This window comes from Podarcis bocagei (genome assembly GCF_964188305.1).
Source record: "Podarcis bocagei genome assembly, chromosome: 1".
NCBI lineage: Eukaryota > Metazoa > Chordata > Lepidosauria > Squamata > Lacertidae > Podarcis > Podarcis bocagei.
This window is the reverse complement of record NC_138125.1, coordinates 119,836,561-120,124,918: the sequence shown is the minus strand read 5'-3', so window position 1 is coordinate 120,124,918 and position 288,358 is coordinate 119,836,561. Positions and strand designations below refer to the sequence as shown.

At 44.5% G+C, this 288,358-nt stretch overlaps 7 protein-coding genes and 1 long non-coding RNA gene across 19 annotated transcripts in view; 3 read left to right on the top strand and 5 right to left on the bottom strand.

Moving 5' to 3' along the window:
* The window catches only part of OLA1 (Obg like ATPase 1), a 90,497-nt gene extending 64,459 nt beyond the window's left edge, over positions 1 to 26,038 (bottom strand). The window contains exons 1-4 of one of the 6 annotated variants that reach the window (XM_081181797.1): positions 25,881 to 26,038; positions 24,669 to 24,769; positions 22,591 to 22,734; positions 18,764 to 18,891 (exon numbers count right to left, since the gene is read on the bottom strand). In XM_081181797.1, the coding sequence (XP_081037923.1) occupies positions 18,764 to 18,891; positions 22,591 to 22,734; positions 24,669 to 24,769 (373 nt within the window). In that variant the 5' untranslated portion in view covers positions 25,881 to 26,038. Of the gene's footprint in view, positions 1 to 1,329; positions 1,349 to 18,763; positions 18,892 to 22,590; positions 22,735 to 24,668; positions 24,770 to 24,897; positions 25,076 to 25,649; positions 25,857 to 25,880 lie in introns of those variants that run through there. The other 5 variants (XM_081181798.1, XM_081181799.1, XM_081181801.1 and 2 more) reach the window with 5 other exon arrangements.
* A 61,108-nt stretch (positions 26,039 to 87,146) lies between these two features.
* On the top strand, positions 87,147 to 89,824 carry SP9 (Sp9 transcription factor). Its single transcript, XM_081189613.1, has 2 exons — positions 87,147 to 87,377; positions 88,223 to 89,824. Exons 1-2 carry the CDS (start codon positions 87,357 to 87,359, stop codon positions 89,573 to 89,575), a joined length of 1,374 nt encoding a protein of 457 aa, XP_081045739.1. The 5' UTR covers positions 87,147 to 87,356; the 3' UTR covers positions 89,576 to 89,824.
* Positions 89,825 to 101,541: 11,717 nt separating this feature from the next.
* CIRSR (corepressor of RBPJ and splicing regulator) lies at positions 101,542 to 123,637 on the bottom strand. The gene is given in 11 exon segments (XM_081184422.1): positions 101,542 to 101,777; positions 101,780 to 102,444; positions 104,198 to 104,283; positions 106,486 to 106,592; positions 117,915 to 118,032; positions 118,191 to 118,239; positions 119,174 to 119,230; positions 119,232 to 119,265; positions 119,840 to 119,913; positions 120,275 to 120,369; positions 123,535 to 123,637. Coding segments are annotated over 11 exon segments (1,407 nt in total). The 5' UTR covers positions 123,607 to 123,637; the 3' UTR covers positions 101,542 to 101,727.
* A 210-nt stretch (positions 123,638 to 123,847) lies between these two features.
* Positions 123,848 to 138,286, top strand: SCRN3 (secernin 3). Of its 2 annotated transcripts, none has more exons than XM_081181577.1 (8): positions 123,848 to 123,953; positions 125,632 to 125,803; positions 126,774 to 126,955; positions 128,080 to 128,279; positions 129,769 to 129,981; positions 133,132 to 133,294; positions 134,645 to 134,825; positions 136,608 to 138,286. In XM_081181577.1, the coding sequence occupies exons 2-8, from the start codon at positions 125,633 to 125,635 to the stop codon at positions 136,761 to 136,763; spliced, it is 1,266 nt and encodes a 421-aa protein (XP_081037703.1). In that variant the 5' UTR covers positions 123,848 to 123,953; position 125,632; the 3' UTR covers positions 136,764 to 138,286. The 2 variants fall into 2 exon arrangements, with proteins under 2 accessions (XP_081037703.1, XP_081037704.1); XM_081181578.1 differs by lacking the exon at positions 123,848 to 123,953 and adding an exon at positions 124,138 to 124,357.
* A 197-nt stretch (positions 138,287 to 138,483) lies between these two features.
* Positions 138,484 to 179,976, bottom strand: GPR155 (G protein-coupled receptor 155). Of its 2 annotated transcripts, none has more exons than XM_081213326.1 (16): positions 179,817 to 179,976; positions 170,593 to 171,100; positions 160,390 to 160,789; positions 159,453 to 159,618; positions 156,703 to 156,858; positions 154,908 to 154,991; positions 153,584 to 153,704; positions 152,586 to 152,670; positions 152,402 to 152,492; positions 149,637 to 149,850; positions 149,208 to 149,315; positions 146,781 to 146,914; positions 145,544 to 145,639; positions 144,871 to 144,935; positions 143,883 to 144,017; positions 138,484 to 140,328 (listed from the first exon to the last, which is right to left on the bottom strand). In XM_081213326.1, the coding sequence occupies exons 2-16, from the start codon at positions 171,062 to 171,064 to the stop codon at positions 140,088 to 140,090; spliced, it is 2,568 nt and encodes an 855-aa protein (XP_081069452.1). In that variant the 5' UTR covers positions 171,065 to 171,100; positions 179,817 to 179,976; the 3' UTR covers positions 138,484 to 140,087. The 2 variants fall into 2 exon arrangements, with proteins under 2 accessions (XP_081069452.1, XP_081069453.1); XM_081213327.1 differs by having other exon boundaries at positions 140,189 to 140,381.
* A 49-nt stretch (positions 179,977 to 180,025) lies between these two features.
* LOC308582076 lies at positions 180,026 to 186,459 on the top strand. The gene is made up of 3 exons (XR_014005475.1): positions 180,026 to 180,238; positions 181,773 to 181,808; positions 182,530 to 186,459. It is a non-coding gene; the product is annotated as an uncharacterized lncRNA (long non-coding RNA).
* A 2,941-nt stretch (positions 186,460 to 189,400) lies between these two features.
* On the bottom strand, positions 189,401 to 244,866 carry WIPF1 (WAS/WASL interacting protein family member 1). Of its 5 annotated transcripts, none has more exons than XM_081180723.1 (8): positions 244,418 to 244,866; positions 203,299 to 203,386; positions 200,666 to 200,795; positions 198,920 to 199,078; positions 195,901 to 196,668; positions 194,401 to 194,622; positions 191,802 to 191,915; positions 189,401 to 190,031 (listed from the first exon to the last, which is right to left on the bottom strand). In XM_081180723.1, exons 2-8 carry the CDS (start codon positions 203,347 to 203,349, stop codon positions 189,976 to 189,978), a joined length of 1,500 nt encoding a protein of 499 aa, XP_081036849.1. In that variant the 5' UTR covers positions 203,350 to 203,386; positions 244,418 to 244,866; the 3' UTR covers positions 189,401 to 189,975. The 5 variants fall into 5 exon arrangements, with proteins under 5 accessions (XP_081036849.1, XP_081036850.1, XP_081036853.1 ...); XM_081180724.1 differs by lacking the exon at positions 244,418 to 244,866 and adding an exon at positions 236,286 to 236,522; XM_081180727.1 differs by lacking the exon at positions 244,418 to 244,866 and adding an exon at positions 236,168 to 236,189.
* An 11,299-nt stretch (positions 244,867 to 256,165) lies between these two features.
* On the bottom strand, positions 256,166 to 274,277 carry CHRNA1 (cholinergic receptor nicotinic alpha 1 subunit). Its single transcript, XM_081181186.1, has 9 exons — positions 274,096 to 274,277; positions 270,944 to 271,089; positions 269,555 to 269,599; positions 268,671 to 268,780; positions 266,869 to 267,064; positions 263,836 to 264,073; positions 262,085 to 262,308; positions 258,921 to 259,160; positions 256,166 to 257,579 (listed from the first exon to the last, which is right to left on the bottom strand). The coding sequence occupies exons 1-9, from the start codon at positions 274,136 to 274,138 to the stop codon at positions 257,448 to 257,450; spliced, it is 1,374 nt and encodes a 457-aa protein (XP_081037312.1). The 5' UTR covers positions 274,139 to 274,277; the 3' UTR covers positions 256,166 to 257,447.
* Positions 274,278 to 288,358: the final 14,081 nt, after the last annotated feature.

Sequence of the window (288,358 nt, the reverse complement as noted above, 5' to 3'; positions counted from 1 at the left end):
AACTTTGCGGCCTAAATGGGACTGTTGAGAGCATGATTGGAATCTGCCAATTAATCTGTAAAGGGAGATTTTGAAGTCTGGCAGATGCTTGCTTGGATCTTAAAATGTGAACAGCAAAAAGCTAACGGAGGAAATTTTTTCTATCTTTTCCTCACCCCTGTGGTACCCAAGTCTCCTGAAAAGCCTCGGTGGGGAGGCAGGATCTGCTACAGCCAAGTAGGTGTCTCAATTTAGGCAACTACCCACTCTCCCCAGCAGCAATCCATCCATGACTGATCAAACACATTGTTCATAGTGGGCCTTCCTCAGATTAGGGAAATTAAGTAGAAGTTGTAATATTGTGATAAAATATACAGAAAATTGCCAAGATGCCAAAGAAACTTACATACATGATGTTAAAGGCATCACCTTCTCTTAGTAATGACCTTATGTAACCATTTTGTTCTTTGTGTTTGTATTTTGGAAACAATTTTTTTAAAAATAAAAGGTTGCTTGAAGCAGAGAAGAAGGGAAACTTTCTTTCCATAAATTTATTTCCTTCCCATATTGTAGGATCCGTCACTAACTTTAATATCATTGTGAATAGGCATCCTTTATATATAGATTTGATTTTGTTTCAGATTTCATGTCCTGTTTTTATACCTCATTGTCTGAATTTACACTTGTAAACTACCCAGAGAACATGTGTTATTGGACAATATATAAATTAAATAAATAAGTGAATGCTAGCAAGTCAGCTGTGTAAGGAACACAGGTCCATCCTTCCTGATAACAGCAAACTGGGGGCTTTGCTAGCTGAGGTTCTTAGCTTCTCCATCTTGAACAACAAGATGCCAAATAACCAAAAACGTTTAAATCCTTGCTCAAGACCCCAACTCAATTGTAGTCTACTTCTTCATAAGCAGAATGTAACCAGCGTATTTCCTTGAAGGTCCAAGAACAATTGGGATTAGCTTGGTAATAGGGCTCATTCTAAATATTGTGTAGATCCTGAGTTACAATAAAATCACATTTTAGTAGTATTACAATTTTTTTAAAAAAAAATGTGATTATGAATACCCCACCCAATGCACACACCATATTCCCTTCATTCATTTAAAAAAGATTTTTGCCCAGATGGATGCTAAAATACCATATTTCCACTTCTATCCACTTTACATGCCACATCCATCATGGAGCAAATTTCTGTCTTTAAAAAGGCTTCCAGATAAAGCAGTTCTGTTCTCCCCCATTTAGTTGACTATATTTTTACAAGCACCAGACTTACAAACTAAGGTTTAGAAGCCATCTCATGCATATTGCTGTTGTCCCACATCATTCAGAACAAACCTTTTTAGATCGTTAACTACCACAGGAGTGCTGATTACACAGGCACCAGCAATTTCCTAACCAATGACCACCTGAACAATGATGTGTTCAGCTTCTCAGACCCTGAAGCCTTTCAAAGGTGAATCATTTCACAGTTTGGAACTAGATCGCCATAGCAACTTCCCTTTGAGGGTTTTAGAATCACCATCCAGTAATTCTATGATCATCAAGCTCGACCATTCCCAATGGTTCTTTTCACAGCAGATGGAAAAGGAAGCCTTGAAATTTTACAGTCTATTTCAAGCAATTCATCTGGCAGCCTATTAGAATTCAAAATATTTCGACCTTCAATCACAAAGCATGTTATCTGAAGCTGTGGTGATCTCAAGTCAAGACAAGCAGACATTTTAGTCTAATCATCCATGATGAGAAGAGACTGACAAAAAAAACTCTTAATTCAACCACCATCAAAATGCTTATTTTAACTGCATGCAAGTCTTTCAACAGGCAATGAAAACACACCATGCACCATTTTTATCACAATCATCTGTTCAAGGGAAATATGAATTCTGAATACTGACATGCATCTCTGCACTCTAAGCCTGCTTCTGTAAATGTTTCTTACAAACAGTAAAAAGGCTGTATTCATACTTCTCTTTAAAAACAAATGCACAGAAGCAAATAAATGAAAATTTCTATATACTAGATTTGGCTTAAAGCACTTAAAAAAAATTGAAATGATCAGTAAAATTCTGAAGGAGTTTGAATATGTGCCAGTAAAGTTTGTAAACTAAAGCATTAATAATGTTCCTAAGGCATTCCTCATATTGGTTTGCTTCTGAAAAGCAACATTTTTTTTCTCTTAAGTACTGCAGCCATTAATTACTAAAGCATTAAATGTGGTAGGTGGCACATTCTTAGCACTTTAGTCCAACATTAATAAAATCTACACAATAAACTTCACCAGATTTTGCTTAATTATTGAGAAATCTGCATTTACTGCTTAATAAAAAAATAGTTTTAAATTTTTAAATGTTTAAATCTTAGTAAAATATACCAAGGACAAATTTAGAGAGATTCAAGTCCTAATATTTTTTTAAAACAAATACAACAATAAACTATAAAATTTAATTACCCAGACTGAATAAGACCAAAAAGAGGTTTAACCAGTAACTGCCAATAAAATGAAATTGGTCTGTTTCTAGTTATTAGCTTATGTTTGGACTAATATGCATTTGATCTGCATCTGTGTCTAAAACCCTTATTAATCTGCACTGCAAACAGAATTGGGCTGGTTCAAACAACCATTCAAGGCTTCATAAGCCACAGTTTGTTTATCTTACTCAGATTTAATAAGTCTAAAGGGAAGCTAAAGTAGTTTAACCACATGGGTCATGCCACGGTTTGTGAAGTTGGGTGTGACCACCTAGGCCAAGCATGGCTCTCTTGCAACTCCCCATCTCTCTTCTCACTGTGCACCAGCTTCTGAACCAAGATCTAAGACAGCAATAAGCCCGCGTTCAGAATTATTTCCATAATGAGCAACTCTGGCTTAATGCTTGACAGTTAATGAACCACGCAAATAAGCCATATTTATGAAGCCTGGAATGACAGTCTGAACCAGGCCCTAGACTCACTTTGATGCTATATTTTCCATGTAAGCGAGGCTGTGTTATATATGGCAAAAATGATATGATTTTTCACATAGAATTTTCATATGAAGTTCCAGAGGTTGCCTATTATAGATCCTTACTGTGGAAATTCCCTGTAAAACCACATGTAGTTACTGTGACATACAAATACTTTGTATCATGGGTACAATTGTGGAAATTATAAGCAGTGTTCACTCTTTGCTTACTGCTCTTGATTTGTTTTGGAGTTTAAAACCATAAGCCCAGGCTCAGATGGCATATGTGATGTGGTTTGCTGCTCCTGGCATGGCTAGGAGCAGAGAAGAAATGAAGCAATGACTTTTGAGAAGCACGCACCAATACACTTCCCATTCATATTAACAATAGTTAAACATTAACTATGGTTTAACATGATGTGTGAACACAGTCAGCACACCTTATTCCCTTTTGTTTTACACTGTATATAGAAATCCATTTTTGATTAAAATATGAAGCAGAATAAAGGTAAAGGTAAAGGGACCCCTGACCATTAGGTCCAGTCGTGGCCAACTCTGGGGTTGCAGCGCTCATCTCGCTTTATTGGTCGAGGGAGCCGACGTACAGATGGTCATGTGGCCATCATGACTAAGCCGCTTCTGGCGAACCAGAGCAGCACACGGAAATGCCGTTTACCTTCCCGCTGGAACAGTACCTATTTATCTACTTGCACTTTGACATGCTTTCAAACTGCTAGGTTGGCAGGAGCAGGGACTGAGCAACGGGAGCTCACCCCGTCGCGGGGATTCGAACCGCCAATCTTCTGATCGGCAAGTCCTAGGCTCTGTGGTTTAACCCACAGCGCCACCCACGTCCCATCAAGCAGAATAGGATGAACCAAAAGGTCAAGCGCACAAACAGAACTGTGTTCAATAGGCCACAACTTTACAGGGGCACTCCAATATTGCAGACAGTCTGTAACTGCCAAGTCACCTATTAGGAAACCCAGGAGAAGGTACCATTTTTTTTGTTTACCTCTTCTGCAACCACCTAAATCTCACTGATTTGCTAAGACAGCCTCAACAATCCAGAAAGCTATTACAATTATTTCAAAACATAATAAAAACAATATTCACTAGTTAATTGATAGTATAAAAAACTTCACTTAGCAGAGGACCAATGATGTTATAAAATATATGGATATTTTCAATTTCCAAATGGACAGAATTTCGCTTATGGAAAATCTACCTGTTAGGGAACTGAGACTTGGGCTGCAACCCTAAATCCCCTGGGAGTAAGCTCCAATTAATTCAGTAGGACTTACTTCTGAATAGACATAGTTAGGAATGTACTGTTGATCTGTGAACTGCCTATTGTATAAGAAACTATGGAAGAACCAGACAATGTGCTGCTAGGGTATAATTTCTGGGGTAAAACATCACCAGCCCCTTTGCTACCAGCAGCAACACTCACGGTGCCTTACTCTTATATACATGCTCCATTTCACTCCATGTAAGGTAGCAGAAAAGTTAATACATGGAAATTTCGAAATAATTTCTCTAAAAATATTGATGACTGCACATGTTTTTTTAATAGGAAAATCAGATTCTCCTTATTTGGCAGTGAAGAATATTTGAACAAACAAAACAAAAGAAGGAGGCCAATACAATGTATGTAACAAGGTTGTTTACGTTTTCCATTCTTGCTTACTTTTTGGAAGCTACTTTCTTAAATAAAATATTTTAAGGTCTTAGTTTTAAAAAATCTCAAAGCCACTCTCTGCAGATGTATCTTCAATCTCAATTGCAAAATTAAAGAACTTGCAATTGTTCTCATAATTCATTTTCTCATAATTCTGAGACGTACATTGCTGCCCCACACAAATAGCACACAAATGTACACTGAAGCTAGCAGTTCTATATATTTATACAAACTTTTTCTTCTTCCACCACATTTGCCAGCATCCGCCGGTTTTACTTCTACAAGTACAGTAGATGACACTTTTACCACTGTAACATCACACTAAGCACCCCGCAAAAATAGGGAGAAACTATAGGAAATTGTACTCACATATGCTTAAAGCTTCCAACTAGTTTCAGGTTGTCATTTAGAAAACAATCAAAACAGGTAGTAACCTTGTTTGCATGCTCCTTTTAGGGTCTAATCACTGAAATCCTGTAGCGCTTTAGTGAACAAAATCACTGTGGGGGTTGTCAGGTCAATTCAGTTTGAAGGTGTACCTTTACCTTACTAAATGTACTTACACTGTACTTTCAGTTTGTAACAATAGCCTTAAAGAAGCCTAACAGCAATACTTTAAAAGGTTTCTTTAAAAATCAACAATAATTTGCTTGAAGATAGCAATTCTGTTCCATTAACACTCAAAGCTATTGTAGTTTTAAAATACAAAGGTAAAATGTAGTCTTCCACTCCCACCGCCTTTCTGGCAGCCAGCGCCACCCTAGTAGCTCCTGGGCGGCTTAATGGGTTAATTTACTAAACAGCAGTTTTAGAACCAGATTTAGTGTCCAATGTCTTCTACTTTCCAGCTTCAACTATTGCCTTTGATTATGTGGGACTAATGGCACTGCCCTACACTGCTCCTGGCCATCGTCACCAGTTATGCTAACCGTCACTGGAAGATTCAATTTCTGCTGTTTGGAGTTTTGCAGCAGCTTGGCAATTCTCTTCCTACACACTGTTGCTGACCATTATTACTGATCATCTCCAGCAAATTATGGGGCAGATGAAAAACATCAATGCAAGAGGGCGCTGGTTTCCCTTTCCGACTTCCACGACCAAGAAAGCAACAATACCTACTTCCTACTTCCACTACCAAGAAACCTGCTGGATATGCCTATGCCATAAAGCAAATCCAGAAACAACTCAATAAGTTGGTAACTTCCAAGCATGCTACAGAATGCCCCACACAGAAGATTGGCCTGCAAGATGGACAAATGTTAGCAGCTGAAGCGATACATGTCATATTCCCCACATTGGGGGAGGACAGAACCAACCTTGTTTTGTAGAGCTTTGGATTCCGAAATACACAAATGCTTACTCACACAAGCACCTTCTGCAACCTGCAATGATTCTCAGGACTCACATATAAAGCCTCGAAATCTTATGGCTGTATAGGGCAACTGTTTAGGCCTGCTGGAGGCTTGCTTTTAGCCAAGGTCAGCCTTCCTCAACTTGGTGTCTTCCAAATGCTGTGGACTTCAGCTCCCATCAGCTCCAGTCAGCACTGCCAATGATCAGGGATGATGGGAGCTGTACTCCAAAACTTCTGGAGGGCATCAAATTGGGGAAAACTGGCCTAGATTCTCCACTTCCCCTACAAAAAAATTGTTCTTAGCTTCTTATTTGACTGTATCTCATTAAAAAGATACCAGAACAAACTTGTAGAAGATCCTGATCATTCAATTTCATGCTTGGGGACATAAGAATGTAGGAATCCACCTTATGTTGAGTCAGACCATTGTTCCATTGAGCTCAGTACGGTCTACACTAACTGGTAGCAGATCTCCAAGGTTTCAGATAGGGGGTCTCCCAGCTGTACCTGGAGATGGTGAGGATGAAGCCTCAGACCTTGATATGCAAGCAGATGTCTACCACTGAGTTACATTCCTTCTCCATTGTTGAATGTTTTCACTTGAGACACTCTTGGGCAGTGTTAGAAACTGAGATATGAAAGCTAGGAACTAAATGGCACCTTAAACCTAGGTTATGGGCGCAACAACAGACTGTCTAGGTGCACTTTTTTATAACAAGAATTCAAAGCTAAAAATGAATGAACTGTAGCTAAAATATCGTGTTCATTTTTCACATGGTCTAGTCCAGGGGTCTGCAACCCGCGGCTCCGGAGCCGCATGTGGCTCTTTTACATCTTTGCTGCGGCTCCGGGGCGGATACTAGCGAGGGGAGGAGGCGCATTGTGCGCCCCGACACTCCTCACTGTGGCGGGCACTGTACTGGCTGTGACATCGCATGGGGGCGGTGCGTGCGTTAGTCACGCACCGTCCCAACATCACCTTCCCGCCCGCTGTCAGATCATGGCTTCGGAGATATATTTGTTTTAAATGTCACAATGGTTTTGCGGCTCAGTTGTTTCCCAGTTGTTTTTTTCTTCGGAAACGGGTCCAAGTGGCTCTTTTTGTCTTAAAGGTTGAAGACCCCTGGTCTAGTCCTTCCCTCCCCACCCCCCTAATATTCTTAAGAGGGTATCTTCTCCAGTCTTCAGAGAGTAGCTGGAAGTCGGGAGGCAGAAAAAGGTCCTCCCTTCCTTCCACTCTGCAGTTTTAATCTGAAATCTTAGGCGCAGTACTGTGCCCAGAGCTCAGAAACTGCTCATGCTAAGGAAATTCCCTGTCACAAAATGTACCTAGAACAATGGCGATTTTTCAATGCTGATCTTGGGTTTTCCTCTATATTTCTGCTTTCTAAAGAAATGTTCTCTGGAGAAACCAGTTCAATTTCAGATTATTCTGGCAAGTCAGAAAAGATTCTTCCAAGCTGTATGTATTTTTAAAAATTATGTGGCAAAACATTTTGGCTTCCACCTTCATCAGCTGCTGTGATGAAGATGGAATGCTCAAACGGGCTTCACTTGCTGATGCTAAGTAATACTAGTATTATCTTCCTGCATGTACACACTGGACACATTGGCACCACATGGCCCCAGTCTGACGTTCTCCCTCTTAACCAAAATTGTTGGATCTGTTAGCACCTTTATAGCAGTTATTGACATGCCTGACAGTCTGTGTTTCTCAGAACTGAAATGTTTTAACAACTGATTACTCGACTTTTTGTCAAAATTGCAGATTTGTGGTGCATAGGTCAGTTGTAGTTTTACCTATGTACTGAATAGGACTTCCTTTTTTTGCACTCAATAGTGATTATACTGCAGGACCTGCAAGTGATATTCTGCTTCATGTAGTATGTCCTACCTGTCCTGGTGCTTTTGAAAGTAGCTGTTTCCATGAGATGCAAACAGGTGATACAGAATTTAGTGTTACAAAGATGAGATCCAGGAATGCTGTTAAGTGGATTCAATAAAGCTCTCACTGATAGTCTGCATATATTTAGTTGGAGGCTGGCAAAATGCTGTTAACAGGAGGCTTGTTGACAGCTTTAGCATGACTTTCAGAATTTGCTAACCAGGGGTATCTTTCTCTGATTGCCAGACAATGGAAGATATATGGAAAGCTACCACAAATGGGAAACATTCTTTGTTTACTGACACCTCATTTTGATGGAGGAGGTTTTCTCTAGACACAATGGAAGCCCAGTGGATGTTGCAATCAATTACATGTGGATATGTAGAAGGTGCTCTTTAAGTCCAACGATCCTTTTTTGATATTTATCTTTGTTGTTGCAAATGCATTTGATTCCAAGAGCCAAGCTGTAGACAATGTTTTTCTTTACATGTTTTGGATGGGAGGATTTTCAATATAGATAGGTGTACACACACACACACACACACACACACACATATATATAGAGAGAGAGAGAGAGAGAGAATTGCAAAGTTTGGAGGTACAGCAGACAGAGTCACTTAACATAGAGCTGCACCTGGTACATGAGCCCAATTGCCCTTAAGGGACTAGCACAGTTCTAATGTTATACACTAAAACTGCTAACCATGTTGTGAAACATTATACAATCCCCCTTGAAGTATAAATTACTTCATTTTATTATAGATCTCAAAATCACTTAAAAATGCTCTTAGTTTGCTATTTTAAAAAAATATAGGGAATAAAAGACTAATCATAAATAAATGAACTTTTTAATGAGCATGAAAAGCTTTCCGTACTAGCAGGGGGAAAAGCACTTCTCCAAGGGACCTGTCATGTTAAAGCAGTAGTCAATAGCTGCATACAATCAGTAAACAAATTCAGCTCTATGAAAAAAAAAGAACTACATCACCGTTTAGTGGCTGCAATTTAGATTATTCTAGCGTGTAATACTTTAATTGTATAAAACAAAGCTGGTGTCACAAACACAAAAGAACTTCTTGCAAAGCAAGCACCACAAGTAATTTTTATGCTGCCACTGATGGCTGACAAGTGATGAGCACTTTGTTCAAATTTATACACTTATGCATAGAAGGCAACAGGTGGCTTGTAAAAAGAAACACTGAAAAGAACTGTTTTAACCCATTCAGAGCAGCATTTTTACAAAATGATTTATTAGATCACCTATAAAGTCTCCAACAGCCAAACACTCAACATGTTAGTTTGATAGACTTACAAAGTAAAGCAAAATTATTTAAATGAAACCAGTACAATAGCACTGACATTTAAAATCAAGCTTAGAGCTGGAATATGCAAGTATTAGCTACCTAATGCTGAAATATAAAATGTATGAAGCTAAAATCTAGTGCAATAAAGTAAATAAATCATATGGTATCATGACTATTCAATATGAGTGAGCACTTTAGTAGAAGGTATTCTCCTAGGCATTATAATAAAACCAGGAGAGAATCAGTGGGGCACAATTATCTCTGGGTACAAAGTCTATAGGAAGGGCAGGGAATGTTATGCTGGAGACAATGCTACTCTGCACCATCAAAGAGGACATAGTGTTCAAGGAGCTGAAAATCCCAAAAGGGGTAGATTTCACCACAGAATAGATGTGAGTGGCACACCAAGTCCCAAGAATAGCTTAGGAAAGAGGGTGTATTACCATCCCCATGACCAAGATGCCTAGAGTGGTCTTGAGATAATGAATTCAAAAAAGCATCAAAGAAGGAAACGTTGTAGTAATGGATGACTTCAACTGCCCAAACAAAAACAGGATAAATGCTTGCTCCAGTCACAACTAAGATAAAATTTCTAGATACCCTATATGACTGTGCTCAAGAACAGTTGGTCATGGAGTTGATCCAAAGAGGAGGCAACCCTGGACTTAAGTGGTGCCCAGGGCCTGGTGCAAGATACAAGCGCTGTGAGCAGTTTAGAAACAGTGACCATAGTGCTTTCAAATTTAACACATAAGTGAGTAATTGCTCACAAAGCCTGGTACAGTCAGATTTCACTTCAAAAGAGAAAATTTCTTTAAAATAAGGGGACTGGTAAAAGGGAAGTTGAAAGGAAAATCAAGAGGTACAAATCTCCCCAGAATGCTTAGGATGATAATTAAAATCCACAATAATAGAAGCTCAGCTAGAACATATACCACAGATCAGAATACTCACTACCAAGGTCATGAAACTTGTAGCGTGGTTAACAAGTTGAATGTCAGAAGCTAAGGCAAGAAGGCTTCCTTCAGAAAATGAAAATCTGGTCCAAACGAGAACAAAAAGGAACACAAACTTTGGCAAAAGAAATGCAAGCAGAGAATGACCTGGTTCACAGTTCGTGCAAAGCCAGACTATGATTCAGTGGGACTTTGGGAAAATGTGGACTCTTGAAGAATTTAGTACTTCCCTTACAGTACAGGTGGGGTGACCTTTTTGTGCATGTCCAATTGACGTGCGGCCAGTGGCGTAGCGTGGGGGGTGCAGGGGGGGCCGGCCGCACCGGGCGCAACATCTGGGGGTTAGGGTTAGGGGGCGCAAATCCACAGGTTAGGGGGCGCAAATCCACGGGTTAGGGGGCGCAAATTACTTGCCTTGCCCCGGGTGCTGACAACCCACGCTACGCCACTACGTGCGGCCGCTGACATGCAGGTCCTTTTGGACCCAGAAGATGGAACCGTGTGGGGCAAGGTTGGCTGGCTCCACCAATGTGTGTGGAGGCCAGGAACGGAACCCCCGAGCAAAATGGTTGCCCCTGTACTTTCAATTATAACAGGGTTGGATGTACACTACCCTGGCTGAGCAGGGCATTTTTAATATTTTGTTTTTATTAAATTTATATGCTACCCTTTATCCAAAAATTTTGGATCCTTGGTGGATAACAGAATGATGAGCTTCCCCCTGGTCTTTCTTGGGTCTGTTTCACCAGATTGTTGTTTTAATTACACACTATCGTTTCAGTTTCAAGGAGCTTGGATTAAGAAGTTAAAACTCACTCCAAAAGAAGCCACAAAAAGTATAGTAAGCTTTGCAAGGCAACACATTACTCTTCAACCATCCTGGTACAGTATATTATCTTGATATACTATTTGGAATAGTAAGAAAAACTGTCATTGTTGCTTAGCAGGCAGCTCTCTTGTTTCTGGACTACAATGTCAGATATATAAGTCCCTGCTGGGAAACTTAGCAAATGCTGTCTATAAATAGTATGCCACTTGTCACTACTATATTGCCAGAGATGGCTGTCCTTCAGACATATGGGCTTTTTATGACTTATCTGCTGTGTTAAAAGATCAGAGGTGCTTAGAATAATCTTGGTCCAAAAGCTAGGCTAAGCTAGGCTAGAACAGGGTGATATCATCAAATCCACTCCAAGAATATAGTGCTGTACACATAGTTTGACAAGATTTATGACTAAAGTGCAAACTGTATGCATATTTTATTGTTAAATGCCACTTCCAAGTTTTTTTGAAAAGTAGCAGAATATAAGCTTCTAAAATAAATCTCACTTGCATTTTAAAGTAAAACAAGAGTGTAGATGCATGAAGTCTTCTCTTCACCAAGAACCACAATATTTTAAGTTACTTTCAAGAATGTACAGCAGAAAATTTTCCCGTGCCTTTTTTCCCCACTGAAAACATTCAGTTCCCTAAGTTCATTGGTAACAATTAATAGATGCCAGCTGTAACTACAGTACTGGGCAAGCACAACAATTTCAAAGCTGTATTAATGTTTTTCAAGTGATCATGCCTAGCAAATATGTAAGTCAGCATATCATGAACAGTTCTTTGGGTTGTTGAAATGTATTAGTGTGTACCTTTGGATTCCAACTCTCACTTTTAAACAATGTAAGTTAAGAACATGCTATTGTCTTTGTTTTCTTACAAATATTCAAATTAAAAATTATACATAAAGGCACATCAGATGTGCTTTAATTCCTCCTCCCCTCCTTTCAAATACTTCAGATCATACAGTCAGGAAGCAGAAGGGAAAGGTAAAGAATTCTGTAACACAGACTATGTCAGGCTTCCTCAAACTCAGTCCTCCAGATGTTTTTGGTCTACAACTCCCATGATCCCTAGCTAGCAGGACCAGTGGTCAGGGATGATGGGAATTGTAGTCTCAAAATATCTGGAGGGCTGAGTTTGAGGAAGCCTGGACTATGTAGGTATCTGTCCTCAGAATCTCTAGAATCCAACTCTGAAACAATGAAGCTCGTACGTCAGCCATGTGCTGTAGGTCACACATTCTAGCAGTTTTAATCACTTTAAAAACAGAGTACACAATTTAAAATCACACAGCAGTATGCAAGTTCACATTTTGTGAAGTTACTCAGACCGTGACAAGCTGGAAAATATTAAAACAGGCCAACCTTAGCCTTCACCTATCACTCGCCAAAAACAAGCCTGTTGCAATGATAGATTCAAAACCTCATAGTGGCACAATCTTTCAAGTCAAGCATTCCCCCCCCCCCCAAACAAACAAACAGAACCACAGAAGGCGCAAAACTAAATCACGTGTTACACTGTAATGTAAAAGTTGCAACATTCCTTGGCCAGAAATATTTAAGACACATGGGCCATGCAGAGACATCATGCTAAACTTAAAAGTGATGTGAACAACCAGAAACAACCACAACAAACCCCCTCCTCTCTGCTACTAGTTACCAAGAGCAAGAAAAGGAGGGGCGCAGCAAGGAGTACTTTAATGCAGTGTGGAAGCAAAAGCAAAGCGAATATGACACTCCTGCCAGCAATGGGAAGCCAGATGAGTAATGCTTGCCCTGCCCATGAGGCTGAACCAGCCACTACTATTTAAACACGCACACAGGAGGGGAGGAGTTGCTCATTTCCATTTCCAGAAATCCCATTATACCACATTAAATCTCATTCTAGAAGCTCTGCAACCTTCAGGAGCAGCTTTATGGATGGCATGAGGCGAAACTGAAAGGTTCCGGTGCTTGTACAGCATTCCCCCTGCATCCATTTCAGTTCCTGCCATTGTTATCTATGTAATCTACTGCATAGGTATTGGACTGCATCAATCAAAAGCTGTTTGAAGGCAAGGTATTAGCCAAGTCTAAGCCTTCAGAAGCTAGAAAGGAGAAAGGAGATTTTAACTAATAATGACAGTTTCAGAACAGTGTCTAGGTATGTATAGTGGAAGATTTACAGTCCTTAAATCAAGAGTCGTTAAGATAGCGCTCACTCTTGGCCAGCCTTCTAGGGGTAAGTATGGCTAAACATAGATGTGGGCACCCCACACTCCTGCACATGCACCACAGAGAACCCAAATTCACCTCTCTTCATGCCCCCAGTACTGTGCCTTCTTTTTCTTGGGGTGGAGGGAAGTTAAATATGTTTCAGAGGCCTCAGGCCAGAGATTAGACACCCCTGCACTAATGAATAAAAATACAGTGGTGCCTCGCAAGACGAAATTAATCCGGTCCACGAGTCTCTTCGTCTTGCGGTTTTTTTGTCTTGCGAAGCACGGCTATTAGCGGCTTAGCGGCTACAGGTATAAACTCGTTCCCGCAACTGCAAGCCTCGACCCCTAGGGAGCATCTGGCCATTGCATAAGCTTCGTCCGGCCTCTTAAGCAGCCCCTCCTGACGCGCTTACATAACACAAGCCCCGACCGCCGCCATCCCAGCGACCCCGGAAGATAAGATCTGCAGCAAGCACCCCGCACCTCCGATCCCGGGGCGTGCTCAGCCAAAGCGTCCCCGGACACCTGTCCCGCCGCGCCTTTGCGCAGCGCTCTGCAGAGCGGAGCAATGAGCCCGGCCGATCGCAGGCAGGGCAAGCGGCGGCAAAGGCGGAGAGAGCGAGGCCCAGAGGGAGGAGTCTCCGGCAATGCCATCGACGGCCCCGCCGCAGCTCCGGGTCCTGGAGCCCTCCGGCTGCGGGCTGCCTTTATTTTGCTGCAGGAGCCTCCTCTGCACCGGGATCCTTGCGCGCTCCCTCCGTCTCTCCATGCCTTTTAAGTGAGTGGCGTGCTCGGGCTGACTTTGGACGACCCACAGCAGGGCTTCCCTCGGCCGCGTGACCGGAGCCCGCCTTTGTGGTCACTTTGACAGGTGATGGCGCCACCCTCAGCCTCGGTTCGGGGGCACCGGCTGCTGGCAAATGGGTGTTCCCCTTCTTCCCTTGATGGGGATCACCTTCCCCGCTTCCTCGGAGAGGGGCAGGCAAAACTTTTCATTCATGTCCCCCCCCGCCCAGTCTGCCCTCCTCGGGATCTAGCGGTCGCCGCGCGCACTAAGAGCGCAGACGGGGAAATCCCACCCCGAGCCGGGTGTCGCCGCCAGGTCCCCTCCCAGTTCTAAGGCTGAAGCCTAGGAACTTTTCGAAGCGGTGCGGGGAAGCATCACCACTGGCTGTGTTTCCGGATGCTAATAATGTATCGATTGCTATTACTATTACATAGATTCCCCGCTGCCGCATAGATAGTTTGGCGGTGAAAGTGGTTTGCGTGTGGCGCGGATCAAGCCCTTCGTCTTGCGAAGCAAGCCCATAGGGAAAATCGTCTTGCGAAGCGACGCAAAAATCGAAAAACCCTTTCGTCTTGCGCGTTTTCCGTTTTGCGAGGCATTCGTCTTGCGGGGCACCACTGTATATCCTACCTGAATGAAGCATTATATGTTGACACTTCTGAGATTTTAAATTCATCTCAAAATGCATGTGACACCTAAAGTTACAAGTTTTCAGAGATGTGCTAAAGTGTCACAGCGTAAATAGAGCTGCACAAACAGTACTACTATAATTGGCAAAGGAAAGCCACACATGCTGAGGGGATGAGATGTGGCTCTTGCTTTGTTCACTAAAATGGTGGTGCAATGGAGTGTGGCTAAGTGATATCATCATACGTCTCTCCTCTGCTGCAAGCAGCTTCCAGCAATATCTATCAGCAGGGATGATTTCTACTTTGAGAACATAAAAATACAATGTGCCTGGGGAATACAGAGTTTGAAAAAAAGGAAGATGCTGCAGATGCTACATCCAAGTCCCTTTCGAGAGAACTGGATGAAATTTTCATGCAAAGTTGCCCCACTAAATAAAGTCTGCAAAATTACAGACAAATAGGTCCAGAGGTTTGGTGGCTGGTCACCTTTAGAATTTATTTTTTAAAGGAACTGTCTATGATTTGGGGCAAGGAGAGCAGAATTGGATTAAATTTGCAGGATTGTTAGTCCCTTCTGAGAGGTTGAGTCCTGCCAAATTTCAGAAGGAAAATTGCAGTGGCTTTCCTGAAAGGCTAGCCTTTACAGTTGGGGAGTGACTTTTAAAAGGATTCACTTACGCTCCCCTATTGTTCTATGAGCAACTTGTATAAAATAGCATACATGACAGAGATGTCCCTAAGTAAGAAATCTGCCAAATTACAAATTGGTGTGTGGCAGTTTTTGTGCTAGGCACCTTTAAAGTTGACTTTGTTGGCATGGGTGAACTTAAAGGGATTTGCTGCCCTTTTTGCTGCGGGCAACAACTTTCTGATGAATATGTGCTCCTGGGAAAATAACCTGCAAATTTTAAGAAGGCTGGGTGTAAGGGCTAAGGAGTTCTGATGCATAAAACGAACAGCTTCGGGCTTACGTTCTGATGAAGTGCCATCCAAAGTCACAAAAACTAAATGCCAAGCTGGCTTGACATGAGAGGATTTTTGGACATGCTACACAAAGGGAGGACTTGAATATTCTGGCATTTTCCAACCAAGCACCACTAGGCAGAACTAGCAAAAAACCACAGAACAGACAAGAAAAATGTTACATTATTTCACTAAAGCAATGTTATTAGAGAGACCTGGTTAAATCCTGGTTTTCTCTGGTAAGAAGCAAGATGTGTCCGACACAAAAGAGCTTCCTGACAGTGTTTCCCTCGCATGACAAGCTTGGGAGAGAAAGGTTTCAGCTTTTGCAGACACTGTGTCTGCTGAGTTTAACATAGAAATCTCAAAAACGCTTTGGAGATCCCCTCTTCAGTTTAAAGAACTTAAGAAAGATTCCTCTTTGGCTTGGATAAGCCCCAAATCCATCTGAAGTGGCCCACTTGAGTTTCAGGATTACTGAGAATCCAATGCACACCCCTAACTTTTAGTCACTGTAGAAGTTTTTTCCTGAAGTGACTATCAAACCAACCAATCTCTCTCACAACACTTTGCATTTTCAAATCACCTTTAATGCAGAGCACATTGCTTATTTTTGCTGTGACACATTCATGAAAGCATAATTTCTGAGTTCCAACAGCATGTGTTGGGAAATTGCACTACTGATATACATTTTAAGTAAGAAAACTTGCCAAAAGTTCAAGCAAAAATGTATACATAGCATTCAACTAATTGTGATTTGTTACAACAGTGTGTTAACCACAAAGAAGACATCTAGGTAAGCTGTCACCATCTAGCAACCACATTATACAAACACTCAGCTTACAGGAGGTAAAACAAGTCTTACAAAACGTATTTTTTTAAGTTGGAAGTGCAAACATATTCCTGGATGTATCTTGAAACTGAGCAGAGTTTATTTAAAAATAAAAAACCTTTACAAACTAAACAAGTTGCCCTCAGTTGTGTTTAAAGAAATACACACACACACACACACACACACACACACACCTACTTCGTTCTGACTTCATGGAAGAACCAGAATGCAATACAGTGGTACCTCTGGTTACGAACTTAATTTGTTCCGGAGGTCCGTTCTTAAGCTAAAACCGTTCTTATCCTGAGGCGCGCTTTCGCTAAAGGGGCCCCCGGTGCACAATTTCCGTTCGCATCCTGGGGCAAAGTTCACAACCAGGAGCAACTACTTCCGGGTTAGCGGAGCTCATAACCTGAAGCGTTTGTAACCAGAAGCATTTGCAACCAGAGGTACCACTGTAAAGGATAAGAGACCAATACTGTCTCATTGGCTCCCATGGAGAAAATAAGATATAAAGTAACCACCATTTCATATCTGAAGTTACACCTCAGCATTGCTTGTAACAGCAGATAAATGTTTAAAAGTAGGTCTGAAGTAGGACTACAAGAGCTGAGTAGACTTGACAGTAATTTTATCTTTCCATTGCTTTACAGTGTATTGATCTTGAAGAAAATTATTTTTTGCTATGTATGTTGTTAAGTTTACTTTGTGTAGAAGAACAATATCAACTTTTATTCCCATAGGATATATCATTTGCTGAATACTCAGTCTAGCACTATTCAGTAATTTAACTGACTCAGCAGACCAAATTCCAATAATCAATATCAATATTGATTGATTTACGGCTTTACCTTACTGTAGAACTAACCTCTGATCCTCATTGCATTCAAACCACAATTATCCTAATGAAATTTGATTCACCAATATGTTTTTGCCACTCATGGGGAATGGCAACTTCCTCTAATGTAAACCAAATTTAATTTACATATATTTACACTAGAAATGTTCTGGCAGTCAGTGCTTTTCCAAAATGAAAAAAACAAAAAAACAAACTACTACAAATCCATAGCAGTGGGAAATTATCCTAAATATAACTTGAGTCCAATACTTATCAGTGGCAGCATCTCTAGGGGGCTCTGGTGGCCCGAGCACCCACAAGTCATGTCCGAGGCCTTGTGAGACCTCGGGATCTGACTTCCAGTGATAGGTCCTGAGGCCACAGGGCACATGATGTCATGACGTCACGTCACGTACGCTGGGAACCCCGAATCTGGGGCCCAAGTCGGTGCCCCTGCTACTTATTCTAAATGGATTTGACTTTTGAACATCAAATGGATATTTTCACTGGAACAGAAGAAACGTTTTGCCTCAAAGTATTTAGACTGGATGAAAATTTTATTCTTTATGGTTAAATAATAATTCCCTGGTCCTATACAACAACAAACAACAACAACAACAACAACAACAACAATTTATTATTCATACCCCGCCCATCTGGCTGAGTTTTCCCAGCCACTCTGGGCGGCTTCCAATCGAGTGTTAAAAACAATACAGCATTAAATATTAAAAACTTCCCTAAACAGGGCTGCCTTCAGATGTCTTTTAAAGATAAGATAGCTGCTTATTTCCTTCACATGTGAAATATGGTAAATACTGTTACCTTGCTCAGCATTTTGAAATGTTATGAAAAATACAATTCAGTATCTCTGAAATAAATTATTCTTCATGAAGTAGTAAATGCAAAGCATATTTGGGCAAAGCCATGCATTGCAATGGAAACACAAGATTGGGTCCTTATTTTCCAGCACTGAAACTCCACTAACAAGACATTTCAGCTGCTAGAGGGTGGGTTATTTTTGCTGATACTCTCTTCTACTTATATCCTCCTGAGCCCCTAAAATCTGCTTGGGTGGACTGGGGACCCTACAGAATAGTGTAGGAAATGGCTAGGGAGAGGGTGGCTTCAAGGGGAAAACAGCCAAAAAATGAGTTTCACCCACCCTTTCTTCAGCAGAAGCCTCTACATTGGTACCTCGGGTTAAGTACTTAATTCGTTCCGGAGGTCCGTTCTTAACCTGAAACTGTTCTTAACCTGAAGCACCACTTTAGCTAATGGGGCCTCCCGCTGCTGCCGCGCCGCCGGAGCACGATTTCTGTTCTCATCCTGAAGCAAAGTTCTTAACCCAAGGTACTATTTCTGGGTTAGCGGAGTCTGTAACCTGAAGCGTATGTAACCCGAGGTACCACTGTACTGTGTTCTCCTCAGAATACCACGGTGGAGCAAGGTTATCATATTGTTATCACTTAATCGTAGCAGATGCACATTTAATATGGCTTGAGCAGCTTGTCTTTTGAGGCAAGCCATATCCTTAAATAATATAAACATTTTTCAAAAGTAAATTTACATACGCAGTAGATGAAAGATTCCATCACAGGCGCTAATGTGTGACAAAAAGGCATTTCCTAGTCCCTGTCCAGCATGGGCTCCTTTCACAAGGCCAGCAATATCCACTACATTCAGAAAGGCTGGAATTTTGCTGAAAGATAATTTAAGATTTTTGTAATTAGAAACATAGTTCAATATTACCACATATCTGCAAGTATCTTCAGAGCACACACCCAGAAAAATCTATGCTGGGCTGGGGAACATGTGACCCTCCCGTTGTTGATGGACTAATAATAACAACAATTTTATTATTTATACCCCACCCAACTGGCTGGGTTTCCCCAGCCACTCTGGGCTGCTTACAACACATACAAAACCACAGAAAAACACCAACCATTAAAAACTTCCCTATACATTCTATAGTCCTATATATCCTCCATCTATATCCTCCACCATCCCTGGTTACTGACCATGCCGGCTGGGGCTGATCTAAGCTGGAGTCCAGAAATACATGGAGGGCCACAAATTAGCCACCCACCCTGTACTCTGAACACCTATATGCAGTTTTAAGTGAACAACTGAAACTAGTAATAAAGAAAACATACACCCCTTGTAACTTCAATATTTGCTGTTGTAGACTTTTCAATTTGCAGATCCTGAAGTTGTGGAAAGGACTCTTTAAGAATTGAGGCCTACCACATGCACACTAGTGGCCAAAATTGTGGAAACCTTTAGAAAAAGTTGCATTTCTAAGGTCTGATGGCTCATAACATCCACCTTTTTTATAATAATACTACAAAATAATACAGAAAAATTGTGTATCATTAGAAAGAAATTTTAATGCAGAATACAATGCAACAAACTCTGCCAAATTATCTTTATTCTATTAAAAGTTATAGTCCAATAATCAGAAAAAGAAAGCACAACTGCCTTATGTAACATGAAGTGGATTTCTTTAACTAAAAATTGACCAATGACAAACAGAGTGAAAAGAGTTGACTAGTCACCTAGAAAGCGATGTAGTAGCCCTGACCTGAATCCAAAAGAAAATCTGTAGAGCCGATTAAAGAAACCTGTCAGTCAGAAGCAAGCAAGGAATAGAGTACAATTGATAGAAGCAATCATACAATCTTGGTTACACGTTATAACACCTGATGAACTAAAATCTTTGGTTCACTCAATGGGATGCCGTTGTAGGGCTATAACTGCAGCAAAAGGTTTTCACACTAAGTACTAACAGAAATGGTGAGAAGTTATGAGATACCCTTCATCATGGTTTTCTGTGTATAACTTATTTCATTTGGCTATAACTTTCACTAGAATAAAGATAATTCAACAGTTTATTGCATTATATTATGCATTAAATTATATTTCTAATGATAGATAATTTTATGGCACTATTCTAAAAATGACTGATGTCGAAGCTCAGAAATACCGTATTTTTCGCTCTATAGGACGCACCGGACCATAGGACGCACTGGACCATAGGACGCACCGGACCATAGGAGGGGGAGAACAGGAAAAAAAATTCTCCCCCTCTCTGCTCAGCGCCCTTTCAGCGAAGCGGCAGGAGAAACAGAGCCCCTTCCATTTCTCCTCCCGCTTCACTGAAGGGCCGCTGCGCAGAGAGGGGAAACTGTGCAGCGCCTCTCCAGCAAAGCGAAGCCTGGAGAGCAAGAGGGATCGGTGTGCACCGACCCCTCTCGCTCTGCAGGCTTCAGGCGGCTATCTGCAAGCCTTCGGAGCACGAGAACTCCTGCTGCGCTCCGAAGGCTTGCGGATAGCTGCCTGAAGCCCCTGGAGCACAGCGGGAGTTCCCGCTGTGCTCCGGGGGCTTCAGTGAAAGCAACGCGAAGCCTCCGGAGCACGGGGGGAGGATGGGACAACTTAAAAAAAGAATTGATAGAAAATTCCTCCTGAAGAAAGGGGCATTTTGAGTATGTTAAGCTCCTGGGCTTAATAGCATGACCATGAAATCTTCAAGGTAATACCTAAATTAAATGACCAAAGTCAGAAACTTTACCTCATGACTTAAGTATTAGAGCAGGGTGGGGAATGTTTTTCAGGCAGGAGCCACAGTGCATCACAGAATCACAGAACTGTAGAGCTGAAAGGGACCACCAGGGTCATGTAGTTCAACCCCCTGCAAAGCAGGAAACTTTTGCCCAATATGGGGCTCGAATCCACAACCCGGAGATTAAAGAGTCTCATGCTCTACCAACTGAGCTATCATGCCTTAACAGTGGGCAGGACCAGAGACACAAAAAGGGGGGGGGTGAACTCTTGTCTTTGTACAGTAGATCAGATTTGGGTTTTTTATTGTTTGTTTAATATTTTAGGGCCATACACCTAAAACAAATAATTTCCAAACACATGTACTTTTCTTTATCTTTTTGTAGTTGGTTACTTGTATTTTTTTTTTTGTACTCAATAAAATTTAATAATAAAAAATTAAAAAAATAATAATTTCCTAACACATCATACCATGCAGACAATTTCCAAACACATCACATCATGCAGACAAGAAAGACACATTGTCACAATTCAAATACATAGCACAGCACAAGCACTCAAGGAAGAGACACAGCAGAGCCAGTGAGGCATCCCAAGAGCCAGATAGAGAGTATTGAAGAGCCAAATTTGACTCCCAGGCCTGACATTCCCCGCACTTATGTTAAAGAGTCTTAGTTCACAAAGGAGACATCAGACAATACTTCACATACTGTATATTCTTGTATAAACTTTGGAATGCATTCTTACCCACAACAAAAACAAAAAGTGAAAACACATCAAAATGTTTAGACACCAAAAAAAGTTATCTATGTATGATTATAAAAACTGGAATTTCTTGTTCTTTACTAGTGATCTTCAACTAAAAGAACATCCTTTGGAAAAATAGGATATTTACTAAATCTTTACAGACATATTCAAGCTAGCATGCCTTAACTCCATTAAAGCTTGGACTATAGAACAACCTAACTTCTTACTAACAAAAATGATTTAATAGACTATAAGATTAAAAGAGCCAGGAGCTCAACATAGCTTTTTTAAACAATACAATTGTGAAACCTGTTTACTCAGAAGCAAGTCCCACCAACTGCAGAACTTCCCCCTACAAAGCATCCTAAGAATAACGGCTTAAGTTCTCTACAGTCAACACCAAAGCCCAGAAGATAATGCTACACTATACAGAATGGTGATAGAAGGAGATAGGTCACAAGCAGAGGACTCTACAAGAACTAGTTCCATGGGAGAGAAGTTTGTTTGATCCCAGAAGGCCCATCAGCTCATATAACAGCAGTGGGAAAGTAGTGGGAATTGATGCTCCAAATATCAGGGGCAAATGCAATTAGAATTGTGGTTTTAATTTCTTGGTTTACTGTTCACTCTGCCTTAGATATAGGGGTATGAAGAAAATAGGCAATAGTGAAGCTTTTTATGTGATCTACTTTAAAGGCAGACATCTAAGCAGCCACTTGTATGTGCTAAATACGAATAATATCCAGGTAAGGAGAATTTTGTAGATGGAAACACAATCCTTTCCCCCCTCTTTTCATATGTTCATGTGCCACAATGGCTTTCACATGTATGAACAAGCAGGCTAATAAGAAAGTTCAGGCATATTGACTTGCTTACAAGATTATTTCAAGTTGCCTAAAGAATTCCTATTTTCAAACTATGAGATCCTCTCACTAGATTATTGTTCAAAAGCAATCCTTTTTTTAAAAACCAAACAACACAACTTCAAAACACTTAAATACTTAGAAATGGATTTTGCAAAAATATTGCTTATTGAGAAGCTTATTTCTTTACATAGAAACAACCAACTGATAACATGCGTGGTACTAACCTTGGAGGCTTGTGGTACTGGCAAAGGAAATCAAATCTTTCATCTGGTACAGGTACTCTGCTCTCATTTGGATCAATAGTGCAGAAAGGAAAGTTCTCTGCTGCAGCTTGACTCTTGGTTAATACGTTGAAAAAGGTAGATTTCCTTTAAAAAAAGAAAATGTTGCAATATTTGAGATCAGCTTCCCAATAATACCACATGTGCAACATTATATAGTGTACATTTGTGTTGGACGCTGGGCACTGCCATGTCCTTTTATACTTTTAATGCCGCCAATACCTTTGCATTATTTTTGCACAGACATCATGGGAAACATCTAAGTTTTTCCAGGTTTCCACTGGAATCCCTCCAAAGTTGTATTATCTGTAGCTCAGCAATTCTTTAAAGTTACATTTCAATTTCTTACCCACTGTAATGACTTTCTAGATTTGGACAGCTCATGTTCAGGCTTTGGTTATCTCATTAAGTGCCCTATTCAATCATACAGAACTCCATTTAGTCCAGAATCCTGCTTCCTTCAGCAACCCACCACATGCTTCTGAGAAGCCCACAAGCATGAAAACAATACCCATCTGCCACTGTAACTTCCCAGTTATAGGGCCTCTTCCAAGTTTTCTTTCTTTCTGGGAAACAGTTATTCATGCTGAGACTTTTAAAAAAAGAAGAAGAAGAAGAAGTTGCGTTTGCTAAAACAATTCCAACATTTTGGTCTAATGCACCATTATGGCATCTATGGCATAATCTGAAAGAAGCTTAGGTAAAAGCAAAGTCAGCCTACTTACTCTGAACAAAACTGGAAGATCAGCAAAAACTTCTTCTACCAAAGATGAGTGTGTTTTAGGTTACATTGGTTTCTAACTCAAAGCACTTATTTGAAGACCTGAAGTGCAATAAAGTATCCACAATACAATTTGTGACCGCTATTTCATCAATATCTCATGACAGCATCTCTTATCACAGAAATCAGTGGCAAAATTCTTATGTATCTCCCTGTATCTTACATCTTAACCCATCATAATTCTATTTACAAACAACTTTAAATGCTGTCTCCACCTTCCAGTACTATTCCCGCAGTTTCAGCTATACTGCTCCATTTCCAAAACAGGCCTCCTTTCTGTTTGTGAACCATACCAACATATATTCCAATATTATTATTGCTACACCTCTCTCCACTACTATTCCCCAATAATTATCTGTCAGTTCTTGACTCAGACTTCACAAGCTCTAGAGAGAGGCCACAGCACCAATTCTTCAGAACATCTAGTACACTGTTGGAACTAAATACTGAAAGAGACAGACCCCAAAAGAAAGATTGTTCTATATAAACTGTGCCCCTTCTTTCTGCATAGTATAATTACCTTTATCAAGTAGAGTTTAAATACCTAACTAAACAAAAAAAGTTGACAGTCTGACAAGGTTCTTTACCTTCATCTCTCCACCCGCTGAATCCATACAGTCAGATGGGGGGTATAAATATATTATTATTATTATTATTATTATTATTCTGCATGTATCAGCCATAAATAGGTTAGAAGCTGTCAGCTAATGTGCTTTCGGTGCAGCATTGCTTTTAATAGTAAATGTTTAAACTTCTTCACATCTTTAAACAATCCAAGGAAGTTGGTCTAACGAAAAGTGCCTATATGAAACAAAGACTTGTGTTCTTTTACACATATTTCCAATAAAAATAACTATTCCTTTCCAGATAATTTACAGGCAAAATAACATCACAATAAAAATCAACTGTTGGATAATTAAGGTTAAAATGTCTGTAGAGAAAATTCAATTATTTATAAAGGTATTTCCATTCATTAAAATAATTTCATTTCTTATCAGTTATCTATCAAACTATTCATTAAGCCCAGTTCAGTAAAATATATCTTTTTCAAACAGCAACTCAAAACACCTTTTGTTCAAAAATGATCTAATTTAAGTAAAACATAAGAATGAACTTATAAGTATAAATGCTTATAAGCCAATATTTCAGTGTTCATACTGCAGCATAACACTAATTTATTCAGGAGGGCCTACTATCTTTAGGATGACTAAGCAAAGTTTATCCCCCTTGAATCACCTACCCAACATTTGGCAAGCCAACAATGCCAATTTTCAGGGTTGTCCCGAATCTTCCAACGATTGGATGTGGCTTGAGTCCATCACCTCCCTTTTTGGGGGGCATCTGAAATGAAAAACAGAAGCCACTTAAATCCCAAACTCCCTTGCTTACCTCCAGGACTCCCAAGGTAACATGCGTTCTGATACATAAACCGAGGCGAACATGTCAGCTTTCTAAAACATGTCCAATACCTTTTTGGGAGCCATGGCATCTACACATAACAGCAAGGCAAGGAGAATATCCTCTGGGATTCCCAAGGGCCAGCCACCAGCCAGGCACAACAGGGCTGCGCATGGCACCCTTTCGTGCAACCACAAATCCCAAGCCAGCTGGACTGGGCTACTGCTGCTGCAGCTTCTGCAAAGTCCCTAAGAAATGCCGTGCTAAAAATAACCGGCTCGGATCCCAAAGGACGGATTGAAATTCAGCACCCGCTACGGCTCCACCTGACGTGCTCGGTTCTGAGTGGCAGCCGCAGAGGCTTCCCCGGGCAGTCAAACGAGCTGGCGGGAGGGCTGAGCGGAGAGAGCAGCACACCGGCCGGGCGAGAAGCACAACTTGGCGGCTCGCGAGGAGAGCAGGATCCTACAGCAAAAACCCCGGAGCCGAGCGAGCCAACACCGCCCGCTTCCCTGCCAGCACCGCGCCTGCGCGCACGCGGAGAAAGGGCTCGGCTTGCCGGCTGCCCTACCTCACGGCCTCGGGCGGCCGAAAACAGCGAGTGGCCCATTTCCCTCAAGCCACCCCGCCGCCTCACGAACCGGGCAAGGGGAGCACCTTCGCCTTCCTCCCCCCCCCACCCCGTCCCTTACCCCGGCACAACCAGTAAGGCATGCGGCCCACCCGAGCCACGGCCCCCAAACCACAGCGGGCTGGCAGGTGGCGGTGGGCAAGCGGAGCCCGACGCAGCCTCAGAGAGTCGCTTCCCAGCCACGCAACGCACCGACGGGCAGCAGCAGGCCTCTCTCTCTCTCCAGCTGGCCCGGCCCGCGTGGCAGCCGCTGCCGCAACAACTGAGGGAGGTGAGGCGGGAAAAGCCGAGCTGGGCCTCCTCCTCCGAGCCGCCGCCTCGTCCGCCGCCTGAGAGGCACGCGGCGAAGAATGAAACGCGGACACCCACCCCCCACCCCGCCTCCCTCACGAAAGCCGCGCGGGCCCAGCTGAGCGTCTTCACCGTTGCCTGTGAGGGGGGAGGGAGGGACGGTTGGGACTCTCGCTCGCGCTCTCCCCCACCGCGAGAAGACCCCTCGCGCGCGCCGACACGCTGCCTGTCGCCCTACTCAGCCAGCCGGCGGAACAGGCGGGACGCAGCTTCCCTATTGGGCGGGGACTCGGCCCGAGGGCAAAGGTCACGCAGGGGAAGCGGAGGGACGCGTACGTGCGCGCGTGTGTTGTTGAAGGAGTGGATTGCCTGAGTATACCTGCGCGAGGAGGAAGGAAGGAAGGGCGGGTCTCGCGAGGGGTGGGGGGCGGGAGGAGGCAGGGAAAGGTGGCGACGCGGACGCCGACGCCTCTTGCTTCCGGGTTCCAGGATGCCAGACCTTTAAAGACGCAAAAGGAGATGGAGATTTCCCGTCTCTGGACGCGGCTCAAAGACTCTCATCGCTTACCTGCTGCTGCTTCCTGCTGTGCCACCTCCTCCCGACTCTTGCGCGTGGTTCCTCAGGGGTTTTGCCTGCCTGCCTGGAATGGAAACTAAAGGGAAGTCAGCCGGTGGTCCCAAACTTGGGTCTCTCCAGCTTCTTCTTCTTCTTTTGACTGCAGTTCCCATCATCTCTGACCACTGGTCCTGCTAGCTAGGGATGATGGGAGTTGTAGTCCCACAACAGCGGGAAACCCAGCTGTACAGCAAGAGGACCTCAGACATCACAAAGGCTTCAGTCCTAAACCCTGGGGAAATGTCCCCTATTGAAATCCGTAGGACTTGCTTCTGAGTAAACGTGCTAAGCCTTGAGCAACTCTCGATTCGTTTCCGTTGCAGACTTCATTGGGAGGCGAAATAATTCACTGGGGCTTGCTCCCAGAAAAGTGTGCATGAGACCGCAGCTGAAGTTTCCCAAGTATGGGATACATAAAGTTTTCTTTTTTGAAATCCTCAGAAGTTACATGTTGCCAGAGATTTATAGGTGCTATAATTTATTTAAGGTTAGGGGTTGTCAGAGCTAATTTCCTCAGTGGAAAAAGCCAGGCTTGTGTGTATTGGGGCGTAGTAGTAAGGGGTGTGGTGGACCCACTGATAAGTAAGCACACTTCCTGGGTTGTGAATTGGACATTGTAATCCTAGCCAAATCAACAAGTATTAAGAGGTCAGGCAAACCTTTGTGAGGAAACCGCCTGGGGGAATAGGATTGTCATCAGTCGCCAATCCTGGTGGAGCCAAGGCTATGAAGTCCTGTGCATGTTTACAATGGAAGTTAGACCTGCTGAGTTCAATTGAGTTTAGTCCTGAGTGAATGTGTACAGTACAGGATTGCACCTTGCCAAACAGATCTTCTATAACGATGAATCTCCATAACTAAGGATGTTTGTGGCCATGGTTTCTTCCTGACTGAGTAAACACCAGTTCCATCCCAGTATGGGTTTCTTTTTGTCACTTTTTATTTTAAGACTGCCATTCCAACTACACCAGGAGCAAACGACGAAGGCTGTTTCCCCCATATGTGCTTTGTACAATAATCTGTTCTGAAAATAACAAGCCCAAGTGCTGGTCATTTGACATGTAGAAATGACAGCCGAAGCACCGAATACCTCACTTCACTGTCACTCTCTAGCCAACATCAGCAATTTAAAACATTCTGCACAAATGGAAAGAAAACAAGTTGCTGTGTCATTTGGAATGACAGGAAGTTCCCTAGGTTACATCTCGTTTATTTTCTTTGAGACCTAATTAGATTTAAGCCATGGGTGTTGAACATAAGGCCCTGTTGCTTTATCCAGCCTCTTTAAGATTTCTGATGTGTGGCCTCTGCCTCCTCTACGGCACTCCACACAACTGCTATCACTTTCAGGGCAAAGGAGCCAATGCTCTTAGTAGGGCAAAGGTGCTTACCAATAACTGCTAATACATCAGCCTTGGCCCTTTCCTCTAAAATTTGCTGTATGGAGTGATGGGGGCAGAAATAAGTGTATAGTATACTGTGAATTTGTTCTAATCTGTAGCCAAATTAAGACTGTCCACACCTGAGTTCTTCCTTTATCTCCCCCCCCCCCAGTTTTTCATTGCCATCTGCCCTTCCTTTCCACACAAGTTGCCATGTCAATTGTTGCCTTTCCCCATTTCAAGCAGCAAATGCCAAGCAGGTCAACATTCTTTTCACAGGATCAACAATGTGGGCAGATATTAGCAAGTAGATTCTACCTGTACATCATTTTTTTGAAAGCATTTCTTCCTCCTTGCCCTCACTATTGAGTGCCTCTGCCTGTTTGCAGTGCTGGACATCAGCCGGTGCAACTCATATTTTTGTTGGCAAATTGTTGTTTTTAATTCAAATTTAAACTGAATCAGTGTTTTGTTTAAGAAGAACCATATAGTCCCACTGCTGCATCCTCACAATAGCCTTACCACGTTGCGTACAGGTCTAGTTTGCACAGCAGCGTGAGCCAAACTTACTTACTGGAAACACACAAACATGCAGGCTCCTGGAGGGAAGCACATAGTTGCTCTGGTTTCCCCTGGAGTTTTTTTACTGCTGCACTGCACTGTGCTAAGGCAAGGTTTGTTCTTGGCTTCAAGCTCATGATTAGTGAGCAGAGAGCTTAACCATGAGTTCTGGTTTGGATGACATCCTAAGCCAAACCTTGGTTTAGCTTAGCTTCCACAGAGCAACATCTGTGAGCTTCTTTCCAGAATCATTGGTCCATCAATCTCAGCACTACAGTGGTACCTCGGGTTAAGTACTTAATTTGTTCCGGAGGTCCATTCTTAACCTGAAACTGTTCTTAGCCTGAAGCACCACCTTAGCTAATGGGGCCTCCAGCTACTGCCGTGCCGCTGGAGCACAATTTCTGTTCTCATCCTGAAGGAAAGTTCTTAACCTGAGGTACTATTTCTGGGTTAGCGGAGTCTGTAACCTGAAGTGTATGTAACCTGAAGCGTACGTAACCCGAGGTACCACTGTATCTTCTTACTGATTGGTAACAGCTCTTCAAGATCACCAGCTTTTCCCTGGTCTGCTACTAGAGATAATTTTAACTGAAGATGCCAGGGATTGAACCTTGCTTACAACCATGCAAGACATGTACAATTCTACCTCTGGTTACAGACGCTTCAGGTTACAGACTCCGCTAACCTAGAAATAGTACCTCGGGTTAAGAACTTTGCTTCAGGATAAGAACAGAAATCGTGCGGCGGCAGCGGGAGGCCCCATTAGCTAAAGTGGTACCTCAGGTTAAGAACAGTTTCAGGTTAAGAACGGACCTCCAGAACGAATTAAGTTCTTAACCCGAGGTACTACTGTACTCTACCACTGAGCTTTAATCCATCCCCAATTACATGTTTCCACAGACATAACTGACCTATTAACAGGGGGCAACCATTTTAGGCGCATCCAATTGATGCAAAATCCCCGAAGAGTGGGTCCTTTTGGACCAGGAATAGGATAGAGCAGGAGTGTAATGGGGCAGGGCGCACTTATGCACACTCTGCCTACATGCACAGGGGGGTGGGAATAACACTCCCACATGCAATGGCCATTGCCTGTATACACCTGTCCTTTTTCTGGGGGGATGCAGAAGTACGCATGCCCCTAAACATTTTGTGAATCTAACGGGAGAAGAAACAAAAAAAAATTATTTTAAAAAATTAATAGTTTTTTCTCTAGCACAGTGAATCGTCAGTTATGTTGCTACCTCCGATGGTGGCCTCATTTCCTGTCATGGTTCTCAGGCAGAAGCGAGCGTTTAATGTGTGAAGTAGGAGTTGGAATCTAGCACGGTGATTGGTCAGTTTCGTTGTTACCACCTTCATTTCCTTTCCCGGCGATTTCCTTGAGTCAAAATGAGAGTACCCCTAAACATTTTTTAAGAAAAAAAGCACATGTTAACCAAAACTAACATAGTTCTAAGTACTGCCTGAGCCTCTGCATATTTACTCAGAAGTAAATTGCCCTGAGTTCAACAGAGCTTCCTCTCAAATCGCCATGCAGAGGATTACAGAGCTAGACCAGTGTTTCCCAACCGGTGTTCCGCGGCACACTACTGTGCCGTGAGACATCGGCTGGTGTGCCGTGGGAGGGAGGCGGGCGAGTCGGGCGGCGAGAGGCGGCGGCGGCGAGGATCCGCGTCGAGCCGGGGGCGGCTCCGCGGTGGTGGTGCCGAGTGGCGGGGCAGCGCGCGCAAAAGGGAGGAGCGCGAGACAGCGGAGGAGGAGGAGGCCGGCATGTCCGGGCAGCAGCAGCAACAGCAGCAGCAGCAACTCCCGGCGACGGCTCCTCAAGCCCCGCCGCCACCCCCTCCTCCGCCCGCTATCGCCGCCACCACCACAACAGCCGCCGCCGCCTCAGCTGCCGCCGTCCCTCAGTCCCTCGCTCTGCTGCCTCCTCCCACCCCGGCAAGGGGGAGGGAAAAAACTTTCACTTTTGTGCGTCCCTCCCGGCGTGACGCTGCGCGCTGACGTCACGGGGCGGGGCTTTAATGGTGGTGTGCCGCGAGATTTTTTTCCGGTAAACAGGTGTGCCGTTGCCCAAAAACGTTTGGGAAACACTGAGCTAGACTTATGAAAATCACAAAATGATTAGCACAAATGAAAGCAATACCTCTTACAAGTCACTTCAAAGTCACCACCAAAGTCACTTCTTCGGATGTCCTTAGTAATTGCCAAATTCGCAAGTAATCCCAAGAAAGCAGTTATCCCCGGAAACAACTCTGAAGAAATACCAGCTAGATCGAGGCAACAGGATCTTGCCACGTTGCTCAAAGGCGCAATTTGCTGTCTAGCCCACTTCCAATACTAGCCAAGTGAAACTTCTCCAAGTTGTGAGGAATTAGTACGTTTTCTTCCAAAATGCCCTATTTTCTTGACAGATTTGACCAGACAGCCCCTCGCAGCCAACTGCTAGTCCAACTTGTTCTTCCCCCAACCGCTGGTCAGCTGAAAGCATGGGCATAGCCAAGGCGGGGCAGCTCCTCCCCTTCAAGTAAAACAATAGGACTACTTAGCTAACTGACCAATCACGTCTGTTCTGCCCCCCTAACAAAAGACCTGCCCCCTGCTAACAAAAATCCTGGCTACGCTCGTGGTTGAAATCCCAACTGTCAAAACTTCCACAGAATAGAATCTATGCAAATAAGCCTGTTGGAGAACAATTGGTGGAAATCTAGTTCCATTGGCTTGTTCAATAAGCACAAGCTATGATCTGTGTGTACATGTCCCTCCATCTTGCATGGCCTCTGCCATAAATGGTGGTGCCAGGTGCTTGGGATCTAGATTTTGGCGAATTTCCTTTAAAATAGTTCCAAAACTACTACTGCTCCTGCTGCTACTTCTTCTTCTTCCTCTTCTTCTAGAAATAGCTCAACAACTTTTGTTTTCTGGATTTTCACTTTTTGAAATATGGCAACCCTATGACATACAGTCTTCCGCCCGGAGGCTGGAAATGCTTCACTCATTTTCAGGAAGGTGTTTTCCCTGCCTCCCCGTGGAACAGAATCCTGACTTGTAGGTAGAAACCTGTTTTGTGCAAGATATTGGACTATGCAGAACTGGCAAAACTTAACAGCAAGATTAAGAGAATCTAACAATGAGTGTTTTATGGAAGAATGGATGCCTTTTTCGGATTACTTAAAGAAACACTATCGTATGATGAACTCGTGAGCAGGATTTGAGCTATGAGCAACAGAAGTAATTAGATTATAATATTGTGGTTATGTTTTAATTGATAGAAGATAGGGTGCAGCAGAAAGGGAGAAACAGCAGCTCCATGGAAAACGGGGTTGGGAAGTCAAAAAGAAAGAAAGAAAAAAGGCGTAATTGTGTTTTGATTGTATGTGCTCAAAATGTTGAAACTTAATAAAATATGATTCTGCGATGCCTGCTCTTAAACCTGCTTTATTTATGCAGAGTAACAGGACTACCGTATTTTTCGCCCTATAGGACGCACCGTCCCATAAGACGCACCTAGTTTTTTGGGGGGGAAATAAAGGGGAAAAAATTATTTCCCCCAGGCTGGTGCAGCCCGAGCTTCCCCCGACCCCAGCCCCCAAACAGGCAGCTCTCTGCAAGCCGTGGGAGCCCAGCGGTGGCTCCCGCTGCTTGAGGAGAGATCCGCGAAGCCTGCACGCGCTGAGATCAGCGCGCGCAGGCTTCGGGATGCCTGCAACTCTCCCCAAGCAGCGGGAGCGTTCCCGCTGCTTGAGGAGAGATCCGCGAAGCCTGCACGCGCTGAGATCAGCGCGCGCAGGCTTCGGGATGCCTGCAACTCTCCCCAAGCAGCGGGAGCGTTCCCGCTGCTTGAGGAGAGATCCGCTAAGCCTGCGCGCGCTGAGATCAGCGCGCGCAGGCTTCGGGATGCCTGCAACTCTCCCCAAGCAGCGGGAGCGTTCCCGCTGCTTGAGGAGAGATCCGCGAAGCCTGCACGCGCTGAGATCAGCAGGCGCAGGCTTCGGGATGCCGGCAACTCTCCCCAAGCAGTGGGAGCGTTCCCGCTGCTTGCCGAGAGGTCCGCGAAGCCTGGAGAGCGAGAGGGGTCGGTGCGCACCTACCGCTCTCGCTCTCCAGGCTTCAGCGAAAGCCTGCATTCACCCCATAAGACGCACCCACATTTCCCCTTCATTTTTGGAGGGGGAAAAATGCGTCTTATAGGGCGAAAAATACGGTAATTCATATACAGTGGTACCTCGGGTTAAGTATTTAATTTGTTCCGGAGGTCCGTTCTTAACCTGAAACCGTTCTTAACTGGAGGTACCACTTTAGCTAATGGGGCCTCCCGCTGCCGCAGCGCGATTTCTGTTCTCATCATGAAGCAAAGTTCTTAACCTGAGGTACTATTTCTGGGTTAGCCGAGTCTGTAACCTGAAGCGTCTGTGACCTGAGGTACCACTGTATTTTGCTGTGTTAGTCCAAAGTAACTCAGACCTGATAATCTGATAAAAGGGTGAAATTGTTATGTTTCCAATAGCCTTTTCGGTAGCAGACTGAGTGGCACTCTGTGCTACACTAAAACTTGGTCTTCCCCCATCTCTCGCGCTCCGTTCTTTGGCATTGTTTTGGTGCCCCCTTACTGTGTGGCGCCCAGTGCGATCTCACCAGTTGTGCTACCCTAAAACCACCTCTCGTCTTTTCTCTTACTCTATCAAGTTAAGTGACAGGTAGAATCATAGAATCATCGAGCTGGAAGGGACCCTGAGGATCATCTAGTCTGACCCCCTGGAATGGAAAAATATGCAGCTGTCCCTCACGGGGATCGAACATGCGACCTTTGTGTTATCAGCACCATGCTCTAAGCAGACACAGCTGCCACTCATCAGAGAAGCTGCAGACAAAATAAACATTTTGGGTCTTCATAGTCTTCAGAATAAAGGGATAGTGCGTATTTTCCTCACCCAGTGCTTGTTAAGCCAGCATTTTCTCTGTCACAGGGCCCAGTTACAACGCCAAAAGATCCTTGTCTGTTCGAACAGCAATAGGTCAGAGAAACAAATCCCCAAAGGCATTTTTTTAAAAAGAGATAATAGCAAAATGCATTTCCGCATCTCGGGGAAGATTCAAGCCGGGAATGAACGGTGGAGGAAAGTTAATACGAAGCACTAAGCATGTGGAAATGTCTAACAACCTCGAAGAGTGAAATGAAGCGTGGAAATGGGATGGGGGGGGGGAGACAACAGTCAAGGACAAAGTGGTTGACAGAAAGAAAAGGCTGGTGGGAAACCGATCTGAACAGATAATAAATTCCCACAGTTGCGTAACGCTTGCTTCAACACGTAGGGTGACAGGCTCAGCCGCCAGTTTCTTGCCATTATGGAACTTCTTTTCTGGAAAAGCTGATCTTTTCTCAGTAGTTTCAAGTGTTCAGATGTCCTGACCTGGCTGGGGAAACATTCTTCTCAACTTTAAAGTGTTGTATAATTGGGTGTTTAAGAAAATTGGGTGCTAAGATAACAAATGCGCTTGCAGGAATCTGCCTGTATGTTAAGAGACTCTTCTGAATAGGTTCAATTTGTGGGTGCAAACCATGAAACTCCCTAGCCATGGAGGCTTCCTCAGTGCCTACTTTTTTATTGGCACCAGGTGAAGATTTAAAAAAGAACACTTTAGGCCTTTTAATAATCTGAATATGGTTTTAACCTTTGCTGGCATTTTTCTGTTTTAATGCTCTGCTGTTTTAATATAGTTTGACTGTTTTGACCTTCTTATTGTGATTTATTTGTCGATGTCGTAAGCTGCTCTGAAAATGGAAAAACGGAGGGGGCAGAAAATAGCGAGTAAATAAGTAAACAAACAAATGGTTCAAAAGAGGAACGAATAAATTCAGACAAAGTTATTCAGAAAAATTATAACCCCCGCCAGGCAATATCCCAAGTATGTATATAATAAGCTGGCCTTAGTAACCACCCTTGTGTTTTGTTATGAATACTGCTTAGTAGCAATTATCACTGTATGAAGTTTTGCCTTGGAAACAATGCTAATGTCTTAATGGATGTAATCTTAAAACACCTTGGAAATCACATAACTGGGATTTCAAAACCTCTAAGTTTGGACAAAGATAAGGAATTCTTAGGAGAACTGGAAGTGATCTAACAAACGATTTACTTTCCATGGCACACACAAGTTTTTATTTTGTCTCATGGGACTCAGCTACATTAGTCAAAAGACAGTGTTTTGAATGCGTTATAAGCATGCAACACCAGATGGTGCTGGAGAGCAAAAAAAATCTAACCAATTTTCCATAGAGTTTTTTTTTTTAATGTGATAATGATTTAATTTCTGATTTATTTATAGTGGGGGTTTTTCCTGTGTGTAGATCCACCCCTGGTTACATCTAGTCATACAGATTTTGTTGGTGTCGTTGGGTGCAGTTAGATGTGCGGGTGACGCACGCCAACCTGGGTCTTGCTTACTGGAAGGACCTATCAGGAGTGAACACAGACCGCTGGTACCAAAATTTATGTGAAGCTGTCCTACTAGAGAAGTTAACCAACAAACTGAAACTAGCACGGGGACAAGCAAAGGAGGATGCCTTCACCCTGGTATGGCTCCCTTTCATCACATACACAGCACAACAGAACAATGACCTATTCCCCCCCCCCCAACAGCATGCAAATCAATATGACTAACCTGACCCAACAGCCTACCCCACCACACACAAACAAGCCACACTGCAGTCAACTGAACACAGCCAGCCAAGCTCGGGACCCCTAACTTCTTGCACTATCAACAAAAAGAAATATAAAAATATAAAAAATATATAAATATAAAAACAAAGGGCCTACCCCCCACGTGATGCTGACACAAACCCCCTACACTGTGGCAACAGAACGAAAGAACAATGCCCCATCTCTCTCTGCTCCCCCTCCCAATGCATGACAAAAGTGTCTCTCACTAAATGTAAACAGACTGCAAAAAAGACTACACATCGAAAGTGGAGGCAATAGACGTTACCTTTCCCTCTTTCTTTGTTTTGTAACAAACAAAAAAGCTTTAATAGAAACTTTGTCGTTTAGTCGTGTCCGACTCTTCATGACCCCATGGACCAGAGCACGCCAGGCACTCCTGTCTTCCACTGCCTCCCGCAGTTTGGTCAAACTCATGCTAGTAGCTTCGAGAACACTGTCCAACCATCTCGTCCTCTGTCGTCCCCTTTTCCTTGTGCCCTCCATCTTTCCCAACACCAGTGTCTTTTCCAGGGAGTCTTTTCTTCTCATGAAGTGGCCAAAGTATTGGAGCCTCAGCTTCACGATCTGTCCTTCCAGTGAGCACCAAGGGCTGATTTCCTTCAGAATGGAGAGGTTTGATCTTCTTGCAGTCCATGGGACTCTCAAGAGTCTCCTCCAGCACCATAATTCAAAAGCATCAATTCTTCGGGGACCAGCCTTCTTTATGATCCAGCTCTCACTTCCATACATCACTACTGGGAAAACCATAGCTTTAACTATACAGGCCTTTGTTGGCAATAGAAACTAGTTTTTTTAAAAAAAAACCTGGGTGTTGCTGAATTCCTATAAAGAAGGGAGTGGGTGGGAGGTTTAAATTCCAGTGCTGCTAGGGGCAGCAGGAGGAGGAAGCTAGAATTTCCCCCAGCACACATTGGCCTTTCAAGCTGGTTTTTGCCTGGGTTTTTGCCTGGTTTTGCCTACTTCCAGTCACAGAAGCCTCCCACCAGGAGACAATTGGCCAGAAGAAGAAGAAGAAGAAGAAGAAGAAGAAGAAGAAGAAGAAGAAGAAGAAGGGCCAGCCCTATTATTAGATAGCAGTTGCTTCAGACCCCAACTGAATTTTTATTATTATTGTATCTTTACTTTATACCCTCCAACATTTCTCTGATGAAAATAGAGATGTCCTATTCCATTATTATTATTATTATTATTATTATTATTATTATTATTATTATTATCATCTTATTTATACCCGGGCAATCTGACTGGGTTGCCCCAGCCATGCTGGGTGGCTTCCAACACATATAAAAACATAATAAAACTATACAGGGCTACCTTCAGAGGCGTCTTCTAAAGGCTGTATAGTTATTTATCTCCTTAGCTCAGGGCCACATAATTTCATACCCTCCAACATCTCTCCCATAAAAATAGGGACATCCTAAAGAAAAGTGGAACATTCTGGGATCAAATCAGAAACCAGGACAGCTTCTGTAAATCCAGGATTGTCCCTGGAAAATAGAGACACTTGGAGGATCTGGAAATATTGGAGGGTATTGCTCATGTTGCAGTTGCATGACTTCATCAATTCAATTTTGTTGTGATTCAACCACAGCCTAATCCTTACACAAATGGTTGCTGGCATTGCAGCTAGTTGCCTCTAAAATACAGAGGTGACTATAAACACCACAATCAGGGATTTCGCTTTTGGACTATATTGAGTTCTACGGGGTGAGTGTAGACTGTTTTCAATCCCAATCATTTAAGGAAGCTGTCTCCTTTTTGACTTGGCTTGTGTTTCTTTGCTGACCAGATATATATGAGTATTCTCAATGTATCCTCAGAAATATATGCATATTTCAGCATTGTTAGAATATTTCTTTTTTTTTTTTAGTGTTTGGTTTAACAAGAAAATGGCTCTAGTTTTGATTCTCAGTTCATATGCCATGTCCTTCAGCGAATATGCCAAGTAAAATAAGCGTTCAGCAAGTAAACAACAATTCTTTCCACCTAAATAGGCCCTGTCAAAATACATGATGCTGTTATTTAGGACATCCGTCTATCTAGGCTTTTTCAGGGATTGTGATCTCCAAAAGCTTTTTGAGATGATTACTGCCTGTAAAGAAACTGTGAACAACAGCCTAGACACTTCTGGAAACAATAACTTAAATGAAAAGGAAATGTCAGGGCCAGTTTACCTAGAGAGAAAATATTGTGTGCCACCTTTTGAGAAATATACTTCCATGTTCCTTTGTTTTCTTTTTGGTTTGCGGCATCCCAGAAGCAAGCAGAAGAGTAAGTCACAAGTCCTCAAAAGTTGGGCTAAACAGCAATGCTTTTCACCCAATTCAAAGAAAGGTTTATAACCCAGTCACGGCATTTGTAAAGTGGATGTGTCATGTACATATATGCAGGATATCAACATGATTTGATTTTGTATTTGATTTGATTTTGTATTTCTATGCCACTTTTCATTCAATCGAACCCCATATAGTGGCTTATAAACTACAAGCAATAGCAGCATGATAAGGAGTCAGCAAACTTTTTGAGCAGGGGGCCGGTCCACTGTCACTCAGACCTTGTAGGGGGCCAGACTGTTTTTTTTTGAGGGGGGGGGATGAACGACTTCCTATGCCCCACAAATAACCCAGAGATGCATTTTAAATAAAAGCACACATTCTACTCATGGAAAAACACTCTGATTCCCGGACAGTCTGCAGGCTGGATTTAGAAGGCGATTGGGCCGGATCTGGCCCCCGGGCCTTAGTTTGCCTACCCATGTGATAAAACATCACAGTTACCAGCACAAGTTATATACAGTGGATGCTCGGGTTGCGAAAGTGATCCGTGCGGAAGCATATTCGCAACCCGCAGCGTCCGCAACCCACAGCGCCGCGTCTGAGCACACTCGGGTTGCGTTTCGGCGCTTCTGCGCATGCTCAAGCACCGAAACCCGGAAGTACCCGTTCTGGTATTTCCGGGTTCAGCGCGGTGCACAACCCAGAATTGCGCAGCCCAAAGCGTCTGTAACCCGAGGTATGATATAATTAGCAAACACTAAAGCAATTTTAAGTAATATTTTTTTTAAAAGCAGCTAAAAATTAAGATAAACATTACATTCAAACGCACAAACACACACACAATAGCTTAAAAAACATGCACTCTGCTCATTTCATTAAAATACACAGCCAGCGAACATGGAGACCCTGATCCCATAAAAATAACTACAAAAAGAATCATACTATAATAAGCATCTAGTTTCTCACACACCAGTCATATAGATGTGTGTTCATAGAATCAGAGAGTTGGAAGGGACCCTGCGGATCATCTAGTTGTAGTCCGACCCCCTGCAATGCAGGAATATGCAGCTGTCACATGTGGGGATCAAACTTGCAACCTTGGCATTATCAGTACCATGCTCTAACCAACTGAGCTGTCCAGGCCTTAATGCTTGCAGGCTTCTCACAGGCAACTGGTTGGCTACTGTGAGACCGGGCTGCCGGACTAGATGAGCCACTAGCTGGAGCCAGCAGCCGGAGCCAGTGTGGTGTAGTGGTTAAGAGCGATAGACTTGTAATCTGGCGAACCGGGTTCGCTTCCCCGCTCCTCCACATGCAACTGCTGGGTGACCTTGGGCTAGTCACACTTCTCTGAAGTCTCTCAGCCCCACTCACCTCACAGAGTGTTTGTTGTGGGAGAGGAAGGGAAAGGAGAATGTTAGCCACTTTGAGACTCCTTAAAGGGAGTGAAAGGCGGGATATCAAATCCAAACTCCTCCTCCTCCTCTTCTTCTTCTTCTTCTTCTTCTTCTTCTTCTTCTTCTTCTTCTTCTGGCTTTCTGCAGCAGTTCTTCTCCCACCCAGGTTGCTGTCCCCCAAACTCAAACTCTCACGCAGAGATTCGGATAAACTCCACACCCTTTCGCTTGGACTCTCACTCAGTGAGAGCACCACCACTCAGCAAAGAGTGCAGGGAACCCGCCGCCTCAGGCAGAAGAAACACAAGAGGCAGAACCCCACCTGCCCCACAGCTTCTGCAACCACCAGAGCACTAAGCTCTTGCCGTGATTCGGAAAGAGCAGCCCATTCTGCTGCTCCCATTTTGCCGCTGGTCTCCCCCCTCCCCCCCTTTGCCCCCTCATTGTCATCCTTCATAGCAACAACCTGGCTCCCTTTATTAAAGCTCGTATGCCCAACGGCATACAGACGTCATTCCCACGGCATGCATTCTTCCCGCAGCACAGAATGTGTCCAGCTGCGCAACAGAACGAGCGCTGATCTGCACTGTGCAGTTTTCAAGGAATATAGAGGTGTGAACCTTTATGTGCATAACCACAACACCATACCAATGCAGTGGAGACAGGCAGCATCTGTGTTTAGATGCGCTCTTGGTTGCACATCACATTTAGGCATGCAGTTTGCAGTCCACCAAGAAGAAGAGGAGTTTGGATTTGATATCCCGCTTTATCACTACCCGAAGGAGTCTTAAAGCGGCTAACATTCTCCTTTCCCTTCCTCCCCCACAACAAACACTCTGTGAGGTGAGTGGGGCTGAGAGACTTCAGAGAAGTGTGACTAGCCCAAGGTCACCCAGCAGCTGCATGTGGAGGAGCGGGGAAGCGAACCCGGTTTACCAGATTACGAGACTACCGCTCTTAACCACTGCACCACACTGGCGTAACAAAAGGCCACACTCAAATCTCCTTAGCTGGATTGAACATTAGAGGGTTTGGGGAAATTGGGGTGGGGTAGGGAATTAAAAAGGAAAAGGTTCCCCCTTTTGTCTTTGCCCTGCTCTTCTTTTCTGAGGGTGGGAGATGAAAAAAGGAAAGGTAGGAGCATTTACAAAAGCCACAAATATTTTCCTTGAGTATGCGGATGTTAACATACATTGTGGAAAGATCTCCGTTGTGGAAGTCTAGCGTGACTATGGTGCGTGGCACACTTTTTGTATTTTATCTTTTAGATCTATAAAAATGCACTCAGAAGATGGGCACATCAGCATTCTGAACGTGTTCACAGTTTCTCAGAGCAGTAGCAAAAGGAGACATTACAGTTAATCTTTAGCGAGAAGATCTGAAAGTCTCTAGACACTGAATTCCCACCAGTCATCTCCAACATTGCCAGTTTTCGTTCTTCCGTTTTATCTATCCTCCAGACTGAGGTGTTTGTTTTCTTTTTGGTAGAAAGTTTATTCTTTCAAGGACATATTTGCACATGCGTGCACACACCCTGCAACAGGGGTTTTCTCACTCGCCCCTAAAACCTTTATGCTATTATTTTTATTTAGTTTGAAATTCTCAAAAACCAAATGTCTTGCATTCCATGTATTCTGCAGTTTTCCTTACATACCTACTATTATTCCCCTGGATCATCAGCAAAGAGCATAGCCAGTTTCCTTCCTTCCCATTTTATTGATGTCATCCTCTATAAATATGTTAAATGGTACAGGGAACAGCAAGCACCCTTGACAGACCTCTTTACTAATTTTGGCTCTTTGTTCGATGTAATTTACTCTAAGAATAGCTGCCTGGGTTTTGTGTAAATTATGATTCTTCTATCCTCGTAATCTATTCCTGTTTTCAGCAACATGCTGAACGTTTTACTCCATCTGAGCTTATCAGTGCATAACTTCTGGGCACAAGATGTCAAAAATCAGAAAGTATCCAGAGAGGAGGGGAATAATTCTGCAGTTGTGGTTTTTCTATGCTTGCTTGTGAGTAAGTCCCACTGAAGTCTGTAAGGCTTGCTTACAACATGCCTACAATCAGGCTGCACAGCTGCAGTATGTATTTGCTTTCTGAATAAACATATGTTTGGGCAGCACGGCTGAAATTCCAAGCAAATTATACTAGGACATAGGACACACAGAATTCAGAGATGAATGTCTAATTTGGTACCCACATGTTCAATGGATGAGGAATGCATGAATTTTGGAAATGACAATTAACAGAATGGATATAAAAAGTGGTACACAATAAATTAATAGATATTAGGTGTTTCCTTGACTTGAGATCTTCTTGTTTTTTGAATTGGGGAGGGAGTGAGAACCATACTACTATAGTATTAGAAAATTATTATCTGATACAGTAGATAAAGAGACTTGTAAGGATATTAAAACGAAACCCAAACCTAAGTTTTTGAGTCAACTATTAAAGAGAGACGCTGTCAAGCGTTTGCCTGCTAAGAAAATTGAAGGACAGAAAGCTTATAAAAGCTGTTCTTATGGTATGTCCTAGTTTAAGACTATGAAATAAAATTCCCATAGAGATTCTTTGTAAAGTTGTCAAGGTTAGGATATAGCCACAAAAAAATATGAAGAAACATATTTGTGCCATTTCACATGAAAAGTCTCTTGATGCCTTGAGTTTTTATTTTATTTTAAATGGAATACACAATCTGACATCAATGGCAGATACAATCTTAAATAATAATAAAAAATCTTCAAAAGGGTGAATGTAGCACAAGTAACCCATAAGGAAGCCTTTAACTTTGCAATCCTGTGAAAACTATAAATACATCTTTAAAACTTGCAGTGCTGACACTACTTACAATAATATTGAAGAGCTGTAATCTAAATGTCAAATTAGGCAAATGGTTATATAAAAGTTACACTGATCCCTCATTTTTATCTTATTTGTGGTTGGAAGAGATACAAAACTGCATTACATTTTTTTTATCCCATCCATCTAGGACAGTTTACATAATATGTATCCTTACAACAACACAGTGAGGTCCGTTAGGCTGAGAAACCATGACTGGCCTCAAGTCATCAAGTAAGCTTCCTAGCTGAGTGTACAGTGGTACCTCGGGTTACATACGCTTCAGGTTACACACTCCACTAAGCCAAAAATAGTGCTTCAGGTTAAGAACTTTGCTTCAGGATAAGAACAGAAATCGTGCTCCGGCGGCGCGGCAGCAGCAGGAGGCCCCATTAGCTAAAGTGGTGCTTCAGGTTAAGAACAGTTTCAGGTTAAGTACGGACCTCCGGAACGAATTAAGTACTTAACCCGAGGTATCACTGTATACCCTCCAACAGTTCTACACTGAAAATAGGAACGTCCCATTCCATAATGATAATTAGACTATTTATACCCCACACATCTTATTGGGTTGCCTCAGCACTCCGGGCAGCTTCCAACACATATAAAAACATAATAAAACATTAAACTTTAAAATAAAATTTAAAAAACCTTCCCTATACAGGATTGCCTTCAGATGGCTCAGGGGTCGGATGACTCCATCCCCTCCAACATTTCGCCAGTGAAAATAGAGACATCCTGAGGAAAAGCGGGGCATTCAGGGATCAAATCAGAAACTTTCCTGAACAGTGCTGCCTTCAGATGTCTTCTGAAAGTCAGATGGTTGTTTATTTCCTTGACATCTGATGGGAGGGCATTCCACAGCGTGGGTGCCACTACCAAGAAGGCCCTCTGTCTGGTTCCCCATAACCTCACTTCTCGCCATGAGGGAAACGCCAGAAGGCCCTTGGAGCTGGACATCAGTGTCCGGGCTGAACAATGTGGGTGGAGATGCTCCTTCAGGTATACTGGGCCGAGGCCTATTTAGGGCTTTAAAGGTCAGCACCAACACTTTGAATTGTGCTCCGAAACGTCCTGGGAGCCAGTGTAGCTCTATGGCAGTGCATTGCTCCCTTCTTACGGATGGTTCAGAAAATTATAGCTCTAGATACAGAAATGTTCCACTTCTCGTGGAAGTTGTGGAAATAAGAGAGTGCCTCAACAGAATGACCTGAAAACCAATGTCACTCTCCCAACACAGAGCTCATTGTACAACGGGAACACGTGCCGAAGTCAAGCAGTCTTTCAGCAACTCTGCTTGATGAAAAACAATGTTTAAGGCAGCAAAGTGATGCCGCCAAAATAAAAATAAAAAAGACCCACCTTGTGGTTTGTGTCACCAACATGCTCTTTCCCTTCTCCTGGGTAGAACATATATTTACTGCAAAGTCTGCAGCAAAAATAAGGGGTTGGTTTTCTTTAGAATATTCTCCGGGCTTCACTCAGGGTAATAAGTACTGTGTGCTGCTAGGAGGTGTTAGAGAGGGGGGCAGGGAGTGACATTGCTAACCTTTCGCCGACTGCTGCCTGGTGACTAGCTTTTCATATACATTAAGCTCCAATTCTGTGCACACCTTACCTGGGAACAGGACCCACTGCACCAATGGGATTACAGTACTAAACATGGATAGGCTCAGTCATCAAGGCTGCAGTCCTATGCATATCAAACAATCATCTACATGTCTGCTCAGAAATAAATCATATAAAAGGTAAAGGACCCCTGGATGGTTAAGTTCAGTCAAAGGCTACTATGGGGTTGCAGTGCTTATCTCGCTTTCAGGCCGAGGAAGCCGGCGTTTGTCCACAGACAGCTTTCCAGGTTGTGTGGCCAGCATGACTAAACCACCTCTGGCGCAACGGAACACCATGACAGAAACCAGAGTGCACGGAAACGCCGTTTACCTTCCTGCCGCAGCGGTACCTATTTATCTACTTGCACTGGTGTGCTTTCGAACTGCAAGGTTGGCAGGAGCTGGGACAGAGCAACGGGGATTCGAACCGCCGACCTTCTGATCATCAAGCCCAAGAGGCTCTGTGATTTAGACCACAGCACCACCCGCCTCTGGTCAAATCATATATGATGCTGCATGGAGGTAACAACACAGCTAAGCCAAGGTGGCCTGGGTCTTACCTGCAAAGCCCCATGTGTAATTGGACCTACCATCTCTGCCAGCGGCGTAGCGTGAGTTGTCAGCACCCGGGGCAAGGCAAGTAATTTGCGCCCCCCCAACCCCTAACCTGCGAGTTGCCGCTGGCGCTGCCGCGCAAACAACGCTGCTTGCCCGGAGGAGGATGGAGGCAGAAGCAGCCGCCGCCTGTGGCTGGGCCGAGGGGATGGCGGCGGCGGCAGGGTGCAGAGGCTGCCCGTGCCCGGCCAGGCGTCGGTGGCGGCGTCGGCGCTGCTGCAGCGGCTGCTCCTCCTGCGAGCAGTGAGCGGAGCGCAGCCACAGCGACGGCGGGGGGCGCGCGCGCTAGGGCGCAAGGCTGGCGGTGGCGGCGGGGAGCCCGGCGGAGGAAGGAACTTGTCCCTTCCCTCTGGACTCGCGCCCCCCCAGATGTTGCGCCCGGTGCGGTCGCCACCCCTGGCACCCCCCACGCTACGCCACTGATCTCTGCAAAGAGTCACTAGATCAAGAGAGTGGTTGCAAAAGCATGGTAGATTATAGATCAAACGAAAGCCTAGAAGAAGAAGAAGAAGAAGAAGAAGAAGAAGAAGAAGAAGAAGAAGAAGAAGAAGAAGAAGAAGAATTATTCTATGATTTATACCCCACATGTCATAATTTTGTGATGTGGCTATCAGGTTTGCTGTCAGAAAGCGAAGGGGGGAAAAATGTATGTGAATTAGTGAAATATGTTTGAACAAAGGACAAGGGATGAGGTTAAGCAAATGTTTCATGAGTCGGGCAGGATGGCTGTGCAGGGACAGCTCTCATGTTGCATAAAAGGCAAATAAAGCGATACAGCCTCAGCAAGCCTGCAAAAAAACCAGTTCAATGGCTTTTCAAAGGAAGTCTGCAAGACAAAACGATTGTTTGGCACAAAATGTAAAATAAAGGCAGTAAATGCAATCACTATATACTGTTAAGCTTAAAATCTTACTGTTAAGCTTCTTTGATTTTTGTTGTCCTTTTAAGATATGCTTTAATTTTGATTTTGTTTCATAACATGTGTCTTATGTTTCTTGGGGCTGGTGTGTGTGTGTGCGTGTGTGAAGGAAAGAAAGAAATACAAGGACAACAGCTGGAAAGAGAGTGTTATTCAAAAAATAACAGAGTTCTCTAAGATCTGGAACGGGCTGCAACCTTAACGTAGGTCAGCCTGAGTTCTTACAAGATTGAAACAGCTGTGCCGCTTAAAAGGTAGCACTTTCTGCAATAATGATGGAGACTAAAACTGGCTGTATGCTATCAGGGGTCAGTATAGTGCACTTAAAGGAGCGGTGACATGTTCCTGTAGCCTTACTCATTAGAGCAGCAAAGAGCATCATAGCGATGCTTTAAGGAGGAGGGTAGTGGGGAGACGAGACTGCATCTTGAGGGAGAAATTCCACTGCAGGGGAAAGAAGGAGGGGGGGAGAGAAGCACAACCCAAGACTGTTAAAGGTGTCGAGAGTCTGATCATCTCCCAGAAGCCTCGCCTCACATGCAAGTACAATCCAGGGAGTATTAAACTCAGTGGACCGTTCCCCGCTGAGCAGGGAAGAAAGTGTGCTAAGATGGTGATGCTGCTTGAGAGACAATGGAAGAGTGTGCCATCAGAGGGGAGAGGGTTAAAGGCAAGCCATTGGAGAGTTACAGTGCCTGCTGTGGCTGTAGAAACCAAAACAGTGACGATTTCAATTTATATCCCACCCTTTTCCCAAAGGAGCCCACGGTGGATGTTATGTATTCAGTGGTCTGTGTTTTTGCCTGAGCTTGAGAGAGGACTAAGGATTCTGAGCCCCTGTGCTCTGATTTGATACATGATATCCAATCACAGAACATTCCAGGATTTGGGCCTCTGCCATTGGCCCTTAAACTCTGAGTCATGATTCGCAGCTTGGAAGTTTAGACAGCCAATCACGTGGGGAGTGGGAGTGCCCCAGGCCTTCAGAAATGTATATAAGCAGTTGCTTTGCCTCTGTTGTCCAGTTCTGTTAGTTCAATAAAGGTTCTTGCTGTTATCACTGTGTCTTGCCTCGTGGGAACCCACCTACACTTCACTGGAGTCCATGAAATATTATTAAAAACATTATGAAAACAATCACATTTTCTAAGTCAATGATTTCAGGGTTGCCAGGAACAGTATCTTTCAGCCATCAAATGTCTGGGTAAATGGGAATGTTTTAAAATTCCTCCAGAAAGACAGTAATAAGGGAGGGAGACACACATCGCCAAGGAAGGCCATTTCACCAATGGAGAACCACCACTTAGAAGGCCCTGCCACAGGTCAACGCTAGCCAGGCAGCCCCAATGTTGGCACCAACAAGCCAAAACTCACCAAAATACTTTTTTCATGCATATTGTTTATGTGGGAAATGTTATTTCTTCAGAACACCCCCAGATTTATTTGATGTTGTTGGAAAGGGATGTGGCCTGCTTTGGACTTAGGAGTCATCGTTTGCAGGGAGATAGCCCTCTTCCCCCTTCTTCTGGCTGGACTTACCGTATTTTTTGCACCATAACACTCACTTTTTTCCTCCTGAAAAGTAAGGGGAAATGTCTGTGCGTGTTATGGAGGGAATGCCTACGGGTGGCATGCCTACGGATTTTCCTCCTATAAAAACTATGTGCGTGTTATGGTCGAGTGCGTGTTATAGAGCGAAAAATACGGTACATTTTATTTGTTGATACTTATTAAAAGATATACAGAAATGTATGCCTATATATATATATATATATATATATATACTGAGACAAAACAGCTGCTTAATCCGAAAAAGAGCAAAACCAGAAGGAAGAATATGCAAGAAAAGGAAAAATCTAAAGAAGGAGAAAGCAAGAGAGAAGGGAAAGAAAGAAAAATCTAAAGAAAGCTAAAGTAGAATAAAAAGACTTCTGTCTCTCTGCAGCTACATATGATAGTCATTTTTTAGAATCCAACCCTTCTATCTTCTATAAGCCAGCATTTTTTTTCAATCTTCAAATACAGATATTACAAGTTCATTTTCTCTTTCACACAAAAAGTCCATAAGGAATTTCCAGTCCTGAACAAACGCTAGTAATTATTTTTCTCTAATTGAACATGCTAGCTTAGCCATCTCAGCTAAGTCCAATAATTTTATCATTCTGGCTAGACTGACAAAAAGAATAGGAAGAAAAGTCAGTTGAGACTGTGGTGCCTTTAAGATATATGGTTTTATTGACACACATATATGTAACTGTCAGGAGCTCATCCTACGCTCGAGTAGGACTTTGGCAGAGACACATGCCCGACTGGCATGTTCTCTCCCTCCTGGTCGTTCATTCAGGAGCTTCAGGAGCTTTCTTTAGCCTGAACATCACAGTGACCAATGCCAACAGACATTGGCACACTTAGGGATCCGCAGAGTCTTTGCAGCTTGCATAACAGACCTCAGCAACTCAGCATTTTGGCTAATCTACTTTATTTACACATAAACACACACGGAGCACTGCAACATGGCTCCCTCTCTAGCATCAGATAGCAAAGAGAAAGAACAAAGGACAATAGTCCCACTTCATGGAACACGGTAACACAAACATCCTGCCTCCGTCACTTCCCACTCTGTGGAGTCAAAACATATACCGTCATGTGATAGACAAAAATCCCATGACTGCAATCACGGAGCAGGAATTCTAACAGTAACCTGAGCATAGGATGGAGAGACTCAGCCACATTAACTTTATTCTCCATTAGGCACAGCTTTGGATTCAGAACAGAGCAAGACATGTCTCTGTCCCCAGCTGCTGCAGAATCACCTCTCCAGCTTCCAGCTCACTCACACAACAGCTTTCTCGTTTTGTTGCCCTTTTGGTTGCTTCTCACTTAGATGCAGCTATGGCAGGCCTGCTCATCCCTTTGAAATGCTCATCAGGGGCACTAAGATGGCCAACTGGTCTTCATCATCAAATAAAGTTGCCTGACCCATTTCCCAACCTGTCCCAAACTCATAACAAGATGAACCCTATATCTCACCCTCATAAGAAGCCTGTCTTCAGCATTCTGAACCAATGGAAATTTTGAAACAGTATTTAAGGCAGCCTCAGATACAGAATATTACAGTAACCAGTACATGTCTAAGCCATGGATGTTCAGAGATAGTTTGGAAAGTTCTAGAAAAAGATGCAGCTGATACTGTCATTGAAATTCTACTCAGTAGTGATCCAGAGCAGAACCTCAATGTATAGTTAGCAGAGTAAAAACTTAAACACGTTGCAGGATTCTCCAAAAAAATAGACCAGAGGCAATTGTATTTCATCCAGCAGAGTTTTACTGCTACTGAAGGCAAATGAGCATAATGGTCACAAATCCAATACTATCAGGATTAGCAATGTCCGTAAGAAATCCAGTTGCAGCAGACTTAACTGAAACTTACAATAACTTATAACAAGACTAACCCTTAACACTATATACAGAACCCCACACCAGAAGGAAAAGAGATAGAAAGCGAAACCCAGGCTCCTTCTGGCCTTACTTTTATAGTCAGCATGACTGAAAGAGATAAGAGAACCAGTTTAAGCCAGCTGTACTCAGCTTCTCTGAAGGAATAACCCAAACATCATGAACCTTCTGCTTGCTTCTTTCACACAGAGAAGCTTCCAGAAGCTTCCAGAGCCCTCTTGAATGAAGTAGAATAGGAAAGATCTCTACACATCAGATCACTACATTCTGCCCTAAGAAAGGCAAACTGACAGATACACCAGTTTTAATTGTGCAAAAATTCTTCTGGCTATGGAGGCGATCTGTAAATCCAGAGCTAAGGGTGGATCCAAGAGTCCCTGCCCCCAAAATGTGAAGCTGAGTTTTCAAATGAGCCTGGACACCCATCCCATCATGACACAAATCATTTATAATAATTTGATTTCAAATTATTCTAGCAACATTGAGGACAATGTGACTCAGAACAAAACAGCTCAGTTAAGAATTCTTAACCTTTCTACAGTGGTTCTAGATCATGGGTAGGCAAACTAAGGCCCGGGGGCCGGATCCGGCCCAATCGCCTTCGAAATCCGGCCCACAGACGGTCCGGGAATCAGTGTGTTTTTACATGAGTAGAATGTGCCCGTTTATTTAAATTGCATCTCTGGGTTATTTGTGGGGCCTGCCTGGTATTTTTACATGAGTAGAATGTGTGCTTTTATTTAAAATGCATCTCTGGGTTATTGTGGGGCATAGGAATTCGTTCATTTTCCCCCCCTTCAAAATATAGTCCGGCCCCCCACAAGGTCTGAGGGACGGTGGACCGGCCCACGGCTGAAAAAGTTTGCTGACCCCTGTTCTAGATGTTCAAAAAACTGATGGACCACCTGCTCCCTTATGACTCCTATCTGTTCAGATCTTCTGGGAATATTCTGTTCCATATCCTGCTATTGTCTGAGGTGTGTTTGGTGAATTTTCAGGGCAGGGCTTCTTTGGTGGTGGTGCCGAAGTTCTGGAAGTCACACCCTCAAAAAACTTGTTGAGCCACAGACTTTAAAAAAAGTTTTGTTTGGATTTGATTTTTACACTGTCAGATCCCCAGAGGTGTTCTTATGTTTTTTATGGTGTTTGGGTAAATTATTTCTTTTTAAAACTGATTTTATGGTTCCTAATTGTTTGTGGGCTAATTTTGGGGGTGACAAGACATATAAATGGGGCTTTCAAAGTAGTATAAAAATATTTAGCTAAATTGTTTAATTACTGGAGATAATGTTCACTTTGTCCAATTGACAGCTTTAATCTATCACTGCCCATCCTGCTCAGGTACAAATGGAGAGTGAATGTGATTGTTTAATTGTTTGCTGATGTTCTGATAGCTCATAGGCTCTGTCGAGCTGAAAAGCAGCAATATTGATATAGATATTGATGAATAGGAAATAAATAAAACAGCACGCAAGACAAGGACAATGCAGTGGATGAGATACAGTGGGAAACTTTAACAATTGCTTTTTTGTCGGATACTGACATACATCATAAGCAATTAATGAACAGATAAATTGGCTGCCACCCTAAACTATCCTGAGGAATTTTCTATTGGGAATAATGGTTTGTTGGGGAAAATGATAACATAAAATACATGTTTTCCCCTGCTTTTTCTCCAACAGGATCTTTCAGTGCCTGACATGTCAAGTTATAATTTACAGGACTCCTGACAACATCAAATTACACATTTGTTGTGTAGGATTTTGTTGTTGCTCCTGTTGAAATCAGAACCTCGTCGAGTGTGACCTCCTTTCTCTCCATCTATGAGGGGACAGAGCTGTCATCTGTTGGGTCATACATTTTTAACATCAGGCATCCAAAATTCTCTCTGAAATCTCTGTGGTCTATTGTCATGTCTGCTTAATGCTAGTTGGGTGGTCAGCTTAAGCAATTTTGTCAGAAGAGTTTCTTAGAATAACTGCTCTGACTCTTACCTTGCTAGCTATCTAAAATATATGTTCAGCCTAATTCGTTTCAAGTTTTAGTGCTTCAAATAGGGGGTCACTGTGGTTCAGAGCCTTAGAAACATTGCCTTTGGTTTGCATTGAAGACAGAGCCTCGCTTCATTTCATTTTCTGAACTGTGGGTGCCTCCCCATTGATTATAATGGGGAAATAGAAAATGGCCATAACCTTTTGAATTTGTTTGTACAATTTGTAGACATAATAGCCCAGTCATTAGCAACTTCTGACCCATGAATCCTAATCTGGGGCTGTTTTTCCCAAGCTACTGTCACCTCACCTACACTAAACATCATTTATTGTCCTGCTCCTCACCGTCCATTTCTTAATTGCCTTTGACACCATCATGTACAATAAACAAATAAATATTACTTGAAGAGACACGCACACAAAAGCAGATATCGTCAAAACAATAAATTATCTTTGGAGTGCTCAGACAACCACTACACCATATAGCATCAGTTCTATTTCAAAAACCTGCCACTTCTTTTGGAAGAAGTTGCTATGTGAGTCGAACCTCTGGCAGTCAGTGGACCTGTGACAGCTGCTTGACATTTGCTGGGTTTCTCCACATGTGCTTAACTGGTCATGTGCAACCACCGCCATATGCAGCTTGACATGGTTCACATGTGTTGTAATCCATGCGCAATGGGAACCCACAGACCGGGAAAGGAAAGCGGGAGAATCAGCACCTTGGATGGCTCCAAAGTGCACCAATACAAAGTACAAAAGTCGGTGGGTGATGAAGGATTTAGAACTCCCTCTCTCCAGATTTAGCCAGGGTCCACCCAACACTTATGAGGACAGTGTCTTCTCAAAGGGACAATTCCTGGGCCTTGAGCCAAGTGCGTCTCCAAACTTTCTTTGGCTTCTTGCTTGGGTCTTTCCCTGCACCATTATGCCAACATTGTGGAGCGGGGGGTTCGGCTCCTCAGGTTAATATTGAGGTGGGATAGCCTGCAAAAGTTCTGGCTCAGAGTCCACAGGTTCATATCAGATCCCTGGGTTTGGCATCACTAGCTTGCTTGTGTTCTTCAGCCCAGTGGTACTGCAAGCCTGGGTAACTCAGCCGGTAGGAGTGTGATGCTAATAACGCCAAGGCTGCAGGTTCGAGCCCTGTATGGGGCAGCTGCATATTCCTGCATTGCAGGGGGTTGGGCTATATCAGGAGTCAGCAAACTTTTTCAGCAGGGGGCCGGTCCACTGTCCCTCAGACCTTGTGGGGGGCCGGACTATATTTTTTTTGGGGGGGAATGAACGAATTCCTTTGCCCCACAAATAACCCAGAGATGCATTTTAAATAAAAGCACACATTCTACTCATGTAAAAACACTCTTATTCCCGGACCACCTGCGGGCCAGATTTAGAAGGTGATTGGGCCGGATCCGGCCCCCGAGCCTTAGTTTGCCTACCCATGATTCTACCATACCCTCCAGCATTTCACCAACGAAAACAGGGATATCCTAAGAAAAAGCGGGACATTCAGAAACCGGGTAGGCTTCTCTAAATCCAGGACTGAGCCTGGAAGATAGGGACACTTGGAGGGTCTGGTTTTGTGTGAACAGATACTGTTCAGAGCTTTTTTAATTATTGGAGCCTGGAAGCAAGGGTAAAGGAGATCAACTTTGATTGGGATAACTGACAGCAAGTTCCGTTTCCTCACACGTAATGGCAGCTATGTTTGCAGTTTTCTCCTCTGATGTCAAAGGTTTGAGGTTGGTAATAGAGAGTGGGATAACAGTTGCTTTGATGCAATATCATCCCCTGAAAGAAATCAGGAGGACAAATGCTCACTAAGTGTGGCATCTGGGCAGGCATCCTCAGATTTCTACATTTGATTTTGTAGAACAACCTGAGCCAGAGGATGTGTACTGGATATATTAATAAAAATTCCTCTGAGCTGAACGAGACATAGAATCATAGAACCGTAGAGTTGGAAGGGACCTTGAGGATCATCTAGTCCAACCCCCTGGAATGTGCAGTTGTCCCTTATGGGAACTGAACCTGCAACCATCAGTACCATGCATTAACCAGCTGAGCTGTCATACCCACATATACCTGTCATGGACTGGCTGGATGCAGAGGAGGGGTGGGGAGAGTGTAGCTTTAGCATTTAGGGCCTCGGCTCAGTATACCTGAAGGAGCGTCTCCACCTCCACCTCCATCATTCTGCCCGGACACTGAGGTCCAGCGCTGAGGGTCTTCTGGCGGTTCCCTCGCTGCAAGAAGCCAAGTTACAGGGAACCAGGCAGAGGGCCTTCTCAGTAGTGGCACCCGCCCTGTGGAATGCCCTCCCACCAGATGTCAAAGAGAAAAATAACTACCAAACTTTTAGAAGACATCTGAAGGCAGCCCTGTTTAGGGAAGCTTTTAATGTTTAATAGGTTATTGTATTTTAGTTTTCTGTTGGAAGCCGCCCAGAGTGGCTGGGGAAACCCAGCCAGATGGGCGGGGTATAAATAATAAATTATTAATTATTAATTATTATTATTATTATTATTATTATTATTATTATTATTATTATTATTATGGCTTGATCTTATGTGCAGTATGCATACTGTCGCTCACAATATAAGACATTTTTCTTAATATATCAGCTACTTTTGCAGTACTAGTAGTAGTAGTAATAATAATAATAATAGTAATAATTATTATTTATGCCCCACCCACCTGACTGGGTTTCCCCAGCTACTCTGGGCGGCTTCCAACAGGATATTAAAAACACACTAAAAGATCGAACATTAAAAACTTCCCTACCAGGGCTGTCTTCAGATGTCTTCTAAAAGTCACATAGTTGTTTATTTCCTTGACATCTGATGGGAGGGAATTCCACAGGGTGGGCACCATTACCAAGAAGGCGCTCTGCCTGGTTCCCTGTAACCTCACTTCTCGCAATCAGGGAACCGCCAGAAGGCCCTTGGAGCTGGACCTCAGTGTCCGGGCTGAACGATGGGGGTGGAGACGCTCCTTCAGGTATATAGTGGTACCTCAGGTTACATACACTTCAGGTTACATACGCTTCAGGTTACAGACTCCGCTAACCCAGAAATAGTACCTTGGGTTAAGAACTTTGCTTCAGGATGAGAACAGAAATCATGCGGCGGTGGCTCAGCGGCAGCAGGAGGCCCCATTAGCTAAAGTGGTGCTTCAGGTTAAGAACAGTTTCAGGTTAAGAACAGACCTCCAGAACGAATTAAGTACATAACCAGAGGTACCACTGTACTTGGCCAAGGCCGTTTAGGGCTGTAAAGGTCACTTTGAATTGTGCTCCTTGAATTGTGCTCAGAAACATACTGGGAGCCAATGTAGGTCTTTCAGGACCGGTGTTATGTGGTCTTAGCAGCCACTCCCAGTCACCAATCTAGCTGCTTCATTCTGGATTAGTTGTAGTTTCTGGGTCACCTTCAAAGGTAGCCCCACGCAGAGTGCATTACAGTAGTCCAAGCGGGAGATAACCCGAGCATGGTTATCTGTGGACAGTCTGTGGGCAGGGAGGGTCTCAGCCAATGTACCAGATGGAGCTAGTAGACAGCTGCCCTGGACACAGAATTAACCTGTGCCTCCATATAATGCAATCATTAGATGGCATACATTTTCACCTGTTATATTCAAAGATGTTTAAATATTTTTGGAATCAGTATCTAACAATGAATTATTGCAAGGAAGAAAGACAAATGCATGATAGCATAGCTATGTCTTTTATGAATTTCATTATTATTATTATCATCATCATTCTTATAACACACACATTATTTTTGTGTACATGACACAGACCGTGTGCTCTGACTGTTACACGCACATTTGAGAAAACCCTATTATTGCTGCCTCCATTTGTTCATAGTGTATACACACCCACACACCCACACCATTATTCAAGAAATTTAAGAACGGCAATGATGGAAAATCACACAGGAAGGAAAGGAAAGAAACATGGACTTAGTCAGAAATGAGGGCTACATTTTTCTTCAAGAGGCCCATAATGACGGAAAATCACAGTGACAGGCGCAGACAAAACAGAAATCCCATAAAGGACACGACATTTCCCCACGGGCACAAGTAGGAGAAGAGTCTCGGCGAGCGCGTAAAAACAGAGAAAACAAAATTAACGAGAGAAGAGCTGAATGAGACGCTGAAGCGCAACCCAGAAACAAATTGCCGCGCGAACAGCAAAGATTAATTTCGACAAATCTACTGCCAAGGAAGCCGGGGAGACCGGGCCCATCAATATTAATGAAGCTGAAATAGAACTCCAAATGGCCGCGAACACAAAGTGGTACACAAGGCATTTTCTTTTAAATAGGTTGTAGATTGGCTCACAAGACCATCAGGAAAATGAAGGGCATCCGTATAAACACACACACACACACACACACACACACACACACACACACACACACACCATCCTCATCACATGGCAACAAGCAGGCTCATAAACAATTACAACATAAATCTGAAAGGTAAACGGGAGAAACAGAAATTCCCCCTTCCACCTTCCCCATCCCAGCTGCTGCGAATGAAGTGAGAAGAAGCAGGGCAGGCAGAGAAGCCTTCCTCAACCTATTTACTTACTTACTTTTGTGCTTCCCTTTCCCAGCATTTAAAATGTGATCGCCTTTTTAAAGGAGTTGTGTAGCTGTCGCGTTCAGGGGCTTGATCTTAAGCCAGAAGGCATACTCATGGGAAACTCTGTTGCCCTAAAAAAAGTATTGCCCGAACTTACCAAGTGTGTTAAGTTGCCGTATTTTTCGCTTCATAAGACGCACCCAACCATAAGACGCACCTAGTTTTTAGAGGAGGAAAACAAGAAAAAAAAATATTCTGAATCAATGTTGTACTAAACTATTTAATAAACAACCAAAAGGTTTCATCAGGATTCCCTGAACCTTGAAGATACTTATATCACACACACACACACACACACACACACACACACACACACACACCACACATTCAAGGAAGCTGCTAGGTAGGAGATCAGGACAGACAAAAGGAAGAACTTTGTGCAATGTATGGTTAGAAGACAGGACTTGCTACAAGACTGAGTGACCAGCTACTAGCTTGGGTGACTTCAAAAGGGGATTAGACAGGGCGCGCTGCACAGCTCTCACTCCAGCGAAGGGAAGTCTCCAGCAGCGCCTCTCCAGCGAAGCGAAGTCTGAACAGCAAGAGGGATCGCTGCGCGGCGAAAGCAGTGATCCCTCTTGCTGTTCTGGCTTCTGGGATAGCTGCGCAGCCTGCATTCGCTCCATAAGACGCACACACATTTCCCCTTACTTTTTAGGAGGGGAAAAGTGCGTCTTATAGAGCGAAAAATACGGTATGTACATAAGGAAAGTTCCATTGAACTGAATGGGACATGGGATCCTGGTGGCCTCTTGAAATGTCCGTGCCTGTCTCCTCCCTGCCTGTGGTCAGCCAGGCATATGCAGCCACTGCTGCGCCCAGAAACAAGCATGCGCTCTAGTAACTGCTTGAAAAACTGCATCATGTCACAGCCGTAGTGGAGAGCACCCATGCCCTCCCAAGTGTCCCTATTTCCCAGGGGCACCCCTGATTTACAGAAGCTGTCCCCATTTCTAATTTGATCCCAGAATGTCCCACTTTTCCTTAGAATGTCCCTGTTTTCATTGGAGAAATGTTAGAGGATATGGAGTTATCTGAACCCCCCGAGCCATCTGAAGGCAATCCTGTATAGGGAAGTTTTTTACATGCTTATTTTTAAAGTTTTTATATATGTTGGAAGCTGCCCACAGTGGCTGAGACAACCCAGTAAGATGTGTGGGGTATAAATAGTAAAATTTCCATGATTAGGTTTGCCATATTACTAAAAGTGAAAATCCAGACAAAGTTTGAAGGGGGGGTTGAAGTTGGGAACAGCTCCCCAAAAAAACATTTGTTTGGGGGCTTCTCTTTGATTTTTAAAGAATTTGTTTAAAATAAAAAAATCAACCCTACTTGCCATATGTCCGAGTCTTCCTGGACATTTTGCAGATTCAGCAAAAACCTCCCGGACACCATTTTGCTGAGCGATTCCCAGATGTATCCAGGAAAACCCAGGCGTATGGCAGCCCTATCATTATGGAATGGGAGGTCCCTATTTTCATCGGATAAATGTTGGAGGGTATACGTTGATGATTATCATAATGCACACACAGAGATATGAATCTAGCATCGCATGCAGAAAGCTGCTTGCACACACGGACCTCTTTTGATGAATCAGGACAATTGTGTTTACGATCCTAGACTCTTCCACCTTCCTCCTTCCGGTCGATGTACTTTTCCCAATACAGTGGTACCTCAGGTTACATACGCTTCAGGTTACATTCGCTTCAGGTTACAGACTCCGCTAACCCAGAAATAGTGCTTCAGGTTATGAACTTTGCTTCAGGATGGGAACAGAAATCGTGCTCTTGTGGCGCGGCAGCAGCAGGAGGCCCCATTAGCTAATGTGGTGCTTCAGGTTAAGAACAGTTTTAGGTTAAGAATGGACCTCCGGAATGAATTAAGCACTTAACTCGAGGTAAGGTAAAGGTAAAGGGACCCCTGACCATTAGGTCCAGTCGTGGCCGACTCTGGGGTTGCGGCGCTCATCTCGCTTTATTGGCCAAGGGAGCTGGCGTACAGCTTCTGGGTCATGTGGCCAGCATGACTAAGCCGCTTCTGGTGAACCAGAGCAGTGCATGGAAACACTGTTTACCTTCCTGTCGGAGCGGTACCTATTTATCTACTTGCACTTTGACGTGCTTTTGAACTGCTAGGTTGGCAGGAGCAGGGACAGAGAAACGGGAACTCACCCCGTTGCGGGCATTCGAATCGCCGACCTTCTGATCGGCAAGCTCTAGGCTCTGTGGTTTATCCCACAGCGCCACCAGCGTCCCCTAACTCGAGGTACCACTGTACAAAAGTTAACCCCCTTCACCACCTCATGACCAAGGGGGCAAGGGGCAGGGCTAAGAGTCTTTGAGGGTACCAGAGGAATACTCTAAGGGCACCATTGAGACCACAGGAGCAGTGATGGCAATCCCTGCTCTACTAGCTGTGCATACACCTAAATAATACAATTCAGCCTAGATATTTCAGCCTCTCAAACCATAAAGGCATATTTGGGAAGTGCATCCAAAAACCCTTCTCTTGCCTACAGATCCAGAAAGCCACTGTAACGTAAATGTCCCTCGCTGCCCCCCAAAATGTAGTCAAGTTTTCCCTCAAACTGTATTACATCTGTGTTGTTGTTTTTTTAAAAAAACAAATCTCTCTCATTCTAACCCTAAAACCTCTATCCCAGCTAGAGATAATGATCCTCCAGTCAATTTGCTATTTTAAAGCAAACTTTGGGGCTCTCCTCTTTTCTGAGGTAATATAATGGTTCTTTGGCTAGGACTGCTGCCAGATCAAAACTTTTAAAATAATGGATTATATACTGTAGATCTACAATAATTTTTTTATTCAATACAAGATTTCATTCAGCGAAATTCTATGGAGTTGAACTGCTTGACATCTCTTAACAATACAGATTATAGAACGTGTGGCAAATCTTCCCCCCTGGTTGTGACTTGGATGTGAACAGGAGCGGCCTTCCTCATTCATTTGTGAGTAGTCTGGTCCTAGATTCCAGATAACACAGGAGGGTATGGGAGAATGTTGGGCCATACCATCTACAGAAATAGACCGGCATACCCTCTGGGTAGGAGCACATTTGACAAGAGTTAGTAGGAAACGAGTAGTAGTGATGTATGGAAGTGAAAGCTGGACCATCAAGAAGGCTGATCGCCGAAGAATTGATGCTTTTGAATTCTGGTGCTGGAGGAGACTCTTGAGAGTCCCATGGACTGCAAGAAGATCAGACCTATCCATTCTGAAGGAAATCAGCCCTGAGTGCTCACTGGAAGGACAGATCGTGAAGCTGAGGCTCCAATACTTTGGCCACCTCACGAGAAGAGAAGACTCCCTGGAAAAGACCCTGATGTTGGGAAAGATGGAGGGCACAAGAAGAAGGGGACGACAGAGGACGAGATGGTTGGACAGTGTTCTCGAAGCCACAAACATGAGTCTGACCAAACTGCGGGAGGCAGTGGAAGACAGGAGTGCCTGGCGTGCTGTGGTCCATGGGGTCACGAAGAGTCGGACACAACTAAACGACTAAACAACAACAAAGTAGGAAACGTGCATCCAGTTATCCATAGATTCCTGCAACCTGGATTCTTTTACAGGAGGATATACAAGGTGTGACCGGAAAGTCCAGTGAATGGTGACAGAAATTGGACAGCGAGAAATATTCAGGTCTTCAGAGCAGGTCACAGGGAACCAAGCAGAGGGCCTTCTCGGTAGTGGCGCCTGCCCCATGGAATGCCCTCCCATCAGATGTCAAGGAAATAAACAACTATCTGACTTTTAGAAGACATCTGAAGGCAGCCCTGCTTAGGGAAGTTTTTAATGTATGATTTTTTTCGTGTTTTTAATATTCTGTTGGGAGCCGCCCAGAGTGGCTGGGAAAACCCAGCCAGATGGGCGGAGTATAATTAATAGGTTGTTGTTGTTGTTGTTAAACTTGTTTAATTCTCTTTCCGAAGTTGTTTTGGGAATTGTGTTTGGGCAGGACGAGGCAGCTAGCAACCTCTAACAGAAAGTTGCCATCCCCCTAATTATAAGATTCCTTGTGAGAAGTTAAGCCAATTTAAATGGGGGAATTGTTTTTATTTAGAGCTGTCGCCGCTATTTGATATAACAGAGTAGCAATGTCTTTCATGTCAGTCCTGGTAGTGCATTTGAGCATGCATCAAGCAAAATGGGGGCAATTTTCCTGAATGCAGATCATTTACAGCTTGCTGGCTAAATATATATAAAAAATAAAATTGTCCAGTAGCACCTTAGAGACTAACTAAGTTTGTTCTTGGTATAAGCTTCCGTGTATATATGGACTGCGTCAGACCAACACGGCTACCTACCTGAAGCTTGCTGGCTGGTTCTGCATATCTGCATATCAGAGCAATGCATGGAAATGTGAAATGTCCCAAGAAAACAAACATCTCACTCACAACCACCCCCTCACTACCCAAGTGTTGCTGGGTTGATCTGCTTCCTGCGTTTAGAAGTAGCATCCTGCTAAATTATCTCAGTAAAATTGGGGTGTTGGTCATCTGCAGACTACAGCGTTTAGGGTTCCGCTACAATATCTGGTCAAGCACAAGGCAATTAATGGGTGTGAACAGAATATATTGGGAGAGCCTTATAGTCTGTTTCCACGGGGTGCTGCTTAATTAAGGCAGCAGCTACTGTTTGTGGAGCAGCAGCTAAAATCCAGTTTTTAAAACCAGTGGCACCTGCCCTGTGGAACGCCCTCCCACCAGATGTCAAAGAGAAAAATAACTACCAAACTTTTAGAAGACATCTGAAGGCAGCCCTGTTTAGGGAAGCTTTTAATGTTTAATAGGTTATTGTGTTTTAGTGTTTTGTTGGAAGCCGTCCAGAGTGGCTGGGGAAACCCAGCCAGATGGGTGGGGTATAAATAATGAGTTATTATTATTATTATTTACAGGATCGGGCTTCAAGACTCGCTGCAATAATACTGAAAAAGCAAGGCTCTTCATTGTTTGTACTCCCCAAGTCCATGATGTCATCTTAGATAGGCTATTATCAATGCCCATACATTTCTGCAAGATGGCATTTAAAAACAAACCGAACTAGCAACCAAAAATAAAGCATAATTCCATGCTGTGAGCCCCTTTAAACTGTACACATCTGCTTGGCCTTATAACTATTTTCAGTCCATATGCCAACTTCATATTGATATCAATGACGGTTGTTTGCATGAATGGCTCAAATGCAGCGTTTCATCCTTTGTGTAGGAATCATTATGCTATATCTGGTCAATGGGAGTGCTGCATTTGCACAATTTCAATGACAACATATTGTGCCTTCACAAAGGCCATTTTTTGTCAAATGTAATAACTAGTCAGAATTTGTTTCCGTAATAGAAGAAGCAGTTTGGTTTGGAATTTTTTTATTTTTTTTAAAGAGAGCACATGTGCAATTTTACCTTTTTAAAAAATAAAAAAGTCTCAAAATCTTCCCAAGTGGTTTGTTTCATATCTGATCGCTGAAGATATATCCTTGAAGATATGTCAGTGAATTCTAAATTATTATTAACCGAAATTCAATCAAATAGAATATACAATTATTCCAGTCCCTCTTTTGCTGAGTACATTTCTCTTTGGCAGAGTCCCAGGTAAGAGACTTAGGCCAAAATTTAGGTCCAGATTTCTAAATTTAGGCCCTTGAAATCTCATTCCTAAAGCCAGTACTTGATTGCAGCAAAATTAACCACCGTATTCGCCGCGCTTAGAATCACAGCTTTTGACACTGCCTCTTGCCATTCTTGTTTTATAAATCACAATCGACGCTTCTCACTTCTCTGAAAAGGGGGTTTTCACTTTTTAGTTTATGTAAGATGGACATAGTACAATATTCAGATACAAAAATAAGATCACAAATTCATAAAGTTGGAAGGGACCCTGAGGATCATCTAGTCTGACCCCCTTGCAATGCAGGAATATGCAGGTGTCCCATACAGGGATCAAACCTGCAACCTTGGGGTTATCAGAACCATGTTCTAGCCAACTGAGCTACCCAGCATGACTGACGGGCACGACATGCTTGCTTTGTTCCTTTTAACTATTTAAACTCGTGGTCAATACCTGAAGCCACAATTCAGTACGAACTGAAGAATGAGAATAATAATAATAATAATAATAATAATAATAATAATAATAATAATAATAATAATAATAATAATAAATTTATACCCCACCCTCCCCGGCCAGAGCCGGGCTCAGGGTGGCCAACACCAGTAAAATTACAGTATAAACATAATAGGGGAGAAAATAAACCAATTTAAAATACAGGTTAAAATGCAATTTAAAATGTAGCCTCATTTTAAAAGTGGCCCATAGATCAAAACCATAAGGGGAGGGAAACATAAGGGTCAGACTAAGTCCAAACCAAAGGCCAGGCAGAACAGCTCTGTCTTGCAGGCCCTGCGGAAAGATGTCAAATCCCGTAGGGCCCTAGTCTCTTGTGACAGAGTGTTCCACCAAGTCGGGGCCAGTACTGAAAAGGCCCTGGCCCTAGTTGAGACCAATCTAACCACCTTACGACTTGGGACCTCCAAAGTGTTGTCATTTGTGGACCTTAAGGTCCTCCGCGGGGCATACCAGGAGAGGCGGTGCCATAGGTACATGGGTCCTAGGCCGCATTATTACTGCTATTATTGACTAATTTGTGTCCCACCTTTCTGCAAAGTATTTGGCTAGGTATGTTTACCAAAAGGAAGGAAGTCTTGCTGAATTTAGTAGACTTATTCCCAAATAAGTATGTGTAAAACACAGTATAGTGGTTAGTACTCTGCATTGTGTAAGAACGTAGCCTTACACAGCAAGCCTACCTTTGAGTTATGCCTACTGCTTACCCCTCAAAACCAGGACATCCCATTTTTTTTCACACAAGAGCACAGCAGCAATTTGGGGGCGCCCCAATCTCGTGCCCCAGTCTCACACACACCCCAAAAAAGCACATCTTTCAGGGCCACGATTTTGCACAGGTCATGTGACTTGCATGGGAGAAAGATGTGTGTCCCAGTTTTTCGCCTTGACGTGTTGGAGGATAGGCTACTGGGCAGGATAGGATTTCTCCTAACGTTTAAACCCGGACTGTCGCTGTTTTGTGGGAGGCATTCAGTCACATCCCAGAAATTCAGGTCTGTGCAATTACAGTGGATTGAAGCGCTCTGGACTTTTTGTGCAACAAGCCACTCGCAGGTACAGTGGTACCTTGGGTTACAGACGTTTCAGGTTACAGACGCTTCAGGTTACAGACTCCGCTAACCTAGAAATAGTACCTCAGGTTAAGAACTTTACCTCAGGATGAGAACAGAAATCGCGCGGCGGCAGAGGGAGGCCCCATTAGCTAAAGTGGTACCTCAGGTTAAGACGAGTTTCAGGTTAAGAACGGACCTCCAGAATGAATTAAGTTCTTAACCCGAGGTACCACTGTACCACCTCATGAGGAGGTTAATTCTTGTCCTGATCAGCACGAGAAGCAGCATGTCTTTAAACCCCAGTTCCTGGGGTGTGCAGGAAGAGAAAAGTGCTGTTGCACTCCTGTTCTGCTTGCAGGTATCCCGTAGCACAGCCACAGTGAGAATGGGATGCTTGACTAGACTGACTTTTGGTCTGATCCAGCAGGCTCTTTCTATGACAAGTTTATGGGGGAAAGTTCCTTGAGAAATGGAAAATGACTAATATACCATTGCATGTAAAGGTAAAGGGACCCCTGACCATTAGGTCCAGTCGTGACCGACTCTGGGGTTGCGGCACTCATCTCGCTTTATTGGCCGAGGGAGCCGGCATACAGCTTCCGGGTCATGTGACCAGCATGACTAAGCCGCTTCTGGCGAACCAGAGCAGCGCACGGAAATGCCGTTTACCTTCCCACCGGAGTGGTACCTATTTATCTACTTGCACTTTGACGTGCTTTTGAACTGCTAGGTTGGCAGGAGCAGGGACCGAGCAACGGGAGCTCACCCCGTTGAGGGGATTCGAACCGCCGACCTTCTGATCAGCAAGTCCTAGACTCTGTGGTTTAACCCACAGCACCACCCGCGTCCCTTACCATTGCATGTAAGTACTGTCAAACATTTGATGCCATTGCATGTCAGCTATCAAATGCTGCCACGCATGTTAAAATACAATTTTATGTTTTATTAGCTGCTTGACAGTGGAACAGATTGCCTTGGGGGTAGTAGGCCCTCCTTTGCCGGCAGCCATCTGTCAGCGATGCTGCAGTTGTATTGAACAAGGGGTTAGACTCACCTCCCTTCCAACACTATTATCCCCGGCACCGATGATGCAAAACCTTCCGCAAATATTTGAGCAGGCAGAGAGACCTGGGTAGAAATATATACAGAAATATATACAGTGGTACCTCGAGTTACGAACTTAATTCGTTCTGGAGGTCCGTTCTTAACCTGAAACTGTTCTTAACCTGAGGTACCACTTTAGCTCATGGGGCCTCCCGCTGCTGCTGCTCCGCCAGAGCACGATTTCTGTTCTTATCCTGAAGCAAAGTTCTTAACCCGAGGTACTATTTCTGGGTTAGCGGAGTCTGTAACCTGAAGCGTCTGTAACTATACAGTGCTACCTCAGGTTACATACGCTTCAGGTTACACACTCTGCTAACCCAGAAATAGTGCTTCAGGTTAAGAACTTTGCTTCAGGATGAGAACAGAAATCGGGTTCCAGTGGCGCGGCAGCAGCAGGAGGCCCCATTAGGTAAAGTGGTGCTTCAGGTTAAGAACAGTTTCAGGTTAAGAATGGACCTCCGGAACTAATTAAGTACTTAACCCGAGGTACCACTGTATTTGACATTCGCCATTTACAAATTCTTAGGAGGAAACTGGTTTCTTTTCTTCCCAATATTTTCATTTCTGCGGAAGGAAACTAGTTTCTGTTCCAGCCAGTAGAACTCCACAAGCCCTGCTATTATACCAACACGGCAAAGCTTTGTCTTGACATCGTAGGCGGACACAGGGGCACAATTGAGGGAGATTGCCAGAGTGGCATGAAACACGCGCAAGCAGTGGCGTAGCGTGGGGGGTGCAGGGGGGGCCAGCTGCACCGGGTGCAACATCTGGGGGTTAGGGTTAGGGGGGGCAAATCCACGGGTTAGGGGGCGCAAATTACTTGCCTTGCCCCGGGTGCTGACAACCCACGCTACGCCACTGCGCGCAAGCAAGCAAGGCCCACAGAATCAGCTCTTGCCAATGCTGCACGGAGGCAGTGAGATAGTACGTTCCACGTAGGAGATGTATGTGAAATGCAAGGATGGTGCCAAAACAGTAATGATAGGGAGAAATTAAATAGAGCCGTGCAGCGAAAGGTCAAAAGCACACACCATTAAAAAATCATTGGTTCTCCACCCACTAGTTATTCCCAGTGGACCAGATGGATGGCTGTGACAGCACTGGTCGCTTTTTCAGGGGAAATGAAGGTGAACTGTACTATCAGGGCTGTTTGATACTCTGTGCAGGGTCCAAGGAAGCCCTACATTTGCCCCCTCTGAGGCTGAGTGCAGTCCATTTTTAACCCCGCAGCTGCCACCAACAAGTTCGTAATAACGGAGGGAACAAATCTCTACACAGAAAGGTGTCGGATCGCGGTCACAACACAGAAGGAAGACCTACTTGCCACATTCAACCTATGACAGAAATATTTGCATATATCTGAGATTATGAATGCACAAGATTGTAACGCTGTTTAAAGAGATCAAAAACACTGATTTTTAAAAAATCAACATTTTCATTTGGGGAGGGATGTTTCTGTCCTTTCTGGATGCACAGAAAATCTTACGGATGTAAATAGCTCCGGTAATTAGTTCCGTTGAATATGTAGTACTGGGGAAAGTAGAGTTCATGAAATTTTCATATCAATGAGTAAACTATATTTGACTTTTCCCCACCTCCCAAATGTGAAATTATCACGTTTGTGTGCACGGAATGCAAATGGGGAAAGGAAATACAAAATTGCCCCGCTCTCCGCCAGCACAATCCTAAGCCTTGCTTAAATGTATAAGCGAGAGATTAGGATGAGATGCTGGAGCACCACTCTACCGCAGAGAGGTTCACATCAGCCCAGAGTCATTTCGGATTGGGTTCCATGACCAAATCAACCCTTGCTTGGTCCTAAAAGAAGATCAGATCAAAACTCTCAGGTTGAACTCCGTCATCGTATTTGCATCTCTAGATAAACACAGCTGCGACGACGGTGCAAAACCTGGCTGGTAGCAAGGATGCCTGCCAATTGCAATCCATTCTGAAGAGAGGGCAGATTGGGTATAGTCTCAGATACAGGTTTCTAGAATTGAATCCCGTGAACACCGGTGGGACCTTCATCCAATCAATGCTCTTACTGTATGATGAAGAGGTTAGTGTCTTAGGAAACACAGCGGCAGCTGTAATGTGACCAGGGTAGCTGCACGTTCACAGTTTACATGTGTGCCCAATTCAGTTATCGAGCACAAGACAGAGTCTTAAGTTTCGCAGCAAAAAGATGTGTGTGGTTGAGGGGAGCTGAATCTTCTTCCCTCACTTCCCTGCACTCAGGCACTCATCTTGAAACCTGGGCCCATGAACGCTCAAGGTAAGCAGTGGCAAAGCTGCATGCTCTGCTACCGGGTACAGGGAACGGGGGGGGGGCATGGCGTGTACCCCGGGGGCGTGGTATGCCACTTGCAAGGGTATGGCAAGCATTCTGGGGGCGTGACATGCCACCCGTGGGGGCGTGGTGCCAGGCCCATGGGGGGTGCGCAGCTCGTGACCGGGGGGCCGCCATGATACCTTCACTGGTGGAGGAACGGGAGTGTGGAGGGAGCAGACTGCCCCAGCACCACTATTCCGGTAAGGCTTAGTCCTGCTGGCCACATGACCCGGAAGCTGTACGCCGGCTCCCTGGGCCAGCAAAGTGCAACCCCAGAGTCTTCCGCGACTGGACCTAATGGTCAGGGGTCCCTTTACCTTTTTACAGGAGTGTAAATGTGATCTGCAGGGACGCGGGTGGCGCTGTGGGTTAAACCACAGAGCCTAGGACTTGCCGATCAGAAGGTCGGCGGTTTGAATCCTTGTGATGGGGTAAGCTCCCGTTGCTTGGTCCCTGCTCCTGCCCACCTAGCAGTTCGAAAGCACGTCAAAGTGCAAGTAGGTAAATAGGTACCACTCCAGCAGGAAGGTAAACGGTGTTTCCGTGCACTGCTCTGGTTCTCCAGAAGTGGTTTAGTCATGCTGGCCACATGACCCGGAAGCTGTACGCCGGCTCCCTTGGCCAATAAAGCGAGATGAGTGCCGCAACCCCAGAGTCGTCCGCGACTAGACCTAATGGTCAGGGGTCCCTTTACCTTTACTTAAATGTGATCTGCAGAACAATTCACCAGTTCACTACACGCGAAAGACACAGTGACCCCCCTAAAAGTTTAGAAGTGTGGACGTTAGAATATAATTAGACTGATGACTAATGGAGAAGTTCCCTTATTGCATCGCTTTTTGGAAGAGGAGAATTCTGTGATTGGTTCTTTTTTATTTTATTTAAAAAAAAATAGCAGGAGTGAAACATATGGATTTAATCAAAGCAATATTGAGATAGTATTCCTACAAAAGGAATCCTTCTGGGTATTTATGTACACTAAATTTGGTTCAACCCTATGGTCTGAATGAAAGGCTGGCTTGAATTATTTTGTGGAACTTGTAATTAATACTTTCGGTGTTAGATCACCCTTAATCCTGCAAAGTTTTCCCTTGCAGTTTCTGGCTAGCACAACTGGGGACAATCCTGAGTTTTATCATTGCTTTATTTCATTATTACGTTTTTACTCCACCTTTATTTCATGATGACATTCAAAGGGTATCTGAGAGACAGGCACAGTCAGATTCCTTCACCTTAGCCTTGTCACCATACAAGAATAGCTGTGATTAGGATTGTTTCCTCCTATAAATCAAGGAGAACATTTTGATATAAGGATAGATAGGTTGGTAAGCAGGTAGGTCGATCTCTGCACACAGACACATAGAAGTTTGCCAGCTATTTTTTAAACAAACATGTCTCAGCCAAACTGTTTTCATCCTCAGTTTTAAGGAAGAAGAAGAAGAGGAGGAGGAGGAGGAGTTTGGATTTGATATCCCGCCTTTCACTCCCTTTAAGGAGTCTCAAAGCGGCTAACATTCTCCTTTCCCTTCCTCCCCCACAACAAACACTCTGTGAGGTGAGTGGGGCTGAGAGACTTCAAAGAAGTGTGACTAGCCCAAGGTCACCCAGCAGCTGCATGTGGAGAAGCGGAGACGTGAACCCGGTTCCCCAGATTACGAGACTACCACTCTTAACCACTACACCACACTGGCTGGGCTGCTCCCTGATTGGTTAGAAACCTGTGGCCCTCCCAATGTTATTGGCTCCAGCTCCCATCCGCTGCAGCCAGCAAGGTCAAAGTTCAGGGATGACGGGACACAGAATCCCAGAGAATAACATCTGGAAGGCTATTGGTTCCTCATCCCTGAGTCAGAGATTTTTCAAGGTGAGACTGAAGCAGGTGGTTTTAGTATTATTTCATTATCATGCATAAATGTATGGTAAATGTCTATTCACTCAAAACCTTCATTTTACAGTCCCTACAGCCCTGTGAGGTAGGTTACATTGAAAATGATGGTGATGATCATTTATTTATACCCTGCCCATCTGGCTGGGTTTCACCAGCCAGTCTGGGCAGCTCCCACCAAATATAATAATAATAAAAGCGATGAAAGATCACACATTAAAAACTTCCCTAAACAGGGCTGCTTTCAGATGTCTTCTAAAAGTCAGATAGTTGTTTATTTCCTTGACATCTGGTGGGAGGGCGTTCCACAGGGTGGGTGCCACCACCAAGAAGGCCCTCTGCCTGATTCCCTGTAACCTCACTTCTCGCAATCAGGGAACTGCCAGAAGGCCCTGGAAATGGACCTCAGTGTCTGGGCTGAACGACGGGGGTGGGGACGCTCTTCAGGTATACTGGGCCGAGGCCATTTACCTTGATTGGCCCAAGGTAAAAAGTTTGTGAGGGAGTGGGCATCTGTACCAGGGCCTTTCTCTCTCTCCAAACTGTGATACATAAAACTCAGATAACTTTAAAAGAGGGTTAGAGAAATACTGTACATGGAGGATAAAGTTACCACAGATGGAGGTGGTTTGCTTCTACATACCAGTTGTTGGGAACCACAAATTGACGAGCACTGTTGCACGCAGGTCTCACTTGAGAAGAGGATGCTAGACTAGATGGGCCACCTGCCTGATCCAGCTGCAACGAAACATGTCTCTCCTGTATTGGTCTCTACAGCCGCAGCAGGCACTGCGACTGCCCAGCAGTTTGGCTTCACCTTCAAAGGAGCACCCTTCCATCATTTCCCAAGAGAGACGGATGCCAGCAACAATTATTCACTGTTCGAAAGGAAGTTCCATTGGGCGCTGCAGGGCATGCTGCCAGATAGATGTGGCTCAGACTGCAATCCTATGCTCGCCTTGGAGTAAGTCCCATTGAACTCAGTGTGGCCTTACATCTAAGACATGAATAGGATCTGATCTCCTTGGAGAAAGTGCATTTGGAATGGGTCAGTGGATCAGTGTCCTGTTGGAGTTAAGAATAACTTTGAAGTACAGTGGTACCTTGGGTTAAGTACTTAGTTCATTCCGGAGGTCCGTTCTTAACCTGAAACTGTTCTTAACCTGAAGCACCACTTTAGCTAATGGGACCTCCCACTGCTGCCACACCGCCAGAGCAGGATTTCTGTTCTCATCCTGAAGCAAATTTCTTAACCTGAAGCACTATTTCTGGGTTAGCGGAGTCTGTATCCTGAAGCGTATGTAACCCGAGGTACCACCGTAGTTCAAAATTAACAGCTGTTGTCTTCAGAGAGATCTGGCGCTTTGTTTTAATAACAAATACTGGGTCTTGGAGAAAAGTTTCCTCTTTACAAAAAAATTCCAGAAAGAAAGAAAGAAAGAAAGAAAGAAAGAAAGAAAGAAAGAAAGAATTGCATATTGTAATTACTAACAGAAGATAATGTGTTTTACATATTTTTCTTCTTGGAAAATATATGTAGATAAAAATATATGTAAGATCTATTGGCAACTTGGGAGTTTTTCTATACACATCCATCATAATATTACCGTTTCTGCTTAGTCTATTTTCCATAAGCTGAGGAAAGGCTTTGATAAATGTTGCTACATTTGTTCTGATTTGCATATGAAATAAAATCATACCACACTATGTAAAAATCAAATATTTTAACTTTGCCTTTAGCTAATTTAAGTTGGTATGTCAATTTTACTGCTTTAGCTTGCTTACTTACTCTGCCAAACCTTTATTAGGCACTACAAATATAGGCCATCATAAAACAGCCATATATAACATTTTAAAATATATACAGATAAACAGCCATGGAAAAATACGTAATAACGAGGGTTTTCATTGGGGTTTCTTCCTGCTAAATAGTGCCCTTCACCACTCTAAGAGATACTATTGATAAAAACTCGGCCACCTTTACAGTTACTTCCAGGTTAATGTCAGAATCTGATAGCTGGTTGTACAATGGACAGCAAAAAAAGAGTATGTTCTACTGTGTCCAGCACATTCAAAGAACATCCGCAATGTCTATCGCTTCTGGGGATGTATAAATAACTGCCCTTGACAAAAGCTGGGGAAACAGAAAAGCGTTGGACTGTAATTATTAATTTGGAAATATAAGTGACCCTGTTATCTGTTATATTTAAGCCATAGAACTTGGGGGAGGCAATGTCCAAAGTTCTGCAGTTTCTCCCCAAAAAAATCAGTTATTACTCTACAAGAGTGTGGTGTAGTGGTTAAGAGCGGTAGTCTCATAATCTGGGGAACCGGGTTCGCGTCCCTGCTTCTCCACATGCAGCTGCTGGGTGACCTTGGGCTAGTCACACTTCTCTGAAGTCTCTCAGCCCCACTCACCTCACCGAGTGTTTGTTGTGGGGTAGGAAGGGAAAGGAGAATATTAGCCGCTTTGAGACTCCTTAGGGTAGTGATAAAGCGGGATATCAAATCCAAACTCTTCTACAAACTGAGATATCACTTTCTCATTTTGTTCCTCCCAATTTGTTAAAAGAACTAATGCTGATGTATATTGACAGTTTTATATGTAATGTCTTCCAGTTCTGCAAACATCATATTCCAGAACTGTGATACAATAGGACATAGCCACCACACGTGAATATACACACCTTTCCAATTACAGTTTCTCCAACATTTTGTATTATTTGTATCTGTTATACTTACCAGACATGCTGGTGTAACATAGTAATGATGTAATAGTTGTAAAGGGTTGTTGCAACTTTTGGCCACTGCGTAACGTTCCTATGAAATTGTGAAGGTGGACACTTAAAATCTCATCCATTGCATGAACTGTACAAAAATTACAATATATGGTACATGACCCCAGTCAAGCTTGCAAAAATCTATCATTTGCCCGATAACAAATGTTGGAAATGTAAAGAAACTGAAGGTACATTCTTTCACCTTTGGTGGACGTGCCCAAGGATTAAGGCTTTCTGGGAAATGATATATAATGAATTGAAAAAGGTATTTAAATATACCTTCCTGAAGAAACCAGAGGCCTTTCTCCTGGGCATTGTCGGCCAATTGGTGCCAAAGAAGGACAGAACTTTTTTTATGTATGCTACAACAGCAGCAAGAATACTCATTGCAAAGTATTGGAAGACACAAGATCTACCCACTTTGGAAGAAAGGCAGATGAAGGTGATGGACTACATGGAATTGGCAGAAATGACTGGCAGAATCCGAGACCAGGGAGAAGAGTCGGTGAAAGAAGATTGGAAGAAATTCAAAGACTATTTACAGAAATATTGTAAAATTAATGAATGTTAGAATGATGTTGGATAGAAATTAAGTGGTTTCCAGCTGCAATGCTTTAAGAGACATGAAAAAAAAGTTTATAAATGGGTAAAAGCTTAATGGCAAGGATTTGCTGAACTAACAAATTGAAGTGGAATACAAAAAAGGGAGGTATGAGGAGGTCCGGGGAAATAAGTGTAAGAAAAATATGCAACGGAAAATTAAGGTGTTTTTAACTGTTTTTATTTTGTATTTTTTCTTGTATTTTTTCATTTTTACTGTAATATCTTAAAATTTTTAATAAATATAGGTTATCCTTTTCTCTCTCTGTGGAATATAAATAAGTCCACCTCACTCTATCCCACCTGTTTTTTTGCCCATTTCTGTACCCCACAAAAATCTGTGTCAAGTCAGTAACGCCAGTTGAAAGTTTCTCTTTCCGCAACATTGAACGACATGTGCTGTGTATCCTCCTGTCCTCTAGGGGGCACAAGCCATGTAGAACTACCATAAAAGAGAGGAGCAATGTGTCTCTGAAATGCACAGAGACACACACTGCCTGCAGCCAAAGGCGGAGAACTAGCCACACCCTTAAACCTTGCCCCCAAATAACCTTCCCGTTACCGCTTGCTCGGCCCCACTTCTTGTTACAGTTCTCCAAAAATACCACATTCCTCTTCCCCTAATAGCTTCAAAAAAAACCCACACCCCTCTTTCACTTACAGCTCACCAAACCACCACCACTGCAGTAGTGGCTGGTGAGGTGGGTAGGGCTCTGTTGCTCTCTGTGCTGGTCCCAAGGGTTAACCATGCGGTGAGGTCCGAGTCTGAGGTTGAGGGTGTGGTATGGAGGCTGTCCGTCAAGGCTGAAGCTGGGTCCAAGGCAGGGAGTCGGGTGGGGTCAGGAACTCTGGCAGAAGAGCAGGGCAGGCAGGAACAGGCTACCAACAATGTTGCTCCTGCAACCTGGGACTGGCTGGCTTTTATCTCCCCCGAGGCATAGGGCGGCCCCGACCCTCAGGTGACTCGCCTCTCCTGGCCTGGAGGCGAGCACTCCTCCTGCGGGAACTTAGTTCCCTCCGCCTCTCTGCCCTGAGCCTCTGCAGCTCAGGAGAGGCTGGAGGGTTACCAGACCCAGAGGCAACCTCAGCTTCCTCTGACGGGGCTGAGAGTGGAGCACCTGCAGGCAATGGGTCCTCCATCTCCTCAGGAGCCAGAGCAGACTCAGCTGGTGCCTGCACCTGAGGATCCAGCACAGGTGAGGACCCTTCAGGCTCAAGCCCCAGCCCCGGCTTAGCTGGTCCTGGAGGCGGGGACTCCTGTGCAGGCTGGGATTCCTCAGGTTCAGCCTCTGAGTCTGAATCCCAGGCCATCACACTCTCCTGGCTTCCCAACATTGCAGGTCATTGCCACTTGCCAAGAAGGGCAAGTGTCAGGCATGGGGAGTGTAGCATATAGCAGCAGAGCCAGTCTGAGGCTCCTGCTGCCATGCACTGCATTCAGCTCCTTGCCCCTCACCCCTCTCCCTCTCAATGAGCAAGCCAGAAGAACAGCTGAGTTCCACCTGTGCCACTTTACTGGGCATTATTGCACAGCTTGTCCCCCCCCCCCAATCCCTCAGCTTGCCTGGGCCACCACTTTTCTCCTGATCACCCTCTGACACTGAGGGGTTTGGAGAGAGGGAGACAGTTACATCATACTGTATTTCACAGAGCCACCTGTTGGCAGCTGCGTGAACTGCAGCGTGACGACATTCTTAGATGTTTATCATATGCGTAAGATACACACACATATATTAAAACATCAAAGGGAAATGCCAAACCAAATAAACACTTGGAAGTTAGTCATAGTTTCTCAGCCTAACCAACCTTTCACAGGGTTGATTTGAAGCTAAGATATGGAGAGGGGAGCCATGGACCATGTTTTGAACTCCGTGGAAGAAGGGCAAAATAATGAATTATTATCATCATCTGCTTAAAACCAGAGGCCTGATTTTGTCTTGATTTTGTCGCACAGTTTGTTTTACATCTTTTCCCCTATATTCCAATAGAAAAAGTATAATGAGAACGATTGGAAGTTTTTCACAGAAAACTTTATTGGATAAGACATGATGTCGTATAAATATGTGGTTCTTTTAATTGTCCTTTTTTCTCTTTTTTGTTACTCTTAAACCTTTTTTCGACCTTTCTGAGGTGACAAATCCCTTTTTTTCTTCTTTTTTCTTTTTTGTGCTGAATCTTGTTATACTTACCTTTACTGTATGGTTGTATTTTATATTAATAGAGATTTATATTTAAAAAATTAAAATTAAAAAATAAAACCAGAGGCCAAGATTTTAAGATTAATCAACTTGCAGAAGTTCATGCAAGGAACATTATCTGTCCTCCCACCATCACCTGAAACCACCTGACACTTCTCTGGTGTGTTGGGGAGGCGGCCCTCTTAAATGATGTGCTGTGAACAGCTGCTGGGAGAAAGGGAACGCATGTCCTCTGCTTGCACCAAGACCTTCTTCCCCCACGCTGCTAATTTAATTGGAAAGGTGCAAGGTCTGATGCACCAGCAATTGGTGGGTTAGCCGAGAGAATTACTGCCTGCCTCTGAAAATAGTTCACTAACAGATGTAACAGATTCCAAAGGAACAGCTCTGTTGGTCTGTTACGGCAAATACCAGAAAGATATATCCTTATGGCACCTAGGAAATGAACATATTTATTGTAGTATATAAGGGATGTGGATGGCGCTGTGGGTTAAACCACAGAGCCTAGGACTTGCCGATCAGAAGGTCAGCGGTTCGAATCCCCGCGACGGGGTGAGCTCCCGCTGCTCGGTCCCTGCTCCTGCCAACCTAGCAGTTCGAAAGCACGTCAAAGTGCAAGTAGATAAATAGGTACCGCTCAGACGGGTAGGTAAACGGTGTTTCCGTGCGCTGCTCTGGTTCGCCAGAAGCGGCTTAGTCATGCTGGCCACATGACCCAGAAGCTGGACGCCTGCTCCCTCGGCCAATAAAGCGAGATGAGCACCACAACCCCAGAGTCGGTCACAACTGTACCTAAAGGTCAGGGGTCCCTTTACCTTTACTATTGTAGTATATGGGGTGTTCTGGTAGGCCATGTGGGGGATCCCCCCTAAAATTCACACGCCTTGTGTTTGATGCCCCTGATTTAAGAGTATCAAGCAAAAAGCAGTGTTCTGGGGGTGGGGAGAAACAAAAATCCCAAGGTTGTCTCTGAAGGTGTGCCTCTCAGGTCCAGCCACAGAAACTGTGCAAAGACGCCTGCCAGGAAATCCTACCCGTGACTAATATCTTTGTGTAGCTGTCAAATCTGCCTTTTCTAGGTCAGAAGGGGCCAAAATCATTTCCAGGTCTATTTTTCTCAAAAAGCCATTTCCCTTTAATCTGTCTTTTTCCAAATGGCAAGTTTAATGAGAACTTCAGGCATATATCTCAAGCGAAAATGTGTTGGCGGCTTTCCCCCCACCCCACCCCACCAACTTTCCTCCCCCCTTTTCCGTTTTTCTTCCTTTCTATTCCACCTTCCCCCCTCCCCCTCCCCCGCCACCCCGCTTTAAGCCTCAGTGTCTATGTATTCAATTCAAATGTATTTCAAATAAGCAACAAACCTGGACACTATTGAAACACTCTTGGAGTGCTGCTGAAATAATAGGTGTATTCGCCAAGGAAAGCAGCTTTTCTTTTCAAGTGACTGTATGCATTATTGCAGCTTCTCCTGATAATGGCTCATTTAACGGCAGGGCCAAGATGCAATCAATCTTCTCTCTCTCTCTCTCTCTCTCTCTCTCTCTCTCTCTCTCTCTCCCTCTCTCCCTCTCTCCCTCTCTCCCTCTCTCCCTCTTCCCCTCCTTGGTGAATTGCTGTGCTTGGTTGCAAGAATCTAGCAGGCTTGGAGCTGCTAAAGTTCACCAGAGGTGGAGTGGCTGCTACTTCTTGACCTCTGTTCTCTCTCTCTCTCTCTCTCTCTCTCTCTCTCTCTCTGTGTGTGTGTGTGTGTGTGTTTTTCTAGAAGAAAAAAGAGGGGAGTTTGCAACAGAGAGAGATCCTAGGTTATGCTAAAGTGAGCAGTTTTCCCTTCCTCTGTAATTAGACCCTCCCTGAACTCTTTACAGTTGACTTAAGTTACTCAGAGCCTCTCCGCTGCGGCTGCCTGATTGGCTCCCCAAATCCATTGAAGAAATACTGCATCTATTCCACCACCACCACCACCCCCCAAAAAAATAAAGGGAGGGGGGCAGAGATTAGTAAAAGTTCACTTGATCACAACGAGACGGTTGATCATTAAAGGGCAATGCAAGCCAGATGTAACAGAAAAGTCTGAGGAGGCCGGCAGGCTTGCAGCTACAGTAGGGGACATCTTCCCATCTTAAGGAGGCTGGGCATAGGTTTGCCATCTACCCTGTATAATACAGGATTAGTCCTGTATTTCAATGTAAAATGCTATGTCCTGTACAGTGGTGCCCCGCAAGACGAATGCCTCGCAAGACGGAAAACCCGCTAGACGAAAGGGTTTTCCGTTTTTGAGCTGCTTCGCAAGATGAATTTCCCTATGGGCTTGCTTCGCAAAACGAAAACGTCTTGCGAGTGTTCCGATTTTTTTCCGCTCCCCCCCCTTTTTCTAAGCCACTACGCCGCTAATAGCCTTTTACCCGCTAAGCCGCTAAGCCTTTAATAGCCGCTAATCTGCTAAATCGCTAATAGTGCTAATCCGCTAAGCCGCTAATAGGGTTGCTTCACAAGACGAAAAAAACGCTAGACGAAGAGACTCGCGGAACGGATTAATTTTGTCTTGCGAGGCACCACTGTATTGGCACAGCTTGCCCTGTATTTCAGGTCTTCTCTTTCTTCCTCGCTCTCTGTCAAATGCATGTGTTTAAATACAAGAAAGGTCATGGATTTAAGCTCTAGGTAGTCAAGCACAGCCAGATTTACAAGTGTGTGTGTGTGTGTGTGTGTGTGTGTGAGAGAGAGAGAGAGAGAGAGAGAGAGAGAGAGAGAGAGAGAGAGACAAATTCCAAAAGGACCACCCTGTTAGGCTGCAATTGATTGTAATGGATGGCTTTGAAGTCACTTCAGCACCAGATTGGGAGGTGGAATCGCCCCCCAACAGCCCAGCTCAGCCCTGTCCTGTACTTTGCCAGAACAAAGGTTGCAACCCTAAAGTAAAGGTAAAGGGATCCCTGACCATTAGGTCCAGTCGTGGCCGACTCTGGGGTTGCTGGAATGGTACCTATTTATCTACTTGCACTTTGACGTGCTTTCGAACTGCTAGGTTGGCAGGAGCAGGGACCAAGCAACGGGAGCTCACCCTGTCGCGGAGATTCGAACCGCCGACCTTCTGATCGGCAAGTCCTAGGCTCTGTGGTTTAACCCACAGCGCCACCCGCGTCCCTCCAACATCATGCCTGATGAAATATGGAGTGGAATATACACAGGAAATACACTAGCTAGACTTTAATAGAGCTTTTCTTCTGACCTGGGGGAGGATATGTAGGATTTGTGGCCTCAATGGCACCTAGCCCTGTAACTCAAGAATGGAGAGCCTGTGCAGATGTAGCTGAACTACAACTCCCATAACCCCTAGCTCTTGGGCCATACTGGCATGGACTAGTGGGAGTTGAAGTTCAATCACCCTGAAGCCAGTACTATTTTTCTAGGGGGGAGAAGGCACTGGAACTCACCATGAATGGCAATGGTACCTGTGACGTTAACATATGAGAGTGCTGGAAGTGAAACAGTTAAACAGGTTACCCAATCAGAACCCAGGGGGTGGAGTCAGAGGGACTATAAAACCAGCTCTGGGAGGGACAAAGGGAGTTCGTTGGGAGTTGGGTGGTTGGTTGGAGTGGGAGTGAATTGGGATAGAGTCTGTGGGTAGGTTGAGTTAGTGTAGCGAAATGAGTGGAGTCAGGAACAGTTAGGGGCTATGAACACAAGTAAATGGTTTAGTGAGTGAGAGCAGGTAGCGGAAGTTATAGGTGTGGATAGGCACCCCATGATTGTAATTGACCGGTACCGTTTATGAAACCACACGCTTGTTAAATTGCAATACATAAACAGAAGTTTATGTTCCAATTTAACCCTGACTGGACTCAGTATTGTACCAGGTAGGGCCTGGGTGGTGGCAGCGAGAAATAAAGTGGTGGCACAGGGATCAATAGACGGTGAAACGTCCGGGGACCCTGTGTGATCACCACAGTGCCCCCCTGAGAAGTGCCAGAACTATCTTCCAGCTGAAAAAAGCCCAGCCTGAAGTGTTACAGGGAATAACTTAAAATGTTGACCAAAAGAGGGGAAATGAAGATGGGGCCACCTCAACCTGGGTTCCCACAGAAGGGGAGATAAGGGTTTTCCCACCCCTCCCATGAGCATAGAAACTGGCTGAGAATTACAGGCTGGATGGATCTAAAATTGGCTGAAATCAACCGCAAGATAGTGATCAGTTTGCAATCAGTGTAGAGTGCATTGCCTTACCTACCAGTAATGGACCAGTCTCTCTCTCTCTCCCCTAACCTGGAAGAAAAGGTGGATTATAACTATAATAAACACATTCTCGAGGTATGAACTGAGGGCACCTGAGGCTGCTATCGTAACTGAAACAACATGTTACGGGTTCCATCATGGAAGGACAGTGAGAGATAAGTTTCCGAAATAAATAAGGAAAACATGCAAGCCATACCACTATAGCATCTATCCTAAAAGGGAACTGAAGACAGGTCTGTAAATTGGCTTAGCATAAAGGGTCTAAAAAGGAGATTGGGCAAGCCGTCACAGTCAGTGTGCAGAGGCTGTTTTGCACATGATGCACAGCAGCAAAGCCCTGTTTGCCACTGGATGTACGGCAAGGAGGAGAGTTGATGGCAACCCTGTCTGAGACAAGTCTCTGCAAACACAGGCTTCTCACATTCACCTGGCAACCTTCAGGAAAGTGCAGTTCTCACAAAAGGCAGGTGAAGGGATAAAACCTGCATAGAGGCTTGAGATTGCAAGGAGCAGGAGTCCTCACAAAAAAACGAAATACACACGCACACACCTTGCACACTGAAAACTAGCTGTCGGGGGGAGGGAGGCTTGTAGCTTTGCTGTTTCCCTAACATGATCCTTTTCTGGAGGATTAACACACACAATTGAGTTCCAATTTGAAACAACACAATCCAGAACCAAATTGACCATTTCGTTGGTGATTCCTGAATTCCAAGGCAGTGGACGTGAGAGGTAAGCAACAACAACAAAATGCTTGGAGAGGTTGAGAGATGGTAAGGTAAAGGCAAAAGGACCCCTGACCATTAGGTCCAGTCGTGACCGACTCTAGGGTTGCAGTGCTCATCTCGCTTTACTGGCCGAGGGAGCCGGCGTACAGCTTCCGGGTCATATGGCCAGCATGACTAAGCCGCTTCTGGCGAACCAGAGCAGTGCACGGAAACGCCATTTACCTTCCCGCCGGAGCGGTACCTGTTTATCTACTTGCACTTTGACGTGCTTTTGAACTGCTAGGTTGGCAGGAGCAGGGACCGAGCAACGGAAGTTCACCCCATCATGGGGATTTGAACCGCGACCTTCTGATCCGCAAGTCCTAGGCTCTGTGGTTTAACCCACAGCACCACCCGCGTCCTCATTGAGAGTTGGTAGTGTAAAAGGGTCCATGCAACACCCTCCTCCCCAAGAGGTCCAATCTGGATCGAAAAGCAAACTGGTCTACTTCCACATAGTGGTGCTGTTATAAGCTTCGCTGCTTCTGGTGTCATATGTAGGCTACACACAGAGAGCTCTGTTTGGACTTTGTGTTGAAATCTCGACCCAAAATAAAAATGAATATTGGCACACGACTTACAGCATATTCCTGTATAGGTATCGTGAAAATGCTTAACCCCTTGTATTCAAGGCTGCTTACTTCCAGGTAAGGAAGGACTGCAGGAAGGACAGTATATATTTCCCCCCTTTATGGCTTTCCATTCCACAGAACTCCCCACCGCTCGAAGGAACGGCTGCCGCCAGCTCCGAGCGCGCTTTTGTGGCGACCCCATCCGTTTCCACTTTGGAGAGTTGAAAGCGCGGTTACTTGCGTGTGTGTTTGCTTGTTTGTTTCTCTCCCGCTCCCCCTGCAGAGAGCGTCTTCGGAAACTTGGCTGCCAGTCCAGGGGATTCGCTTTGAAACTCGTCGTCCGGTCTCCTTGCTCCCTCGTTAGCTTTCGGAGAGCGCCCACGAGCCTGCGCCTTCAGGGCAGAAGAAGTCCAGGGACGGACACACACACCCCATCATACGGAGCAGAAGGGCCCCCAGACGCCGCAAGAGGGAGGGAGTTTGGAAGCGAAGACAAGGGCCTTGCCAAAGGAAAGAGGGCGAGCGGCGCAAGGCCAGTCCCCAAGGCGCTAAGTGCGCGCCCGCCAAGCGCGCGCTTTTACGCAAAATGCCCTCTCTATTTGGAATCTCAGGGCAGGACTTTGGGCACAACAGAGGTGTAGCTCAGTTGCTTAGAGTGCGGCGCTGATAACACCAAGGTTGCAGGTTTGATCCCCAAATGAGACAGCTGCATTTCCCTGCATCTCAGGGTCCCTTCCCTTCCAACTCTACGATTCTGTGATGAATTTCTACTCCTTCGTGAGTTTTTGCATTGCAGTCTAAAGGTAAGTTTGGGCTCAATCCCACACGTGAAATGTTCGCGCCACACATTTAAAGCACGTGGCTTCCCCCGGAAGAATTCTGGGAACTGTAGTTTCTTAAAAGTGCTGGGAATTGTAGCTCTGTGAGGTTCTCCGGATTCTTGGGGGTGGGGATGTGCTTACAATGTCTGGAGTGTGTAAGCAGCGTCAGAGGAAAGAAACTCAGTCGATCTCTTGCCCTCAAACGTCCTTGGTTACCCTTCCTCTATAGAGAAGAATCCGTTTTATCTGCGAGGATACGGGGGTTGCAGACACAAAGCGAACTGCACCGGCAGCCTTAGCAGATTCTGCAAAGGACTGCAAGGTTTCTCTTGTCGGGAAGAGAGGTTCGACGTTTCCTTTCAACAGCTCCAAAGTAGGCTACGCGGGACCTCCGAAGCATCTGCGATGCCTTTGAGCGTGTGAACACAAGTACACGTGGGCTCTGTATCCCTCTAAAATGTGCTTTCTACATGTTTACTGCAAAGTAGTTTCCATTGAACTCTATGGAATTCACTCCCTGGTGACTGGTTCTAGGAGAATTAGGGTGGTAGCCAACGTGAGTCCAACTCAGAGTAGTCCCACTGATAACAATGGGTACGATTAAGTTAGGCCCATCAGTTTCAAGCGGTCTATTTAGTTGGATAGGACTTCTAGTCATGTGTAGGAGAACTTTCTCTCTCGCTCGCTCTCCATATACGTATATATTCCTTGGCTAATAGACCACGCCTACACACCCCAGAAGAGTTAACGTTGAAGCCGCCTCCTGATTGGTTGTAAGTGAGAAGGCAGGCTGTGGTTGGTTGGGAACTGCACCATTCGCCCTGATAGGCCAGCTTCCCTCCTTTTATCAGATGGGAAACCTAGTTTCCTTCCTTCCCGTGTCTTCTCCCAAGCCCACCATTCCGTCTAAAGGGGAGCTGGTACAGAAAGATTCCGGCGTTGCAGGGGTTAAAACGAGATTACCCTCGTATTCCCTCCATAGGAGGTTTTTAAGCAGAGGTTGGATGGCCCTCTGTCATGGCTGCTTGAGATTCCTGCATGGGGGGGTGGACTAGTTGACCCTGGAGGTCCCTTCCAGCTCCAAAATTCAGTGATTCCAAAACTCTGGTATCTTGCAAGATGAACAATCTGGAGAGGCAGATGATTTCCCCGCCCCTCATCATCTCTTCCCCTGGTTCCTTCCTTGGAAGTTTTCTAAACAGCCTTCTGTTGTGCAAAGCTTGATGGATGGTGTCTCTCTCTCGCTCCCCCCGGCTCTGGGGTGGTTTCGGGAATATTACAAAGGGTGTAAGGCGGGGGAATTGGGCAGGGAGAGAGAGGGAGGGGGAGAGAGAGAGAGAAAGAAAGGGACTCCTGGCCGTATAAATCATGCACATTGTTTAAGGTACATTGATCAATCTAATGGCTTGTAATAGACTCCTAATTATCAAGAGGCAAACGCTTCTGCAAACGTCCCCACCGACGGCGCAACGCTTCGTGATGGGAGGTGAAATTCACCTTAAGAAGACGGCCGAGCTTAGGCAACACGGAGATGGGAGCAAAAAATGTGCGAGGAAGGAAGATCTGGGGTCAGGAGACAAGGTCTTCCTCACTGCTGCAGCTCATCCCACTGAGTTCTGGGGCAAACGCCGCGATGGTCCCCTGGGGTGAGTTGAGATGCTCAGCAGGTAACCCCAAGCGACTTTACCCCCCCCCCCAGCCAGCATGAAGGGTGCGGGAAGAGAGCTCCCTAACTCTCATCTCAACCTTCTGGGCCGTTTAATTTAAGTCAAGACCAGGACAAAAACCTGAAATAGCGCAGCAAAACCGAGGGTAATCACAGCCCCCCAAAGTGGATCTTGGGGTCTCTATCTCTCTCGGGTTTTGAGTCCTCCGTGGAGGGCAGTCTGAGACCAAGCGGAAGGGCCAATATCACTCCTGGAACCTGTGGGAAGCAGACGGCTCTAACCACTTCGCCACACGGCATCACCTCGTCGCCGTGGCTGGAGCAGGAGCGCCAAAGGTTCGCCTCCGTTCCTCTGCCAAGGAAGGCCCAGAGGATCGGGCCCTTTGCATGCTTACTTGGGAGTAAGCCTCCTTGAAACCGCCGGAGCTCCCTTCGAAGCAACCATGTGCCCAGGGTTCAAACTCTTAACAGCGCAATCCTAGCTACGTCTACTTGGAAGTAAGTCCTAAGGACATTCGGTGAGGTCATTGGGGTTCAGATTGCAGCCTGGATCACCCTTAGGCATGCCCTAAACTCAGGTTTGTTTTGGGAAACCACTGGGTGGATTATCGATTTGAACATTGGGGTTTGTTCCTTTCTCCTGTAGGGGTGCAGATTGGCTTCCTCACGCTTCAGGGTTGGAAAGGACTGATTCTTCCCCACCCCTTCAGAGAAGGCGAATAATCCCAGGCCCTGTTGTGACCATTCCCCCTGCGCGTGGGCCGAGGCTCCACGTCCGCCTTCTTCACCTACAAAATGTGGCCCGGAATTATTACATTCTACCCATGCGCGCACTGTTCCTCCAAGGAGCTCGTGGCAGCGTTTTAATCCCCACTTTAAAAAATGTCCTCCCAAGAACCTTGCGAGGTAGGCTAGGCTGGGAGGGAAGGATGGAGGAAATGCAAGCGTGTGTGGCCTTTGTCCCAAGATCAGTTAGTGAGCAGCCGGATTCGAACCCGTGGCCTCTGGAGGCCCGGCGCGCAGTTCTGGAGACTGCATAGGTGGGCGGACGTCCGTCGCAGGTAGTGGTGGGTCTGGATCCGCTTCCGGCCTGTGCTACTGAAGAATGGATTAAACCTCGCCGTCGGCGCCCTGAAGCCAGCAAGTCGGTTAGACTCCCCAAAGGGCTACTAATATAGTCTTAATTCTCTGCTTCTGCTACTTGGCCGCGAGTGCGGAAACAGAAGCAGCCACGACGGGCTTCTTCCTACCCTGTTCGGAGGCGATCCGGAGTGACTCCGGAGCGAGCGACTCCGAGACCCGAGGTCCTCCTCCAGCGTTTGCCGCTCTCCTTGGCGCAGAGGGAGCAGTCGGTCAAGCGCCTGGAGATCGCGACCCTGCCGCCTTTGCTCCCGGGGCCCACGCCGGGCAGGTGGCGCTGCAGCCTCGACGGCGCATCTTTATTTTTCTTCTTTTCCTTCGCCAACGGGGTTTAAACAACCCCTTTCAGGCGATGGTCCCTTCGACGTCCTTCTCCTGGCGCTGTAAACAAGCCTAAAGACGTTTTGTTGAATAATCCCCCGTAATTGTAGTAATTAAAATCATCATCCAGTCACCTTCCTTTGACACAACAGTGTCTTCCCTTTTAATTGTTCACGTGCCTTCTGCGGAAGAGGGGAGAGGAGGAGGAGGAGAGACAGACAGAAAGAAAGAGAAAGAGGGGGCCGTCGGGGGCCACCCCATCCCAATCCACACAAGCTAAGATGGGGAAAACGAGGAGCTCGTGGGTGGGTAGGGCGGCCTTCGAGGGGGCGCACATTTGGAGAGGCACTTCAGAGAGAGAACGGATCCGTCCGCTTTCCCCTGTGGAGTCGTCCGAGCGGCGCCTCCTGACTGCTGCTGCCGCTTCCCTCACCAGGCAGAGATGAAAGCCCCGTCCATCAAATGTTCCCGAATTAGAGGGGCTTTATTTGCAGGGGTGGCAAGGGAAATGAGGGAGGGGGGCTGCGCTAACAAATAGAAAATGAAAGCTCAGGCCGGTGGGGGGGTGTTGGGGAGTCCCATGATTTCCTCTTTAATTTCCAGGATCCGTTTGATCCCCGGATTGCTGCTTCTTCCTGCCCCCCTCCCCGCCCCGTCTGGTCCTTGTTCTTTTGAGTAAGCAAAAAACCTAGCCACGCGTCCTTCGCCTCTTCCAAACAACAAACCCAGCGAAAGGGATTAGGCTGCCAAGGACTCTGTGCTATGCGAACCTGGTCCTCACTGCCCTCTTTCTCTCCCCCCCCCCCGCAACCCCACTCATGCAAGCTCCCTCCCCACTTTTTTTTGGTATCAAGATTAAGAGAAGCCTTTTCTTAATCGAAGTTCCTAATTCGTCCCCCCTCGGAGCGTCTCTGGTAAAATCTGGTTCTGTATCATGTAAATGAAAGGGGTAATTGAGGCAGGGAGAGGAGGGGGGAGCGTTTTTGCTTTTGAGGGGGGAGGAGGGGAGAGGAGGGAGGAGGATGCAATTATTTGAACAAATGTTTTGGGGCAGGCTGTGTTTTCCCCTTCTGAAAAAGAAGTCCCCCTGCAGTCCCTTGCGCGCAGACCAGGACGCACCCAGCAGTCGGGCAAACTCGGGTATATTTGACAGCAATTGCTCTTCAGTCGATGGATTTAGAATTGCTTAAAAAGAAAGAAAGAAAAGGCCCGTCGGTGCAAAAGCGCCATTTCATCGGAAGCCTCTGGAGTGTGAACCCGCGAAGCCGCCCCCCCCCCCACTCCAAATCATCTCTAATGAACCAATTGTTTGGCGCTTCTACCTCCCGAAGATTTGCAACTTTCGGAGTTGGCGCGGATCAAAGGGGCCCGTGGAAACGCGGGGAACCTCTGGGAAACTGGATTTGCTGGAAGGAAGGAGGGCTGATGCCTTTAATTAGCCCATTCTTCTTTATTAGTATTCATATTGAGATTTAAAGGGGGGAGGGGGGGAGAGAGGAGAGGGAGAGATGCGTGTTGATTTAAGCCCCCGTGTATTTACCATGTAAATATATTCCGAGACAAAAAAAACGTCACGGATCAATTGTAAAGGACCCGGATACATAATTTTAAAAAATCAGTTTCAGTTTATATGAGGTTCTCACCCCACTTTCGCTTCTTAGTCGGATTTGTTTATGCAGAATCGACATTTAATAGTGCTAATTGCACTCCAGTTAAATTGCCCTGATTGCAGAAAGGGAAGCAATTTTCGTGCTCTCTGTCTGGGTTTGGAAGAAATTGTTTTATATTCACCTCTTTATAAAGAAGTAGAGATAAGGCACCGAGCCTCTGCACAAATTGCACTTATGGGCTGACTGGCAGCATTCAGGCGCTATAATAGAGCATTATTTGGCCGTTTTGAATAATGTAAAGCGGTTGCTGAAAGCCATTCTCCTGAAAATTGCTTTAACTTTTAAAAGGGTGATGATTCACTCCAAACCAGGGCCCTTTGTTACATTGTCATTATCCCCCCCAAATGTTTTAACAGTCAGCTCAACACTTCGGCATAACACGCTGATCTTTGTTTAAAAACTAGGGGTTTTGGAGTATGAAGAAATCTGACAGAAAACGCTTGACCCCCTCTCAAGATTTGGGAGCAGGGATTTCTCCTGCTCCTCCGAGCGCTGAGTTGATTCCCTTCCTTTCAGGCGCGCACCGTCGCCGTATCTTCCCAGCCAAAATCCCACTTTACTTTTATTTACTTGCAAAGACGCGGTGGATTAAAGACGCGCAGCAGGAGGAGACGAGGCCCCTGCGCGTTTCAGAACAGGACCCGGGGAGCAATCAGCTCGGAGGATATGTGCGGGCTGCGCGTTTTGCTTGTTTAGGAGGCACTGGGTGGGGGAATCTGTTGTGGGTGCCCACAGACGTCATCTTAAAATGAGTGATTAAAACAAAAGAAAACACCCACCCACACCCCCTGCTCTGTGAATTGGCATCAATTGGGGGGGGGGGTGAGGGAAGAGAGGGAGAATTATTATATTTATCCTTTCGTCAGCCTTATCCTTAAAGAGAGGGTGGGAGAAAGACTCTCCCTTTCTCCTCCCCGAACTGCCCCCTGGCTAGCCAGAAACGCCTCGCCGCCACTTAGCAATCCACCTCTATTAGCAAATGCAACGGCGGCTTTTTTCTATAAACAGGGGAGCTCGCCTCCCTCCCTCCCTCCAGATACGGGTGCAGGAGGCTGTGTCACCTGTTGGATGAAGGATTCTGGCGAGGTGGCCCTCTGGGGCTTCCCCCACCCGCTACAGCTTTGCTGGGAGGCTGGATTTCCACCCCAAGTGCACACACACACACGCACAATCGTTTTTCCATAGCTGCCCACCTCTAGCACTTAAACGCTCCTCTTTGGCAGTCTTGGGATGAGCTTCCTTGGCGCACCTTTTTGCTGTACGGGCACTCCCAGTGCCTCTGCACTGGGGGCAGCAATCGTGGGCACAGATTCCCCCCCCCATTCCACAATTCTAGACTTTTGTCCTTTGCCCCACTCCAGCCGAAGCAAAAGAGCACTGGCTGTAAAGCATAATAATAATAATAATAATAATAATAATAATAATAATAATAATAATAATAATAATAATAATATTGGAGCTCCACTGGAGCCAGCTTGTTGATTGCTTTGAAAGTGTATCGTGACACAAAACGGGGTTCTTCTTTTAATGCATACTTTTGTGTGTGTGTGTGTGTGTGTGTGTGTGTTGTTTCTCTTTTCTTCTTTAAATGGTGACAGAAGGAAAGCTGTGTGTGTGTGTGTGTGTGTGTGTGTGTGTGTGTGTGTGTGTCGAGAGAGGGGGGAAGAAGGAAATCGTGATTCCCCCCTCCTTGCCTTTGAACCACGTGTATTCTGCATCTGCGAACTGACGAGGTTCGGAGGTAGCAGATGTTGGCAGAAAGGGAGATTTAAGCAGGAGGAAGAAACCTAAGTTTTTTTTACCTCTCTGCGCCTCCCCCCCCTCCAAACCGCAGCGAGGATTAGACGGGCAGACAAAAAAACAACAACGATGGGATAATCACAGCGTTGGAGAACATCTGGAGGGTTTGGAGACGTGTGCGCTCGTGTGCTTTCTTTAAAAAAAGTTGATCTTTCGCCCGGCCGCGGGGAAAAGGGTGAGTTTGACGCAATTTTTTGAAGGTCCTCCGTCATCCTCCGCAATGGCCTCCCAAAAGCGGCTGGTTGACGAAGTTCCCCGTATTTGTCACATGCAGGGAACGGATAGAAAAGTCTCTGTAACTTCTCGGTACGTGTGGAAGGGAGGGGGGCGAGAATCTGTCCATGAATGCTTCTTACTTACACACACACACGACGCAGGAATTCGTGCGGACTAGAAAAAGGTCCAGCGCAGACTCTGCAAACTTGATCTTGTCTTTTTTTATCCACACCTTTAAAGCGGGACATTCTTGCACTTCTCTGGCAGAGGAGCGCTAGGAAACCACCCAGATGTCGGTGAACTAGGATAATAAAATACTTCCCCTCCCCGATGTTATATAATCCAAAGATTGCATTTTTTAATATTTAAATCTTTTATTCCAAACGAATCTAGCAAATGTATAAAAGCATTGCCAGTGACTGAGGGGTGTGCGGTGGGTTGGTAGGTTTTTTTAAAAAAAAATTGTGAACAGGCTTTTTTATCGTTTAATGTTCTACAAACGCTTTTCTTGGAACCCGTACGATGCTAGACATCCCTGCGCCCTGCAGAGACCAGGGTGACAGTGGAGGCCTGTAGGGGTAAAAAGTCTGCCTCTTTATGTGGCACGGCGTGACACACCTAGTTCGGTTTAATGAACGAGGGGAATTAATGAGCTGTGTAATGTTCGGGATAGGAGGGGGGGGATCGAAAAGCGACGGGGGGAGGTCTGAATTGGAAAGAAAAAAAGCAGTTTGCATTCTCCCATTCTTCGCTGCCCTTTACGCCCCTACCCCCGAAATGGGAGAGGAAGTGTCATCATGTTCTCTTCTGTCACAACCTTGACGATGTTTAAACCTAGGCTTTATTTATTTTTATTTTATTTTTATTTTTTAAAAAAAGTTAATTGCGATAAAATGTTTTTAAAAGACCCCCAAAGCACGCTGGTGCGATTTCTTAAACGCCCCCCCCCCAAATGCCTTGAGCCCGCCCGCACCTTCTGCCTTTGACTGGCACGCGCCCAGAGCCCTGGCTCTTACATCTCCAAGTTCCCTGATTGGCTGCGGAGCAACTCCTGCTCGCTCTTTCTCCACCCTCATTGGGCGAGAGTCTCAGCCAGCGGTACTTCAAAGCAGGCGCTCCCCACACTTAGGCTGAGTTTAGCCGTCCAGAGACAGGAGTGTACTTAGCGCAAGTGGGGGAAATACAGCGGGGAGCGCCGAGGACGCTCGCGCGAGGCAGAGCCCCCCTTCGGATCCCGCCGCCCAGCCGGGAGACTTGGCTATGGCTACGTCTATACTTGGGGTAAGTCGGGAGGCGCTTCCGGGCTTGAGAACCTCGGCTTTCGTTGTCTTTTTTTTTATGGGCGAACCTTAAAACTGTTGCTGTCGCCGCAGCCAGCAGTTTGCGGTTTCACGTCGGGAGAAAGGGGGTAGAAGCGTAAAGGTAAAATAAAGCTTGCCTTCTTTCGATTCCAGTTGCTGTAAGCAGCTCGTTTTTGCTCGCGGATCTGATTTGCAGCCCTGCCATGTTTTCCTAAAATTTCTGCGCGATTCCCCTGCTCAGGTTTTCCCGGTTCGTAACCCATATCCCGCTCGAGGTTTCTCTGCAGCCTAGTTTTAGACCTTTTGGAGAGCGCATAGTTTTTGCTCTCGGGATCTTTGCCATTAAGGCCGATTTGTTTGCCCCACCACCGCCACAAAGGGGGGACGGGGGGAGATGAGAAAAATGCATCGACCTAATCTTTTTTTAAAAAAAAAGCAGACGCGCGATTTATTTCCGTTCTTTCTTTCTTTTTTAAGCGTAGTTTTCTTTCTGCTTCTGTCGTGGCTGCTCCCTGGACCCTTGTCATTTAAAAACATCGGCTCCCACCCTTTCCTGCTGCTGGATGGCGGTGAAAAGCACGTCCAAATTATAAGATCGGCAACAATAATAAACCCAGCTAGGCGGGATGCGATGGCCGGGGAGTCTGATTGGTTTCGTTTTGTTTTAAAGGTCGAGTAAATTGCGCGGAACTTTTCGCCAGGACGCCGTGGCCGTGGCTTTCGGGGCCTGTTGCGCGCGCCTTTCCCCGCGGCGGCGGCGGCGGATCCGGGGCTTGGGCGCGAGAGGCTGACGGGCTGGTTTTTGTGTCTCCCTCCCCTCCACAGGAAGAGCCACGCTTCGGGACCACGCCTTTGGCCATGCTGGCCGCCACCTGCAACAAGATCGGCAACACCAGCCCGCTGACCACCTTGCCGGAGTCGAGCGCCTTCGCCAAGGGCAGCTTCCACCCGTGGAAGCGCTCCACCTCCAGCTGCAACCTGGGCTCCAGCCTCTCCGGCTTCACGGTGGCCACCAGCCGCGGCTCGAGCGGGCTGGCCAGCGGCAGCGGCACGGCCAACAGCGCCTTCTGCCTGGCCTCCACGTCGCCCACGTCGTCGGCCTTCAGCAGCGACTACAGCGGCCTCTTCTCCAACTCGGCGGCGGCCGCGGCGGCCGCGGCGGGAGTTTCCCCTCAGGAGGCCGGCGGGCAGTCGGCGTTCATCTCCAAAGTGCACAGCTCGGCGGCCGACAGCCTGTACCCTCGCGTGGGCATGGCGCACCCTTACGAGTCGTGGTACAAGTCCGGCTTCCACTCGACGCTGGCGGCGGGCGAGGTGGCCAACGGCGCGGCGTCGTCGTGGTGGGACGTGCACACCAACCCGGGCTCGTGGTTGGAGGTGCAGAACCCGGCCGGCGGCCTGCAGAGCCCGCTGCACTCGGGCGCCCCCCAGGCCTCCCTGCACTCGCAGCTGGGCACCTACAACCCGGCCGACTTCAGCTCCCTCACGCACTCGGCCTTCAGCTCCACGGGCCTGGGCTCGACGGCGGCGTCGCACCTGCTCTCCACTAGCCAGCACCTGCTCACGCAGGAGGGCTTCAAGCCCGTGCTCCCCTCGTACACGGACTCCAGCGCCGCGGTGGCGGCCGCCAGCGCCATGATTTCCGGCGCCGCGGCGGCCGCGGCAGCTGGGGGAGGCTCGGCGCGCTCCGCCCGGCGCTACTCGGGCAGGGCCACCTGCGACTGCCCCAACTGCCAGGAGGCCGAGCGTCTGGGGCCGGCGGGGGCGAGCCTGAGGCGCAAGGGCCTGCACAGCTGCCACATCCCCGGCTGCGGGAAGGTGTACGGCAAGACGTCGCACCTCAAGGCGCACCTGCGCTGGCACACGGGCGAGCGGCCCTTCGTCTGCAACTGGCTCTTCTGCGGCAAGCGGTTCACGCGCTCCGACGAGCTGCAGAGGCACCTGCGGACTCACACCGGCGAGAAGCGCTTCGCCTGCCCGGTCTGCAACAAGCGCTTCATGCGCAGCGACCACCTCAGCAAACACATTAAGACGCACAACGGCGGAGGAGGGGGCAAAAAGGGCAGCGACAGCGACACGGACGCCAGCAACCTGGAGACGCCGCGCTCCGAGTCGCCCGACCTCATCCTGCACGAGGCGCGGGGCAAGGACTCCACAGCGGGGCCCAACGACTCGTAGTAGGGGCTGAGGGAGGGCGGCGGAGGAGGCGGCGGCGGGAGAAGTTTTGGCGGGACAGGTTTTGGCGGGAGAAGTTTTGGCGGGACACGGACGCGCCGAGGAAGAGGCCGGAGGAGAGAGAGAGCGCGCGAGGAGAGGAAGCGGCGCGCGCGGGAAGGGAGGGGAGGGGGACGCAAAAGGCAACCCCAGAAGCAGCAGCAGCAGCACCGCCACTTTGGCTCCACTTTTCCAGGAGCTTTCGAAAGAGGGGGGAGGGGAGAGAAGGGGTGGGAGTGGGCGAAAAAGGTGAAGCAGAGGGCGCGCTTTTTAGACCTTTTTTATATATATAAAGACTGTTGTTGGAGAGACTTGAACCCGGCCGGAAAGGGCAGAGACGCAGACAAAACAACCATTCAGTAAACAATAAACCACGACCTTATCTTCCTGGCGAACAGCAATAGAAGCGGCTGGAGATCACGCGCAGGCTCCCCTCTCCGAAAAGAAAAGGGGGGAAAAATCAGACTAAACCAAGCAAAATTTAAAGGGGGGCAAAAAAAAAAAAAAACCAAACCATGAAGCAAACGAAACAACAACCCGCCACCCAGGACCCCACCTTGCAGCCCTTTTGGAGTGGATTATTATAATATAGCTATACGTATAAACCTACTGCAGACTAAAGCAAGTCGTAATCGACAAAGCAATCAACCACGACGCTTTTTCTATTTAAATATTGGAAAAGGAGAAATCGTCCTTTACACACACACTCAGACACACAAACACACACAGAGGCTTAAGGTGAGAAATTAAACTGGAAAACGGTTGAGACAGTTTATCTCTGTATCATCAAACAAATGTATAAATAGGGTTTCAAAACACACACACACACACAAAGGATCGCGTTCTCTCTTTTCCCCTTGTAAATGTCAATTCTAATAGGGATTTTTTTGGGGGAGGGGGTAATTCCTGAAATTCAGGGGAGTTTTTTTTAAAAAAAAATTATTATGATTATTATTATTATTTCTGATGCACTTTGTGGAGGTCAGTATATATATGTAAGAGATATTTAACATGTTGAGTTAACATTTCACTCACACCAGTAAGTTAAGGTTGTTTAAAGGAATTAAATGCGTTTATCTGTATTAGGGGGGGGGGGGACGACGACACTTGGCATAATATTTTCATTTTGGTATTATTAAAGAACTCTGAACAATGCGCTCTGGGGTTTCATTTCCACCCCGCCCCCTGCCTCAGCCAAAGGACTTTGCATTGCGACCTGCCTTCCTCTTACTTAGATCGTTTTATCTCCAGGTACATGGGATCGGATTAGACTTTCAATTCTATACACACTAACTAAGGCATGAGGGGCCCATTGAATTCCATAGGATTTCCTTCGGGTAAACACGCTTCCGGGTTGTGAGTTCCATGTGTTCAGCTCGAATGAAAATGCTGAATGCTATGAATACTAAGGATCTGGTGTCAGCCAGAACCCCTCAAGGACAATAGATAATCTGAATAAACCAGGTCCCCTTATTTAGGATTGCTGTTCGTATCCTATTGAAATGTCAGCGACAAAAACCGCCCGTTGATTTGGATGGGCTGCGATCCTAGAGCGCAGCAGCCCAGTGTGTGAAAACCCAACTTGTTAAAGCGACTTATTTGTTGCTTAAATGATAAACATCGCCTCCCCAGAGAGAAATGAGAGACCCATCTTCAAACCCCATATCCGATCTTGGGAGATTTTCATAAATGAATTGCCTCTTATAAGGAGTTTAAAGATAAACCTTGAGCCGAGCAAGTATTTACTGTCTTAAAAAGCCTGCAACGCATCCAACAAGGTTGCTCAGGTTAGAGAGGAAGGCAGCCCTGAGGGAATAAATAGCTAGAGTCAATACTCCGGAAAAGACATTTCATGCCTAAATGAAAATCTTGTTAAATGTTATTAATTTTGACTTGGAGCACAGAGCAGCCCCCTGTGCCTTGTATTCCCTTATTAGAGATTCATGTCTTATCAAATATCTAATTAATCTCCTAGACATCATTTGTTCTGGCCAACTTTATCTCAGCTGGTCCGCGGGGAAAACCCTCAGAATATTCTCGGTGACAAAGCTTCCCTTGAAGATCCTTTTAATTGTCTAAATTAACTGCGCCGAATTTGCATGTCAAACGGCTAAGGGCAACCCGAGATAAAATGTAAACGTTTTAAAAAGCTTCCCCCAAACCAAGCACTTGATTTGATAACTGGTCCTTTTTTTAATGTTAGGGAAGACAACTGGCTCCTTTCCCTTTTCAAAAGACAGTTGATCTATGCAAATAGTGAATTGGAAATGCTTATGTCTCCCCCATGCAGTCAAATGGTCCTCGCCTGTTATTTGAATATCAGTGGCTCTGCTATTGAAAAGGTTCAAGGATGCTCTCTGACTTCTTTGTGATTACGCAGTGCAGCGTCTTATTCTAAAGGGGGGTGGAAAAAACCTCAGGAATAATTAAAGCCTGGGATAAGGCCTGGGAACACATTTGGGACAGGAATCTCATTTAGACGGGCTCTTTCAAAATAAGGCACAGTTAAATTGACCAGAAGGCAATTATTGAAATGAAAATTATTTTCACTCCTTTTGTCTTCTGACCACCAACTTAACAGTCGCAGGATATCTTTTTTTTTTAAAGGGAAAATCGTTCCAAGGAGATAATTGCGCTACTTTAAGGGGGAAGAGAGAGACTCTGCGAAGGAGTAGAGAGAGAAAGAGGTTACATTGGAGGTGGGGGGGGAGAGGGGAGAAAGTTAATTTAGATTGCACGTTTGCAGAAAGAAAGGCGAATATATATGTGAAGCCCCTTTTTATTTTACGAAATTTGGCATGCAAATGCAAGCAACCCAGCCGATCCGATCCTATCCTATCCGCTGGATTTGCTGGCAAAAGTAGGCGAAAGAATCCCTGAATAAAAACATCTGTTGTGTCTAGCAGGGCTCGTATTTAGCTTCCCTCGGTAATTGTGCTGAAATGCAGCCGCTGAAACCGGGGCTAAATTATAATGTCTCCAGCAGTATTGTGAACCCGGAGTCTTTCAATGCACAGCTGAGAAGGGTTGCCAGAAGCTTATCTGCAGAAAAGGGAAAATTTCACTTTGAGCTGTTTATCTGTCTACCGGTGTCGGTGGTAAATAATACGATTCTTATTTATTTTATTTGTTTCGCCCGACACAGGGCGGTGTCGATAATGGGCTTCTCTCTCCCCACTCTGGCAAGCTTAATTTGGAGGGGGCGGTGGGGAGGGGAGCGCTTGCTAAGTGTGTGAATCTCTCCATGCCCCAGACCCAAGTCTCCACAATACATTTGTGTTGTTTATACTGAGGTTTTGGAAGGAGGAGAGGGAAGACAACGGCAGGTGGGGGGGGAGGGCAGAGGACACGCTTGAGGAGGGGGCAAAGTAAACAGAAAGCTTTATGAGCTAGGCAGGATACAGCTTCCCTCCCTCCACGGTCAGTTGTGCTGTTGTTGTGTGGGGCTTGCCTAAGGAATGCGTCCTGGGCTGGGTTGTTGGGCAGCAAAGCTGCTTTGTTTGCGATCTGTAATAAAAATAAAATAAAAAAATAAGTAAAACCCAGATCAAAGGGCTCCCCCGTCCAGGTCCCACTTTCTGCCAGGCCGGGGTTACAATTCTCAGCTCAGTGATCAAGGACCTCTTTGCATTCCTTTTGCCCCTTCGAGGTCAGGAAACGTCCATCATTTACAGACTCCCCAGAAACGGAGAAGGGGGAAAACTTCAGAGCCTGGCCGAGAGGGGCGTAAGAAGGAATGCTAACTTTTTTTTCTCCCCCCACCCCCCGGAGGAAGGGGATATTTATCCAATAACCGGAAACAAATCTGATCATTGTTAGAACTCTCAGATTTTCGCAGTCCCATATGTTTGTGTGTGTGCGTTTACGCACACATAAGAAAGGATGAGAGCAGAGGCAAACTCGCTCCCTCTTTTCCATTTGTTTTAGTGGAGTGACACCCCCGCCCTCTTAAAAGGGGATTTGGAGAGCTTAGACAAGGCACCAGGAAGGGGAATATAGGCTGGGGCGGTGTGTGTGTGTGTGTGTTTGTGGCTGAGCGGGATTGTGGGGGAAGAGAAAACTGCTTTCACTGGATGGCACTTTACGCGTGAGGTTCACCCAAACGACTATTTGTACTTTCTCTCACCCCGGTATTGTTACTTCCGGGGGGGACACACAAAAGTCAAGAGGGCTGGTTTCACCACGCGGTTTAGATCGGCGGGCACATCAACGCGCACCCTCCGGGGCTGCAACCCAAAATCTTGTTCCCCTAGGCGGAGGACTTGCTGCTAAGCAAAAACAGCAGAGGATGGTGCTTTAGGTGGTAGAGACTGAAGTGGGGAGGGATCGGGCTTTGCTTACCAGGGAGGGAGGATATCTGAAGCCGATCTGTTGTCCTATTCAGCCGGATTTCGCCCCTTATTTCATGCATGCTCCTTGGGGGTTTCTGATCAAATGCCTCTCTGTTTAATTTTGTTCTATGAAGTTTATATTTGCGCGCGTGTGTATGCTCATCCTCGTATAACCGCGACAGCTGATTATTTTTCATATCCACCCACCCATACACGCAGCAAGTTTATCTTCTAATTTATTTGCAGCCGTTATCTGTATTCACCCAAGAATCTTTTTCCGAGCTAAAAAAAAAAGCAGATGAGGAATATGCTGCAGAAAAATCCGGCCTATTTGGGTAATTGGTATACTAAGTGTTTATTTTAAGTGAGAATAATTTAGCTACAAATTTCCTTAAGGAATAACATTCTTAACGTATTAAAAAAAACCCCTGAAAACTCTGATTTGCTTTTATGTTTGACAGTCACTTTTGAGTCCTTGGAGAAGAGGAGAAGGAGGGGAAGGAACCGGTGGGAGGGAAGGATTCTGATAATTTCTGACTCTTTGGCGCCATCTAGAGCTCGTGGGGGGGAGAGATTCCTTTCCGATTCATTCCGAAAACCGTCTTGTGTTATATTCTCTGTAAGAGAATTGTGGTACAAACCTCCACTTTTTCTCTCCCTTTTTGGCCAAGCCGGCACCTCCTACATCTATCTACAACGAAGCAGCTAGGACCGAATGTTTAACAGATGCCACTTATATTGAATTCGTGCATTTGTGAACACTAATAATAGTACATAAACCGAAAGGAGGAGAAAAAAAATCTTTCTGACTCTGGGAGTCAGGTCATTGTTCCGTTTTTCTTCTCCTCTTTATGCATTCCATATATTAGGGGCATCGATGAGTCTTCCCATGTTTCCGAAGACCCCGGCGCGCGATGGCTGCAGCTAAGGCCATTTCCCAACCGGGACTAGGTTTGGACAAGCGCGGCGTGGCTAAAGGCTCTTTCGCCTCCGTGCGCCACGTGCCGAGCGGTGCATTTTATTTGCAGAACAGAGAGGTTGAAAAGCTCCTTCCATCCTTTCTTTGGCCAAGGACCTGAGATCGTGGCGTTGCCGATCGATTTCAGACCTTGCGCGCAAAAGCTACGGATTAAGGGAAAGTGGCCGTATTTGCCGCCGCCGCCACCACCTAGGTATGGTGACTCCGGTTCCCCCGGCTGCTGCCGCTCCTTAGGAGCAATTTGGAGCCTGGCTGCATTGATGCTTAAAGCCACTTCTATCCGCTTTCGCTCTGGCACAAATAATGGGGTGCTAATTCCACCAGAGTAAGACAGTTTGGAAACGGGAGTTTTTTTGGAGAAACGCCGTAACGTGGTGGAAAAGGGTTGCTTGGCTCGAGATCAGACCTCCTGTCCCCCCCCCAACTTTCCCATTGCGCCAGAAAATAATGTTTACATTTCCCCGTTCAAATACTTCCCGTTCCTGGCTTTTAAGCTTGCATTAGACGGCGCAGGAGGCGCAAGAACCACTTGCAGCTCTTTGCGGCGCACTGTAAATATAAGGCTCAAGGAAGGAGAGAGCAGCTTGGGAAGATCAGAGGAGGAGGCTGACTTTTCTCTTCTTCTTCTTCCCCTCGCTCTATCTCTCTCTCTCACACTCCCCCCCCCCGCCTCACCCCGCTTCGCCCATTTGGAAAAAGCCAAGCGGACGGGAAACCTTTGATTCCCCCGCCGCCTAGCCAAGAAGAAGGGCAGGCCTGCGGGAGGCCCGGGCGTTTTGGTGCGGTCAGCTATGTAAACGTGGCTGCTCTGCTTCACGGCAGGCTCCGCCTCCCCGCCGCCATCCTCTCCCTCGGCGCAGCCCAATGAGTTTGGGCTTTTGCCTCGCTTGCTGCCGGTTTAATATCCGTCTCCCCGCGCTGCCTGTTTCCAAGATGTGCTAATTACTACTTGGATAGCAGGGCCCCCAAGTCCTTGTCCATTACCCTACTACAAAGTAGGGCTTTTTTTGCTTTGGGGGGGGCATTTATTTTTTTTAATTATTAAAAAAAATGCCTTTCAGCCTAAAGCTGCCTTACCTGAATGTCATAATTACAGTAATTATGTACATCCAAATTACATGCTAATTAAATTAGAATCAAATCGTTCTAAATCGAAATCAAATGAGGTAGCGGGAATTAATCAATGACAACATAAATAGAGAGCTTCCTTAGGGGATATTTATTGTAACGATCCAAGAGGGAATCTGAGCCGAAAAGTCACCTGTTTATTTACTTTTCAATTAGTAATAATTTATGCTTCTTCGCCGTCTAAATTTCGAAGCTGTCGGCTGATTCCCGTGCCCTCCTCCCTCCCTCCCCAGCCTCTATAAATCAAACAGAGCATCAGACTGGGATGGAACCGTCATAGACTCCCCCAGAACCTCTCTGAAATCCGGGGACCTCCAGGCCCACAAAAGGGAGCCCTTCTCTCGTTGCCCCATTGAGCGTATGTAGGAGCTATAGAGGGCATCCTAGGTTTTTCTTTAGCGTCCTATTAAGACTGAGCTGGAGAGTTGCGGAATGGAAACACGCGCGCTATTACGCACCAAACACACAGACACCTTCCCCCCCCTCCCTCCGCGTCCGCACCTACTCCGTGCTGCAGAGAGATGAATCAAGCGGGTTTCCGCCCAAGAGCCCAATTCCACTGGGAACTGGTCACACACACATCCCGATTTTCTCGGCCAAGTACATGACTGGACGCCGCTTAGTGTTTGTGCACGCTGCGATCCACAAACCGTTTCCAAGTCGTTAGCCGCCATCCACAGAAGTTGGACGGGGCGCAAGTTCACAGGAGCCCCGATCGTTCTCCAGCAGCTCTTCAGTGCAGGATGGTGTGTGTAAAATTGCTTCCAGGTCCAGGCTTTTCACGTGGGGACACTTTTCCCTACCCCGCGTTTCCCCCCCCCCGTCACCTCGGATCATCAATGACATAGACTCGGCGGTGCAAACCTGGAATGGCGGGGTTTGCGAGAGATCCCGGTCTCCCCCCATCCCACTTATGTTTCCTCCTCGGGCCTTGGCATGCCCTAGGAGACGGCAGCCTTGCAGCGCCATCCTATGCAGGTCTACTCAGAAGTAAGCCCCCGTGAGGCACCAGTAAGACTGGGAGACAGTCGTCATTGGCTCAGGCTGCAGTCCCTTACGCGCTTCCCTGAGCATAAGTCCCGCTGAACTCCGTGGGAATGACCTCTGAGCAGACCTACCTACGGTTGCGCCTAGGCGCTAATAAACCGGCCCTGTTCTTTTCTCGCTAAGCGCAGCAGCCAGCCAACTCTTTCTTGCTTTCTGCCGCCAGACGAGCTCCAATTGCCGCCGGGCCGTGTTTGCAGCAAATGGAAGGACGCGTTGCTCTTCAAGGCTCCTTGTCTTTTCTGCCGCCTTTGGCTGACTCCGTCCCCCCACCTCGTCCTTCCTCTCCACTTGCTTAAGTATCTGACCCGCCTCCCCGGAGAGCAGCAGTGGGCAACTCGGCCCTCCTCTCGGGGGGAAATGCCAAGTAGTGGTGGTAATGAACCATTGCTTGTTTATTTTATTTTTATTATTCCCCTTCTCCCCCCTCCCCCCAAAAATTATCCCTTCGAAGGCTGAGGGACAAGGCGCCTTTTATTTTACAACCAGGTAAAAAAAACAGCCGGGTGAGTGTGTGTTTCTTGTGGTGAAAACACACCACGCTGGGCTTCGACCGGCTGAAGCGAGTCTCCTCAGAGCAAGCGGTTCTGTCAGTGGCGGGAGAGAAGCGCCTCTTGAGCATAGCTGTCAACTTTTCCCTTTTCTTGTGAGGAATCCTATTCGGAATAAGGGAATTTCCCTTTAACGTTGACAGCTATGCTCCTGAGTGTCCGCGGGCGCCCACCTGTGGGAACAGGAATCTCCTGCGCGGGAAACCTATCGCTTCAGGCGAAATTTACGCGGGCCGAGGCGAGGGGATTCGTCACTCGGCCTGGCTAGAGGGCTTCGGGTGCTGCTGGCTTGAGGAGGAGGAGGAGAGCGCGAGGGCCCAGCCTCTCCCACGGAGTAGCCCAGGCACCCCCAACCTGCGGCCCTCCAGATGTTTTCGGACTACAACTCCCATGATCCCTAGCCAACAGGACCAGTGGTCAGGGATGATGGGAATTGTAGTCCAAAACATCTGGAGCGCCGCAGGTTGGGGGTGCCTGGGGTAGCCTGTCAGGGCAACGGCGAGTCGTGTTTTTGCCTCCTCCCTCAGATCCTTGATTCTCCCGCAGGAAAGAGCGGGAAGTTCCTCACAGGAGGAAGGTTTATAATGGCGCAGTAGTTTGCAGCTGCCCCTTCTCTGCGCAACTCTAGAGCCCAGCTGCTGAGGATGAGGGAGGGATGCGCGCGCAAACGACGCGCAGAGTTGGAGAGGCGTCGCGGGGGTTGGTTTGCTTTCCGCAGCGGCGACGGCGGCGGCGTCTGGGACCGTTTGCAAACCAACAGCACCTCCTGCAGGGTTCGCTTTGCTATCGTCCAACGAAGGTAGGCAGCAAGACTCAGAAACCGTTTGTTAGAAGCAAGCCCTAAGGTTCATTTTTTTACAACTTTCCAAACTTCCTTCTCCAAACCGACCCCCCCCCCCAATTCACCACGAGACAAAACAGACTCGGTTAGGGACAACACATTTCTTACAAGGGTGTTTCGTTTTGTTTTTTTGCGGAGGGTAGGCGCTGCAGTCACATTTTTATATATATTTGGGTGCACTCTTGCCATATCTGGAGCAGTTCCAGTGTTTTTCTTTTAAAAAATATGTTTAGGGGTACTCTCATTTTCCTACTCATATTGAAATACTGCCCCTCAATGAGGCCAAACTTAGATTCACAAAATGTTTAGGGGTATGCGTACCCCCAGAAAAAAAAGCACTTTGCAGTTCTAAAAAGGTAAATGTGTGAAAAGGCAGAGAGTTTGGTATAGTTAATGTGCTTTTCCAAACTCTCTTGCTATATGCTGGGGTTTTCAGGATTATTGGAGCTTCTCCTTCAGCAAAATTAAGCTGATTTTTATATATTGTGGAGTTCCTACGGGATGAGCAATGGCAGCAAGAAAGGTTTTCATCCATATCCAGTTGCTTATATTACACTGTTCACAAGGGCAAAATTTTAGCCTTGATTGCAAATCTTCTGCCTTAAGCCACCCAATTCTAGTAGCTTTCTATATATATATTTTTTAAAAAAACCTGTGAATAAGCCGAAAGCTTTCTGCTCATACTTCAAAATGGTATTCAAAAATGTTTTAAGGGCAAAACAGCAAGATGCGCTTTAAACTTGCTCTCGCCTGTTGCTCTGTCAGAACTAAGTTCCACAGGCTGATCTGGAGATACAGGTGCTTGCTCGATACGATCTCAAAATATACAATCACAGAAACATTCACCATAAGCTTCCCAGCTGAATATTCTTCATGACTGCATCCGTCTGAGATACATTGGAAAGAGGCAATGAGCAGCATTAGGGTGCATTGCATGGGTCAGGTTTAGACAAATGAACAGAGACAGCTAAAGGCCTTTCCATCCGACCAGAAACACAGGAGAAAATAAATAAATCCAGCCACATGTTTGTGGTTTACCTTGATGAACTGCCCTAACAGGAACCAAACTGGAGCACATAGAAACGCTTACTAAAAATAGAGGAAACACATTTCTCTCACAGGAGGATTAAGTCTAGCAACAGCAGCAGCTGGGTGGCAAGCTGCCAGCACAGACAGGCTTGAACCAATGCCCCTTTTCTATGTGCGACAAAATAGGCCACTGTTGTTGTTTTTTTGTGGGGAGAGACTGCTCTTTTCAGAGAAAAAAAGATGCCTTGTACTGCTTATGTTATTCTGAAGGTCCTTTCCAAGTGGGGTCACAAATTTGACTGGGCTGAAAGGCATTTTCAAATGCAGACTTAGTGCCAAAATTATGTCCTCTTTTCTTTGTTCTCAAGCATAAACTCTGAAATTGTAAGCCCTGGGCACTTCATATTAAGTTCTTGCCCAGTGTCAGCTTAGAAACAAAGAACACAATGATGTTGGGATTTTGTGTCCAGGTATAAGGGTATTGCTTCTCAGAGCATCTAGTGAAGAAGGCGACATCTTATCGGGCAAACCAGCATAAGAGACTGCCTTTTCCTTTACGCTCCAATGTAATATTTAAAATGAGTATCCTTGAAACAGTACCATCTATGGATCAAATAGAAACAGAAAGCATAAATGCAGAAGCATTATTGATGAGCACTTTATCACTGTAGAAGGCACTTTCAGTACTCTCTCTAAAGCTTAAGTCAGAAATACTGTAAAACCTGACATGTGGGGTTAAAGTGATTTGTAGGGTGGCAAGATGGTAAACTCTTGTGGTAAACTGCAATAGCCATTTTGTATACATCATTTTTACATTAGCCACATGGACCTTTTGACCTAGAGCTAGCTAGAAATGTAAGCACAATTTTGGAATGACAAAGCTGCTAGGTGAACTAGATTTACCATTATTCAGGGGTTATCCTGCAATCGTTTCTTTTTTCACCACTCAATCCTATGTGTGTTTTCTAGGAAGGGCCACTGAATTTAATGTGTCTTATTTCAAAGTAAGAATTCATGGCATTTCAGCCCTGGTGCCATTTAGTTTATTTCTTCTAATGACAGCATTAACAAGCTAATGCAGTGTGCAGTCACACCTACTTTTAGCATTTGATACTTCCATTATCTTTTAATCTCTTACGGTAACACTCATAGGAAGGTGTGAGATGCTTCAAAGGCTAAGCTTTGAAAGGCAAGGCACCTCTACTGGACACTGATTTCTGTGATATGCAAAAGCTTCTGCATGGTGGTAGAAAAACACACCAGAACTATAGCAGAAATGAAGAAGCAGAAACACTCCTTGTCTGTACCTTGAATTCAATTGCACTTCTTAGTTTTCCAACTCCCTTGTTATCTGTGCCTTTAAAATAGCAGAGATATCCCAGAGAATAAAGTGAACATTTTTTGGGGGGGAATCAAAGTTTATTTAATGTAGTTCATCCCTGAACATCTCTTTAAAAAACTACAACCCAAACCCTAAAGAGAAATCTACTGTCTGACAAGGTTAAGACTAGAGCTGACACAACAGTCCTACAGCACATGATATCTACAAACTGTGAAGGCAGTAAATATTCTTCCCATGTCTTGAGAAATAACTCGACACTGCGGTAACATGTACCAACTAGGGCTCAAGATGCTTAGATAGCCTTGACCAAGTTATACTCCACAGGAGGTCAAAAATGTTGGCTACACACTTATGTGGAACTATGTTGCTGTGCTGTTTTAACTTAAGAAATTGACCTCTTAGGGGGAACTTGGGGTGGGGAAATGCCTTGCTTCAAATATAATCAAGCGTTTTGTTGTCCGTAAAAGTGATTTTACCCAGATACTATTGGCATCATTTAATATAACCTGGAACCCTTGCTCCGTTCCTCACAAGAGTATTCACATCTATCACCAAGCAAGGATAAATTTTATTTATTAGTGAAGCTCCCACTTCTACAGAGGATTGCAAAGTACTTTTGCACGTGAATTTCTAAAACAAGGGACAATAACCTCCACTTACCCCACGCCAAAATAAAATCACATGGTTTCCTACACAAACTGAAGACACGTTTATTTTGTTAATAATCCCTTCACGTTTTGAAGCCTGTACATGTTTGCAACATATATACAAAATGCAAAGGGTTATTTGAAGTGAGAGAGACAGACAATTTACTGAGAACAGTCAATCTGAAAGAACGAGAGGTGTATGTTAGGAGCCCTTACTGAAGGATTCAAAAAAAGATGCAAGCAGTACATCTGCCACCCACATTATCTATTTTTGCCTCTCTCTGCTCCTGCTTCTCTCTCTGCGCTCCATTTTACTGTATTTGTCTCTGTAGCTCTCTCTGTGTTGCTCTCTGCGCACGTCTGAGCTGCAGCTTTTCGCTTCACTTTTCCTGTGCCGCTGCTCCTCATTCGGGCTATAAGTCCTGTACCTCCTGTCAACGTCTCTCCCGCTCCTTTCCTCCTTGCTCTGGCTCCTGCTTCCGCTCCCGTACCTTTCAGATTCTCTTCTCTTGTCTGTGTTATCATTTCTGCTTGTTGTGGGCTTTCTTCTGCTCTCAGAGGAGCTCCATTTGTTGTTCCCTCCAGAACTATCTTGCTTTAAAAGTCCACACTTCTCTCTATCTTTGTCCTTGTTACCATGACTGCTGGAGGGATCTTCATAAAGTTTCCCCTTAGTCTTCGCCTTCTCTTCAGAATCACTGCTGCTAGCCTCTGAAAACTTGGCTTTTCTTCTTTCCTTAGAATCCATCTTCTTTTGTGCTGCTTTATCTCGGCTGTCAGTCTCACTATCACTGTTGCTTTCTGAAGAGTCACTGGAGGATGGGGAAGAGGACCTGCTCTTATGTTTCCTGTGTTTACTTTTGCTTTTTCTCTTCTGCTGCTTTTTCTTCTTTCTATCTCTCTTCTTCTTCTTCTTCTTTTTCTCCAGGCGATCCAGTTTCCTTTTATTTTGAGCATGGAAAAGTAGAGCAATTAAGCAGGGAAGTATGGCAGGGGAATAATGTTATATTTTAGAGGCCAGACCTTACGCAATATCAGACTGTGACAAGTTTACTATTTAAAAAATAAGAACACACTCTACTCCCAAACTTGTCACCTGCTGATGAAATGTAAGAGGCAAAGGGAGCAATTTGCACCTGGGCCATAAAGGTAGTTTTGCTTTGGTGTTGTTTTTTTTAAATAGACACGTTCTAAATATTTTTAAATAAAACCTTTCTTTCAGTGTTCTAGGATCTAGATACCTTATTTACCTGTGAGTAATATTATTTTTTATAAAAAGTTTGAGAGGCACAGTATCATGGCTCCAGTCCTGTCAAAAGTGCCAGGTATGGAAAAAACAGATATGGTAGGATGCTTTTTGTCCCCCTAACACGCTGCCTGGGACACATGCTTCTTCCCCTCTAAGCCTGAAACCAGCAAGGGGCCACGCAGGAACAGGATCCTGCTTGCGTGGATGGGGAATTGTATGTGCATGCCTAATTCTCAGCCCATCCAGCAGCAATGGTTGCATGTGCATAGCCTCGCCTGATGATCAGTGACGGTGCAAACACACTGTTTGGAAGAGGCAGCATGGCTGGGTTGGATTTAGAATCCCTTCCTCCCTACCAAGCATAGCTGCTTATTGTCTGAAGGTGCTACATGTGCCCCCACCAAGATGCTGTGCATGCAGATGAGTGTGTTTTATTTAAATTTATAGTCTTGACTTTAGACACTAGTTGCCCAGGGCAGCTAGCAATAGTAATAAAAATTATTATTTTTTTAAAGACTCCATCCACAATGAAATGCAACACTGTTGGAAGAAGTAAAGTTGTTAATAATAATCATCATCATCATAATAATTAATGGCATTCTGCTGTTTTAAGAGGCTCAGTTATATGTAAGTCCTAGTTTCCCAAAATTGTTGTGGCTAATTTCATTAATTATTCTGGATTAAGGAGTTCGGTTAACATTTCATCCAGTAAGAACAAGTATCATTTCCCCCCATATTGTATATATTTTTCAACTGAACATATTTACAACTGTAGAAGGTTGTTGCCATATATAATTCGTTCATTTCATGTTATTGAGAGAGTCCTTCTGTCTGCCCTTGATGAAATATACAAAAAGACAGCATTCAGACTTAGAAAGAACTAGCTGAAACATCTCCTCCATATATAGGCCTAAGAGCACACTATAGACAAAGTAAATAGAGGGAAAGGTATTTCAGAATTTCAGCTTTAACTCCCCAACCTTGAGAGGTTCTACTGAAAACATGGGAAGTGCTCCAAAGTGGTGCATTTAATATTGGAGCAAAATTTATTAAAGGTGCAGTACATTATCACCAATATCGCTTAGGATTCACCCACCCCCAATATTATACAGTGGTACCTCGGGTTACATACACTTCAGGTTACATACGCTTCAGGTTACTGACTCTGCTAACCCAGAAATAGTATCTCAGGTTAAGAACTTTGCTTCAGGATGAGAACAGAAATTGTGCAGTGGCAGCGGGAGGCCCCATTAGCTAAAGTGGTGCTTCAGGTTAAGAACAGTTTCAGGTTAAGAACGGACCTCCGGAACGAATTAAGTACTTAACCCGAGGTACCACTGTGTGTGTGTGTGTGTGTGTGTGTGTGTAAATAAATAAAAAAACTTTGGGTGTTTTGTTGGTAACTTTTAAAGAAGTACTACTATATCTGTTAGCATTATAGTTACCTCAGAAGTTTCTGTTTTTGCTTAGTTGTCAAGGATTTCAAAAATTCCACTTCTGGATCATCTTCCCCTTCACTTGCAACAAATTCCTATACAATGAAAATGGGAATAGGTTGCTATGGAATACAAACAGAAATGGCAGCACTTATCTTATACCTTAATGACCATGACAAACAATATGAATATTATTATACAGTTGTATCTGGGCTCCCAAATGCCTTGCAAGTCGAACATTTTGGCTCCCGAATGCCACAAACCCAGAAGTGAGTGTTCTGGTTTGCAAACGTTCTTTGGAACCTGAACGTCCGACCCAGGTTCCGCAGCTTCCGATTAGCTGCAGGAGCTTCTTGCAGCCAACTGGAAGCTGCGCCTTGGTTTCTGAACATTTCAGAACCTAAACATCCGACCTGGGTTCCGCAGCTTCCGATTAGCTGCAGGAGCTTCTTGCAGCCAACTGGAAGCTGCGCCTTGGTTTCTGAACATTTCAGAAGTCAAACGGACTTCTGGAACAGATTCTGTTTGACTTCCAACATACGACTCTATTATATTAGGACAACAACATGTTATTTTATAGTTGACTGAGGAAACATATGGCTTTTTTGAGAAGAAAATGAGTTAAGAATGCCACAACAAAGCGACCTACATATTTGGATAGAGGTTTTTAAAATTTACTTAAATGAAGTAGCTTTGTAAAGTCATGCTAAAAAGGAGACAGTATGGGAATAAATATTCACAAAGTCCCAATAATTCTGAACCGAGGAAGACCATACTCTTTATGGAGGTATTGACTGGTTGAATAGTTTACTTGCCAATTTTAGGCTTTCCCCTTTTCAAACAATATGTTTCCATTTTAACATTTAAGATCCTTTTATGTGCTTTGGTTTCTCATTTCTTGCACACTGGTCGGAGCTCAATTTTTATAAAGTACAACTCAAATTAGACATAAAATGCACACCCCACACTGAGGGCCAAGTTAGATGTGACAGCAGTTGGTCCATGTCTTTAAATGCAGGACTTGCATGTAGAAAGGAGAGGGTGGAGATGTCCAATTTTAAAAACAAAGGTTGCGTGTGAGTGAGAGGAGCAGAATCCTCATCCCTCCTGAGGCTTATCTCCATGCAGCACTTTTATCTCAGCCAGGCACACATCTAATACTGGAGTCCCAATTGGGGGGAAAGTGTCTGAAGAGGAACTACAGGGAGAAAAGCCACAGGGGTCACGTCCTTTCACCTGTGTGCTTTTTTTAACATTTAAAATCAGAACCGCTCTCCATTTTTTATACGTGACTAGTGCAGGCTTCCTCAAACTCGGTCCTCCAGATGTTCTGAGACTACAGTTCCCATCATCCCTGACCACTGGTCCTGCTAGCTAGGGATCATGGGAGTTGTAGGCCAAAAAACATCTGGAGGGCCGAGCTTGAGGAAGCCTGGACTAGGGCAACTCTGTGTTTTAAACACACAGATCTGCAATCTTCATGTGTAACTTGTCCAAGAGTCTGAGAAGAGATTACCGTATTTTTTGCTCTATAAGACACACTTTCCCCCTCCTAAAAAGTAAGGGGAAATGTGTGTGTGTCTTATGGAGCGAATGCAGGCGGGAGGCTCTGCTCAGCGCTCCCTTTAAAGAGCCGCGTGGAGCCTCTTGGGGGCTTTTCCCTGAGGAGGGAGAAGGGCTGCCCTCCAAGAAGCAGCTTTTAAAAGCTTTCTCACCAGTAAATGCAAGCCTACACGGCTCCAATTGTCTCCTTTGGATGCCACCAATGAACAGGGGAGAGCCAGTGGAAAGACCACAGCGGCAGACCCTTTGTCATCTCCCATCAGCCTTGACTTGCTATGTGTTTTCCAAACTTGCCTGTATCCTCTTCCTGGAGCACCCAAGGTAAGTGTTCTGGATTGCACCTTCCAAACATGGCATTGCCTGAAGGACATTTTCATTATTTCCCCTCTGGCTTCACCCACTGGTTGCTCTGGCTAAGGCAGCCTCTTAGGATAAGGCAAAGGTAGCAGAAGCTAAAACTATTTCCTCTGGCAGGTATTAAATCACTACTAACCCACAGGAGGCATTTCATTTATTAAACTATGGGTTGGAAAAATTATTTTACACCTGTCACTCTGGATAACAAAAAAGAAGAAGAAGTGGAAAACACAGTAAGTTTCAGGACACACATCCCTTGCTCTATCTATTCAGCTTTCCCATGGATATGCATATTATAAAAACATTAAGTAACAATTCACAAGCAATCACATTTAGATTTACAGACATTTTCAGCTTACTGATAAAAAGATCATTACCTGTGATGGATCATTTGCGGTCAAGTTTCTCCCCAGTACATTTTGTTTCAGTGCAAACCCACTGTTTCTCATCTCCGCTATTAGCTCCAAGGGGTGCATTGATGGCCCTGTTCACCAAAATCACAGTTTGAATGTATCATTTATATCTCTCTACCTTTTTTGGACTCCACAGTGGGAATTCGGTTGAAGCTTTGTTAAGTAAAATCACAGCTAAATCAACTCAATAATCTTCTGCTGAGCAAATAATCAGATATGATTTTCTAAAACAGCAGTCTGGAGATTCAGATGGAAAATAATTGCATTTTTCTTTAAGTGCAAGGGGATTCTCTTCTTATGTAACTTTGTCATGTTGAAAACAATATATTTTAGGTATTGTCTGCCTGTAAGCTTTTGATAAAAGTACAAAAATAAAAAAGCAAGCTTTGAAAGCCATGCCAACTTTAAGATGCAAATGTTTTCTGATACCAAGAATAAATACGAACACATACTTTTAAGAGGGATACTTTAAAGATGTTAGAAAAAATAGTTTTCAGAAAATTAAATGTTGTTTAAAATGCTTACAATATAAATCTCAAATGAGAGTATGCAAGTCACATGGCCCATGATTTGTGGAAGGTCTACAGAATCACAAGAATTAGATGTCTTAAATATTTAATTTTCACTCATAAAATTTATATACTGCTTGATTGTAGAAAAACCTCAAGGAGTTTTTGCTATGGGTAGATACAAATGTAATGATTCCTTTCTCCTCACTGTGATTAGTGGCTCAAAAATCGGATTGCTCTCTTCCCCTCTCTGCTATGTTTGCCCAGCCCAGGAACCTGCCTTATTATTATATCTGTACCAACATGAACCACATTTAACCTTAACCACAGCATACTTGGCATGTATAGGATTGGACTATAACTACCTTTTTGCTCTTCAGGTGGAATTGCATGTTAAAATTGTTCTTATTCTGTCCCCCCCCCCCAACCTGGCAAAATGCCAGTATGTTACATTAGCCTTAAGTATTTTTTAAATTTGTACTTCCAAACGATATTCTGTCTCATCAGCATGATGGCACATTCATTATGGAAAAAAGAGGTGGTTTGCTGCATTTGGTACTGGAAGCCTCTTAGCATTACTATGAATTAGCTAGTTATTACTTATCAACTGATAGTGTTCTTGTTGTCAGTAACAACAGCTTAGGCAGAGCTACCTGCTTCATTCTCACCTTTTGCTGTTTCTATCTGCTGTCATTCATTTATTAGCCAAACTTTTTGTTTAAAGCAGCTCTCAGAAATTGTGTGAATGTGCCCACAACCTGCTTTCACAGCACAACACCTCTGCATGCTCAGGTACATGTTCGTCTCTCACAAGGGCACACTCCCAGCCCAATGAAAGTTGGGGTGCCAGAAGTTGTAGGGATAAAACATCGAAGATCGGTTTTGGAGGTTTCATTCAGAGAACTGAGATATTTTTAAGACTCAACACATAAAGTTCTCTTGTGCTGCTAATACTGTCTCTTGCTAAATGTCAGCTGAAGTTATTTCCAAATTTGCCTGCCTTAGAGGTTGGGTGTGCATATAGGATCATATAAGGATAAAAGTTGTCCGCAAGCAAGGCGCAAAAGAAGATGAACTTTGGATTTTTAACATCCCGAGTCACCTTCCTTGAGGTTATTGATTTGCCACCACAGGCCCTCTCTTCAGAAGTTGCTGTTGTTGGTATGTGATTTCCTCAGTAGGGTGGGTTTGAGGCTGAAGCAGTTACGGTTTCAAATTCAGCACACTAAACGCCAACCTTAACTGCTCTGTAAAGCTTGGCCCTGTAATCTAGCCTTATGTTCTGTCTTTTATTTATTTATTTTTCTAGTTCATCGCCAAACAGCACGATATCTGAGAATCCTAGTGGTTGTTAAGAATGCCTTTTAAAGTGGAACACTTATACAGAGTTTAACTGCTAGGCCAATGTTGTGTGTGAATGATATAAACATCTCTCCTCCCCCTGCCCAATATAAAATGAAAGCAGTGTCTCAATAGGCTCTAAATCTTCAGTGAAATGTATAAAAAGGCATTATAAGAATACAGATTCAGCTGATGTCAAAGAAAAGAGTAATTTGCAAAATGAGGGTACAAAATGAGTGTTCAGTATTGCTATAAAGGGTGATCCTTTGGCGGATACGTAGAGGTGCTCTTCAAGATGCTACTAATATGTATACATACACACATAGGCTGCAATCCTATACATGCTTACCTGGGAGTAAGTCTCACTGAACTTGCGTCCAAGCAGAAATGCATAGGATTGTGTTGCTTGAGTTGTGGTTGAAATAAACGCAGGGCATTAGTTGGGAAACACACAGGTTGGCAGTTGCCTCCCCCATTGGTGTTTCAAACCATGTTATTATTCCTCAAGATCATTCCTTTCTCGTAAGGTGGTATAAAAGTAACCGCATCAAATGCTCTTAGATATACTACTTTTCTTTTAAATAATGCAACTCTTAATTATATCAAAGAACAGGCCTTTGAATCTTGCTTAATGCACTCTGTCCTCTTTACTGAAATCTGAACAGGGTAGCAGTGTGTGGCATTGCAGCTTAAGCAAATCAAAAAGTGCATGCTGATTCACAACTGAAGGCGATTTCTGTACTTCTTAGCTTCTTAAGTTTAGATTTGGATTTCAAGAGGTAGAAAAAAGGAACAATAAGCATGACCAAAGCATAGGACAGAATGAGGGAGGGGCAAGTCTGGTTCTCCAGCTCTGTCCCTTGTTCTGGTAGCTGTTCTCATAAGGGGTAGATAATGAAGTAACAGCAAGTGTAATTTAGGCTGTTATCATAATGCAGGGGTGGGAAACTCTCTTGGCCCAGTAGGCCAGATCTTTATCACACACACCCCATCCCCACAGGCCACCTCTGACAGGAGGGTGGGACTACTCACTAGTTAGTCATTTGATGTCAGGTGATTGAAACCTGTCAAAATGCAGCATTTTGTACTTGGGACTTGCAAAGCACTTTGTGTAGCTTTCACCGAATGCTTGAAACCAGTTGATTGCTGGGCTTTTGGGAAGTGCTGTCAAAGGGGTTTTGACAGAGTCCACAAAGCCCATTTCAAAGCCCTGTCCTTACCTGCCCCACACCTGATGTCATATATGTCATCACGTGTAAGGCAGGTGGAGATGGCTTTGCTGAAATTTGGCCTGCGGACTGGGGGTTCCCTAACCTGCTATAATGTCATGTTAGTGAAGGGCCTCATTCTCCAAGCCCAGTCCTGCTCCTCCTTTGTCAAACAGTTTCCCGCTGACAAGGGAAACCTGTAAAGATGCCTTGGGGGAATATATGTACAGCCAGACAACACAAACGTAGTTACAAGCATTTCAGCAAGGACAACAAATGGTGATATATTAAAAGTGTGTGTTGTGTTAGAGTGGGAAGGTCAAGAATAGAGAGAGAGACAAGGAGATTTCATTGAGTCCTGCATGCAGAGTTCCATCTTGAGGTGGTTAGCTTTAAAGCCAAGCCTCAGAAGGAGACAATTTTTGCACAAGACTCAGTTGCTATTAGGAAAATGCAAGGTTGCTATCGGTGACTAAAAGTGAACATGCTGCCCTCTAGTGGCTGGCTTGGATACATTCTGAAAATGACAAGTAAATCAGAAACCTCTACAGTATTTAAAAACACACTCTCTCTCCTTCAAGCTCATGTAAGGTGGCAAAACCTCATTATGATTTTTTGAAATGTCTCTAGGTTGTATCTTCATGTGGCAGCCCTTTATACTGGTTGCTTATGCTTATTATGTCATCATCAAAATGGTCAATGCCATCTTTCTCTAACTTTTCTAATTTAAGCTATAATGTGTGAACAAAGTGAACCAAACAAGTATAAAATTTTAGTCTGGACTCTGCTGAGAGGGCACACTGAACAACAGTACAGTGAACAATTCCATTTTTTCTTCTTTGCTAGGAGTGATTTTGTCATGGTGTGTTGAAATGCATCAGGGGGCAACCGATGTCAGTTTTTGGTATGCCATGAATTCTGTCAAATTTAGAATATTTAAAATAGGAATTGGTTTCCCTGCCTTGCTGCAATAAAGCATGTGCCCACTGACCATTAAGTACAGATGGTTAGCTATAGGAAACACAGGTTTAACATGTACAGTGGTACCTCAGGTTACATACGCTTCAGGTTACATACGCTTCCGGTTACACACTCCACTAACCCAGAAATAGTACCTCAGATTAAGAACTTTGCTTCAGGATGAGAACAGAAATCGTGCTCCGGCGGCGCAGTGGCAGCAGCAGGAGGCCCCATTAGCTAAAGTGGTGCTTCAGGTTAAGAACAGTTTCAGGTTAAGAACGGACCTCTGGAACGAATTAAGTACTTAACCCGAGGTACCACTGTATTCATAGGGCCATTCTTCAAGCAAGTGTGTGCAAACTTTCTTTGCACACCTCAGTTTACGATTGATGCTGACAAATAACCATTCTATTTCTGCAGCTTCTAATTCTTGTTGGCTTAGTTTTTAAAACATTTTCTGATATCTGTATTGTTTATTATACAGTGATACCTTGGCTTAAGAACAGCTTAGTTTGTGAACAATTTGGATTAAGAACGCTGCAAACTCAGAAGTAGATGTTTTGGTTTGTGAACTTTGCCTTGGAATAAGAACACGTTTCGCTTCCTGTTGAGTGTGTTTCATTTGAAAATTGAGTCCCCCCGCTGCTATGGGAAAGCACGGCTTGGTTTAAGAATGTTTTGGTTGATGAACGGATTTCCAGAACGGGTTAAGTTTGTAAACCAAGGTATCACTGTATTTTGTTTTTGTTTTGGAGTCAATATTTTGCTTTGCATCCACGATAGCACCACACAGACACATACCGTATTTTTCGCCCTATAGGACACACTTTTCCCCCTCCAAAAATGAAGGGGAAATGTGTGTGCGTCCTATGGGGCGAATGCAGGCTTTTGCTGAAGCCTGGAGAGGGAGAGGGGTCGGTGCACACCGACCCCTCTCGCACTCCAGGCTTCGCGCGGCTCTCCGCAAGCCAGGGGAGGCCGGCAGGAAGTCGCGCCGATCTCCCCCGGCTTGTGGAGAGCTGCCTGCATCCCGAAGCCTAGGGCGAGCTGAACAGCACGCCCCAGGTTTCGCGCGGCTCTCCGCAAGCCGGGGGAGCCCGGCACGACTTCCTGCCGGGCTCCCTAGGCTTGCGGATAGCAGCCTATTCTGGGGGCTGGGGTTGTGGGAAGCTCGGGCTTCCCCCGCCCCAGCCCCACGCCTGGGGGGGGGGATAATTTTTTTTATTTATTTCCCCCCCAAAAAACTAGGTGCGCCCTATGGGCCGAAAAATATGGTACATATGGATTGAATGAAAAAACCTACCCTAAATTTTAATGCCCTGGCTGCATTTTGAAGTTGCTCTAGATCGCACTTCTAAACCTATCTACCTGGCAGCAAGTCGCACTGTAATTAAAAGGATTTATATTCCATCTGAAAAGAAGACATGATATTTAAAAGGTGTAAATCTTAAACAAACCCTGACTGAGGGCCAGACAGTAAATTTTAAGATAGCAGCAATTGTCTATGGCAGCCATGTTCTGTTACTACCTGTTGTACAGAGAGTAAGATACAAAATATAAAACTAAATCCCATGATAAAACTAAGCTGATCCCATGATATCACCAAGTTCTGCAGCTCCCTGCTCTTGTTTTGTGTCAGTAGAACCCATTGGCAATGGGCATGGTGGAAGAGCACAATGTGGAACATTGTTTTGTTTTAACATGAGGCAAGTTCTACTGTAACAGAAGGAAGAGAGGGAACGAGTTTCCCAGCAGCCATAGTTAGTGGTAGCCACATGTTTCTTGCAATGTTCAATCTGGCCCTCAGAAGAAGCAGAAGTAATTGTGCCCCTCCAGTAGTTTTGTCATAGTTCATCAATGGTATAAATAATTAGCATTTGCTGGTAGTTAACTAGAAGACAAAAAGGCTAGATTAACATTAGGGATCTTTTGGATGCAACTGACCACACCTTCAGGAAAATACACAGCGCCAGTTCACCTCAACTGATAGAGTTTTGCATTTAATTGCTACCTTATATTGATTATGAACCTGGAAAGTTACAATCAGTGGGGGGAAATATATTTTTTAAAAATCTAAAACCAGCTTAGCCTAAAGAAGCATTTTGATTGCCTAATTTAACTTTGTAAAGGCTGTAGTAAAGCTTATAGCTGGTCTCGGTAAACCTCGCAGCTGGAATATTCTCACACTACCATGTAGCTTTCCAGTGATCAAAGTAAGTTACTTTATATATCAAACTAAGATTTCATAATGGAAATAAATGCAACACCAGGGGGGGTGCAGTTGTCATGAAATAATTACACTCCTGGGAGATTACAGACAAGGCTGTACCCCAGGGGTGTGATTATCCCATGATAACCACATCCAGTGAAATTGCCTTATTGCAAAAATAATCTCCATTCACCAGCAAGATATATTATTCAATAGGAGACTTGTGAAAGCGGAGAGATTATATTTTTTTAAAGGTCTGAATCACCAACTGGATTAGTACTATGGTCTGTATACAAAGGGAAAAATGAAACCCACACAGACAGAATGCATGTTATTTCTTCTGTCTGCTACTGTATAGAGCTGTGCTGTTTTGTATTGTTAAAAACAGACACCCATTCTTAAGGAACAAGGCACTCATCAGCACCAAACAGGGGCTTTAAACTGTATGGGTGCAATCACCCTGATGCTATTCTGTACAAAGCAGGGTTTGCTGGTCCAGAAGGGCAAAAGAAGCGCAGCGACCCACCAAATGCAGCCACTTCCCCATAACACCCCCAGTCTCTCCCCCCCCCGCTTAATCACAGTGCTTTACCCCCCCCCCTCACTTGCACACTAAAATCACCCATGGCCTATCTTTCTGCTTGGAATCTGCACTGCTGTCGCCTGCCCCCCAACTCTCCAGAAAGGGGCAAGTGAGTGATAAAAACACCTATTTCTGCAAGCCATTTCCTATAGAAAAACAGTCCTCAGGCAGGGCAACCAGACCCACTACTCCTCTAAATAGCCGCCTTTCCTTGATTGGAAACACCTACCCAATCAGGACACAACTATTTGCTGCAATTTACATAAAGTAGCTTGTTCAATCGATCAATACCCACAACCAATACATCAGAAGTCCTTCAAAAATATTCTTTCCCCCCGCTACCCCGACCCACCCACAATTTTATTCTGATTCATTTAGGATACACATTGCTGCTGTTGCAGTTCTGTGCTGAGAGAGAGAGAGCAGCTTAGCAAACACACCACTTCAGAGGTTTGGCAAGAAAACAGTAGAAGGAGCAGACAGGCTGTGCTGCTTTGGTTTAAAGCAGGGACAAGAAACGCCGACAAGAATGTTTGGTTTATGTGCTGCACTGGGAGAAAAAGCTCTCATTTCTCAGTGCAGCACACAAAAAAAGCTCTTGCCCAGCCCTTAGCCTCACTGTTTCCGCTCCCCCTACCCGCTAACCTTGCTTTTTCCCTACCTGTTCCTAGCCTATTTATTTCTGCCCCATCTCTTAAGCACAAGAAGCTGCTGACTGTGAGACTCCAAGATCGGGTGGTAAGTTGTAATGGAAAAGGAAAGATCGGGTGGTAAGTTGTAATGGAAAAGGAAAGAGAGATAAATAAATCTGCCGTCCCCATCTCGACAGCTCCACCAGCCCCAGATGCCATCTGGTTGGGGCAGATCAGTGTAGGATGTGAGTGGAACCAGGTGTAGTTGATTCCTGCCATGCAGCCAGAGAGCTTTGAAACCAGCACTGCTAAGTTCAGTGTGTTCTTGCTGGAAAACCATCCCTGGATGGCACCTTCAAGAGTGTGACAAGGGTGAGGGTGTCCCACCTTTCCTCTAAAGGAGGCTTCCCAACTGGAAACTTCCCAACTGGAATTCATTAGCAAATCTGATACTGTGGACTCAATAGAGAATGGGCTGGCTATCTCACTGACTTAATTTAGGTGTTGATTTCCACTATCTTCCTATGTCAATTCATCACCAGTGGCTTTTAGGTAGAAATTGGTCATACACACTGCGATGACATATGGCATTCATCTGTGCAAAGTAGCAGGATGCATCTACTGTTATGTCTTGGACTGATCGACCTTTAAGCTTCACTTTGCTAAACCCATACAGTGGTACCTCTGGTTGTGAGCGGGATCTGTTCCGGAGCCCCATTCGCAACATGAGCAGAATGCAACCCACGTCTGTGCGGGTTGTGATTCGCCACTTCTGTGCATGACGTCATTTTGCGCATCTGCGCATGCACGAGCGGCGAAACCCAGAAGTAACCCTTTCCGGTACTTCCCGGTCGCCGCAGGACGCAACCTGAAAACACGCAACCTGAAGCTAATGTAACAAGAGGTATGATTGTACTATGTACTGCAACATACCTGTTAAGCCTAGTATTACGCAGGACTCTTTGCTATTTTTACTGCAGCAGATGATCAGTTACCCCTCTGGAAATTATTTCCAACATACTAACAATGCCCAAAATTTTACTCCAGAGTTTTAACAGAGGGTGCTCCAGAGACCGTCAAAAACTATGAAAGTAATCTGCAAACTGCTGAGGTTTAATAAGCAATTCACAAGGATAGGCAGAAGATAGACCATAGCTCATTAGCCAAAAGTGAGAAGGGTAGCTTTTCCAGCCACTTCATGGCCTGCCTGTGCAGGCTGTGTCTTTGTGAAGTGTATTTGTATGAAAGAGAGAGTGATGCATCTGTGTCTGTGGTCTATAGGTGTGTGATGAGTGCCTGCATGTGCATGTGGAGTGGTTGCATGGTAAGGGAAAATAACTGCACTTGTTATTAGACAACAACAGCATCATTGTGTGTGTGGAAAAGTCAATACAGTCATACCTCTGGTTGTGAACGTGATCCGTGCGGGAGGCAGGTTCACAACCCGCAGCATTTGCAGCCTGAAGTGCTGCGTCTGCGCATGCGTGTGACGCAATTTGGCGCTTCTGCGCATGATGTCATTTTGTGCTTCTGCGCATGCGTGAGCACCGAAACCCAGAAGTAACCGGTTTCGGTACTTCCGGGTTTGGCGCGGTCTGCAACCCGAAAACACGCAACCCACAGCGTTCGTAACCCGAGGTATGACTGTACTGTGTTATTTCCAAAATCAGGACCGGCGGGACACGGCTGGCAAGCATGAGGTTGGCTGGTGGAAGGGGTAGAGGGAAGCAGCAACGAGTGCACATTCTCTCATTCTGTGTTGTGCTATGTCCCCAATGGCAGCCACTTTGTGACTGGCACCCACAACACTTAGAAGTGGAAATGTGCCCAATGGCCAAAAAAAAAGTGACCGCTATACTATAATGCAAGGTTATTGCAGAAACCAAAGTTGTTGAGTGCAAAATACTGATGACAACTCTAAAATGGCAGGGCTGAATCACGAATGCTGCAAAGCAAAGAAAGTCACACTTTCTTTTCTGGTACACAGGGAAGGCTTCTTTCCCTTCCACTGTCAATTACTATCACTGCCAGTGGTTACTGGAAAGTTTCCTTTTTAATTCTAAAAGCCCCAAGAGGACCCCCTCAGCCTAAGAGAATCCAATCTGCGAAAGAAGGCCTCTCTCTCTCTCTGTCTCTCACTGATATGAATAGATAGCAACACTGAAGATCACCAGGGGAGGTGAGAGAAGAGCAGGGATTTTAACTTAAGTCTCCTAGGCCTAAGGATATATATTTGTTATACAAATAGAATGGATATACAGTGATACCTTTGTTTAAGAACAGCTTAGTTTATGAACAACTTGGATTAAGAACGCTGCAAACCCAGTAGCTGTTTTGGTTTGTGAACTTTGCCTTGGAAGCAGAACATGTTCCACTTCCTGTTGAGTGTGTTCCATTTGTAAGTTGAATCCCCCACTGCTATGGGAAAGCATGCCTTGGTTTAAGAATGCTGTGGTTTAAGAACGGATTTCCGGAACGAATTAAGTTTGTAAACCAAGGTACCACTGTATTTAAGTTTAAAGAACTGAGCACAAGAACATCCACCATTTGAACCATGAATAAAGGCAAGGCAAAAATCACAACTCAGTGTGTAATATTAGAGAACTAAAGAACAGTACTTAACTTGCCGGCAGAAGCAAAAAAACTCCACCCGTTTCAAGAAAGAGATAGATAAATTTAGGGAGACTATTTGCACTTGTCCACAATACACCAAAACTTCAGATTATTTTCTCAGTTCCCTGAATGCTACCAACGTGGCATGTGGCAATGTGGTAGAATGTGCAGATACCAAGTGGAATGTGTTTGTGTCCCAATACAACTTCCTTTTGTGTAGGGCAGGGGTCTGCAACCTTTAAGACAAAAAGAGCCACTTGGAACGAAGGAAAAAAAACTGGGAGCCGCAAAACCATTGCGACATTTAAAACAGTGGGGAGTGTCGGGGCACACAATGCGCCTCCTCCCCTCGCTAGTATCTGCCCCGGAGCCGCGGCAAAGGTGTAAAAGAGCCACATGCGGCTCCGGAGCCGCGGGTTGCTGACCCCTGGTGTAGGGGTAAGGAACCTTGTTGAGCGCGAGGGAACCTTTTGGGGGCCGCATGCCAGTGGTGGATAGGGCCAGAGGCAAAAGTGTATGTACACTACAGTACTTTGTACAGTAGGCTAGTTTCTAAACACCTTCTCAAACCCTTCTCCATCTAGACAAGCAAGAGGCATTAGCAGAGTTAAAGCTCACATTAGCTGAACAAGAATATTCAGGGTGCAAAACAGGGCCAGTGACAGGTGTGGCCTGGGACTCCCCAGACAGAGAGGACTAGGGAGCCTCATTTGGTCCCCTGCTCCTGATTACACATTTCCTTCCCAAGCTCACAATCCTATGCACACTTACTGGATAGTATGTCCCCTTGAAGTCAGTGTGGCTTGCTTTTTAAGTATAGGATTGCACTGTTACATTTATTTTTTTTAATGTATATTCTTAATTAGCTCTGAGAGCAATGGGCAGGTATCCTCTCTGTGCAGTTCCAGAGAATACTCCTAGCATCCTGTCCTCCTTTCTTTCCTGGTACTTAAGGGATTCCCCTGTGCCTTGTAGCTGTAGTGTGAGTTGTGCCAGGAAATCCAAGAGCTTTCCATCAGGATGATGTCATTGCCCACGTATTGGCAGTGACGGGAGGGGATCAATGCTGCATGGGGCCACAAATGCACCCAGCATATTGCCTTAGTTTTTCAAGGCACACTTCAGTCCCTCTGGCAACATGCTGTAGTACTCCAGCATAGCTTGGGAGTCACTGAATCAGATGGCTCACAAAACACAGAAGGAACATTATTCCTTTCAGAGAAGTGGCACGAAAATGCTTCTTCAAAACAAATTCCTATGCAAGTGCAAGAATGGGTTTGAGAAAATATTTCAAAACGTATTTTGATAGAATAATAAAAATACATTTAAAGTGCTTACCTGAGCCATCATTGGAAACAGAGCTTGCATTAATCCCAGAAAGGCCGAACAAAGGGCATTCTCTGTCTGTGTTCACGTGGCCCCACTTGTGACATTTAATGCACCTCACATTCCTCACCTGAAACAATGCCAATATTGACATAATTTTACTCTTCAATATCCCCGTCTGTCCAATGAAACAGCTGCATGTTAAAAACCTAGTAAAATATTATGTACGTCACTGAACATTTGAAATTCACCATGAAAACAGGAGGGGAGGAAATGCACAAAACTTGCCTGGATGCCAAATGGCTGGTCTCTAATGTTCATGTCATCCTTAGCATATCTGTTAAAGTACAAGAAGGTATATAAGTATACATAAGCTCAACACTTATACTATTATTGGGGATTCAAACGATGTAGAATTAAGAATAAAGGAGAGCAGTTTCATTCGTGAAACCTTGGGTTTGAATGACATCAAATACTTTACAAGTTTGTGAAATTACAGCATCATTATTTAGTCAAAACTGTCATGTTCAGCAAGTCAAGGAAGTTTCACTTAAGGAAAAAACATGTTGTTTACACACTTTCTATCATGTTTATTATTTTTTAATATTCTAATGATTTCCTGTAGCTTTGAGTTTTCTTGACTGCTGTTTTGTTACTCCTGCTTCTGTTCTGTCATCAAGATGTATATAGTTTTTCCATATTTGTGAACTTCTTTTTAGACTTTTAACTGGAAAAGTAGCATTAGAACTAATTTAAATAAATACATGCATTGAGTTAGATCCATGTCTTGCATGAGAAGAGAGGCATTTGAGTAAGATTTGAATCCCACCGATTCCCCCATTCTGCTGCAACCTCCACCCCCTTCTGATGCTGTTCTGGAGGCAGGGACCAGAACTCTTTTCATACTTCCATGAATCTTCCCATTGTGTGAAGAATGTCAGTAATACTGGAAGTTTACTCAGCTGAGTTTGGTCAGCATTTTTCTTTATCCATTCACCTCTCCACAAGTTCATGGATTTTATATTTATTTAGATCTGATATAGGAGCCATAGGACTCAGTTGATCCACTTTTGAAAAACAGGTCAAAGATAATACCACTTGAGAGGGCCTTTTTCTGTTGTTTTATTTAAAGAAGATTTCAACCTTGAGGAACTAGGAAAACCTTTTCAGACTTAAGACTTTAGAGCACATACTTTTCAGACTTTAGAGCACATACTTGAAAATAAACTCTGCATACAGCATTATCCAAATAAGAAAGGGATAATTCTTACTTTTCACGTGGAGCTACCTTCTGCCATTCAAATTTGTACTCAGTCTCTCCTTCTTGCTAAAAACAACAAATATAAAGTCCTGTTAAAAACACCTGGTTTGAAATTTATGCCGAATATAATGGGGGGGGGGGAATAAATTTCAAAATTACCTCTTTGCTCTCTTGTTTCATTATCAGCATAGAAGGAAAAGATAAGACGAAACATTAGAAAAGACAAGTAGATATCAATATTGCAGTCAACATCCAGATAATAGGATATCATCTCTAAAAATCATAGAGCACTTATTAAATCCAAGTATTTTCCTTATTTAAAAAAATGCAGATTTATTTGCAGTCATGTAAACCCCAAGGTCTTATTTCTAGACTTATAGCTGAGGCTGCAGTAATACATACTTTCTTATGAGTAAATCTTATTAAACTTAGTAGTAGCTACTTCTGAGTAAACCTGCCCAAGACTCTGCTTTAAGAGTCTTTTCATAGTATTCAGACCTTGGATACAATGTAGGATCAAGTTCTATGAGCTATTATGCAGGGTTCCAAGCTCAGCAGAAAGGGATAATTTATATATTTGTCAAAATAAAAAAATTCCTTCCAGTAGCACCTTAAAGACCAACTAAGTTAGTTCTTGGTATGAGCTTTATATATTTGTGTTGATGTTAGAAATTACCTTTCTTTGCTCCTGGTGGGGCCTCATACATAAAGTTTAGACCATTCTTCACACGCTCATCACCCATAAGCAATCTATACAAAAAACAATGAGAATGATCACAAAGAAACAGGAGATGGGTGTCTTAGATACTAAAACATTTTAAAATAAAATAAAATGGCAACTCCCCATTTATGTGTGGGTTACGTTCCAAGGCTTAATGGTTTAAAGCCAAAAAGGAGAGGAGGTACAGTACCGTTGTATAAGTGTTCTGGAATAGCAATGGCTTCAGTGAATACAACTTACCATTTTTCAAATAAAAGTTTGAGACTCAAAAACAGATTAGTAGTATGAGAAGTCCCAAACTGAGATGCTTATATATGCTAGATTTTGGGAAACCAAAAGTAGAGGGGTTTTTTTATCTACTAAAATGTAAGATTAAATGTTGTTTCTCACCTGTTATCATAACATTCCTGCTCTTTAAGGTATTGCTGCATTAACTCTTCTTGTTTCTTTTTGTCGTAAGTTATTTTCTGTTCTGCCATCCATACCTAAAGGGAACAAATATGATATAAGTATTTTCACTTTATATCCAATCAGTGAGCCAGTATGGTGTAGTGGTTGAGTGGAGGACTCGTAATCTGGTGAACTGGGTTCGATTCCCTGCTCCTCCACATGCAGTTGCTAGGTGACCTTGGGCTAGTCACACTTCTTTGAAGACTCTCAGCCCCACTCACCTCACAGAGTGTTTGTTGTGGGGGAGGAAGGGAAAGGAGAATGTTAGCCACTTTGAGACTCCTTAGGGAAGTGATAAAGCGGGATATCAAATCCAAATTCCTCCTCCTCCTCTGTACTGAAATTCTGTAATCCAAATAAATTAGGAAACACTGCCAGCATATGTGTAAACACAGTTACATGGTTTAAGAGATTAGATAGTATTTTGACTATCTGGTGTGCTGGTGGTAGAATTTGGAAAATCCCACATTATCCAGAAATTGCTTACCAGTACACTAACTTTGCAGTTCAATTTATTTCAGTAGTATTAACTTCCAAGAAAATAAGGTGTTAACCACATATTTAGCATTTTGTCCTAATCTGTAAAATGACCAGCTTTTGGAGGTTTGTAGCAGGGCATCAAAATAATTGTCAGATAAAGATGACAAAACGTTAACTTTTAAGCTTCACCATTCTGTCATATATTTATACCCTGCCTTTTCCCCTGACAGGGACAGTTTAAGATATAATCCGCTCTGCCCATGCTAGATGGCATTCACCCAAGTGTTCTTGAGGGCCATTATTAATCTTTTAAGTGAAATATATAACTTAACGTTAAAGTCAGTATCCATAGTGGAGTGGATGATAATAAGCAACGTAAAACCCATACGTAAACAAATAATCCAGGGGGACCCATGTAATTACACACCTGTCAACCTCACAGGTACACCCTTCCCCAATATGACCCAGGTAGTTGGGTGACAATCAAGAGCAGATTGAGGGGGGCAGGCTTTAGGGGACAGAGAGGAAGGGGAAGTACCTGCATGTAATACTGAACATCACCCACGGTTTTCACAATGACAGTTCTCAATGGCCTGTATCAAATTGGCGCTTACTTGCTAACCTTGAGAGTAAGACCTATTTAGCTCAGTTGGGGCTTACTTTCGAACAGGCATATATAGAATTGCCCTGCTGAACAACAAGGCACTGAATATGAAATATTTTAAGCGCTCATCAAGGGCATATAGAACTGTAGAGTTGGAAGGGACCCTGAGGATCATCTGATCCAACCCAACCTCATGCGGGGATATGCCGCTTTCCTCTACAGCAGAGGTCAGCAAATTTTCAGCAGGTGGCCGGTCCACTGTCCCTCAGACCTTGTGGGGGGCCAGACTATATTTTGAAAAAATAAAATGAACAAATTCCTATGCCCCACAAATAACCCAGAGATGCATTTTAAATAAAAGGACACATTCTACTCATGTAAAAACACGCTGATTCCCGGACCATCCGCAGGCCAGATTTCGAAGGCGATTGGGCCGGATTTGGCCCCTGGGCCTTAGTTTGCCTGCCCATGCTCTACAGCAGGGATGTACAACAGGTCGATCGCGATCTACTAGTAGATCCCTGCGATGTTTTGGTAGATCGTGGTCGATCTCTGGCTCCCTTTCCTCTGCGTAGGTAGATCTGACTCCTGCCCTGCACCCTCCATTGTTTGAACTCAGGAAGGGAAGACGGAGTTCCCTCTGAGTGGCTGTTTTCATCCACAGTGACGCTATTGTGAGTGAGTTAAGTTCCCCAACTTCCCTTGCCTTCCTCCCAAAAACGGAACTCCCCTCCCCAAAGAAGCCTGCACCTTAACCCCCCAAAACTGGTCTTTCCTCCTCCCCAAAAAAGCTCAACAACTTTGAGCTGAACCCCTAAAAAAATGGGGGTAGATCACTGCCAGATTTTAATTCTGTAAGTAGAAGCAGTCTCTTGGAAGTTGGCCACCCCTGCTCTACAGGGATTGAACCTGCAACACTGGCTTTATCAGCACCATGCTCTGTCCAGGGTGAGCTATCCAGGGTGATTTAATTTTAAAAAGTAGTAAGAGGACAGATGCTCCACCAGGGTCAGCCCAAGACATTTCAGCAACTGAGGCAGACCCCAAAATGGTAGTATCATTTCTACCCCACCCGCCAGGGAAGAAGGGGTGAGAGAGGATCTGCATCAGGAATAAGAGGGGAAAGAGAATATTTACAGATAAATTGCAAACAGATAAAAACACTGGCAGGATTATTGTAATAACCTGCAGTTACATAAGAGTATATATTTAAAGAAGATAAATAAATGCGTAAGTTAAGTGAATTTGGATATGCAGAAGATATTAAAAATTAAGGAACCATGGAAAGCGGGGGAAGGAAGTCAAGTTTTAAATTGTCAAAATGATTGTAAAATCAGTGAAATGTATAATTATTTTTTTAAAGGAACAAGAGGGGAAAGAAAGCTGGGCATCGGGATCTTCTGCCCCAGCGTATGGATCCAACTCCCTTCAGGCCCCCCCGCCAATAAAATATTTGAGGGGGCTGGGCCCCTCCAAAGTTGATGGGCATTGCCATTCAATTGATGCTGTGCACCATAATCTTGTGATCCAGAGGGAGCAGCTTTCTTGCCTGCTCCCTAGTATTTTATTCAAATTGGCCTCCCTGCTGTCGTCAGAGGCAGTCGCCCCACTTTGCCTCTTAATTCCCCCCCCCCAACGTCCCATGGCTCAAGTGGTCACAAAACCAGGGCTGCGGATGCTGGGATGACGGAAGGGATGACCTGAAAATATTCCAGGCTGTGAGGGTTCGCTTTGTGCTAAGAGGAACCCACCCCCCAAAAATCCTAGACCCGTAGAGTTGGAAGGGACCCCCGGCGGTCATCTAGCCCAACCCCCTCATTTCTAAAGCACCCATGGCAGAGGCCCATCTGCTTAAAAAAAAAAAAAAAACACCTCCGAGGAAGGAAAAGCCCACCACCTCCAGAAGGAGGCCTTTCCACTATCGAACAGAAGACAGAAAGCATCCCACACCCACCCACTGGAAGTTAAAAGGGGGAGGCCTCCCAAAGCGAGGAATAATACACGCTGACTCTACCACGTCTGAACGGGCCATGGGTGCATTGGCGGTGTGTGAAGCGTGTCGGCTGGGTTGGGGGGAAAGGAGAAACCCGCTGGTTCATCTCCTCCTCCTCCTCACCTTTTTGATATTGGACTTGGAGGCCGGGTGGAAGTCCTTCTTGCACATGAAGTTGGCGAATGATTTCCCCATGATGGCGGCGGCTTCGGCTTCCGGCCACCGGGAATTCGGGCGGCGGCGGCGGCGACGGACCCTTTTTTTACCTCAGGAATGGGACGCCTGCCTCCTTGACCGTAGTATGAACGAGGCTACGCGGGAGGCGAGCTCGTGTTTACGACCCGGGTCTTCCTGGGCAGGCGCCGGCATTTCCTGGAGGAGGAGTCGGAGGACTCGGCTGGGGGCCTAGGCCAGAGGACGGCTCCTCCTCCCGCTTCTGCCCGTTACTCCGCCTCAGAGCTGCGGCCGGGACGCGAAGCCGGCGAGGCCGAACGAAGCCAGGTTTGTAAGGTAGAGGCGGCCGCCAAGGCCTCGCGCGACGGGTAGGCTCCGCTGTAGCTCCTTGGTTGCCGCTTCGCAGCAGCGTTAAATCCCCGCTTGTCGGGCCCAGCACGTGTGAATGAATGCCGACCGGGTCCCCAAAGCGATGATATATATATATATTTTCAGACCAGATATATATATATATATATCTCCAAACAGACAGTTTCTGGAGAGGTAGCCGCTCGTGAACATGAAAAAGCAAAGAGCCGTGAGGCATCTTAACCGGTTTCCTTCAGACGTAAACAAATCCCTGCGCTACGGTCACAGGTGAATGACGTGTGGAAGTCGCAACACGCGTGTTTGCCGTCACGGGGAATTGGGAGCTTGGTTAAGCACATCATCTTTTCCGTGACTCTTTGCGCTTGTGTCTTACAAGCGGCTGTCTCTCCTAATCTCAAATTAGGTAAACAGCAACATAATTTTTGAATGTTGGGACGCTTTCCGAGTTAGTCTGGGGCTAGCTCAAGTCTGCACAGGATATTATTATCTGCCACATTTCATTAAAAAAAAAGACTATTGAAGTGCCACAACCACTTTTTCTTAACCCCTCTCATCTTTTTGCATAACATCCAGCCTGCAGGATAACAATCCCGAAGCCCGTGGTGTTTTAGCCTGTTTAATTACCGGTATGTATTTTGTGCTTTCTATATTGTAATTTTATGTTGTGGACTGTCCTGAGATCTACGGGTATAGAGTGGTATACAAATGTAACAACAGCACAGCAGCAGCAATGTTTTTTGTGGATTACATTGGTCTACAAAAACGTATGTCATGTTTTTTGTTGCAACAAATTTAACAACAGGTTTATTGGGGCGGTGGCATATCTTTTCTGGGAAACCCAGCCAAATGGGTGGGGTATAAATATTATTATTATTATTATTATTATTATTATTATTATTATTATTATTATTATGGACTAGAAGCTACTTTGTCAGATGCATCAAATGTTAATCTTCAACAGGCAGGTTAGATGGAGGAAAACATGTATTTGGTGGCGCCAAAAGGCCACACGAGGTACCGTCTGACCTGAAAGCCACCATTTCCCAACAACAGCAAGAACAACAAACAACTTGAAAGGGAGCCTCAAAGTCTGAATTGTTGATAGAGTTTATCAGTAAATCTGATGGTGGTGTTTAGGAATCAAATCAGTTCCAAGGTTTTTTATCCCACTACAGATTTAGTTTTACTAAACTAATTTAGGAGGGTTATGTTATCACCAATTACTGCTGTTGTGCATGGTCACTGTTCTTTCTATATGTGCGTAGGAATGTCACAGACTGTACCTATTGAATTTTATAACTTATCAGACCCACATTTTACAATCCCATATCCTATTCCCATATGCACATGGATTTGATTCACTTTTTACAGAGCCACAAGACTTTTCATTGGTTTTACTGCAACAGACTATGCTTCCGAAAGTCTCATGTGCACACATGATTATTTGTGTCCCCGGTTCCAAATATTCTGCACACAGTTATGGGGAAGGCCATCTGATCTCCAGAATGTTGATACCTCTCCATAATAGTGGGAATTGTGGGGTTAATATAAATGGCACCATCACTTGCGGAAAAGGAACATAAAATTCTATACAACCTTGTGCCTTCATTCAAGTATTAGTGTTTCCCATACTTTTCCTCCTTCACTGGTCATTTATCATATTACATAATTTTCCAGGATGGCTTCCGTGATCACTGAACCTTCCTCCTGTGATACTTTTGTGGCTCTGCCTCCAGCCACAACTGGCAGCAGGATCATCTTTGGGAAAAATTCAGATAGGCCCTCAGATGAAGTCCAGGAGATTGTGTACTTCCCTGCTGCAAGTCATGGCCCAGGAGAAAAAGTTGAGGTAAGATCAAAGCATTTAGAAAAATAACACAACCATATCGGGATGCTTTTTCTATACTTTAAAGGGTAAAGTAGTGGAACAAATATTTAGTTCCGCCAAAGAAAAATCTCATGCTGATGCATCAACTGACTGGAATTGGTAGCCCAACGGGAGTGGACATAGTATCTCTTAAGAAGACAGGACACTGCTGTAGAAGTCACACCACAGGCCAGTCTTGTTCTGTACTGCTTACATTTAACTCAGTGGCTCTGCCAGATTTTAGATGGGAATTTCCCAGCCCTATTTGGAGAGGCTAGGCATTAAAAATGGAACTTTTTGCATTCAAGGCATTTACTCTACCCTTAAGCTGTGGTTTAGCTTTCAAAATAATAATAATTATTTATATCCCGCCCTCCCCAGCCGAAGCTGGGCTCAGGGCGGCTAACAACAATAAAATAATACAGCATTCTAAAATCATTTAATTATAAAATTAATTCAAATCAAATTGATGGCAACCATTGGGCTAGAGTTCTGTGAAGATTGCCAAAGGAGGGAGTCAGGCTGTGCCCTGGCCAAAGGCTTGGTGGAACAGCTCTGTCTTGCAGGCCCTGTGGAAAGATGTCAAGTCCTGCAGGACCCTAGTCTCTTGTGGCAGAGCGTTCCACCAGATCGGAGCCACAGCCAAAAAAGCCCTGGCTCTGGTTGAGACCAGCCTAACCTCTCTGTGGCCCCGGACCTCCAGGATGTTTTACTAGGCTCAGTAAAAATACTGGGTTGGAATTTGAAGAACCTGATTTTTACTTATTCCCTCCTGACATTGCAGGCTCCCATCTCACACTCAGTGCTATTCGATTGTCTCCCAACAATTTGGAGAGCCTTTTTGGGAGGCAAAAAGTTGGGAAGTCCACTCACATCAGTTTAAATCCAGTCCGTTGTGTAGAATTCAGGAAGTGTTTTTCTTATGTGTTTACTGGAATTCTTTTTTTTGCAGTGTACTTATATAGAAATTGAACAAGCACCAGAAACCTATGCCGTTGTTCTGAGTCGCCCCTCCTGGCTCTGGGGTGCTGAAATGGGGGCCAATGAGCATGGCGTCTGCATTGGGAATGAAGCAGTGTGGGGGAAGGAGGAGGTCTGTGACGATGAAGCCCTCCTAGGCATGGATCTTGTCAGGTTTGCAGACAATATGATTTAAATTAGCTGTATAAAATGCAATTTTGAAATGTAAAAAGCGAGACTTGATGGACTGATTCACACATGAACTGATCCCTTGTGATTGTTTTTAATCAACATTTGATAACTTGTGTAAGCAATCACCTACACTTTCACACAAGCAAGTTGTAATTTTGCTGTTTCACATATGATATGATTCCCACCTCAGCCTTTTTTTTCTTTTGGCGAGGGGTGCCGGGACTCCAGAAAGACACTGCCGAAGTTCCTTTGGCTTGAGCTTCCTTCCAAGTCTTTTCAGGGGTTGTTTAGCCAAACGTTGCCCCTCACAGACTTGCTTACTGCTATCGGAGCTCACACTGTTGCAGCTGTGGTAAAAGCAGAAGTCCGACACCCTGCTAATATCAATAAACAATAGAAACAGTATTGCTGGGAAAATCCCGCTTAATACTAAAATGAATAAGACAGACACATACTTTTTGGTGATCTACTCATATGTGTTGGCATCAGAACACCCTGTTTTGTGATGCTGCTCTCTGGAAGTAGGCCCCTCATTCTAAGTGTTTATTTACTAGTGCAAAAATCTTAGTGTTGTAAGAGCTTTCTTCACCCTAGATTTGGTTCAGATCAGTTCTTAAGCAAAGAAATCTCAAAACATACCTCTTACCCCACTGGAGGACCTATAGTCCAATGGTATAACTAGCTGTCACCACTGGTTTTCATTTTGCCAGTCTAGTCAGTCACAACTTATGGCTGAGTGTAAGAAACATCTGCTTTGATGCAACTGTAGCTCTAGCACCCTGCAGAAAGGCAGTCAAGACTAAGCTGCCACACTTGCCTTCCTAACCTGTTTTAAACCATCTTTTTAGGCTTAGGCTTTGGGGGGGGGGTAAGGAGTGGCATGCATACTAGGTGGACAATGACAGTTCTGTGGGTGCTAGCAGCCTCTTTGTGGGAATAAGTATTTTCATCATACAAAACTTACATTAGCACCCACTGTAATAAGCCTTATCCAGGACTTGAGATATATGTGCAACTTTCTAACTCATTGAGTAAATGTGCAATAATATGCAAATTCAACATTCATAAGAATGTCCCCAAAAGCTAACACTTCTGTATGGTTTTAGGCTTGGACTGGAAAGAGCTAATACCGCAGAAAAAGCTGTTGGTGTCATTGTTGACTTGCTGGACAAGTATGGTCAAGGTGGAAACTGTATGGAGAGTCATATGGCATTTACATACCATAATAGTTTTCTGATAGCAGACAGAAAGGAAGCTTGGATACTGGAAACCTCTGGAAAGTATTGGGCTGCAGAGAAAGTAGAAGGTATGGACAATCATCTTCACTTAATTAAATTCTTCTCCGATTATAAGTGTATATAGCCTGTTTGTGCTGCTTGAACATAGAAAACTTTGGTGATAAAAGTGGTATAACTGTTGCTAGTGTGTTTTCATAGAAAGGCAGCTTAGTTCCTCATTCAAATGAAGTTATTTTGCTCACTGATAATCTCTTATCTGCCAGCAGTGATTTAACCAAACAAGGTGAAACTGGTGGATCATGGTGGTAGTAAGAATAAGAATTAAGAATAAATACATGAAGGTCAGCTTCAGATGTTGTGGCAAACATTGTTGACTGCCGGTCGCAAGCTTTGGGCTTCTTCTTCCCATCATGTAGTCCAAATCCCTCCTTTAATTATTTCAAACCAGGAAGTATGTATGCTTTGATGTTGGAATTGAGCAAGCCGTGGTTACTGCAATTTGCCACAGCAAACTATAGCTATCATGAACCAGAAAGTGAAGGAGGGTATTAGAACATGTAAAGGGAAGAAGGTGAACACAAGCATGAGGTTCAAATCATAGTTCAGTTGCAATGCCTGAAACATGCTAAAGAGAAGAGGTGAAGAAATTCATTTTTATTTACCGTAGCTGATTGATAACCTGCTTTTCAAGAAAAAAAGTCTTGTCCATGCAGCTTACAGAATATACATCAAAATCATAATAAAATACAAGCTAAAACAATTTAATACATCTATAGCAACCTATTGCTAAAGAGCCAGCACAAAAACAATACTACAACACCATTCAACAACTCCTTATAACATTAACCACTAAAGGCCACAGTAAAAAAGATGGCCTGTTTTGAAACTAACTAGGGATGAGCCTAGCCTGATCCCACATGAAACTGAATTCCATATTTGCAGGGCCAACACTAGGGAAGAGGGAGAAATTCGATTCAGTTCGCATTCAAAGCAAAATCTTATCAAATTTGCACTTTCTGAAACTATGCAAGAACTGAAACATAGCCATCCCATGAAATTTGTATTTATTCAAATTTTGCCATTCAGTTCTCCAACCAAACAATAGAGACAAAAATGCATATATTAAGAGAACGTGTGCTGTATGGGACAATAAATACCACAAGAGCTGGGGAATGAGGGGCAGAGACAACTGTTTCCTATGAGCATGCTATTGACCCTAAACCCAAATGCCTACTAGTTTGGGGAGGCCTTTTGGGCAGTGGCGTAGCGTGGAGGGTGCAGGGGGGGCCGGCCGCACCGGACGCAACATCTGGGGGTTAGGGTTAGGGGGCGCAAATCCACGGGTTAGGGGGCGCTAATTACTTGCCTTGCCCCGGGTGCTGACAACCCACACTATGCCACTGCTTTTGGGTCATGCTATGGGGCCTCTTGGGTAGTAAGGTTAACAGTACAATCCTATGCATGAAAAAAGTCCCACTATAGTTCAGCAGGCCTCACTCCCTAGTATGTAGGTTTATTATTGCAGTTTAAGATACTGTTTTTCACACTTTTCGACAGAAGGAGTACGGAATATTTCCAATCAGCTATCAATAACAACCAAGATTGAGCGTGAGCATCTAGAAATAAGGAATTATGCTATAAGCAAAGGCTGGTGGGATGGAAAAAAAGAATTTGATTTTGCTGCAACCTATTCATACGTGAATACTGCCAGGATGACTACTACCAGAGGCAGATACTGTGAAGGCTATAAACTGCTGAAGAAACATGAAGGTACCTTTGTTGAGTCATGAGTGACTTTAAATGCTTAGAAGATGTTTGTAGCAGGCTTGTGATCCAAGAACCACATGGAATATTTACAGTGATTCCACTGGGATTGAAGAATAGCATTTGCACCATCTTGCTACGAACCCGCAAAGAACCGGGTAAAAAAGCTTGTCGGCTTGAACAGGATTCTGTAGTTGGCTTTTTGGCTCAGCCAAGGCCTATACAACAGCTGAGCAATTTAGGCCATACTTGCCCCTAGCTTAGGGGCAGGGAACTCCTTTGTAGCCCAAGAGTGATATTACCCTCTGGGCCACTTCCTGGGGCCACATGCTGGTGACAAGCTGGACAAGGTCAGTGGGCAGAGCAACATATGTGAATTCTACAGCAGGCTAGTTTCTACATGTGAGACATCCCTCTCTATTCTTCATTCAGGAAAGCAAGGAGCATTATCAGATTTCAAGGACACATTTCAGCCAGGCATAAGTGCTCAGGGGGAGTGCAGAGCAGGGCTTGTGCAGGGTGTGGTCTGCAGAGTCCTGAAGGCCAGACAGGACTCATCTTTTCAAGAATGGCTCATCTCATGTTTTTAGGACTTTGGCTTTAGAAAAATGAATATAACAACACAGGGTACTAGAAGAGCACATTTGAACATCCCCCGACTTTTGTGATCCTTATAACAGCCATCATTTGGTATTGTTTGCTTATTACACGTGTATCAAAATTTCATGTAGTGTTGAAAAAATAATAACATAAGCCCAAATAAAATTGCACTCCTCTGTTTCAATATTCATTCTGCTGAGCCCTGCCGCCCCCAATTGTAGCAGTTATTCTGTGCTTCCTAGTGGATTACTTGAAGCTATAATACCCCTGTGATCATGCAAATCCTACATTCATTTGGGGAATGGTAGGTTCTGAATACTGAACATGTTTAATACCTGTCTAATGTGATGGCCTTGTTGAGGTTCTATCAGTGCCTTCATTCTAAATCCCCATTTTTCAGATACTTACCTCAACCATTTTTAAGTCACACCAGGTGTTCAAGTTATCAGTCAGATGCAGTTTAAGCTGTTTCTTTTTTACATACCTTGAATGAATCATTATTGTAACGCACTAGTCTCTAAAAAATTTCAGTACTTTCAGGTGTTTGTATTTTTTTTTTAAAAAAAGATTTTTCCAAAATTGGTGCAGAGGATTTATTTTTAATATTGAGATTGTTATTGTAAAATGGCCACTGGGTATTCTCAACTACCAGGTGGGCAATGATGGAAATCTAAAGTGGAAAAGTATTTTTATGTAAATAGCATAAAACAGAGATAGATGCATTTATACAGATCAAAGAGGCCGGTAGCCAAGTATTTGGCTGCTTATTTCTAGTGAATAGATAAATCCCAGCCTTTCTCACCTTTTCAATGCTTGGCCATGTGTAGTTCTCCTCTAGCCCAATTTTCTCTCTCTGTTTTCATTCACCTATTAGACTTGTCCTCCCTCTTTCCATCAAAACCTTTTATTCTTCTGGAGCACTCCTTTCCCCAGTCTTACTTTCTAATGATCCTGCTTATTCTGCCCCATTTCTCCTGGGACAGCAGCCAGAAGCCCTTCTGACTTTTGAGTTCTGACAAGCAGCTAAGCCAAACATTGCTAGAGACCTCATTGAAATACAACCCTTGCAGCACAGATAATAGAGACTTCCTGGTTTTGAGAGTTAACAGTAAGCACCCTGAAAGAGAAGAGCATGGATAGATCTCTTCCCACACACTTCACTCCCCGCCAAAAGAGATGTGCAAGCTCTTTTTCTGCTCAGTACTTCTTCATGCTTTATTGCTATTATCTTTAAAATGCATTGTATCTAATTTTCTATTTTAAGTACACTGCTTCGCATCTGTGTGCTTAATTCTAACTAGAATTTGAGTTTGGTTTTTTTTTATTAAAAAATATATTCAACGTAGCACCATGCAACTTGTTCAATCAGCAGAAGGATTTCTTCTTATACAGTGGAATGTTCTTCCTCTCTCCTCCCTAAACCTGTTGTGGGGTTTCTCCCAACTCTTGGAGCAGATCTGGGGACAGCAGGGAGAGGAGAGAGAGGCAGTCCTGTTGCACTAGTTCTAATCCTTGCACTAGCTTAATTGTTTAATTGGATATCACCTTACATTTCTGTTCTTCCCCAGAGCACTGAGAAAAGTTTTCCACATTTAGGGAAACTTTGTTTCCTTGCAGAGTGGTAGTTCCCCAACAAATGTAGTAGGGTTCTCTTCATTTTTATTTGCAAACCCCCTTTTATGCTGGCTGACTGGGATGGGAAATGGAGCACAGAAGGCCATACATAGTACATTGACATGTAGCCACCAATTTCATTTTATTTCTGTTTCCTCCAATATTAAATTTAACATCTAAAGATGTCATAAAGCAGTATTTCATGAGAAATACATATTTTAAAAGATTAGAGCCATCCATTGTTTTGTGAGATTCTTCAGGGAATCCAAAAACGTTGCAGACAAAAATAATTTCCCCATTCTCTAGCAGGTACAGAAAATGACAACAAAAAAGATTAAGAGGTTTGAACACCTTTTTGTGCTGAAACATTTGGTCAGTTTTCTTTTAGTCCGGCAAAAAAGGTTAAGGAGTATATAACAGCTTTTATATTACACTAGAACTTGAATTATCCAGTATCATTAACTGACAATAAATCTAGGAGACAAAAAAACCAAACAAACCCCACAGTGCGTAATTCATTTAAGCTATTCACTGCCACAGATATGATAGCCATTCATGTATTCTTTTGTCAGCTTTTCAGAGGCTGATTTTCCACTATTTGAGATAGGATGCCAGACAGATGAATTCTTTGTCTCATACAGAAGGGCGCTTAATGTAGAAAGAAGTGATTTTTCTCTGGAACATTTCTGGAAAATCTTGTGAGGCTTGAAACTGGATGACTCTTTTAATGTTTCAACACTAATTTTTAGTACCCATGGGAAAGAATATTTTTGGACAGTGTAATGGTGGAGCCCTCTTTGATTCTGCCATTCATGTTTCACTTATCATTTTCCTAATTGTTCCTTAGTTTGAAACAGACATGCATGTGGTTTTTGAATTGGTGCTATTAAGTAAACTATGTTAAATATGCATATGAAACGAATAATGTTTTGTCTTGCATAGGCACCATAACAGCTGAGACAATGATGGCAATCCTTCGGGATAAAGAGAGCGGCATTAATATGGAAGGAGGTTTTATGACCACTGGAAGCATGGTTTCCATACTTCCTCAGGAAACCAGCCTCCCTTGCATTCATTTCTTCACTGGAACTCCAGACCCTGACAGGTGACTCTTAACAATTTATCATAAAGACTAAATTCCTAGCCCTGTTAACTTTCCTTTGAGCAACTTATTCATGATTGACCTTTAACAATTTTAAACACAGAGCCCCAAATTTCATTGAAGTCCAAAATATAATCCATAATGGATGAAACTATTTCACACACGCAGACAGGACCAAGGAGAGCCATAAAAAACTCAAGCACAAAAAAGGGCTGGCGATTAAGGCCTTGTTTTGACATAACACTAAGCTTAGTGAGGGACGCGGGTGGCGCTGTGGGTTAAACCACAGAGCCTAGGACTTGCCGATCAGAAGATTGGCGGTTCGAATCCCCGCGACGGGGTGAGCTCCCGTTGCTCAGTCCCTGCTCCTGCCAACCTAGCAGTTCGAAAGCACGTCAAAGTGCAAGTAGATAAATAGGTACCGCTCCGGCGGGAAGGTAAACGGCGCTTTCGTGCGCTGTTCTGGTTCGCCAGCAGCGGTTTAGTCAAGCTGGCCACATAACCCGGAAGCTGTACGCCGGCTCCCTCGGCCAATAAAGCGAGATGAGCGTCACAACCCCAGAGTCGGCCATGACTGGACCTAAGGGTCAGGGGTCCCTTTCCCTTTAAGCTTAGTGAGAATGGGCAATCATACAGGTACCCAAGGAGAAAATTGTGACCATTTTCCTCCTCTGGTTTGGTTTAATATTGCATGCAAAAACAGCCCCCAGACAAACCACAAAGGGTAAACCAAGAACAAACTTTGGTTACAGCTTGTTGTTTGTTTGGAGATAAACTATGACCCTGGGTTCATGTGTAACACAATACCATAGTTTAGCTCTGGGTAATGCAGCAGTCGCAGTAGGACCAGAGGAGGAGCGAAGCAGCCACAATTTTCTCCCTGAGTACCCATATTCTTGCTCATTCTTACCAAGCCATACCTTGGGCTTAAGTGTTACATGTGGACTGTCATATTTATTAGTCAAATTGCATCCCACCCTTCTTCCTGAAGAAGCTGAATGCATTTTGAAATATGTGAGGCTTCAGCAAGTCTTATGAGGAAACATGAAAGATTTCCCTTGAGAAACGGTAGTCTTGAAACGTGCTAGAATCTCTCTTCTTTGTTCTAGGCACTGCAACCATTAGCGGACAGTGCATCCTGTCTGATTTTAATAGAAAATACTCTTGAGTACATCTGATTAAAACGAGTAGCTCAAGGAACTCTCACTTGTAGACTGTATGGAGTAAACAGATAAGATATTGTAATTGCTCTGCACTAGGAAATAGTTTAACCTTAACATCCGTGGTGGAAAGCAGCATTCATTGTGTATTTGCTAATTTTCTTTTCACTTGGTGTTTCAATTTATTCTCTAGGTCTGTCTTTAAACCTTTCATTTTTGTGCCAAATATTACGCAGTTGCTAAAAACCAGCTCCCCAGTGTTTGGTCCCGAGGATCCAGTTAAAAAGCAACCACGATTTCAGACAAAGCCAGACAGAAGACACAAACTCTACAGAAAACATGCAAGTGCAGCTCTTGTGATGGAGTCTTCTAAGGTGTGTTAATTTAAGTTAAATCTCTGGGGGTATGAGGGGTATGGACTTTAAAATTAAAATCAGTGTAAGGATGTATGTAATCTGTTCCATTGCAATCATGCTGATGTAATTTAATACTTCAGTCTCCGGATGGAGAGAGACTGCTCTGGCATCTAACCTTTCAGGCACAGGGCCAAAACATAGTTCTTGAAAGGTCAAGCAGATATTAGCATATGCTACTTGATCTTGTTTCCTATGCTCAAGCAAAGCCAGCTAAACTCAAGTACTCTTTGAAAGTCTGCTCCCAGGGAGAGAGGGAAGAGAGTATTAATGCTCACCAGTTCAGTCCACTATCTTTATGTGGCAGGCTGTGGGTGGACAATGCAACTGTGTGGCTTACACCAGACTTGCAACAAAATAACAGTCGTACCTCATTCTCAAACACCCTTGAACTCGTACGTTTCGGGTCCCGAACAATTGAAAACCGGAAGTGAGTGTTCCGGTTTTCTAATGTTCTTTTGGAAGCCGAACATCCAGCGGGGCTTCTGATTGGCTGCAGGAACTTCCTTCAGCCAATCAGAAGCCGTGCTTTGGAAGTCAAACGTTTTGGAATTCAAACAGACTTCCAGAACAGATTCCGTTCGACTTCCAAGGTACGACTGTACACTGTTTTATTGCAGGTAGAGGTGGAGCTAAAAAAGTTTTTTCCACCAGGGATGGGTAATCTTCTCCACCTAGCAGGCCAAATCTTTATCAGTTTCCTCTCCTGCAGGCTAACTTTGACAGGTAGGTGGGACAATCACCTGATGTCATTATGGGATTAGATGATGGACAGGCGAGTTGTTCCTCCAACCTGCCAAAGTCCCTTGTGCAGTGCTTCCCTACAGCCAACTTGGGAAATGCCACCTTCAAGCAGGCTTGAACTCCCTGCCCACAAGCTAATAGGCAGTAGGAGCACAACTTGTTTCACTAGCGTGAAATGCTTTGCACTGAAGGCGCCACTAACACAGGAGGGAAAGAGCTCAATTTTGGCAGCTGTTTCAATGCAAACCACTTCAAGGTTATCAGAGCAAGATGCACTGATGAGTGGTGGGAGATCACTTTCATACCCCGATTATTCCTTTGTAGCTATGTCGGCACCCAACGCAACAGATGACATCAGGTATGGGTCAGGTGGGTGAGCTTTGTGAGGAACAGCATTGTGGGACAAATTGGGATCCCTACCAGGCCAAATTTGGCCCGTAGGTCAGAGCTTCCTATTTTGCAGCAACTAGAAGTCATGTAGACAGTCTGAGCCTAGCAGGTGTCTTATCACCAAGCACAGTTGAGCCCCGTAATTTTGAATCCATCAGTTAAACAAACTGGAAGAGAGGCAGGGAGGAAATTAACCTGCTCGAACTCCTACAACAGCAGATTATAATATCCTAGGGACAGACATTAGTTTAGGGGGTAGGGAGCAAGAAATGTGTGCTCGAAGGCTAATAAAATTCCCCTCCCCCCAAAGAAGTAGCAGTAAAGCACTTAGCTGTCCACCCTTAACCTAGTCCTTTAACTCTTAACATAGTGGGAAAGACAAGAAAGTTATTCCCTATGATTTCCAGACAGCAATAGGCTGCTTCCTGGTCTGCTGGAAGCCTGTGAACAGAAGCAGCACTTCCGTTAGGGAATGCACTGCTACATTTTGTGTAGGTCTTCACCAGATATGGGTAGGCTGATATGAACCTCTTAATGGTGGATGAAATAACTTTTAGAAGAGTTCATATGTTCAAGCATTACATTGTTAGTTTAATTTTTTTTTAATAGGAAAAGGGGGACATGATATTGGAACGGATCCGAAAGTTGGAGAAAGAAAAGATTAAGGAAATGGAGCATATTCTACAGAACAGGAGCCTTGATGCTGATCAAGCAGTTAATCTTTTCTCAAACTGCACAGATGATGAAATCCAGGCATATGTGTAAGATAATACTGGGTAGTTTGTTTTACTGCTCAAAGTGGTTTTGTTCTTTGCACATCCCCAGCTCTGGCCAAATAGCATATTATAATATGGGTATAGTCAGACTAGAAAGCAAGGAAATTTTGAATTAGGTTTCAGGAGTGTAACTGTGGCGTTCGCACAGGGCCCCCGGTCGTTCCACGGACTATTGACCTTGCACCACCTCGGCTTATCTCTTCCACTGCCACCAACCAGGTTTCCCCGGTAATATATTCAGACTCAGTCAGGTTGTAACGTATTAACAAAGATTCCAGTTTATCGTGTACGCAAACAAGTTTTAAATACTTTGAAACACTGTAATCCGATTCACTCTCTGTCTCTAACTCACTCTGACTCCTATGCCTCCCACCCACAAGAAACCAACCAGACTAACTGCCAAAACCTGTGTTGAGCCTTAAACAGTTAGGCTCCGCCCCTGGGATTTTTTTATTGGTCAGCCTATTAACCCTTTCTCTCTCCCCCCAGTACGACATCTCCATAATGAGTGGGCAAACGCCACACCGAACAGCCTCCAAATACTGGCCTTTAATGATGGAGATATTTCCTCTTCATATATTCTGCACTGAAACTGGTGTGCATTTCTCCCCATCGTAGCACTACCCCCACTTTCTGCCCAGGCTGGTAGGGTTGTGGATATGGGACTTCTGCTAGAATTTTCTTCCATCCCCCACTGGATTGCTTTACTATAAGAATACATGCACTGTTAAATTTCAAGGGGGCAGCAAGTGTGTAACTTTCCAGCCGAACCAATGCAGTTGTGATTTCTCAGTATTTAAATGTGGAAGGGCCTATTCTAGCATGGCTTTCTCTCCTAACTCAGGGAAAGTTAGTAATGTGAAAAATACTAGTTTCACTTTATAGTGTGGTATTATATTAATATATTGACCCACAAGATGCTTTCTAGTGCAGTCTGCTTACTTGAAGTTAGAAGTCCTGCCACTTCAAGTAGGAGACTTTAAAAAGAAACACCCCAGAATGTAATTGTCAGTGGTTAATTTTTAAAATTGACTTGCTAGGGAAGAACAAGTCCTACAGAAGTTAAATGCACGAAGTCCCATTGAAAACAACAAGCTTTAGTAATGGTGACAATTGCTTTTATTAGAACTTTGCTATGGCTGAAATTTAGCTGTGGTGGATACAGATTTTAAGTGCCCTTATGTAGCCACATGTGTTGAACTTAGGCTAAGAATAATGGTAGAATCCTAAATGAACCAACGGAAAATTAAGGAATAAATTCTTAGTTATTTCAGGTGAAAGCCACTAAGGTTCTGTAAATGAGGGTTGTTTTCAGTGCCCTCACTTGAATGAGGGGCCTGTTTACTGTTTCTTCAAAGAAAGGTGTGCTATAACGCTAAAATTATGCAACAGAAATTCAAAATAATGGAAAGATGCTACTTTTTCAGTTTATATATGTAGGAAATAGCACTGCTGTGTTAAAACACAAATGCTTCTACTGCCAAAAAATAAATTGCAATTCTGTGTAGAGAACCAAGAGTGTTCTGTAATTGGTTGTTATACTTGGGTTTTAATGTTTTGCTTTGGGTCACCTTTGTGAGAAAACTCCCCCTCCTCTGGAAAGAACTACTGGGTGAGTTGCAAAATAGCAAGTACATAATTATGTTGGACTTAATTCTGTAGGCAGCAACTTTATTCAGCTCTGAAAAGGAATGTACAGAACACCAAGGTTAAACATCTGGATTTATTGAGAAACTGGAGCACAAAAATGCAGAAATGCCAACTACTTCCAAAACACATTTTTCCATAATTCCTCCCAAATTAGACAAAAGCGTGATTGGCCACAGAAATGTAATTGTAATGCATTCCTGTCATTTCAGCGGCAGATCAGATTAAAACCACACTTTATACCAAACACAGTTTTCTACATTGTGGAAGATAGTGTTTCTTCTTTAACATATACAAACAGGCCTGTCAGTTCATGTGTAAGGTTGACATAAAATAGATTACACGTTTGACAGCAAAAGGAAGTGGTTTCTTCGTACATTTCGCATGCATATTCATGCAGTTGTGGCTACTGAAATGTTGACTAGGCTGCTAGCCCCGACTCCCTACTATCAAAGGCGAACGGCCACAAGTCCAAGAATACTCTTTTGATCCATACCTCTATAAAAATAAAGCACACACATCACTCATCTGGCAAAAAAGGGTTAGGCAACATAACAGATCTCATGACTTTAGGTGAAGAAACAAAAGTCACACAGCAAATTGTTCCTTCCAGTGAATTAAGTTAATATAAAATGGTCAATAAAATGACCACTCTAGTATCTACTTAAAAAATAAAGGGCATTATTTAAAATACAGTGTTCCTTTATGTAGACAACCATAAAAAATAGAGAAACTAATGAGAGGGTTTATTGGCATTTAACTGAGCATCACCCATTAAGGGGCCTTGTGAAGATGTGAGAGTCCTTCAAATCAGTATTACAAGGTTATCCAACAAACTTAAATAACTCATTTAAGTTGCATATTGAAAGTAGTACCCAAATCTAATTCAAGTATTTGGTCTTTATAGGCTATTGGTCTAATTTAGAAGTGCAAAATAACCACAACCTCACAGACATCAGAATCTGTTTATTACTTTAAGGTTTGTAAAAACAAATGGCTCAATGTTCAGAAGTTGTAAGCCAACCTCTTGTTTCAGAGCAATTTGTGAGGCTAGGAAAACAAATCATGCTTAGGCTGCAAGTGCCGCACAGAGGCTGCTTTAAAATCCCACTGATTTCAATTGAATTTGAGCAGCTTGATGGCACACAGGATTGCAGTCTACCTTTTCATTCTTTAAAATGATCGGCTTGTTCACCCAAGAACTGCTAATGGCAAAAATCTGCTATTTCCCAATTCTAATCCTCAGACACCACAACAATCTTCACAGTCTCATTTATGTCAGCACAAATAGAGGATTTTATGTTCAAAAGGGAGTAACAGACTGGCCAAAATGTGTTGAGTAACTATCCCTTGCTGTTTTGCCAGTGCATCACAATTCAAAAACAGAATTAAACTGGAGAACACAACACTTTCCTCAAATACAGACTTTTGCAGAGTACTGCTTGCACAGGCAAGGAAACTATTGGGAAGCGGTTCATAGTTCAAAAATCAAAAATATTTTAAATAATTCCCTGAAATGACTCATTAGTCAGTGTTCAACACATGAGGCGTTAATTCTCTTTGGGTAGGACACAAACAGAACCATATTATCACTAAGAGAACATCAGAGAAGAGCATGAGAACTAGGGGTCAGGAAAGAGTTGGGGCAACTCTTTTTTGGCTAGCTTCAAAGTGCATCCTCATTTCCATGGCTTTCTACTGCCACACATCTCCGAGGCACAAAGCGATAGTACAACTGCTCGTCCCGGAACTCAAATTCATCGGCAATGTGCTGGATGATGCCTCCTTTCACCAGTCTTTCTCCATACACCACAGCTCCCCCACGGTCTAAGGCAAGGCCAACTTCCACGAGCCAGTTCACCAGGTCACAGCCACAGAAGACCCCGGCCACAGTCTTTGTGCCACACCTGTATGTCAAAGGAAGGATTCACCCACATGCTCTGTAAATCTCGTACCACCACTGTTTGATGGGTGAAGACAAAGGGGGGAAAATAGGGGGAAACAAGGAAAGACAGCATGACAGTTAAAAGAATTGTTAAAAAGGAGGTCATGTGTATAGTAAAGCATGGTTGTGGGGTGTTTTTTTTTTTGCAAACCTGGATTATCTTTTTTCTAAGTCACAATCAAGATGCATGCACAAGTCATTTGAAGCCAGCATATGCATAAAATTAACACTATGTGGGTTAGTATAGCATGAACTACCACTGGTTCAACATTCATAGTGATACAAACTAAGATCTCCACTCCGTGTAACAAAAAGGATGGAAAGAGAAGGGGAAATCCACGTTTCAATCAGTCCGATTGCTACCTAGTTCACACAATATACAGCAGAAGTAAACCTGTTCTTGGACTGCACCATTTCAGACTGCTGGGGGAGGATTGCGTGCCTGCGTTTAAAAAATGGAGGAACATTCAAAGTTGCTTTAGACCAAGTCAGGGTTCATCTAGGCCATGACTGTGGACACTGACTCTCTAAGTATTTCTTTTAATAATTATTTCCATTTGGTTGTGTATTTTTGATGTGTTTTATTTATTGTTTATGACTTCTGTTATGTTGGTAATTGTGTAAATCTTGTCACGTTGTAAGCCGCCTTGAACATAGTTTCAACTATGGAAAGGGGGCATACAAATAAAATGATGATGATGTTGATTCACACAGGTGATCAATCCCCCCTTACAGTCTAGAGGAGGAACCATTCAGGGACTGTTTTGCCACCTTTCCAACATTCACTAGCACAACGTCTGGAGCAGCTTTCTCTTCCGACTGAGAGCCATTTAAACCCGCTGGCTCCTAAGTCAAGGTTACTAAATCAGCAGGAGTCCATTCAAAAGCCCTCCAGCCTAGTTGCTGGTGCAGTTGCACACACCACTTGCCTGCAATGCATCTGTCTGGCAGGGTGATGCCAATCCTGTATGGCAATTCATACTGCAAGGAGCTTTGAAACAGGGGAAGTGCTGCCTTGGGGGACTGTACGGCGACTCGGCTACCTTTTAATTGCAATTACGTTAACTTGTTTTTCAAACTTAAATTGAGAATTCTCTATTACTGTATAAGAACAGTAATTGAACTTTTTAAATTCCCCTAAATTGTCGTGAATATGCAAGATACTGAGAACGACATTTGGAAGAGAAAAAGATCTAGTTCTATTTCCAATGACACAGTGGAGAAAAACTACCCACAGCCACAAGGGTATTGTTCAGAAGTTGACCTGTGATAGTGAATGTTTCTGCTTATCTTGTAAGGAAGAGTTAGAGCAAGCCAATATGACCAACTACACAAGGCAGCAAACCAACGTAAAGAAGGAACCCATCAGCATTTTTATTAAAATGATGAGCAAAAATTTATTTGGATTAGTGAAGTGAAGCAGATCCAACACACAAAAGGATGGAAGAAGAAGAAGAAACAACAACAGAAGAGGACTGATGCAGAACATTCAACTGAGGAGAGAGAGAAAAAACATTAGAAGAAAAACACATACATGAGAAAGGATCAAGAGAATGCATATATTTCACCACAGTATGGAAATAAGGGCACTCTACAAATGTACATACTCAAAACAAAAAAAGCATTTCGTTTCAGAACTTAAAAAACAAAGAATTCAGCAGAATTGTCCTAAGTTGTTCACTCAAGCCATCTTACTGTTCTAAAATTCCTTTTCAGCAAGTTTATTATATACCCCTTATCCCAAAAGACAAAACTTTTGGGAAATATGTAATCCTGAACTGGAAACCCCACTGCTTATATCTGAAAACATCGTGACAAACACTACTCTCTCATTTGGGAAAGGGGTAGGGAACTTTCTTTCAGGCCAAGGGCTGCAGCACCCTGGTGAAAAGCTGTCGTGGGGGCTGCATTCTCAGAGTGGACAAGGCCAGACCCACATATAATCATACACCCCTAACACCAGACACAGACACACACACACACACACAGCTATTGCCCCATGGACACACAATCCCATTTTCTCCAACACCCTTCCTCAGTCCTGACTGTGCAGGTGAATGAGCATCTAAAAATGCACAGTTGGAGTGTAAGCCCTGCCTTACAGCTATTCAGAGCGTCAAACTTAATAATGAACTTTGCATCCCAAAGATTGCCTGCAAGAAATTGCAAGGTGTGTAGACAGCATTTTGAATATCTCCTAGGGAATGTAAGTACCTTTCTGCTGAGATACACCCACCCAGGCCCTCTGCTTTGGTCTCCTTGCAGCTGATCTTGCAGAGTTAGAAGCCACAATTACATGCTTTGGGATACATCCAAGTCCCCTTTTGCTAATCAGCTGCTATTTGAATGAATAGATCCCCACCCGATTTAGGACTTCAGGTACATAATAGGTTTGATCTCTAAAGTGATTAAAAAATACACCACCAAGTTTTCCAAGAGTAGCATCAGTAAGAACTCCATCTGATGGGAGTTTTAGGCCCAAGATTTCTTGGTTTCATGCACTACTACGTGGAGGACGACAGGTTCGAAAACAGTAGTTTCCTCCACCGCTACTTTTGAGCTCTTGCATTAAATGTTTGAGGTTCAAATGTTTTAAATAAGACTTTCTAATGGTTGCAGCTTATCTATTGACTGCGCAAAATGGGAAGGGTTTGGATTGTTTGCAGTTGCCTGCTTGAAATCAAAAGGGTTGGAAAAGCTGACTAAACAGTTAAAAACACTGAATAGGTGACAAATGGAAAACTACCTTGTAGAAATAGGATATGCCTTTATAACATATCAGAAATCAACTCCATCCAACCTCTGCCAATGCATGCCAAACTGTGATGGGATATATGGGCTGAACTCTATGGGAGGGGTTATATTTATTATATGGGGATTGTTTTGTGTTATACTGGAAAATTAAATAAAAACATTTATTAAAATGTATTTTAAGGAGATGTACTGTAAATTGTTTTTGATCAGCATGTAAAATGATTGGCTATAATTTGAGCATACTAGCATGCTCTACTATATATTTTGGAAAGAAGTTTGTTCTCTAGGCATATAGACGATCTTTTAAGGTATCATAAGCCAATTTTGTATGATAGTTGCTGAGATCAAGGAACAGATTCTTGTCTTAAGTTTCAGGATACAACAGCATGCCATTTTGAATCGACACACCAAACCTTTCAAGACTTTAATCACTAATTTCAAAACTGCACTGAATTTTTGGTTCCTTAGAATCCCTCAGCAATGCCAGCCACTTTCCACTAGTCTGACACTATGTTAACTCAGAAAAAGAATCTTGAAAATGATTTCCTGTTGTTTTGGTTTAAGACCAAGCATACCTTAGTGCAGGAATTAGAAAACAAAACACAAGTCTAGAGGCTTTCACATGCATATTTAGTGTTTTTGGGAAGCATTTCCAACACAAAACACTCAGAGATTAGGACACCAGAACTGATTGCAAAGTGTATCCATCATCCAAGAATAGAAACAGTTTGAATAAATCTTTACATTGGTATACAGCCCCACCTTCTGTCTTGGACAATGCTCCTGACACACATCTCTTTGTGGTAATTAACAAACTGTTGGCACGTCATCCGGATTTCCTCGGGTACAGTGGATTCCCTGCGCTCCGATGTCCTGTTTCCCCACAGGAATTCAAACCTGGAGAGAGAAAAAGTCAATCTGAAACAAGCCCACTGAAATATTACAACAAATAAAAAGAAATAGGAACGTCTTATTATAAATATCTACGTACATTATCTTTCTATTATGTATAGATGAGTTATCACATCAGGTCTTTGAAAATAATTAGTTTCAAGGGAGAAGCAGTATGAGAATTTTTGTGGGTTTTTTTTGCCTTCGAAAAATTGTGCATGGAATAGAAAACGGGACGAATAGGTGTGAATTTCTGCTCCTGAATTCAAGTACAGTCATACCTTGGAAGCCAAACGTCTTGCAAGACAAACGTTTTGGCTCCTGAACGCGACGCGAAACTGGAAGTGAGTGTTCCAGTTTGCGAATGTTATTTGGAACTTGAACGACCGTCACGACTTCCACGGCTTCTGATGGCTTCAAGAGCCATGTTCCTGAACATTTTGGAAGTCGAACGGACTTCTGGAACAGATTCTGTTCGACTTCCGAGGTGTGATTGTACCCTTTGGGCTGATTTATACACACTTGTTCCATCATTTGGTGACTATAGCTTGGATCCTAAGCTGCTCTGTTTGTGTAAGGAGGACAGCAATTTGTAAATTCCACCCCTGCCCACCGTATTAATATCTCCTACCATCCTCAAGCCCCCCCTCAATCCCATATAGCAGATTCTCAAGAACAGAGGGCCACAGAGAATGAGTTGAAGAGAAAGCCCCATTCCATGTATGTGAATGTTGTTTCGTGAATGGTACAAAAGTTAAGAGCTGCACGGAAGAGAAGGCAGAAATAACATTAGTTGGGGGTTAAATCTGAAAGACAGTTGGCATTATTAACACATTCATATACTTATTTGGAAAATTACCTCCGTTTGAATGGAAGAATAATAAGATGTTTGTCTAAACCAAAAATTCCAAAAGAAATGAATCCCTGAAAAAGAAAGGATTATTATTTATTTTTTTTTAAAAGAAACATTGATAAGTAGACCACTAAAATCTAAGGAATTTTAAGGTATCACAAGACACTTTGTGGCTTTTATTTTACTTCAGGTTATACACACACGTTCTCACACACAAGTGTGTATGTGGTAACAGCAGCAGGAATTAAAATAAGTGCTAGTACAAATACCTAAGTTACAAGTTAATGACTACTTTCAATAATGTGCACTCATTGAAATCTACAGACCTTGATGACAGTCACCTGATAATGCTGAAACATCCATCCATCCTCTGTCTTGGTGACAGATGCTAATGAAACATCTGTCTATTGGAAATGAGTATTTCCCCCCTCCCTTTAAAGACTGGTACAGCAGGCAGGAACCCAGTGCAACTTGTCAGAGCACATTGACAGAGCGAGTACTTTCAACATAATTTTCTTCAAGTTCATAATAAGCAAAGGAACAAAGAGGGGGCCCTTCCCCCCTTCCTGGCAAACTCTTTTTATCCCAATCTTCTTATGCATGCTAACTGGGTTCAGTGAGATGTTGTCTCAGTCAAGTGAATGTAAGATCGGAGGTGTGATGTCAGAGTCCATATTACCTGGCCAAAATTAAATACAGCACAAAAGAATTGTAGTTCCACATAGAGTCTTCCAGGTTCTTGGTTGAACAACCACCACAAACAGCTGGATAAATTCTGGGGGAAGACAAGAAGAACAAATATTTTTAAAGCTTCACGTTTTTTGTGTGTGAATTTTGTTATTTTTATTGCAATCCACTTTAGGGCTTGCAACGAGGTGGAATGTACATCTGTTTAATAAAATGCTTTTCCAATGGAAAGCTACTAGCCATTTGTCTCTGTACTAATATAGTAAAGTCATGGGTTGCATGTATTCAAAGTAGCACTAAGGGGGAACAGTCCATCAGCACAATGGATTTGTCTCGAAGCAAGAGAATGTTCTCCCTTCCCACCCCTATGCACCCTCTTAAATCTGTTCTGGGGGTTCCCACTACCTTATGGAGCAGATTTGGATATGGTGGGGCACACAGGGGAAGCCCCAATGTCCAAACACAACTCATTTGACTTACAAAACTATTTGGTCGAGTACCACACCCCAAGAATTTAATGAAATGTTCATTTCACTAAATACACAGCTGATGGAACCACCAGCCCATCTCTTTATCACTCCAATGCTGTCTGCTGTTATACAAACACTCGGAACAGGATAGGAAAGCACGACTACAGGTGTGGTAGCCTATTTCAGAGGTAGACAACAGGGTGTCCTTCAGAGGTTGTTAAGACTCAACTCCCATTGGACCAAGTCAGCAAGATTAGGGAAAATGTAGCCCAGAACATGTGAAAGACGCCATGCCAGCTACTCTTTGTGCAATACCTCTTCATTACACCTCAACAGATGGCTTATCACTATTTAATGCAGGTCACTTCAGACATCATTCCATGCAAGGGGTTTATGCAATGTTCTTATATTAACACAACTAAGGAAGAGTAGACAGGAAACTGACGATATCACAGACCACTGGTCCACCTACTGTGAACTCTAACACTGTGCATTGCTGAGGACCTCTAGAATTTCAATGCAAATGCAAGCAACCTACTTGACATGAATGTTGTGAAGATAAGATTGGGGGTGGAAGAGAATGATGCACTGAGCTCTTCAGAAGAAAGATGGGATATAAATGCAGCAAATAAAAAATGCTGCATAAATTATAATGGCATTGAAAGTTTCCCCTGCCTGCACTGACTTCCCTAAACATTGGTGTGAATCAATGAACTAAAACAGTTATCAGAAGAGGTGGGGGAAAAAAATGCAATTTACAGCAAAGAGGCCCACAATGAGAAGCAAGCAGAGCAGCACATGTCTAGCCAGCTGCTTGTCTCCAGTTTGCAGAAGCTGCTCTTCCTGGACCAAGGCACAGCTCTGAGAACTGCATGGACTTAAGCACCGATTCGCTGAAAAACATTAAAGTAAATATGTTAAGTTTTTCATTTTGCCCAATTGATATGTAAATACTGCATTGATTACTATCATATTTTTAAAGCAAAAGCATTCCCCCCCCACTAGAAAACACTAATCAGAAAAATAAACTGTATGTCCTTTCTTTTCCATTGCATTCAAACCCGCCCCTCTACTTTGCTTGTGAAAGACTATATTGGCTGCTTGCTTCAAGGAGTGAAAGACTTGAGTTTTGACCCAGGCCAACAGCTACCCTATTTCTGTGACCTTACAAAGCAACAGGGGCAGTTACCACTTGAATAGCTTAAAACAGCACAGCACTAAAGCCATTCTCTGGAACAGGCTTTTAATCCAACACTAAATTTCCTGGCCAGGTGTGGGGAGGAGAGAAATGAGAAAGGAAATACTGGCACTAAAATACCGACCCACAATGCTTTCTACATGGTGTAGTCTTACTAAGCTGAATATCAGCATGCTGGCATTTTATTTATTCGGCCCTACATCAAATTCCATAGGTAAAACATAACGTAATAGAATTTAGGACGGGGTTCAATGAAGCTGTATGCAGTAGGGCTCCCCCACAATCCGCTCTGGAGGGTTGGGTGAAGCCCCAGAAAAGATTTACGGGGCACGTGGGGATAGGAAGCGGGAAGGTTTCACTGCACAAGCGACAATGCTTTTTTCAGCAGGAACTCTGTTCCAGCACCATTGCTGTTATAAGAGAACAAGGAAGGTGTTTGTGGTGAGTTCCGGCACCTCTTTTTTTAGAAAAATAGCACTGGCAAGTGGACCTCATTTCTCATATACATCGACAGCTAAATACTACAATGAATTCCACTTCTAAAGCTGAATTCGGCGTATTTATAGAAAGCGTCAAAAGTTCTTGACCGCAAAAATCGTTCCTGCCACCAGATGGCAGCAAGAGGTCAACAAATTCCCATACAGGGAGCTTGCTGCAGCTGAACACTGGATCACTTTCTGCTGCCAATCTTAGCATTGATAGTTCCTGTTAACATAGGGGAGTCGTTCAAGAGGCCTAGGCTCCTTTCCTCTTCCTTACTTGTTAACCAATGACACACACATCTCTCTAGTCAAGTCATTCACTGTGCCAAAGATTGTGCTGTCCTCCTTGACGAACAGGTGAAGTCTATTTTATTCCTGCTAATGCTTCTTTTGTTGTGCGATCCTCTATAGACCTACAAAGAACGTAGGGAGTTGCCGTCCCCAAACATTATGGTTTTCTATCCATCCTATATAAAGCCTCTTAGAATATTCTCTGAAGTTTGCGGGAGATGGTGCAGCAGTTTTTTTAAAAAAAAAGGTAAAGGACCCCTGGAGGGTTAAGTCCAGTCAAAGGCGACTATGGGGTTGCAATGCTCATCTCGCTATCAGGCCGAGGGAACTGGCGTTTGTCCACAGACAGCTTTCCGGGTCATGTGACCAGGATGACTAAACTGCTTCTGGCACAATGGGGCAACAGGACACCGTGACGGAAACCAGAGCGCACGGAAACACCTTTTACCTTCCTGCCGCAGCAGTACCTATTTATCTACTTGCACTGGCGTGCTTTCGAACTGCTAGGTTGGCAGGAGTTGCGACAGAGCAAAGGGAGCTCACCCCGTTACAGGGATTCGAACCGCCGACCTTCTGATCGGCAAGCCCTAGGCTCAGTGGTTTAGACCACAGCGCCACCTGTGTCCCTACATGCAGAAAGTGCAAAGGGGCTAGTGGGATGATGCCTTGCTTTTCCAGCTGTCTCAAAAGCAAGCTACGGTCCCGCCTGCCCCATTCTAACCCTCACCCAAATTATAGCAGGAGGCAGTGAATGACTTCCTACACCCCTACTGTCAAAAGTTACTTTTGGGCGTATTCATTTTTTCACTCACTAAAAATTAAGCTTATCAGTTTGGCCAGTTACCATCAAATAATTTTCCGAGATCTGTGTGGCAGTACATGAATACGAAGTACACACATGATGCTCTGAAGGAAAAAAACACACACCAACCAAACTCAACCATAAGAGCTCCCTTTATATATTAACTGTGCAGCTGGAAGTTCACACATAGAAAAGGGCAACAGCCACTGACCCTCTCTGCCCTTCCTGCGCACAGACCTCCTTCACGGGACTGATATGTGAAAAGGTTCGTAACTTGAAATGTGGGTGGTGTACTCTTGGCCGTGCACATGCAGGCCTCTTAATGAACAGATATGCAATTTCGCAATTTCGCATGCTTCCGTTTTAAAACTTGTAAACGGGCTTGAACACAGGATACTACAGTTGTGCTTCACCTGTCTCAATCGATGTCGTGCAGTTATCGCGGGCGCTGCTACGACTGGATCCTGGCTCTCCTTCAGAACAGCATAACCTTCTATTCGGCTTTTGGCACTCACAGCACCCTAGAGGGAAAATGGCAGATTAGAAAGGTGTCTATTTTTCTAGAGGGTATTGTGACACAGCAAGACAAGATTATGCTCTTTTAAATTAAATGGGCCTACAGTGGGTTTGCAATTTGACTGCAGTACATTATTTGAGGCGGGCATTCAGACATCACTGCCAAGGTGAGCAGGAGATCGCAAGTGGCAATGTCTACAAGTTTGGGTGTGGAACATGCATGCCTGGGTCAAAACAAAATGGAAAACAATCTCCTGACAGAGGCCTTAGCATGCCCTATTGCCGTCAAAGGTAACCAGGCTTCTTCTATTAAGGATTTCTCATACCTCTTTCCATTGAAGGGTCCACCAACGAACGAGAAGAACAGTCTGGAGATCTACTGTGCTCGTTAAATTCCCTTTCTGTTTCCTCTGTTTGACTGTGTTGGGAATCTTGGGTCAACACCTCATAGCTGGCTTCCATTCCAGATCTGTTCATACACATGAGTGATACACCCGATATCAATATGCTGATGGATACGATTACTGCTGTGATAATCATCTGCAAAAATGGGGGGAGGGGGAGAGAGAGAGGCAGGAGTTCAGTAGGTCCCTTGTCATTTGAAAGAACCTATGTGACCATGCTGAAAAGAATCAGAAATTCAGCATCACTGTGTCTCTAGAAAACTGAATAAAACAAATACTATTTGCTTATTCGAGGTTTTTAAAGTCAAAGGCTGGGAACAGATGTTTGTATTACAGTACAAGCCGCTTTTTGAGGGGGAGAAAGGAACAAAAAATACAATAGTAACGTTCCATTTGCCACACACCTACCTCAGCTTTATTTAGAACTTCCTGCTGAAACCTGTGCCTCCTCTGGTTCATACTGTACACCAGATGTCAAGTTTAATGTCAGCTTCGCAAGTTCTCAAGCAAAATAATCTACCGTATTTTTCGCTCTATAACACGCACCTGACCATAACACGCACATCGTTTTTAGAGGAGGAAAACAAGGGAAAAAATATGCTGAATGAAACAGTGGACGTATCATTTTTGTGCTTCATGCTGTGGCCACAGACATGTGATCTGATGGTGAATTTGGGGTGACCCAATGCAAAAATCCTGAGAATCCCTGTGGATCCATGCTTTGTAACCACGTTTTTGCACCATTGCAGCCCCAGGCAACAGTGGGTGCGTGATTTTTTTTTGGGGGGGGGGGGACAGGCTGTAGCCATGGACATGCTATGTGCTCTGATGGTGAATTTTGGCTGACCCAATGCAAAGATCCTGAGGATCCATGTGGATCCATGCTTTGTAACCACGTTTTTGCACCATTGCAGCCCCAGGCAACAATGGGTGTGTGATTTTGGGGGGGCAGGCTGTAGCCATGGACATGCTGTGTGCTCTGATGGTGAATTTGGGGTGACCCAATGCAAAGATCCTGAGGATCCATGCTTTGTAACCACATTTTAAGTGGGGAGGGAAGGAAAAACACAGAAGGCTAAGAATGCAGGAGAGGGCTATAACGTGAGGAAAGGAAGGCAAAAGTTTCCCCCCATCCACCCACCCAAGCCAGCCAGCGTGCGCTCTCTCTCTCTCTCTCTCCCTCCCACCAGCATGACAGAAGAAAGCATTTTAACTGCATTAAGAACTATTTAGCAGCGAAACCTAAGCTTTGCCATCCCTTAAGAGGTACAGACACTGTAATCTTCCAGATCGCATGAATTTACAGGCAAAACACTGTTTAAGGATTTCATCCTTTTAAATGGAAGAAAGCATATTTGAATGCTGTGTGTCTCCAAAAACAAAAAGCAGGAAGTCAAATCAGAATTTTAAGCCGAACCTGTAATCTCTCTTCCCTTCACAAACATTGTTCCCTCCGGAGCAGGGAGAGGATAGAGCGACGCTCTGCTCTCCTCTCTACTTGCCTGGAGGGGAGGGGCTTTCCCTGCTCTTTGTTCCGTTTGAGCAAACACAGCAACGAAACAGAGCAGGGTGGGCAGTAAGACCCTGAGGCAGAATGAAGGAAAGCAGCTTCCTGTATCACGGAGCTCCCTTCTCCCTGAAGCGCGGTTTGATTTTTGCCTCATTTTTCGGCTCCAGGGACACACATTCGCTCCATAACACGCACAGACATTTCCCCTTCCTTTTTAGGAGCAAAAATCTGCGTGTTATAGAGCGAAAAATACGGTAATCCTCAGTACTTTGTCAACATCCCCTTTCTCTACCCAGCACCATGCATGTAATTCTGTCAAGCATATAGAAATCTCGGCTGCTAATGCACTTCTCAAGTATTGCTTTTAAGGGATGCAGTCAATTCTACACCTTGTTTCTTGGAAGTTGTGTTTCATTACAGTGGTACCTCAGGTTAAGAACTTAATTCGTTCTGGAGGGCCGTTCTTAACCTGAAACTGTTCTTAACCTGAAGCACCACTTTAGCTAATGGGGCCTCCTGCTGCCCACTGCGCCACCGCTGCACGGTTTCTGTTCTCACCCTGAAGCAAAGTTCTTAACCTGAGGTACTATTTCTGGGTTAGCGGAGTCTGTAACCTGAAGCGTATGTAACCTGAAGCATCTGTAACCCGAAGTACTGCTGTATAAAGACAGAAAGTGCATAGTAGGGGTGGGAAAGCCTAAGGATGAGGGGCTGAACAAGGCCCTCCCGGTCAGGCTTCCTCAGCCTCGGCCCTCCAGATGTTTTGGACTACAATTCCCATCATCCCTGACCACTGGTCCTGCTAGCTAGGGATCAAGGGAGTTGTAGGACAAAAACATCTGGAGGGCCGAGGCTGAGGAAGCCTAATCCAGGTCTTCCAAGCAGTCACTGTGATTCTCCTCAGGCCATACATCACTGCCCTCATTTCAATACTGCTTGAAACGCTATTTGTTTGCCTGGGTCGAGGGGTGTGCTGTTTGGCTGGAACATAGCTTACTGTACACAAAGATAAGAACTACATCAGTTACGGCACCAACTTTTGCCTTATGGCCCTCTGTAAGGTTGGGCTGTAAGGCGCTTGGGCTGAAAGGACATCCCTCCCCTGGAAGGCAAAATTCACAGACACTGACTACGGAAGGTCAGCTATTAAAAGACAGGAGCGGAAGAACCTCTATACCTGATCTTTTCCATAAAAGAACGCAGAATCAATGATGTTATCCGAGCGTTCACCAGCGATTAACAGGATTCCCACAAGAACAGCTGGGATGCTGCAATAAACAAAAAAACCAAGATGAACCACACAGGTCATTAGCTTCTGGCTTCCTACGTATTTTCTCAGTAAAGAGCCTCTGCCAACATACCCCCAGCCAGCTATAATGATAAATCCGACGGGGATCTTTATGGCTTCTCTTCTTTTCAAAAGCAGCAGAGAGAAAGATAAGAAACCTGATAACGACAAAGTTTGAAACTTGGTTTATTTCTTTTTAAGGAAGCAGTGTTTCCCCCACCACCACCACCACCAAAGTGGGATGCCTCATCCCTTTATAACCACCGAAGGTATTAAGAAATAAGGATACACTGTAGGAAACAGAAACATAGGAAGATGCCACACACAAAGTAGACCACCTCGACAGCTCTGTTGGTAGAGGATGAGACTCTTAACCTCAGGGCCAGGGGTTCGAGCCCCACAATGGGCAAAAAAATCCCGCATTGCAGGGGGTTGGACTAGATGACCCTCGCGGTCCCTTCCAACTCTACAATTCTAAGATTCGATGAAAGGCAGACCAAACTAGCAGCAACTCTCTTCAGACAGGAGTCTTCTCATCTCTATCTAGAGATGCAGGGGACTAAGTCCCAGGAAGCAAAGCTCTTTTACTGATCTAGCACAGACTTCTAAAATATGCAACAATCCAGCTGGCTGGCATATGCAGGATAATCCAGACTAGGAAGGAAGCTGCTGTTAGCATAGCGACTAACAGAAACGAGATGCAATCCAGATCAATTCCCAGCTCAGCCACGGACTCAACTAGGTGGTTAGAGGCAAGCCACTTTCCTACTCGACGTCCAATCTGCAACATAAAATTAATACTGGCCCTTCCTCATGTTGTGAATATGATGATGATTCTAATGTGTGTGATGCAATTTGCACACTGAAAGCGCTATATGAATGCAAAGCATTCTGGGCACCCCAGTGACAGGCTGGACACACTAGGAAAAAACAGACTGACTGGGTTTGGAAGGAAGGAAATGTACAGACCACTATCGCAAGGGCGCTATTAATTAAGAGGGGAAATAACTTGCAGGATCACCATAATGGAGTTGCATTTTGGATACCCCGTATTACTGCTTTTTAGCTTACCTGTCCACAAAAAAGCACTGTAAAGCGCACTGTACAGGAAGATGAACACAAGGATTTGCAGAGTGATGCTTCTCTCTTTAATAGTGAAATTCCACATTACCATTCCAACACAGGCTACAAACTGAAAGGTAAAAATCAGGTTTATTTTTAATTCACTTTAAGGGTTTGCCATGCAACTGAAGACACCTCAGAAATTAAAATTCCCGTAATTAATGAACCAATTGATTAACAGGCTAACTGTAGCTTTCCCTTTGCCCTGTTACTTTGGGGTGGGAAGGGGAAGAGGTGGAGCGGTTTCTGTTTCGCTTCCATGGCCTATAATAGAGGGAGTATCAGAAAAAAGCTTTATTTTATTTTAGATTATACAATGCTTGTGCCAGAGAAGACATAATCTTGGAAGAGGCATGCTTGCCCCCTGTTGTCAGAAGGAGTAAGGCCTCTAAGACGGGGTGGGGCATCTCACTGTTGAGTATCCCAGCAGGCCAGTCTTGGCCTGCAAGGCCATTTCCCCCAAATGACATTCATCTGCCCATCAGCTGACATTACTTGCAATGGGTGGCAGGACAGGGTTTCATCCTGCATTGGCTACATGCACTGCTTCTAGCAGACAAGCACAGAAATTTGCACATTCAGCTTGCAATATTGTGAAAGAACCAAGTTTGCATATACAGTAGCACCTTGGTTTATGAACTTAATACATTCCGGAAGTCCATTCTTAAACCAAGGCGTGCTTTCCCATAGCAGCAGGGGACTCAATTTGCAAATGGAACACACTCAACAGGAAGCGAAACATGTTCTGCTTCCAAAGCAAAGTTCACAAACCAGAACACCTACTTCCGGGTTTGCAGCGTTCTTAATCCCAAGTTGTTCATAAACTAAGCTGTTCTTAAACCAAGGTAATGCAATGCTTGGGGCAAGGGGAATTTCCCAACCCCTCCTTTTCATTGCAGGTGCCTCTGAAAGATTTCCCCAAGTTTCTCTCCCCAGAGTCTCATATTCTACCCAACTCTCAGGGAAAACTTTTGTTGGGGTACGCAGAAAGCTGCAGTGGAGAATTCCCTTTGCAGAAGCAACTGAATGTATTGATTTATCTATCATTGTTTATACTCTTCCATCATGAACACAAAGCAACATGCATGGGATTTCCAGGTTATCTCCTATGAATACATTAGCCAGGCCTACTTGGTTTCACTAAGATTGCTGTCTGTGGCACATGCCTTCAGAGCTTCAGCAGAAAACAAAACACTTCCTGCTTATTATTACTTTCAAAACCATCCCTTTTACAAGAAATGTTCCATATGTTTATAGTCTACGTTATACTGACCTGAGCAATGAGTAAGTTAGTTGTAAGCATGTGAGGAAGCTGCTTGTATTTTTTACTTAGAAGAATAACACCAAGGGACCAGATCTGAAATACAGGTAAGAGATTCAAATTCCAGTTTCTTTACAAAAGAAGGGAGCACATCAAATGCATGCATGTGTTTGGTCAAAACCTGTCCCTTGTGAGAGTCAGCATTCCGATTTTTACAAGCAAGTTAATTATCAAGCCCCTTAAAAATGTTCCGTTTGCTTAACAGGTAGAAACCACCACCGACTCCCAACATGCTTAGCAACCCTGTCTTGTCCGCTGCACAAAAAACTTTGAATGCAGCTACAGCTAGCCCAATCAAGAGATCAAGTTTTTCATTTTGGTTTCAAGCTCAGAAGACTTCAGTCTGAAATATCAAATACCCAGAAAACAAGGATTCTTTAGATAGAGCTAGGTGTTATGCAGTTTCAGTGCAGCTCCCTCTATTTTGCAGCCTTTACCAAAGGTGTCATGGGCTTTGAAGACACTCAAACTCAGGACGCAAGGAAGAAATGCGCTAAGAGGAAGGCACGCTTGGCAAATCCACACTGCCCGGAAACCAATGTCCCCACTGTGGAAGGACGTGTGGATCTGGAATTGGCCTCCACAGTCGCTTACGGACTCATTGCTGAAACCGCGTTCATGGAAGACAATCTTACTCGGCTACGAGTGATCACCAAAGAATAAGACCTCCTTCCCCCACATGAAAATATTCATGTACTGTTTTCACCCACAGGGTATAAACACATGGGCTGTATTCAACATAGCACCAAAGAGATTCCTCTCCTGAGCAAGGAGAAATTCTTGCACTGGCAGAACTCTCCCCACTGTAGAGTTCTCCTGACCCTTCTGAGCAAGACTTGGGGAGGGCACAGAAGGAAGTCTAGCAGGAATCCTTGGCACTGGCTTCTGCTGGCACAAGTTAGTTGGACAGAGGCCATTCTGCACCCCACCCCCCAAATACAGACATATATATGAAAATGTAAATTGTGAAACAGTCCTCAGTCTGGAACAGCACAGCACAAGAAGTGCTAGGTGTCTTATTCATAAAACCAGAACATCCGTAGATATACGTGTAAATAGGGTTACCTGCAAAAAAAAACAAACCCATTTGACAGTGTAGGGGGCGGGGGAGGGAAATCTATTAATATGTCTGGTACAGTGGTACCTCGGGTTAAGAACTTAATTCGTTCTGGAGGTCTGTTCTTAACCTGAAACTGTTCTTAACCTGAAGCACCACTTTAGCTAATGGGGCCTCCCGCTGCCGCTGCGCCGCTGTCTTACGATTTCTGTTCTCATCCTGAAGCAAAGTTCTTAATCCGAGGTACTATTTCTGGGTTAGCAGAGTCTGTAACCTGAAGCGTCTGTAACCTGAAGCATATGTAACCCGAGGTACCACTGTATTCTGAAGCTTTCAGGACAACCGCTTTTGCCCTGTACTGTCTTATACAATTCCAAGACTGTTTGCCATTATCACAAGTTGGTAATGTTACAGGTAACCTTTTAACCAGAAGGGTTAGAATTTCACATAGCCCAGATTGTCAGCTTCTAGTAACCTGCAAGTCTTCCAGCAACTGGCTGTGGTAGAAACTGAAAACCCAACATCGTGCATGTTTACTTGGAATTAAACACGCTGTGTTCAATGGCAATTACTTCCAAGTAAACATGCTCAGGTTTACACTTTCAGGCTTACATGTTTGGACATGCAGGTTTATATGCTTCATTCCCCTCCCCCTCCACAACAATGCCGTTTCGAAAATTTAAAACTCACCAAAGAGACAAGACTGACGATACTAATATCAAAGCTAACGTTTTGGATTGCAGATGCCAGTCTAGTGGGATCCATAGACGGGATGGTTAACAGCCAGGCAGAAACATACATGATGGGGGCGGAGACAAAAGTGCTGATCACCATACCAGACGTTATCTGCAATCAGAAATTAAGGTGACAACAAGGACATATGACTTCAACTGCAGATCAGGAGAGGAATATAAATGGGTGAAAACACAACTTTAATGATGTGTGAGCTTTGTGGATCAACATCACCTGATGCGATTTATAAATGGAAAGTATTCAGCAAGTAAAAGCCCGCAACACCATTTAATAATTAATAATCAAAATCTTAATAATATCAAATTTGTATCCCACCTTTCAACCTAAAGATTTCCAGGGGAAATATGCAATATTAAAATACAAAGCTTAGTACAAGAACCATAAAACAAACAATATACAGTGGAACCTCGGTTTTCCAGCATCTCGGAAGCCGAACACCCAGAAGTAATTGCTTCCATTTCTGAACATGCCTCGGAAGTCAAACGGCTTCTGAGGCGCATTTTTCATTTTTCCCTATTGACTTTGCAGCCAGCCCACTGATCCTCGGTTTTCGAATGTTTCGGAAGTTGAACGGTCTTCCGGAACAGATTACGTTCAGAAACTGAGGTTCCACTGTACAAAACATCAAGAATGGAGAAAGTTAGACAATCTATAGCATAACCCTCTTGCTTCAACCAAATCCAATGCAATCCGTAATGCATAATCCACAAATGGGTTAAAGATGCATGTATGAAAAGGTTGAAGACCACTGGAGTAATATTTTATTATTTGTTTCATAAAATTTATATACCAATTACAGTGGTGCCTCGCAAGACAAAATTAATTCGTTCCGCGAGTTTTTTCGTCTAGCAAATTTTTCGTCTTGCGAAGCACGGTGTCGGAAAAGTTTTGGAAAAGCTTCAAAAATCGCCAAAAACCTCAAAAAAGGCTACCACACCGCGTTCTATGAGTTGCTCCTCGAAGTCAAGTCGCAACTGTATTAAGGGTGTTAAGAAAAGGGAAACAAACTTGCAAAAAACGCAAGACGTTTTCGTCTTGCGAAGCAGCTCAAAAACCGCAAAACCCTTTCGTCTAGCGAGTTTTTCGTCTTGCGAGGCATTCGTATTGCGGGGCACCACTGTACTCTTGATTCTAAAAACAACAACCAATACCCCTTATTGTAAAAAAAAAAAAAACCAACACCTTTACCTTTGCAGAAAGGTAAAGCAGTAGAATCGAGAAAAATTCACAACCGTGCTTTAAAATGTACAAAAGTTAAAATACTAAAACAGATTAAAATTATCTCAACTTGTTAAGCATCTGTGCAAGATTTTCTAAACAAGGATGTTTTTAGCAGGTGCCGAAAATAGTCCAATGAAAGTGCCTGGCTTGATATCAATGGGCAGGGAGTTCCAAAGAATGGTGGAGTTCTTACAAATGTGGAACAGGTATTATGAGGCACCTGTATTAGTGCAAATTCCACTCATCGGAGTGGTCGAGTGGGCACATGTGGGGAAAGGTACTGTATTTTTTGCTGTATAAGACTTACTTTTTCCCTCCTAAAAAGTAAGGGGAAATGTGTGTGCGTCTTATGGAGCGAATGCAGGCTGCACAGCTATCCCAGAAGCCAGAACAGCAAGAGGGATTGCTGCTTTCACTGCGTAGTGATCCCTCTTGCTTTTCTGGCTTCTGAGATTCAGATTATTTTTTTCTTGTTTTCCTCCTCCAAAAACTAGGTGCGTCTTGTGGTCTGGTGCGTCTTATAGAACAAAAAATACGGTAATCTCACAGATAAACTGGTCCAAAGCTGCCAAGGACTTTATATGCTAATAGTAATGCCTTGAACTCATTTTTAAGGCGTTTCAAATATTGATAATTTCAACATTCATGCGGATGCTTTACCTCAATCAAGTGGTATTTAAACTTTGTTAAATAAATAATAATAAAATTTAACCAGTTAAGTGACCCTTGAATGTCTGCAAAAAGCATGAAGTAGAAATAACCAGTAATGTTTCATTACTATGAACAAAACAGATTACTGTGTATGTAAGCCAAAATCTGACACATAACTAAATGTTCTTAGGCACAGTGGAATCAATAGGCACAAGTGTATATTGCATTATTATTAACAACTGTGGCCCTTAATCTCTGAGCAGGGTTAAGAAGCCAGGAACGCTTGTACAAGAAAAAAACTGTTGGGAGTAACGGGACACGAGAAGGTGTTAATTTTCTTCACGAGCATAAAACACCCCGTGAATGAGCTAATTGCTGGTGCGGTGTCAGCCAAGCCAGTTGCCATGGTAACAGCCCATTGCCCTGATTCTATCTGTGATTAATGCATGTCTGCTCAGCGCTGTGTCTCTGTAAGTCAGTTAGCTGGTTGTCACTTGTCCAATGTTATGTCTTGAATTTCTGAACTTATATAGAGCAACTGAGATACTTTGTACTTGCGTGTATCTGTAAATATCTGTATCGGAAAAAACCTAGAGGCTGTATCTATATCTATATCCATATCTACATCCAGAACTGTTTACTGAGCCTTATCTTCTGCAACAGTAACCTATCTAAACCTTTCTCAGCTTCTGTGTGGTGACTGGTACTGGGAGAAACCACCACTGTGTGGCTATCTCACCTGAGATTCCCAACAAAATCAATTTTTAGGTCTGCCCTAAGTTTACATTTGTTCACTAAATGTTCAGGAGACATACAATTTCAACCTCCATGTTGAACTGAGTTGCAAATATAGCTACACCAGGAGCTGATGGAAAGACACCATACAGAAATGCATAGTTTGATAAACTGGTGTGGTTGACCACGCTGTCGCTCTTGTCGAACAGTTCCACCATTTCCCTGCATAGAAGCGGCATCAACAGCCTACAAAAAAGAAGGGGAAAAGGAAACACAAATTACCCAGCGCCAATCTTAATATTTTCTAGCCTCAAAATGCAGCCGTAAGGAATACTGGAATGAAACGGCAGGAAGGGACAAGGACAATCTTTTGAACACATTACTCGCCACAATTCAATGCAAAGTTTCTAAACACTCTTAACACCCACTGAGACTTAAGTGTCATGCTGGAAGGACATATAGGAATTCTGCTTTAAATTTTGCCTGTGTGTTTTAAGTAGTCATGCTTGTGAAAATATTAATCAGATGATTCATCAGCTGCAGCTTAAGATGTAGATGTTGAGTCACCTACAGAGTGATCTCCTTAATTACAGTTTACGGATGCTTGATGAATTCATTCATTTTGCCACTTCCTCCTTTAGCACCTCCACTGCTCCAGAAGGTTGGGGGACCTACACAACCATGTTGGAGGAAGTGCTGGAAGAAGGTTGGCCAAGAAGTCACTCTCCCCACCCTTCCGTCCACAGGATCCCTCTCTACTGGATCAAAAGCTCTCTGTGGATGGAAGGAATCTTTTCATTAGCAGAAGGCAAAGTATAGAAACAACACAATGGGTACAAGAATTGTCCCCCAAACAGTCTAATATGTACTCCCAAAATGCTAACCGTTAACAGGAAAAATAAATGTTGGAGACCTTTCCTGCACCAATTTCATACTGCTTCTATCCTATGAGAGAAGCTATGCATCCAATACTGAAAGTAATAGAAACACAAATGATTGAGAGGGAATCAAACTTACAGTTTAGCTGTGATGAGAAGAATCAGTGCAACAAATGTACCCTTCGTCAGCTTCTTTATTTGGCCCACCATTGTGAGGCCCAGATAAAAGAGTGCTGAGCCAGAAAACGAGCTGCCAAGTCCATCAAAGAAGTTTTCCAAATATTCGGGGATTTTTTGCTTAAGAATGAAGTTTGAGCCAATTCCTATGAAGACCATGAACACAATTGGGTTCTGCAGCACTCGAAGAAGCCCAAGTCCCACAATCTTGATTTTGCTGTGAGAGAGATTTTGATTGTCTCGCGATTTCTGGATTTCACAGAAGATAAATCCTAAGGGATTTAGCATCATAAGAGATATTGGTGCAACCAGGTAAATGTACTGGAGATACTCTGGATATGTGGTTTGATATAAAGCTTCAACTACAAGAGAGAGAGAGATGGAAAAAGAATTATTGACAAGGATTTTAATGGAAATGTTTACACCCACACACATCACTCTATTCTTAAATATATGCAGTTTCTGAAAGTCACATGGGCCGAGATCCAAAGATTTTAATCCACAATCTACTGTTCATGCAGGAGAGCTCTCTTAGGCAAGCAAGCAATCATTATACGCTGGTACCTCGGGTTACATATGCTTCAGGTTACATACGCTTCAGGTTACAGACTCCTCTAACCCAGAAATATTACCCCGGGTTAAGAACTTTGCTTCAGGATGAGAAGAGAAATTGTGCTCCAGCGGCACAGCAGCAGCAGGAGGCCCCATTAGCTAAAGTGGTGCTTCAGGTTAAGAACAGTTTCAGGTTAAGAACGGACCTGCAGAACGAATTAAGTACTTAACCCGGGGTACCACTGTATGTGCGTTATATGCATATATGTGTGTGTGTGTGTGTGTGAGAGAGAGAGAGAGAGAGAGAGAGAGAGAGAGAGAGAGAGAGAGAGAGAAATTTTGACTGTGTGATTAAAGAAATCAGTTGATTTAACGGCTTGACTAAAATTGACACACTTAACCAACTGATTCAAATGTGCATTAGTAAAAATAGTTTTGAAACAAAAAAACACAAGAGTTAATTTTTAGGTGCAGGGGGAAAAAAGTGTTGACAACATTGAATGGCTTAAAATCTTTCCATACTAGATTGCTCTTCCGGTAAACTGATGCACTCCCTTTGCTCAGATCCTGAAGATTGTATGCAACTAAGTCTAGTGTTAGAAATCCCACAGGCACCAGACGAGTTTTGTGACTGGCGTGGGTCTAATTGTGACCACATGGAGCTCTCTAGATGCAGATGCCAGGCTGGCAACTGCCCTATCTATCTGGCTGGCCCCTCCAGCTTTCTGAAGCAGGCAAACAGAAGAGCTTATTGATTGCATTTCTATCCCTTCCTTTTCTCTCAGAAGTACATGGTTCACACCCCACCCCCGGCTTAGTTAATCCCTACAACGACCCTGTGAGGTAGGTTAAGAGGCTGTGCCTGGCCCAAGGTCACCCAGTGAGCTTTATGGTTTAGAGGAGATTTGAACTCAGGTCCGAGTCCAGCAGTCTACACTACCCTGGCTTCCTAGAGTACTTCTGCTTACGGGGCAGCTATATGAATTTAGGTGAATAAATATGGGGAAAGCAAAATGTCACTTAAGAGAAGGATCTGAAATATTTGCCTTGAAGCATGGATTCGTTTTATTCTAGATTGTTTCAATGTGTTGTAAACCACTTTGCGATTCTTTTTCTTTATAATAATAACTACTTTCATGGGGGGGGGGAGAGATGGCGCCTCTACATTCCTTTATGGCGAACGTAACCCTGGTTTAAGGGGGCCATTAGGCAATTAGCTTATATATCTGAGTTTCTAACATTGACTAAGTCCTACTCAGAGCAGAGCAACCGAAATTAATGAAGCTAGGTTAGCCATGCACAATGAACTTCAACAAGTCTATTCTGACTAGGATTAGAATCAGAGTTGGAAGGGACCACGAGGGTCATCCAGTCCAGCCTCCTGCAATGCAAGAATATTTTGCCCAATGTGGGGCTTGAAACGATGACCCTAAGTTTAGAGAGTCTACTAGCTTTGGGTACTGCCCCCTGAACTTTGAAAAACAATCCAGCACTCCCATTAGGTCTGCCCTCATTCCATTGTTGAAACCGCATTCACATTGTGCTACACTCAGGATGATGATGATAACAACAACAATTTATTATTTATACCCCACCCATCTGGCTGGGTTTCCCCAGCCACTCTGGGCGGCTCCCAACAGAATATTAAAAACATGATAAAACATCAAACATTAAAAACTTCCCTAAACAGGGCTGCCTTCAGATGTCTTCTGAAAGTCAGGTAGTTGTTTATTTCCTTGACATCTGATGGGAGGGCATTCCACAGGTGGGCATCACTACTGAGAAGGCCCTCTGCCTGGTTCCCTGCCACCTCACTTCTCGCAGTGAGGGAACCACCAGAAGGGTCTTGGAGCTGGCCCTCAGTGTCTGGGCTGAACAATGGGCGTGGAGGTACAGTGGGCCGAGGCCGTTTAGGGCTTTAAAGGTCAGCACCAACACTTTGAATTGTGCTCGGAAAAGTACTGGGAGCCAATGTAGGTCTTTCAGGACCTAGTTACATGGTCTCGGCGGCCACTACCAGTCACCTGTATGGCTGCCACATTCTGGATTAGTTGTAGTTTCCAGGTCACCTTCAAAGGTAGCCCCTTATAGAGCGCATTGCAGTAGTCCAAGCGGGAATAAAATACCAAGCATTGGACTGTATCCCTCCCATTGCCATGAACAAATAGTCACAATCTAATAGAATGCTTTCCGGTACAAAATGCAATACCCGCAGAGGCTCCTGCCTCCTGCATGTGTGAATGCTGTCTTTCATATTTAGGTCCATACAAATCTGGGACACACCAATGAGGCCCTGATCTTTAAATCAGACGTCTGAAGCTACTACTAAGCTTTAAGGAAAGGGCCACTTGGCTTCTGTCAACCACATCATCTTTATGCACCCATCTGTACCTTCAAGAGTACTACCAGACTGCAAAGAGATTGGCAACTGAAAAGTCCTAGAAATTTTGCTGCCTTAGCTAACTATTCACAACCCTGTTTAATCTACGGGCAGAGTTCAAGCATTTGCTGCTGGCTTATTAACCTATGACTCTGTTGTGGGTCCTTATCTGCAGGGATTATGTGGCGACAATAAAAGATCCCAGACAGTTATTCTGGTGACATTAAGCTCTTGCAGGAAAGAGCTTTGCAGAATGCCTGTTAAAACCCTACAGGTGCTATTCCAAAGCTGGTGCAAGGTTAACTGCAAAACAACAGCAGAAGAAGTAATATAAAAGACAGTATGAAGCACACACCGAGACCGAGATGAAATGTGCACTAGGGAGTCCAGATGCACAGCATGGAGGATGGTGATAGGCTGTGGTATCAGCTGCTATTCAAACACACAAAGAAGTGGTAAAGCTTCACCTTGAACCAGTTGAGAGTAAGGGAAGCCTTGGGCTAAATAAATATAGCACTGCATATAGCCTGGCCCTTTTAAGGTGCCACCTTAGAAGCATAGGAGATGAGGAGAAAAGGGCATCTATGGTAACAGAACGTGCTAGCAAGCCACATTATGGCATGAAGATGACAAGCGTCGGCCCAGAAACCCTCACTGCTTTCGCACAAAGGTCCTTCAGGAATACATGAGGCTGAAAGCATTGACAGAAAGCAAAAGGCACCCCCCCTTCTAGCCAAAACCTAAATAACATTTTTTACGGTGTCACTGAACTGCAACCGAACGCTCAATGTAGCTCACAAACTATTTAAAGGAAACAATGCAAACATATTAAAACTGTACTGGGGGGGGGGTGTGTCAAAAATTCCTGAAAGCAACAAAAGCATGCCTCCCCAAGCAGGAAGTAAAATGTGACACTACCATAGAGAAGGCTGTAACATAAACGCCAAGGCCACCCCCTCGAGCTGCCACTGTTTTATATGAGAGAGGACATTTCTATAGGCGAGTCCTATAGAGATGTAAAGATTGTGCCTGAAAACTATCTAGCAGTCCATGAAGTTTTTCTAGCTATCACAACAGCTTGCCATCTACATTTTACACTCCTGTATAGAGAAAAGGTGTATGCAAATTAAAATCATTTGCATGCATGTGCTTAATTAGTTGCAAGGTGGTATTTTGAGAGCAAAAGTCAACTTGTCACCTAATTTAGATTTGGGGTGAATGCCCTGATACAGTCAAATGTAAAGAGGAAGGAAGGAGAAGCAGCAATGGCAAAGCAGAGATTTGGTGTCTTTGCGAGAGCCAGTGTGGCGTAGTGGTTAAGAGCGGTGGACTCATAATCTGGTGAACTGGGTTCGCTTCCCCGCTCCTCCACATGCAGCTGCTGGGTGACCTTGGGCTAGTCACACTCTGAAGTCTCTCAGCCCCACTCACCTCACAGAGTGTTTGTTGTGGGGGAGGAAGGGAAAAGGAGATTGTTAGCCGCTTTTAGACTCCTTAGGGTAGTGCTAAAGCAGGATATCAAATCCAAACCCAAACTCTTATCCCTCTTTGCAAACACAGGGAGAAAATCCCAAGTGCTCCCCTATTTGGTAGAAGAAATCCAGAAAAGGAAGCCACAGGGATTCAAACCGCACTTATGTTTGTAGCAACAGGTTTCATATCTTACAAGTCGTCTGCATATTCTCAAACTTGACACAAACAACGTCACTGGGAATTTTTGGAGAAGAGGTCAGGCCCTATATGCAAAAAACAAAAAACCCCACCTGTCTTGAAAAAACTCCTAGCTGTATTGGATTTCTAAAATACTCAAAAATCAATTTTCCTCCCTCAGAAAGTCCCATGTTCCATTTTGTTTACAATTTCTCCACTCAGCGTAATTAGAATTACTCATGGTATGTGGTGCTTAAAGGACACCTAACTAATGTTTACCTATGACCTGTTAAGTCCCTTTTAATGATGGGAGTAAAAAACCACGGGATTTGCAGAGCCAATGTTTTCTGCCGCATTGCGCCATTCAAGGACTCTCAGCTTACCTCTCCCAGCTGAGAAGCATGATCTTTTAAAACAGATTAGCTGTTATATGCTCTTAAATCAGGGTGGGGCAGAGAGAGAACATGAGAACCGGTCCTAAAACATTTTGCCCCCCGCATTGACCACTTGAAAATTGCAGAGGGGTATTAGCAGAGCACAGAATGAGCTGCTTTTCTCCTTCAACACTGCCTTTGTCAAAACCAGACCATGTTGTGGGAGTCACAGAGGGGGTTCGTTCTCTGCTGCCAGAGAAAATAAGTACAGAGCCACACAGATTCTTGAGTGTTCCATCAGTGCTCCAGAGATCAGCAGAGTGGAGCATGTGGACCACTGCTTGATGGTCTCTGTCTCAGAATACAGAGGAACTGTGCTGTTGGCTTTTGTCAGTTTCGAGAAACAATGGATTGCATTTCCAGGAGTTAAGTCAAACTGCTGCGTCAGCAGCAACAAAGTGACCTCCCCAGGGTGCAAGCCTGGGCAGTGAGTAAGGCGGTCTTGGGCTGGCTAGATGACAAGGCCTTGCCAACGTGGTCCAAAGGAAAGCAGAGCAATGTGTTTGGCACCAGTGTGGTTTTAGGAGTTGCTGGAAGGAGCCAACCAACTTCCTTAGGAGCTCCATTTTGAATTTGTGTAGGGTTTCCTCCGTAGTCTTTTCTTGTCCCCAAGATATTCCACAAGGCAGCGGAATACCAGCCATCTAAATCAGGTCAATGTTAAGAAGAAAATTCACTACAGTGGTACCTCTGGTTGCGAACGGGATCCGTTCCGGAGGTCCATTCGCAACATGAAAAGCCCGCAACCTGAAGCACCGTTTCTGCACAGGTGCACGGCACGATTTGGCGCTTCTGCACATGCGCAAAGCATGATTTAGCACTTCTGCGCATGCACAAGCGGCGAAACCCGGAAGTAACCCTTTCCGGTACTTCTGGGTCACCGCGGGACGCAACCTGAAAAAACTTAACATGAAGCAAAAGTAACATGTATGACTGTAGTTTCTTCTGAAGTGTATGCAGCACACACACACACACACTTTGAACTAAACTCAAGGCTGCAGACTGCAGTTCTGCACATATGCAGAAACGCCACTGCATGCAGAATTCTATTGAACTCAGCTTTTAAGTATAAAGCTTCAATCCCATGGAAAAAAACCACTCTCTCTCCCCATCACTAGCAGGTGCAGGAACAAATTAGGCATACTGACTTCATACTGATTTCTAAAATTCCCTATCATTCTGTCTCATTGATGACCACTCTGCTGAAGTGATTTAATCACATTCACTTAAACTTACCGTATTTTTCGCACCATAGGGCGCACCGGACCATAGGGCGCACCCAGTTTTTAGGGGGGGAAATCAAGAAAAAAATCTTTCCCCCCCCCCCAGGCCCAGAGAGCAGCGGAGGGGTTGCTCGCAGCTATGGAGCAAGCCAAGTTTTGGCTTCCCCTTTAGCCCCATGCAGCCTCTCCTTGCCGGGAGACGCTGCGCAGGGCTAAAGAAGCCATAGCCCCGTGCAGCCTCTCCTTGCGGAGGGGTTGCGCGCAGCTATGGAAGAAGGCAAGGCAGCGAGCGGGGTGGATCCCGCTCGCTGTTTTGCCTTCCCCTTTAGCCCCGCGCAGCATCTCCTTGCCGGGAGACGCTGCGCAGGGCTTTCCTGGCTATGGAAGAAGGCAAGGCAGCGAGCGGAGTGGATCCCGCTCGCTGTTTTGCCTTCCCCTTTAGCCCCGCGCAGCGTCTCCTTGCCGGGAGACGCTGCGCAGGGCTTTCCTGGCTAGGGAAGAAGGCAAGGCAGCGAGCGGGGTGGATCCCGCTCGCTGTTTTGCCTTCCCCTTTAGCCCCGCGCAGCATCTCCTTGCCGGGAGACGCTGCGCAGGGCTTTCCTGGCTATGGAAGAAGGCAAGGCAGCGAGCGGAGTGGATCCCGCTCGCTGTTTTGCCTTCCCCTTTAGCCCCGCGCAGCGTCTCCTTGCCGGGAGACGCTGCGCAGGGCTTTCCTGGCTAGGGAAGAAGGCAAGGCAGCGAGCGGGGTGGATCCCGCTCGCTGTTTTGCCTTCCCCTTTAGCCCCGCGCAGCGTCTCCTTGCCGGGAGACGCTGCGCAGGGCTTTCCTGGCTAGGGAAGAAGGCAAGGCAGCGAGCGGGGTGGATCCCGCTCGCTGTTTTGCCTTCCCCTTTAGCCCCGCGCAGCGTCTCCTTGCCGGGAGACGCTGCGCAGGGCTTTCCTGGCTAGGGAAGAAGGCAAGGCAGCGAGCGGGGTGGATCCCGCTCGCTGTTTTGCCTTCCCCTTTAGCCCCGCGCAGCGTCTCCTTGCCGGGAGACGCTGCGCAGGGCTTTCCTGGCTAGGGAAGAAGGCAAGGCAGCGAGCGGGGTGGATCCCGCTCGCTGTTTTGCCTTCCCCTTTAGCCCCGCGCAGCGTCTCCTTGCCGGGAGACGCTGCGCAGGGCTTTCCTGGCTAGGGAAGAAGGCAAGGCAGCGAGCGGGGTGGATCCCGCTCGCTGTTTTGCCTTCCCCTTTAGCCCCGCGCAGCGTCTCCTTGCCGGGAGACGCTGCGCAGGGCTTTCCTGGCTAGGGAAGAAGGCAAGGCAGCGAGCGGGGTGGATCCCGCTCGCTGTTTTGCCTTCCCCTTTAGCCCCGCGCAGCGTCTCCTTGCCGGGAGACGCTGCGCAGGGCTTTCCTGGCTAGGGAAGAAGGCAAGGCAGCGAGCGGGGTGGATCCCGCTCGCTGTTTTGCCTTCCCCTTTAGCCCCGCGCAGCGTCTCCTTGCCGGGAGACGCTGCGCAGGGCTTTCCTGGCTTCTCTGGGAGGTGGGGGGATTCCCCCACCTCCCGCAAAACCAGCAGAAGCCGCGCGCACTTTAAAAGGGCTGCACGGCTTCTCCTGGCTTTCCTGGGAGGTGGGAGAAGGGACTGATGCGGCCAGTCAGTCCCTTCTCCCTCCTGTGGAAAAGCCCGCAAGAGCGCACGGAGCTTGTGTGCGGCTCTTGGGGGCTTTTCCCACCTGCCTCCCCCCCCTGCATTCGCTCCATAGGACGCACACACATTTTCCCTTGCTTTTTAGGAGGGAAAAAGTGCGTCCTATGGTGCGAAAAATACGGTAAGCACTAATGACAACTAATCCAACTAGCCGTAGCGGAAAACAAACAAACAAACAAAATCCAGAAACAAAAGAATGAATTGGAATTAACTTCAAGCTTCTTTGATCAAAACAGTCAAGGATCCACAAATCCAGGGTCAATACACTTTGCAAGCTTTGTTTTTGTTCTGCTTTCTTAAAGCAGAACACAGCTGGTAGGATCTGGACACAAGCAGAAACATTCACCTGCTCACTAAGCCAAAAGCCTCTCAAACTACAGTTTTATATGCAGGCATGCTGCTGAAATTGCTTCGAAGTCAACAGGGATCAATCAATTTAACTGTGTCAAGGCCATTCACAAAAAGTAGTCATCATCTGAACTGGCTCCAAGGCAGCCTCTTTCTGCTGGATCAACTGAATATTGCCAACAATGCTAAAAGTCCAATCCTGAGTTATCCCCTAACAAGGGTTTTCAGTGAGGCATAATGACTTCTCCAATAGTATACAGCACCATAGGTGCATGCATGAGTTGTATCCAAAGGTGCGCAGGAATTTTTGCTGATGGAACTATTTGCTTTACTTGTTCTAGAATATTGCACAACAAAAATGAAACTACATCCCAATATATTAATCCACTTGTACAGCAAGTTGTACAGGCTGGGCAACTTCCTGCCCAACCAAAAGCATGAGAACAGTTATAGGACCTTCCTATTATATCGCCGGATAAGCCTTTGTGTACATGTTTGCAGAACAGTGCCAATGGCCACTTTTCCAACCCTTGCTTGTGGTTTTCTTTTTCTTTTTTGGGGGGCATCCAACCAATTCTCTATGTCAGGGAGCCAAACATTCTCAATCTTTGTATGTGAAGACCTTAGACGCAAGCAAGCAAGCAAGCATCACAGCTAGTTAAAGTAATTGCTGGATACAAAATAATTGCCTGAACTAAATTACCATATTTTTCGCCCTATAGGACACACTTTTCCCCCTCCAAAAATGAAGGGGAAATGTGTGTGTTTCCTATGGGGCGACTGCAGGCTTTCGCTGAAGCCTGGAGAGCGAGAGGGGTCGGTGCGCACTGATCCCTCTCGCGCCCCGGGCTTCGGGCAGATATCCGCAAGCCTAGGGAGCCCGGCGGGAGTTCCCACCGGGCTCCTTAGGCTTGCGGATAGCAGCCTGTTCTGGGGGCTGGGGAAGCTCGGGCTTCCCCCACTCCAGCCCCGCACCTGGGGGGGGGATAATCCCCCCTTTATTCCCCCCCCAAAAAACTAGGTGTGCCCTATGGGCCGGTGCGCCCTATAGGGCGAAAAATACAGTACTAAAGGGTGATCTTGGATACAGATTCTAAAAGAAAGAACTCTTCCCATTTTAGCCATATTAACATAGATTTGGATGGAACACCGCTTGTGGAAGAGGACAGATGACTGTTTCAGCTTCCATTCTTTCTGCAGACCACTCTGCCATCTAAAAACATGCTCCAGGCAGTTTGAGGGAATGGTGTGGGAGGCTGCAGGGGGGGAAATCACCAAAAACAACTTCTCTTTCTATTAGCTGAACCTTCCAGAGAATGCAAACTCTTTCCATGAATGGAGGGGGTTCTCCTAGTCATTCCCACTGGGAATGTTTAGTCTGTCAACCTACTGGTGGACATTATTGCCATTCACCCCAGAAAATCAACACAAGAACTAGAAAAATAAGTATTCAACTGGATCAATTTTTGGTGGTAAAGAAATGAAAAAGTTCTAGTGCTGCCAAGAACACCTTACACTGAAAACATGCCTTCTCACTGAACAATTCTGAGTGAAACTGACAGACAACAACAACTACTTGGGTAGTACATGGCTTTGCTTAGTAGAGTGGCTGGGGTAGCTCAGCCAAACGGGCCGGGTATAAGTAATAATAATAATAATAATAATAATAATAATAATAATAATAATAATAATTTCATCAGTTCTGCTTCATGCGACTCACAGTGCAACAGAATGTGCTCTTTCTCAAATTCAAAAGCACAAATTAGCAGCTGTAACAACAGTGCATGCATTGTGTACATCATCAATGCAAACAAGTCACTATGCATTCCTAAGGCACAGAGTGCTATGAAACAATCTCATTACAAACAAAAAAATTTGTAAATTTCTTACCTATAGGATAGCCCAGTGCAAAGTCATTGCTCTGAGTAGCAAAAATAGGAAACAGTCCAGCTCTGCTAAACCGCCTCTCAGGAGTAGCTATCAACAGTGTTAAAATGCAGACCAAGAAGAACACTGATGCTTTGGCAACAAGGATGCTGTATAAAAAGGACCAATTCACGTTGGAAAAATTCAGTACAACCATGTTTTTGAATAATAAAGCTGGGAGTGCAAAGCAGGAGACAAAGTTTCCGAGTCCTTTGGCCTGAGTTGATGTGATTATGTTAACTCTTCCAGCTATATATCCACAAAGGATTATGCCAAAGCATTGTAACAAGGCTGGGAAAAGCTTACTTATTGACATAGAAGGAGAATTGCTGGTGAAGTTCAGCTGGTACCCAAATCTGCCTGAAAGCAGATTGGACATATTGGCTGAAGAAGAGAGATTCTTTGTGCTGACATACGTGTAAATATCCATATTCATTCAGTGCTTCTGAAAACGTAGCATGTGGATTCTGATCTGTAAAACAAGGAAGGGAGCGTTCGTTATTGTATTGCAGTGAGATTGAGAAAGCCCCTCACATCGCAGTAAAATGGAACAAAAACAGGAACCCTAAAAGGGAACTGGAAGTAGGAGACAAGGCCAATAGGGAGCTGAAATAAATATTATTCCGTTGAAAGAAAAGATAAGATAGCACATCTAAAGAACTGTTATCCTTAAGCAAGATAACACAACTTCTCCATAAGAAAAAAAATGTTTGTCTAGATTTTATTTATGTTAAAATACCAAAACATGATTTTCAGAAGTTTATTTTTTCTTCTGTTTTCCTATAATCAAACTATTTCAGCAAGTTTTATGATTTCAATCATTTCTAGATTTGATGTCAGGTCACTGAAGCTTGCCATATTGAAGAATCAAAATCGGTGGGTGCACGGAGAAGGACTCTGGATTTCATTAGCAACGGAAGCCATAATACAATAATTTGTCATGCAATAAGTGTAGAGATAAGACAGTTTATCACATCATAATGGGAACATTGTACATGTTCAGCCACACATGCATCTCCAGGGCAAACAAGAAGATGCACTGGTCATCCAGTTCCAATGGAGTCGCAGTATCGGCAAGATCTTCCCTCACAGAAAATGCAGGAAACTTGCCATTCCCATGATGCACCTGGCTGGCTAGCTGCTATTATTGTTGAATGGTCACTTTAAAATCATAGAATGATAGAGTTGGAAGAGACCACAAGGGCCATCGAGTCCAACCCCCTGCCAAGCAGGAAACACCATCAGAGCACTCCTGACATATGGTTGTCAAGCCTCTGCTTAAAGACCTCCAAAGTAGGAGACTCCACCACACTCCTTGGCAGCAAATTCCACTGTCGAACAGCTCTTACTGTCAGGAAGTTCTTCCTAATGTTTAGGTGGAATCTTCTTTCTTGTAGTTTGGACCCATTGCTCCGTGTCCGCTTCTCTGGAGCAGAAGAAAACAACCTTTCTCCCTCCTCTATGTGACATCCTTTTATATACCGTATTTTTCGCACTATAGGACGCACTTTTTCCCCTCCAAAAATGAAGGGGAAATGTGTGTGCGTCCTATGGTGCGAATGCAGGCTTTTGCTGAAGCCTGGAGAGCGAGAGGGGTCCGTGCGCACGGACCCCTCTCGCTCTCCAGGCTTCAGGAAGCTATCCCAAGTCTTGCAAGCCCGGCGGGATGTCCCGCGGGCTCGCAAGGCTTGCGGGCAGCAGCCTGCACCCAAAAGCTGGGGACAGCGGGGAGGCGCAGAGCCGCCACCCCGCTATTCCCCGACCTGATCTGGAGGCTGGCGGGGGGAGAAGCAAGCCTGCTTCTCCCCCCCCCAGCCCCACAAGCTCGGGGGATAGGGGGATGGCGAAGCGCCGCCATCCCGCTATTCCCCGACCTGATCTGGAGGCTGGGGGTGGGAGAAGCAAGCCTGCTTCTCCCCCCCCACCATCCCCACAACCTCCAGATCAGGTCGGGGAATAGCGGGATGGCAGCACTCCGCCATCCCGCTATTCCACGACCTGATCTGGAGGCTGGGGGTGGGAGAAGCAAGCCTGCTTCTCCCCCCCCCCCACCATCCCCACAACCTCCAGATCAGGTCGGGGAATAGCGGGATGGCAGCGCTCCGCCATCCCGCTATTCCACGACCTGATCTGGAGGCTGGGGGTGGGAGAAGCAAGCCTGCTTCTCCCCCCCCCCACCATCCCCACAACCTCCACATCAGGTCGGGGAATAGCGGGATGGCAGGCTTCAGGAGAGCCCCACCGCCAGCCCCACAAGCTCGGGGGACAGCGGGAGAGGCGCAGCGCGCCCTTCCCGCTGTCCCCCGACTTGGTTAGAAGGCTGGGGGGGGGAGCCTGCTCCTCCCCGTCGCCAGCCCCGCAAACTCGGGAGACAGCGGGAGAGGCGCAGCGCGCCATTCCCGCTGTCCCCCGACTTGGTTAGAAGGCTGGCGGGGGGGGGGGAGCCTGGTTTTGCGGGAGGCAGGGGAATCCCCCCGCCTCCCAGGAAAGCCAGGAGAAGCCGTGCAGCCCTTTTAAAAGGCGCGCGGCTTCTGCCGGTTTCGCGGGAGGTGGGGGAATCCCCCCGCCTCCCAGGAAAGCCAGGAGAAGCCGCGATCTCTTTAAAGGGTTTGCACGGCTTCTACGGGCTTTGGGGAGAGGTGAGGGAATCCCCCCACCTCCCAGTAAAGCCAGGAAAGCCCTGTGCAGCCCCTCCGCCAAGGAGAGGCTGCACGGGGCTAAAGGGGAAGCCAGAACAGCGGACGGGATCCATCCCGCTCGCTGCCTTGGCTTCCTCCATAGCTGCGCGCAACCCCTCCGGCAGGGAGAGGTTGTGTGCAGCCTGTACGCTGCTCTTTGGGGCTGCGGGAGGAAAAAAAGATTTTTTTTCTTGAATTCCCCCCCTAAAAACTGGGTGCGCCCTATGGTCCGGTGCGCCCTATGGTGCGAAAAATACGGTATTTGAACATGGCTATCATATCACCCCTTAACCTCCTCTTCTCCAGGCTAAACATGCCCAGCTCCCTTAGCCGTTCCTCATAAGGCATCGTTTCCAGGCCTTTGACCATTTTGGTTGCCCTCCTCTGGACACGTTCCAGTTTGTCAGTGTCCTTCTTGAACTGTGGACACAGTACTCCAGGTGAGGTCTGAATGTGAAAATGTGAAGGTTCATTATTGTTTCACAGGTTGTGTATGTCTTTAAGGGCCAGGGCCAGGGCAAATAACGAGACCCAGTCTTACAGCTGTGAAACATAGCAGGTGCTGCTAGGTTGTGTCAATTAAGCTGTGTCAGCATTTGGGCATAGTATATAAGGAGCAGCACCTAGCTCTCTCCTTACCCTGGGGGATGGGTTGGTGGTTGGGTCATGTTTGTTGTTATCTTTAGTGTAAAATGAGTTTTCGTTTTTGTTATTAAAGCCTTGTTTAAGTTATTTTTGAGTCCCTTTTTAATGCATGGTCTCCCCAGCAAGCTCTCTGCAGCGCTACTAAACTGCAAATAGCCAACAATTATCAGCTGCTGCAGATGGGCAAATTGTGCTTCTCTCAGCCTAACTGCCATGTCACTGTTGTATGGGCAGTTCATTATACAGTGGCATGCTGGTGATCCAGAGGAGCAAAAGCCACAGAATGTTGAGGGTCAGGATTACCCTCCAAGATAAAAAGGGTGGAGAGAGAGAAGAGGCCTGCTTGAGCCCCACAGGTCTGGATGGCACCAAGAACAGGAGTGTTCTTGTTAGTGCCTTAGGATGCCGTGCAACCGTTGTTGCTGTTGTTGGTTGTTGTTTTTACAGGTCACCACTCGTTTCCTCTAATGGCCAATTCATGTGGTAGAATGCCTATGAGTTAGAAGGCAAAACACAGCCCGCTTAAATTAAGATAGTGGTGTCTATATATTTAGGGCACTCCTTGCATACATATATAAGGTTGTACATAATAAACAAACAATCAAACAGCTCAGCAAAGGCCAAGCTTGCCAAGTGGATTCTAGGAGCCATGGAATGTTTGAAAATTGAGGTCAGCATTCATGGGCGTAGCCAAGATTTTTGTTGGGGAGAGGGCGGGACTTTTGTTGGGGAGGGCAGAATTGACATGATTGGTCAGTTAGTTAAGTACACTGGTACCTCACGTTACAAACGCCTCAGGTTACAAACTCCGCTAACCTGGAAGAGTTACCTAGAGTTGAGAACTTTGCCCCAGGATGAGAATGGAAATTGTGTGTCAGCGGTGCAGCGGCAGCAAGAGGCCCCATTAGCTAAAGTGGTACCTCAGGTTAAGAACGGACCTCTGGGACGAATTAAGTTCGTAACTAGAGGTACCACTGTATTTCTATTGTTTTACTTAATCTTGGGGGGTAGCTGTCCCCCTTTGGCGAAACCATGTCAGCATTGTAGGCTGGAATCTTGAACATTCCTCTTAAGAGGTGTGGCTGCACCCCAAAATGTTACAGCTGGTTAAGTTTGTATTCCCTATACAGTATTGGTGAATACAGTTGTATCTTGGTTTTCAAACAGCTTAGTTCTCGAACTTTTTGGCTGCCAAACGCCACAAACCCGGAAGTGACTGTTCTGGTTTGCGAACTATTTTTGGAAGCCGAATGTCTGACGGGGCTTCCGATTGGCTGCAGGAGCTTCCTTCAGCCAATCAAGAAGCCACGCTTTGGTTTCTGAACGTTTTGGAAGTCAAACAGACTTCTGGAATGGATTCCATTCGACTTCCAAGGTACGACGTACTCAGGAATATGCAGATCAACTGTGCTTTGGAAGGATTCATGATTATGGGCAAAGCAGAGATTCTTGTGTAAACTGGGTAGATACAGCACCAAAAGTCTGTCTGTATTTAGTTTCCATTGTGAAGAAAACTGTGGTTTTATTCACAAATAGTAATATATATATTTGGGGGGGGGCTGATTGTTACAGAAAGGTGATCATTTCTGTCTCATTCACATTTAAGATGTCTGTTAGGCTTTAATTTGGGTAACTTTGGGCAAATATCAAACTGAAACAACATGCCCTAAAATGTTATCGTAAGCCAAGTGTACGAAATGTCAAAGAGGACAATGTTTCTACAACAAAAGAATCTTTGTAGATAAATTTATCTGCTATTTAATGGAAGATATACTGATTGAATGTAGCTTTTTCCAACCAAGCTGAAGTAAAATCTTTGTAGGAGGAAGCTAGCTGCATAATTTTACCCTTTGGATACCCGACTCAAGATTTTTTAAAGGCATAAATCAGGGGTCAGCAAACTTTTTTTCAGCAGGCGGCCACTCCACTGTCCTTCAGACCTTGTGGGGGCCCAGACTATTTTTGGGGGGGGGGGGATGAACGAATTCCTATGCCTCACAAATAACTCAGAGATGCATTTTAAATAAAAAGACACATTCTACTCATGTAAAAATACGCTGATTCCCGGACTGTCCATGGTCTGGATTTAGAAGGTGATTGGGCCGGATCCGGACCCCAGGCCTTAGTTTACTTACCCATGGCATAAATTGTAGACTTCTTGTAAACCAAGCAAAACCTTCTACAAAAGTCACCTCATATTTTAAATCTGGGGATCAAATAATCATACCCTGACACAAGACAGATAAAAAGGTGCTATTGTGAAGGTATTCTAATGCTTGAGATGGTTAATAAAGGGGGGGGACCACAACAGCAGTCGTCATAGGATCTCCCTCAAATTAGGCAATCTCAAATTTTATTAACTCAAAACTCTTAACAGTTTTTTTGCCCATCATTGTTTCTCTGAAAGCATCTAAGACACATGACAATACAAAAACGTTTATCTGAGGTTTTTAAAAGAAATAAGTAACAAGAGAATAGAAAACATCTACAAAGCCTAACAATCATAAAAATATTATTCTCCCCAGATGGCAACAACCATCTTTAGACCCCTGGCTTGTATACTAATAGCACAGTCAAATGTTACAGAAGTCACTCCTTTCACATAAAATTGTGTATAGTGGTACCTTGGGTTACAGACACTTCAGGTTACAGACACTTCAGGTTACAGACTCCGCTAACCCAAAAATAGTACCTTGGGTTAAGAACTTTGCTTCAGGATGAGAACAGAAATCGTGCAATGGCGGCACGGCGGTCCCATTAGCTAAAGTGGTGCTGCAGGTTAAGAACAGTTTCAGGTTAAGAACGGACCTCCAGAACAAATTAAGTTCTTAACCTGAGGTACCACTGTATTAGCATATGAATTAAGTTCTCAGAAAGGCTCCTAACATTTGCACCCCAGATGTGAAGGGTTAACATTAATCTCTTTAACAAATAGGAGGCCTGAGTAAACATCAGGTTTCCTTACTAATTCTGTTGACAAAGCAAAGGTCTGACCTGTCCATTTTCATTCATTCATCATGCCCTTATGAATCTAAGGTCCCAGTCGTCACTTAAGTCTTGCCAAAGGACAGGTGTGGAAGTAGACTGCTGCCAAGTTCTCCTACTGAATCTGCTTTCCTCCATGGTTGGTAAATATGGGGCAAGCCTCTCAGAGTCATGTTTTGTCCAAGGGACTGCTGGTCACCAAGGTCAAATATAGTATACCAAGAATGCCACTGCCTATCTTTTTATTTCATTGTGGTGTCGTCTTTTTTAGAAGGAGTGAGGAAGACAGATTTTAACCTTCGCCCAACAGCAGTCAGGGAGCAAACCTAAGAACACAGCATAACGTAACTTCACCCCACCCCACCCCACCCCAGTTACCTGCTATAACAGTAAGGTAAAGGTACCCCTGACCGTTAGGTCCAGTCGCGGATGACACGCTCATCTTGCTCTATAGGCCGAGGGAGTCAGCGTTTGTCCGCAGACAGCTTCTGGGTCATGTGGCCAGCATGACTAAGCCGCTTCTGGCGAACCAGAGCAGCGTATGGAAACACCGTTTACCTTCCTGCCGCAGTGGTACCTATTTATCTACTTGCACTTTGACGTGCTTTTGAACTGCTAGGTGGGAAGGAGCTGGGACCGAACAATAGGAGCTCACCCCGTCACGGGGATTTGAACCGCAGACCTTCTGATAGGGAAGCCCTAGGCTCTGTGGTTTAGACCACAGCAAAAATAGGACCGCAATAAGTCATCAGTGCCAAAAGACCAAGTTGGTCAGACTATGACCAAATTCATATCCTCAATTGGCCATTAAAAAAACCAGAGTGTTCGATCAGTCACACTCTCATAGACTATTCTACTTTACAAACCAAGGCACAAGGATGATGATGATGATATAATAATAATAATAATGGATGGGACTGAATTACAGTTTTTTTAATATAAAAAAGGTTCACAACAGCAGCTAACAGTAGTTAATATAAATACCAAACCTTTTGACGATTATTTTTATTGCTATTTTCGTTAACGGTAGTGCTTTAACAATAGTGGACCAATCAACAGGACAAATATTTTTGGCCAGTCAAATGCAAAACACAAGGTGATCCATATTCTAAGCCAGTCAACCGCCTCAGTGCCTCTGCCCCCAAATAAACATAATGATTCAATTCCAGTAAAGATAATGGTTAAATTCCTATTTCTACTTTGCCACTTGAGAAAATAGGCTGAACTGAACTGGGCTGACAAAAACAACCATCCTAAAGAGATTTGCCAGTTCTATGCACTGTATTCAAACAGTGCCAATGGACCAGATGGTGATATGCTGTGATATTCACAAACAGCCCTATTTATGATCAAGCATGCAAGTCTCACTGAAATCATGCCACATTAATAAATAAATAAAACAAAACACCACCTAAATATCTTAAGTATAATATCACAATGCTATCAATATTATTTGTAGGGCTGCTGCCTAGTTAAGAAAGAATTGATTGATTATATGAACTTTAATTGGCTGCCCAATTAAATCCAGATATGCAAACAAAGGAGGGTTCTAAAGAAAAATATGCTTGCTTCATTTTTCAGATGAGGCACACATGCACCACTTCAAGCATATTGCCTCACATATAGGAAGGAATGCTTGCCAAGGTGGTATATTGTTATATATGGTTTACGTAGCATCAAAACCAGTCAAATATTTTAAAGTCTAAGACACTACCCTAAGACCAAGTAACTGCAACTGCAGTTGCAGTTTGGAAGAAGAACATAACAAAATATTTTACTGCACGTTAACCCCAGTTATGACTAAATGCTGCAATTACCACCCCCAAAGTGGTAAAAAACACCAACGCAACCCACCCAAAAAATCATCTGCTGATTTAAATAGGAACAGGATGCACCTAACTTTCTGTCGACTTTAAGAAAACTCATGTTTCCCCTCATCTGTAAAAGGGGGAACCGATATTCACCATCACCTTATGGAACCAGATATGTACCCAGCTGTTCTCTTCTTGCAAAAAAGAAGAAGAAAAAGAAACACCTCTTCGGTTGGTTTCAAGCGCAGATAGGGCGATTTAAAGAGAAACCACACAAATACCTTGTAAATTGTCCCCCCCCCCCCGCCCACGACTTGGCTTATCTGGTTTGCAACGCGCGAAAAGGCCGGGCCGAGATGCAAACCGCTGCCGGGCTGCGATGACTTGATTTAAAGGGAAAGGGTCGCCGCCAATCCGCCCGCGGCAAACGCCTTGCACCCACCCCGAAAGACGCGCCGCAGCCAATGGGATCCTGTTTACCAGAGAGGGCGATTTGCTGGTGGAGAGTTTGAGCCAGACGCGGCGGCCCTCGCGCGCCGGCGGACGAACCCGAAGGGGAGACCCCTAAACGCAGACGCAGCACGCGCACGCAGCCACATGGCAACCTGAACCAGAGGGCGGGAGTCGCCCCACAACTGCACCGACCCCAATAAAAGCCGTGCACACAGACACGTCCCAGAAACCCCGTAAATGCAAAGTCACCTGGCAAATGCAAAGTCATACAGTCCCAAGTCTTTGCGCGCTGGCCCTTTTGGGGTGGCTTCACTTTGGGGCGGCCCCGCTGGGTATAATAATAATAATAATAATAATAATAATAATAATAATAATAATAATAATAATAATAATAATTGTTCACAGGGGGCTCTGCTTCCAGCCTCCCCTCCCCCAGCTCTCTCAGTCTCCCATTGCCCTCGTAGTAGTGGCTGCCGTCCAAGGTGAACCTGGCATGTGGAAAGGCGAGCTGGGTCTCCCTGTTGCTGTTTGGGAGCGGAGTCAAGGCGCGGGGGTTATGGAAGGAGAAAGAAGAAAGGAAGGAAGGAAGGAAGGGGGTCCCCTTTCCCTCGTTTACCTGCCCTCGCCCTACGGCGGCTGCAGCAGCAACGGCAGGCAAAGCAAGGCGGGCATCTCCGGCCCACGGCGCCGTTGTCGCCTGGGCGCCCGGGAGCAGCGCGCGTGGGACGGAGCCGGCGGCGCGTAAGCTCAGCGCAGAGGCGGGCCTGCCCGCCAAAACCCGCCCCGCCGCAAAAGGCTGTTTTTAAGATGGCGGCGGCAGCAGCTGCTGCTGCTGCAGTAAAAAGCAAACCAGAGGCCTTGGAGATTCGCGCCGCGCAGCAGCCGCTCGCTCGCCTCCTGGGCACTTGGCGTCTTTTCACAAGAGCACTCTGGTTTAGTTGGCAAAATGAAGGTGGTATTTTTTTCTCTCTACGGAAGGAGCCGCCTTGGGCTGCACGCGCTTTTCTCTGAGGGGGGAAAAAGTCCCGTTTTCTTTAGGTAACCCGCTTCTTGGGTAACACCCGCAGCCTCGCGGCAGCACAGGCGTGTCGGAATGGTGGGGAAGGAGGAGAAGCATCCGTGCGCCAGCCACCCCGAGCTCCTTCGAAGAAAAAAGGCCTAAAAATATAATAAGTAAATAAAAGCACATGCCTTCCCCCTCCCCCACTCACAAAGGATCATGGGAACTGTAGTTTAAGTTCTCTGGGAATTGTAACTTTGTGAGGGGTCAACGACTGGATTCCCAGAAACCTTAGATCAGTGGTTCCCAACCTTTTTGGGGGCCATGCCCCAGCTAAGCATCTCTAAAATCCTGATACCTCCCCCCACCCCAACATATAATTATTAATATTCAAAAAGTTAACTATTCACGTGGAGGATGCCTTAAAGGCCCTTCACTGTTAATAACTTATTCTCGAACTGCCCCTCTTAAAAATCAAAAATCCCACCTTGTGGGAATCACACTGGGAATCACAGCCTTAGATTAAATGAGCCAACAGCCTGTGTTCACCAGAAACCCCTAAATTTATGGGCCATGAGTGTCTTAAATCTTTACCCCTATTTTCAATGCTTTTTTCTGGAGGTACTCGAGGGTAGCTCTACCGGCACCTATATATATATATATATATATATATGTAGGTTTTGGTGTCTTCGGGTGTCTTCCCGTGTAAGAGTTGGGGTGTCTAGGCGACGTTTCGACGAGGTCTCACTCGTCATCTTCAGGCTGGTGCTTTCGGCTTCTTGTTACTAGAACAGAGCAGGATCTCAGTGTTTGAGTTCCTATAAATACTGTTGAGGGGGTGTGGTGTATAGCCTCCAACGTTCTGGGCAGATAGGAAGTTCCTAGGTTAATGTGCCTTTTCTTCTTTTGTTCATTAATTACTTGAGGGATATCTTGAGTGATATCACTCAAGATATCCCTCAAGTAATTAATGAACAAAAGAAGAAAAGGCACATTAACCTAGGAACTTCCTATCTGCCCAGAACGTTGGAGGCTATACACCACACCCCCTCAACAGTATTTATAGGAACTCAAACACTGAGATCCTGCTCTGTTCTAGTAACAAGAAGCCGAAAGCACCAGCCTGAAGATGACGAGTGAGACCTCGTCGAAACGTCGCCTAGACACCCCAACTCTTACACGGGAAGACACCCGAAGACACCAAAACCTACATTCCTGTACCCGTGAAAATCTACGAAAGCATATATATATATATATATATATATATATATATATATATATGTATGCGCACTTATTATTTTTATTTGGGATGCCCTTTTAAGAATTCACATTCTTCTGCTAAACCGCTAGGATATTAGCTCTCTAGCATTTAGAAACGAAGAAAGCGCTTTATAGGCAGAAGCACACAGGATGAAGGAAGTGGCAGCATCTGCCCACCACAGCATCCCACTATGGATGGAAGGGAGATGGACAGAGAAAATCCCTCTCCCAACAGCCAGATTGCTGCTACTAGTTAAGAAACTGGCTTGGGGGCCTCCTGACCCCTTGCTTACCAATCTCTGTCCTCTGCAGATCCAACGTGGCAGCCCTTGTGTGGCGGGGTGAGAGGTGAGGAAAATCCCCCAGTTCTCCAGATCCGACTCTGGCCCTCATTTGCCCTGCGTACCATAGCCTGCATGATAATCTATCTGTAGGCAAATGACTTTCTGTGAAATGCATTATGCAAAGCACAACCAGGTTGTTGTTTTTTTAAAAAAAGCAAGACGCTAATAGGTATTAGGTATTAGGTGATACCTAATACTGATAGGTATTGGGAAGGCTGCTATAGGTGTGACATTAACAGAGATAAGCTACTTAAATAAGGATCTGGGCAGAAAAATTGAGAGGAAGAGACTGAACAGGGCATTACATATGGAGAAGGCCGGTGGTTTCTGCAATTGAATACCTGTGTTTGGGTAGAATAAGGCAGTCTCCTAAGATTTAGTTAAATTAAATCTAGATTTAATTTAAATCATCCAGTAAATTTATTGTATTTTTAACCATGGATGGATCCATTTGGCGTTGACAGCTCAATATCCAAACCGTCCTGGATCTCTATCCTGCAGGTTTATATATAGGCAAGTTGGCGATTTTCATGTACTGGTTTGGATAAAAAGTGCCCTCTAGTGCTGAGCTGTCAACTTACAAATTTATTTACCCAAGTAAAGAGACACGTCAGGTTGCTCATGGGGGGAACCCTCATATTCATCTTTAAACTCTGTGTATGATCTAACCACCCTTTTAGTTAAAAAACACTATTATTCATAATACAGAAGAAATCCCTCCACAGGAGCTGATGGGAATTGTAGTATTCATCTATATGTATCTACAGGGATCCGTGATATACAGGATGTGAGTGGGCCAGCCTACATGCTTACCGTAATTACAATCCACATGGCTGGCTACTATACAACAGGCAACAACAGTTTTGTCATTCACTTTAGTGCCGAGGTGCAATCGAGGAAGTTCATCATATTTAAGACCCCATTGAAAATAGTATTGGGACACGGCTAATATTTTTTTGAGATTGCACCTTTGCAGGATCAGTGTAAAATGATTCCAATAAAGAAGAGTCATCAGATCACATAGACTGTATCCTAAACACACACACACAACAAATACAGTTCCATCCGACAAAACAGTTGCTCCAATTTTATTTTTATTTTTGCTTTGGACAGACACAAGTTTATTTGTTACCTGGTTTCTCACAATTTGAGTCACAGTGATAACATATTTTAAGATATGCATGTTAATAACACAAAGCAAAGTCAAATAAAAAAAAATCTTATTTACATTATGGGCATTGTTTTACTCTAATACACCTGTGCAATCTCATATATAAAAAAGTGGTGAGTATGTATTATATCAGAGGTTTCCAAACTTTTCACGTTGGTGACAACACTTTTTAGGCATGCATAATTTCACGACACAGTAATTCAGTTTTACTAGTAAACAAGAGGTTAAAGTAAAGAACCCCTTTCCAGTCCTGGGAGGAGCATGGGGAACGTTTAGAAAGCTCTGTATTATATAATGGAACTTGCTCTGTAAGTTCACGATCCATTTGATGAATCAAATCATCTGTAGGGTTTAAACATCTGTAAAAACAGGGGTAAAAATAGGGGTAAAAACATCTGTAGGGTTTAAAACTTTTGCTCATTTTAAGACCTCGGTCTTAAACTCATTCATTTGGAAATTGTTTTGATCTATGTAACTTGCCTGAATATACATACCAAAAAGAGTATTTTAACAAGTCTTACTGAAATCCAAAATATTTCTATACAGTGGGCTTCAGGGTTAGATGTTAAGACAACCAATGGGGAAAGAGATGGGTCTCAAACACTACACCATATACAAAGTACAATTTTATATTTGAAATTCTGGGGGCTGTGGGAACATGATCTAATTTTTGTTGTTGTTTTAAAAAAGACAGAAACCATTTGGATATTTTAAAAGTGGCTTTTAAGTAACAGTAAGGCACCACTGGGAAGAATCTTTTGCTTTCTGCTGTTTGATCATTGTACATAGTCAAATAAATATTTAATCTAAAATATCGACAATAAAATGATATGCTAGACTTCAAAATGCTGCTTCTATCAATGTATCTGGTGAAAGAAAAAGAAATATGCTTTACACCAAACAAGCCCTATTATTGTTTTTCCTTTGAAGTATTTCCTGACAATACTTAACATATACACACACCAAGGAAGATTCCTATTGGAGAGAAAGTGCTAAAATGTTATCCTCTGAGGAAGACGGAAGCTCCAGGTTTTGCTTCTCTCTCTAAAAGGCCACGTTGCATTCTAAATGCCAAGGCTTTGGTTAGAATTTCAGATAATATTGCACGGGAATTAATTTGCCAATGGTACAGACAATTGGCAGGATCAAATGAAATCACATCACAGAGTTTCTAAATACCATAATCCTGAGAGTTTCTGAGTGGACGTTGCTTGTGAAATCACCAGGTTTTAACCGCTGCATGCTTATTCCTTCATTTGTCTGCCCTCTTGACAGCTTTGCTTTTCATTACATGGCTGTTCCTTGCTGTCAAACTTTTTCACTGCAAAGATCCAGACTGACTAGCCGAAGAACACAGCTCCAGAACTTCACTCACTCAATGAATAATCCATTGGCAGCAACAAGGAGTAGATAATGCAACCATCTCCACTCTATTGCATAACCAAATTTCTAACTTGAGCGATCAGTTGAAAGCACTGTTGTCAATTTCTCTCTGCCATCTTTAATCAACATATTCAAAGAGGGAATTTGCTCTTAAATCAGCTTACACAAAATGTACAATTATTTTTTTAAAATCCCCACTGTAAAACTTTGTACTTCATTTGTTCTTTAGAAGGCTGAAGTGTTCCATTCCAGGAACAAAAATGTAATAATTTAACATTTTACATCCTGCTTTTAAAAAATAATAATACACACACACACTCAATACTAATTGAGCTGAAACTGGAACTGTTAATTAATACTGCATATATGTAAAGGATTGTTAAGTGCATAGGAAAAGAGTCTGCTGAAAAATCCATTATTATTGTAGACTATGCTTGATCCCAAAAGGTATTGCAAGACGTTGCTGTGCTTATGGCTGAAAAAGGGTCTTTCCAATTTTGCAACGAGACCTCTGTGGGTGGAATCTTTGGGTCCCTGAATATATTCAACTGCAAGGATTCCATCACAAGAGGGGCTCGTGGAATGCACCTCAACATAAAACCTAAAGCTACGCAGTAACTTTTTTTTCCTTTTAATGAAAAAGAGTCATAAAAAAGCTTTTACATACATATTTCTGTACACACAGATTATAAATGCAAAGCAGTGTTTTTCCATCCTAAAGCTCCAGCCTGCTTTATTTATCATCAACGGGAATGCACATAGTATAAAGTAGTGGCTTCCTAACTTTCTTCCCACAGATCACTTGATAATTGCTATGGGTCTTGGCAGACCTCTTGATGATTATTATTTGCCTGTTGTAGCAATTGTAACGAGCAATTACAATTGCAGTGTGAGCTTTAGTTGTATTTTTATGGCTAGTTTTATTTCTTATATTGTACTTTACTATTATTACCATCTGAATTCCATTAAATTCAAATTGTAAGTGTTCTTCACAGACATGCCACAGACCACCTGAATGAAGCTCATGGACCACCACAGTTTGGGAACCTCTGGTCTAAAACAAAGTGCAACCTTGGCTGCACCATTGTGAATATTTCTGAGTTCCTTTTCAAATCTTCCCCAAAGATCTAAGTATACTTTTCATGTGCATCTCTAAGGAAATCTTGCTCCAACTGTCCCACCACAACTTAACTTTGGATATTATTATACTATAATACACATCTTCCATCTTCCCACTTTTTCATTCATGACATCACCAGAAAAGTCATCCTTTTGTCTCCAATTTGCATAATAATGTGTACAAGACAGCCATCTTCAAAGCTTCCATAAATAGTCATTCCATTCTCAATCATGTTCCAATTAAGGACCACATTTCTCTCATGTGTGTAAAGGTGAATCAGTTGTGAAAGAGTAAATGCACTTATCAACTGTCAGAACGACAAGAAAATTCCTGCGAAAAGTAATGAAATTTTGCAACAAAGCCGTAACTTTAAAATGCTGTCCAGCTGTTTTGCACCTCGTGGAAAGGAAAGAGCTTGTAACAGGTCAACCAAATGTCTCTTGCTGACACTTCCTGCTTGCAGCTGGATGCTTGATTAACAGCTGCCACATCAAAGGAGAGGGGAGTGTCTTCAGCACACAGGAGCCAAATAAAAAAATCTTTTCATAGCTAAGAACAGTTTCAATGGTACCATGAAAGAAATGGAAGCTCAGGGCAGAGGTGTTAGCAGAAAACCACAGAAAGAGTCTTATTAGCATCTATTGTTGCTTATATACACTAACTTTGAATATTTGCCTTGCATAGTTCAAAGGAGAGAGCTTTACAACGATTTGTTTTGCAGAACCAATTCAGAAACTATGGGGTAAAACTCACCCCAGAGGAAAAGCCCAACAGCATGACTGTTAGCAAAAGAAGAACTTAACTTCCAAGATGACAATGACATCTTGAATCTTGTTGTTTTGTAGCACCCGCAAGCCCCAAATTCTTTCTTCTTCTTCTTCCAAAATATGAAACTCCACCAATCCAGCTGTTTGGCTAGAAGACACCCCAGTTTCCAATGCTGAAAAGTCCACCTGCAAGATCTTAGCTGTTTGTTTGTTTTTTTAATAAAGAAAATGGAGATGTCTGAGCAAACGGTCCCTGCCTCTGGGACAGGAGGGAAGATCTGTGTACACAGTATTTGGTTGTAGACACCTCCCTCCCTCCAGCTAGATTTACATGCCTGGAAGCCTGCTTCCGTGCACGTACTGCCCTGAATTGTGACATAGGCATTTTCGGTGGATTTGTTAAAAGTTGCTACTGATGCTTTGGCAAACACAGTGCAACATTCTTTTGGTCTCTGAAGGGCTACAATTCATTAAAGTTTTCGCAGATTGCCTGAGAGAGAGTAAGAATGTCACATACAATGAATCCCAACTCTTTCCAGAGATGGAATGTATTAAAAGTTGTGCCATGTAGTTCTTTCCCCCTACCTCTAATCGTCAAACTAATTTGACATTCCAAAGTCAGAGACATTCCAAAGTCAGAGACTGAAAAGACCCAACTCAAGAACTACCGCCCAATATCATTGCTTAACGTGGATTACAAAATTTTTGCAGACATTTTGGCAAAAAGACTCAAAAGAGTTTTGATGGAGATGATTCATAAGGACCAAGCAGGCTTTCTCCCTAAAAGACACCTGGCGGACAATGTAAGGAATGTTATAGACATTCTGGAAAAGCTAGAGGTGAATATAAACACTAAAGCAGTATTGATATTTGTGGACGCGGAGAAAGCCTTTGACAATATTTCTTGGAGTTTTATGAAGAAGAATCTGCATAGGATGGGGGTAGGCCGGGGTTTTGAGAATGGTATGGCTGCAATATACTCTGAACAAAAGGCCAAACTGATTGTAAATAATGTGGTGACTGAGGAGCTTAAGATAGAAAAAGGAACACGACAGGGGTGCCCGATTTCCCCATTACTCTTTATTACAGTTCTGGAGGTCTTGCTGAATATGATAAGAAATGACCAGCAGGTTAAAGGTGTGCAGGTCGGAGCTAAACATTACAAGTTAAGAGCGTTCGCAGATGACTTAGTATTGACTTTGCAAGAGCCAAACACTAGTACGAAAAAGGTATTAGAAATAATACAACAGTTTGGCCAGGTAGCTGGATTTAAGTTGAACAAACTAAAAACCAAAGTTTTAGGGAAAAACCTAACAGATATGGAAAAGGAGAAATTTCAAGAGGAAACAGGTTTGACTGTGGTCAAAAAGGTCAAATATCTAGGGGTTTATCTAACATCCAAGAATCAGAATTTGTATAAGGACAACTATGAGAAATGTTGGTCAGAAATTAAAAAAGACTTAGAAATATGGTCAAATTTGAAACTGTCAATGTTAGGCCGAATTGCAGTAATTAAAATGAATGTATTGCCTAGAATGCTATTTTTGTTTCAGACCTTGCAGATTATTGACAAGATGGAATGTTTTAAGAGGTGGCACAAAGATATTTCGAAATTTGTCTGGCAGGGCAAAAAGCCCCGAATTAAATTTAAAATACTGACAGATGCTAAAGAAAGAGGGGGTTTTGCCCTGCCGGACCTAAAATTGTATTATGAGGCAGCAGCTTTTTGCTGGCTCAAAGAATGGATGCTCCTCGAGAATACAGACATCTTGGATCTGGAAGGTTTCAATAACGCTTTTGGTTGGCATGCATATCTTTGGTATGATAAAGTTAACAGTGCCTTCAAAAATCACATTGTCAGAAAAGCATTGTTTAATGTTTGGATAAGATATAAAGATCTATTGGAAAATAAAACCCCTAGATGGGTGTCACCAGTGGAGGCTAATGCTGTGAAAAAACTCAATATGGAGGTCGGATGGCCGAAGTATTGGGAAATCTTAGAACAGGATGGAGATAAGTTCAAATTACAAAGCCAGGAGAAATTGAAACATAAAGTGGAAAATTGGTTTCAATACCGTCAAATAATGGAATTTTTTAAACAGGACAGGAAAGTCGGCTTCCAGGTGGAAAAATCAAAATTAGAAACCGAATTGTTAGAACCTACCACTAAGAATTTATCTAGAATGTATAACTTGTTGCTGAAGTGGAATACACAGGAGGAAACAGTCAAATCAGCCATGATTAAGTGGGCACAGGATGTTGGTCATAACATTATGTCAGATGACTGGGAATGGTTATGGAACACCGGTATCAAATTTACGGCATGTAATGCCTTAAAGGAAAACATTATGAAAATGGTATACAGGTGGTACATGACCCCAGTCAAGCTGGCAAAAATTTATCATTTGCCCGATAACAAATGTTGGAAATGCAAAGAGACTGAAGGTACCTTCTACCACCTTTGGTGGACATGCCCGAAGATTAAGGCTTTCTGGGAAATGATCTATAATGAAATGAAAAAGGTACTTAAATGTACTTTTCCTAAAAAACCAGAGGCCTTTCTCTTGGGCATTGTCGGCCAATTGGTGTCAAAGAAGGACAGAGCTTTTTTCATGTACGCTACAACAGCAGCAAGAATACTCATCGCAAAGTATTGGAAGACACAAGATCTACCCACTCTGGAAGAATGGCAGATGAAAGTGATGGACTATATGACATTGGCAGAGATGACAGGCAGAATCCGTGATCAAGGAAAAGAGACAGCGGAAGAAGAATGGAGAAAATTCAAAAGATATCTTAAGGACTATTATAAACTTAATGAATGTTAGAGTGTTTTGGTTCTTAGGAACAAAGGGATACAGTGACATAAGGTTAGAATATAGAGATGACTAAGATGATGAAGGTTGGAAAGTAACAATTGGGAGTTGCTATAAAATTATGGACATTGGGATGCAGAAAGGGGGGGTATGGGGAAGTCTTAGAAAAGAGGTTTATGAAAATATGTTATGAAATTATACGTGTATGTTTGTTTTCTTAAGTGTTTGTTTGTTCTTTAAAAATTTCGTAAAACCAATAAAAATTTTATAAAAAAAAAAAAAAAATAATCGTCAAACTAATTTGATCAATTTGATCAGTAATCTCAGACAAGACTGCAATTTGGGGGGGGGGAGAAAATGCTACGAATCATCTTTATCATTGAAATAAATACAGAAGGTTGTCAAGGAAGCTATGTTTCAGGTTAATGTAACAGAGACTTGAATTTTGTAAAATGTTATTGTCCCGCACTACAAGACAAGCTGAAAGTCTTGGCTCTTTTTGATGGTACTGGCAAGACTTGGACTGAGCTCCAAAATGTGATCCATACAGTCCCCACTATGCCTTGCAAGACAGTTTTCAAGGTAACAATAGTAATAATAATATACCACTCCCCCAGTACTAAGCACCTTATTGGAACCAAGTCCTCATTAATTTCAAAGTAGCTTAAAATCCCCATAAATGGGGATTTGGATTACAGTTCACAAAATCTTTGATTTGTAGAACCAAGGTGGAAATCGGCAGGAATAACCTGAGCAGGATTCTGACAGCTTGATCTGAAAATGATACCGAGAGTGGGATTCCCCAGCCCCCCCAAAAAAGTGTGGCATGAAAGGAAACCTTTTGACAAGACTGCTGGGTTAAAGGGAAATTTCAGAAAAGCAGTCACATCCCCAAAGAGGTCAACAGCCCCACTTCACCTTGGAATAGGTGGAAGTGGCGGAGCACCTCTTTCTCTACGACTGGATCCACCTAAAAGGCAAAAGAAAAGAGATTTCACATTATTTTTTTATTCACTGAAGCTTATGCTCAAGATATTCAGTTAAAACATCCCCATTCAATTTTTAAAAAACTCTTCTGTTATTCATTGAACTAGTATTGGATGGATATGAATAATACACAAATATTTTATGTCGTAATTACATGTAGCTGTTACAAACGTGTGGCTAGCTAGCCTACAACATAGTTCATATATACATGGGGGGCGGGGGGAGTTTATTTCAAACTGATAATAGTATGGCACCCGTATCATTGCCCGAAGATGCGGGCATTCATTTTTAAAAGACACATTGCTGGTCAGGTGGGTTTTGAAGGGTTTTCAAGCACTGCAAAAACTTGCAAAAAGGCAAAAAAGGCAAAAAAGAGAGAACACCTGCATGAATGAGGAACAAAATTTATTTATTTTTGGTACTGTTTTCAAGTCTAAGAAAATCCACTACAGTCATACCTCGGGTTACAGACACTTCAGGTTGCCTTTTTTTTGGTTACGGACCGCCGAAACCTGGAAGTACCGGAACGGGTTACTTCCAGGTTGCGGCAGTTGCGCATGCGCAGAAGTGCTAAATCGCGCTTTGCGCAGAAGCGTCAAATCGCAGTATGTACAGACGCGCAGCTGCGGGTTGTGAACGCTGCGGGTAGTGAACGTGCATTTCACACAGATCACGTTCGCAACCCAAGCGTCCACTGTATCTACTCCAACCTAATTTTAATGAAAAATGTAAACTGCACATGGCCTGGCTCACACCACATGCTAAGCCACATGGCTTAGCAAGGCCATGCAAACTGGTGGACTCCTGGAGAGGAGAAGCTCAGCCATTTTGGCCCTCCCCAGTCCTTTTTGCTACCATGCTAAGATAAACCATGGTTTGACTTAGCGTATTATCCAAAAGCAGAAAGCAGAGACATCACCTTGCCAACAAAGGTCTGTATAGTTTTCCCAGGCTATGGTTTTCCCAGCAGTGATGTATGGAAGTGAGAGCTGGACCATAAAGAAGGCTGATCAGCGAAGAATTGATGCTTTTGAATTATGGTACTGGAGGAGACTCTTGAGAGTCCCATGGACTGCAAGAAGATCAAACATATCCATTCTGAAGGAAATCAGCCCTGAGTGCTCACTGGAAGGACAGATCCGGAAGCTGAGGCTCCAATACTTTGGCCACCTCATGAGAAGAGAAATCTCCCTGGAAAAGACCCTGATGTTGGGAAAGATGGAGGGCACAAGGAGAAGGACGAGGTGGTTGGATAATGTTCTGGAAGCTACCAGCATGAGTTTGAGCAAACTGCGGGAGGCAGTGGAAGACAGGAGTGCCTGACGTGCTCCTGTCCATGGGGTCATGAAGAGTCGGACACGACTAAACAACAACATTATCCAAACTGGGACTCATGTTTAAGGCCTCCTCTCACCACCACAAGCTAGTACAGATTTGGGAAAGGGAGATGTTTTCAGAGGGAAAACTGACTAAAGTTGCCCCGGTTTCCCTTCTGTTCATGGAAGCCTCTTCTAGATCAGAGAGCCTTCCATGAGTGGAACGACACAACTAAATACAGTCCAAAGCCATTAAATACAGGGTCTAGGAGTACCCCCACATGGTCACTTGTGCAATTTAGGTGTGTCATTTAATAACATGAACGATCTTTCACACGTACGTAGTCATTTCTGAGTGCTCAAAGCCCTTTTTATATAACCTCCGTGATTGCTCCCCAAATGCTCTGCTACCAAGCACCTCGTGAAAGAATACTTACTTCTGTTGTCATTCCTTGCTAGTTTACTGGGGTAGCTTTTGTTCATTGGCACATACGGCTCTGGAGGTGGCAGGTCAGACATAGGATGGAAGGAAAATCTGCTCTCCCACTCATCTGGAGAAAACACAACAATAACAGGCTTTGTAGAAGTTTCTGCAATGTCATATTATATATAGGCGACCGCCAAAACCTGGGCATCGAGGCTCAGGGCTGAATCCAGCACACCTTAGCTGCGCATCTGTGTTTTCAGGGGAGTGCAAGCCTAAGCAGCATGGGGCTGAATCTCTATTTCCTGACCTGTGCCTTTTGACTGACCAGGAACACACTTCTGTCTTGCCGGGAATAAGTATTAATTTCATCCAGTCAGTTACCGACACCAGACACTGAAACAGCACTGAGAAAGCTTCCTCAGATTTAGATGGAAAGGAGAGAGGGAGCTGGGTGTCATACGCACACTGGTGTCACTGAACCCTAAAATTCAGGACCACCTTTCTTAAAAGAGCGGGGGGTGGGGGTGGGGAGGGACAGGACAGAACTTTGAGGGACACTACAGGCCAACAGCCAAGCATTGAACCTGAGTCCACCACAATCACCACATTTTGGACTAGAGCCACTGTAAAGAAGGCCTCCAAATCTCATCCCAGTGCAGTGGCCCTGAAGGATACAGGCCTTTTCTGCAGTGGCTCCCCATTTGTGCAATGCTTTCTGCAGGGAGGTTTGCCTGGTGCCATCAATATACATTTTTTGGTTGCTAGGCGAAAACACCCCTCTTTAAGAAGACCTTTGGTTGATTGTCAACCAATGCCCCTTTGAAATGTGCTGGGGGGGGCCGGTTGTTGGGTTGTTTTTGTTTTTGTTTTTATTATGTATTTTGTGTTTTTATATTGTAATTTTATCCTGCGAACTGCTCCGAAGCCTATGGGTATAGGGTGGTATACAAATTTAATCGGTAAATAATAATAATACAACACCAAATAAAAAAGATAGGGGAAAAAGCATTACTAACTAAAAGTGCTCATCTGCATTAACACAAAAAGGGCGCACGCATTCTACCCCACCCAACTAAAAGATGGGAGTTTTCCAGGGGCCTCCGATTTGATTTGTGCTACCTCATACAAATCCCGCTTCACTTCTGACAAGCCAAAAATCTGTCCAAGACATCCCACTTGACCTCAGGATTCATCCGAATCGGGTGCACACCCCTAGTATCATTCTACAATACCTGGGACCCAAACAACATTCTTGCAGTGTTGGTGTTATCAAAATGTCACCGCTTGCAAGCGTGTGGGAATGGCTCCTTTAAAATCCTTGCAGTTAACTAAGTCCTCTTCAAAAGGTAGGTACTTGAGTAAAAAAAGCATTACAAATGGTCTATGATTTTTTTAACTGGCACAGGAACAGGTTTGCTCCATTTTAAGAATTTGTAGCCTGAGAAAAAAATAATTAAGGACTACCTCAATTTTGGTAGCAAATTATAAAACGTTTGCACTGAAGCATTAAACAGGCGTTGAGCTCCTCACCCACCCCACCCCCTGCAAGAACGTCTCAAAAAGTTGCTAAGCTTGTTTTTGGGAGATCAAAGACACTTCCTTTAACATGTAAAAATCTTGGGAGGTTGTATAGTTACAATGGAATGCAGTTGGTGGTAGGGTGCAAATTTTTATGATTATTTTTGTATGATTATTACTTTGCCAAAATATAATACTACTACTACTAATAATAATAGTTTTAAAAATGTAAAATTCCTCCCAAAGAGAGGACATGGGGGGCAGAACCTCAATTTCTTAAGTATTTTTAATGCTTTTTGAGGATTTAGGGGGGAAACTGCTCCCCTCCCCCCCCGCCTACGCCCATGCCCACAATATTACAGTGTTTATGCAGTTAATTCCTGATAAATTGGGTAACTCCACTTTTTCTAAGTTTTTGAAAATAACCAGACATATAGGTGTTGGAAGAAGTTATTGTTTTCTAGGGATACTGGCACCGTATTCCACCAAATGTTAAAAGTGTGGCACTTGCTGTTAACAACTTCATGGTGAGTGCCGACACCTCTTTTACTCACACACACAAAAAAAGCACTGCAAAAGAGCATATCAAGAGGGCAGAAGAGCAAAATTGCAAATTCTTCCATGTACAGCAGTGGAGAGCTGTCTCCCACGTGACTGGATGGAGTTCTCTCCCTCTCTGAAGGAAACCCTGGGTTCCACCCAGACGGAGAGAAAAACCCTCCCCACGAGCAACTGTACATGCAAGGATTCTTGCAGATGTTCTGCTTAATTCACAGAAGTCGCTGGGCGCACGCAATCCCGATCTGCGCATTGGGAATGCAGGGTGAATGCCACACACACTGTTATGTACTGAAGTTCTCACCCTGGGCCAGCAGGGGGATACTGTAGCTAGTTATGCAAATAAGGGATCGAAAGTGACGTCCAGTGAATGGATAGTTTTAGCAAAATTGTTACAGTTACGTGTACTGGAGCTCTATATAAGCAGGCTGACTGAACCCTTCAGTTCAGTTCTGTTATGCCTCTGAATAAAAAAGAGCTGTTTGAAGAATCGCTATGTCGTCTGATATGTTCACCCACAACTTAACACACACCATCGCATGAAGAATCCTGGAAACCGTTTCGCATGGCGGACGAAGGTGGCGGTGGTGGGGGAGGCGCTCCAGAAGCAGGCCTGTCAGGAGGAAGTGGAGGAGGAAGTGGTCCGCCTCTGTGTTTATCAAGCCCGCCTCTGGAAGGAAGCTGTGGGGTAGCTGGCAAAGCCCGTGAAGTGCTACCGTTTCTGCTTATTGGCGGCGGAGGTGGAGGAAGGGGTCCTGGATATGAAAGAACAAAGGAATAATAATAATAATAATAATAATAATAATAATAATAATAATAATAATACAGTGGTACCTTGGGTTACATATGCTTCAGGTTACATACGCTTCATGTTACAGACTCCGCTAACCCAGAAATATTACCTTGGGTTAAGAACTTTGCTTCAGGATGAGAACAGAAATCGTGCAAGGGCGGCGCAGTGGCAGCAGGAGGCCCCATTAGCTAAAGTGGTGCTTCAGGTTAAGAACAGTTTCAGGTTAAGAACAGACCTCCGGAACGAATTAAGTTCTTAACCCTAGGTACCACTGTAATAATTCATACCCAGCCCATCTGGCTGGGTTTCTCCAGCCACTCTGGGCGGCTCCCAACAGAACATTAAAAATGTGAAAAAATATCAAACATTAAAAACTTCCCTAAACAGGGCTGCCTTCAGATGTCTTCTAAAAGTCAGATAGTTGTTTATTTCCTTGACATCTGATGGGAGGGTGTTCCACAGGGCAGGTGCCATTCCCGAAAAGGCCCTCTGCCTGGTTCCCTGTGACCTCACTTCTTGCAGTGAGGGAACTGCCAGAAGACCCTCGGAGCTGGACCTCAGCATCTGGGCTGAACAATGGGGGTGGAGACGCTCCTTCAGGTATACTGGAAGCAATCAGCAGCGGCATTCCACCCCCACCCACCCCATTTCGAAACAGGGGCCCATTGCCCTTTCTTATTCTGAAAGGTATGACTCACACCATAGAACATACCAGAGACATACTCGAGAACATCCTACACATAAGGAACAAGAGGCCATTTATCTATAAGCATAGAGGAGGGTATTTGCTGTCTTTCTGTATTAGCTTTCTAACTTCTCGCTTGAAGCAAAGGTATCTTAACAGCAATTTGGAAGATCCATGGAAAATTCTCTAGCTACACAACACACAAAATTTCACACACCGCCGTGCTAAATTTTATACACTGCTATTACGCCCCCCTCTCACTTCACCCCAATGTTTGCATTACAGTGGTACCTCTGGTTGCGAACGGGAACCATTCTGGAGGCCCGTTCGCAACATGAAAAGAACCCAACCCGCGTCTGTGCACGTGTGGGTTGCGATTCGCCGCTTCTGCGCATGGCATCATTTTGCGCATCTGCGCATGGGGCGAACCCGGAAGTAACCCTTTCTGGCACTTCCGGGTCGCTGCAGGACATATCCTGAAAGAACGTAACATGTGGTATGACTGTATGTGTTATGGCATTCGTGTCGTCGGTGGAAGAACACAGGGAGCCTCACCTGATCTGCTGGGCGGGTCTCTGACAGGAGGTGGCGGCCTCTCTCCTGGTGGCGGAGGGAGAGGTCCAGAGCGACAGGAACCAGGCAGGCTCGGCGGAGAAGGACACGCTAGCGATATATTCCTCTGCGGAAGCCGCGGCATCTCATCGTTTCCGCCAGACGTCGGTGGAACCAGAGGCGGGCCTGGCCTGCTTGGAGGTGGTGGAGGAGGGAGCGGAGAGCCAAAGGATGGCCGAGGCGTGGAAGGAACCGGAGGCCTGTTGTTTTGAGGTGGAGGAGGCGGTGGCAAGGAAGCTTCCCGGTTGAGAGGTGGCCTGCTTCCTGCTGGGGGCGGCGGCGGCGGAGGCTTGTCTTCTGTCGGCCTGCCTGGGGCCGGAGGAAGAGGAGGCCTGTTTGCGAAAGGAGGAGGATGACCCCCTTGCGACGACTGGCGGAGGGACCCTCCGAATCGATTTCCGGGGAAAGGCGGAGGTGTGAGGCCTAAGCTGACTTGCCTGCTGGCTCCGGGCACAGGAGGGGGTCCTCGGTTGTACAGCGTTGATGGGACAGGTCTTGGAGTATTTGGCACGGGAGGAGCGCCCATATCGGCCCTGGAACCAGGGTCAGGTCTCGGTGGAGGCATTCGGCTCCTCTGTGGCTCTGGCACGGCAGTTCTTTGCCCGGGAGAAGGGCCTGCAAACCGTCCTGCACCACCTGGGGGTGAAAAGGGCTTTGCCGACGTTGCTTTTCCTCCCGGTGGGAACACTGGAGCCCTGCTTCCTGGAGAATCTGAGAATGGAAAGAAATCAGTTTGTCATACAGAACCGAAACCACACGGAAAAGGATGGATTTTGAGCCCCGTACGTATTGCCGCAATATATGCAAATATTTACTGCAAAGTGAACGGTAGCATCCAAGGAAGGCTTAAGGACTGCAGATCTCTTCAAAAAATTAAAAATCCAACAGAGGATGACCGCTGTCAGCGCGTATGCAAAGCATGCTCCATTTTCTTCATGCTGTTTGGTAAGCAATGTATCCTGGATGGTATATTCCCTACTTGACCGACAGCCCTGCAAAAATAGCTCTGGCTCAATGCAATTTACGTATATTTGGGGTGGCAGAAGGAATTTCTCTTCTGTCCGGTTACTTGCATTTGTCTAGAAGAGGCAGTCTCACAGAAAAACTCGGGCTTGTTAAGTGCCGTGAGATTAAGAGGAGAGCCATAAATAGCCTGTGACACAACAGATAATACCAGCTCTGAAAGACTGTGTTGTATCAAACACAGGCTGAAAGACCTCCTCATGCACTTTTAACCAGCACCGCTACATCCAAGCCTTATGGGAGACGCCTGCAATCAGGAAAGTACAAATCTGACCTGCCTCAGCCACTCCAGCTTGTTCTCTGACCCATGAATGCAACCATGAATCAAGGAAACTTTATTTCACAGTGCAGAATGCATACTGTTATTCCTTTTGGAAGCCTCTCTGCTCTGTAAGGTGACTTTTACAGCATCATTTTGCATTTTGAATTTAATTGTAAGCCATCCTGGGAAAACTCTCTTTTCCCCATGATGGGTGGTATAGCCATGTTTTAAATAAATATAATAAAAATATTGCTGCGCTAGATAAACCAGCCGTACAAACAGAGACAAAATGGATGTATTTAATGCCAGCATTGCCAAACACACATTCTCCCTTTCTGCCACAGACATGGGTTAATAGCATGTTACCAATAATATATGCTATTCATAATCTATCTAAGTCAGTCTATACTGGAGAAGCAATCGGTCTAGTGGCTTAAGTAATACTGAGGGAAGCAGAGTTCAAACCTCTGCTCGGTCATGCAACTTACTAGGTCAGGCATAGGCAAACTCCGGCCCTTCAGATGTTTGGGACTACAATTCCCATCTTCCCTAGCTAACAGAACCAGTGGTCAGGGATGATGGGAAATGTAGTCCCAAACATCTGGAGGGCTGGAGTTTGCCTATGCCTATACTAGGTGCATGGGCGTAGCTGGGGGGAGGCAGGGAGGGGCAGCTGCCCCCCATTAAGTAAATAAATAACAGCACTTAACTAACTGACCATCATGTTGCAGATGGCTCAGTTCTGCCCCCCCACAAAAATCTTGTCCCGCCAACAAAAATCCTGGCTACGCCCACGACTGGGTGACTCCAAATGTTTTGGGGAGGGAGGATTATTGGGTTGTTTTTGTTTTTGTTATGTACATTATTTTGTGTTTTTCTATTGTGATTTTATCTTGTGAACTGCCGTGAGAGCTGCAGGTATATGGTGGTATACCAATTTAATTAATAATAGCAAGTCAGCTGAATCAACCTTCCCAGAATTGCTATGAGATTAAAATAAGGTGCCCTCACACCTAAACCCCCAAGCTGCACGAATCAAGGGTAAGATGCAAATGTGATAAAGAATAAAATAAGCTAGAGCTGTAGGAGGGAGGGCAGAAAGAAGTATTTGCCTATGATACAGCTTTCAAGGTAGGGAGGCAGACCACCGAGTAGGCGAGGAGAAAAAGAAGATCTGTTTGTGGGTCTTGGCATAAAAGGCAGGTGCTTTGCAGTTTACTTGGCTGCTGTGTTCACACTGGAAAGTGATGCTGCACGCAATTTCCATACTTATTTGGAGGGAAGGGGAGAGAAGAACAGAAAAGGTGGCAGACTGGGACGAGTGGAAAAGGGGGTTCAGGGGGCAGTGAAGAGCGCCTGGATTTCAGGTGAGAAAAGGTTCTATGCATCTTGTAACAAGCAGCACTCATTCCTGAGAAGGCATTATCAAATGAAACCTCCATTCTGGCCTGATTGGCACCAAGAAAGCCAGTCAGTCAATAGCACTGCTGTTCCAGTGTGTGTGTGTGTGTGTGTGTGTGTGTGTGTGTGTGTGTGTGTGTAAGTGAGAGAGAGAGAGACAAAGCACCCAGGATGGATTTGTTATATTCATATTTGGCCTTTCCTCGCGTTGGGTAAGCAAGGATGCCAAGTGCAATATTCTGTGCGCCACTGAATGTATATCCCTGTTTGGCTTACCGTTATCCCTGTTTGCAGATCGGAGTTTGGGCATCCCTGCCTGGAACAGACCTCCTAAACCAGGTGGTCCTCCTCCACCATAGCTGCCTCCGCCACCACCACCACCACTGCTGCTGCTGCTGCTCGTGAAGCCACCTCCACCACTGGACCCTTTAGGTTCTGCAGAGACAGCATGGGAGGGGAGGGAGAGCATTTAAACACCATAATTATTATTATTACAGTGGTACCTCGGGTTACATACGCTTCAGGTTACATACGCTTCAGGTTACAGACTCCGCTAACCCAGAAATATTGCTTCAGGTTAAGAACTTTGCTTCAGGATGAGAACAGAAATCGTGCTCCAGCGGCAGCAGGAGGCCCCATTAGCTAAAGTGGTGCTTCAGGTTAAGAACAGTTTCAGGTTAAGAACGGACCTCTGGAATGAATTAAGTACTTAACCCGAGGTACCACTGTATTTTAAAAAAAATGTACTTACAAGTAATGACCAACTGACATGCACACGAAGGGAGGGCCTGCGATCAGGCATGTGTGCACCTTGTTGAACCAGGAAGTGACCCGTAAACGGGTGGTGCACAGCGTAACAGGGCGGGGCATCCCACCGACATGCGTGGGGGGGGCGGGAACGGAACCCCCACGTGAAATGGTTGATTGTTCTACCCATCCATACTACCCAATAACTTAGGGGTGATGCGCAATCAAGGTTACAACTGTAAAACAGATCAATACCTAAAATCTAAAGCAGAATAAAGATTGTGCAATTAAAACCCGGAGTAGTGACAGAGGGTTTTAAAAGATGCAAGGAACTTCAAAAACAAAACAAAACACTTTGTAAAAAGCCTGGGAGAATATAGAAAGGTCTTCACATCCTAACAGGATCTGTAGGTTATTGGTAGCTGCTTTAAATAAAACAGCGACTGATCATGCCCCAAGGAGCAGCTGGGGCTGATGGGAGTTGGAGTCCAACAACATCTGGAAGGCCAGTGGTTCCCCAGGCCTGGTCTAGGATAAGTCAAGGCCATTCAAGTTTTGGGCTGTGTACATAACAGAGTGGCACTGCACATGTGGATCACACGGAGCTGGTTTTTCTGCATGCACTTTTCTGCATACATGAGTGCTTTCAATTGAACTCTGAATATTTCCCATCCACACTACTGTGTGCTGTTTTCCATGCCCCCAAATTAGTACTTCCTCACCCACCCTGCATTCCAGAAACCTGAGGTCCATTGTGGGCATGCACACAGGTATTTATTTACCTGTACAATGTGGTTGTTTTCTTAAAAATGAAAATAAAAATTGAAACACATATTTTCCAATATACCAGACTTGCAAAAAACAGCAGGATGTTTGCATCTAGCCAACAGAGGCAGACAGTATGGTGATAGATGCCACCCCAGTAAAACCACTCCAGGCATAATCCTGCGCACACCTTGGTACACCCATTTGAAATATTAGGATGGATTTTTCGCCCTCACATTATCCATGGATCAGAAAAACCACCAGGGAATGAAGGGAAAGTGCAGACTACCATGTGGATGAGGACAATGTTATATAGACAACACAAGAAATATGCACACATGGGGTGCGTCAAATCCACTTTAAATTGCCAGGTGTACGCAGCCTTTACATGCATACATTCAGAACCACAGAGGAAAACCCTACGCATTTCACAGCTTCAAGACGTCTGGCTAGTGGTGTAGAAAGTATTCTGCACAGATAACCCACTGAAAGACACAGAAGTATGCTTACTTTCGAAGACTGGGGCACTCCTGTCATTGGTAACAGCCTTCTTAAGTTTCTTCCCTTTGGTAATATCGGAGAGAAGAGCATTTCGCCCTGCTTGCTCTGATCTGTTTAAGCTCGGCTTTTCTGTATTCGCCTGCAAAGGAATGATACTAATTATGAAGACGAACAAGGAAAGATGCATTTAAGTCCCAATGATGCATGGTGTAGGAATCACCTTTCTTTTACACCTCAGAGTCAATAGTTACCCAACTATTTTTTTGCAAATCAGATAGATAGCTGTTTGAATACCAAATCAGACCACCAGCAGTGCCGATTTTGGCTCTGCCGGTGCGTTTACACCATGCCAAACTCCCTCCTGGCCTGTCATCTCTCTCCCCCCCCCCCCAATATGAAACAGCCACCCACCTGTCGGGAAGATAGCAGAGCAGCGCTGCCCCAGCCCACCATTTCTGGTGTTCACAATATCACATGGTGGGCATATGTTATATGGTTTAAATACAAAATGTCTATATGGGGCAGAAGATACAAAACCAATTGTTTGCAACATTATCGTTTTTGTACTTCTTTCCACATGGATGACTCCTTAAATGTTTGTGCAATGACCTTTCCCAACTAGTTTCCCTTAATTGACAGCTGTATGTCAGTCTGGTTCAGAAAGAAAGGTAGGGCATGACTATTTAATTATTATCTTTTTAAGAAAAGCAGCCATTTTCCTTCAGGCACAGCATCCCTCCAGACCCAGTTGTGTTTCATTTTTTCTACCAACAGGAACTGGCCTTATACAGAGCCACACCAGTCGGTACAGCATAGAATCACAGAGCTGGAAGGGACTCCAAGGGTCAACAAGTCCACCCCCACTCTTAATCTCAGGGTTGTGGGTTCGAGTCCCACACTGGGTAAAATATTCCTGCATTGCAGGGGGTTGGACAAGATGGCCCTCATGGTCCCTTCCAACTCTGCAATGCTATGATTCATCTACTCTGATTGGCGGCTGCTCTCCAGGACAATAATAAATAATAATAAATAATAATTTTTTATTTATACCCCGCCCTTCCCGGTTCAAAAACCGGGCTCAGGGCGGCTAACAACAAATTTAAAACACTTAATTATAACAGCAGCATAAAATACAGTATAAAAACATGAATAACAATAAAATTCAAAAATCAACTTAGGGGAAATAAGCATTAGATAATCCCCAGGGCTAGCTGGCTGAATTGGTCCTACTTGGGCCAGCGAGGAGGCCAGGGGGGAATTAGCTGTGGGGTCTCAGAGCGGATGATCTTCATAAAAGGGGAGGGGGACGGAAGAGAAGGGAAATAAAAGATCAGGCTGAATTCAAATTAAAGGCCAGGTGGAATAGCTCTGTCTTACAGGCCCGACTGGAGGTTAAATCCTGAAGGGCCCTAGTCGTAGACAACGAGATCCTAGGGACTGAAAGCAGATGCTGTACGACCGAGCCACAAACCTTTCCCAAACATGGATGCTGTTCTGCATAGCACTGCTGATTCTGTGACAATTAGCTGGGACAGTCACTGTTGGACTTTACTTCCCCAACATAACATGTGAGAATGGCTCTGGCCCGATGTCAGAACCTGGCAAACGTGCAGGAAATGCCAAGGCATGCAGTAGGACTGATGTTACCTGTCACCACCCCTTTAATCCTGTATGAAACAGGTCAGCGTGTGCAGGGCAGGGGTGCACCCCTAAACATGTGTTAAACACCAAGAACCAGGGATAAGCTGGGACTTTCAGACATACATCTGTGGATGCAAAGTGTATAGCAGCCCTGAATGTCTGCTTCATGTGTGTTTTTTAAAAACTTGTTCATAATTAAGTCAGTATTTAAGTCAGTAAAGAAGAGACACTTTAAGTTTGCTGTCTTGGAAACAGACGCACAGTTCGTTTGCACAAAGAGAGTCATTTTCCAGATAGAGGCAAACACTTCCAATATCCAAACACAGGATTTCCTGGATATATTTCGAAGGGAATAAAACAGTTTCTTATAATGCTTTTTATTAAAAGCGCTTAAAGAATTCTGATCAAAGAGCCATTCCAATTTTACAGGCTCCATATTTAAAATCTGCCATGATTGCTATAAAGTTTTGAATTATCTTTTGTTAGCAGAAGCACACACATCTTTTTTTTTAAAAAAAAGTTTAATAGAAAAAGAAAATATTTTGTATGAGCAACATGAAACAGCTCAAATTTCTCCAGATGTTCCAGAAGTTGACTCACGCCTCTTCAGAATTCCACTAAATAAGCATGTTTTCCCCAAGTGTAAAATCACGTGCAACATTCCTGCACTAGATTCCTACTCCTTTTCCTAAATGTTGTGCACATCATAATAACTCCCGAGGATGCAGATTACAAGTAAGGAGTCAACCTATTAAAAATATTTTTAAAAATCAGTTCAATTCCTATTTGGATTCATCAGTTTTTAATTTTATGATTTATAGTTCAGGTTCAGACACCAAGGATGACTGAGGATTAGAACCCAGCTCTCCTGAGTCTTAGTCCAACTCTCTAACCACTACACCACACTGGCTAAGACCTTGGCTTCATTTTCATTGACCCATACAATAGATAGTGGTGGTTTATCCCCATACAAATTTTAAAATAAAAAAGCTGAGACTTACCAAGGGAAGTGTTGGAGGAGGGGGAGGAGCTGGAGGAGGAGGGACAGGCATGGTTTAAACCTAAAACGTTCTTCTATCACTGTGAAACCTGTCAAGGGGAAAAAAACACCATTTTGTAACTTCTCAGAAATGCTCTGCTGAGGGGCAGTCCCCTCCTTACACATTAGTAAATGCATAGATAATGACAAATCTCAGCCGCAACAACTGAAATAACAAAAACCTCAACGTTTTAGGCAACAGACATACCACCCTCTTGGGTGGTACACAGCTTTTTAAAGAGAAAAGGCCCTTCAGAATAATTAAAATCATGATGCTATTATAGCCTTGGACCTCACAAGAATGACTGAAAATCTGATATTTTGTCAAATCAAGCAAGCAGGTCGATAAGGAACGAGACAGAAGAACTTAAAAAGAGAATGGGGATTCTTCATCTCAGGGTTGTGGGTCCGAGCCTCACATTGGACAAGAGATTCCTGCATTTCAGGGGGTTGGGATAGATGACCCTCAGGGGTCCCTTGCAACACTACAATTCTGTCTCTCTGCCAAATGTATGGACCTGACAGGAGACTAAAATACATGGAAAAGACCACCTTAGAAAAGACCTCCTTAGAAGAAGGGTGGGATAGAAAACGAATAAATTAATGAATAAAAGAACGGGGGCTAAAAAGGGGAGGGGGGTATTGGTACTTAGCCTGCCAGAAGAGTGGCAGAAAGTGAGGAAAGAGCATTTGTGGAGAAATTCAACTCTCTTATTCAAAATATACATGGTTTAGTACTGCAACCTCAGAAGCAGAAAGCCAGGAAGAATAAATAAAACATGCTCTAGGTAACAGCAACCGTGATCGCTCATTACTTTGGGGTGCGGCAGGAGAGAAATTCAATGGGGGGGGGACTCAAATACTGTACCAATGTGTTTTTGCACTCAATTATTTTGGAAGGGTGGTACTGGAAACAACTGAATCACTTCTTCCCTGCTCCAACTAAAGATTTTGTGCTTCCTATAGTGCTCCACCCCCACTCTGTGTCCAGAGGAATTTTAAGATCCCAAGATACTTCTCTAGAAGTAAATGCCTGAGAAGGTATTTTTTATTGAGAGGTGGGGAGAGGACACAACATTACCTGCAGTCACTTCCAGCTAATATAATTTCATATTATCTGTCCCAATAGCTTTGCCATCCATTCTCCCTCACTCTCTCACCCAATGAAGAAAGAAAACAATTACAGAAACACTTTAAAGATTGACTACTACAAAACAATAGAAGAAGGGGAGGGGGGAAATCTGCTTTCAGGATTTAAAAAACACTTTTTCTAACTACAGCTTCAAAAGGTCAATGACAATAATAATCTAAAAATATATACTTAGGTCACGTAACCATCGGCCGAATTTCCGAACTACTCCAGAGTTGTGCACGTTGCAACGCTCATCACTGCAGCAAAACAGATGCTATTCTCCCTGTGAGCATTTTACACCTAAAGATCAGAATCTGTAGCACTAAAATTTGTTCAACTTCCTGTTCAAAAATGGTCAACAGGAAAATTAAGTTCTCACAGCAAACCACAATCATCCTGTTCAACAGCTTCTTCTTTTTCCACAGCTGCAGTGGCCTGTGGAGTTCTGTGTCATACAGCCAACCATTTCTTGCCTTAAAAATTAATTTTAAAAAACCTTAGCTATATTAGTTCTTTTCTCAGGCTTAACCATTTCAGTCAGAATGATAAGAGGCTTCTTATTTAATTGCCAGAAGCAAATCGGGGTTAGGATTTTTGTGTGAATTTTCAGCAAGACTGAACAACTTGATACGGAATGAAGATTACCCACCAACTAGAATAATAATAATAATAATAATAATAATAATAATAATAATAATAATAATATAATTTATTACTTATACCCTGCCCATCTGGCCGGGCCTCTCCCGCCACTCTGGGCGGCTCCCAACAGGATATTAAAAACACAATAAAATATCAAACATTAAAAACTTTCCTAAACAGGGCTGCCTTCAGATGTCTTCTAATAGTCAGATAGTTGTTTATTTCCTTGACATCTGATGGAGGACGTTCCACACGGCAGGTGCCACTACCGAGAAGGCCCTCTGCCTGGTTCCCTGTAACTTGGCTTCTCTCAGTGAGGGAACTGCCAGAAGGCCCTTGGAGCTGGACCTCAGTGTCCGGGCAGAACAATGGGGGTGAAGACGCTCCTTCAGGTATATTGTTTAAGGATTCATTTCGGGAGGGGGGAAAGTATTTTAAAGCTGAGGATGCATTGCCTCATCTCTAGGTTTTCAGAGATGAGCTTTCATGAACGGGATAAAAAATAGGTATTAAGATTATGACAAGAAAATTAGGCAGGCTCGTCTCACCAAAATCAGTAGATTGCTCTGTTTTTTTAAAAATTGGAGGGTTCCCATATGGGGCAGCTGCATATTCCTTCATTGGAGGGGGTTAGACTAGATGACACTCAGGTCCCTTCCAACTCTACAATTCTATAATTTTATGAATGTTACAAGGGTCTATGATGTTAAAAACTATTTTTGCTGATTAGAGAGCTTAGAGGTGGGGCAGGGAATCTGTGACCCTCAAATGTTGCCGGTCAACAATTCCCATCATCCTTGACCATTAATTATTATACTTCCCTTGAAGGAAAAGTATGATTAATTAATAAATGGGGAGGCCTGCTTTCTTTTATGCTTCCCTCATACTTAATAATTTAAAAACATTTCAGATACCTCAACTCCTAAATTATTAACATGCTCATAAATCCCCTTGCGTTATATATCAGTCGGTCTTTCACGTGGCGGCCTCTGTAGACTTAAGTCGACAGCATGTACCTAATCAGCCATTTTAAAGCAGCCATTCTAGAGACACTTAAAATGTAGATGGACCGCAGTAGCAGGCAGCTCTTGGAGGTTTTACTCATTTCCTGCACGATTAATCTCCAAGCAGAGAAAAAGAGGAAGACTAAATGGCAGCGTAGGATTAACAAAAACAAAAAAACCCATAAGGCTGATAGAACTTAGCCGGGGTGGGGTGGGGGGGCGTAGAGAGAGAAATTAAGTCAAAAGTTTAAGAGTGGGCATTTTCCTGCCCACTGTTTCTGCTCCCTGACACTAAAAAAAGCAGTCTAAAGTCTAGTTAAGTTGCTCTGTGTGTATGCATGTATATACAGAGAGAGATGGAAGAGGAAGGGAGTCAAGTGTTGAACAGATTCATCAACTCAAGTGAAGTAATGAAGAAGGAAGCCTGAGTCTATAAGCTATCCGTTCATAAAGGTAAAGGTAAAGGGACCCCTGACCATTAGGTACAGTCGTGACTGACTCTGGGGTTGCGGCACTCATCTCGCTTTATTGGCCAAGGGAGCCGGTGCACAGCTTCCGGGTCATGTGGCCAGCATGACGAAGCCGCTTCTGGCGAACCAGAGCAGCGCACGGAAACGCCGTTTACCTTCCTGCCGGAGCGGTACCTATTTATCTACTTGCACTTTGACGTGCTTTCGAACTGCTAGGTTGGCAGGAGCAGGGACCGAGCAACAAGAGCTCACCTCATCGCGGAGATTCGAACAGCCGAACTTCTGATCGGCAAGTCCTAGGCTCTGTGGTTTAACCCACAGCGCCACCCGCGTCCCTTCATATGTTGCCATGGATACAATGATATTTGGAATGACTTTATACAGAATATAGTAGGTTATTGAAGACTGGAGGAAAGACCCTCTTAAGTACATTAGGGGGGGTGGGCAGGGGAAGGACTAGACCATGTGAAAAATGAACATGAATTTTAGCTGCGGTTCATTCATTTTCAGCTTTGTATTCTTGTCACAAAAAAGCGCACCTAGAAATTTTGTAGTTGTGCCTATAACCTAGGTTTAAGCTGCCATTTAGCTCCTAGCTTTCACATCTCAGTTTCTAACACTGGTTCCACTGTCTAACAGCTCTTACTGTCAGAAAGTTATTCCTGATGTCTAGTTGGAATCTGCTTTCTTGTTATGTTTTCTCCTTTCAGTATTATGTTTTCTGGTAGTTCCTTTACGTTTTTCTCCAATGCTAGTTACTGTGAGATTTTACTTTCTTGGGCTCCATGATCACTGTAGATGGTGACAGCAGTCACGAAATTAAAAGATGCATGCTTCTTGGGAGAAAAGCAATGACAACCCTAGACAGCATCTTAAAAAGCAGAGACATCACCTTGCCGACAAAGGTCCGTATAGTTAAAGCTATGGTTTTCCCAGTAGTGATGTATGGAAGTGAGAGCTGGACCATAAAGAAGGCTGATCACTGAAGAATTGATGCTTTTGAATTATGGTGCTGGAGGAGACTATTGAGAGTCCCATGGACTGCAAAAAGATCAAACCTATCCATTCTGAGCCCTGAGTGCTCACTGGAAGGACAGATCCTGAAGCTGAGGCTCCAGTACTTTGGCCACCTCATGAGAAGAGAAGACTCCCTGGAAAAGACCCTGATGTTGGGAAAGATTGAGGGCACAAGGAGAAGGGGACTACAGAGGACGAGATGGCTGGACAGTGTTCTCGAAGCTACTAACATGAGTTTGACCAAACTGCAGGAGGAAGTGGAAAACAGGAGTGCCTGGCGCGCTCTGGTCCATGGGGTCACGAAGAGTTGGAAACGACTAAACAACAACAACAAGTTTCTGTAGGTGAACTTTCCTAACACAACAGTTTGCTTTCATAGAATGCAAATTCCTTGCTACCCTTGGCCATGATTCTCACGACACCCTTCTCAAGCACAATTGGCTGGCTTGGATTTGCCATTGCACTGTGAGCAGCTCCCATCAGCTCCAGCCAGCATGGCCAATGGCAAAGGAGGATGGGAGTTGTAGTCCAGTCACACCCCTGGAGGGCCATATGGTCCCCATCTTTGGCCCGCGAGGCCCCTTTCTAAGCTCTCGCATGCCTGTGCAAATGGTGAGCTCGACGAGTCTACTGAAGTTTAACGCAGTGAAAAAATGGCATTTGTCGGGCTGTTAAAGGACGAGGAGGCACATGCCGAGTGCTGGTAAACAAAGTAACTACCCATTTGCATGCACAATTAAAAGTTCCAGCAGATATGATGGCAGGGCAATAGCCTTAAAAGTAGATCCTGCTCTTTATTGCCGTCAGGAGTACACTTTGCTCTTCTGCAAGACGGGCTCTTGCTGCTTAAACAGGTGAACCAAAACAGTCCAACAATCTCCCCAGATACATTCCAACGGAGACCTCATATTGAGGGCATCGGCTGAAATAGAAGTAACTACGTCATGTGCACTGCAACTATACCTCTGTAGATCTAAGGGAACAACAATGGCCCCAGGCCCCAGTAATCAACACCATTAATTAATTAATTAATTAATTAGTCACCTAATTAATCTGACTGGGTCACCACAACCACTATGGGTGGCTTCCAAACAAATTAAAAGACAGTATGACACCAAATATCATTTCCTTACTTGTTCTCTCTTTCTATTGAGCCTGAACTAGAGCTGGGTAATAATAATAATAATAATAATAATAATAATAATAATAATAATAATAATAATAATATATTTATACCCTGCCCATCTGGGCAGCTCCCCACAGAATATTAAAAACATGATAAAACATCAAACATACAAAACTTCCCTAAACAGGGCCGTCTTCAGATGCCGTCTAAAAGTCAGATAGTTGTTTATTTCCTTGACATCTCGTGGGAGGGTGTTCCACAGGGTGGACGCCACTACCGAAAAGGCCCGCTGACTGGTTCCCTGTAGCTTCACTTCTTGCAGTGAGGGAACCGCCAGAAGGCCCTTGGAGCTGGACCTCAATGTCCGGGCTGAAAGATGGGGGTGGAGATGGTCTCCCCCCATCCCATTGTGGCCTTCGCACACTGCACAAGCACCAGTTTTCCTGTCAACATTTCCAAATAAAATGGCAGCAGTACTCCCAGGAAGTCTAAATCAGTGTCTAAATAATTCTGCCCTGCGGTGTTCAACGGCATAAGCTTACAGGTGTTGTTAACAATGGCTTTCTGCAAACATACAGCTGATTTCAATGGTCTTCAGCAATGCCAGGGTTCCCGCCCCCCACATGCTGGCCCCTATCTAGCACGGCATGGTGAGAAACTGCTTGCAGCAGCCAGAGGTTGCATACGTGGTGACACAGTTCCCCTCTGCCTTGCAAGGCGGATGCTTCATGGCTTCACTGTGAAGGGGCTACATCAGAAGTGGGGAACCTGTGTATCACCCTTCAGGTGTTGCTAGATGACAACTCTAACCATCCCTGACCATCAGCTGTACTGGATTGTGCTGTCTGGCACTGAAGGCAAACAACACCAGGAGGGCCACAGGTTACTTAAAAGGTAAAGGGACCCCTGACCATTAGGTCCAGTCGTGACCAACACTGGGGTTGCGGCGCTCATCTCGCTTTACTGGCCGAGGGAGTGGGCGTACAGCTTCCGGGTCATGTGGCCAGCATGACTAAGCCGCTTCTGGTGAACCAGAGCAGCGCACGGAAACGCCGTTTACCTTCCCGCCGGAGCGGTACCTATTTATCTACTTGCACTTTGACGTGCTTTCGAACTGCTAGGTTGGCAGGAGCAGGGACTGAGCAACGGGAGCTCACCCCGTCGTGGGGATTCGAACCGCCGACCTTCTGATCGGCAAGTCCTAGGCTCTGTGGTTTAACCCACAGTGGCACCCACTTGGTTACTCCCAATTACAGTGGTACCTCGGGTTACATACGCTTCAGGTTACATCCGCTTCAGGTTACAGACTCGGCTAACCCAGAAATAGTACCTCGGGTTAAGAACTTTGCTTCAGGATGAGAACAGAAATCGTGCTCCGGCGGCGCGGCGGCAGCAGGAGGCCCCATTAGCTAAAGTGGTGCTTCAGGTTAAGAACAGTTTCAGGTTAAGAACGGACCTCTGGAACGAATTAAGTACATAACCCGAGGTACAGTGGTGCCCCGCAAGACAAATGCCTCGCAAGACGGAAAACCCGCTAGACGAAAGGGTTTTCCGTTTTGGAGGTGCTTCGCAAAACGAATTTCCTATGGGCTTGCTTCGCAAGACGAAAATGTCTTGTGGGTTCCTGCGGGGGTTTTTTCCTCCCCCCCTTTCCCAAGCCGCTAAGCCGCTTATCAGCTGATCCTAAGCCGCTAAGCCGCTTAACAGCTGATCCGCTAAGCCGCTTATCAGCTGATCCGCTAAGCCGCTTAACAGCTGATCCGCTAAGCCGCTAAATCGCTTATCAGCTGATCCGCTAAGCCGCTAAGCCGCTAATGGGCTTGCTTCGCAAGACGAAAAAACCGCAAGACGAAGAGACTCGCGGAACGGATTCTTTTCGTCTTGCGAGGCACCACTGTACCACTGTACATTCAACAGGAGGCCTGTGACTGCACAAGCCATCTCCACAAATCTGCATGACATCTGCAGGTGCAAGTTGTTTTACCTGTATCTCAGTAGGGTTGAGCGCACATCTTTGTGCATGGAGGGCAACTCTGCTCTTTCAGCTGCTCACCCTCCACCACGTAGCAGACTCTTCTGCACATATACCCAGGAGAAAGGAGGCTTTTTTCTGCACACCTAAGGCAATTGACAGGAAACAGGGCAGGGCTCTCTCTGCAGCTGCCCGACGCTGCACCTAGCAACTCCCATGCCAGCCATGGGGAGGTGGGAGTTCCATCACAAGGACTCCTCTTTCAGGGTGCCTCATTGGACAGGGCTGAAACTGTGACAACCTTATTTGTTATGCCTGCCAGCACATTGAGGTAGCAACTAACACGCAAACCTTGCAATGGCGGTTGTTGAGAAAAGAAATGGCAATAGCTGGGCTTCAGATACAGAAGTGGCTGCATGGCAAAAGGAACTGCAAAAAAACCCCCAGCACTGCATGTCAAAAAGAGGTACGTTAAAAAAGGTGAAAGAGTCGTGCTACAAAGGATCTAGGCCCGGTGGTCAGCAAACTTTTTCAGCAGGGGGCTGGTCCACTGTCCCTCAGACCTTGTGAGGGGCCGGACTATGAATGAATGAATTCCTATGCCCCACAAATAACCCAGAGATGCGTTTTAAATAAAAGCACACATCCTACTAATGTAAAAACACCAGGCAGGCCCCACAAATAACCCAGAGATGCATTTTAAATAAAAGGACACATTCTACTCATATAAAAACATGCTGATTCCCGGACCGTCCACGGGCCAGATTTAAAAGGCGATTGGGCCTGATGTTCAGCTGCAATCTCCTTTCTTGTAAAATGGACCATTGGTTTGGGGCCTACCCTCCGGAGCAGGAGAAAACAAGCTTGTTCCATCTTCCATGTGACAGCCCTTTCGATATTTTAAAATGGCTATCACATCTCCTCTCAGTAGCACCTTAGAGACCAACTAAGTTTGTTATTGGTATGAGCTTTCGTGTGCATGCACACTTCTTCAGATACCTGCACTGCACACGAAAGCTCATACCAATAACAAACTTAGTTGGTCTCTAAGGTGCTACTGGAAGGAATTTTTTTATTTTTTGTTTCGACTATGGCAGGTAGGCAGACCAACATGGCTACCTACCTGTAACTATATCTCCTCTCAGTCCTCTCTCTACTAGACTAAATATACCCAATTCCCTCAACTGTTCCTCATAAGGATTGGTTTCCAGATCCTTGATAATCTTAGTTGCCCTCCTCTGCACACATGTCATCTTATTAATATCTTTAAATTGTGGTGCCCAGAACCGGACACAGTACTCCAAGTATGGCCTGACCAAGGCAGAATACAGTGGGACTATTACCGGTACTTCCCTTGGCCCGGACACTATACTTCTATTGATGCAGCCAAGAATAGCATTTGCTTTCTTTGCTGCTGCACCATTCTTGCTTGTTAAGCTTGTTAAGACTCCTAGATCCTTTTCACATGTACTACTGGCAATCCCGATGTTCCCCACCTTATAGTTGTGCAGCTGGTTCTTGCTGGCTAAGTGAAGAACCTTACATTTGTCCCTACTGAAATTCATTTTGTTTGTTCGGGACTTAAGGTCAACTTGAGTCCCGATTCTGTATTCTGTGGCAATGGCTCCCCCTCCCAGATTGGCGTGATCTGCAAATTTGGCTAGCTTCCCTACAATACCTTGATACAAGTTGTTTATAAAGATGTTGAATACAGTCGGCTCATGGCAGAATCCTGCAGCCTCCCACTTGTTCCCATTTTTCCAGGATGACAAGGAACCATTAGTTAACACTCTTTGGATTCAGCCAGTCAACTAGTTGCAAATCCACCTAACAGTTACCTCATCCAGTACACATTTTTCCAGCTTCTCCACAAGAATATCATTAGGGACTTCGTCAAAAGCCTTATGGAAATCAAGATATACTACTACATCCACAGCATTCCCCTGATCCACCAAGCTTGTAATTTTTATCAAAAAAGAAATATGATTCATCTGGCATGACTTGTTTTCGAGAAATCCACGTAAAAAGAGAGCAAATAGAAATGGCGGTTTCAGAGCCTTTGCCCAGCAGGGCATGTTTAAAGTATGGTACTGAAATCCTGGGCACAGCTCCTCCTCCTCTTCAAAATGCAACAGGGAGGCAGCCAGATGAGAGAGGGAGGTGCTTAAAGCTCCTGAATAGATTGTACAGTCATTAATGACCACCTGATCCTAAGGAAACTAACTCAACCCCCCCCCCCCGATTTCATCAGGACCTTCCTCTAAGGTGCTTCAGTTTGGAAGGTTTCATATTCCATGGTTTTGCAAACTAAAAAAACTTGTCTGGAATCCCATTTGGATAGGAAGTGTTAGGGAGAAGTGTTTTGCTGTAGAAAAACAGCTGACGGGAGCAAAGGTTAAGTGCTCCCTCCCTCTGTTGTGATTTCGTGCCCTCCTAGCATCATCAAAAGTGGTGCCTGGGCTGACCCTGAAATACAGACATTTGGCTGGAAAAAAGTATACAGAGAGCTATATGAGTTTTCCACACGGCGTAGACTAGAGCCTTCAGGAAGAAAGCCGCCCTCTGTATAATTTGTCCCATGTGTTACATTCACCACCAGAACATTTAACAACATGGTATGGCAACTACATTTTGGATAAATATTACAGTTTCAGGAATCTGGCTAAATTTACATGATTCCCCCCCCCCTTAAGTGTTCGATAGAGAGAGAGAGAAATCACCTGTATGATGAATCTGCTTTGACCAGTTAAGGGAGATTTTCTTAATGTGAAGCTGTATCCTCAGCTAACCTTCCAGCTGTTGCAGTCTATTGGTTGGAGGGAGATCATGCAAGCTTCGGTATTCAAGCTTGTGCGCAATACAGACAAAGGGAAGGAGAGGAGCTGAGCATATCTTCACGGGAATTAGGAAATAAGGGGGCAGGGGGGAAGTGAGGGAATAAGCAACATACCTTTCATCTCTCTATTTTAAAGGATAACGCTGTAAGGCCCAGCCCCCCACCATATGGATTCAAAAACTAAGGCCATTGTTTAGCAATGACTGCCAATGAAAGATACCTTTTAAAGACATATTTGAAAGTTAAGTTTTTAACTTTTAAAATAATAAAACCATTTGCATTGTGTGTGGGGTTTTTTTTAAAAAAAGTCAAATACAGTGGACCTTCTAGTTATGTACCGCTCTGGATACGTAACTTTCGGGTTACGAATGTGGCAAACCAGGAAGTGTATACTTCCAGGTTTCACTGCGCACGCATGAGCAGAAGCATTCTGTGTGCCACACACATGCGCAGAAGTGCTCAATTGCGCTGCGTGCACAGAAGCAGCGTCTCTGCCTACGGGCTTTTCAGGTTGCGGATGGACCCCCGGAATGAATTCACCGTATTTTTCGCTCCATAAGACGCACCCGACCATAAGACGCACCTAGTTTTAGAGGTCAAGAAACAAGAAAAAAAATTCTCTCCCTCCCTGCGCAGCGCCTCTCCAGCAAAGCGGGAGGAGAAATGGAAGGAGCTCCGTTTCTCCTCCCGCTTTGCTGAAGGGGCGCTGCGCAGCTTTCCCTCTCTGCGTAGCGCCTCTTCAGCAATGAAGAGGCGCTGCGCAGAAGGAAAGCTACACAGTGCCTCTCCAGCTAAGCGAAGTCAGAACAGCAAGAGGGATTGCTGCGCAGCGAAAGCAGCAATCCCTCTTGCTGTTCTGGCTTCTGGGATAGCCATGCCAAGCCTCTTCAGGGAAGGGGGAGCACTCCTCCCGTTGCACTGAAGAGGCTTCGTGCGACTATCCCTGAAGCCAAGAGAGCAAGAGGGATCGGTGCGCACTGATCCCTCTTGTTCTCCTGGCTTCAGGGATAGCTGCGCAGCCTGCATTTGCTCCATAAGACACACACACATTTCCCCTTACTTTTTTAGGAGGGGAAAAGTGCGTCTTATAGAGCGAAAAATACGGTAATTCATATCTGGAGGGTCCACTGTACAGTCGTACCCTGGATCCCAAACAACTTGCGAGTCAAATGTTTTCGCTTCTGAATGCCAGAAACCCAAGAGTGTTCCAGTTTGTGAACATTCTTTGGAACCCGAACGACCAACAGGGCTTCCGACTGGCTGCAGGAGCTTCCTGCAGCCAATCGGAAGCCGCGCTTTGGTTTCCGAACGTTTTGGAAGTCCAAACTGCTGCACAAGGGGGATAATTTTTGTCAGGCTTACAGAAGTGGAGGGAAGGGGTAAACAAGCCCTTGCTATGATCCCGATGAAAAAATTCTCCCCTCTCCATTGCCTTGCACATATCATTATACTTATCAAATCCCTGTATGTGGTTGTTAACCCCACGATTAACATAATGTCTACTTCAGCCCTTAAAGGTCACCAAGTAGCAAGCAAGCGTCCCCACCCACAAACCACACCAATCTGAATACATAACCAACTAACAACTTTTGTGTATGTGCTCTGCACATGCCACATCATTGAATTCCCAAAGATACTTCTTCACGTTTTCTCAGCAGTCGGGGGTTTAACAGAAGCAAATTTGCCTTTGGGCTTTGAATGACGCCTGTCACACGTGCCACTGTGGTGCTTTAACTACATCAAATCATGCTGGTTATAGTAAGGCAAGATACATATTTTTAAAGTAATCCTAGGCGAAGAGAACGCTCTCTCTCCCAATTTCCACGAGGAGCACAGCACACAGGTAGCGGAGGTCCAATTCCTTCCTCCCTCATCACGACGCAATGGGATTCCCCCCCCCATCGCTAACTGCGGTACCATGCACTGGAGAGAGGTGTTTCCACTGAGTTCGTGGCTGTGGGAGGAAGTGTCCTTCCTGGTGAGCAAACTTTTTGAGTTCTCAAGAACTCTCCCTTTTGCTTAACATTCAACCTGAAGATGAGTTCTGGAGGACTTGAAACACTACTTAGTACATCCCCCCCACCCCACCCCAGATTTTAGGCATAGCTGTCAACCGTCCCTTTTTTTGCGGGAAATTCCCTTATTCCAGCGCCGTTTCCCGCTGCTTCCCACTGCTATCCCGGACTGTTAGATATCCCGTAAACTGTCCCCAGGACAGGTGAGGCTGCTGATCCCTTATTTTCGAGGCTGCTAATCCCTTACTTTCAAATCTGAAAGTTGACCGCTATGATTTTAGGTGGTCCAAAGAAAGATACTGTGGCTTTTGAATTCCATCTCGTGGAACAAATACACAATCTCTGGCTGAGCACTGAAATATTTCAGATTCTTCTCCTGTTCTCACCATATGTGCCTCTATTCTAGTTCCAGCTCAGGGAGAGAAAAAAGGTGAGTCTTATCAATCAGCAGGGTTTTTTTGGGTGGGTAGAGGGGAGACACCGGTTTAATACCTTGCAAAATAAGCAGAAAAGTTTTAATGAAAGCAATTCAACTTGCTTCCTGTTTAGCTTAAGCACCTGCGAAAACCACAAAGCGCAGTATAAAAGGGCCTCTTCTGCTCCCTGTTAACTTTTAAATTTTATTTCAATGCTGCAATGCTGCTAATAGGAATAAATATTTTGGCTGCACCGGGCAAGAATGAATTTGTTTTCAGCTTACTTACTTTTCTATTTAGTTTCTGCCATTAATAAACGGAAAACTGCATTTGCAGAGATTGCGGGGTGGGGCAGGGGGAATCTTCCTTGCCAGAATAAAACTGGATTCCCAGAACTCAAAGCCTCCTGCCCATACATCTGTGCATGATTTATATATTCTGTTTCAGATCCTACTTCGTCCGAATCAGTCACCTCCGACCTGGTCCCTTCAGATGTCTTGCATATAACCTCCACCTGGCTGGGACTGAGATTGGCATTCTAGTCCAAAACATCTGGAATACACAAGGTTTGGGGAGGTCTGGACAGTAATCCTAAACCAGATGATAAAAATCAGCAATTTCTGTTTGGAGCATGTTTAGGGATAGGAATACCCACTCAAAAGAGTATTAGTCAACTGACATTTCCAAACTACTTGGAACTTTGGAGGTGAAAGAAACCTTACAAAACATTTACTTAGGAAATATACCAAAGGAAACAAAATTTCCCTGGCTATCAGCCTGGGGGAGAAAACAAACAGGCAACGCATATGCACATGCACAAACGCAGCCAAAATTGGGCCAAGCATTTAATGATATTTTTCTATTGTCTGACCCCATACAGAAGCTTCTTTTAGAAGGGGCCAAACACAGAACTTCATAGCCTAACAAAACTGCAGGCTTCTAATGGATCGGCTAAAAAAAAAAGGAAAAAAGCCAAGACACTTACTTAATTTGCACACTAAACAAATTCACTTAAACATCTGGCCCAAGGCTGCCTGGCAGGTCCCAAACGCATCTTTGAAAAATCTGGGCAGCAGTTACCTTTTCCGAGAAATAAAGCACACACACTAATTTGTTCGAGAGACTTTGATCACGCCAAGACACCTGCAACTGTACAGTGGTACCTCGGGTTAAGTACTTAATTCGTTCCGGAGGTCCGTTCTTAACCTGAAACTGTTCTTAACCTGAAGCACCACTTTAGCTAATGGGGCCTTCTGCTGCCGCTGCGCTGCCGGAGCACGATTTCTGTTCTCATCCTGAAGCAAAGTTCTTAACCTGAAGCACTATTTCTGGGTTAGCGGAGTCTGTAACCTGAAGCGTATGTAACCCGAGGTACCACTGTATTTTATTAGCTTTTCAAAGGTGCAAGCCGCAATTTCTGCTTTTTTTTTAAAGAGCCTGCTATATAGACACACACTGCTTACTCCTTCTCCAGGGCCCTTGTAAACACCTCTTTTCTCTGTCATATTTTGATCATTTTTCTAATTTTTTACAATAGATTATAGTGTGATGCTTTACAAACTAGCTCAGAAGTAGCCAATGTCGTACTCTTCCCCAGATGTTTTAGACTACAACTCCCTGACTTTTGGCCAAACTGGCATGAGATGTTGGGAGTTGTGGTCCACAGAGGCTAGACTAGACAGTGCAAATGAATGATGCAAATATTCTTCTAAAACGTAAATAAATAGGGACAAATGATCAGCATGAGGAGGGAAGGGCATGGGTGAGTTTTCCGTGATGGCAACCCTGGTTATGTAACCCACTGCGGCCCTTAACAGATCTTTGCTTTGGGGGAGCAATTCGATGGGGTAGATAGAAGGTTTCATGCTCCTTGCACAGGGCTATGCAAGAAAAACAAAACACCCAGGGCTTTCAAAAATCTGCAACTAATGGGAGCACTTTATTAACCCCAATTCGCTTTAATTACAATTCCACCTAAGCTCCGGGACAGGAGCCTATTGAAACAAAACAGCGTGGTAGCTTAAATAACTGGATAAATTTTATATATAAAAAAACCTTGGTTGAACTGCCACACAATCCGAAGTTAGGGAAACAGCTTTAAAGAAAACCCACACTGCCCACTTTTCAAACTGCTTTTCTGGTGCAGGCTCTTGCATCTATAGCACAAGAAATAACACAAGAAACCCAGCTGATCAGATGAAAGGTTGATCTAGCTCAGTGTCCCATTTTCCCAGAATGATCTTCCAGGCGCATCCAGAAAGCCCTCTGCTGTTACGTGCAGCATTTGAAATTCACCAGGTGCCAGTCGCATTTTTGTACCTGGCTTTCGGACTCTTGCGACTAAGCGAAGATACTCAGGTGGCAGGATGACGCCTGGCGTCTCCACCATCTGGAGGTGCCACGCCTGGAGATCATTGGGTCTTGAGTGTTTTCACACAGTGGCAACACATCCTGTAGAATTCTATCCATGAGATTCTATCTGCACAATCAGAATGAATTTCAGGAACCCAAAAGTGGTATTGAAATATACGACTCAAGCCGCTTGGCCCAAAAATGGCAACCAGGCATTCTGTTTTGGCGACTGTAACCCTGGTTTAAGGAGCCATATGGTGCCTGGCTTATATACAGGGACGCAGACTTATAAAAAATATTGGGGGCGGGGGGCGGGAAAGCTCATGAATAATAAATAAGCTCATGAATATGCAAATAAAGTGGCGCCGCCTCCTCGTGAGCGAATAGGGGAGAGCGTGCTGCGCCTATTAATCAGCTCCGGAGCGGAAATTGGGTGGAGCTTTTGCTCGGGAGGGAGGGCAGGAGGCATGCAGCCCGGCCCTGTGCATTTTGGGCTGGGGGAGGGCGACGGTGGCGCTCTGCTGGAGGGGCGCCGGAGATTATTGGGGGGGCGGAGCCCCCCAAACGAATTTTTGAGGGGGCTTGGGCCCCCTCAAGCCCCATGGAGTCGGCGCCTATGCTTATATATATGAGTTTCTATCACTGGTTACATGGTAAAGGTAAAGGGTAAAGGGACCCCTAACCATTAGGTCCAGTCGTGACCGACTCTGGGGTTGTGGCGCTCATCTCGCTTTATTGTACAGTGTCCGGGTCATGTGGCCAGCATGACTAAGCTGCTTCTGGCGAACCAGAACAGCACACGGAAACGCTGTTTACCTTCCCACCGGAGCGGTACCTATTTATCTACTTGCACTTTGACGTGCTTTCGAACTGCTAGGTGGGCAGGAGCTGGGACCGAGCAACGGGACCTCACCCCGTCGCGGGGATTCAAACCGCCGACCTTCTGATCGGCAAGTCCTAGGCTCTGTGGTTTAACCCACAGTGCCACCCGCATCCCGGTTACATGGTAGACTGCCCTTGAAGCTGGACGTTTCATATTAGCCAGTGATTGGCCTCCTCTCCTAGGGAATATGCTTTGAACCTATTTCTAAGCAGGAGGCCTTTGCCACAGCTTCTGGGAGCGAATTCCAAAAAGAAATAAAATGCATGCTGTACCTCTTGCAACAGCTGCAGAGCGCAGGAGAATCTGAGCAGGAAGAAGCACAGCGCAGAAGAAAGGTTCTGGCCTGAAAGCAGAAGGCAGATGGGCTGCCATGTATCGATACCTTAGGCTAAGTCCTAGCTTAGAACAGGTGTGTGTTGGCTGCACGTCCTTTTTATTGCACGTGTACAAAAATAAGAACCCAATACCACACCCTATTACCAAGCATCAGATGTCCTCCAAGCACCCTGCGAGGTTGGTTAGGCTGGCAAATAGCATTGAGCTCAAGGTCGGCTTCATGACTGAGCAAATCCAATAGGCCACAGGCTACACCTCGGTGGCTCCCAAGGCCTGTGATCAACAGCCTTAGATGGAAGCGTGAGAACCATCGAACCGCTGGTGAGGCTTCTCAAGCCAGCCTCTCTCCAGCATTGCAAAATCAACTCACCCCCCTCCCCAAACACACACACTGCCTCAGCCTCCACGGCAGCTTAGATTCATTTCCTTACCTGTTCTCTCTTTCTATTGAGCCTGAACTAGGGCCGGGTAATAATAATAATGATAATAATAATAATAATTTATTTATACCCTGCCCATCTGGGCGGCTCCCAACAGAATATTAAAAACACAATAAAACATCAAACGTTGAAAACTTCTCTAAACAGGGCTGCCTTCAGATGTCTTCTAAAAGTCAGATGCAGTGGTACCTCTGGATACGAACGTTTATGGTTGCGCACGCATTGGGTTATGAGCTGCGCCAACCTGGAAGTACAGGGCTGCTTTCTAACGTCTTCTAAAAGTCAGGTAGTTGTTTATTTCCTTGACATCTGATGGGAGGGCGGGTGCCACTACCGAGAAGGCCCTCTGCCTGGTTCCCTGTAACCTCACTTCTGGCAGTGAGGGAACCGCCAGAAGGCCCTCGGAGCTGGACCTTAGTGTCCAAGCTGAAAGATGGGGGTGGGGATGTTCCTTCAGATATTTTTCAAAAACCGTGATCTATCACTGCTAAACATCGCAATATAATAATATATCATGATGTCTGAAACAAGGATGGAGCTATGTAGTGATATTGGGTGGCTCCATGGTATTCCCTCCATTGTGATTTTTATTATGAAACTGATATCACGATATGGACTTCAAACTGGTTTTGGACAATATATTGATATATCAGCCCTAGCCCGAACCATTCCTTCATTCTTCCATATTTACATAGTTGCGTAGTCTTTTCTTGCTCTTCTTCCTGCTGCTCTAATTTTAATCTGGAAAATTAATTCCCCCCTCAGCCTTCTTTTTCCAAGAACTCTGGTTTACACAGTTACCACTCTTGTACAATCCCCTTATTGTTTTTTCCCCCTCCCCTCTTTGCCTCTGCCACAATGCTCTCTGACTCTTCCCACTTCCTCTTCTCTAACTTTTCTCAGTTTTTCTCATCAAGCAGCGTTATCCGTTTATAAAACACAGGCTATCATACGCTGCTCTGCTTTTGCATGCTTCAATGGTGGTGCTTTCAAAAAAGATTTTCCATTCATTTTACAGGTCCACAAAGAAGTGCTACCGGTGTGAAAGAAAACATAGAACCTGAAGCAAAGTGAATGGCTTTGTACAATGGAAGCCAAAGGTTTTGTACAGTGACACACATAGCCTTGCAGCACACAGGGGCCATCCCCCCCCCCCACACAGCTTGCTTTTTGTGCACAGAGGTTTGCAATTGTACAAATCTTCACGCAATAATTGCCCTTAAAGCGGAAGATGCTATCTTTTGTTGTCCCCAGTCACTCTGGGCGGCGTCCAACAAATTTGAACACAGTAAGACATCAAACATCAGAAACTTCCCTATAGAGGGTTGTCTTCAGATGTCCTCTAAAAGTCAGATAGTTGTTTATTTCCTTGACATCTGATGGGAGGGCATTCCACAGGGTGACCCCACCTGTATATATATTAGTACACTGAGGTGGCTGCTGCTTCCTGTTTTGCCTACTTCATTCATAGACAAGTGCAAAGGGAAGAGGAAGTGGCACAGCCTTGCATCATCTGTGGACTTGCCCCAATAGGAGTGATCTGAGAAAGCCCTCTCTGGACTCAGCGAGAATGGCAAAGAAAAAGCGATTTATAGGCACTGTATATGCAATATAAACATTGTGCCACCAGATGGCGCTGTGGAATCCCGTTTTCTCTCTCTACCTGTCTTCCCTGTTTAAATTTACGTGTTTAACTGAAACACTTGGTGTGTCTAGATCCAGACTCTGTGTACCCATGTAGGCAGTAAGTGCTTGAGAAGTGCAACAGAGCAAACGTAAATGTTCCCAGCAAACGAACAGTGTAGGACAGGGATGACACCCCAAAAAGGCACCCGTGCCCTGCAAATTATAACACAGTGTGGTGGGTGCTCACTCAGTATTTGCAACTCAGCCTTTTCTTACAACACCTATTTACAGAGCCTTGTTACTGTTCTTTTAGGGTCACCAGATCGCCATGCTGGCAGCAGTGGCAGTGGAAGCCAAAACTGGCAATCAGAGCATAGTTCCTAAAAGCCAGGTGTTTGGACTACAACTCCCATCACCCCAGACCCATTGGCCATACTGGCACAGGGGTTAATGGGAATTGTAGTCAAACACCTAGAGAGCACCAGAATTGGGAAGACTGCTAAATCAAGTAATCTTCTTGATCCTTTTCTCCATGGCCCAGGGTCCTACAAGGACTAAATCTCCTTTGACTGGCCATTTCCCTTCAGTTCCCAAAATGGACCTTCCTGTACCTCGAACACTTGTGAAATTATGCTGCGGTCAGACTTTCCCTTTTGCTTATTTTTTCTTCATTCCATCAGCTCCCCAGGTTTCTGCCTTAAAACACCACTCACTTTTTGTCCAACTTCCTCCAGCTACCTTCAGTTTCTTGGTCTCCTTCCCTTGTATCCCAGCTTTCCTCTCCTTAAACCACACTAAGGGTCTTATTCAGAGGACCTTCTCTCTCAATTCTCTTTTCTCAGCTGAGTTGGGTCCCTTGATTCAGCCATGCTGCCTCCAAGATTGCAACCCTCTAATTCCCTCATTCTTGTAAGACTAGTTGACAAACCTACTTCTGTAACTAAGGTCTGGGTGAGGTTCTAATCCCTTGCCAAACTGTCAACTTCTCCTTCCCCCACAGAAACTGAGCTGTATAGATGCATAATCTATGAAGCCTGAATAGTTGGGGTGGTTATGAACATTCTGTGCTGCTGCTTCAGCCAATGAATGTCACATGCTTCACCACCAGAAGCACAACACGCTAAATAAGTTTGTGTTCTTCCCTATAAATAGCATTATTGCATAGATCTTGCAGTATGTATGTGAATCCAATCATACAAAGAATCCAATCATCCAATCATACAAAGAATCCAATCTTCCAATCATACAAAGGTAAAGGTAAAAGTCCCCTGAATGGTTAAGTCCAGTCAAAGGCGACTATGGGGTTGCAGCGCTCATCTCGCTTTCAGGCCGAGGGAGCCGGCGTTGGTCCACAGACAGCTTTCCAGGTCATGTGACCAGCATGACTAAACCGCTTCTGGTGCAACAAAACACCATGACTGAAACCAGAGCACACGGAACCACCGTTTATCTTCCTGTCACAGCAGTACCTATTTATCTACTTGCACTGGTGTGCTTTCAAACTGCTAGGTTGGCAGGAGCTGGGACAGAGCAATGGGAGCTCACTCCATCATGGGGATTTGAACCGCTGACCCAGGCATGTCTCATTACAGCAGAAAATGCTGATTATTTTGTTACATATCCCTATAACCAAAAAACCCCCCACAGGTTGTGGATTTTCACCATTGTGATGACAAGGACATTTTCTTTTTAGAAGGAGGGGGTAGATAAACACTAGTCAACCTCTGCATTGTCAAGAATCAGCATATTATAAAACATTCTGAACCCAAATATTATACCACAGGACAACGTCTTGGGAGTCACTGATGCAGTTTTGGGGTTGGTGCTCTTTTCCCCATGCCCTTTCTGGGTCTCAAAGTGGGACATGAATTTCCCCTCCCCCAACAACTACCCGGTGAGGCAATTTTTGGCTGAGAGCGTATGTCAACTTGGGTGCCCCCTCCCCCGCCCAGTCCTAGTCTGAGCACTACCCTGAATTTTCAGAAGAATATGCAAGTTATTCACAGAGAAGGACAGAGGCCACAGAACCACCCAACTGGTTCTGTGACTTTAAGTGCACTTTTGGACTTGTTTTTCCTGCAAAAGCCCCCATCCGCTGGAAGACTGCAATTGAAACTGATGGAAGTTTCAAAAACAGCTTGTGATACGGCCTGGGGAGGAAAGAGGTCCAGAGGAGGGGGAAAAAGAATATCTGATCCTACCAGTTAGGCCCCTTACACCAAGCCCAGCAATTCTCTGGATGTTGGGAAGATTTTCTTCTTACTCTTGGAGCAAAAAGGGTTTAAGTGAGACACGTTTCAGACAAAGACAAAGAAGAAAGCAAAATCAGATCGATGCCCAGGGACTGAAGAAGCAAAAGGAGGCACACTCTGGCTTATGCCATTGGCCGGAGCTCCATGGAGCACTGAGAGTCTTAATCTCAGAGTTGTGGGTTCAAGTCCCACACTGGGCAAAAGAGTTATGCATTGCAGGGGGTTGGGTTAGATGACCTTCGTGGTCCCTTCCAACTCTACAAATTCTATGATTTTTGTCTGCATCCAAGGGAGAACACCATGACAAAGGGGAGACCAACCTGGCTCCATTCACCGGCCCCTGGAGGAGCTGCAACACTTGCTTTCCTCTTCTTCGCTCATTTTGCATTGCATCTAATTATACCGCAAGCTCACAAGCAGGCCCTTGTGCTCTCTTTTAATATACGTGCAGGGCTTAGAAATTTTTTTAGGCACTGTAAGTATTGAAATCAGTAATAGCATTTCAGAGCTAGCAAACTCCACTAAAGGAGAAGCCACATCTGCAGCACAATCCTAGGCATGCTTACACAAAAGCACATGTAATTTAATTCCCACTAAATTCAAGGGGCCTTACTCCAAAGGAGGCACGATTGGACAATAGCTGTGTATAGGATTGCAGCCTTAAGTCTTTTGCATTAGCCAATTACAATAGCAGTTCAAGGTTCTCCCCACCCCAGCTGTGTGTGTGTGTTTCTCAACCTGTGAGTCCCCAGATGTTGTTGAACTACAACTCCCATCACCCCTAGCTAGCAAGGCCAGAGCTCAGGGATGATGGGAGTTGTAGTCCAACAACATCTGGGAACCCACAGGTTGAGAACTGCTGGTGCCACAACAATAAAACATGCTTTCATTACTGAAAATAAAATCCTCATCTTCTCACAGACAGGTAAGTTCAGCAGCACACACACACACACATACAAACTGAACCACCAACCTGAATATTAATTCTTCCCTGTTATATGCATCTTTTGGGCGACCTTGTAAGTCAGAAGCTCAGCACTGTCCTAGCGAAAGTCTCATGCTACAATCGTCCTACCCCAACCACGACAAGCTTAAACACAACACTCATATTCGAAAAGAATAAAAACTTGCTGCAAAAAGAAAAACACAGACCTGCACTGTCTTCAACAGTAGGAGAGCTGTCACGTCTGAAGCTCACCTCAGCTTTCAGCTGAGTTTCCTGTCACATAGCCACATGACACCACACTTCCCCACACTGCCTCTTGCTAAAAAAACCCTTGCTCCATCTACTTCGTTTCGACTCGGAGAATATTTATACCTCACGTTATTATGCATCCCATTTGTTTGCATAATTCCGCTATCTTTTGTTTGTTCCGCTCAGAGCGCTCTAAAACTTAACAGGGCAAACGCAAGGAGACAATTAGGAGTGTTACAGGAATGGCCCTCCGGTCAGTTCAAGGCCATATTAAAGCTTGCACTGTGTGCATGCATTGAAATCTTTTGTGGTGCCACACTGCTGACTCATTTAAACCATGCTCTGTCTACGGCCTGCTGCTGGCAGAGGGGACAGGACCACACAAATGTGAACGAGCACACACACACACACAAACATTTCATTCCTCCCATTAACTCCATCCTGTCGTGGAAGCTTTTCTGCAGCAGAGCATTTTTTTCTCTCTCTCCCTTTCACTACATCAGTGTTTCCCAAACTTGGGTCTCCAGCTGCTTTGGGACTACAACTCCCATCATCCCTAGTCAGCAAGACCAATGGCCAGGGATGATGGGAATTGTAATCCAAAAACATCTGCAGACCCAAGTTTGAGAAAAAATTGCACTAGACAGTTAAAAATTGCTTATAGGTAGGAATGTAGCTACTGAGCCACTGTATTGCGATCAGGGAACACAGACTTTGGTGTGAGCCACAGGAAGTTTTGAAAGAAACTCATGCAATAGGAAGAAACAGCAAAGGTTTCAAAACAGGGTCACCTTCTGCCACAAAAAAGCCTTCACTTTGGCTTACTGAGCACAAAAGTCCAACCCAGCCTCGACTATTTAAAAAAGCAGAAAGAGCTATAGGTAGGGGTGAAGTCCGATTTACCAGTGTGGTGCTGTGGGATACAGGTGGCGCTGTGGTCTAAACCACAGAGCCTAGGGCTTGCCGATCAGAAGGTCGGCGGTTCGAATCCCCGTGACGGGGTGAGCTCCCATTGTTCAGTCCCAGTTCCTGCCTACCTAGCAGTTCGAAAGCACGTCAAAATGCAAGTAGATAAATAGGTACCACTCTGGCAGGAAGGTAAACAGCGTTTCCGTGCACTTCTCTTGTTCGCCAGAAGCGGCTTAGTCATGCTGGCCACATGCAGACAAACACCAGCTCCCTCGGCCTATAGAGCAAGATGAGCGCTGCAACCTCAGAGTCGTCCACGACTGGACCTAACGGTCAGGGGTACCTTTACCTTAACAAAGGGGGAGAGTGCTTTTTTGCTCAGGTTTTTAGGTTTTCCATAGGCACCTGGTTGACCAATGTGAGAAAAGGATAATGGACTTGACGGGTCGCTGGCCTGATTCAACAGGGTTTTTCTTCCGTTCTTAATTTTGGAACGGAGGCACTAAGAGTCTCTTTTATACAAACACAACTAAGGTTTTCCTTTGACTAATTCATGCAGATACAACTCCGTTAATGCCATCTTGGCAAACTTGAGCTTGGAAGACCCCCACCCCCTACCTAGAACAGGCTAGAGGAAAAGTACCAAAATCCCATGGAAGATTACCACTGGAGATGTAGCAGAGTTGATAAAAAGAAAGTTAGCAGACAGTGATGCAAACTGCAAGTAAAAACCACAGGAAGTAGCATGGGAGGTAGCATTTACACAGAATTTGTAATGCGGAGAGGCCCTATAGCCATTTAAAGATGGGCCAAAGGAGGAAGGTGGCACTGCTAGATTTGCATTTACAACCTCATCTCTATTCACATGCAAAACTGCACCCAGAATGAAGCAGTTTTATTCATTCCGCAAAGTACTGAGCAGCCACTGTCTCAGGCTCCTGTACTGAAATATTGCATTTATATGCATGGCAGTACTGCCATCCTACCAGGCTGAAAAGAGAGAAAAGGTGGTTTGTCCACCCCAGCCTTCGCCGACCTGGTGTGCTGCAGCTGCTTTGCACTACAACTCCCATCAGCCTCACCTAGATGGGAGTCAGAGTCCAAAGACAGCTGCAGCACAGCAAGTTGGCAAAGGCTGATCTGTTAGTTCTGGCCCAAGTGCCTAGCCAGCACACAAACACACCAACTCTGGCTTCCTAGTTATAAAAAAAGTGCAGTCTGCTCTGCCTTAAGACAGTGTTTCCCAAACTTGGGCCTCCAGCTGTTTTTTGGACTACAATTCCCGGCATCACTAACCACTGCTAGCTAGGGATGATGGGAGTTGTAGTCCAACAACAGCTGGAGACCCAAGTTTGAGAAACGCTGTCTTAGACACAGAGCAGACCCCACAGAGCTGTTATGAGATTGAAAAGGAGCAGGAAGGAACTAGGCAAACCACCTTAATCTCCTCAGAGGAACAGCAGGATATACAGTGGTACCTCGGGTTACATATGCTTCAGGTTACACACTCTGCTAACCCAGAAATAGTGCTTCAGGTTAAGAACTTTGCTTCAGGATAAGAACAGAAATTGGGCTCCGGCAGTGCGGCAGCAGCAGGAGGCCCCATTAGCTAAAGTGGTGCTTCAGGTTAAGAACAGTTTCAGATTAAGAACGGACCTCCGGACCGAATTAAGTACTTAACCTGAGGTACTACTGTAAATGTAATAGAAGGAGGAGGAGGAGGAGGAGGAGGAGGAGGAGGAGATGATTTTAATATTTATTCTGCAAGATCTGCCACTCACTCCTGCACACAAATGCCACTCACCAGTTTGGGCACAGTCAGATACGACTACCCCAAATTAAAAAGAAAGAAGAAAGATAAGCCCTGTCCACATTTAGAGAACCTTGATTCGAACTAGGTTGCTTTGCCAGGGGTCCCACTTCACCCAGCACCCATTTTGTGGCAAACTGTGTTACAAGGAGGCTTCCTCTTTTAATTAAACCAGGTCTGGGAAAACTGTGGCCCTGCAGATGTTGCTAGCCCTGCAGATGTTGCTAGCCTACAACTTCTATCACCTCTCAACCTTGGCCATTAAAATGTTGAATCTATTGCCCTTAGGTACAGTAATGAGGACTACTAGATATACTGCCAGCCCTGGCTTAAGCTTTATATCAGGGGCTGCCTTATACTGAACCAGGCCTATGGTCCACCGCGTCCAGTATTCCACATACACACCCTGAACTACAGCAAAATATCCTTTCAGCCAGAAGTGCTGGTGAACAAATCAAATCTGAGATTTTAGCCATGCAAACCATGCATACTGGATCGTGCTTTCACCCATAAACCGTGTCAGGTGACTACTTCTTCCCAAAGCTCCTATTTGCGCATGCAGTTTAAACCTCACTGGGAAGTTGCACCCAAAAGCTGAAAAGCTGAAAATGCAAGTGCTGGTTATTTATATTGGAAGCTTTCATTTCATTTCATTTCATTTCATTTGCACACACAGCTGAAGCGATCCCTCAGTCAGCAGGAATATATATATATATATATATATATATATATATATATATATATATATATATATATATATATATATATATATATATATATAGAGTGGTAGACCCCCTGAGTACGAAAGAACTTGAAGGGAAGTTGAAGAGTTCAGGAAGTGACTTGATGTTTGCTCATGAGACACTGTCCCTATTGTCTTTAAAACCAATCTTAATTTTGAAAGACTTGAGAGGGAAAACACTAGCACGATTTGCTGACAGTAGCAGGCCTCTCTCCAATCAAATTCACACCACACATTGAAAGCGCTATGATGCCACTTTAAACAGCCATGGCTTCCACCCCAATAATTACTGGCTGCGGGTGCTGTTGAGACCCCTATTCCCGGCACAGAGCTACAATTCCTAGACTTCCCTGTTAAACCACTCCAGGAATTGCTCTGTGAAAGGAACAGGAGATGAATAGGTTCTGTCTTCGGATGTTAAACAAAAAGGGTGAGTCACCTGCACTGTTCTCCACCCTCAACTTTCTGCCTGACATCCAAAACTGCTTTGGGAGGTGGCGGCAGCAGTGGGGGCTCCCTGTCCCTACGAAGAGCACAGAGGTGGCTGGCGCCAACTGCCTTTCATTCTTCCCATCCCAGAACTGTTTCCCTCAACAGTCATTCTCCCCTTGCTACATCTGAGGGAGAGGGGAGACAGGAAACCCTACTCCACAGAGTCAGCTCAGAGCAGTTACCTATTTCGGCAGCTCCTCCACCTGAAATAGGTGTGCTCAGGTACAGCTAGGCATCCCAAGGCAGGGGTGGCTAATCTATGACTCCTGTGGAGCTTGTTGGATTCCAGCTCCCATCAGCTCCAGACAGCAAGCCGTCCGAAGCCGAGGGGAGTTGAAGGCAACAACCTCTGGAGGGCCAAAGGTTGCCCATTCCTGATCTAAGGTCATGGCCGGATCGCCCATGAGGTACGCTGAGGCAGCCGCCTCCCACTTCCGGAGGCTCAGATTAGTTTTCACTTCGGTGCTAAATTTGGTCCTCATACCTGCTGGTGCACGGAGGACACAGGTAGGGCTAAATTGGGATGGTTCAAATCTTCCACATGGTTCCTTGAAATGAGTCTGGGAACTCTGATCTCACCCACCCCGCCCTAATATAGATCCCTAGTGCTTATTTGCTACTTGATGCTGTGCATCACCCACATTTTAGCAATGGTGAAGAGAGTTTACATCTCTCCTGCATGGAATATGAAACCAGTAGAATACGTTAAGAAGGTGTGAGCTACAGCAGTGAAGGAAAAGGTAGTGCTTTTTTCTTGGGGGATTGAAGAATAAACAGTACCAGCACCTTAAAAAATAATAATGTTAAAAGTGTAACAACTTCATGGTGGGTACCGGCACCTTTTCTTCTAAGAAAGAAAGAAAGAAAGAAAGAAAGAAAGAAAGAAAGAAAGAAAGAAAGAAAAGCACTGAATTCACAGGAGGTGAATTAAGAACATCATAACTTCTAAAAAGGCATGAAAAGCTTAAAGCTGAAAAAGGAGAATTTTACATTGGTACAAAGCAAGCTTGGCACATCTTGCTCTATAGTCTGAAGGCTTCCAAAGGAAACTTTGTTGAAACCTGGAAAACTTCTCTGTGTGTGTGTGTGTAGAAATCTAACTTTCTGGTCACCAGTGACATGTGCTTATTTGAAACTTTGTGAAGCAGTTGCTTTAGGTATGCATTAAATACTCATACCAACGGGAGACTTTGTCCTATATCTCACATGCTCTAGTTCACCCCAATAACTAACACCTACTGTTCGCTAATTTGCAGCAACCTAAGGTGCTGATAATTAACAAAAGGAAATAGAAGCAGCAGCAGCAGGAGTCATTGGGGAGAGCAGTGGCAAACTAAACGCCACGTTTTGCGATGCAACATAGCATGTCAATTGTACCGCAAAAGTATCTCGCTTTGGAATAAGAAAGAGAAAAAAGTAATGGGAAGAGAAGAGGGAATTCAGGTGCCAGTACATAAAGTTACATCAAGCTATATAATTATGGACCTTAAGAAGGGGCAGCCTGCCCCATTTTGCCGCCTGAGGCAAAACAGGAAGGTGCTGCCAGCACCAGATTTAGGGTGGCACACTGAGCCGAGGGGGTGCAAAATTGAGACGATCCATAATTGAGAAGATCCATCTGGGTGTGCCAAATTTTGACCTCGCACAGGGTGGCTCATTACGAAAGATTACCAAAGTCCACTCAGGGTCGTGCCCCCTGTTAAAGCCTCCCTTAACTGGCTTTCGTGGCGGTACCCACAAAGTGTTGGCGATGGTTGGGTCTGGCAAGATATTCGTGTTGACACATTAAATGATTTGTAAAACTGCAATTCAAACTATATGCTTGTTCTTCCTGTGTGTGTGACAATTATTATTTCCGTTGTGTTTCTTCCTGTCCCGTTAAGGCAGAGCGGAACTGGAAGCAGAGGCGAAGTGTTTTGGATACTTTAACCACGTTATATAAAACATGATCGCTAGATATCTTAAGAAGTCCCCCAGCACATGCACATTGACAGTTAGGATGGCTGGAATTTCAATCAGCACAGAGGAATGAGTTCCTGAAACTGGGCCAAGATTACAGGAAAGGCTGCCAGATGGCTGCCTCCTATTATATCAAACGAAGTAGCATTAGGACATTTGAAATCTGCAGCAGGACGTTGTGTGGAATATTGTAGCTCTCTGCTCCCCAGCCAGTAAATATCCAAGTATTTGGATTTGAAAATAAGCAACGGAGTTAACACAGGACACTAAACCATCTGGTTATGTTTGGGCAGTGGAAATTCTTGTGCATGAATTATTATTCTAAGCTGCCTCAAGACCTGTTTTCCAGAGCGTTTGGAATAAGCCTGCAGTACCACTCAGACACGCAAATTAATACTCGTATTTCTCACACTGTCTTCTCAAAAGGCTTCAGAGCACATATCTAAAACACCATCACCCCTCCCCCCCCAACAGTGATAACTCTGTGAACTGTAGCAGGCATTTTAAGATGGTTTTCTGTTTCTACGCTATTACCGATAGAACTGGGTTGCTCTGCAACTCTTCCAGACGTGGCAACGGACCTTGCCTCACAAGTTAGGCAGGAGCCTAATGCGAAACTCACGATTAAAGCCTTGGTGTATTTAATGCAGGGAGATTGGCAATTAGCAACGAGTTTAGCAAACACGCTGTCTCCGTTAACTGCTTTCTGGCTCTGGAATTCTCTGTCTTTGAAGGTGTGCCAAAAGTAGAGGCTGATCCACCTCCCAGAGGAAATGCAAGGTCTTTTTCATTCAATAAGCACGGGCTTGCTTTAATGGCACATGTATGCAAGAGTATCTTAGATCCTTCCAAAATCCCATTGATTGCGGATAATAAACTTGCTGTTAGCCCTGACCTTTCAAGAACAGAGGCAAGACCATAAATGCAAACTATATGCTTCTAAGAAAAGCAATCCCTCCTCTTCACTTGGTGTCGGGTCATAGAGATGCTTTTAACAGACGGACACAAAAAGGTTCTGGGAATCTGCACTGATTCTATTTAGAGACCAGCTGTTGTTGCACAAGTGCTCAATGTGACTCTGCCCAATAATAAGTGAGGCTTGACGCTGCCAGCATTGTACACAGGAGGAAGGGAATTGTTGAGGGACTCTTACTGCCTTTGCACCTCTTACGGTACAGTCAAACCTCAGTTGTCGAATGCAATCCATTCTGGAAGACTGTTTGATTTCCAAAATATTTGACGACCGAAAACTGAAGCCTCAATAAAATAGGGAAACTCAAAACGGGAGCCACGTAACACGTTTGACTGCTCAAAAACCGGAGCAGTTACTTCCGGGTTTTCGGCATTCAGTAGCCAAAAACTTCAAAAACGGAGCCATTTGAGAACCGAAGTTTGACTGTACCCCTAATCTGCACAATAGCACATGCTATCTCCAGTGAACAGAATCCCAAACCTAGGAGCCTGCCTTTGTTAAGAAAGGAGGGTGTTTGTCCATGGAAAGCAAGTTCAGACCCTAGTCCAAGACAACCAGGCCATTGCCCAGCTAATAAATCACGTTGTACACTGACCAAAGAACATTTCAAATAAAAATCAACATGTCTGGAACCACAGGAGCAGCAAAACACAAAAAGACAAAAACAAGAACCTCAACCACTCAAAACATATGCCTAAATTTTAATCACAGGAGAGGAACTTGTCGGTTAGTGAGAACTTCCCGTTTTAGAAGCCACATAACTGCAGCTCAGAGTTTGCAGTTTTCTTTCCTCATGAGAGTTAAAAGAAAAGATCAGCTGAATTTAGAGATGATGGAAGCTAAAAAAGAATAAGTATGGCTGAAGCACTAGCCAGCTTCTTCAAAAGCTACAAGGAGGGAAAACAGAAGGTTGCTCAGATTTTCTTAGGTCTCCTGGTTCGCTAATTTGTGGGGACAGCTATGCTTTTCCTCCCACAGTGACTAAGTATGGTGCAATTGAGGCGCAGAGGGGATTTCCACGGACAAATCAACTTTGCATAAAACTATCGGCAAGCCACGTTTTGTAACCAGCTGTTTTCATTCTCCTTTATGTTTAACTGACACGAGTTGTTTAAACTGTTACCCCCCTCCCCGTTTATACCCTGATTGAGAACAGAACAGCAACTCTGAGGTTTTAACTGAAGCAAATCAGAAAGAAAGTTGAGAGCAAGACTGAGCCATTTTTAAAACAACCAGAACTAAATTTAGAAAACAGTGCTCTCATTTTATGAGTAAATTTTACTTTGGAACTGCACTTCCCCCAAAATCAGCTAGGGGTGTGAATGACAGGAGATCCCCAAAAACAGCACACGGTGGAAGGAGAGGGGAGATCATTCTGTTAGGCAAGCAGAAAATGCTTGCAAGTGAGGAATGATTGTAATTGTGTGACATTCCTTCCAGTAGCACCTTAAAGACCAACTAAGTTAGTTCTTGGTATGAGCTTTCGTGTGCATGCACACTTCTTCAGATACAGTGTATCTGAAGAAGTGTGCATGCACACGAAAGCTCATACCAAGAACTAACTTAGTTGGTCTTTAAGGTGCTACTGGAAGGAATTTTTTTATTTTGACTATGGCAGACCAACACGGCTACCTATCTGTAATTGTGTGACATGTACGTGGCATAGTAAATTGGGTTATTTTGAATAACATCAAAGCTAGCTACTACATGTGGGCATTACCTGGAAAGATTTAGATCTATTTTTTTTAAAGGAAATTTGCATGGACGGTTTCCCTTGATAGACTGATAAAGGGTGAATTCAGAAGTAATGTCAAGCCATAGTTTGGTGTTACAGGAGCCTCAGAACCACACATGCCCTCCCTCTTTAAAGCATAAGGCAAGCCAGAGTTTCTTGTGTATCAGAGTGCTGGTGCCCTCTGCCTGATGGTTCCTACTTTGCTCTTCCCTTGGTGCAAAATGAATAAACAGGAAGCCTTGGCTTTGCATTATGTCCAAACCAGGGATCTGTTGCTCCCTAACAAGCCATGATCGCTGGTCAACAACAATCATGGCTTGTTAAGTTGCCTGAATTGCTGGCACTGGAAGCCAACAAGCCATGATCCCTGGTTTGGACAGAACACAAAGCCAAATTTCTCCCTTCAGCCTGCCTGGTTTGTTTATGCTGCTTACAACAAGGAGGGAGCAATTGGAAAGTAAGCACGGATATACTGCTGCTCCTTCTTGTCAACCGCAATGAGACAGAAAATCTGGCTGACTGGTGTGTGAGAACGCAGTCACTATAACCATGGCCTGTTGATAAGCTTTTGCCATTTTGAGGGCAAATGCAAACCATGGTTGCCAGTTCAGATGCAACAGAAACCTACAGAAGGGAAGGATTTAGAGCCAATGAGAGGAAGAAGACCCTTAGACTCCTGCATGCAACACAAAATCATGGTTTACTGTTACATCTGAACTGGGCTTTGGGATACTGGAAAAGCACAATACTCCTAGTAGGAGAATTATGGGAGTTGAAGTCCCAAAAACCATGGGGAACACTATGATGGCTTCCCTTTGCCGCAGGCAATACTAGGTCAATAACAACTGGGGAATCTCTCGATCAACCTCATGGGTGTTTTAAAACCAGGAAACATGAGCAAATGCGACCAACAGCTTTCAAAGTGTGTATTGCATATTTTTATCTCCAAGATGTAGACTGGATTAATGCCCTTGTGCAATTCCATATCATTGGTGTGACTTCAAGGGGAATATTTGGGGTGAGCTGCTCTTTCCCCCTTTTTTTGCAATACACATGTAGTCTGGCATGATATCCAGGCTCATCTTCCATGCCAAGTTAACCAGACAATTGGGCCTTATGCAATGCACACAGCTGTCAGTGAGCATCATTCGCGCATACAACCCTCCCTACAGTCTATCACTACAATGTGTTTTCTGATGCTTGCAGCAGTTGTGGCCTTCATTGTTCCATCCGATCTCTAGGATTTAAAGGGTTTTGCTGCTTCCTGCTCACAGCAACTGTTTTATGCTGTTCTCTTAGGCCTCATTATCTTAATAGTGTCCATAGGGTTGTTTGTGTGTGTGTGTGTGTGTGTGTGTGTGTGTGTGTGTGTGTGTGTTTTAGCCTGTCTTAACTGCATTATATTTTTGTAAGCCACCCTGGAAACTTGGTTGAAGGGGCAGGGTAAAAATATACAAAATAAATTACAACAACTTTTGTCCGCTTTCTGATTTTTTTCATATCAGCTTGTATAAAAATAAAAGTAACCTTCATCGTAGTAGGATAAGGATAAAATGATGTCAAGTTTGAGAACCTTGGGTCCTTCTTCTGAAACACAAGTAGATTGTACAGCTGCTAGAAATTAGCAGATGATTTTACCTAACTGAGTGCCAAGTTAGCTGTCTAATAAATCCTTTTTAAAAAATTGAAACTGCATTTCAGAATCCAAAAAAACCCCAACTATATTTTAAAAAGAGCAACACTAAACTGCACCACAAGGTCAGTTTTTTGCTGTCCTAGCACTGCTTTTCCTACATAGAAGATATTCACAACATTTCCTGGAATGGTATGGACCATGCTAGTCCTACTCAGAGTAGAGCTACTGAAGTTAACACACATGACTAACTTAGGTTCATTAATTTCAGTGGGTATACTCTGAGTAGGACTTTCTTAGCTGAATACAACCCTGAATCTGGAATTTGAACCCCAGGACCGGTCCTACCCTTATGCAGTGAGGCAACAGAAAGATCTCAGGTAGAAGATGGAAATCCCTTATACTGAAATCAAATGCACCTTCTAGAATTGGGAAATACTTGCTACAGAAACCGCCAAATACAAAACACACACATTAAAATGGGCAGTATTATCCAGTGTAAGAGATACAACCTGATTACAATGTCCATCTCTATATCAGCGTAGACACCATGATGTTCTCCAAAGGCCGGTTCTAGAGGTTTCTTCAAACGTGAAATCCAGTGATGTGCATCTTCAGTGAAATGCTCTCCTGTTCTTCCTGCAGCCCCCTCCCAAATCTGGGATACACTCAGAGCATATTTGGGGAGGCACAGGGAACTGAAGGTGGGGAGGAGGGGGAGGAGGAGGAGGGAAGGAAGATCTGCTTGCACAACACTGGATATCACCCTTAGTCTCCATTTCTTACCCAACATAGGTGAAGCCATTTCCCCCCTCACTTCAATTAAAGCATTTTCCACAGACGCCCCCAGAAGGGTGACCATACCCGAAGCAGAGTCATCATGATTCTTAACACACACACACACACACACACACACACACACACACACACACACACACCCCACCGCCCAAGCAAGAGCCAACACACTTTAAAAACGTCTTACCAGACACCAGCTCCTTCCTTCATCAATGCCCCCTTATGGTGACATCGAAGGAGATTGCTTCACTCCACTGCAAGGCAGAGCAGGAATCCAGAGAGGTCTCATGAAGCCGGTGAGAGGCAGTTTCTGAAAAACTTCTGTGTGGTTTCCTCTAAGGGAACTATAGCTCATTAGCTTCCTTATAAGCATCAAAAGTTCCTTACTAAGGCAGCTTCCTGTTTGCTTTTAATGCATCTCTGCAGCGGCTAAAGTTCTAAAACTTTTACAGAGGTTTCCATTATTTAATTATCCAACCCATAGCACAAGGCCGCTGTGATCCAAACACTTATTTCATTGTTTAATTTCCTGGAAGAAGCACCCTGACATAAAGCTGTTAGCACTATTCTCCCAGTTCCATTCAGAAACCAAACAATATCTTGTTGATTCCTTGCTGCACAGTCGGTAAACCCCTTGTGCCACATCCAGCACAATGCATACCAATGTCGCAGCCATACATAAGAGGCTGACTTCATGAGCGCCAGCATCAGAAACACAGCCTGCTGTCCTTCTTTAGTAGCATTGCATGCCAATAACTCCAAGGGCCTGGGCAGATGTCATGCTAACTGTCTTTTAAGTGGCGATAAAGAGACCAGAAGCAGGTTGCATGCTCGCCATCGACCTGAACCATGGTGGAGAATTACATCGGTTATCTGCGTTAATGCCAACATATCTAATGCGAACCAGGATTCCCTATGAAGGAACAGAGAAGAAGTAGCTTCAAGAACTACCATATTTTTTGCTCTATAAGACTCACTTTTCCCCTCCTAAAAAGTAAGGGGAAATGTGTGTGCGTCTTATGGAGCAAATGCAGGCTGCGCAGCTATCCCAGAAGCCAGAACAGCAAGAGGGATTGCTGCTTTCACTGCGCAGCGATCCCTCTTGCTGTTCTGGCTTCTGAGATTCAGAATATTTTTTTTCTTGTTTTCCTCCTCCAAAAACTAGGTGCATCTGATAGAGTGAAAAATACGGTAGCTTGTCTCCCTTCAGACAGTCACTACTTTTGGGTGGGATTCAGTCACATACTGCCGAATTCAGGTTGCACACTTAAAGCTGCTTTGGAGCTCTTGTGCAACAAACCCACTGTCCCTCACCATTTTTTGCAGTAAGGAAAGTGATGGGGAATTGCACTGGGAAGAGAAGGATAACCTTTGCATGTAGGATAACCTTTGAAGGAACCACTGGAACCAGCCATGATTACTATTCATGTAGATCAAGGTACCCAATGTGGTACCCTCAGCAAACCTACGCCAACATATCTAACTTCCCGGTAAGAGGGACTCCTGTTTAGCATAAAGTGGGATTAACATATTTGCTAATGCAATGCTTAAGGCTGGTAGAAGGGAAGTTAATGGAAATTCCATACATGACTGAATTTCATCTATCCTCCCAAGTTCTATTAGGAATTCTACCCAGACTTTAATGCTTTAACTATTGTCTTTTCACGTTCATAGTCTGTGGGACACCATGGAGGGCACAAATCATCACTCTACCATTGTACAGTGGTGCCCCGCAAGACGAATGCCTCGCAAGACGGAAAACCCGCTAGACGAAAGGGTTTTCCGTTTTTGAGCTGCTTCGCAAGACGATTTTCCCTATGGGCTTGCTTTGCAAGACGAAAACGTCTTGCGAGTGTTCCGATTTTTTTTCGCTCCCCCCCCTTTTTCTAAGCCGCTAAGCCGCTAATAGCCTTTTAGCCGCTAATCCGCTAAGCCTTTAATAGCCGCTAAGCCTTTAATAGCTGCTAAACCGCTAATAGCGCTAAGCCGCTAAGCCGCTAATAGGGTTGCTTCGCAAGACGAAAAAACCGCTAGACGAAGAGACTCGCGGAACGGATTAATTTTGTCTTGCGAGGCACCACTGTACCCGATTGATAGTGGCAGCACATACATTCCCTAAATAAAAACAACGAACAACCGCAACATTTATTTAAGCTCCCAATTAAATTGCTGGGTCTCCAAGCAACCTAAGGGAAAACAGTTCAGTGCAACACTGCAAGACTCTTCTGTCCTTGCGAGAAAAGAAAAGAACCACAAAATCTTATTGCGCCATTTCTGTGCAAGAGTTATGTGCTACAGAAAAACCTTTAGCAATTTAATTCTTCGTATTTTACTCAGCACTCCAGCAAGAACCATTCCAACATTCATGGAGAAAACTTATGAAAGGAGAAATTAAACAGAGAGGAAATACTAAAGCCTGAGAAAGTAAATATTTCCATTTAAAATGCTTATTTCTGCATGCATGGATAAGTCCCATTTGTTTCAGCTGGAGAGGTGACACACTCTGCCATCAGTGTCAATAGAACTTTGGGCGGATCAGACATCTAGCATCTCATTGTGTCACATGACAAATTTAAATCATGAGCAAGATGTAGTTATCTCACAGTTATAAACAACTAGGCAGAAGAATTTTATTGTGCCCTAAAGGGCTAGTCAGTGCTGTCATTAAGCTCTTAATTGGAAATACCCAATTTACTTCCTACTTCCTTGAAAATGAAAACGAAACCCAGATAAGCATTATCAAGAAACTAGAAAAGAGAATATGAAGATAATTAAAAGTGAAATCACTCCTCCTTGCCCCGGAGCACCTAGGCACAAACACTGTTTTTGTGTGTATGCTGTGCCTGATATATACGTATATTTGCAGTTTTCACTTTGCAAACATAGGCTGATTATCCAGATTTAGTCATACTCGGAGTAAGCCCATTGATTTCAAGAGGCCTACTCCAAGTATGAGTAAAATTGGGTACTGCTAACAAATGGCTCCTCTCCCCCAATACTTTCATGTTCTTTAATCATGGGTTCCTTTTGGGAAATGCCTGGGGGTGGGGAAATGATAATTGATTCCAGAGAAGTTTTATCACCATCTCAAAACCGATGAGATTCAATCGAACAATAAGAAATGACTAGCAAAAAACCGACTGCTGTTCCTTACAATTCCCCAGCGATGGCATTCCTCACAGCTGCTACAACAGAAGAACCAACATAAGACTGGCAGGGGAGTGGGGTGGAAAGAGCAACATATGGATTTGTAAAATAAGTTAGGGTTGCCATACATCCAGAATTTCCCGGACATCGCTGGGATTCGGCTGCCGGAAACAGTGTCTGGGTGGAAATTGCTAAAAACATTCAGGAAAATCCAGCTGTATGGCAACACATGTGGTCGGTGTCATTTTGGGTGATGTTCCTTAAAAATAGCTCAAAAACTTTGTTTTTTTGAGATTTTGCCAAAAAAAAGTGTCCAGATTTTCAGTTTTTGAAACACGGCAACCCTAAATAAGTGAATGCATGCAAGGAATGTACATCACACATCTGCACAGTGTAAATGCCTACATTTGCTTCCAATGCAATTCAGGCTTCTTATTTAACCTTCGGAAGATAGATATGCAAAATGTGCCTCAGAGCAACAATAAATCCTTTAACTAAGATCCTGCCATGCTTCATATTATCCGCTGCAACTCTTTTGACTGTACAATTCACATTTTGCATGAAGGTAACTGCCAAACAGGCACGTAAGTTGGCAAGCAACGAGGAACAGTACTTGCAGTCTCTGCCATCGGATATTTTTAATCTTAGGATAGGTTGCTCAGAGTGGCAAACAAACTGTACAACTTTGAACTCAAGAGTTAAAATGACGTCAGAGGTCATCTTGTCCACGCTGCTGCTGATACAGGAAACTCACTACTATTGCATCATTATTAGATATGGGCTTGTTTGTTTTTAACTGAACTTTTTTAGTAAAATAAAATGGGTTCTTAAATGTTTTCAACATATATTCTCAAAGCGGAATTCTCAGCAGTTCCATCCAACGTGGCCAATGCTCAGGGATGATGGGAATTGTAAGTTCAGCCAGAGACAGAGAATTCTGTGCCATTTCCCTGCAGCTGAAAAGCAACCCCTCCTTGAGAGAAAAGAAACGGGTAACAAACAATACGCTCCTATAAACACGAGAGTTTGCGAATCATGCAAAAATCAAGTACAGTGGTGCCCCGCAAGACGAATGCCTTGCAAGACGGAAAACTCGCTAGACGAAAGGGTTTTCCGTTTTTGAGCTGCTTCGCAAGACGAATTTCCCTATGGGCTTGCTTCGCAAGACGAAAAAGTCTTGCAAGTTTGTTTCCTTTTTCTTAACACCGTTAATACAGTTGCAACTTGACTTCGAGGAGCAACTCATAGAACGCAGTGTACATAGTAGCCTTTTTTGAGGTTTTTAAAGACTTTGGTGATTTTTGAAGCTTTTCCAAAACTTCTTTTGCAGCCATTTGGTAAGTTAAGCTTTTAAAACTTTTTTGGGGGTTTTTGGATTTTGGGTTGGGGTGTTTGGAATTCAAGGACTTGGTGTTGGGAAGGGGTTTGCAAGAATCTGGAAGCTTGTGTTTTTTTTTGTTTTTTTTTGCATTTTTATGATTTTCTGTGACCATTGGGCCACTCTGCTGTTTTTTTTCTTAAAAAATCTGGATTTGAATTTCTGTGTGCTGGGTGGCTGGGGAAACAGTTGGGGAGGGGTTTGCAAGAATCTGGAAGCTTGTGTGTTTTTTTCTGCATTTTTATGATTTTCTGTGACCATTGGGCCACTCTGCTGTTTTTTTTAAAAAATTCTGGATTTGAATTTCTGTGTGCTGGGTGGCTGGGGAAAACTCTGCTGTTTTTTTTAAAAAAATCTGGGTTTGAATTTTGAAATGCTCTTTACAGTATGTGTGACTTTAAAGAGCACTTAATAAACTCTTGTTGTACCAAATTTGGCTTTGTTTGGACTTTTTTTTCCCCACAGGAACGCATTAATTGATTTTCAATGCATTCCTATGGGAAACCGTGCTTCGCAAGACGAAAAATTCGCTAGACGAAAAAATTCGCGGAACGAATTAATTTCGTCTGGCGAGGCACCACTGTAATTTACCCCTCAGCAACTCAATAAAGATGTAACTTAGGGTCCTGACTTTTTTTTTTAAAAAAAAAAATCCTCATCCCTGGGTCCCCCTCGTTCAGCTCCGGCCCAAGACATTTCGCCGCTTGAGGCAAAACAAAAAATGGTGCCCCTCACTGCTTTCCCCTCAGCTGCCTGAGGTGACTGGAGAAGGCCTGGGAAATATCCAAGGCAGTGAGGGGGGAAAAGGAGGCCAGGGAGGAGCAGGAGGCAGCAAGTTTCTCCAGGGCTTGGATCTGCTGCTCCTCCCAGCTGCACTCAGCCTGCTGCCTGAGGCGACTGCCTCACCACGGTTAATGGCAGGGCCGGGCCAGGCCTGCCCTTAGTCCCTATACCTCTGCCCTCTCTTTTCAGTATTTACAGTGGTGCCTCGCAAGATGAAAAGAATCCGTTCTGTGATTCTCTTCGTCTAGAGGTTTTTTCATCTTGCGAAGCAAGCCCATTGACGGATTAGAGGATTAGCGCTATTAGCGCTATTAGCGCTATTAGCGGCTTATCTGCTGATCGGATCAGCTGATAAGCGGCTTAGCGGCTTAGAAAAAGGGGGGGAAGGAAAAAAAACCCGCAGGAACTCGCAAGACATTGTCGTCTTGCGAAGCAAGCCCATAGGAGATTTGTTTCGCGAAGCACCTCCAAAACGGAAAACTCTTTCGTCTAGCGAGTTTTCCGTCTTGCGAGGCATTCGTCTTGCGGGGCACCACTGTATTCATACCACCTCTCTTCCAAGGGAAGAGTTAGACCAGACGTTGGACTACAAATCCCATCATCCTTAACCTTCAGCCATGCTGGCTGGGGCTGATGGGAGTTGGAGGGCAACATTGTCTTGAGGGCGCCATGTTAGCTGCCCCCCCTCCAGGTTATGGCCAACCATAGCTGTACATGCTTAGCACTGAAGTGAAGTAAATTCACAGTCTGAACAGTCTTACGGTTTGCCATCCAAAGGGGTGGGGAAATGCAGGTTACTTCAGAATATGGCCAATTCAGGCCCTGTTGCTGCGTCTGAGGAGATTCCTACTCATTCTGCTGAGTGAGGCCCAAATCACCACACAATCACCACTCCAAACAGGCACTAAAACCAGCAGCCGCAAAAAGGAAGAGGGTGGAATCCAGACGGCAACTGGGAAACAGAGCAAGGGGAAGTTGCAACACGACTTGCGAATAACCGAGGATCTCTTCTTGATTAATTACATCGTATTTCCCTCTCCCTTTCGCCCAATTTATTCTTCTCAAACTCTTGTCATTTCAATCTGACTCCGTTTCCACCGTACAGAGAACACAATTCTTCAGCGTTCCTGTGCTACATCGTTTTAGACATAATGCTCCTTGTCTTGAGAGCTAACGGTAAACCTTTGCAAACTATTCCAGAAGCAGGACGCTGCTCATCTCTTGAGCATTTGTAAGGATGCGGGAACCGCAACAGTCAGCTGAAGGCTTGCTGACCCATTTCATTTGAGAATACTTCCCGATCTGTTTTCAAAAGCGGGTGGAGTGGGAACAGCAAAAGCGACTGGGGATCTTGTCACATAAATCACGCAAAACACAGAAAACAGAGTATTTGTACGCATGCCAGGGAAGAGGAGGGAAATGTTGAACTTTAAATTTATACATAAAGGAAATTGAAAGCCGTTCAATAGCCATTTGGCTCCGAAGCAGTTGCTAACATTAGCTCATGATAGGCACAGGAAGGAGGTAATAGCCAGCATCACATACTTGAGCAGAGCACTGTGGGAATTTTATAAGAGCCTCTTCTCTTCCGTCTTTCTTTAAAAAAAAAAACCCCCACCAAAAAAACCCCCCACCAAAATTCAAGAGATTCAAATGACTTGTTCTAAACAGAGAAAATCAAATCAAATCAAGCATGAGGAAGTTGAAACCGAGACAGTGATGCTCTTTTATAGCAAGCTGGCAAAGTTGCTTGCAGAAGCCATTTCCAAGTGTTTTGCAGCTCACTCTAAGGCGCAGCTGAGGAGATATGGAAGTTTGATTTGATTCACGCCTGCTTAGAAACATAGAACTGTAGACTTGCAAGGGACCCCAAGGGTCATCTAATCCAGCCCCCTGAAAGGCAGGAATCCTGCCCACAGCCATCCCTGGAAGTTCTAGCTGGGGGGGGGCATTCTCTCTCACACACACCCTCTCTCTCACACACACATTAAAACATCACTTGATATGACACTTATCAAACGCGAATGCAGAAATCAGCTATAGTTAAAGCACTCTCAAAACCCTTTTCCAAAACAGAGCCAGGGGGTGGAGGGGCTAGCTAGGGTTGGGTTTTTTTTGCCCCAAGTGAAGTCTCCAGAGGGGTGGACTGAGGTTCGCAACATATGCAAATGTGCATGTGTGCCAAACTAGGTCTTTGCCCCAGGGGAAATAAAGCCTAGTTTCATCCCTGTCCAGACACCCACAGCTGCTTTAGGTGAAAAGAGAAACAGGGACTCTCAAGCAAACACACAAAGCAGAGCGTCAATGGAACATCAGCATGAGCCTCTGGATCGTTCCCCGGTCGTGGGTTCGAATCCCAAGTTGGGAAATTAAGATTCCAGCACTGCAGGGGGTTGGACTAGATGAACCTCGTGGGTCCCTCCCGATTCTATGGCTAGAGGGGTTTTGATTCCATTTCATTAAAAAAAAAAAAGGCAAGAGTTAACGCGGGTTCTGAAACTGGGTCTACTTTATGAGCCACATCTGCTTACCGACGCGCCTCCCGGCGCCCGGGGGACGTTTCTAACTTAGGCAGGGGCTGCGGAGGGAGCGGCGGCCTGTGGGTCGCCCCGCCGGAGACTTTCGCCCCTCTTCTACACCCCGCTTGCCAAAAAACAAACAAACCACAAAGCCTGCTCTGCTAAACGGCGGCTCCTGTGGCCAGATGAGCTCTGCAGCAACCCCGGCTCGCCTGGAGCAACAGGGGCGAGGACCGGGAGGTCGGCCCGGGATCTGCAGCAGAAATTTGGGGAGGGGGGTGGCAGAGGGAGTACCTCAGACTGGAGGCACCTCTCCCTTCTGCTGGTTTAGTTTTTGTTCTTGGGGTGGGGAGATGGGAGGAGCCGCCTCCCCAGCAAAAGTAACTGACCGATGCTCACATCCACACAAGTCAACACCCCTCCAAAAAACAATCATAATCATCACCGTTATTGTTAATTGTCTTTTTAAAGAAAAGTGTGAAGGATACCAACCTAAACTTCTACTCGCGCTTTCCTCTCCCCCGGAGCCATTCAGAGGTTGCCAATTGCCCAGAGCCCCTCCAAAAGAGAGAAAGAGGGGCGGGAAAAAAGCCCCTCCCCTGATCCAGATGTTTATGGAAAGGCAGCGGCGCGAGCGGAGGGGGAGGCGAAGAGGAGGAGGAAGAGGAAGAAGAAGGCGGCGAGACAGATCCAGAGAGCAGCCCCGCCGCCCAGAAGCCGCTCCCCCCACCGAGATCCGTCCTCCTCCTCCTCCCCGGGTAGAGCAGATCTGGGGTCAACCCAGGAAAAGAGAAACGGGGGCGGGGCAAGGGGGGGAAAGGATCTGCTCCCCCCCCTTGCGGAGATCTGCTGAGATCCTGTGCCAACTGCGGACTCTTACACCCGCGGGTGGTGGCTGGGTGAACTTAAGGCTCGCCGTTGCGCAGGCGGGACCTTTCAGCCTGGGGTGGGGGGCAACCTATTTTTAGAGCCCTCCAGCAGGATCTCGTGTGGTTTTTTGGTACGCAAAGCAGGAGGAGGGGAAAAAGAAGGGGTCCTTCTGGGCTTGTCCTGTATTAGAGACTCCCATGCACTCCCTAGACACGCACACCGCCTCTTCTCAATTGCATTACGAATTGTTTACTTTTACGCATGGGTTCAACTCCCTGCAATGGTTCCCCCCCACCAGTGAGCATGCGCGCGACCTGCAGGCATGCCCAGTATCCACCAGAAGCGCCCCCTGCCCGAAGCTGCTGCCCTTAGCCTGCCCTTTACACGCAGCGCCGAGACAGGCAGATCTCTCTCAGTCCGGATAGTGGAGGTGCAAAGGGCAGGCCAGGCCAGGCCCGAAGGACAAAAAAAAAGGCAGCGGCAAAATGTGCTGTCTTGCTGATCTAGAATGCAAAGAGGATTTATCAAAGGGTAGTTGGGAAACAAGTCCCGCCCGGTGCTGTTAGGCGTGACAACCAAATATTTTTATTTTCCGAATGTGATTTAAACGGGCTGTCGCTGCCTGCGTGCTGCTGGGCAAAAGACTAGTTAAAACAAGATGAACATGGAATTACGTCTTCAGCAAACCCCCTCTGATCAAATCTGCCAAGACGTTCAGATGCATTTAATGTCACAAAATCATTATTTTATTTATTGAATTTATATATCGCCGTATACCCCGGGGGTCTCAGGGTGGTTCAAAGAATAAAATCAAGATATATATAAAAAAATAGGATTCAGGGCCGTCTTTACCTGGGGGTGCAATGCAGGAAATTCTGGGGGGCACCAAATGTATACCTACTGTCCCTCTCGATTGGTGGCAGTGAAAAGCAATGGAGCGAAAGTCCCTGCCCCTCTTCCATCACTCGGTTACTCTGTAGCATCAAATATTTTTAAATTTTTAATTAATTTATTTTATTTCTATACTGCCCTATACCCGAAGTTCTCATTTTATTTTATTTCTATACCGCCCCCCCCAAAAAAGTTCAACAACTCTGGCTTCCCCCCTCCCAAAAAAAACTCAGTAAAAGTTAACTTGTGGGCAGCTAAACTAAATTTGGGGGCCCTGGGCGGATTTTGGCACCCCAGCAGCGCATATGCTAAAGACGGCCTGGATAGGATTCAAATTCTTTCTCAGCTATTTCATCCTAACAAAATGCACATTTGTTTGTCGCTTTATATCAGATCTATCCAAATAGATAACTTCTATCAATAGTGCTGCGTTATTTTCCTTGGGCAGAGACCTGGTGACTAGAACAGCTGCATAGCCTGCAGGAATTTAACTGGCATGGAGATGATGCAATACTAGGAAGTATCACCTGCGGGAGTGTTGAGTTCTCCCCAACCAAACCACCTCGCAGCTGCTAAAGGCTCAGGATCTCTGCCAGGGGGGGAAATAAAGGGTGGCAGTGGTTTCGGACCAGCTGTTCTCTGAATCTGACAAAGGGGCTGGTCATTTCTAGGGAAAGTTTGTTCTCATTATTTCTGGTCAAGTCTTTCAGCTAGAGTTCCTCCCCCACCCCAACATATCACACCCTTGTGGTCCACATTAGCTAATCTGAGTGGACATGTTGCCCAGGATATGAATTTAAATATAAACAAATTCATACCCTAGGCAAAATGTCCACTCCAGGCGGCTTACAATACCTCAAACAAAGATCAGTAACAACACAATCAAACCATGAAGCAAAAATAAGGTCGGTTTAAAAAACACACAACCCAATAAGCAGAAGAGCACAATCAAAACCAAGCAGAGGAAAAACAACTTTTTTAAAAAATGCCCACCAAAAATAACAACAAAATCCTGGTAGTTCCCTCACTGCGAGAATTGAGGTTACAAGGAACCAGGCAGAGGGCCTTCTCGGTAGTGGCGCCCGCCTCGTGGAACGCCCTCCCATCAGATGTCAAGGAAATAAACAACTGTCTTACTTTTAGGAGACATCTGAAGGCAACCCTGTTTAGGGAAGTTTTTAATGTTTGATGTTTTTAATATTCTGTTGGGAGCTGCCCAGAGTGGCTGGGGATGATAATAATAATGATGATGATGATGATGATGATGATGATATCCCTCCCATCTAGCTGGGTTGCCCCAGCCACTCCGGGTGGCTTCCAACACATATAAAAACATTTTTAAGAAAACACATCAAACATTAAAAACTTCTCTAAACAGGGCTGCTTTCAGATGCCTTCTAAAAGTTGTGTAGTTCTTTATCTCCTCGACATCTGATGGGGAGGCGTTCCACAGATGGGGCGCCACTGCCAATACAACTACAGTAGTGGCATATCAATAATGACTATGGTTTGGATTATACGCCGTCCTATAGGAAATTGTTAGGGAGAGAGTTCTGCCTTTGAACACCATGGCAGCCTTGGCATCTCCTCCGATTCGTATGGTTCTCTGAATTTGCCAAGGCCTCAATTTCTATGTTTCATGTATCCATCAAGTCTATGAGCAGATACACAGTGTATACAGCAGATACACAATACACCTTGTGCCCCTCCATTTGTAGACTGGAATCTGGATTTTAAAGCCATTGACTTAGAAGTACATTGTATTTCTTTCAGGGCAGTTTGACTCGTGCGAAGGTGCTTTGTCCCTACGTACCCACAATATCCAAACGAGGTGCTTTGCTTTGAATCGCTCCCACCAGTGTCCATTGACCTCCCAAGAGTTTATTGTCCTTGCCTTGCCTCTAATGGCCTCGATTACATCTATCTGGGGAAGTGGGGGGGGGGGAGAACAGTGGTACTCTGGGGACACAGATGCCACAGGCAAAGGTGCAGGCAGAAGAAAAAGAGCCCCATTAAACAGTAGGGGAGAGAGGCCTGCTGCCAACTCTGCTTTCTCAAGTTGCAGGATGTGCAGAGGTGTGGAAAGGTCAATTACTTCTTCAAATGATGCCCGCAAGCATCCCATCTTGATTCACATAAAAAATAGCATTAATAGGCAGGCTGTACAACTTTCCGGGTGTTTCTCCTCCACCTCTCTTCTCTTCAAACTTTGTTCTGTTTTGGTTTTTGCTCTAAACCTTCCTTCCTTCCTTCCTTCCTTCCTTCCTTCCTTCCTTCCTTCCTTCCTTCCTAGGCTTTGGGGGGAAATCCATCTTGTGCCATTGTACAAGTTCTTAGGATAGGGCTTGCTTACTGCTGTCTCAGGCTCAATGTCACAAAACAGGACATTGCATAGCAGGGAAGTTTGGGGCACATTGTGGTGAAAACATTTAGTTGGCGTGCACTGGGACCCAGGCATAGCTGTCAACCGTCCCTTATTTGGCGGGAAACTCCCTTATCCCAGCGCCGTGTCCCGCTGCTGTCCCTTACTGATGATGTCCCTTAAATTTCCTGGGTTTCATGCTCACCCGGCTCTGGAGGGAAGCAGCAGCTCAGGGTCCTCCGCCCCGAGAGAGCGAGAGAGAGAGCACACACGAGCTGCCGCGTCTCCGCCTCTCCCTTTTCCCCCTCAGGGGTGCGTTGTGAAAGACGGGTGGCGGCGAGCAGACAGGCAGCTCCTCTCTTGCAAGGCTTCCCGCCGCGCTGCCAGGGGAAGCCGGAGGCAGCAGCAGCGGCGGCGGCCTGAGGGAGGAGGAAGAGGAGGGGATGGGGAGGGACACAGAAGGGCGGTGCTTCAGCGGCCACGGTGGCGCTGCAACCGCCTCATGCCGGGCTCATGGGCAGCGTGGGTGAGAGTCTCCCTCCCTCTCGGGAGGAACTCATAAACTAAGCAAAATCCCTTATTTGGGCTGCTGATCCCTTACTTTCGAGGCTGCTGGTCCCTTATTTTCAAATCTGTAAGTTGACAGCTATGGACCCAGGTCTCTAAACCATGCTCCAGGCCAGGTGTGGGGGAACTTTGGCCCTCCAGATGTTGCTGAACTGTCAGGCCCAGCAGGGCTGGTCAGGGATAATGGGAGTTGGGATGCATTTGACGCACTTTGTAAGAATAGGAAGTGGTAGTGATCACCCTCTTAGCAGCTTTAGTTATTCTAAATTGGAAAACCACCACTAAGTATTGGAAATAAACCTTATGTACAGTACATGGGAAGAATTATTTTATTTTATTTTGCTTTATAGAGGGCTAGAAATTGCCTTTCAGTGCAGCTATGAGCACGATCCTTTGACTTCCTATGCTATATTGTTTCCAACAGCTATTCCTGTTAGGTAAGCTTGGGGCTGGATCTAGACACATCAAAGAAGTGTTTCAGTTAAACGTGTTGCAAACTTTGTACAGTGGTACCTTGGTTCTCAAATGCCTTGGTACTCAAACAACTTGGAACCCAAACACTGCAAACCCGGAAGTATGTGTTCCAGTTTGCGAACTTTTTTTGGAAGCTGGACACGCTCCATTTTGAGTGTTATGCTGAGGTCTGTCTGTTTTTGCTATGTATTTCTCTTTTTGTGTTGTTTTTGTGACTGTGTGGAACCCAGTTCAGCTACTGATTGATTGATTGTGTGACGGCAATACATTGTTTGTTGCTTTCATTTTATGGATCAATGGTCTTGTTAGACAGTAAAATTCATGTTAAATTGCTGTTTCAGGGGTTGTTTTAAATGTCTGGAATGGATTAATCCATTTTGCATTACTTTCTACGGGAAAGCGCAAGCGTGCCTTGGTTTTGGAACGCTTTGGTTTTGGAACAGACTTCCGGAACAGATTAAGTTTGAGAACCAAGGTACCACTGTATGAGAAATCGGGTTGGCAAAAAAGGAACTCCACAGTGCCATCTGGTGTCACAGTGTTAGAATGTATAAACAATGCATATAAAGTGTTTTTTTCTTTGCAGTGTAGCTGAGTCCTGGGTCCCATGGAAATCACTGAGACAAATTAGTCCTGAATTTAGACCCACAGATTTCAAGGAGACCTAACTGCAACGTACTTGGTGTGGATGCAAATTCTACTCAGTAAATTCTACTCAGAGTAGATGCATTGAGATTTCTGGACCTAAACTAGTCATGTACATTCATTCTAGAGGCCCCAAGTTCTCTGAGTCTTAACAACATTGGATACAGCCATTAGGTGTTTTAATTCTGAACTCCCACTGATTTCAGTACTGCTAAATATTTTGGTAAATGTGCATTGAACTGTAGCCTTAAAAGTCTGTTTAAAAGAACAGCAGCTGGAGAGTGGGGTAAGAATAATTAAATTGAATTAGATGGGCTAGTAGTTTGACTCGAGATATGACAAATTCATATCTGCACACTCGGAAGCTCTGCATTATGTTGCTCAACATTTAAAGGGCAGGTTAGCCAAATATGGGGCAACTGAATAGTTCTGCTTTTGTTTTTTAATGGTTTTGGATAGTCTGGTGCATACACAGAGATTATTATTATTTAAATAAAGACCACCCAGTAAAATTTGGGACCATGTTTTGATGTGGTAAAAGAGTAACTGCTGAAAAATGCAACTTTTGCAAGCCACCAGCAAGGCAAACAAACCCTACTGGTGATGAAATTCATCATTACGCAAGATTGCTTTGCTGTGATATTCCACCATGAACGATGTGGTGTTGATGTTGCTCTTCGTAATGAGGCCCAGGCCCGGGATGGATTTCTAGCACTGCAGAGAGCTGGGCTGATGGATGCCGTGAAAAGAAATATCCAACACTGTTATCCTAAGCTCTGTCTTTTTGCCTTTGCTTCTTCCTGCAACTCCTTCTTGCAAATGTGGAAACAGGAACTGCTTAGTCAGCATGAGACTCATAATGCCTCTGGGAGAGAGGAAACCACAGCAAAGAGGACAAATATACACTTAAAGTGAACAGAACAGTGGAGCCGTTTGAAAATGCAGCCCTAACGACAGAGTGAGCACAACAGGAAATGTTTTAAAACTGTGGATCCAGCAGTTTGTGACTTGATGAAGCCAGAGATGCTAAGGCGGAATTGACGTTTGCAAGTGTTCGATTTCTGAGCAGCGAATGCCAGGAAGCCGAGACAGAATTTGTTTTACTGTGGTTCACTTCCAGGCAGAAATTAAAATAGAATTTCTGTTTCTGTGGCATTCGGTTGAAATGAAAATGTCCAATTAACATTTCCGCACTGTGGGCGTAAGTCCCACTGAAATTAGGGGGGCTTACAGTGGTACCTTGGTTCTCAAACACCTTGGTACTCAAACCACTTGGAACCCAAACACTACAAACCTGGAAATAAGTGTTCCGGTTTGCAAACTTTTTTCAGAAGCCGAACATGCTCCATTTTGAGTGCCACACTTCCGTTTTGAGTGTTACGCTGGCGATTTGAGTGCCACACTTCTATTTTGAGTGTTACGCTGAGTTTTTTGCTATTTATTTTGCGTTTTTGTGGCTCTTTTTTGTTTTGTTTTTGTGACAGTGGAACCCAGTTCAGCTACTGATTCATTGATTGATTGTGTGACTGCAGTACCTTGTTTATTGTTTTCATTTTATGGATCAATAGTCTTGTTAGATCAGGCATAAGCAACCTCCAGCCCTCCAGATGTTTTGGCCTACAACTCCCATGATCCCTAGCTAACAGGACCACTGGTCAGGGATGATGGGAATTGTAGTCCAAAACATCTGGAGGACTGAAGGTTGCCTATGCCTGCGTTAGATAGTAAAATTCATGTTAAATTGCTGTTTTAGTGGTAGTTTTTAAAAGTCTGGAATGGATTAATACATTTTGCATTACTTTCTATGGGAAAGCGTGCCTTGGTTTTGGAACGCTTTGGTTTTGGAACGGACTCCCGGAATGGATTACGGTAAGTTTGAGAACCAAGGTACCACTGTACTTCCAAGTACACATGTATGGGACCAGAGTTTAAATGCTTCAATCCCAATTACATTTGCTTGGGAAGGAACACTTTTTCTTTTTTTAACATTTCGACATGAACGAGTTTAATATTATGTACACATTCCCAGCTTAAAATGCAGTGGGGTCATTTTCATTAGCAGGTCACTGTACGCATCAGTAGGATTAGATGTGTTTCCTCGTCTCCTGCTGTCTGTCCAGACTGGAGGGGGGGGGGAAGGCAGGGATGTTGTTATAGGGCAGATGTTTTCCAATCAGATCAAAGCTGGTTTGTGGGGAAATGCATTAAAATGCAGCGTTTCTCAAGAAACTACAGGATAGGTGTGGATTGCAGCTAACATCGTGTGTTCAAGGCTTGAGAAACCAGTGGTGGGGAAATTAACATGTTTAACTAGATAAAAATCATTACTGGCATTTATTACACAGTGGAAACTTCTTATGGACGTTTTGCATGAAAGAGAAAAATGAACTGGCAATATCTGGATTTGAAGATGGAAAAAAATATTGGCTTATAGAAAACAGAACAGCTGGTTGTTAATGAGTGAATACTACATTTAGCTGCAGGACAGAGAACCTGAAGTCTTTAAAAACTTTTTTCATTGTCTTTTCTTTTATCTTTTCTTTTCTTTTCTTTTCTTCTTTTCCATTCTCTCCTCCATTCCGTTTTAGGTTAGATTTCAGTAGCATTTCTTTATTTCAGTGTACATATTATAAAAAGGTACTTATCTTCAGATAAGTATCAATAGATATAGATTTTCTTTAAATAAAACAGTGGTGTGAGTGCACTGGATGTAGAATAAATGGCAGTGTGCACACAGCCTAAGAATAGGATGCAAATGATTTGAGATCTTCTTTCTCGGCAAGTCTGAAATCCTAAATTCTCTTAGAAGTCCCACTGAACTCAGCAAATCTCACTTCTTAGTAAACATAACATGGGACTGAACTGCACACATGCACTGGAAGAAAGCAATCCACCGTCCCCAGCCGATGCAAATTATTTGACTCCCTTGATTGTCAAAGATCAAGATTGCAACCCAGAAACCACAGACCATCAGTTGAGACTCTCTCCATGTTGTCAGGATCTGTGGATGGCAGACAGCCGCAGACTGGTGTCCCACATGATAATAATGAACTCATTATCTGAGCGTGGATCCTTATTTAGCAAAAATGAACCATCCAACACAAGAGGGAAGCATCATCAGACTCAGGGGAAATCCCAAGGTTTACAGAAGTAGATTTTTTTAAAGGGGGGAAAGAACCCCTAAGGCAGTGAGGTCCAGCACCGAGGGCCTTCTGGTGGTTCCCTCGCTACGAGAAGCCAAGTTACAGGGAACCAGGCAGAGGGCCTTCTCAGTAGTAGCACCCACCCTGTGGAACGCCCTCCCATCAGATGTCACAGAGAAAAATAACTACCAAACTTTTAGAAGACATCTGAAGGCAGCCCTGTTTAGGGAAGCTTTTAATGTTTAATAGGTTATTGTATTTTAGTGTTCTGTTGGAAGCCGCCCAGAGTGGCTGGGGAAACCCAGCCAGATGGGCAGGGTATAAATAAAAAAATATTATTATTATTATTATTATTAGAGGGTTGATGAATAAGGGTGAATGGGGTTCTCTCCCACCAACCTGTCAGTTGTTACCCATCTGCCTGTCTTCTCACTTACACCAGAAATTGTGCGATCTGTCAGATTCCTCCTCCTGAATCTGTGACATGTAGAACTCAGCAGGGAGGAAGGGGATGGGGACAACTAGAATTAGTTGGCTCTGGTTTTCAGCTCTGGCGCCACCTGCTGTTAGCCTCCCTGCTTTCCACCCTACTCCTAATGGGCATCAGCCACCTAAGAGAGAGAGGATCCAGCAAACCCCCCAATGAGGACTTTTCAGTGGCCAGGGAATGGTGCTTGTTGGAGTGAGCAGGGGTGAGTGGAATAGGATGAGGGAGGGATGTAACTGAGTGCTGTGAAAGAAGGCATGGCTAGCTGGCTCCCTGAACAGGAACACTGTACATTGCAGTGCCTTGCCGAAGGTCCCACTTGTGCAAAGAAATTTCTCAGGCAGTTCCTACCTTGCTTACAGTTTGGACCCTTCCTAGGACTGGAGAGCCTCTGTCCCTGCTCACCACAGCATGCAATCCTTCCTGAAGCACGAGACACCTCTGTGCCATACCTGTCAACTTACAGATTTGAAAATAAGGGACCAGCAGCCTCAAAAATGAGGGATCAGCAGCCAAGCCTGCAGCCAAACGAAGCCTTAATAATAATAATAATAATAATAATAATAATAATAATAATAATTTATTTATACCCCGCCCATCTGGCTGAGTTTCCCCAGCCACTCTGGGCGGCTCCCAGTCAGTGTTAAAAACAGTACAGCGTTACATATTAAGCGGTGGTTCCCACAGCGCAGCAACCCGGCAAAGGGGATGCAGCAAGGAAAACCACCGTCACCTCTCCTCTGGGAAGCGCTGAGCAAAGGCGAGTCCCCAGGCAACGCGGCCGATTTGTTCAGCACAAGGAATACAAGCTCCACCCCCAGTCGTTCTTAGACTCCTTATTGGGTGAGCAACGCAGCCAAGCAACACAGTTGGGGCCTCCCTCCTCCCTGGCCGGCAGGGAGGGACGGAGAGGAGCTGCTTTCTTTGAAACTCGGGAAATTTAAGGGTCATCATCAATAAGGGACAGCAGTGGGACACGGCGCTGGGATAAGGGACTTTCCCGCCAAATAAGGGACAGTTGACAGCTATGCTCTGGGCATTGATGAAGGTGGAAATTTCTTTTGTACTGAGAGCTTCCTTGAGCAAAGCACACACAAGACAGAAACCATTTTTATGCCAGTTTTTTCTGGTAGGAATGTGAGTACTGTATAGGTGGGGGAAGATGCTATTTGAAAAAGGCGGCTCTGCTTCTCTGCCACGACTTTTTAAGGATATGTCTCAGTGGCTCTTGGCAACAGCTATAGGGAGCATCTGTGTTCCAAAATGGGCGATAAAGATTTGACAAAGGGGAATTATTTCCTCTAAAGGCCTTGATGTTGATATAGGAAAGGCCGAACAGCAGTGCAAACGAATAAATACATATCTGAATTTATTTATTCTCTCCTGTAGCATGGCAGGACTGTGTTCACAGGCTGGATATGTATCATCTTATCTTCCATGGTAACTTAAACCATAAAATAGAGGGGGCGAGGAATATATAGCAGAGCTGTCAACTTTCCCCTTTTCTTGCAAGGAATCCTATTCGGAATAAGGGAATTTCCCTTTAAAAAAGGGAAAATTGACAGCTATGATATATAGACTGAAGGCATGAACCACATTTCCCTTCCCCAGGAAGAGGAAGAAGTCATTTTGGTTCTGACAAGTTTCCCTAGTTGGATAAATGGGTCTTTAACACAAATGTCCTCTTGCTAGGGTTTTAGTCTTGTTTAGAATGCAGGGGCGAAACTGGGCTATATTTCACCCAGGTCAAAGACCCAGTTTGGCGCGCGCGCACACACACACACACTCATGCCCATTTGTGTACACACACAGAGGCCAGGAGTCTCAATGGCGCTTCACCCGGGGCAAAAAAACACAACATGGCTAGCCCCACCCCCCAATAGTTACGGAACTATAAAATGAATATTGTGGTGGGGTCAGGATTGTGTGTGAGGTCAGCTATGCTAAAAGATAGTGGCTAGCCTGAGGTCACCCAGCTGAGATTTGAACCCTGGTCTTCCAGGTTCTAGGCCCAAACTCTAACCACTAGGTCACACTGGCTCTTTGTGATCACCATGGTGATACATTGTCTATGAAGGCAGCAGAAGCATGTGAATTCCAACCTATAGCTAAACAGCTTTCTTTCTTTGTCAATTAGTTCAAAACCTTGTTCTGGAATAGGAGTTGGCTAACTTTCCACCATGCCACCGACTTTACTGTTCCTATTGTAACTGTGTCTGTGTTAAAGGGTATACCTGCAGAAATACTGTATTTCCACCACAGGAGGGAGCCTGTGACTCACAAATTCGACTGCAACTGGCATTTGCTTGAAGCGGGGGAGGGGGCGAAGATTTTTTGGGTTGGGTAAAAATTAAAATCTGAAACATTTAAATTCTTATTTTATACAGTGCCCTAAACTGGGTGCTTGCATGCTCTCAGCACACATTCTCCAAAATTCTAGTGAGAACAACCAACAGTCAGATGGGCAAGTCCCATAGAATTCAATGGTGCTTACTTCTGAATAGACCCACGTAGGATTGCACAGGATATAACAGTTTTTCCCGTTTGGCTTTAGGGCATGCATGTGAAATTGCTACATTTAGAATTGCAGTCAATTGGCCTGCTTATCTCATATCCGAGCATGTGTACAGGAGACATCTAAGTACTCCTTTGCTTGCCAGCTTTATCCCTGACTGTGAGAATAATGCTAAGAGGATCAAGCGAATTGTGAGTATTGCTGGCAACTGAAAAAATAAATCCCAAAGCAGAACTGAGATTGGGGTGGTGGTTCTTAAAAAAGAAAGAAAGAAAAGAAAATGAAGTATATCACAGAAGCACATTTAATAAAAAGTAAGTGCTGGGACGTGGTGGCGCTGTGGGTAAAACCTCAGTGCCTAGGACTTGCCGATCGTATGGTCGGCGGTTCGAACCCCCGCGGCGGGGTGAGCTCCCGTCTTACGGTCCCAGCTCCTGCCCACCTAGCAGTTTGAAAGCACCCCTAAGTGCAAGTAGATAAATAGGTACCGCTTTATAGCGGGAAGGTAAACGGCGTTTCCGTGTGCTGCGCTGGTGCCGGCTCGCCAGAGCAGCTTCGTCACGCTGGCCACGTGACCTGGAAGTGTCTCCGGACAGCGCTGGCCCCTGGCCTCTTAAGTGAGATGAGCGCGCAACCCTAGAGTCGGACACGAATGGCCCGTACGGACAGGGGTACCTTTACCTTTACCTTTAAGTGCTCAGAAGGGGCTTCTGAATATTTCTGAGTAAACATGGTTTTGATAGGCCTGCAAGCAAGAACCACAGCTGAGGAAAGAGAGTAGAAAACAGCTTGGTAGATGTCAGTCAGTGACTATTTTCTTTTCTTCTGCACGGGCCACTTTCAGCAGTGTGTGGGAGATTCAGATCACAGATGTGCTCAGCCAAGGTTCTCTGACGGAGTCATTTGGAACATATCTATTTTTTCAAAAAAGCAGTAAGGATTGGGAAGTGAGAAAATTGTGGGTTGATGACTTGATGAAGACATGACTGCCAATAGGACATGGCTCGGGATGGTGTTCAGTTTTTGCATCCTAGATTGCCAGTGATTAGGGACGACCAATAGGCAATGAGATGAACCATTGGTGTACAGCGCCAAAGCCGTTTTTCTTAAATACCCAGAACAGACCGATGTCCTAGGCTCATTGACCTGGTGATTTGAACAATAAGAGGTTCTGACCCAGTGCTTTAGCAAGTTGGTTAGATGCGACGAAAGTCATGCCGGTTGACATTAAGGACGCCAGTCAATCAAAAACTTTTAGCAGAATCACACTTTCTGGAGCCTGAAATTGCCAGTTCGAAAGAGGTTATCCCTCCATTTAGCCCCGTTTAGGCAGAGACAGATTAACAACACATTAAAGATATAGGCTTGGATCTTAAGATAAGCAAAGTTAAGGAAGTTTCTGGAAGGAAAGCTTACTGGCTGCAGCTCCCAACCTTCAAGCTTCTTTGAAAGGCTTGCTTTGCTGAGGGGATGGAGGAGAGGGAGATGGAAGACTTTCCTTCCATGAACTTTCTTAAGTGAGCACATATTCAGATCTAAATCAAGCTATCCCACTTGGTTTTCGCTTTTCAGCCTTGCTGCTGTAATTCGATGAGGCGACCGGCAAAGACAGCCAGTGTTCCAATGATGCAAACTAACATGAAGATGCCTAGCAGAAGGTGATCCACTACCATGGCAACAAACTTCCATTCTTCGGCAGCCTGAGGATGGGGGAAAAAAAAAAAAGACAAGAGGCAGTTAGAATGATCTTGGGCCTAGTCATTGTTTGCACTAGGGAGTTGGCACTTTTGAGCATTTATGCTTCTCTGTCTTGGAGGAAAAAATATGTTATTCTGTATGTTCTCCATTGCAGGAACAAACTTCAGTATGTAATGCATTCTAGTCAAAAACATGTCCTTGCATCATTGTGAGAATGACCTGAAACAGAGGAGTTTGACTATCAAAAAATATGTGTGTAATTTGGTGCCATTTTAGTGCACATTACAGAGTATATGCTGCCCCCTGGCCGGAGCTTGATGTACCGTGAATTATTTCGATGAGTCATTTTGTTAGGCCTTGGGTCACAAGAGGGAGCCAAATACCATAAAGCAGTGTTTGTCCAAATTGAGGCTGAGTGGAAAAGGAGAGGAAACAACAAAAGAGACTCGTGGCAGCTTAGTTTGAGACAAACTGGCTTGTGGTGGCATCCGCTTTCATGCCACAGGATTGATTCCTTCTTCCTTTTCGAACAACAGATTAATACAGCTCCTGTTAGGGAGCCAGATATGCGAGAAAGGTGTCCGCCATCAAAGAACAGCATTTTGGTTCCGTATCAGAAGCAGGTGTGTGTCATCATGGAGGCGATTCTGAGCCCAAGGACTCTGAAGCAGAAGGACAAAGTTTCTTCAGAGACTCCCCTATAGCAGGCCTGAGCCTTGACTTGCACCAGGCCTCACCTTGCCAGAGATCAGTGCTTGCCTCACAACAATAGCCAGGAGATTAATAATGGTATCCCTTAAACCAGGGCTAGGAAAACTGTGGAATTGCCAGATGTTGTTGAACTCTACCTCCCAGCCACCCCGGCCAGCTCTCTCCACCTCAGCCTCAAACCGTTGCTTGCCTGAATACAGTCTAGATTTCAATAGCACAGGCTCACTCATTTAAAACAGATTAAATGGTAAATCTGGACTATTTTAAAAGGATGCCCTCACAAACCCAAAGTTGCAGGAAGCGTGCACTGATTTAGGATTTCATCTTTAATCTTGAAACCACTCTTGCCTGTCCACATCCTCTTTCTTCCCCTCTGCACTTAGAAAGCACTTAGGTTTTAGCAAAAAACCTCACATGCTGTTGATAACTCTTAGTTATCATTCTTTAACAGGTGTGTTAGAGACATTACAGCAGAAATGGGGAAGCTGTGGCCGGCCAGATGTTGTTGGACTACGACTCCCATCATCCCTGATCATTGGCCAAGCTGGCAGGGGCTGATGGGAGTTGAAGTCTTATAACGTCTAGCAGGCCAAAGATTCCCATCTCCTAAAACAGAAGGAAAAGGTCCTTACATTGTTGGATTCCTGGTCTGACTTCATTGTTTCAGCAATGTATTTGATGCCCTCAATAGCACTTTTCACATCTGGGTTTTTGGTGAGCGACGACTGGAAATTGACAGCAGCCGGACTTTGCTTCCCAGAGATTTCAGAAATATCAATGTCTTCAGTAAAAATCCTTTTCTCCTGCTTGTTTCTGGAAGGCCGTTTCATGGTTGAGAAGAACATGACGTTCGGAATCGTCTCAATAAAAATCTGAAAGAAGTTAATATTTGTTTTACAGTCAGTGTCTTTTTTTTTTTAAAATAAAAAAAAATCAGAATGAAAACAAGGGGCAAATATGTTCTCCATCTTGGCCTCAGAATAAAAACGTTTCCTTTCTGAGGTTTGGGCTTTCTTCTGCTTGCGATGCCTGAGGCCCCAGGAAGCTAGCTGAGTTTTTCAGGTGAACAGATCTTTAAGACTCATTTAAGTGAAACCACATACAGATGGATACTAACCCCAAGTAATGCACCGTTATCAAATCAGCATGTGAAACTGGAACTCTGCTGACTTGATCAGTTTAGGATCCAGATGTTGTTTTTATTATTATCTTATCTGTATTGGGTGGGCCTCCACTGGCCCCAAAAGGGCTTTCCTTCTTCACTCCTTCCCCCAGCTCTGCTAAGGCCTCCAAAAAAAGCACAGGCTGTTTCTGGATGCAGGAGTCAGTAGAAACTATGCACAACCAGATTGCCTTCGACTCACACTAGTGTGACCACCTCCCCTTTATTCATTTGTGAGCAGTGATGCTACCAGGGCAGGACTATGGGGCAGAAGTCACCTATTCAGCACAACAGAGGTATAGCATAGTTGGTTAGAACATGGTGCTGATAACAAGAAGGTTGCAGGTTTGAACCCTGTAATGGACAGCTGAATATTCCTGTATCACAGGGGGTTGGAATAGATGGTCCTCAGGGTCCCTTCCAACTCTATAAAAACAAGGAGGCCCCTAGCCAGGCTTACTACATTTTTAAGTATGTCAAATAATACACATTCCCCCTCTAAAGACCCTGTAAGGCCATTAAGTCCAGACTAAGCTAAATTTCTGTCCATGGAGTTTTCTTGGCAGGGATACTGTAGCAGCTTGCCGGTTCCTGCTCCAGGTGGATCACATTTAGTCAAAACTCTCCACTATGACCTGTCTGTCTTGGGTGGCCCTGCACACCATACCTCATAGCTTCTAAAAGACACCTGCTTATTGGGAGAAAAGCAATGACAAACCTAGACAGTATCTTAAAAAGCAGAGACATCACCTTGCTGACAAAGGTCCATATAGTTAAAGCTATGGTTTTCCCTGTAGTGATGTATGGAAGTGAGAGCTGGACCATAAAGAAGGCTGATCACTGAAGAATTGATGCTTTTGAATTATGGTGCTGGAGGAGACTCTTGAGAGTCCCATGGACTGCAAGAAGATCGAACCTATCCATTCTTAAGGAAATCAGCCCTGAGTGCTCACTGGAAGGACAGATCCTGAAGCTGAGGCTCCAATACTTTGGCCACCTCATGAGAAGAGAAGACTCCCTGGAAAAGACCCTGATGTTGGGAAAGATGGAGGGCACAAGGAGAAGGGGGCGACAGAGGACGAGATGGTTGGACAGTGTTCTCAATGCTACTAACATGAATTTGGCCAAACTGCGGGAGACAGTGGAAGACAGGAGTGCCTGGCGTGCTCTGGTCCATGGGGTCACAAAGAGTCGGACATGAGTAAACGACTAAACAACAACAAGGCTAAATTTACCTAACTGCACTAGTGAATTCCAGAAGAAAACAAAGTCTGAAATGTGGGGGAACGACTGGTTAAATATTGCTGTCCATAAAGAAATATCAGTGTTTCTGTCAGCTTGCCTGTTTCTTTTCCTCCTTTTGGAAAACCTTCCCCAAAATCTTTACGTTATAATGCATAAATAGGCAATGTTGTCATGCTCTAAATTAGTGGCTTTTTTTGTCCCAGTCTGCTCCCTACTTTAATGGAACGCACCCAGTACTAGTATTATGGGAGAGAAATAGAATTGTCTCTCTCTGTTCTTTCTGTAAAGCATACATAATTTAATTGGCACCCAGTAAGCTACTTATAGATCACCTGTCATATCAACCTTAAAGAGGTCATTTGGTGGCTCTTTCCATTGAAAGAGTGAGAGAGGATCTCTTCTCTCTTTCGCCTACCCGTTGCTCCTTAGTTGAGTTTAGCAGCTGTTTTTCAATTATAAAGACAAGTTTAGAATATCTATCTGATCCATTTTGCACCCTATCCTCATATTGAAAACTGAAATTAAACTGGTACCTTGGAGACATAAGACAGGGCCATGGGCGAATTAGGATTTGAACCCAGATCCAACACTTTGTTGGGGACGTGGGTGGCGCTGTGGGTTAAACCACAGAGCCTAGGACTTGCCGATCAGAAGGTCGGTGGTATGAATCCCCACGACGGGGTGAGCTCCCATTGCTCGGTCCCTGCTCCTGCCAACCTAGCAGTTCGAAAGCATGTCAAAGTGCAAGTAGATAAATAGGTACCACTCTGGCAGGAAGGTAAACAGCATTTCCGTGTGCTGCTGTGGTTCGCCAGAAGTGGCTTAGTCATGCTGGCCACATGACCCGGAAGCTGTACGCCGGCTCCCTCGGCCAAAAAAGTGAGATGAGCGCCGCAACCCCAGAGTCAGCCACGACTGAACCTAATGGTCAGGGGTCCCTTTACCTTTTACCAACACTTTGTCAATCTTTATCCTATAAAACAGGGGTGGCCCTTCAGATGTTGTTGGAGTACAACTCCCATAATCCATGACCCCAGGGGCCATGCTGGCTAGGGGTTGATGGGAGTTGGAGACTGGAGGGTCTTAGGTTCTCCCCATTTTTGCTATAATAAATGCCACCAGGTCCGTGGCAACAAGCCCAGCCCAGCCTTTTCTCTTAACCCTGTGTTCTGTTCAGATCTTTGCAACTGTTCCAGGGGACAAGTTTCTGACTATAGCTTAGGGTTGCTAAACGTCCGGAATTTTCAGGACATAGCCAGTATTCAGTCCCCTTAAGCAGCGTCCGGGCGAAAATCACTGAAATGTCTGGAAAAAAAACCATAGATATGGCAGCCCATGTTCAGATTTTCACTTTTTGAAATATGGCAACCCAACTATAGCTCATCTCACCTTCCTCACCCACTGCGGCATAGTGTGAGTACTTGGAGATCGGTGGTGGGTATTGATCACAATGACAGTGATGATGATGGAAGCTATGACGAAGACCATGGTGAACAGCATGTATTTGCCAATCAAGGGCACTGCGCTAGAAGTGGAAGGAATCAGCTCCACAATGACCAGAAGAAACACCGTCAAAGAGAGCAGGACAGAAATGCTCAGAGTCATCTTCTCCCCTGTGACAAAGAGTAAACAAAGAACGTGATTTTTTAAAATAATATTTTTTTAAAAAATTCTTAAACATATTAAACACTCAAACTCATTTTTTAGTATTATTTTATTTATAATTTTCAATTTATACATTTCAGTAATTTTATAATCATTTTAACTTTTCAAAACTTGACTCCTTCCCCTCTCTTTCTGCAGTTCCTTAAATTTATTTTTTTAATATTTTCAGCATATCCAAATGTAACTTAATTTGCTCATTTATCCATCTACTTTAAATATACGCTCTTAAAAAAGCTTGCAGGTTATTACAATAATCCTGCGATGTCCTTATCTGTTTATACTCAAACTCATTCATAAGAAAATACAAAAACACAACTGGATAGGAAAAAGAAAGAGAGAAAAGAATAGCGAAAGAATAACGAAAAAAGACCCTTTATCACATTTATGTTGTGAATATCATATCGTTTACCCACACACAGCGAGGCAGATTCCCCCAGCTCTCATCTGGGTGCTTACTTACCCAGGCAGAGGGCCTTCTCGGTAGTGGCGCCCGCCCTGTGGAACGCCCTCCCATCAGATGTCAAGGAGATAAACAACTACAGTGGTACCTCTGGTTACGAACTTAATTCGTTCTGGAGGTCCATTCTCATCCTGAAACTGATCTTAACATGAGGTGCCATTAGCGAAAGCGCGCCTCCTGCTGTGCTTCCACTCGCATCCTGGGGCAAAGTTCGCATCCGGGAGCAACTACCGGTACCTCCGGGTTGACACAGCTCATAACGAGACGCATGCACAACCAGAAGCGTTCGTATCCAGAGGTACCACTGTTTTATCGTGTTTTTAATATTTTGTTGGGAGCCACCCAGAGTGGCTGGGGAAACCCAGTCAGGTGGTCAGGGTATAAATAAAAAAATGATTATTATTATTATTATTATTATTATTATTATTATTATTATTATATTATTATTATTATTATTATTATTATTATTATTATTATTAAATTATTTTTCTCCCAGTCTCCCACCCTGAGAGATCCTTCCTACCCTGCCTTTTTTGCAGGGACCTCCCGCCTGTCCCCTTCCTGTGTGTGCCCTCCTATATAAATCAGATGTGATAAGAGGCAGAGAGAGGCTTTCGCAATGGCCGATAACAGATAAAACTACTTCTCCAACGGGGAAGCCAAATTAAGGCACAAGCTACCATGTAATTTCCTAAGCCGCCATCAAAACAGATAAATAATCAAGGTAGGCCAGAAGAGGGCAGGTTGTTCCCCCTGGCTGTGAGTCACAGTACAGTGGTACCTCGGGTTAAGAACTTCCATCGTTCTGGAGGTCCATTCTTAACCTGAAACTGTTCTTAACCTGAGGTACCACTTTAGCTAATGGGGCCTCCCGCTGCCGCCGCGCGATTTCTGTTCTCATCCTGAAGCAAAGTTCTTAACCCGAGGTACTATTTCTGGGTTATCAGAGTCTGTAACCTGACGCATCTGTAACCTGAAGCGTCTGTAACCCAAGGTAGCACTGTATCCCACATACCTGAATCTGTAGGCAGGTAAAACACTAATCCGGTTAGGAAAGAGAAGAGGAGGCAAGGGATGATGACATTGACGATGAAGTAGAGAGGCAACCGCTGCAACACAAAGTGATAGGTGATGTCCAGGTAAGGTGTGGTAGGGCAGCAGGCGTAGGTAACCCAGTGCTTCCAGCCTCGGTAATCTTTCATGACCCATTCTCCGCTGGGCATGAAGTTACTCAGATCTGGGCGGTCACTTTCCTGAGAGGAGAATGAATGCCATTAACATAATATCTAAGGCCTGATGCTCCTTTACATTCAGGAAACATTCAGTTCCATTTAAATACTGTAAAACCAATATCTCCTTTTGTTGTCAAGATAAAATAAACGCTTAGCCTGTTTTTCTGAGGGGGTGAGAAGTTACAGGGACCCAGGGTTTACCAAGGTTTGGTTTCGTTTGCGAGGGTTATAGCATTTTTGCAATATAGTTCTTTATTTGCAAATGTATAGGCTGAGCATAAAGGTAAAGGTAAAGGGACCCCTGACCATTAGGTCCACTCGTGACCGACTCTGGGGTTGCGGCGCTCATCTCACTTTGCTGGCTGAGGGAGCCGACGTACAGCTTCTGGGTCATGTGGCCAGCATGACTAAGCCGCTTCTGGCAAACCAGAGCAGTGCGCGGAAACACCATTTACCTTCCTATTTATCTACTTGCACTTTGACATGCTTTCGAACTGCTAGGTTGGCAGGAGCAGGGACCGAGCAACGGAAGCTCACCCCGTCGTGGGGATTCGAACCGCCGACCTTCTGATCGGCAAGTCCTAGGCTCTGTGGTTTAACCCACAGCGCCACCCGCGTCCCTATTTGTGTATATACTGGCTATAGGTGCCAACTCCCTGGGACTCTGGCTGTCCAAGCACCCACAGAATTCCTCATGAAGGGGCTATGTAAAGGTAAAGGTAAAGGGACCCCTGACCATTAGGTCCAGTCGTGGCCGACTCTGAGGTTGCAGCACTCATCTCGCTTTATTGGCCGAGGGAGCCGGCGTACAGCTTCCGGGTCATGTGGCCAGCATGACTAAGCCGCTTCTGGAGAACCAGAGCAGCGCATGGAAACGCCGTTTACCTTCCCGCTGGAGCGGTACCTATTTATCTACTTGCACTTTGTGCTTTTGAACTGCTGAGTTGGCAGGAGCAGGGACTGAGCAACGGGAGCTCACCCCGTCACTGCTTCCACATCCAATCTCCAGAAAGACAGTCCCTTAAAAGGTTTCCAGAGCCCAAACTCTGCTCTTTGTGCCTTGGTCTAAAATGGCATGTCATACAATCTAAGCACATTGCTTCCCGACAGAATCTTGGGGGCCATAGTGTACTCCTTATGGCGCTATAGCTCTCAGCACCCTTAACAAACTACAACCCCCAAGCTTCTCTGTGGAAGCCATGCGCTTTGAACACATGGTGTATATAGCAGCTGGGAAAGAGGAACATCTGCCCTTCCCAAAATCTTTCAGTTATTTCCTACCCATTAAGCAAACTTAAGAAAAATGGAGAGACAGTTAGTTCCCATGGAAACACATCTCCAGGCTATTCACACTCTTTTGCCACATCTGTGGGCCGGCCAGGTATTTCCTCAGAGCAACCCACACGGCAGCCCTGCTGACAGAAACTGCATAAGAAACCTATAACAATATGTAATTTCCCCTTATGCACAGTGTTTAAAAGAACACTTGAAAAATAAAGAACTATGCAGCTTATATATCTATTTGCTAAAAAAAAAAAAATTCCCTACCATAGGGAATGTGTGTGTGTAGGGGGGTGTAACCTCCCCCCCCCAAGCAAAAAAGAAAAGAAGAAGAAAGTAAATAAATATTTAAAAGGTTAGAACTTTTCACAAGTAGCAAAGATGAATAAAAGCAGCTTGGCACAGATATCCAATGAGGTTTTGAAAGAGCTTTGTGTCTCATTCTATGACTCTGACAAGGCCTTAGGATTCTTGAATTGCAGGCCCCATCCCTCAATACAACAAAATGGCTGGAAGTGCAACAGCAGGGAACAGTCAGTTTGCAACCTAATGCCACAAACTGGCAGGACAACGGGGAGGAGGAATAGGAGGATCAGGATTGCAGTGAAGGGTGTAGCCGGGACTGGGACACACCGGGGCAAATTGGGGTTGGGAAGAAGAGGTTGGCGTAGGAAGGGCTCATAGGGTGAAGGAAGATGAACCAGAGCAGCAAGACCCATCACCAGAGCCAGAGGGGCATAGGGAGCAGTGGTACTCCAGGAGGCTGAGGCAGACAAAGGCCCACAGCCCATCTCCCTAGCTGGCCAGGTGGAGCTCGCTAGCTCTAGGAGGAGGGGTGTGATTCCTCCCTTGGAGCAGGTGAGGGTCACCTGCCTCATCAGGCCCAGGTGCTGCAATCAGCCTGCAAAGTCCAACAGGGAAGCAGAGCTGAGGGCTGTGTCTCCTCAACTGCCCATGTTGATGGGCCTCAGCTTGGATGCTCTGGGATCTCTGAGGGAATTTGGACATGTGGATTGTCCCTTGACCGGAGACTTGCCGCCAGGTAAGCCACAGGTTTGGGGCACCGAAAGGTTAATTCTGTTAGTATTGAAGTCAGCTAGCTAAGAGAGGTATGGGGTGGAGGTGTTTGCTTAGCAACCAGGGAGAGTGGCATGACGGTTTGCTGAGGTAACACATGTGGAGTTCTGAGGGAGTGCTCTCTGTACGCTTGGTTCGGCGTCTCTGTGCCATATACAAGGCAGACAAAACCTCCCTGTCCTTTTCTCCTCAGATTATGTGCTGCTTTTGTTCAGTGTTATCAGGATTTATTTTCTCTCTGGGCTCTGTCTGCATTATTTAAGCGGCTTTGCCAATGAAGACAAATGACTTTTGACACCGAGGGAAGCTTCAAAAGCCCTTCAAGCACAGGAGATGTGTCCTCCAAAGTAGGAACACAGAGGAACTCTTTTCCAGCTTAAGGGCCCCATTCCTCAATACCAAAACACAAAGGGCCTTTGGACCCTGGTTCTTGTCTCATATGCCCAGATGTTACCTACCGGAAAGATGGCGACCATTGTGCCATCGTATGTCCATGTGCCCAACTTCATACTACAGTTCTGCTCATCAAATGGAAAGTGGGTGACTATAATTTCACAGTAGCTTTTGAAAATGGCTGGAGGAGTCCAAGTGATGTGACCTGTATAGTCTAAGAGTACTTTGGTATCCTGGACGATAGCAAAATCTCCATCTGCACTGTAAAAGGAAAGAGATGAACACCAGTGCTGTGAATCCTATTCATTTTCACTAGCAAATGAGACACAGCAGCTACCAACTACTTTGGGAAGGCTGAGGGTTAATTTAACAGTGGAGTTCTATACAGTGGTACCTCAGGTTACATATGCTTCAGGTTACATACGCTTCAGGTTACATACTCCGCTCACCCAGAAATAGTGCTTCAGGTTAAAAACTTTGCTTCAGGTTGAGAACAGAAATCGCGTGGCGGTGGCAGCAGGAGGCCCCATTAGCTAAAGTGGTGCTTCAGGTTAAGAACAGTTTCAGGTTAAGTATGGACCTCCGGAATGAATTAAGTACTTAACCCGAGGTACCACTGTACAGATATAATATGCAGTTTCCAGTGTTGAACGTGGGCTAACCCGGTCACACCAACCAAATGCAAAACTACTACTCAATGTTGTGTTTCTTGTTTGATCTGAAATACAGCAAATGTCTTGCATCTGCTTGAAAACATGTTGGGGGGGGGGGAAACAGAAGTCGGAGACAGGAACTTCCTGTCTGCCCTTTCCAGTTCTTTGGCAATCTTTTTTCATAGCGCATAGGGTTTATATTTCACTTTTTCTTCCCAAATGAAGCCCAAAGCTGCAACAGCCAACACAAGAGCATCTCAACCCCCACCGGCAAAACAAAACTATCAGAATATTCAGTACAACAAAGCAAGTCAAATTGACACTCATGTCAAAACAATAAATCCATTCATCTGATAAAAAATTATTCAACTCCAATTGTCCACCATTTGGCCTTGGTGCGCCCATCTGATGTGCCCATACTAAGCTTAATTTGTACAGTGATGGGTCTCATCTCAGGGAGATGATCGTGGCCACTGATGAGTAAACCTGAATATTCTTCTACATCTGTGACCCAAATTTCTTCATCCTCACATACAGTTGGAACCTAAGTCATCCCTCAAATGTGCCTGGATGACAGCTTCTGCACTTCCTGACCATTGAATATGCTGGCTGGGACTGATGGTGCCTTGAATCCGAAAACCTCTGGAAAGTCACAAGTTCCTTAGCTTTGCCCTAGTGTTCCTCTTGCAGACCCTTATCTGCCAGCCCGTAAGTGCCCATGACAGCCATTGGTAGCATCAGGAATTATGCAAAACAAAGCAGTTCTTAAAGGTAAAGGGACCCCTGACCATTATGTCCAGTCGTGACCGACTCTGGGGTTGCGGCACTCATCTCGCTTTATTGGCCCGAGGGAGCCGGCGTACAGCTTCCGGGTCATGTGGCCAGCATGACTAAGCCGCTTCTGGCGAACCAGAGCAGCGCACAGGAACACTGTTTACCTTCCCGCTGGAGCAGTACCTATTTATCTACCTGCACTTTGACATGCTTTTGAACTGCTAGGTTGGCAGGAGCAGGGACCGAGCAATGGGAGCTCAGCCCGTTGCAGTGATTGGCAAGCCCTAGGCTCTGTGGTTTAGACCACTTGGCTAAAGTTAGCTGGAGCTACTGGGGGGAAATGCTCTCATCGCAATTATGTAGTCACATACAGCACCTGGACTCATTTGCAGCCTTGCTATGTGACTGCTGAACAATTAACATGAAAGAACCTTCCTTACTTGTTGTACAAAACCAAGTCTGGACGCCAGAGTTCGCTTGAGGCGACGCGAATTTGTTTCACACCACCATAATCTTCTGGCTTCCATTTCAGGTTTACATCTTTCCATTGCTAGAAAATGAATTTAAGAAAGTTTAAAAACAAACAAACACCCCAACAACTCTTTCCTCTAGTGTGGAATGTAAGCCTAAAACAGAGCACTTATTTTATGGGGTGAAAAAATTCTGCAACTTATTTTGCCCTGTCTTCATGGTAGCTGGAATAATTACTTGAAACTAACATGGCCATTTCCTTTTTGAGAACGAATATCTGTATGTACCCGTTATCAGCAATTCTCTGGCCACATTCACCATACATTTAAGGTGCTATAATACCACTTTAACTAGTCATGTCTTCTCTCAAAGAATTCTGGGAGCTGTTGTTTGTTAAGGGTGCTGAGAGTTTTTAAAAGACGCCTACCCCCCCGAGCTAGAATTCCCAGAGTGCTGTAACAATAAATCCTTCTTCACGGGGAACTCTGGGAACTGCAGTGAGTTCTGTGAGGGAAATGTGTGTGTCTCTTAACAACACTCTCAGCACTCCTGAACTACAGCTCCTGGAATTATTTGGGGGAAGCCATGACTGGTTAATGTGGCATCATAGTGCCTTCAATGCATGGTGTGAAAGTGGTGGCCTCTATAGTTAAAATCAGTGCGGTTATGAAAGGTTAGGTCTGCCATCTTGATACAAAATGGCATCCAATTTCATCCCAAAATAGATGAAAACCTGTCCCCATTGTGCAAGATTGGCTTAAGACGTCTTACGAGGTGTCCAAATGCATAGTGAACAAACAGACAAGCTTGTTAAATGTGCAGTAGATTAATGAAAAGGGTGACAAAGAATTACCTGTTTTAGACGCACGTTGGTTGCTACAATCTGATTCACTTCATCCTTAAGAGAGCAAAACAGTAAGATTAAGGGGGAGAGATCTTAGCAGGCAAAATGTACAGTAAGACTTACTGGTAAATAGCTATCTGCTACTATTCCTGACTTTTCCACCCTATTCCTTTCTTCCCACTATCAAAATGTAGATTGTAAATGCCTGCTTTGTTTTAGTCTGCATACATGTTGTACACTTAAATCATGCAACTGTCCCTGAAGAATTCCGGGAGCTGTTTGTAAAGGGTGCTTGGAACTGTAGCTCTGTGACGGAAAAACTACAGTTCCCAGAATTATTTCTGCGAAGCCATGTGCTTTAAATGTGCTTTCATTGTACACTGATGGCACTGTATAAGGGCACTTTATTGTGGACTCTCTGCTGCAGAAATACCCTACAGGAATGTTAAATTTGTTTTTGTTTTTTTAATTTGCATTTTATTTATTTGTTAACATTCTTATATTACATCAGTAAATGTTGTCATATTACATTACAGGACTCACTATAATATAATTTCCAACATGTATACAAAAATTATATACAAATTTTATATACCTAGAACAAAAAAAAAGAAAGAACAAAGAGAAAAAACAAAAACAATTTCCCCCCAAAATCATATACATACCAACACACTAGACTTCCTGTCTTTTCTGTTGTATATTCCTTTTTTACAAATGAATGTACTCTTATTATTGTATATTTCTTTACATATTATCTAATACATTCCTATGTCAATATGTGCTCTTAGTCTTATTTCTCAACTCGGTCTCACTCCAATGTCAAACAAATGCTAGCGTAGATAGTGAACCTTTACTGTATTTTTGAACATATGTTTTATAACTATCCCACTTTTCCATAAATTTTTGTTTTGAATTGCCTGTCAGGGTATTTGTTAACTGCGCCATTTCAGCAAATTCTTGTAGCTTGTTGGGGGGTTATATTTTGATGAGGACAATGTTGAGTAGACATCATGGAAAGCTTTCAATGGTTAGCCAAGTTGTCTGTCGGTTAGACCTGCACACATTTCCACTTGATAACTTTGGGGCAACTTTGTTGGACAAAATCAAAGTTACTTGAACTTAATTCTCATTGAAGTCAATGGAACAGGCTAGGTATTATTTAAATCACATTGATATCAAAGGGGACTAAGTTCAACTGATTTACTCCAGATCCAACCCAAACACACATACACACAATCTGCTGCCTAGTTAAAGGGGTGCACCATTTTAGTTGGTTAAACTGTTTATAACCAACTAATCAATTAAACATTACACCCTTCAAATAATTAAAACTGCTGCTTATTACTACTACTACAACAACTAACAATAATAATGGAATAATTGAAATTTGTACTATACCACATTGATCAACTGGATAAGCTGTAGTCCAACGGTAACGTTAACACTTTCAAGGTGGTTGCTTACTGGACGAATAACTTTGTTATAATGCTCGAATAAATCGGCAACCAGACGAGTTTCATGATCAGAACCCAGGACCAGAACAACTGCAGGACAATATAGAGCAAGACTTGTTAATTTGGTGTTGCAAAATTACTATTATTTCATCCTATTCCTGTAAAAGAGTCTAGAGTTTGGACAGAAAAGCATTAATGGGTCCAGAAAGTCTGATAAAAGTTGGACAAATCTGCTGGCAAAGCCTGGGTTTACCTTCTTTTGTTTTTTTGTTTTTTTAATAATTTTTATTAACCGGCTAATCACATCAAATCAAATCACATCACATAATTCCGAATTACAAAGCTGAATTTTAAATTTTGTTGAGGGAACCCATATTTCAAGATCCGAAGGGGGATTCTGATCATCTTCTTGCTACTGCGTTAATGTCCAAATCAGTCCAAACAAAGTTCATAATTCTATCCAGACTTATCTTGCTGTTTCCACATCACATCTTGTTCATATATTTTCTCTTTTTTCTTCATGATCTCTTCTGATAGTCTCCTTAAGCCGATAAACACCAATAATAATCCTGTGTGAATTTTTCTGTTCTTCCAGTGCTCAAATCGAGATGGTTTCCATATATCATCACCTTCATACATAACAGCGCTCTTTCCATCATTAATTACAGAACTGTCGTTCTTAAGTCCCACTGAGGAGTTTCATCCACAATATAAAAACAGCTCTATTTCTCTATTTCTCCTCTCAGACTTAAGTCCTCCGGCAGAACTTCCCAATATGGCGACGGTATTTTTAACTGCGTCATTCCAAAGCCCTTATACATTCCACGCTCTTCTTAAAACATGCTCTGGTTCAAAAGTTTATCTCCACACAGCCTTAAATTCACAGCTTAAGTCCTTAAAACGGCATTTCTGACTTGTGGGTGGGTGGGATTCTTGTTTAATCACATAAAGGAAAGAAAGGAAGGTTTCCCCCCTCCCCCATCAGTCCCTTTGCCATACCGAGTCTTGGCGTATCTTCTCATGATCTATACTTGTTCCTCTGACTCGTCTTGTTTTATCAGAGATCTCTTCTGTTAGCAGTCTTTACTCCCCCTTCTTCCTTGAAATATGTGCATTAGCTTCAGCCAAATTATTTCTTTTGAAGTTCTTGCAGCTAGTGGCGAGGATCAGAGATGGCGTCCAGGAGTGCCGAAATCCCACAGGAGGGCATTGTGCCTAGTGCCCCCATCCCCACAAATTTGGGGGTGGTATAGGGCACAGCAGGCAAGGGCAGTCCCCCACCATAATCCTGGGGGGGGGGGTAGGGAGGCTATTTATTCCCATCACAGCCTCCAATTTACCTCGTGTGGGTCAGAGAGATGTTATTGTCAGCCATCTTCTCATGTGCCCCTAGTGGTCCCTGGGTTCACCTTCTTTTGTGACCAAAATTGCTGGCTAAATGACTAATAGATGCATTGTGAATAGCTAGGAAAAAGCTGGAAACTTCTGTACTGTTGTGTGCTAAATGGGAACATACCTTTTGCCATAAAGTAAACCTGCATTCTGGGATAGTTTTGAAGTAGGGAGACTGAGAAAACTGCAGAAGGAGGGGTGAGCTGAATTTTGAGGCTTTCTATCTGGGGACGTAGAGATGCCACTCTCTGGAGAAATAGATGTTCAGTGCTTTTTAAGCTTCCTCCTCCACCTATGCCCCATTCACATCTTATCTGACTATATGATAAAATTGTAAGGTGTCGTCGCTCTGTTTTTATTTTCTGTTTTCCAAGGTTCCAAAGACAGGTTGCTCTGTGAAAACAGTGTGCTAATGGGAGGGGGGGTGCAGAAGTGAGCAAGGGCAGGTTAATACAACAGGTGTGGTCCTCTGGTGGCAGGCCAGAGGGAAAGAGAAGGAATTGGGGAGGGGCAAGTGAAGCTGGGGGTAAAGGGGGCATTTGAAGAAATAGGAGGGAAGGAGGTATGCGTGACAGTTTTAGGCTGCTAGTGATATTGGAAGGAGAAAGTTGAAGAGGAGGAGGACTTGAAGAGGGGACAGGTGGTGTGGCTGGAGTTAAAGGGGCCATTTGCAGTGGTGTGGAGGAGCAAGAGGATACACTGGGAGGAAAGAAGGGGAATAATGGTCAGAAGAAGGCTCTGTCTGTGGTAATTGGTTTAAGAAGGCTTAAAGAAGTAAATCCAACTTCTTAAACCATGGTTTTGCTTTTTTTTTTGGTTTGCTTTACAAATGTTGTGGAAAGTCGATGATTAGAAGGAGATAGTACTATGGTCGTACAAAGACACAGCCCAATCTTATGCATGTTTACTCCATGACAAATCCCATCAAATTTAGTGAGGATTACTCCCAGTTAAGTGTGCATTAGGCAGAAGCTGCAGTTTACCACAAGACCTTTGGTGGAACGTCTACAGATTTTTTTGAATGAACTAGAATCCCAAGGAGTTTCACCATTCATAAGTTGTTCGTGCTATTTAAAAAGGGACATGGAGGATCCTATTTATGACTGCAAATGCTGCTCTTAAAGAATGCGGATGTCTGTATCTCAGAAAACAAACCATCTCCTATTTCTTCTGCAGACCGGAAAGGTCTAACATTTCAGAGGGTACGTTTAAGACCCATTAACAGTCTTTTGGCAACACATGGAGCTGTCAATCAGTTCTGCTTCCATATCAAACTTCTGTACAAATAGAGGGAAAACATTCACCATATTATATTATACTTTAAGCTTTACCGTATTTATTTCATGTCCCCACAAACATTTTAAAAACATAATATTTATTCTTCTTTTTGTTATTTATTATTTAGTGTTTTTTTGTTTTGTTTTCCCCCCACTGAAGCTTATTGTTAGTTTTACCCCTCATATTTCATTCTTTTCTGGTTAACGTTTGGGGTTGGGAAAAAGATCTCCAACATATATATAAAACTGTGTTCAGCTAAAGCTCATCATAAAGCTATAGGAAGAATCTTATCTTTGTAAACACATGCTCTCTCCATCTATAACACACACACACACTCACACACACACACACACACACACACACACACACTCATCGCAACGAGGCAGAAGCCACACCAAAATTATACTGCTGGTTGAAATGATTTACCTGGTCCAAGGAGCAGGAAGATTGGTAGACCACAGACGTCCATCCCTTTCCCTCTTCCAGAGAGTTCAAGATCTGTTACTGAGTAAAGCTTCGCCGCTTCCAACTAGGGCGTTTAGGAAATGTGACCACAGAGTTATTGTTTCATGACACCTGCTTATGGGGATGGCAGCTGGAAGCCAGCAGAACTCTTTGGAAATGGGAACAGGGTCTATTTTTGCCGAGCGCAAGTCCCCATGGCTCACAGTCAGGATTCTTTTTGTCTAAGTTACACATTCCATTGTCATGTGTGTGTGTATAGCAACTAGCAACCCAGGATGAAGACCATTTGTTCCAATCCATGGAAGAAAATGAGGCACATTCTAAAGAAACTAGACTTTGTGTCAGATTGAGACCCTGAGGCCAGCTTACACCTATTATATTTCCATAGGTTTGGAGCTAGTACATTTTCTCCCCCAGTCAATACAACATTCATCATCAGAAGCAGAACAATCACCGGCCTTTTGGGCTAAGTTCAAGGGTAGAAGCAGAGCAATCAGTTTCTTTCTCTGCAATTTTCTCCAACCCTGCTGCTAAGGTGGAGTTGGCCAAATGGGTTGCTTTTGAGAGCTTCTGTTACATAAGCTTTCTAGCAGTGATTAGTTCCCCCCTCAAACAACAACAGGAAAGTTGTGATAGCACAAACGCTCAGTGCACTAAAGGCTTTTTCTTCTTACAGTTATATCTAGGGGTTTTGCTCTTTTGCTTTCAAAAAGACATTCCGAGTGTTTTTCACCACCATGTGTAAGCTAGCTCAGGAATTAAGCTGTTTAGGAGATTGTTTTCTTCACTGTGTTCTTCCCAGCTTAATGAACCAAAAATTGCCTAATTTATTTCCCTCCATCATAGACACGGACAGATATGACTACTCAAGGTCCATATGGTTTAGCATCTTTGACTAGTGGCAACTCAAACAGGTATCCTCTGGAAGCTCACAAACAAGTACTACTCTTTGTTGTTGTTTAGTCATTTAGTCGTGTCCGACTCTTTGTGACCCCATGGACCAGAGCACGCCAGGCACTCCTGTCTTCCACTGCCTTCTGCAGTTTGGTCAAACTCATGCTGGTAGCTTCGAGAACACTATCCAACCATCTCGTCCTCTGTCGTCCCCTTCTCCTTGTGCCCTCCATCTTTCCCAACATCAGGGTCTTTATCCAGGGAGTCTTCTCTTCTCATGAGGTGGCCAAAGTATTGGAGCCACAGCTTCAGGATCTGTCCTTCCAGTGAACACTCAGGGTTGATTTCCTTCAGAATGGATAGGTTTGATCTTCTTGCAGTCCATGGGACTCTCAAGAGTCTCCTCCAGCACCATAATTCAAAAGCATCAATTCTTTGGCGATCAACCTTCTTTATGGTCCAGCTCTCACTTCCATACTACTCCAGTACTACTCTACCCTACTCGTGTATTCCCACTATCTACTAATGTGAGTTATGCCACCTTTAATTATGGAAGTTCTTAACTATCATGGCTAACAGCAGCTAAACATCTTTTTGGGAAGGAAATTAAGGATAAGGCCCAGTCTACTGAATGTCATTTCGAATGAGCCGTTTCTATACTTTGGCCCCCACAGATGTTGTTGGACTACAACTCACACCATCTCTCATGGCTTAGGTTGGCGGGTGTTGGAATCTGGCAGCATCTGGAGGGCTACAGGTACTACCCCTCCATCCCTTCTATGTTGGAAATTGACCATAGAGAACCAGCTCCAAGACTGGGCACTTCAGAGGGTGTAACTGGTGGAGACAGCAGCCCCAGGATATTGTGTGTGGATGCTGGTCATGTGACCAGCATCCTAACTGCTTGGGCTGCAGTTGATTCATGGATTAGATTACTTGTTAAAAAGATCAACTGAAAAGGAGTCACATTAACTAGGGACCTTTTTAAAAAAAGTTTATTCTTAATATAAACCATGCCAATGATAGGCCACATATTCATGAACGATAATGGCTAAACACCACCACGACCACTTATAATTATAATTTATTATTTTTAAACCCCACCCATCTGGCTGGGTTTCCCCAGCCACTCTGGGCAGCTCCAAACAGAATATTAAAAACATGATAAAACATCAAACATTAAAAACTTCCCTAAACAGGGCTGCCTTCATATGTCTTCTAAAAGTCAGATAGTTGTTTATTTCCTTGACATCTGATGGGAGGGCATTCCACAGGGAGGGTGCCACTACTGAGAAGGCCCTCTGCCTGGTTCCCTGCAACCTCACATCTCGCAGTGAGGGAACCTCCAGGAGGCCCTTGGAGATGAATCTCCGTGTCCAGGCTGAACAATGGGGGTGGAGATGCTCCTTCAGGTATACTGGGCCGAGTCCGTTTGGGGCTTTAAAGGTCAGCACCAACACTTTGAATTGTGTTCGTAAACGTACTGGGGTAGAAACTAGGGTAGAAAACAAGTTCCCCATTTCTTTCATGATCCGGACCTCATGAGAATCTCAAGGGCAGATTCCTCCTTCAGACAAACCACTGTATTCTCAGCCATTATGTCCAACCCATTTAAAGCACTCTTATGCCACCTTAGCAGTTACGGATCTTTCCTTCCCCCAAAGAATCCTGGGAACTGTGGTTTGTCAAGGGTGCTGAGAGCTGTTAAGAGACCCCTCCCAAAGCTACAATTCCCCTTTCACAGACTACAGTTCCCAGGATTCTTTGGGGGAACCCACAACTGTTTAAAGTGATATGACACTGCTTTAAATGTATAATGTGGATGGGGACCAGGTTTTGGGTGGTCTGTTGAGTTAGGAGCCTGGAGATGGGAGGTTGTGTGCAGCTGCCCCATGTGTTAAGCTACTGACCTAAATGTCCCATGGGGCAGTTGTACACAATTCCAGGCTCATGTCCCAGCAACACCCCCTGCCCCTAACAGCCATAACATGGCTTTCTCCAAAATCGTTAGGGACCAAGCTCTAATTAAAAAAACATTTCCCTGTATAATAAACAAAAATCTGCCCCTATTCCCTTATGGGGAACACAAGAGCCTATATAGAGTCCTTTGTAGGTTCTCCATCGGTCAGAGAGAATAACAGAGGTCAACCAGAGAATACTGAGAAGCAAAGCCGCTAGTAAGCCTGATTTTTATTGAACTGTTGCAATATGGTGCCCCCTTCACACGCAGGAGAAGGAGGAGGACGCCAAACAAAGCTGTGCCCACCCTTATATAGACATTTTAAATTGCCCACCCTGGAGTCCAAGACCACCCCCAGAAACATCATACATACATCACAGAAGGGGTGTAGCTCAAGACCACCCCCCAGATACATCATACCTACATCACAGAAAGGGCGGTCTACAACAGAAATCTGAGTGTGTTGTTTATCTCCTGTCTGGCAGACCTGTTAATGGTCACTTGAGTGGATACCCTGGGGAGCCTGGCTAGTCTTTTGTAATGACAAATACTTAGTTCCTGAGCCAGGTCACAGGCTTACCCTATTCATACACAGACATACCCTTAAGACAGGATTTGTGAACAAAAAGACAGTGGGGAGGCTTTTCCATTTTCCTTTGACCTTGCAGAGAAATATTTGAGGTCAATTTGGGAGGGACAATATGGTTTCAGGACTTTTTCTGTGGGGTTTCAGACATGTGGTTTATATATGCAGTTATGAACATTTATCTCATATATATATATATGAGATATCATATATATATATATATATATATATATGCAGGTTTTGGTGTCTTCGGGTGTCTTCCCGTGTAAGAGTTGGGGTGTCTAGGCGACGTTTCGACGAGGTCTCACTCGTCATCTTCAGGCTGGTGCTTTCGGCTTCTTGTTACTAGAACAGAGCAGGATCTCAGTGTTTGAGTTCCTATAAATACTGTTGAGGGGGTGTGGTGTATGGCCTCCAACGTTCTGGGCAGAGAGGGAGTTCCCAGATTAGTGTGCCTTTTCTTCTTTTGTTCCTTAATTACTTGAGGGATATCTTGAGTGATTTCTTGAGTGATATTCTGAGTACCACTTAGGAGGGTCATTAGGTGTGGATTAGTTGCTAAAGCTTTCGTGTCTTGACCTCTTGAGCTTGTGAAAAGTTTTTCTGAGAAGATGGCTGTACTGCACTTAGTTGTGCTCTGGCTTGGCTTCGTGTATAGGGGCGAGCTGTGGTTTTGTGCCCTGTGCCAGCCAGATCTGTGTAGGGATTGCAGGGGGGTGCAGCATCCGGAGGTGCCAATATGGTTTGGCTACTGGATGGTGTCTGTACTTTATCTGTGGAGAGGGTCTGGGTTTGGGTCTGGTGTGGTTGATTGGAGATGGCGTTCTGTGTGTCTCTGGTTCTGGTGTCGGTTTTTGTGGGGAGGGCTAATTTCCAGATGTCTGGCAGGCGGGACGTGTCGTCACGCTTGTTCATGTTGTGAGGGTGTTTCTCTATCTCGATGGCTTCCATGATTATTCTCTTGTGGTGATGTTCCATGTTAAAGAGCAATTTGGAATCTGTAAAATTAATTTCGTGTCCTGTTTCTTTCATGTGTTGGTAAAGAGAGGAAGTTTTTTCTTCTTTTTTGACGGCATTCTTGTGTTCTGCGATACGTGCATTTATTCGTCTGTTTGTTTGTCCAATGTACGTGGCTGGGCAGACTTTGCAGGGTATTTCATAGACCCCTTGGTTTTCTAACTGGATTTTATCTTTTGGGTTTCTGAGGATATTGGCTATTTTTTGGTTGGTGCAAAAGGCTGTTTTGATATTGTGTTTATGGAGGATTTTGCTAATTTTATCTGTAGTGCCCTTGATATAAGGAAGGAGGGCCATGCCATTGTTTTCTTCTGTGTCTTGGTTTTTGGGGGGTGTTTCTTTTTGGATTAGCTTCGTAACCCTGTTTTGTTGGTATCCGTTGGCGATTAACACATTTGAGAGATTCTGTAACTCAGTTGTCAAGTGGTCTTTGTCAGCCAGGCGTTTGGTTCTGGAGATGAGAGTCTTGGCTACGGAGTTTATTTGTGCAGGGTGGTGGTGTGATTGTGCATGTAAGTAGCGGTTGGTGTGTGTTTTTTTCCGGTAGATAGTGTGTCCTAGGGAGCCATCAGGTTTTTTGTAGATTAGGACGTCAAGGAAGGGAAGTTGGTTGTTGGCTTCTATTTCCATAGTGAATTGTATTTTGGGGTGTAGGCTGTTGAGATGTGTGAGGAAGCTATCTAGTTTTTCCTTCCCGTGTGGCCAAATTACAAAGGTGTCGTCAACATATCTGAGCCAAAGTTTGGGTTTGTGTTCTGACTTGTCTAAAGCATTGGTTTCAAAGTGTTCCATGTACAGATTTGCGATGACCGGTGAGAGGGGTGATCCCATAGGTGCTCCTTCTATCTGTTTATATCTTTGTCCATTGTGGATGAAGTACGTGTTGGTTAGGCAGTGGTTGGTCAGGTCCAGGATGTATTCGGGGGGATTGTATTTGTTTTGAATGGCTGTCAAGGCTTCATTAATGGGCACTTGTGTGAAGAGAGATACAACATCGAAGCTCACAAGTAGGTCCTCGGGATGTAGGTTTTGCTTCTTTATTGTTTCTATGAACTGGAAGGAGTTTGTAACGTGTGAAGCGATAGATTCTGCATAGGGCTGAAGTTGCTTAGCGAGAAATTTAGCGAGATTTTGTAGAGGTGAGCCTATGGAGCTGACTATTGGTCTGAGTGGTGTTCCTTCTTTGTGTATCTTGGGGAGACCGTAGAGTTTGGGGCATCTGGATGATTTTTCTCTGGGGATGATTCTTAGCTGGATTTCTTCACTGATAGGAGAGGCTTTTATTTTGGATTTGGTGGTTTTTTCCAGATAGGTGGTGGGATCTGTTTTTATAGGTTGGTAGGTAGGGTCTTGGAGTAGATTTGATAGTTTTGCTTGGTAGTCCGATGTGTTCATCACAACAGTGGCATTACCTTTGTCTGCTGGGAGAATGATTATGTTGTTGTCTTTCCTCAGGTTGGTGAGTGCTTTCTGTTCTTCTTTGTGTAAATTGCTTCTGGGTGGTTTGCTGGAGCAGAGGATGTTGGTGACTTCAAGTCTGATTTTATTGGCTTCATCTGGGTTGATTTTGGTTAGGCTAGCTTCGACTCCGCATATGATGTTTTCCGTGGGGATGCGTCTCGGGGCGACTGCAAAGTTGAAACCTTTGGAGAGTACTTTGGTTTCAGTTGAGGTGAGGATCCTGTCTGATATGTTATGTACTGTTTGTTTCATGGGTTGTTGTGGAGGGTGGCTGGGCTTCTGGCGTTTCTCTAGTTTGTGGAGTTTGATGGTGTGTGTGTCTGTCTTATGTGAGGACTCTGTTTCAGCTCTCCAAACGGCTAGTTGTTTGCATTTGTCCCAGAGTGCAGGGTGGATTTTGTTACAGAGTTTGAGGTGAAGAGTGAGCAGATCTTTGTTGGTTTGGTTTAGTAGGTATCTTTTCTTATGAAGTTCGTTTCTGATTAGGGATAGTTCAGTTCGTTTCAGGATCCTTTCGGTAGCTGGGGTTTTAGAGTGGAATTTAAGTTGGAAGCATGTGGGAATTAAGTTGTTGTCTCGGCAGTTGCGTAGGAACAAGAGATCACATAAGATGGTGGCTCTTCGGATTTCTAGTTTCTCGTAGGTTCTTGTCAGCTGGAAGGTTTCCTCCCCGTAGAGGTGAGATATTTGCTTTCGTAGATTTTCACGGGTACAGGAATGCAGGTTTTGGTGTCTTCGGGTGTCTTCCCGTGTAAGAGTTGGGGTGTCTAGGCGACGTTTCGACGAGGTCTCACTCGTCATCTTCAGGCTGGTGAAGATGTTTGAGTTCCTATAAATACTGTTGAGGGGGTGTGGTGTATGGCCTCCAACGTTCTGGGCAGAGAGGGAGTTCTCTTTACCAACACATGAAAGAAACAGGACACGAAATTAATTTTGCAGATTCCAAATTGCTCTTTAACATGGAACATCACCACAAGAGAATAATCATGGAAGCCATCGAGATAGAGAAACACCCTCACAACATGAACAAGCGTGACGACACGTCCCGCCTGCCAGACATCTGGAAATTAGCCCTCCCCACAAAAACCGACACCAGAACCAGAGACACACAGAACGCCATCTCCAATCAACCACACCAGACCCAAACCCAGACCCTCTCCACAGATAAAGTACAGACACCATCCAGTAGCCAAACCATATTGGCACCTCCGGATGCTGCACCCCCCTGCAATCCCTACACAGATCTGGCTGGCACAGGGCACAAAACCACAGCTCGCCCCTATACACGAAGCCAAGCCAGAGCACAACTAAGTGCAGTACAGCCATCTTCTCAGAAAAACTTTTCACAAGCTCAAGAGGTCAAGACACGAAAGCTTTAGCAACTAATCCACACCTAATGACCCTCCTAAGTGGTACTCAGAATATCACTCAAGAAATCACTCAAGATATCCCTCAAGTAATTAAGGAACAAAAGAAGAAAAGGCACACTAATCTGGGAACTCCCTCTCTGCCCAGAACGTTGGAGGCCATACACCACACCCCCTCAACAGTATTTATAGGAACTCAAACACTGAGATCCTGCTCTGTTCTAGTAACAAGAAGCCGAAAGCACCAGCCTGAAGATGACGAGTGAGACCTCGTCGAAACGTCGCCTAGACACCCCAACTCTTACACGGGAAGACACCCGAAGACACCAAAACCTGCATTCCTGTACCCGTGAAAATCTACGAAAGCAAATATCTCACCTCTACGGGGAGGAAACCTTCCAGCTGACAAGAACCTACGAGAAACTAGAAATCCGAAGAGCCACCATCTTATGTGATCTCTTGTTCCTACGCAACTGCCGAGACAACAACTTAATTCCCACATGCTTCCAACTTAAATTCCACTCTAAAACCCCAGCTACCGAAAGGATCCTGAAACGAACTGAACTATCCCTAATCAGAAACGAACTTCATAAGAAAAGATACCTACTAAACCAAACCAACAAAGATCTGCTCACTCTTCACCTCAAACTCTGTAACAAAATCCACCCTGCACTCTGGGACAAATGCAAACAACTAGCCGTTTGGAGAGCTGAAACAGAGTCCTCACATAAGACAGACACACACACCAACAAACTCCACAAACTAGAGAAACGCCAGAAGCCCAGCCACCCTCCACAACAACCCATGAAACAAACAGTACATAACATATCAGACAGGATCCTCACCTCAACTGAAACCAAAGTACTCTCCAAAGGTTTCAACTTTGCAGTCGCCCCGAGACGCATCCCCACGGAAAACATCATATGCGGAGTCGAAGCTAGCCTAACCAAAATCAACCCAGATGAAGCCAATAAAATCAGACTTGAAGTCACCAACATCCTCTGCTCCAGCAAACCACCCAGAAGCAATTTACACAAAGAAGAACAGAAAGCACTCACCAACCTGAGGAAAGACAACAACATAATCATTCTCCCAGCAGACAAAGGTAATGCCACTGTTGTGATGAACACATCGGACTACCAAGCAAAACTATCAAATCTACTCCAAGACCCTACCTACCAACCTATAAAAACAGATCCCACCACCTATCTGGAAAAAACCACCAAATCCAAAATAAAAGCCTCTCCTATCAGTGAAGAAATCCAGCTAAGAATCATCCCCAGAGAAAAATCATCCAGATGCCCCAAACTCTACGGTCTCCCCAAGATACACAAAGAAGGAACACCACTCAGACCAATAGTCAGCTCCATAGGCTCACCTCTACAAAATCTCGCTAAATTTCTCGCTAAGCAACTTCAGCCCTATGCAGAATCTATCGCTTCACACGTTACAAACTCCTTCCAGTTCATAGAAACAATAAAGAAGCAAAACCTACATCCCGAGGACCTACTTGTGAGCTTCGATGTTGTATCTCTCTTCACACAAGTGCCCATTAATGAAGCCTTGACAGCCATTCAAAACAAATACAATCCCCCCGAATACATCCTGGACCTGACCAACCACTGCCTAACCAACACGTACTTCATCCACAATGGACAAAGATATAAACAGATAGAAGGAGCACCTATGGGATCACCCCTCTCACCGGTCATCGCAAATCTGTACATGGAACACTTTGAAACCAATGCTTTAGACAAGTCAGAACACAAACCCAAACTTTGGCTCAGATATGTTGACGACACCTTTGTAATTTGGCCACACGGGAAGGAAAAACTAGATAGCTTCCTCACACATCTCAACAGCCTACACCCCAAAATACAATTCACTATGGAAATAGAAGCCAACAACCAACTTCCCTTCCTTGACGTCCTAATCTACAAAAAACCTGATGGCTCCCTAGGACACACTATCTACCGGAAAAAAACACACACCAACCGCTACTTACATGCACAATCACACCACCACCCTGCACAAATAAACTCCGTAGCCAAGACTCTCATCTCCAGAACCAAACGCCTGGCTGACAAAGACCACTTGACAACTGAGTTACAGAATCTCTCAAATGTGTTAATCGCCAACGGATACCAACAAAACAGGGTTACGAAGCTAATCCAAAAAGAAACACCCCCCAAAAACCAAGACACAGAAGAAAACAATGGCATGGCCCTCCTTCCTTATATCAAGGGCACTACAGATAAAATTAGCAAAATCCTCCATAAACACAATATCAAAACAGCCTTTTGCACCAACCAAAAAATAGCCAATATCCTCAGAAACCCAAAAGATAAAATCCAGTTAGAAAACCAAGGGGTCTATGAAATACCCTGCAAAGTCTGCCCAGCCACGTACATTGGACAAACAAACAGACGAATAAATGCACGTATCGCAGAACACAAGAATGCCGTCAAAAAAGAAGAAAAAACTTCCTCTCTTTACCAACACATGAAAGAAACAGGACACGAAATTAATTTTGCAGATTCCAAATTGCTCTTTAACATGGAACATCACCACAAGAGAATAATCATGGAAGCCATCGAGATAGAGAAACACCCTCACAACATGAACAAGCGTGACGACACGTCCCGCCTGCCAGACATCTGGAAATTAGCCCTCCCCACAAAAACCGACACCAGAACCAGAGACACACAGAACGCCATCTCCAATCAACCACACCAGACCCAAACCCAGACCCTCTCCACAGATAAAGTACAGACACCATCCAGTAGCCAAACCATATTGGCACCTCCGGATGCTGCACCCCCCTGCAATCCCTACACAGATCTGGCTGGCACAGGGCACAAAACCACAGCTCGCCCCTATACACGAAGCCAAGCCAGAGCACAACTAAGTGCAGTACAGCCATCTTCTCAGAAAAACTTTTCACAAGCTCAAGAGGTCAAGACACGAAAGCTTTAGCAACTAATCCACACCTAATGACCCTCCTAAGTGGTACTCAGAATATCACTCAAGAAATCACTCAAGATATCCCTCAAGTAATTAAGGAACAAAAGAAGAAAAGGCACACTAATCTGGGAACTCCCTCTCTGCCCAGAACGTTGGAGGCCATACACCACACCCCCTCAACAGTATTTATAGGAACTCAAACACTGAGATCCTGCTCTGTTCTAGTAACAAGAAGCCGAAAGCACCAGCCTGAAGATGACGAGTGAGACCTCGTCGAAACGTCGCCTAGACACCCCAACTCTTACACGGGAAGACACCCGAAGACACCAAAACCTGCATTCCTGTACCCGTGAAAATCTACGAAAGCAAATATATATATATATATATATATATATATATATATAACCTTAATTTTTTTTATTTCACCTGCCTAGACGAGCTCCTTTACTCCATCTCCATTATGAATAACTCCAAGACAAAATCTGAATATTTGAGAATCAGATGCCATTTCCAAATTGGCTTCAACCACTGTCCGAAGTAAGCCAACGTGAAATGGATACATTTCAAAATGCTTCGAACGATAAACAGGGAATGAAGCAGTCTTAGCAAACCTTTGTTTGAAAAAGGAAAGGATTCTGAATATGCAGACAGATCACAAAAAGAAAACCCACCGTCCATTTCACCATGATTCCGAGAGCAAGCTTCTCTGAGCAACATTTGACCCAGTGGCGTAGCGTGGGTTGTCAGCACCCGGGGCAAGGCAAGTAATTTGCGCCCCCTAACCCGTGGATTTTAGCACTCGAGTGCGAGCGCCCCCCCAGATGTTGCGCCCGGCCCCCCCTGCACCCCCCACGCTACGCCACTGATTTGACCAGTTCTGGAATAGCGTGAGAAAATGCCACATAGCTCTCTAATTATTAGGAGTTTGCAGTGCATTAATCTACAATTACATCGCCCTGAACAGTAACTCAGACGGATTTTATCATGCTTGACGTCCCTCATTTATAGTCATGATTTGTTGTACGGGGGGAGGGCATGGGGGGGGAGAGGGAGGTTGGTGTTTAGCTGAGTGCTTTGCTTGTTATAGAAATGCATAGGGATTGTAGAGCTTGGCAGAGTGGACTCTTACCTACTCATTAGCTAATTGTACAAGGGGTGTGTGTGTGTGCAAGGGCCCAGTGCACGGAAGTGAGAATAATGCAGCCCAGCCCCCACTCCTGCCTCCCCCCACAGAACTGTTTGCCAGTGAGCTCGGCTCTCAATGCTGAAGGCTTCGAAAGTTCCCCGTGACTGTGGGTGGCTCTCTCTAAAGCTTGATTGACAAGGCAGTCCATGGCTCCCGTGGGTGGTTCTGAGCTCAGTGTGGAAGAGGACTAAATATTGAACCACAAAGTTTGTTCCCTTTATATACAGGACTCACCTCCTGCTATAAAACAAAAACGAAAGTCCCCGAGGGAGGGGAACTGCCACCTCCGAACCAAAAAGAAAGAAAGAAAAGCCTGGTTTGATTGCTAGTTGGAGTTATGACTAGAACAAGATAGCACACACTTTGGATAAGGATCTCTGAACAGCTGCCAGCGTTGTTGAGGAATAATCATTAATTCTGACAGCTGCTCTTAAAAGTGAACAAGGCAGTCCCAACTGAAAGCAACAATCTGTTAAAACACGAGGTTCTTCCGCCGATAGTTTCTAATTTCTAATTGGGAGAGCATAGCTAGAAAGAAGGAATCCAATTATCCTAATTGGGCCTCATTTATAATGCACTATTTACCTTCTGGAATGCCGAAATCAACAATTCAGAAGTAAAATCAGGGGGATGTGCTTGTCTGATCTAGTGCAGTTGTAGTATTTTCAAATAAGATATGGAATATATATATATATATGTAAGTTTTGCAGTAACCCAGGTTAAAGGTATTTGCAAGCCTTAACAAGGTTCATCTTAGGTTTTCCTCAGCAAGGAATCTGCTTCTGTCTTGTAAAGAAAGGTAGTGGAAAAATCACAAGGTCACGCCTTGGCAGGACCACAGATATTTGTTGGGCCGTTCCTGATGGTGATTACATGATTTAGTTCTAAACAGAAGTGGGAGAACCACACGCAAGAAAATGTAAATTTTCTTCCAGCAATCCTGCTATAGTTTATATTTTGGACTGAAACAGCTGCGTCTCTGCTGCTAATTCCCTGGCCTGGGGTGAGGGGATGGACAAGGGAATTGCGTGGCCTGTTAATAGTCTGTGACTTGAGTCAGAGCATCTGAGGAAACTAACCTTCTAGAACTGCAGTGACATACCAAAGCCATATTTGTATTTTTTCCTTAGTCCTGAAGGAAGGGTAACCCTCCCTTAAAGAGAAAGAAGGCCAAGCAGAAATTGAGGATTTCAGTTTTTGTCTCAATAATGCAGATAAATTTGAACTGCATGGCATATCTGATTTTACAAATAAAGAAGGCTTTACAACTTAAGTCTATGAAAGCTGTAGGATTCTAGTGTGGCTACAGAACAATGTGGGCACATCAACCGTTATCAATTTACCCAGCCAAACAAAGGCTCTTGTATCTATTAGGCCAGGGACTCTTTGTGTGCAGAGGAGTCCCTTTCTTCAGTAGGAACAAATGTAAGGTTGTACACTTAGGGAGGAAGAACGACCTGCACACACATAAGATGAGGGGGACACCTGGATTGCCAGTAATACATGTGAAAAAGCATCTAGGGGTCTTAGAAGACCGCAAGTGTAACATGTCAACAGTGTGATGCAGAGCAGCCCAAAAGGTAATGCTATTCTAGGCTGCATCAACAAAAGTTGTATTCCAATCAAAGGAAGTCACAATCCCACTCTCCTCTGCCTTGGTCAGACAACACCTGGAATACTGTGTCCAGTTGTGGTTGCCACAAGGGATATAGATAAGATGGAATGTGTGCAGAAGAGGGCAATCAAGATCATGGGTCTGGAAACCAAGCCTTATGAGGAATGGTTGAAGGAGCTGGATATGTTTAGCCTGGAAAGGAGACTGAGAGGGAGATATGGTAGCCATCTTAAAATATATTTCAAGGGCTGTCACATGGAGCAAGTTTGTTTTCTCCTGCTCTGTAGGCAGGACCCAAACCAGTGGATCCAAGCTACAAGAAATGAGATTCTGACTAAACATCAGAAGAACTTTCTGACACTCAGAACTATTTGATGGTGGAAATGACCCCATGGGAGGTGGTGGACTCTCCTTCCTTGGTGGTTTTTAAGCAGAGGTTGGATGGCCATCAGTCATGTATGTTCTAGTTGAGATTCTTCCATTGAAGGGGGTTGGATGAGATGACCCTTGAGACCCCTTCCACCTCAACAATTCTGTGATCTACAATTTTTTAAGTCAAAGAGAAACCACTGGCACTTTTGTGTGGGCAGTAGGTTCCTCATTCACTTAGCTGGCAGGGACAGCTCTGTACATATAGCCATGCTGTAAACACAGACTTGGTGAATGGAAATGAAGAATTCAACCTTTATTCTCCATCTGCTCATTACTTGCTCCATGGCAAAAATACCACCAGATCACACCTTGTTTGCTTCTTTCTCCTTGCCAAGGCCTAAAACAGTGGAAAGACGGCTCCCAACCCAGCCTTGTTCAGCTCTTCTTCATCATCTTCCTTGCGGTGGGAGGAGTCTGGGAGCCCCCCCCCCCCGATTACAGACCTCTGACAGTAAGTAGGATCTTTTGTTCATATGGACCAGATGGCATATAAAGAAAAAGAACACAGACAAGGCCTGGACGTCAGAGCGTTGCATATTGGTGTTTATTAAGTTTTGACTAGCAAGATTCACAATATTATGGCTCTATGTGTAAGGGGAAAGGGGAAGGGAATAGGACTCTCTAGTACCTTTCTTTGAAATAGGCCATCAAAAGATCTGCACAATTCCCTGCATAATTTGTCAAAGCTCACCAGTTTCTAGAGAATATTATATATGAAACTGTATGTAAGATAGGACAGCTA

Excerpts from the sequence above, each read along its gene's own strand:
- WIPF1 (XM_081180723.1), bottom strand. The coding sequence starts at position 203,349 with ATGCCTGTCCCTCCTCCTCCAGCTCCTCCCCCTCCTCCAACACTTCCC. Across the intron at positions 199,079-200,665 it reads GAGTGCCCCAGTCTTCGAAA|AACCTAAAGGGTCCAGTGGT; the intron begins GTAAGCATACTT and ends CTGTCTCTGCAG. Across the intron at positions 191,916-194,400 it reads CCAGGATTCTTCATGCGATG|ATGAGTGGGAGAGCAGATTT; the intron begins GTGTGTGTTAAG and ends TGTTTTCTCCAG.
- SP9 (XM_081189613.1), top strand. The coding sequence starts at position 87,357 with ATGGCTACGTCTATACTTGGG. Across the intron at positions 87,378-88,222 it reads TGGCTACGTCTATACTTGGG|GAAGAGCCACGCTTCGGGAC; the intron begins GTAAGTCGGGAG and ends TCCCCTCCACAG.
- GPR155 (XM_081213326.1), bottom strand. The coding sequence starts at position 171,064 with ATGAATATGGATATTTACACGTATGTCAGCACAAAGAATCTCTCTTCT. Across the intron at positions 144,936-145,543 it reads CTGTATTTAATTTTGGCCAG|GGATTCATTTCTTTTGGAAT; the intron begins GTAATATGGACT and ends TTTCTTTTTCAG. Across the intron at positions 140,329-143,882 it reads AGCATTGTCCAAGACAGAAG|GTGTGGCACAAAGACTGTGG; the intron begins GTGGGGCTGTAT and ends TTTGACATACAG.
- SCRN3 (XM_081181577.1), top strand. The coding sequence starts at position 125,633 with ATGGCTTCCGTGATCACTGAACCTTCCTCCTGTGATACTTTTGTGGCT. Across the intron at positions 125,804-126,773 it reads GCCCAGGAGAAAAAGTTGAG|TGTACTTATATAGAAATTGA; the intron begins GTAAGATCAAAG and ends TTTTTTTTGCAG. Across the intron at positions 129,982-133,131 it reads ACTGCTGAAGAAACATGAAG|GCACCATAACAGCTGAGACA; the intron begins GTACCTTTGTTG and ends TGTCTTGCATAG.
- CHRNA1 (XM_081181186.1), bottom strand. The coding sequence starts at position 274,138 with ATGGACGTCTGTGGTCTACCAATCTTCCTGCTCCTTGGACCAG. Across the intron at positions 269,600-270,943 it reads TTATCCAGTTGATCAATGTG|GATGAAGTGAATCAGATTGT; the intron begins GTATAGTACAAA and ends TGCTCTCTTAAG. Across the intron at positions 264,074-266,868 it reads CAATGGTCGCCATCTTTCCG|GAAAGTGACCGCCCAGATCT; the intron begins GTAGGTAACATC and ends TTCTCCTCTCAG.